The sequence below is a fragment of the Castor canadensis genome, chromosome 10, assembly GCF_047511655.1.
Source record: "Castor canadensis chromosome 10, mCasCan1.hap1v2, whole genome shotgun sequence".
Lineage (NCBI taxonomy): Eukaryota > Metazoa > Chordata > Mammalia > Rodentia > Castoridae > Castor > Castor canadensis.
This window is the reverse complement of record NC_133395.1, coordinates 147,729,919-148,016,294: the sequence shown is the minus strand read 5'-3', so window position 1 is coordinate 148,016,294 and position 286,376 is coordinate 147,729,919. Positions and strand designations below refer to the sequence as shown.

Genomic DNA, 286,376 nt, shown 5'->3' with positions numbered 1-286,376 from the left:
CTGGAGAAGGAGCCACTCTTCCGGGAGCAGGCCTGTGACACTAGGATGGGAAGCACTGGCCTTCAGCCAGTAGAGCTCAGCAGAGCAGCTCGGGGTTGGACCTCCCCAAACCGATCAAGTTTGCTCAAGGATCAGCTCACTAAAGAGCATACTTCTGTTATTATATGTACAGTAGTCACATGAAGACCATAAATACAGTCCTTAGAGCAAGTACTTAATTGACAACATTGGTGAAGTCAACAGTTTCCAGAAAATTTGCGTGTGTGTGTGTGTGTGTGTGTGTGTGTGTGTGTGTTGGCAGTCTGCCTGTTTCTGGGAGGACATCAACCTGGGAGAAGGTCACCAGGGTCTTCCTCCTCCTTATCCTTTTGGGAGTCTCAGCTCCTTCACCTGTCAGGGGAGATGAGCACCAGCTCAGTGACTTCATTGTTGTTCCCCACATCCACACAACCTTTTCCTTGTGACATCCCGGAAAGTATACAGGTTGCCCCTCCCCTGAGTTCCTGTGTTTCCCATGGCCCTGTGAAACCTTATCTCCACCTGTCACGAGGGACCACAGACCCCGTGCTTCTCTTTGGCTGGCTTCCCTAGAGGCAGAAGTTCCCTGTGAGGAGTAAGGGATGAGGGCCGGGACAGAGCTGTACAGGACAAGCTCTTACAAGTATCAGGACTTCAGGCATTTTGGGAGCCTTCCTTACACTCAGGATCACCTGAGGTGAGACATGTGGACTTTGTTCCTGGGTCAGGTGGTCACTTGCCTTGGGCTGCCTGAGAGACAGGATATAATCAGATGAGAGCTGCCATACTTTGGATCGGAGGTGTCCCCCAAAGTCTGTGTGTTGAAAACTTGGTCCCCAGCCTGGGGAGCTACTGGAAAGTGGTGGAACCTTTAGGAGGTGGGGCCTAGTGGGAGGAAGTGATGTAACTGAGGGGCGTGGCCTCGAGAGGGATATTATGACCCTGCCCTTTCCTGCCTTGCTTCTCAGCTGCCACGATGCTAGCAGCTTTGCTCCAGCAGGTGCTCCAGCCATGAGGTGCTGTGTTACCACAGCCCAAAAGCAATGGGCCAGCCCACCATGGACGGCCACCTCCTCTACTGTGAGCCAAGAGGGGTCCTTCCTTCTTCAAGTTGAGACTCAGGTGTTTGTCACAGTGAGAGAAAGCTGACTGCCCAGGGTCATTGCACAGCAGAGAGTCTGCAGGGCACTCTTGGCAGTCAGTGCTCAGAGCAGCCGGGAACAGTGATCTAGTGAGGCGTTTGGGACAAGGCCCCAGTGCACCTCTGCAATGCCCTGACTCTGAGCTGACCAGTGCCCTGGGACTGACCTCTTCACTCCTGGCGGTGTAGTATCACCTTCCAGTGTCCTCAGGTGAGGACTTCCTTCCCAGATGGCAACTCCCGGATGGACTCAGCAGCTGGGGGAGCGAGGATCTGGGCGTCCCCTCACCAGCGCCCACCACGTGTGGGCATTATTTCTATTTTACAGAGGAAGAAATGGAGTCCTAAGAGGTTAAAGACCCCTCCTGGGCACACAGCAGGGCATGAGAGATGCCAGAGAAGAGTGTTCGAGTCACGAGTCACGGCAGGGCTGTGGTGGTCAGGGCTCTGCAGCCGACTCTGCAGGGGGTGAGAAGCCCCATTGCAGCACTGCTGCTCCCTCTCTGCTGATTCCGGCCTCAGATGCGATGTGAAGAGGCACAGAGCTGGGAGACGGTCACCATCCCACAATATGCCTGCCTCTCCCTCCACAGCCCCCAAAAGCAGGGCAGAAACAACCTCAGGAGCACAGACAATAGTAAAATGCAGTAATGCAGTTACGAAGTGATGAGTTTTGAGTATTTATCACCCTTGTTTTCAATGTTATTTAAGTGTAAGTTTATACAATTTAACTTTTAATAACTGGCTCATAGTTTGCTGACCGTCAGCCTGGGTGAGTTGGTAGGAGCAGCTCCCTCACAGGACTGGATGGTCTAAGCTTTATTGGGAAGTGATTCTTCCAAAAGGCAAATGTGTCATGGGTGTCCCTCCCTCGGTTACCGCCCATGGCTCCCTGTTTCCTCCAGAATCAACCTGTTTCCCAGCCTCACGTCTATCCCTTTGTGTCTACAGATTCTCGGCGTGACACTTGTGACCTGAGCCCTCTGCTTGTTCAAGGTCCCTCCTGCCCACTCTGTGCCTTCTCTCTTCTTCTTCCTCCTCCTGTGGGGTCCATAATGAAATCACAGATCCAGGCGACTGCCATCCATGACTGCCACCTTCACAAGAGGAGAGGCAACCAGACTTTGTGCCCTGATGAGAACAGGGTCACCTCCTACCACAGAGCCTCACCACGATGGTCCAACCTCATCTGGTCAGCTCCTCCCAGGAGGCGCAGAGGCCACTGGTGTCACTCACCAAAGTGTGTGGATCTTATCTGGACCCTGGCTCACATAAGCTGGGAATAACAACCAGACACAATCAGGGAGACTGGAGCTCTGAGGAGACATTTGATATTATTAAGGGATTACTGTTAATTTTTAAAAATATGACAGCTCTAATGTGTAACATTTTTAAAGTTCTCGTTTTCTGGAAATATATATTGAAATATTTACATAAAAAAAGATATGATTGCCTGGGCTTTGTTTCAAAACTAACCCAAGAGTGAGGCCAGTGGGGGTTGGGGTCAGACTGCGGTGGTCATCACCCCTGAGGCTGGGTGACAGGTGCAGAGCGGGTATCAGCTGCCGTTGCTGCCATAACAAAGTGCACAAGCCTGGTGGCTTGGAACAACACAGATACGTCGTTTTCTCGCTCTGTAGGTTGGAGTCCAGCATGGGTCTCACTGGACTACGGCGGAGGCGTGGCTGTCCTTTCTGGAGGCTCTAGGGCAGAATCCAGCTTTGAGAGGACACCTTGGTCCTTGGCTCGTGGCCCCTTCCTCCACCTTCAGGGCCAGCAATGTTGCATCTCTCTGGCTTTCATCGCTAGCCACGTCTCACTCCAACTGTGGACTGAAAAGGTCTCTGCTCTTTAGGGATTCTGTGATCACAGTGCCTGTCCTTCCAGGTAATCCCGGCTATGTCTCCATCGAAATCCTTAGCCTGGGTCACACCTCAAAGTCTGCTTTCCATGTGAAACACACATTCCTGGGCTCTGGGATTGGGGTGTGCACATTTTGGGGGGTGCATTATTCTGTCCACTATGTGGGGGGCTAGAGGTACCTCAGTCTCTATTATTGTGTAGGTTTGGGATTCTTGCTGCTGGCCAGAGGCTATGGTTTTAGGAAGGTGGTCAGGCAAGTGTCTGTGAAGAGGTGATGTCCCAGTAAGGGTGCAGGTGGCCCCTGTAGCTCAGGGCAGGAACAGCAGGGATCAGGGGTGGGTCCTTTATTGTCCCTGCTGCAGGATGACCGGGCTGCCTCTGAGGCCCAAGACAGAGGCACAGGACCTCCTCCCAGCTCCTCAGCTCCCTCCTTTCTCCACAGGGGCTGCTAGCAAGGTGGGGCTGGCCCTTTAAAAGCTTCATCCAAGGTGGAAATTCTGAAAAACCTTCATTCTGTTTCCAAGGACCCTACAAGATAGAGCCAGACACCCCCCCGCCCCCGATCATAGAGGCTAATTACTCACATTTAAAAGTCATTTTCTTCACCTCTGTAACAAACCTTCACAGCAACACCTTGATTTGTATTTACTTGAAAATCTGAGAGTGTAACCTAATCCAGTTGACACATAAAATGACCATCACTGGTGGGGAACTGAGGCATGACGGGGTGACAAGTTGGCCAAGGTTTCGTGGAGAGCAAACGGCAGAGCCAGGACTCGAACCCGAGGATGCCCAGTCCATCCTCTGAGTCCTCGTGCACTGCCTGCTTAACTTGCGGTTGTGAAGTTCACCTGGGGAGAACCCTGTGCTGGGGTCTGGAGCACGTCAGACCTAGTGTGGAGCTGGGGTGCCAGCTCTGCACCAGGACGCGTGTCCTGCCTCTGTGAAACATTACTGGACAACTTACTTGGCCTCTCTGTGTCTCCGTTTCCCAGTCTGTGCAATGGAGTATTGTGGGAATTAGAGGTAAGATGCTCTAAGCAGTAAATCATCCTGAATTCTGGTCCAAAGGCATGCCGCCCTTGGTAGCCCTCTGGGAGCTGGCTGCCTCAGTCCTGCAGAGCCCTGGTCCATTAGGAACGGGGGAGGCGCCCTCCTGGAGGGCAGGAGGCGCAGGCAGCTCTTCTAGCAGTGGCAGCTCTGCAGGAACGCACGGCCACTCTCCTGGTTGCTTCTGCATCCTTCTGTTCAAAACTGGGCTCGAGATTGGGGTGTGACACGCTTAATTGCATGAGGCCCTGGTTCCACCCCAGGACCAAAGAAGACATGGAACCAGCCTGGCACTGAGCCCCTGGGCACGTGGCAGGGCTTCTATCAGTTTCCGTGTCTGTGGGTCAGTTAGCTGCTGCAGGGTGAGAACCCTTCAGGACCCCAGGCCTAACAGTAACCAGTTATTAGTGCTCGCTAGGCTGTAGGAAAGCCGCGGTTCTGCCCACCGGGGTCGGGCTCAGGGACCTCTCTCTGCCCCAGGGGCTCTGTCAGAGAGTCATAAGCAACCACACAGCACAGCACTTTTGAATGTGGCATCTTGTACCGGGGCAATCGTGGTCTTGGGCACATTACTCTGACTGCGTGCAAACTGAGTGACTGTCTTCCTCTCCAGTGCTTGCTTCTGGCCACTTCTCTACTTGCCCTGGGAGGCAAGAACCTACCCTGCTCATTCAGTTCCTCCAAGGAAATAAAACAAAATAGATAAGCAAATAAATAATAAATAAAAGACCCTACCCTGTGATTCTCTGGCCCACCAACAACTGAGAAATGGTGCTGCACTGTAAGGTGAACTAAACAGGTAAGAAACAGGAACATGGGAGGGGCTGTGCGGTGGCCCTGAACTCAGGGCCAGTGGAGGCAAATAGTTTGTGAGACCCTATCTTGAAAAACCCTTCACAGAAACAGAGCTGGTGGAGTGGCTCAAGGTGAAGGCCCTGAGGTCAAGCCCCAGTACTGCACAAATAAATAAACAAAATAACTTAAAATTTAGGTGTACCTTACACGCAGTGGAATTCTTTTGTGTTAGATGTACTGTTTGATGAATTTTGGAAACAGTGCAGCAGCTTCCACCATCATCCAGGTACGGACGTCATCGTTCACAGTGGGGGGCTTCTGCAGCCCCTGACCGTGACTCTGCCTGTGTCACTCTGCTTCTGCACCTTCTAGAATTTCGTACAAATGGAATTATAGGGAATGCAACACTTATTGTTCAATTTCTTTTCCTTAGCATGTTTTTGCAATTCATCCATGTCACTGTGTGAATGAATATTTCATTTCTTTTCATTGCTAAATAATACTCCACAGTGTGGGTGCACCACAACCTGCTTACGTACTCCCCATCTGATGGGCATATGGTTTATTTCTAGCTGGGGGCTGTTATGAATATTTAGGTGCAAGTCTGGGTGTGCCCATGTGTGTCTGCATAGTGAGGAGCGGGACTGTAAGTGCCCTGGTGACTGATGGGTAACTTTATAAAACACTGCCATTCTGTTTTCCAAAGTAGCTGTGCCATTTTGCACCCCAGCACTGTGGGAGAATTGCAGTTGCACCATGCCATTGTGTCACCCCTGGCATCAGCCACTGCGGCGTGTGACACCTTCCACAGGCGTCTCCTTGAAGACTGTGAAGCACTTTGTGGGATCCCGGGGCCACTCAGTCACCCCCTCCACGAACCGGCTGCCCAGGTTGTCCCTCTTGCTGTTAAGTTGTGTGAGGGTTTTTAAAGATTATTCTGGACGCAGGCCCTTACCAGACAGGTAGGCATTTTCAAATCTTTTCCCAGTCTGTGGTCTTACCTGAGCTCCAACCATCAAAACTTGTCAAGATGAGTTGGGAAAGGAAATTAAAAAAGCAGAAATCAGTAAAGTGGAGAGAAAGGATAGATAAAATCTGTGAAGCCGAACGAGGCTCTTTGAAATGACCAGGAGTGGACGAGCCCGTGATGGGGCAGACCAAGGAAGAAGGGGAAAGACACACGGCCGACACCAAGAGTGAAAGGGACCTCATGGCAGGTCCTAGAGACTCTGGAAGGACCAGAAGAACACACTTGAGCGAGTCGGACAAATAAATCTGACAACCTCGATGGAGTGGACGACCTCCTCGAAACACAAATAACCAGAACTAATACAAGAGGGAGCGGAGCTTCTGAACAGCCCGGGTCAACTGAACTCTCAGCGGCCCGCCAAGCCTGGCCGAGTGTCAGCCTCACTATCAACAAGCCAACCAACCGAGCTTCGTTCTGACCCTTCCACAAGGTCAGAAAAGCCAGTCCCTTCTCACAGGGCCATCTCACCCACGGACAAGAGGAAGGAGCACTTCTCAACTGGATTTCCGGGGCAAGAATTGTCCTGACACCAAAGCCAGAAATCAAGAAAGCTGTGAACAGGAATCCCTTGTAAGTGCAGAAACGAGTATTTTAACAAAATTTAGGAAATCGAACACAGAATATGAAGAGGATAAAATGTGTCATGGCCAGGGGAGGCTTACCCCAGGAAACCAAGTTGTTAAAATCCAAAATCAGCTCTATGCTAACGGAATAGGAGGTAAAGACATACGAACGTTTTGAAAGACGCACGGAAAACGTCTGTCAAGATCGAAACCCAACTCAAGATCGAGAATCTCAGCAACCTGGGACCAGAACAGGACCAGAACAGGTCAGAGGAAAGACCTGTGAACGACCTGCAGCTAGCACCACAGGCAGCCATGAGACCCTGTGCTGAGGGCAGGTCAGAGTGGAGGTGACTGCTCTCACAGCTCCCGGTCACATCTTTAAAAAAAAATTTTTTTTTGAGGCAGGGTCTCGCTTTGTAGCCTAGACTCTCCTCCAAGTCACCACCCTCCTGAATGCTGGGAGCTGGGATTGCAGAAGTGCACCACCATGCCTGGCCTAGCAAAGATAATAAGGCAAGAAAAAGAATTAAATCGCATAAAGCAATACATAAAGCCATCTAAGTTATAATCGACGTGGTTATATAACCCAAACCCCAAGAGACTGAGAAAATAAACACTACTAGAACTAATAAATGTTCAGGGTCAAATCACTTTGTAAAATGCATCATAGTTCTACATACCAGCAATGAGCAATTAGAAAAATAATTCAGTTCTGATATTGTCAAAGATAAAAAGGAGAGAGTTTAATGAGAGATCCATTCATTCAAAAACCACGGGCCCTTACCAAGGGGATGCAGTAAGATGGAGTCCCCGGGAGACGGGGTGACAATTGCCCTCAGACTGAGCTCCGTGTTCAGCGCGGTGCCAGTCAGAATCCCACAGGCCTTATTAAAATGAGGACTTGGCCACCTAATTTTAAAGTTGCATGGGAAGGTTTGCTTGGCCGGACTTCAGGGTCTTCTGCAGTGTTCAAGACAACACGGCAGTGGAGGGGGACAAAGCAATCACAGCCTCGCAATCACAAGGTCAAGTAATTCAGCGAGGGACATATTTTCTTAGGCACACAGTGCTCCACCGTTAACTATAGCAAAGAACTCCGGCCCTTGCTGCCGTACAGGCGACCTTGCTATCCTCGGTCTGGGTTTCTGGGACATGGCCCTGGGGAAATCTCATGTGCTCAGAATGCGTGGGGGAGTGAGACTCTTTTTCCCACAGTGTCACCCAACTCCTGCTGAGGACAGATCTCGGATCTTCATCACTAAATGAAGCTCGCTACATCCTTCCGCTCGGGAGGATTGCCATACTTTAACCTTGCTTTTTTGGGATGCCATTTGCTTTTTGGGGAGGTTGATTTTCACAAAATCAAGGGAATTACAATTCTTGTTTTTGAAATTTCCTTTGATTACAAATGTATTTTTCTTGCACATGCTTGCTCAAAACTGTGTGCAAGAAATCTGTGAATAAGTGAGCGTACAGTACCCAATGATCAATAAAAAGGACCAGGGCTGGTGGTGCACGCCTGTAATCCCAGCAATATGAGAGGTGTAGGTGGGAGGATCTCAGTCCATGGTCAGTCTTAGGTTAAAAAAAAAATGAGACTCCCCACATGAAAAAATAAGTAAAGCAAAAAAGGACTGGAGCGTGGCTCCAGTGGTGGAGCACCTGCCTAGCACTCACAGGGCCCTGAGTTCAAACCCCAGTACAGAAAAAAGAAAAAAAAAAAAGAGCTGAAACTCAAAAGTGTCATAAAAAACCCGAGGGAAAATCATGTTGGATTAGGCAAAGGTTTTTAGAATAAAAGGCACAATCTATAAGTCAAAGCAATAAAACAGTTCTCATTTCATTATTTCAAAACTGCATGCTTTCGCATTCTTCATGGGATTTTACAAGTTTTTAATTATGAAGGAAGCCTTGTCTGTCCTCACAGTCCTCGGGAATGCCCGCACGCTGTGACTCGGGGCTTTAGGGGATCTTAAATGCCGATTGTTCTGTAGCTTGGATGTTAGGAGGAGTTTTTCTACAAATTTTGGAGGCTGGCACAGGGATTTCCCACACACCCTCTGACCCCAGCATGGTCCCTGGTCACCAGCACCCCACAGGGTGACCTGACGTTGAGGGGACACTTCTCTCCTGCCCATCTTCCTCCTCACTTAAAACTGCATGGCTGGCGCGGCCCAGTGGTCAGCGCTCATCCACCGAGCCAGCCCTGCAAAGGCGAGGTGGTGCACGTCTGCAGGTTCAAGGCCAGCCCGGTCCTCACAAGCCAAAACCACATCAAGGAAACGAGAGAAACTCAAACAGAATGCGGCACGCTTCGCTGGGCCTGGTTGCATCAAAGTCCATATTTCTGGCCACCTGCACACTTATCAGGCCTGGCTTTGCACACCTGCTCCCCAGGCTAGATCTCCATGGGATCCACGGCTCGCGTGGGATTGTGGCCATGCAGGATGGGTGCAGAGAGGACCGTCGCTGTAACTCAGATCCCAGCTCAGCAGGAGCCCCACCTTCCTGTCCCCTCATGGATGCTGTCATCGATGGGACTTGTGCAATGGAGCCTCACTGCTCCGAGTTTCGCTTGTTGGATGGAGACAGGCCAGGCTCTCTTCTCGGGCCTGGCCTTGTTGACCACTATGTTTCTTCCTGTGTGACCCGCCTGTTATTCGCCCTTTTCTTACTGGTCGTTAGGGACACTTTGCATATCGTAGACAGTGGCTGTTACTTCGCTAGTCCATTGTAAGTATTGTCAGTGATCGTCTCTGAAGTCGTTCACAGAAACCCACTGCACAGAAGGAGGAATTTTATCCAGCGGACATGTTTTTCTTTACAGCTTCTGCTTTCTGGGCATGGCTTGGACAGTCTTTTCCCACCCAAAGTCACAAAAAGTTGTATATTTTATCCTGGTGTGTAGTAAACTCCTGTTCCAACTGTATTTGTCATGTTTAAATGCTGAGCTAGGTCCTAGTACACAGGTGGGTTTTATTTATCTATTTATTTTGCAGTACTGGGGTTTGAACTCAGGGCCTACATCTTGAGCCACTCCACCAGCCCTGTTTTTGAAGGGTTTTTTTTTTGAGATAGGGTCTTCAGAACTCTTTGCCTTGAACCATCATCTTCCCAAGCTCTGCCTCCTGAGAAGCTAGGATCACAGGCCTGAGGATGTTAAATCATTCTATTTAACCTTTCGTGTGCCTGAAGTAGGGCCTGTGGTGAGGCGGTGCATAGTGGAGCAAAGTCACTCATCTTGTGGCCAGTGCAGAGAGAGAGAGAGAGAGAGAGAGAGAAGAGGGAGAGAGAGAAGAAGGAGGGAGAGGAGTGAGAGAGAGAGAGAGAGAGAGAGCAGAGAAGAGAGAGAGAGAAGAGGGAGAGAGAGAGACAGAGAGAAAGAGGAAAGAGAGAGAGAAGAGAGAAGGAGAAGAGGGAGAGAGAAGAGGGAGAGGAGAGAGAGAAGGAAAGGAGAGAGAGAGACGAGAGAGAGAAGAGAGAGGGGGGAGAGAGAGGAGAGAGAGAGCAGAGAGAGAGAGAAGAGAGGGAGAGAAAAGAAAGAAAGACAGAGAGAGAGGAGGGAGAGAGAGAAGAGGGAGGGAGAGAGGAGAGGAAAGAAAGGGAGAGAAGAGAGAGAAGAGAGAGAAAAGAGGGAGAGGAGAGAGGAGGGAAGGGAGAGAGAGATGAGAGAGAGAGAAGAGGGAGAGAGAGAGATGAGAGAAGAGGGAGAGAAGAGAGAAAGAGAGAGAAGAGGGGGAGAGAGAAGAGGGAGAGAAGAGAGAGAAAGAGAGAGAAGAGGGAGAGAGAGAGAAAGAGAGAGAGAAAGGGTGGAGGAGAGAGGCAGGTCCAGTGTCCCCTCAAGGCCACCCCCCACCAAAGACCTCACTTCCTCCCACTCGGCCAGCTCCAAATGCCCCACCACCTCCCAACGGCACCAGAGGGACCACGCCTCGCACATGGCCTGTGGGGAAGTCGCTCCACTGTGGCCCGTGAGCACGCAGCCGAGGGTGCTGAGGACCATCACATCCAGGCTGCGTGAACACCGCGTGTCTCAGCAGAACTACTGCAAAACCCATCCATTCAAGAGGTCAGTCAGTGCCCTGTAGTCTGTCCCTCCACACAGCAGAAGCCATTGCCAGCTGGTGGCGCCTCTCTCTCTCTCATTCTCTCTCTCTCTCTCTCTCTCTCTCTGCTTCCTGGTCGCCATGTAGTGAGTGGCTCTGCTCACAACCCACCATGATGGACTGAAAATCTTTCTTAAGTTGTTTATGTAAGGTGTTTTGTCACCATGACAGAAAGTCCTGCTAATCCACAGAATCATGTAAAATTCTGTGCCCAGCTCGTTTCTCTTAACATGGCGTTTTCAAGGTCTGTCCACATTGTAGCATGTGTCAGAACTTCATTCTTTTTCACGGGTGAATAATATTTTGCCGAGTGGCTATGCCACATTTGGTTGACTCATTCATTAGCTGACGGACATTTGGGCTGTTCTTCTGAACAACGTGGTGAACGGTGTGCCCAGGTGCTCTGGGGACATGTGTTCTATTTCTCTTGACTAGAAGCCTGAGACTTGCTTTGCTGAGTCGCACGGTAGCTGAATGTCTGACACTAAACGGTTTTTGTCTAGCAGGTGTTTGGATGTGCTAAGCACCAGTGCCCACAGCTGTGTCCTCCCCCTTCCCACACAGGGGTGGACATCCAGACATCTGCTAGACATGGCTCTTCTTCTTCCCTGAAGCTGGGGGTGACTAGGGAGCTCAGCCTGGACTTTGATGCCAGGTCCCTGGGGACCTGCCCCCCGGGACATGCGTCATCTCCAGGTTCTTGTTCTGCTGTTGCTGCAACAAAGCCCACTGGGCAAGTGGTGCAGATAGGACAGCGTGGGTTCTGACGTCACCTGGTCTGTGCCATCCTGAAGGCCCCAGGGTCACCTGGACACAGTGTAACACACGTGTGCAAAACCAGAAACATGCAGTGTCCTCCCAGCTTTGAGGCCCTGCTCACGTGCAACCCACAGGGCTCTCCCTCGGCTTCCCTTCCTCTCACCAGATGTTGGAGAGCCCCATCCACAGGGACGCGGTGTGGCCCCTCGTGCATGGGATGACAGCATTCTTTGTCCTTCTCTGCAGGGACCTCGCTGCTCCCAGGCATGCTGCTGCTGTGGCAGTGGCACCTGGGTGGCCACAGCTGGCCCTCCCCATGAGAAGAAGTGTGCAGGTGATGTGCACAGGGTTCCTTGATTGTTCTGCCAAGTTCTTTTGCAAAGTGCCTTTGTCAACACAGACCCTCCCTCCCTGCCAAAGCTCTGGTCACTCCACCTCCCACCTGTGCTGGAGCTGTGGACCCCAGTCCCCCATACAGGGTGTGCAGAGCGCTGTCACCATCTTTGCTTCTCACTTCCTTGCGCAGTGGCTCAGCAGCCCCTGGTGCTTCCTCACGGCCTCACTGGACTCACCAGGCACTGAGCACATCCTTTGCCACAGAAGGTGGAAGGGGTGATGGCTGTGGAAACCCAGCCCCATTTTCAGGGCTGTTCCTCTCTTCCTGACTGTCTGGATCCCGGTCACGTTGCGCCACCCTCAGCCCAGAGGACAGGGACACCGGGTACCTACAAATGGAAGCAGAGGGCCCCACTGGGCAGGGGTGAAGCAGGAAGAGAGGATCCTGGGTTCAGAACCTCATCTCAGTCCTGGCCAAGCAGAGCTCCAGGGCCACAGAGCACCTCCCTCTGTGGACCTGGCACTCCTCGGACCCCTCAGGACACTTGAGTCACTTGGTGGACTTCGAGGAGCTTTCAGTGTGTGACAAGATGACCCAGGAGCCCTAGTCTCCTTGTTCCCTCTTTACTGAGGACCTACCATGTGCCAGGCTGTCCTTGAAGGTCCAGATGCAGAGCTGGATGAGGTAAATGGGGTCTCAGTGCCACCCGGGGAGCTGGTCTTCAGGTCACAGGTGGGACAGTGGGCTGAGCCCAGCAGACTGGCTTCCCTGGCCAGCTGCACCTGCTGGATTCACTAAGGCCAGGAGCGGGCAGGGGAGAAGCCAGGCATTCCTTCCTTGTCCACCTCAGATGCTGTCATGGTGGAGGCTGGAAAGTCCCCAAAACCCAGAATGATGAAGGCTTGGTCCCCAGGGCAGTGCTGGAGGTGGTGGAACCTTTAGGAGGTCTTAGGTCACTGGGGGGCTATGCCTTGAGGGGGACCGTGGGTCCTCTATCTCCCTCTCTCTCTCTCTCTCTCTCTCTCTTTCTCTCCCTCCAGTACCCAGCCACTGGGTGAACAGCTTTGCTCCACACATGATCCCACCATGATGCTCTGCCTCGCCACAGGCCCAAAGCCTCAGAGACGCCCAACCACGGGTGAGAGCTCCCAAAACTGAGAGTCAAAATAACCCTCTCTTCATTGGAGCACACGTACCTCAGGCGTTTGTCACAGTGATGGGAGGCTGACCTGCGCTGACCCGCGCTGACTCACGATGGCACTGCTGCTGTGGCTTAGTCCTGCAGCTCAGCTCCCAGGTGGAGCTTCCACGTGTCAACTCCTCCTCCTGCGTCGTTCCTGGGGATGAACTGATCTCCTGTTTGTGATTTCTGTGCTGCTTCACTGTCCCCGGTCCTCAGCAATTCCGTCACTTGCACAATCATGGCCCTGAAAGTAAACTTGAGACGAAGTTTTCAGCTTTTCACGTGCTTTCTCTTTTCACGGCTGGATGCTCTCCTTGTGTCCATATGAGAGTGGAAGGAGATGGAGACACTCAAGTAAAGAAATATCCATGGCAGAGGCTATGAAGAAAAGGAAGCGAAGTGCGTTAGTCAGCCTCCGGCACTGTGAGAAAACACCTGGGGCCATCACTTTAAAGAGAACAAAAGTTTATTTTCACTCGTGGCTCAGGTTTTGGTCCAGGTCTCCTGGGCCTGTGATGATGCTATCCATCACGGCGGGTGTGCATGGCGGAGGGGCCTGCTCTCCTCACAGGAAGCACAGAGGGAGACAAGGAGGGGCCAGGGCTCCAACACCACCTTCAAGGGCCCCCCACACCTGACTTCCTCTTTCTGGGCCCCAGGCTGAAGGTCCCACTGCCTCCACCTCCCAATAGCTCCACAGGAGGCTTTCGCACAAGATCTTCAGCTCCACCTGCAGCGCAGGTCTCGCTCCAGGGAGCCCCGCTCATCCCGCAGCGTGGGGAGGAGAAAGGAGAGAGCAGAGAGGAAGCCAATATCTCCGTGCACCCGTGACACACCAGCCTTTCTGTCTCACCTTGTTAGACCTGGGTGTTCTGCAGCCAACACAGCGGGTATTTGAAGAAAAGCTCTTGAAAATAATGAGACGTGCAAGACACAGAGACATAGGTCTCTGTGGACAGACGGACAGATGTCTTTAGAATGCATTCTGTTTTCATGGACTTAGCAGAGCACATGGCCTGTCAGGGAGACCATATTGCCCAGCCTCCTTTGCAGCCATGTGTCTGTGCCCTAGCCAATGGGATGCTTCAGTAAGAGACAGTTCATGTGTACCCTCTATTCACTCCCTGGAATGAAGAAACAATGGTGAGACTGTGGCAGCCTCCTTGGATGGTGAGGTGATTTCTCAGGAGCAACAAGATAGAAAAGGGAGTGACACAGTAGCTCTGGATCACTCACCTCTGAATTTTCACACGGCGGAAGGACAAACTTCTGTCGTGTTGACATCTGCAGTTGACTCTAGTCCTAACAATATAGCACTAATATTTTTATTTGATGGGTGAAGAAGGGGAATCAAGGTGTTTCTGGAACTCAGAGCAGACCGAGAGCAGGGGCTCAAACTCCAAGCCATCTGCCCTCCATGCTTTCTGCCCCACTGTCCTGCTCAGGCATCCTGCACCATCTGGACAGAGGTAAGAATTCCCAGACAGGGAGTCACACACCAAGCACGTGCACATCCCCGTCCCTCCCCGCGTCTCACTCTCCAGCCAGCAGCCACGCTGACTCTAGGATAAGAGAGTTGCTTATTCTATTGCTACACAAAAACCCACCCCAAACCTAAACCTAGTGGCTAACCAGGGCACCATTGTCCTTGTACCTCACAACACTGCCGGTCAGCAGTGTGGACTGGGGGCTCGAGCAGAGCACAGCCGCAGCTGCTCCCATGTCTGTGTCTTCAGCTGGGATGACTGGGGACCCGGGGCTGGAATCACTGGACACTGGTTGGGCTACTGTGTCCCCTGGGCTGAGCCCCAGCTAGCCCAGATTTCCCACTCACAGCATGGTGGCCTCAGGGTAACTGGGCATTTTCATGGCTGCTCACAACTCCCACGAGAGAGCTGCAAGAAACAGGGTGTGGGAGCTACTGTCCCCTCAGGGCCAGCCTGGAAACTTCCCCGTGTCCTCTTGGTCAACATGTCCACATTCAAGGGGAGGAGTGCTCCTCTTAGCACAGAAAATTTGTGGCCGTCTTTAATCAACCACAGCCTTGGTTACCAGGACTCTTTCAGGTGTGAAAAGTAAAAGCCCACCCAGACTGACCAAAGGGAAGAACCTGGCGAGTCGTGTCACTTCACACGACGGAAACAGATCGGGGCACATCTGGCTTCAAGCACTGGGGCTTGGTCGGTGTGACGGGAGTCGCTGTGTGGCTTCACTGTCAGGCAGGCTCTCTTCAGACTGGTCTCTGAACTCCACATGACCAGTTCTTGACTCCGGCAGGAGGACAAGTCTCCAGGACTCCAGGTGAGTCCAGGCTGGGGTCTCCACAGGTCACCTGAGTCAGTGCCCACCTGGAACCAAGCATCCCTCTGCCAAGAAGGCTCTGATTGGCCAGGCCAGGGGGCGGGGCGGGGACGAGTGGGTGTGGCCACTGGAGGGGAAGCCTGGGTGCAGCTTGGTGATGATGGGAGACTGGGGACTCCAGGGCCAGGCTTGCTATCCTCTCCCACACATCTCTGGCCCCTGCATTAAGCCAGCCCTGAGTTCCTCTCCTCTCCCATTACAGGTCTGGGCAATGGACCCTCAGGTGTTCCAGACTCAAGCAGTGTAGCTGTCGGGGAGCCACCAGAGCCAGGAGGGACACCAGCCCCGATCTTCCTGAGCCCTGGGGAGTCTGGTCCTGACTGCAGGCTCCAGGCCTCCTATCTGCCCAGAGGCTGCCTGGACGCCACTGCAGGGCCCCTAGAACTTACCCTTACCTCTTACCCCTTCCCCTTCCCCCAGCTGGCCTGGGAAGGCAACATGTGGGCAGAAGCCTGCAGTATGTGAGGAAGTCACACAAGTAGCTGGGTAAAGGGGACCAACAGCAAGGGCAAACGTCCTGGAGTGGACATGTGCCAGCTGTGCCTGAGAAACAGGACGGAAGCCAGGCGGCCGGAGGGAGGCCAGAGGCAATGAGGGACCAGCTCACGTGGGCTCCTCTGAGCAGGCTGAAGCTGCGGCAGGTCCTGGAGCAGAGGAGGCCAGGCCTGAGTCACTGTCCACGTCCTCATCTATGTAGTGCAGCTCCCGGAGAGGAAGTCACTGCAAACCCAGGTGGGAGGCCCTGCAGCTGTGACCAGGGTGGTGGCTGAGTGGAGATTAGGAATCAGTGCCATTTTGGAAGGACAGACTACAGGTGGGGTGTGAGGAGGAGGGCCTGTGATCCTGGCTTTCGTCTCAAGACATCCCCCCTGCCCACTCCCCTCTCCCACCCTCTCGCCCCTAATGTGCTGAGCAGCTTCCAAAATGCAAACGGAACCACCGCAACAAGGTAATTAATTCTAGAGTTATCTTATTTTTAATAGCCAGGGCATTTATTCCCATACAATTCAGAAGACACACAGCTGGCCCACTGAACCCTTGACTTGGGCAGTAAAACTGATCTGCCTTTTAGAAACAAGTTGGGGTTGCACGTGTGGCTCAGTGGTGAGCGCCTGCCCACCATGAATGAGGCCCTGAGTTCCAACCCTAGTACAGCAAAAAAAAAAAAATTATTTTAAAGAAAGAAATGGCGAAGAGAAATGATTTGGTGGATAAAGAAGGAAATCAGTCCAAAGGAAACCACCCAGGGAATGAGGATTTGTATACGAGCAGGGGAGGCCTAGCACTGGCCTGCCCAGATGCCCATCTGCCTCTCACAGACACGGACACCCCTCACCTTTGCACACTCTTTTCCCTAGGTGTTCTGCAGGACCACTAGTCATTTATCGTTAGTCATTTTTAATCCATGTGGAATTGACCTGGGCACATGAGAGGGCACCTCTGCTGCCCAGCCAGCCAGGTGTCACAGACTCCATGCTGGGGCGGCTGGGGACTGTCCCCTCCTCCACTGTCGGCTCCTCTGCCAAGGCCAGTCTCACAGTGACTTTAGGGTCCGTTCTTACCTCAGGTAAGAAGGCCAGTCCCTACCTGAAAAAATAACTAAAAGCCTAAAGCTGGGGGTATGGCTCAAAGTGTTAGAGCTCCTGCCTAGCAAGAGCAAGTCCCTGGGTTCAAGCCCCAGAACCTGTTTGGAGTTTGAACCAAAAATCTGCCTGTTGTTTTCTTTTTGACTGAAATATGGGTCTCATCCCTCTCCATCAGACCACGCTGTGTGACCGCCAACTGTAGGCATCCCGATCAGGTGTCCTGGGACATCCAGCTGTGGCCAAGCTTTGTGTTTCTTAATGTTCTGTTTGTTCCCTCCCTCCCTCCCTTTCTTCCTTCCTTCTCTCTCTCCTTCCTCCCTCCCTCCCTCTTTCTCTCTTCCCCTTCCCCTCTCCCTTTCTTGTGCCCATGAATGTCCTGTCTCAATCTCTTTGGCTCATGGGTGAGGGTTTCTAGGGGAGGAATGGCCAGGCCGTGTGACATTTGTGTCTTCAACTTGCTAGACAGAGCCAAATTACTGTGCAAGATTTCTGCACCGACTGCATCCCTGTGCATAAGGCAGGCGATTCCTGTCTCCTTATGCTATAGCCAGGCACTGGGATTTCACCCTGACTCCTCCTGGAGGATGTCTGTGCTTCTCCATTTTTTTTAAATCAAAAAGTTTTGGTATTTTAATTTTTATATATTTTCAGTGTGGGCGATGCACAGTATGTACGTATCTGCCTGTGATCCATCTATCCACTCATTTCAACGGGAATGAAAGTGCACAGCCCGGCTGGGAGCGGTTCAGAGGCACAGCGCTTGCCTATCACCCGTGAAGCTCTGGTTCTGTCCCCGGCACAGCAAAACAAAACAAAACAAAGAAGCAGGCTGTCTCCAGCCACACAAACTCAGATCCTCTGTAGATGTCAGCCATTGTCAACAGTTTTTCTTTTTCCATCCAGACAGATTCTGAGACTACGTAAGCAAACAAGTACATACCTTTCCTCCTCACCCATCTTACTCACCCACGTCCACTCACCCACACCTCCTCTCATGCTGGCTCTGCTTGGGATCTTTCCAGATCAGCACACGACAGGGTGCTCTTTTCTTTCTTTTTTTCTTCCTTTCTTTTTTTGGTGAGACTGGTTTGAACTCAGGGCTTCAAGCTTGCAAAGCAGGCCATTTTACTCTGGTTATTTTGGGGATGGGGTCTCTATTTGCCCGGACGGCAGACTGGCCTCAAACCTTGATCTTCCTGATCTCAGTCTCCCAAGTAGCCAAGGTCACAGGCGTGACCACCAGCACCTGGCCCTCCCTTTTCTGGCCACCTCTAGACGTACATCTGTGTTTCTGCCATGTGCACAAGGCCACAATGAATCCCACAGATGTGACAGCACTTCTCAGATAAAGCCCTGCATGTGGTTCCTGCTCAGAGGGCCAGTGTTTGCCACTGTGTCAGGGTCCCCTGGCCTCCCACTCCCACAGCGCTTCCTTGGCACTCCCCAGCCTGTCCCCCAACCTCTTAGGAATGTCTTGACACTCACCAATACAGATAGGTGTAAAATCGTGTCACTAAGTGTTTTGTGACTTACTTACTTAGCTTTTCTGATGCTGGGGATGGAACCCAGAGCCTTGCACATGCTGGTCAAGCACTGTATCACTGAGCTACATCCCCAGCCCTGGTCACCTATTTTTTTAAAAAGTCCCGTTATGGTATGGTTGGTGTAGTTACCAATGACTTTTGGTAAATTTATGCACTTACAACCATCAGCAAGATGTAATTTCAGAGCACTTCCTTTACCCCAAAGTTTCAATGTGTTTCAGATTTTCTTTTCTAAGTGAGGTTGGGCATGTGTTTATTGAAGAGCTATTTTCTTTTCTTTTCAGTGAATTTCATCACGCCCTTTGCCCGTTTTTTTTTTTTTTTTCTTTGTCCTGTGCTTTTCTCATTGATTTGCAGATACTTTTTATAAATTGCATTTGCAGGCTGGTGAAACCACCTCTCCTTCACAGGCAGGAATTATCAATCTGCCGATTTGCTTGCTCCCCTACCACCATCAGACACATTCAGTTGTATCCCATGTGTCCTGTGGTTCAGCACAGGGCCTGGCAAATAAGTTTGGATTCAATACCAGTAAATACACATTCTTTCCCTCCTCAGAGTTCTGACCATAACTTGTGATGAAGGACTGACCTGGGTGGTGAGACACATCTGATTCCTTCAGTGGACTGGCTGGTCCTCAGGGTGGATCTCACTACAGCACGGCCGAGCACAGTATTTGAATGTTGATTGGACTAATTCATTAAGAGGTGCTAAGTGAGTCACTGTACCTGGAAGGAGAACGTATTGGAAGTTCCAGTGTTGGAAGGAAAGCCAACAACAACCACAGTACCCAGTGTCTCTTTGAGGGCCGGCGTAGTGTGTGGGGCCAGTGCACAGGTCTGCAGGCAGCAGCACTGAGGAACTCCAGCCTTACGTCTCCATGCAGGAAACTCAGACCCAAAGCGGCCAATCTTATAATTTTTCAAGAGAAGCAGGAAACGAGACTGTTTATGTAAAATCTCCCACTTCAGAGTGCTGGCAAGATCGTCTCATGGGCCCTTGAGATTCTGGCTGCCCATCTGTCAAGCCAGGCTCAAAAACTCTAACTACATGCTCAGTGTAATTGCCAGAATGATCCTGGAGAGACAGAGATGTGCAGAAGCCAACCTGAGGCTCAGAGAGGCGGAGTAACTTGCCTGAGACCATCCAGCTGGGCGGAGGGGACAGTGTACAGGGGAGGCGAGGGTCCTAGCTCCACTTTCAGGAAGGCACTGGTACATTTTTTGAGGGAACATGGAGTTAATTCCAGCACTCCGGCCACAGCCTAACACATGGTGGGTCCCAAGCCTGCCCAGGCAGGATGGAGCATAGCCAGTGCCTGCCTGCCTCTTCTAGCACAGACAGGCAGGCCGAGCCCCCACCTGGCAGCACAGTGAGCTGTGGCCTCTGCACTCCAGACGCCTCACTGTCCAAGCCCCACACACAGCAATTAATCACCGCTGCCTGGTGACAACTGTGGTATAATTATCTTGTATTATGAGTGAAGTCTCGCCAGCGGCCCAGGCCTCCGCAGAGATGCCACGCTCCACGAGAGCCAGGTTACAAGAGTTCTCTGCTCTCACCGGCAGAATCAGGGATGAGCAGAAGCCTGTGTCTCTGTCTCCCTCCATCTCTGGCTGTGGACTGGGGCAGGTCAGTGAGGCCAAGTCTACCGGGGTGCTGAATGCCTCCTGCCGACCACAGAGCAGGGGAGTCATAATAAGGAGTGACTGTGCCCATGCCTCCAGCCTCCTCTGGTCCTCCTGCCCTCATTCCCAAAGGTCAGTTAGGTTTCCAGCTGTAGGGGCTGTAGGCAGGAGCAAAATGGGACCCCTGAGCTTAGCATTCTAGCCAGGAACTGACAACAGCAAACACATTATTTCAGAGTGTGTTAAGTGCATCCAAACAAAGAAAAGTAGGAGAGAGGGGAGCAATTTTGCCGTCCGGGAGGAGATATTTGAGCAAAGGCAAAATTCTCAGGGTGGAGGGGACTAGCAGATACAAAGTGGAGACACCAAGGCCACGGCTCATGCAAAGAACAGGAAGGCCACTGTCGCCGGAATAAGGAAGAAGGAAGTCAGGCCTGGGAGGTCAGCAAGACTGCTACATAGGTTCCAAAGGAGTTTGGCCTTTATTCTAAATTCAGTGAGATGCGTTCTCAGAAATAGTTTTTCGTTGCCAACTAAACTGTGGTCTTTGGCAGTCATCCCCTGTCTATAATTTCCTGCCCATCCATCCTTTCAGCAATCGCTCAGGAAGCACCTACTGTGCGCAGCCTGGCCCTGGGATACGGCGATGACAAAACAAAGCCCCTTCCCTGGACACTTCCCGCAGGAAGGGACCCCTGCCCAGCTCTGCACGCTTGCTGCGCGGGTCTCACGCTCCCGGCTCCTGCGGCCGCCAGGTGGCGCTGTGCGCCTGCGCATGGGCCGGGCCGGGGTCGCCGGGCCGGGCGGGCCGGGCGGGGGAGGGGCTGCCGGGGGCGGGGCCCTCGCCGCAGGTTGTGTGACTTTGGGTTTGACCTGCCTGGAGATGAGCTAATCCTGCCGTATAATAGACTCCGGGGAGATAGGAAAATGGCTGCGCGCTATCTGCGTCGCCATGGGGACCATCGCGCGCGGGCGGGGCGCGAGCCTGGAAAAATACAGCCTTTGTGGCGGCGCGTGTCACTCACCGCCAGGGACCTCAGGCGGCGGGGCCCAGGCCCGTTCTCCCCAGCTGCAGTCTCCGCGGAGCGGCTCGGGGCCCAGGACCTTCAGGTGTCCCCCCAACTCCAGGGACGAACCCTGTCCGCGCCACAGGCCTCCCTCCGTTAATGTCACGAGCACTCACGCCACGCGGACAAGGCGTATCCCACTGTGTCGCACCCGTACCCACACCGGGTGCCCAGCCCGGAGTCTACACTCGCAGGCCCACGGGCCGGGACTCAGCCTTCCCCTCGTTCCTCCCGCCGCGCACCTGGGCGCGCACGCGGGAAGTGCGCTCACCCCACGTCTCGGGGCTGCACGCGGATGCCGCACTTATCCCGCATGCACGCCGCACACCGACCCGTGTCCGCGACGCCCCCTCTAGTGTGCGCCCTCAAACGGCGTCCTCGAGGGCAGATGCGTTAAGGCACCGGCAGTACGCTCACCCGCCATGCAGGTACACGCGGGTGTGCGCGTCCACTCCTTCACGCACGTGTGCCCCGCTCTGAGCTGCGCGCCCCGCACAAGCTCACGTGCAGCACCGCTCCCCTCGTGCACCTCAGCGGCCATCTCAGGCCACTCAGAACACACTCCCGCCACGCTTGTGCGCAGGGCTGGTACACGTGCACGTTTTCGCAGCACACTTGGGTGACACACTTATGCGCATCCCCCACGTTCTTGTCCAGTGTTCGGTCGCTAGCACACCCACGTGCTCCTCCAAACACGCCGGGCAGAGCGGGGCGCACGCTCGCTGGCTCGGGCACTGGGCGCCCGGCGTGCCCCCCGCGGACGCTATCTGCCTGCCCATCAGCGCGCGGATCTGCGGTGGTAAATGCTGCATTCGATGGCGGGCGCATTTGTTGTGCGCGCTCTGAAAGGGCTCCGATAATCTGGAAGGCAGAGATAAGGAACACCATTTATTCCGCGGCACTTTGGAAACAATTCCCAGCCCTGTACAACCCCATTCTCGGGCAACCTCCGGGAGCCGGGCAGATAACGATTGGCTATTCATTATCTTCGCCGGGAACAAAGATTAGCCGGCCGAGATGAAAAATTACCCCGGACAGCGGCACAGCCCCGCGCAGACCCCCCTGCCCGCCGCCCACCTCCCGCCTCGTGCCCCGCCCGGCCCGCGGCCTCGGCGCTTATGGTCCTGATGGGCCTCGGCCTAACGCTGGCCTCCGCGCTCCCCTTCGCAGCGAGCCCGTCTCTCTGCCCACCTCGCTGGGCCCTCCTTTCCTTTGTGTTCCCAGTCTTCTCTCCACGCTGGGCCTCTTTCCCCTCCTTGCTCTTGGAGCCCAGTCCGAGCTTTTCTCTCTTTTCGTCTTGTTTCTCTCCATCTATGCACCTCTTTCCTGTCTTTCTGTCCGTGCCTTTCTCTGGTTAACACCTCCCCTGCCTTTATTCCATCTTTTTGGTTCTTTCTGCCACTTTTTAGTTGTTTATTTCCATCTGTCTCTGAGTGTCCCCCAACCCCTAACCTCCACCTTCTTGCCTCTGTCCCTTTTACTTTTTAAAAAAATCTGTCTTTGGGGTTCCCTGTCTCTTGCTTCCTCCCTTTCTCTGTGGATCTGTCACTGGGTCTCCAATTCTCACAACCACTGCCCCTAGAACCCATTTTTCCAGGCTTCATACTGCCTGTCCTCTGAGGGCTTCAGAAATTGGGAGCCACCAGCTAGGCTCTGGCCTGACCAGCCCAGCACAGGAGGCAGATGGTGGGTGGGATGGTGCAGGACCTAGAACCCCTTCCAAGGAAACCAGACAGCCCTAAAAAAGGTCCTGAAGACATGGGTCCTTATGAGTTCAGAGGGGTTTGTCTGCTCCAGGACTGGTTACCATGCCCCTCCCCAAAGGGAGTGGGGGGCTTGGGAGCGGGTGGTCCCAGGGAGACCACCTCATTAGGGCGGTTATTCAGCATGGAGCTGGCAACTGCAGATAAGCCTTATCAGCTCATCTCCCACTCCCACAGACAGACAGAAAGTGCCCCAAGCAAATGGCCCCCTGGAGCCCCACCGGTGCCCTGCCCTGCTGGTTCGTGAAGGTGCACAGAAACATGCTCCTCCATGGACCACGGACACAGGGTAGCAACTCAGAGAAACATGCACAGCTCTAAGATCTAGTCATACACCTGGGTGTCCAGACCTCCCATATGCCAACACAAACACACATCCCATCCCAACACTCAACTACTCCCTGGAACTATGCACACACATATGGGATACTTCTGCTCCTCCCCACTGTCACGCTGATACCTACACCATTTAAGACAAATACACAAGCGCACACACACAGACGTGCAGACAAAAATACACACCCCGACACTCACCAATTAGCAGAATTATACATGGATGGGCAGGCACATTGCAACACACCACACTCACCCTAGTTCAAAGATACACAAAATAAGCAGGCACACGTTATTAAGGACAGATGCATACACCACGGCACACTCAAATCCACTGAAACACTGTATATTGCGTACTGCTACAGGGACACATGCTACTTTACAAGCACTTGGAAATACCTACTGCCTACCACATAAGTCTTGGAGATGATGATCCCGTAGACACCCAGCCATAGGGACACACACCCGGTTCCACAGACACTCCCCTGCGTACACTCACAGGGATGCACTCTGATAGTCACACCATGATCTGCTACCCACAGATCCACAAGAAGAAAAGGCTGTACTAATACACTGTTTTGCAAACACTCCTGTGTGCTCACCAATACACACACAGGTACACAGGACACAGATATGGAATGTCATGCTTAGAGCACATACAGAATGAAAACTATCACCACCACATTAAAGAGACCCACAAACATCAGGCAGGCAACACAAAGATAAGGAGACAGACTCATTCCCTCTCTGGGGGACACCACACACACACACACACACACACACACACACACACCCCACTTCCACAGACCTGCCAGTCTTTTCAAAGCAAAAGCACTTGTCTTTGGGCCCCAAACCACTTTCACTCCTTCATAGTGCCTTTGGTGGTACAAGGACCAGACTCTCCTTTTTGACAAACTCAGGAACCTTCTTGTGGTGAGAGTTCCCACCCCATTCCTCCTCCTGGCCTTCTTTGGAGAAGCCCTCTGCTCCCTTGCTGCCTGGAATGGGCCAGGGAGATACCAGAAACTATTCCTAAAAGGCTTCGGGTCTGCTCCTGAGCTGGGAATTGGGATGAGGATGGGGGTGCATCTACGCTTAGCCAAGCCACCAGGGAAGTGAGGGAGTTGTGTGTGTGCCAGAGTGTGGAGCTACACTTGAGTGTGTGCACGGGTGTGTTGGTGTGATCCAGATCGCCTGTGCGTGTGCACAGATGTGTGTGTGTGTCCCTGTGAGCACTGCTGGAGGAGTGCTGGAGGAGGAGGAGGAGCGGGCGTCTGTGTACCTGCGCGTGTCCGTGCGTGTGCCCCGGGCTCCCGATGGTCCCCAGGGAGTCTCAGAAGAGAGACATCGCGGGCTTTCTGACCATGCAGCCAGGAGAGCAGAGGCGCGCTGTGTGTGAGCCCTGAGAAGGCGGGAGTGGCCCGGAGTGTGGCCGGGCAGGGGGAGTGCGCCTGGGGCGCCTAGCGGCCCGTGGCCCGCCAGCCCAGCGGCTGGACCAGGCAGACAGGGCGCAGAGCCGGAGCACTGTCCTGCCCCCCTGCGGCGCTCCCGCCCCCTCAAAGTGATGTCGAAATAAAAAGCACAGCGCTGCGGCCAGGACGAGAGAGAGGCAGCGAGAACCGAGAAAGATAGCGGGGCCAGCGCTGCCGGGGCTCACCGCTCCAGTTTCCATCGCTCGGCTGCCGTCGCCCCCACCCTAGCCGGCCCCTGTCGCCCACCAGGCGGACAAAAGCGACCCGCTGCGCACCATGCGGTCGCTCTGCCCGCCGCCGGGTCCCCACTGGTGAGCGCCGCTACCCGCGCCCGGGCCGCCGTCCGCCCCGCGCACCGCACCCGGCTCCCCGCTCTGCCCTGGCCGCGTCCACCCGGGGGCGCCGCCCACCACGCCTCACCGGTGAGTTCCCTCCACTCCCACCCGCCCGTCCGAGGCCCTTCCGTCCTCGGGCTCGGCCCGCCAGGCGCCCGAATCGCACGGTCCGTTTGACCCCGTGGCCCCTACCTTTAGGGCTCGCCCAGCGGCTCGAACCCCGGGTCATACGGCCTAAACCCGGAGGGCGCATTCGAGGACCTGGGGAACTGGACCTGCCTCGGGCCTCCGGCGTTCGCATTTTTTTCCGGAACCCTAGGCCGCGACGCCCGGCATTCCCAGAGCTTCGCGAAGCTCCCCCTCCCGGCCCCGAGCCGGAGCCTTTGTCTCGGCGTCCCCCCACCCCCGGGCCCAGCGGCGGATGCGCCCGAGCCGGGCCGCTGCGCGGCGGCTGCACCTGCCGGCTGGTCCCGTGCGCCGGCTTTGCGCGGCTTAACCCGGCTCGCGCCTGCCTGCGCCCCCGCGCGCAGCGCCCCGCGGCCCTTTATCCTGTGTGGCTGGGGTGCAGGTGGGGACAGATCCCTCTGCCCAAAGCCCGAGTCGGAATCCGTTTAGTGGGATTTCAAGAAGAACGCGGCCGCCGCGGGCTCAGAGACCTGCCGCGGGTAGGCGTAGACGGCGCTCTGGATCTGTCTGGACGCGGAGCATTAGAACCATTCTCTGGCGCCTAGGCTTGAACTCGGGCTTGCTCCAACCCGCGAAGGGGAAGGCCTCGCGTTCAGGGGCTCTGGGTGTGTCGGCCTCTCTTTTACCAGAAAACAAGGAAAGAAATTCGTTTTTTTTTTTTTGGAAAATGTCTCGTCTCGCAGGGTAGGGTACATCTGGTGGTGAGCTCCAGGTCTACGCAGGCAACCCGTGCAAGAGTCGTTTATGAGCAGGCAGGATTGAGAATCGGGTATGGCCAAAGAGGTTGCCCAGGCGTCTGGAGAGTGCTTCCCAGCCGGGTTGACAAATTGCTAACAAATTGCGTCTAACGAAACGGATTTAGCAGTTGTCTTGCCATCAGCCGCAAGGCCTCTGAGTGAAGCAGAGCGGTTGGTGGAGGAGGGAGAAACGCGGACCGATTGTCTGCGGGCCTGGGCAGAGCCCCGGAAGGCTGGACTGGAGGTAAAGATTAGAACCTGGCAAGGAGATACACAATGTCTGGAGCGCCTGGGCCCAGAAACACCTACATTTCCTAAACACTAAGAACTGAATAGCAGAGCAGGTCAGAAGGCCCGGAAAGAGGGAGTCTTCTGATTTGAGGGGCTGAAAGCAAGTTCCAAAGAGCAGGAGGTACTTTCGAACCCTCTGGAAAGATGGCTACTGCCAGAGCAGACCTGAGTCCTCAATTTAAAGGGGACTCTGATCCTTACTATCCATTTCGTCCCCCCACTTCCACCAAGTAGCCCTCAAGGCTTAGTGCCAGTGTGGAGTTGGGGGACCGGAATCGTTGGGCTGTGAATTAAACACCCAGAGTGAAAGGCAGTCTGGAAGCAAAGGGGTTTCCTTTGCAAACCCCCAACCCCAACACATACTGCAGGCCAATTAGCTGCCCACAGGAAAAGGTGAGAAGAATTAGGTTACAAAGGAGGGTAAATTTGTGATCCCAGAGGGGCCGCCTCAGAAGAGTGAAGTTTAAACAAAGGGCATCTCGGTGAGGGCTGCAGGACTGGGCAGCTCCCAGACCCTGCCTGGCTGACTGTGCTTTTTAGAAACCAGGAGGTACTCCAGAACCCCGCCTGGATTGGTGCTGCCCTAGCTCCCAGGCAGAAGCACCCAGACACACTTCAGGGATTCAGAGTCGCTTGAAAGGGGTGCTAGAAAATTCAGTTTCACAGCTGACCTCCCTCTTCCTCTGAGTAATCTTGTTCCCACATAAGGAAAGTGACAACTTCCAGCAGGATGGAAGGCGGTTTCCAGCTATGCTCAGGAATGAACAAAAAATTGAAAAAGGAAAAGTAACCCTGGAAGGTTTTTCTGGGGACCCCCTAATCCAAGGCTGTAAATCGGAGTAAATCTCCTCTCTCTTGGGATGGGGGGAGTAGGGCTCAACCCCAGCCATCCTGGGGGCTGCCCTGCCCTCCCTGACATTTGTTTGGAGATAAAGTGGCAGGACTGTCTTTGGCCCAGTGGGTGGGGTCTTGGCTGCTGTCCGTGGACACACATATATTCGGCAGCGCAGGCCGCCCCCCTTTTTTTTAGCCAACTCGGCGCTCTGCTAGTTGGCCCCGCAATTTTCTGTCGCCGGCGGGTTCCTTCCTGCTGGAGAACTCAGCAGTCCCGCATCCAACGCAGGAGCTCCAGCCTTGCAGAAGGCTCAGCCAAGCTGGCTGTTGCTTACTACTTCCAAAAGGGCATACCCAGGGCCTCAAGGGACCTGGCAGAATCCCCTCTCCTTTTTTTGCTCTACACCCAGATTGCGGGCACGCAGGGTCTGGTTCGGGTCTCCGGAGGCCCCTATTCAAGCATTGCTTAACCGCCCTGTTAAGCACCCCCTTCGCCGGCGATTTTCTGAGCTGCCGAGCGGGGTAATTAAATCCCCGCCTGCAGTCCGCTCTGCGCCAGGAGGGTGGGCAGCGCTAGGGCTGACAAGGGGCCTTGCCAGGCCGACCACCTAAACCCCCCTTGGGAGCCAGGACACCGTCCCCATCCGAGATCATGGCGCCAAAACTGCAGCCCCTACCTCCCCTAGAAGGGGGCATAAATGTAACCAGGCCTTCGGGAGAAAAAGGCGAATTACCTGCCTTCCCCAGGTCTCTGAGCGGCCACCGCCTTGCAAGCCGAGGCGCCGATCGCGGCGGGGCGGAAAGCTTCCGCCCAGCTCGGCGTCCACCGCCCAGCGCCGGTGCAGCCTCCCGCGCCGAGTCCTGGGGTCTAGCTTCCAGAGGGGCATCCTTGCCCAACCTGTGGGGATCCCCGTGCCTGCGGTGTCTTCAAGAGGCCGCAGAGACGCCAAACAGGCTCCGTGGTCATCTCGTTTTATGCGTTGATGAAGAGTCGTGAGCTAAAGGAAGGGAGAAGTTGAGACAGGCGCACGGAGAAGGGAGTGGGCTCTAGCCAAATCGCTCGCGTTGCGGGGAGCACGAACCTGGAGTCGCGGAGGCCGCTCACCTGCCACGCCGGCCCGGCCCGGAGGCCCTGCGGCCGCGGCCTCGCGCTCTCGATCCGGCCCCGCGCCGTCCCTGGCGGCCGCCGGCCTCCTCCGCGAAGGAGCGGAATTCCAAGCAGCCCAGGCCCTGCTCGCTCCGGAGTGGAGAGGAGTGGGAGCCGCAGCGGGCGGCCGGACCAGTGGGTCCCCAAGGCCCGAGGCGCGCGGGTTTCCAGCCCCAAGGAGCTCTGTGCCCCCCGCCCCCAGCCCCACGCCTTTACCTGCGCCAGGGCCTCGGACGGACAGACGGACGCCAGACGCAGAGGCAGGAGGAGGCCCCAGCCTGAGCCCGCGCCCCCTTGGCGCTGCCCAGAACTGGCTGGGAGGGGGCGCTGGGGGCGCTCCCGCGGAGCCGAGCCGGGCTGGGCGCCCCCCGAGCCAAGGGGACCGAGGGCTTTCCTCCCTCCTCAGATTATTAAAAAGTTCATTTCCTGGCGAATCGGGTGACGTCAGGGGCCCGGCGTCGCGGTGGCTGGGCCGCCCGGCCGGAGAAGCCGCCTCCAGTTACCCAATTACCGACTGTCAATCCTGCCGCCCCTCCCCCAGCCCTACCGGGGGGTGGCCGGGACCCCAGCCCTCTCCCTGAACCGGACCCACCTGAGATTCTTCTGGCCTTCTACCCAGACGTCGTGGTCCTAGCCAGGGCAGAGGGGCTGGAGGACGTGGACGACACCCCTATCACCCCGCACCTGTCTAGGTTCCCCCAAACGTCTTTGGGTTGCAACCCTGTCCTCGGCCTCAGGCTCCCGTGAAGCCTCGTCTCTCGTCTGTAAAATGGGAGGCAGTAAAGAGATTTGAGCACCCGGCCCACTGAACCCAGAGCTGAATCTCTGGGATGGAGGTGTTGTGGACAGCAGTTCCAGGTGACTTAGGGGACAAAGTGCCCAGACCACCCCCACCCCAGGGGCCGCCTCGGGGACCCCTAGGAGGAAAAAATGCCTCCTGCCCTGAGCGTCTCCCTCAGCCCGCGCTGGCGCCAGTCCGGGGCTCCGCGGCCTCGCCCCAGGCAGTTCGGCCCGGTGGTCTGCGAAGGCCACGCCCGGAGAGGGTCAGCCCCTCCCCCTCTTTGGAGCCGCTGGCCAGGCCACCTCCACCGTCACCTCCACCGGTCAAGCGTAGCTTTGCGCGGCCGCGTGTCCGCAGCCCAGGTACTCTAGAAGGCCCTGCAGTTTTGAGGCTCTCAGGTCCCGCTGTCCCGCTGCTGCCCGCCGAGCCCTCCCCAGTCCCCCGCTCAGCCGGCCCCCGAGTTGGGGAAGGAACGGTCTGGGTAGGTAGTGGGACTCCAGCCGACCACGGTCAGTGGCAAAGGAGGCGGGGCTTCGTCCTAGAGCGTGGAGGGGCTGGGGTCCGGCGGAGAGGACACCCAGGGGAGCGCGGCCCGAATTCCTGGGAAGACAGGGCCCCTGTTGGTGGCTAGTTCCTGGGAGGGGGCCCAGAGATTGGAGGGCTCCCAGAGTGTCGGACAGAGGGGGTGTAAGGCTCGGCTCGAGACGAGGGTCCCGCGGGTGGAGGGGGGGGCGTTGGCAGCCGGGGCCGCAGAGAGGGCGCTGGGAGGGGGCCCGCCGCCGAGGGGGGCCCGCCCGCGGGTCAGTCCAGGAGTCCAGCGGGCCGGAGCTGCGGGCGCAGCCAATGGGGGGCGGAGGCTGGGCGGCGCGCGGCGCTGATTGGCTGGCGTCGGCTTCTTAGGCGTGCGCGGCCCCCGCTTCATGTCTGTGCAGGAGTCGGCAGCTGGCGCCAGGGCGGCCGGAGGATGCCGAGGGGCCGGAGCCGGGCGGGCCCGAGGCCGAGCCGCGCGCTGTCCCCCGCCCCAACCCCGTGAGCCCGCCAGCCTCCGAGCGCGCCGCAGCTGGGCCCACTGCCCCCGGGGCTCTCGCTGGTGCTCCCCACTCTCTGCTGCGTCCCTCCCCTCTCTGCGGCTCTGCGCGAGTAAGTTTGGGGTGCAAGAACCGACTGGGGGCCTGGGGTGCTCCTACATTGAAGGGGTCTCTGCGAGGCCTCAGGGTCGGGGCTAGGCTCCCGATGACCTCTTTAGTGCGCCTTGGTGAAAGATCCTGACTGCAGCTTGGGAGTCCGCTGGGGGCCTGGCTCTTAGCCCGTGCGTGATTTGGGGGTTCGAGATCAGTATGTGCATCCGCTACAGAAGTAGAGGTGTGTGTGTGTGTTTGTGTGTATGTTTGGGATCGTCTGCCCCCGTGGGTGTCCGGGCTCCTGTCTCCAACTTCTGGTCTGAGTTCATGTGTTTGTGTCCCCAAAGGGCGGGGGCGCAGTGTGAGAGCCTGACTTCAGTGAGGTTCTTCGTGCATTTGTTAGGGTCGCCGGTGTCAGGGCTCGTTCCTGTGCGTGACCCCGTGTGCATGGGTGCGTGATTCTGGGACGGCAAGCACCATGTGAGTGTGCGTAGCAGAGCCCCCTCCCCCGCCTTCCTTTCGTTTTGAGCCTTGCGCTTTCCTCCCACCCGGGACCGGTCCTCGGCGGAGCTCCGCTGGAAGATCACTGGCTCGCAGGACGCTGCGCGGCGGGACTTTGGGTGTGTTGGAGGCTGGCAGCGTCCCTCACCCCCCCTCCTGTCGCACAGGGCCGCTCCTGCCTCCGCACACATCCCGAGAACCAGCCGCGGGCCATGGAGGTGGCGCCGGAGCAGCCGCGCTGGATGGCGCACCCCGCCGTGCTGAATGCGCAGCACCCCGACTCGCACCACCCGGGCCTGGCGCACAACTACATGGAGCCCGCGCAGCTGCTGCCTCCAGACGAGGTGGACGTCTTCTTCAACCACCTGGACTCGCAGGGCAATCCCTACTACGCCAATCCGGCCCACGCGCGGGCGCGCGTCTCCTACAGCCCAGCGCACGGTGAGCCCTGGGCCCGCGGGGGACTGGAAGCCAGGCGCTGCGCGCCAGGCCAGGGAGGGGAGGAGGGCCCGGTTGCTCCTTCCCGGATGTGGGATCCGCAGGAATCGGAGCAGCAGAGAAATCGGGCGGGAAAGGTGGGGGCAGCGGTCTCTCAGGGAGGGTCTGGGACCTGTAGCATGTCCAGCTGGCCTCTGAGGGATCCCTCCAGGCCCTGTCGCATTGGGTTTTTCTAGCTCTGGACTGATGCATTCCGATTATTCCTGGGGGGAGGGTTGGGCTCCTGGTTTTCTTTGGGTGGGGGTTACTGCTGATTGTTCTGTGAGTTGTAATCCTGGGTGCCATGCTGGGGGCTCAGCTGGCCATCCAGAGCCCACCGTGATCCACTTTCCCTCCTTTATAGCCCGCCTCACCGGAGGCCAGATGTGCCGGCCACACTTGTTGCACAGCCCGGGTTTGCCCTGGCTGGATGGGGGCAAAGCAGCCCTTTCCGCTGCTGCCGCACACCACCACAACCCCTGGACCGTGAGCCCCTTCTCCAAGACTCCGCTGCACCCCTCGGCTGCAGGAGGGCCCGCAGGCCCGCTCTCCGTGTATCCAGGGACTGCCGGTGGGAGTGGGGGAGGCAGCGGGAGCTCTGTGGCCTCTCTCACCCCCACTGCAGCCCACTCTGGCTCCCACCTCTTTGGCTTCCCACCCACACCGCCCAAAGAAGTGTCCCCTGATCCTAGCACTGGGGCTGCCTCCCCAGCCTCATCTTCTGCAGGGGGTAGTGCTGCCCGGGGGGAGGATAAGGACGGTGTTAAGTACCAGGTGTCACTGACAGAGAGCATGAAGATGGAAGGCGGCAGTCCCCTGCGCCCAGGCCTGGCCACCATGAGCACGCAGCCTGCCACACACCACCCTATCCCCACCTACCCCTCCTATGTGCCCGCCGCCGCTCACGACTATGGCAGTGGGCTCTTCCACCCCGGAGGCTTTCTGGGCGGCCCGGCCTCCAGCTTCACCCCTAAGCAGCGCAGCAAGGCCCGCTCCTGCTCAGGTAAAGGCAGGTGGGGACTTGATTGACTGATTTCAGGGGTGGCGTTTGCCTGGGGGAAGGGGCTGTGATTGGAGTGGGGCTGTGCAGTTCACCTGATCTGAGGATGTTCCTCTTTAATATCCAAGTCGTGAGAGGCCCCAGAATGGGGAGAAGGGACCCTAAAACTTTTGCTCTCTTCTTCCGCACCCCTAGTAGCCTCCCGAATTCAGTTCCCTTCCCTAAACCTCACCATCCCCTCTCCAAGGTCCCCACCACGTCCCGCACAGAATGGGATCCCTTTCCCCTTCCTGAATCTCCTCATGACTCAGTGGATGAGAGAATGCAGGGTGTAGGTGAGGCAGGGAGTCTGTGTGTGCATGTGTGTACGTGTGTCTGTGAGCTGGAGTGCATGCTGCGGGCAACTCCAGAGGTTCCAGACCCAGCAGGAATCTGGTTCTGCTGCTCAATCAGTCCCATCTTGGGATTTCAATGGCTCCTGATCTCCTTGGGAGATTTCCCTGAAGCAAAATTCCCAGGACCTGTTTGTGCCCCTTGCCCCCGGCATGTCCTCCGCTCCCTCTCCCTGAGGGCTGGGGCGAGGGGACAGAGCGCGGGTGCCCGCACCCCTTTGCCAGCGGTAGCTGGACCAAGCTGGGTTCATCCAGGAATCTGGCCGAAGGGCAATAACCCATGAGAGCGTGGGGCTCCTTCCTGATAGCTTTGAGCCAGGGAGGGGGAGATTTTTTAAACATTTACTTCTGCATTCAGGAACCACCTTGTTTTGCTGGAATATATAGGTAATTTAGATTAATCTAAATCTAGAATTTAGTTTAATTTAAACCTAGAATTTAGTTTAAAAGAATTTCCTGGGTAACATGTCTCCAAGGCACCCACTCTGGTGGGCTCCAGCCCCCAGCTCAGCCCGGACTCCAATTGGGGTTCCCCCATACTGCATACTGCTCGGACCAGCTCACTTGCCTTTTCTTAGTCCTTTCTCACAAGTTTGTTTTGCATTTGTTTGAATTCCAGATGGCCGTTTAACGACAACAAAAAGCCTAAACAATAAAAAACAAGGTCACTTAGTTTAAAGTGAAAGAGCTTATTATTATTTTATTTAAAGAGAACAGCTTCGATCAGGGTGCAGGACCAAATTCTAGGGCTCCAGCGAAGGGAAGGAAAATCGGACTGAGCAGAAAGACAGTGGGAGCCCAGAGCGTAGAACTGGGAGGACGCTGGACGTGGTAGACACAGTTGGGGAGAAAAGAGAGGAAATACCAGAGGGGAAGAGAATGGGGGCCAAGTGGGAGGGTGAGAGGCTCCCCAGAAAGGAGCCTGGTGACTCCTAGACAAGCTCTCTGATCTCTTTCCTGGTTGCTGGGTGGTTGGCTCAGAGGATCCTGGGGGGCCCTGCGCTCCCTGCTCCCCACCTTCCTGGTTCCCCACACTCCTCAACTGGGTTTGCAGTGGCAGGGATTTGACCTTAAGTCTTTCTGGACCTTTTCCATGAGGACCTCTAGAGTCCCTCTTCCTGTGAGGCTGGGACTAAAAGTCACTCCCTGATGCAGCGGGTTGAGTGGGTTCTCAACTTCAGTTAAGCCCGTGTCTCTCCCTGTCCCCTCCAGAAGGCCGGGAGTGTGTCAACTGCGGAGCCACAGCCACCCCTCTCTGGCGGCGGGACGGCACCGGCCACTACCTCTGCAATGCCTGTGGGCTCTACCACAAGATGAACGGGCAGAACCGGCCACTGATCAAGCCCAAGCGGAGGCTGGTAGGAGCCGCAGAGGGTGGGGGATTGAAGGTGGCGGGGAGGGGGCCCACTGGGCCGCACGGAGAGGGCATCAATCTGGGCAGGAGCTGGCAACTAATTAGGGAAGAAAACGAAAACAACCCAGCATCTTCGAATGCAGACGCTTCGCCACCTGAAATCCTCTCATCCTCTTATTAAAACTACTGGGGGGTCAGTTCAGGTCGCCCTTCTTTCCTGGCCAGATTCTTTCCTGCCAAATTTCCACCTCTGCAGCCCAACAGGTACCCTTGTGCTGCCTTGTTCAGGGACCCCCAAAATGAGTGTCCAAGGGCCCGTCCCTTGTCCTCTGGCCTCTGCTTAGCTCTTTTTAAAAATAGGGCCATGAAGTACTTTTCCCTGTGGCCGGCTCTGGGCAGCCCTCCCCAGCTTCCCAACTCAGTCTCTCTGTGCTTATTTAAATAAAACACACACACCAGCCACCAAAAAAACCTGCCCTTATTATTTTTCCATGGAGTCACCTATACTGTGTATTTTCATTTGAGTGATTTAAAAAAAAAATGCCCTTTCGGATCTCCTGCCGGAGTTTCCTATCCGGACATCTGCAGCACAAAGATAAGGAAACTCCGTGTGTCTGTTTCCGGACCCTGTGAGTTTTTAGAGAGCCGCCTCGGCTCAGTCCTGCCTCTCGCTGGGCTGTTTTGAAATTTCTGATACCCTCCACTCTGCAAATAATGCGTAAAATGCTAAGAATAATAAATATATTTTTTCAGGGAGAAGTGATTTATGAGCTTAAATCGTTCGCCGGCTTTGGGGGCCCTTTTTCTTTCTTTTTCCCTGGAGCGAGGGCAGGGAGAGGCCGGTGGGGGTAGGGGTGGAGGACGCGCTGTTGGCCCCTGAGTCAGAATTCCAGCTTCAGGCCGCTTACTCACCCTCACCCCTCCCTGCCCCCGTGGCGGGCCGTCCCTCGTCCCAGTCCCCTCGGTGGCCAGGCTCGGGCCTGGGGCCGTTCCAGACTGTGCTGGCCTCAGCTCCCACCCCCACCCTGGCTGCCTGGTGACACCAGCCCTGGTGCTCTGGGACGTGTAGGGGAACTCCTGTTTGTGGGCCCGTTGCACTTGGTAGGATGATCAGAGGGGCCCTGCGTTCTCTAGTGAAGGGTCTTTCTGCCTTGTGTCTGAAGTGCCTTTCTCCAGGGACCAGACCCTCCTCTCCTGACCCCACCTCTGCCTGGCATTTCCTGAGGGGCTGGTCAGGGCGGGTGGCAGGCTAGAACTCTTGGGGCATAGGGGTCTGGATAGATGAACCAGCCTCATAGATGAAAATGTCTTGTCTCCCGTGCCGTGTGTGCTTGTCTCCAGCCACGTGTGACTGTCGATCACGATCACTAGGAATGTGGCTAGTACAGTCTAAGGCACTGAATGCTAGATTTTCTAAATTGTAGTAAAAATTAATTTAAACCGCTCAATGTGGCTAGCAGCTTCTGTTCTGACCCGGGCAGCTCCACACTCTCAAACCCGGCATCCACATCCCCACCCCAACCCTCGGTCTTCAGGCACAGCCGCAGGGTCTCCCTGCCCTGGCCTCAGGGCCCATGACTCACCCAGGAGTCTGGATTTCCAGGGGAGTGGTGAGGAGGAGACAGAAACCCTCCTGACCAGGGGCTCTGGAGGGAACAAAGCCACCTCAGGGTGCCCGTGCTACTAAAGAGCCTCAGTTTCCCCATCTCTACAATTAGGTTGTCTGGCGATTGGGGGAGGTGGCTAGTTTTCCCTTCTAGCTTTTACAATCCTGTTGATTCTAAGATTGGGCTTCTGAAGGCTCTTTATTCCAAAGTTCTGTGATCCGCAACTTGTTAGTTCTCAAATTCTGAAATTCTCCGGTTCTGAGATGCCCTGATTCCCCCATGAGATTTACTGCTCCTGAGCTAAGTGGTGGGGGTTGAGGGGCAGTGCTGGGGTCGGGGAGGGAGGTCGAGGTGGGGCGTGGGAGCCCAGCCTGCTGACGCTGCCCCTCTTCTCCCAGTCGGCCGCCAGGAGAGCGGGCACCTGTTGTGCAAATTGTCAGACAACAACCACCACCTTATGGCGCAGAAACGCCAATGGGGACCCCGTCTGCAACGCCTGTGGCCTGTATTACAAACTACACAATGTGAGTGCACCCCACCCTCCCCAGGGGCCTCTGCTCTTTGTGTGCGGGGCTGTGGCAGCCATAGTCTCCGGCTTGGCTTGGCTTGGGAAGCCGAGGCTGGCTGTCTGCGAGGTTGCCCAGAGCCCCAGAAGGGCTGCCGCAAGAGGGGCTGCTCTGTTCGGGATGGGAGCCGGGTCGGGCCACAGGTGCGGGAAGGAGTAGCTCTGTGTAAGAAGTTTGGGACAAAAGGATTCCGGATGTCCTGATTGGGGCGGAGCTGGCAGTTGGTAGGCAGGAGAAGATGTGTATTGTCCCATACAGGGACTTCCTGAAATGGTGACAGGGCTGGCCGGCTAAGGGGACTTTGGTGGGTGCTGCTGGAGGTTGAGCCAAAAGCAGGGTACTTGGCATCCTGGGAACCCCTCATCCCTGTCTCCTTTGTCCCACGCAGATGCAGTGTGTGGGGACCTTGTGGGGTGGGGAGCATGCCCCTGATGGCTTTGTGGTTGCCTCTAGGTTAACAGGCCACTGACCATGAAGAAGGAAGGAATCCAAACCCGGAACCGGAAGATGTCCAACAAGTCTAAGAAGTGCAAGAAAGGGGCGGAGTGCTTCGAGGAGCTGTCCAAGTGCATGCAGGAGAAGTCCTCTCCTTTCAGCGCCGCTGCCTTGGCTGGACACATGGCCCCTGTGGGCCACCTTCCACCCTTCAGCCACTCGGGACACATCCTGCCCACGCCGACACCCATCCACCCCTCCTCCAGCCTCTCCTTTGGCCACCCCCACCCATCTAGCATGGTGACCGCCATGGGCTAGGGACAGCTTTGCATTGGACACAGATAGATGTGAAGGAGGGTGACTGGCAGAGGGTGACACACCCTTCACTGTCCATCCTTCCCCGGAGACTGACACCGCTCCTGACAGCCCTGCCGGAACCCAAAGCCACTGTCTTTGGGGGCGCCCAGTGGCCTGCCGCCATTACTGTGAATATTTTCCACAGGCCAAGGCTGCCTCCTGACTGTGTGCAGCCCCGGCAGGCTTTCCTTCATGGAGAATTTTTGCTTGGAGAGCAAAAAAGGACCACTTTATGGCAAGAGAAGGAGAGGACAGGGGACAGACAAATGCAACCATTTTTTGAAGGAAAAGAGGAATAGGCAAAAATAATTTATTTTGCTCTTGTTTCTAACAAGGAGGTGTAGACTTGGAGGCCTGGGCTGTCCCACATTCTGTGGATTCTTCCTTGAGGCCAACCCCCGCGTGACCTGGCTGTGGAGGGGACATCTGTGGGCCTCAGCCTGCACCCGCTTTCTCCCTAGCGTTCCTCTGTGAGACCACTGAACTCCAGCCTGGGCTCAGCCATGGTCAGAGGGGCCAGTGGCCCAGGAGGGTGAGCGCTTGCCCTGCCTGCAGCCCTGGAGGGCAGAGACAATCGCGGGCGGTTCTGCACAGGTTCCCAGGCCAGGGCTGGGTCACAGGAAGGAAACATTTCTTGAAAGGGGAAATGTCTCCCAGATCTCTCCCTTGGCTTTGAGGCCAGAGCTGGCGTGACCCGTGATCCCCCAATGGGCCCGGGCCCAGGCCACAGGCCGGGTTCTCTGCCAGGTAGACCCCTGTAAATATTCTTTTTCTGCTAACCCCTTGACCCTTCCCCCCATTCTGAGACAAATAAGAAAATATTAAAAACAGAACAAAAACTGCATAAGCTTAGCTCTGACGAGTTGTTTTATTTTTCAACTCTTTGGGTCCAGGCAAATGTACACTGCCACAGAAGCCCCACTACGGCAAGGAATTGAACCACTCAAAGTTGGGGCTTTGCGATTATTTTTGGAATAGTTCTTGAATCCCATGGCCCTACCCAGACGGAGAGCTGGGGGGCAAGCTTGGCCCCCATGCTCTGGGTTTCCAGGGCCTGGTGGTCTGGTTGGCTCTGGCTGGCCTGGCAGGTGGTGGATGAGCAGAAGCCACCAGGTCAGTGTCAGGGCTGAGGGGAGGCATATGTCCCTGTTGGGTCCCAGGATTCTGCTTTGCTGTGGCTGTCTGGATCCTTCCAAGGTACAGCTGTACATAAATGTGTCCCACGCTTAGAGTCTGTGTGTGGTGGCGGCGGGGTGCAGCAGCCGGCGAGGGGACCCCAGCCCAGGAAGACGAGTGTGCCGATCAGTCGACCAAGTGCAATATGGGCACCCCAGCCGGAAGTAACTTATTTTGTACTAGTATCGCGTAAGAAAAAGAATCGGCAGTATTTTCTGTTTTTTGTTTTATTTTGGATTAGTAAACTAAGTTATTGTTAGTTACGTACATTTATATATTGTCTGTAAAAATTGTATGCTATCCGCCTATTCCTTTAAAGTGAATACTGTTAAGAATAATAAAATACTTTTTGTGAATGCTCTAGCCTGGCGTGTAGGTTCCAGGGATGAGGAATCCAGAGTGTGGGTCTGAGCCGTCTGGTCACATTGCTGTCCCCTGGGGTGGCCTGAGGGGAAGTCTCCTGGAGCAGAGGACAGGGCACTGCCTGGCCCTGGGCCAGCCTTGGCTTCTGACATCCTGATGGACCTCCCCTGAAAGTCTTCCATCTGAGCCTCCTCATGGATGCCTCGTTGGAGGTCCTGGGGCAGGGTGGAGGCAGGGCAGGCACGGGTAGGGGAGAGGGGCCATTCTCCACACTTTGGTCATTCCCTGAGAGCTCAGGGGGGTTCCCACTGAGGTGTTTGCAGAACCCAAGGACTGACCCACCCCAGCACCATTCAGCTCCTCCCAGGCACTGATCAGCTCTGGTTCTGTTCATTGACAGACCTAAGCCCCGACATCTTTGATCACTGATATGGCTGTCATCTTTGATCTATGATCAGTGATAGTTGCCATAATTGATATTCCTGATCAATGACATATTTGATCACCAGAGCCTGCCCTCAGAGATGTCTAATGACTCCCAACTCTGGCTCACCAATATCTCAGTTCCAGATCTGCAAGGTGTCTAGTCACTGACACGAACAGAATGTCTCCAGTAGCGTGTCTCTTTCCTCACATCTCTGATTGTTGTGAATCACCAATGTCCCCTGTCGCTAATGTCTTGGTTCGTTAATGGTATGATCACCAATATCATTGTTAGCTGTTTTTTGCTTCCTTTGTGCAGTGGGGAGGAGGGACAAGGTCCCCTGCCTCAGCCTCCTGAGTAGCTGAGACTACAAGTGTGCACCTCCACACTAGATGATGACTGTTTTTTGTAATGATCTGATCACTCAAGCGATTTTCAACATCTCCAGTCACAGGGTTCCTCACCACCGTGTCTATAACAACGTCCTTGGTCACTTGTTTCTGATTACCAGTATCTCTAACCAGCAATGTGCCTGATAACCAATGTCTCTGGTCCTGGAATTCTCTCATATTCTATACCATGGCATCAGTGATTGATTGCTCACCTCCAATCAGCAAGATCTCTGGTCTTCAATGTCTCTGATGCCCATCAGTGATTGCTGGCTCTTCCCCGAAGTCCCTTCTGCTCCTGATGGCTGACCTCCCTGCTCACCTAGTCATCGATAAATCACCAGCATCTTTGATCGCCAATAGATCACACAGGGCTCTTCTCACCAAGATCTCTGGGCTGTAAGTCTCTGATCCCCAGTGTCTCCTCTATCTTTGGTTACCAAGGACCTGAGTCATATCCTTAGTCACTCATATCCCTGATCAGCAATGAATGACATATGCAATCAATGAGAGCTCTGATCACCGGGCCCTCTGAGCACAGCCTCTGGTCACCACTGTAGGATCACAATCCTGTCACAAGCTGAAGGACATTACCTCTTATGGACTCCTGTTCTTTGATGACATCACTGATCAGGGGTACCTGGTCAGTCATTATCTGTGGTCATTGGAGTCCCTCATGGTTAAGATTGCTGATTCTAACATCCTTGTTCCTTTGTCGCTCCAATATCCACCTGGCCCGTGAACGTATCCTTTCATTCTTCCTATCCCAGACTGCTGGTGCCGCAGGGCCCTTGCACAGAGTGTGGTCAGGGGGCGGGGCCAGGTCCTGTGAAGATCAATACCTTGTCCCAGGTGCCCCAACTCTTTGGGATGAGTGTGTCTGGGATTCAGAATCTCAGAACACTCTGTCCTGGTGCTACCACTGCTGCCCTATCCACATCTTCTCTGCAGAATGGATAGTGGGGAGAGACTGGAGCCAACCTGGTACTTAGCTGGGCCGCCCTGGATGCCCACTGCCTCCTCAGCAGTTCAACTCTGCCCAACAGTAGCCACAGTCGGACAGGGACTGCCCTGTCCCTCAGGTCACAACTGCAGGGTGCTGTGTGTGGGTGTCCATACTGAGCACTCCACATACATTCTAGGTATTGGGGTCACACTAGTGACTGCAACAAGAATCCACGCCCTGCAGTTTACGTCCCCAGCGTAAGAATGATCAGGCAAAGTCCAGAGCCTAGAGTCTGGAATCTGCAGCCTAGAACCCAGAAACTCGGACTCACAGCCCTGTGCCCAGAATTCAGGGACCTAGATCCCAAAATACAGAGCACAGAGCTCAGACCCTAAAATCCAGGACCCAGGGCTTGAAGCTCAGGACCCACAACTCACCAAGAACTCCAAGCTAGGGCCAGGAGCCCAGATCCCAGAATCCAAACCCCAACACACAGAGCCCAGAGCCCAGGGTCCTGAGTGGGGACCCCAAATCCATAACCTAGAGTCTAGAGCACTGGATCCATAACTCAGTGAGGAGGACATGGAGCTCAGAGTCTAGAATCCCACACCCAGAACCTAGAACTTGTCTGAGGACCCAGACACCATAATACAGAGCCCAGAACTCAGAGCAACCATCAAGATCCTGTTTCTCTGACACTCCTGGCTTCTCTCCTTCCTCCAGTCAGCCCACATTTTGGGAACAGCCAGAGTCAGGTGCTGAGTGCTGGAAGGCCAACCAGCAGGTGAGCAGGCTCCTGGCTTGGAGGGCACAGACCTGTGAGTTCTCACTCTTGTGTCTTGGGGTAGACATTTCTCAGATGTCTATTGAATAGATTTACCCCACACAGACTCATTGATCTTGCTTCTTGTTCTCCTTGCTAGGTGAGAAGGACACACAGGACCCTTGCCTTGGGCAGGGGTGGGGGGTATTGGGGTGTTGAGTGGGGTGGGGTGAGGGCTGCAGGTTCATGGTCCAGCAAGTCACTTGGGAGCCACAGAGCCTGGGTGGAGGAGGCTCCTGTTCCTGACTTCTGTTTCTTATAAAATGATTAGCCCCTACTAATCGTTGCTCTGCCATTGCTCCCAGTAAACAATTTAGATTTTGTGCACAAAAGCACCCAGGCAGGCCAGGCGTCGCAAGTGGCTGCTTTTTGCAGGGTGAGGGCTGCCTTTACAATTCCACAGGGCCTGGCGCCAGGGTGACCAGGGTGGGGTTGGTCTTTGTTCCATCTGTTTGCACCCAGGTGGGGCTGGGTTGCTCTGCCCTTCCTCCTTTTTCCTCTGGCTGGGACTCTTCCAGGCCTGGCTTCTTACTCCCACTTTCCATAGGAAGAAACCAAACCTCCACTATAATTCTGAGGGACCAGCTCTGTCCTATCCTCAGTCCCTCCTGGTGAGCTGTCACCAGGAAAGGGAAGGGAAACAGTCTATTGATCAGTCCTAGGGCCATACAAATCGACTCTGACCCAGGGAAAATGCTGGGTGGAGTGCCAGCCATCTACCGGACAGCAGAACAAACTCACCTGAGGCAGGAAAGACCACAAACACCACTGAGCAGTCCCCTAAATGAGTTCATACTAGTTGATCCAAATTCCTCTAGACCTTTTTTTTTTTTAAAGGCAAAGTGATTCCAAACTTTATCTGGAAAACAGGCAAAACCAGCAGGAAAAAGTCTGAAAATGTGTGTGTGCACATATGTGTGTGTGTGAAAAGCTCCAACATAGGATGAGAGTCTATGGTGGCAATTGTTCAAACCTTGTGCTCCTGCTGTAAGAACAACAGATCAATGGTGACACAGACCATATTATTTACAGGATAATGGATGATAAAAGAGTTATCCCAAATCAGTGCAAGGTGGGGGCTGTTCAACCAAGAGGGGTTGAAGCAACTAACTGGTGCCTGTCTGGGTGAACACGGACTTGGAGGTCCTAGCCAGCCAACTAGAAAATTTTATTTGGGCTGTGTGATGTTTTACAAAATGTGGATGAGCTGCAAGTGGTTTCAAGCCAGGATAGAGTCACATATGTAAGTGAAAGGGAGGTCTGGGCCCTTTTGCACCTGTCTGCTCCAGTGAGGGAGGCCGGCAGAGCTTTCCAAAAGGTCCCTTCCCATCTCCAGCAGGGACCTCATCTCTATGCCTACTTGGGTCTTGGGGACTCTGAGTATGAGTGCTGACAACTCCACCCAAATGCTTGAGACATCTTAAAATTTGTACCTTGTCACTGTGGTGCTGGGGTTTGAACCCAGGGCCTTGTGCACTCTGCCACCGAGCCACACCCCATCCCTGAAGATTTAATCTTGAGGTCAACTATTGCAACTTACCTAGCTGGATCACCCAGTTTGGCTCCCCACCGAGGGGGAAACTGGAAACAGATATATATAAAGGTGGTTTTTGTTTTTTTTCAGCAGGAGGGGTGACCGAATAATTTGTGACAATGCTTCTGAAATTAGCTCTGAAATAATTCCAATTCATGTTCTTTCTTTCTTTTTTATTACAGTACTAGGGCTTAAACTCAGGGACTTCACCTTGAGCCACTCCACCATCACTATTTTTTTGTGGAGGGTTTTTTCAAGATAGGGTCTCATGAACTATTTGCCTGGGCTGGCTTTGAACCATGATCCTCCTGATCTCTGCCTCCTGAGTAGCTAGGATTACAGGTGCGAGCCACTGGTGCCTGACTCCAATTGTAAGACTTGAATGTTGCTTGACTATCCAAATACCTGTAGTAAGAGAGTACTCGCCATCTAAATGATGGTGAGAGTAGACACCCCAAAGAAAAGAAAGTGGAAACTTGGGCAGGTGTCTGCACACCCCCCATCCACAGCAGCAGTCATCACAATGGCTAAGAGGTGGACCTCCCAGGTGTCCAGCCACGGGAGAATGGACAAACCAAATGTGGAACAACCAGACAATGGAAGGAAGTGCTGACACATGACGAACCTTGAGGACATGTTGCTAAGAAAAATAAGCCAGACATGGGACAAAGGCTGGGATTCCATGATCTGAGGACCCTGGAGCAGTGAGGTTCACTACAGAGACACGGTGGGTACTGGAGCTGGTGTTTAATGGGGACAGAGCTTCAGTTTGGGGAGATGGGAAAGTTCTGAAGGTGGATGGTGGCCATGGCTGCACAGCACTGTGAGAGTGCTCAATGCCTCCGAGTGGCACACCGAAATTTCAACGGTGAATTATAACCTCTAATTTCCCCAAATGTTGGCAAGCAGCGAGGTGTATGTGCAGATGGTGTTTCTTTCTTCTTTTCCCCATTTTCCAAATGTTCTATAATATGGTTTAAAATCTTAATGATGAAGATTAATGTTCAAAATTAATGTATACAACTATAGCAGACTGGGGGAAAGTTTTACAGAATACAAAGACCTATAACAAATGACCCCCTCACCTTCAGAAGGAGAAAACCAGGCAAAAGAGTGTGCCCAAAGAGGTAGGAGGCCCTGGGTTTCATCCCAGCACCGCAAAAAATTGCATAAATGTAGAAAAATGTCCAGAAGATACGTAGCTAATTAATAACAGTGTTCGTTCTGAGAAGTGTCAGATACATACCAGTGGTCTGGAAGAAGGTACTTTTTACCTTATACACTTGTGGTGGTATTTTGATGTGTTCTGACACTTTTGTAATTTAAAATATGGAGAACTGTGAACCCAAGTCCAGTTCGTGCCTCGCTTCTCCCTGGCATGTTTGGCCCTTCAGATCTGGCTGAGGAACTTCTCTTCCCTTCTCAAAACGCTCAAGGTTAGGGTTTAGATTAGCCTTCTCTGAGTCCTCCTCCTCCTGGGGCCCTCCAGGATCTCCATGACCTCCTACTCAGGGTCAAGACCTGGTTGTTTGACAGACCTGCTTCCCTTGCTGTGCATCCTTAAGCAAATGGTCCAGCCTTTCTGAATCCCCCCCACTACTAGTCAAGACCACACCTTGCAGAGCTGTCATGAGGACAGTGGGTGTTCTGGGCATCCAGTGGGTGCTTTGGCATCTCCTTGCTTCTGGCCCCTCAGGTAGGGTCCCCACAGGTGAGGAAGGAAAGTGGGATGCACAGAAACAAGCATGGCGGATATCTTGTGCCCTGCAGGGCAGGGTGGGCTCTCTCTCTCTCTCTTTGGATTGTGAGTTGGAGTGGGGAGGCTCCCTGGACTGGGGTGGGGGTGGAGGTCCATGCCCTAGGCAGCCCCCCCACACCCAGGGTTCTCTTGGGAGAATGCCGCCCTATTCCTGCTCCCTGCCAGGCTCAGCAGCCAATATACTGCTGGGGTCTCTAGGCTCTGAGGGGAGGTCAGCTGGAGCCCCACCCTGTGTTCGGAATGGAGGACCAGGGGACTTCTGTGCACACACAGCACTCTTGTTACCACTGGCACTGGCGCTGTCATACCCCTGAGCCCCACCCCCGCCAGGCTCCATCCTCTCACCTGTTCTGTGGCGCCAACCTCCTGGCCTCCCAGCCTCCTCTCTGCCTGCTCTCTGGAACTTTCCAGTTCATATTTTCAGAACTTGGTTGACCTCAGGTAGCTGAAACCATAGAAAGCAAAAGCTTGGAGAAGGGGACCACTGTGATGTCATAATAGATTTGTGTATGACTTAACTGTTTTTGCCTACCATCTTGTAATCATTCTTTCACACTGATATATAAAGTTCTCAGAGGTCCAGCTCAGGTGGTACAGCACCTGCCTAGCAAGTACAAGGTCCTGAGTTCGAACTCCAGTACCACATGTATGTAAGTTCCGGTTCATTGGTCTTCACTGCAGTGTAATAGTTTACAGAGTAAAGGAAATGACTGTTGCTCATTCTTACGATGACGTACTAGTCGGCCCCTGCTGTTTGCTGCGGTAAGAGGGCAGCTGTGGTGTTCGCCTCCGGATGCCCACAGGTGAGTGCTCCTCGGGGGCTTTAATCCTAGAATTAGAATTAGGAACCAGTCGTCGTCACACTTTGCATCCACAGGGTGAGACCACAGCCTTTCCAAGCTAGTTACTCTGTCCCAGGGCTCCCATCCCAGGACACGGGCTCTGTTCCCAGCCTCCACACCCCATGGTCTCCTGAGTCTGGGCACAGGACTAGAGACATCTGCTCTCTCTGCCCCCAGACAGTGTGTGCTGTTCCCTCAGCATGAAGTCTCTCTACATTTCCAGGCTACTGCTTGAGTAAGAAACGAATAGCCAGTCAGGCACCATGGCTCGCACCTGTAATCCTAGCTACTTGGGAGGTGGCCATTCAGAGGATCGCAGTTTGAGACCAGCCCAAGCAAAAAGTTTATGAGACCCCATCTCAGGCAATCGCTGGGTGCTGTGGTGCACACCTGTCATCCCAAGCTATGCAGGAGGAGGAGATTGGGAGGATCACAGTTCTAGGCCAGCTTGGGCAAAAAGTTTACAAGACCCCATTTCAACAACAAAAGCTGGGCCCACGTGGTGGTGTGCCATCCCAGCTAAGACAGGATATGTAAGATAGGAGGATCATGGTCCAGGCCTGCCTAGGCAAAAAGCGAGACTATTCCAAAATAACCAAAGGGGAATAAAAGAGGGGGGTGCCAGAGGCTTGGCTTAGATGGTACAGTGCCTGCCTGGCAAGCACAAAGCCTCCAGTACCACCAAAAAAAGAAAGTGCAACAGGCTGGCTATGTGTTTAAAGCTCTGCGTTGAGAGAGTAACGCCTGTGGCTCATCAGAAAGGCCAGTGATAGGCAGATTGCAGGTGATCACTGAGTCTTCCGTCTGAGAGAGAGCTGCTGACCTCAGGGCTGGGCCGTTCTTCACGGAGGCCTGTCCCAGGCACTGTAGGATGTTCCACACCATCCCCAGCCTTTACCCAGAGAGGCCAGGGGCACCCCATTCCCAGTCCTTCAGGGAGGGAGGGCTGTCTCTGTAGAAAATCATGAGAGAGATACTAATTCAACACACTCTGGACAGTATGGCCTGAAGACAAACGAAGGATGCGTTTGTAGCCTCACAACGGACATCTTCCCATCCTGAGCGCCGCGCCATGATGGAGGTGGCTACCTCACTTGGGAAGCACAGCCAGCGTCCGAGTCCAAGGCCCCTCCTGCATGTGAGGCGAGCCCTGTGGGAAACCCCCTCTTCAGGCGCTGGCCAGGTGTGGCCCCCCCAGCAGCTCCTGGATGCCCTCACAGACAGGCAGCCCTCCCCTAACGCTGTTCCCAGTCTGGGATTGGGAGCTGGGCGGGGGCAGGGGCGGCAGCTGGATCCAGCTCTGTCCACCTTCCATTCCAGCCAGAGCAGGGGATGTGTCGGGTCTCCCCACTGTCAAGAAAGGCTGTCCAGGCCCTTCTCTTTTGTTCTGTTTTTGAGAGCCTCATGCTACTAGGCTCTCTACTTGAGCCACTCCCTCAAGTCCCCCAGGCCCTTGTTTACCTGACCCAGAAAAACCCTCTGTGAGCTGGCTCCAGGTGAACAGGCCTGGGGTAGATCCAGGAGCAGAGAGAGAAAGTGTGTGAGGCAGTCACAATTGCCCAGCATGGCCAGCAGGGGCCACAGTGTGAAGATACCATGTCCACATTCCCAGACATAGCAGGGGTCCATGCACATGTGTGCACAGGCCTGCGTGCCTAGCCGTGTATGTGCAGGTGTAGGCACCCAATCTGGCTGCCCCATCCAAGACAGAAGCCCTCGTTATGCTATGTCTTTCTTCACGGCATTGAACACTACCTGACATTGTGTTAAATGTTCGTGCTTTATCAGTTTCTTATGTCCTCCTCTAGATATCCACTCCAGGAGGCTAAGGCTCTGTGTAGTATGTGTGCCTACCAGGAAATGTGTAGGATGCGTGGGTGAATGAATGGTGGATGGGTAGGTGTGTGGATGGATGGACGGATGGGTGAATGGGTGGGTGGGTGGGTGGGTGGATAGATCGGTGAATGGGTACATGGGTTGGTGTGTGGATGGATGGATGGGTGAATGGGTGGGTGGGTGGCAGGACAGATAGATGGATGGGTAGGTGAGTGGATGGATGGGTGGATGAATAGGTGGGTGGATGGATGGATGGAAGGACATGTAGTTGGGACAGTGGTGGATATATCCACACACAATAGTACGTGTAGAGGCTGTGGGGGTTGAACCCTCCTGGGGACTTATAAACAAGTGTTGGAATCCAGGATCACAGCCCTCCCCAAGGCTGTTGTAAGCAAGGTGGGCTAGGGACTAGGGAGTGGGGAAGGGGGCCACCCTGACAGGCTGGCATGTCTTGGAACTGAGAGGATCCCACAAACAATCCCTTCATTCAGGCAGTAAACCCCCACTTGAGGTTGGTTTGAGTCTCAGAGACCATGTGGGCCGTGACCAAGAAGGGTAGACCTAGGCTGGGAACTTGGGAAAGGAACCACGGGCCCAGTTTGTGCCTATCGCTACTGGCTGGGAGATGTGGTCTGAACCACATCTGTGTTAGGACCACAGCTGAGATTCTTCTGCCACCTCTGAAGAAAAGAAGAGCCCCCCTTTCCCACGTATTCATGTCTGGCACTGAGTTCTCCCAGTCCCTTCCACCGTGAAGGAACTGGTGCTTCCACCTGCCATCTGGTTAGTTCCACCTCCCACACTCATTTGCCCTTCTGCCCATGGAGCCTCCCTTTCGCCATGACCAACGCTGCTGTACACATTCTCTACTCAACCCGAGGCAGGATTAGTACTGCCCCCATTTTACAGGTGGAATGAAGCAACTGAGACACAGCAAGAACACAGAGCTGGGATTTAAACCCAGGTTGTCTATTTTATCAGGCTGAATCCTTAATGACTGTGTAATCTTATCCCTCTGTCTGTCTGCCCAACCATCCTTCTTCCCTCCCTCCCTCTCTTCCTGCCTCCCTCCCCTGCTTCCTTCCTTCCTTCCATCCACCCTCATAGCTGTCTACCACTCAGTCCTGTCACTCATCTGTCACTCGTCCATCCAGTGGCCCATCCATCCTTCCTTCCTTCCTTCCTTCTTTCCTTCCTTCCTTCCTTCCTTCTTTCCTTCCTTCCTTTCTTCCTTCCTTCCTTCTTTCTTTCTTTCCTTCCTTCCTTCTTTCCTTCCTTCCTTTCTTTCTTTCTTCCTTCCTTCCTTCCTTCTTTCCTTCCTTCCTTCCTTCCTTCCTTCCTTCTTTCCTTCCTTCCTTCCTTCTTTCCTTCCTTCCTTCCTTCTTTCCTTCCTTCTTTCCTTCCTTCCTTCTTTCCTTCCTTCCTTCCTTCCTTCCTTCCTTCCTTCCTTCTTTCCTTTCTTCCTTCCTTCCTTCCATTCCTCCATCCACCCTCATAGCTGTCTACCATTCAGCCTCACCACTACCTGTCACTCTGTCCATCCAGCGGCCCATCCATCCACTGCTGTCACCCATCCATCCTGGGAGTAATGCAGTTAGAGAACCTTGGGCCCGGAGGGAAGAGAAGGCCCAGAACTGCCCATCTGGCCAGGCAGGGGTGGCCTGGGGGGGTGGGATGCCCCCCACGGGCAGGGCTGTGTGGGGCTGGAGGGAATTAGCTGAGTGCCTGCCAGGATCATCTAATTAGGAGCGCTAGTGATAAGCAGATAGGATCGGAGTGATTAGAATCCTTTTAAAAAGCCACTCCATTAATTACAGAGACAGAGAGGGGCCTCTGGCCGCACGGCATACCAATTGGCTGCCGAATCAGCCTCATCAGCGGGCCCTGGGGAGGGCTTCCTGGCTGCTGTGTGACCTTGGGTGTGCCCTGCCCTCTCTGGGCCTCTGTATGCATTGGGTCAGGCTTTGCCTGAAGTCACCTGGTCACTTGAAGTCCTTCTCTTTCCAGCCTATGGGTTGGGGAGTGGCTGTAGGATGGGCCTAAAACTAGGCACTGCGGATATCAGAGGCTGAGGCCAGGAGGCAAGACTGGATTCCAGAGAGGATGACGTTCCAAGAGGAAGGTGATTCTCTGTCCCTCTGGTGAATGATAGAAAGTCTCAGAGAGGGCAAGTGACCTGACAATGAGAGTCAGGAACATAGGCACAGCAAGTGCTCAGATAGGCTGCCCGGCTGCTCTTCCCACATCCAACGCAGGGACCTCACTGGGTCCCCAAGTCCTTGAGGCTTGAGGTCCTTGTAGGACACCAGTTTGAACTCTGCAAATTGGGGAACCCCTCTGCATGCTGCCACCAAGTGGCTGTCCAGGTCCAAGTTCTACACCTTCCTTTATGGGGGTGCTCACCCCACGCAGGAGCCTCATCTTCAAGGTACCGCTGACAGTGAGGGTCTGGAGTCTGCCGCTATGGACTACGCCTTTGTCTATGTCCTGCTGAGTGGTCTCTGTCCCCTGGGACAGTGCTGAGCCTGGTGGGTGGTGATGGTGTCTCTGCATCCATACCATCCGAGGCTGACAGGTCTGCTCCAGGGTGGGAGCCTTGGGTCAACCACAGGGCATTAGAGAGGACAGAAAGCTTGCTCTGGAAGAGCCATGGCAGAGGAAGGTTCCTCTTGGGAGGTGATTGGGGCAGCACCGATGCCTGCGAGAAGGGGACGATAGGATTCTGGGACATAACCCCATCCTGGGTCCTTTAACATTGCAGCAACTAGCACCACAATGTGTCCTGACCACATTGTCATGGACACCACAGCTTCATCATCAGCGAGGTCATCAACACCAGGACTCAGTACCACCATCACCACAGACAGCCCAGTATACCTGCTTCCTCCACATTTCCTCCATTCACCATCACTTCCACCACTCCAACGACCATCACCATCCCATCACCACCACAACCACCCCTTCACTGTCACCACCATTCTGACCACCACGACTGCCCCTTCACCGTCACCATCTTCTCCTCCTCCTCCACTATTCTCCCTCGGATAGACTCTGTCACCTCCTCCTCCACCTATTCATCTGTGGAGTGTGACAGTTGCTGTGGGCATATCACCACCATCACCATATTGAGCACACGGTCACTGATTGTGGCAGCAGGGTGACATTTCACACCAGCTGACACCAGTTGGACCACCTAGGGGTTAAGGCCAGGGCACAGTGAGTGCAATGTCCCAGGCTGCAGGTCCAGGGTGGGCATCTCCAGAGATGATGACCACCTTAGTCACAGAAGAAGTCAGGGGTTCTCAGGTTGCCGAGAAACTGCTGTGACTGTCTGGTCATCACTTGCCTGTTCCGATTCTTTCCCTTTTGTGTTCAAAGGTTCCTGCCTTGTAAACTCTCGCCTGGGGAGTAATGTTGGTAAGAGGGGAAAGGTGACAGAGGAGGGTAGAAGTGACACTAGGGGAGCAACTGAAAACTCAGAGCTCCATCAGCCTGCTGCAATCCCTGTCACTGTCCCATCTCGTCCTTCCCATTACTCAGTGTCCTCCTTTCACTGTCTCCTCTTCCTTAGCCATCCTCATCGCCACCACCCACCTACCCCACACCTCCGCTATTGGTATCATTGTGTCACCATCAGCACCATCACTGTTTCTACCAGGGTCCTCATTCCCGCTGCCCCACCATGAACCACCATGGTGTGGAGTCATGGCGTGGAGTGGCTCAGTCCCTCGGACCTGCAGGAGCCTCGCTCTTCTCTGGCGGTTGTTGCTTTGAGACTTGCAAAAGTGAAGGAGTGTCACTCCTCACCTCGTGGGATGTGACAGAGCACAGCACGCATGGTCCCGACAGAAGCGTCAACTGCCCTGAAGTCCTCTACTCTCCTGTGCAAGAGCTGGGCACATCCCATCTCAGGTCACAGCTGCCCCCGGGCTGGGCCCAGCGCGAGGAGGCTGGGGGCAGAGCTCCCACAGCTGCCTATGGGCTGGTGCTAAGGTGGATATGAACTGAGCATTCATCCTAAGCCACCAAAGTGTAGATGCTGGACAGTGACAGCTGAGCTGCACACAGCCTCCACTACTCACGGCCTTCACTGGCTTTCATGCAGCCGTCACCGTCTCCACCCCAAGCATCACAGGCTCCACCGGAACTGTTTCCATCACCAACAACCACTACCAACACTCCGCCATCCTCAGACTTACGCTTCTGCCGCCTCCACCCGCCGCTGCCCTGCACATCGCCCTCTGTCTTCTCATGGAGGCGCCCCTCTGCTGCATCCACCATCATGGAGGTTGTGCAGAGTGGGCCTCACCGCTCTGCTCCACCAACCCAAAGAAGCACAGCACCACCCTCACCTGTATGCGGTGTTCAGTCATCTGCTGTCACTGGGGTTAGCAGGATGTGGGGCATGGAGGGCAAGTCCTGCCCTTGGTGAGATGTCTGGGGTGGGGTGGGGGACGACACAGCACTGGTCACTTGAGGCTGGGCTCACAGTGTCTTCAGAGCTGCCTGAAACTGATCACCAAGGAGCTCTGGAAGAGAAAATGAGTGGAGGAAAAAGAGGGGCAAAGAGTAGGAAAAGAGGACAAGGGAGAAGGAAAGGAGGAGGAAAGAGGAAAGAAGGAGGGAGGCCACCTTGGTGAATATCCCAGCATCTCCTGGCCGAGGAGCATGTTCTCCCTCTCAGCTAGATTAGGCAGGGTAGGAATGAGTGATAATCAGTATTGTTAATTACTGTTTCTAAAAGGATCCTATTTCTTTAACTCTTAAAGCCATAAGAGTTAAAGAAATAGGAACACCTTGGAGTGTCTGGCTATGTCGCTCACCTTCTTGGATTTCCAGGGCTGTCATTACATCTGATCACACACGGGTGGCACAGGCAGCAAGAGCTCTGTTTTCCCAAGGTCCCAAGGCCAGCAGTCCCAAATGGCTCTCTCCAATGGCTGTCTCCCTCTGGAGGCCAATGGAGAAGCCATCCTTGCTTCTTCTCTGGCTGGTCCCCCTCTGTTCTCTGGCTCCCCAAAGCTCATTGACAGCTCCAGCATGGCCCTCAATGGCAGCCAGCCTGGTTGCAGGCCCAGTGACCCAGTGATGGCCCAGCTTGGCCAGGTCCAGAGCTGTGGGTGGGGTTTGCCACGCCCAGAGCTGATGTCACAAAGAGCCCTGGCCCCAGCTCTGGAGGGGCTGCCCACAGCAGCAGTGTCCCCCTCCATTCCTCAGTGGAGGCCCCTCATGTCCCCGAGAACCGGTGCTATGGAAAGCTAAACTGGGCAGTGTTGCCGCCCGGAGCCATCAGATCCCAGCCGGGTCCCTGCTGCAGGGACGCCCAGAGGCTGCCTTGGCCTGTCCACCACTCGAGGCTGGGCCTGAGCCTCCTCTTCGCCGCCCCTCACCTCTCCCTCCCCCCTCAGCATGGTCAACTACTACGAGGTGCTGGGCGTGCAGTCCACTGCCTCCCCTGAGGACATCAAGAAGGCCTACCGCAAGCTGGCCTTGCGCTGGCACCCCGACAAGAACCCTGATAACAAGGAGGAGGCCGAGAAGAAATTCAAGCAGGTGTCCGAGGCCTACGAGGTCCTGTCAGACGCTAAGAAGCGCTCCATGTATGACCGTGCGGGCTGCGATGGCTGGCGGGCAGGTGGCGGGGCCAGCACCCCCTACAGCAGCCCCTTCGGCAATGGCTATACCTTCCGCAACCCCGAGGACATTTTCCGCGAGTTTTTTGGTGGCCTCGACCCCTTCTCCTTTGACTTCTGGGACACCCCGTTCAATAGCGACCGTGGCAGCCGGGGCCACGGCCCGCGAGGGGCCTTTATGGCGGGTTTTGGTGAGTTCCCGGCCTTCATGGAAGCCTTCTCGTCCTTTGACGGCCTGGGCCGCAGCAGCGGCAGCCGAACCACCTTCTCGTCCACCTCCTTCGGGGGCTCCAGTGCCGGCAGCTCGGGCTTCAAGTCAGTGATGTCATCCACGGAGATGGTCAACGGACACAAGGTCACCACCAAGCGTATCGTGGAGAATGGGCACGAGCGCGTGGAGGTGGAGGAGGACGGGCAGCTCAAGTCGGTGACTGTCAATGGCAAGGAGCAGCTCAAGTGGGTGGACAGCAAGTGAGGGCTCTGGCCCTCCTGCCACCATCACTGTCACTCACCATCCCATGGGGCCACGGATCATGGCTGATGGTTAATAAATGTGCCGAGTGAGTTGATGGAAGCCTGGTGCAGCTCTGTGTGGGGACCTCGCAGGTCTGCATGCTGCAGTGTGTGGCCACCATGCCCAGCCCTAGGCAGTTTCCTGGGAATCCCACAGCAGGGTCTGCATGGGTTTTTTTCTCTTGTCTGCACCATCTGGGCACAGAAAGACTCCAACCATCCCCCTCACATCCACCCTGGTTCCTCTACTTCTACATCAGTCCTGTAGGGCCACCTTAGCTATCCCCTCTGACCCCATCCGCACTGGTTCCCTACTCATCAGCCATGCCAGGCCCAAGGTATCCATGTCCATGTTGCTCGGTGTTTAAAACTGTCCACACCCCCTCTGCTCTAAGCATAAAGGCCTCATTGCCATCAGAAGGCCCTGACGGCCTGGCCTCTGCCCTGTCCCCGGCCTCACCACCCCATGCTCCCTCTTCAGCTTCCCATCACGCTGGCCTCCCCTTTTTTTCTCTGCTGCACCAAACATTTTGCAACCTTGGGGCCTTTGCACATCCATGTACTCAGTTTTAGTCCTGGGACCCATGGAATGAAAAGCATGTATTTCAAAGTTTTATTTTGAAATAATCTCAAACATAGAAATGTGCTTTTCTATTATTTTATTTTTATTTTTTGTCATTCCGGGAATGAAACCCTTGCACATGCTAAAGAACAGGCCCTGTCATTTAGCCACAGTCCACCCCAGCAGGCACTTTTAATTCAGTGCAACTCAAGTTATGTGCCAGGCACTGCTCTAGGCACTGCGGATAAAGCTTGGAGCAGAACGGTTAGATTCCTGCCTTCACGAGCTGACATTCCAGTGGAAGAAGCCAGATACAAAACAAGTAAGAATCTGGTCCCTGGGATCAGATGGGGAGGGTGGCCTGGGGGATGGGCGGGGAAATTTGGAGTCAGGTGGCCCTCCTGAGCAGGAGGTGAAATTAAGGACTGGGATGAGCCATTTGGCTATCTGGTGGTGCAAAGGCCGTGGGGCAGGAGCAGGCCTGCCTGATTGAGAACAAAAGGTCAGTATGGTGCCCATAGTTTTGCTTAATGTCCACAACCCTCCCAGATCCCATTTAACATGGGAGGAAACCGGGGCTCAGACAGGAGTCACATAGCTGAAAAGCTGGTAAATGAGAATCCCATCCTGGGCACTGACTCCAAAGGAGCTGCCTTTATAATAATAAGTATTTTTATTGCAGACGAGCATGTTGAGTGTCTCTGTGTGAAGGACTAATGCAAGTGTTCTTCCCTGGATAGGAAAGGGGGTGACTCCAGATTTTGGAGTTCAAGTCTGGCTAGTGACAGAGTCTCAGCTCCTAAGCTGGGAAGAGGGGAGGCCAAAATGGTGCTATGGGCGCCAAGTGGACAAGGACCTGGCCGGTTGTCATTCAACAGCAGTCCAACTCCCAGCGGGTATCTGGTACCTAGTAGGTGCCCAGTGATGCTGTGAGCCAGAAGAAGATAGGAGCTCCCCGTTCTAGGGCACAGCAGGACCACGAAGCCTGCCTTCAGCTGGAGGGAAAGCAGGCGCCTTAGATAAACGAGAGAACCCCTGAAGAACGTGACCCCATGCTGGGAAGAGGAGCACTTAGAGGGTGGATGCTAAGGTGGGCCTGGCAGCTTTCCTCCAAGGGGGACCCTTCTCTTCCAGGAAGCCAAGGGGAATCACCCCAAGATCTGCAGGGCAGAGCACTGCAAGTCTCCTGTCGAGAGGCCAGCTGACCTGGCTGCTGCAGCCCATCGTGAGGCTCGGCCAGGCTTGAGCTCCCTGGGATCTGCTCTGAGACCCCTGGGCCAGCAGCAGCTGGAGGTCCCTAACCACGTTACTGGAAGAGCAGGGACGCCCTGAGACGCACAGAAGGCCGAGCCTCAGCTCTCAGTCCTGCCCGAGACTAACTTCATCAAAGCCCCCATCACAGCGTTAACCACCTGACCTCTGTCCCCGCCGACCTGCTAATTTCCCTGATTACCGGCCAGCCACGGCTGCGTCAAGTGGGCCTGCTTAACGCAGACAGCTGCCAGGCAAATCCAATTACGCTCTAGCAGCCCAGAGGCCACACGCGCTGACTTGGGGCACCGCAGAAAGCTGGGTTTTTGCCAGGCATTGGGGTCCCCCAGAGCCCCAGAACTGAAGCCTGACCAGACTGGCGGTAAGACTCCAGCCCCACTTGGGCACACGGGGAGGGGGGAGTTCCAAATCCCTAAGCCAGTGCTGGGTCCTGCACCCACCCCACAGCACTGCCTGGTCAGGGTCCACACCACACTGCAACCTCAGTCACCAGTCAAGGGGCAGGATCCACACTGGGCCTTCCGTGGGACTCCCACCTGTGTGCAAAGCAGGCTTCCCATCTCCCTCTGGCCTGTTAAATTCTTCACTGGAAACACTCACCCCATGTCACTGCTTTGAGATGGCCTTGCTGACCCTTGCAGAGCAAGATATTTGGGCCACAGGAGTTTCCCAGGCCTTTTGGGCCTGGCTATGTGTCTAGTATGTGGACTGTGGCCGTGAGGGGTCTGAGAACCCCTGCAAAGTCTTCAGCCCCATTCCTGCACCAACACCTGGGTGTGGCACTGGCTGGTTGGGTCCAGGTCCTGGTTCCCGTGCAGGAGCACCCCAACTCTGAGGGCTCAGCGTGGATTCCAGCCCAAGCAGGGACTCAGGAAGACAAAGGGATCTCCCTACAGAAGGCAGCTCCCTAACCCTGCTGCCCCAGGGGTACATATCCCATCATCACTTACCTGGACTTCACATCGGCCTCCTCACTGCCCTGCATACACACCTGACTCATTCCTGACTCAGGGCCTTTGCACTGGTTGTACCCTCTGCCTGCATCCTCCTTCCAGATCCCTGTGCAGCCTCCATACCTTCAGATCTCAGCTCACCTCCCTGCTCCCCCGAGACTCTCTGTACTCCAGCCCCACCTTTCTACTCTTGCACATATGGACCCATGGCCTGGGACCCCTGCCCACTAACTCTACCAGTCCCTCTGGCCTCAGCTCAGATGCACTTTCATGGAGAAAGCCTCAGGCTTGGGCAGGCCCCCTCCCCCACCCTCTCTACTCCTGGTCCTTGAGTCTCTGTGGGAAGAATGGACAGGTTGGTCTCCAAAGCTGTCCTTCCTAGAACTAGGGTTCAGTGACACTGGTGCACCAGGGCCTAGGGAGTGAGGCCTCTGGTTCACAGGGCCAGTAGGAACCAGATACCCAGGTTCTGTGTGGACTTGAGGGAGGGCACAAGCCTGTACCCCCTGCCCAAGTGTTCCACTAGCCCCAAGAAACAAGTGTCACTGTTCACCCCCATTTCACAGATGGGGAAACTGAGGCTGAGAGAGTCAGAAACCTAGCCAAGGTCTCTAGCCACCCTGTGAGCAGGTTCTGCCCCTTGGCCCCTCCCCTGTGCTGGCCTGCGCGGGGTGGGTGGGGTGTGTGCAGCCTCCCTCACCCTCCTCCCTCTGGCCATCGATGTTATCACAGCTGATTTAATTTCAAAGACGGATTGAGCTGTGGTGGGCGGGAGAGCAGCTATCACAGGGCCATCTGCCCTGTTGTCATGGGGATGGGCGCCCAGGATTGTGCACGGAGGACCCAGATAAGGGAGTGGGATGAGGCGGTGTAGGCAGTGGGACAGGCAGGAGGGAGGAGAGTCTGGGACCAGAGAGGGGCAGGGGCACAGTAGGAGGGCACCCAGGCGGGGAGACCCTGAGAGACTGAGCAGGCCTCAGGGCCAGGTCCGTGGCTACCAGGGGGTGACATGGTGACCAGGATACTGTGCCACCCACCCGGGCCCCAGAGCCCTGCCAGCCATGCAGCCCAGCCTCCGTGGGCCCCTGTAGGATCCCTGCTGGTCTGTGGGTTTGGCCATGGGGCAGGCCTTGATGGGCAGTTCGGACTCTCCAGTCAGCCCCTTTTCCATGACAGGGTGGCACCCAGGCTCCTCCCAGGCCAAGTCACTCAGCTCAGAGCTGGGACATCAGTGCCTTTGGCCTGGCTCTTCCAACAATCCTATCAAAGCTTGCTAAGCCAACATTGACCTCCCCGTGCGTACGTAGGGGAGGCTCTGATCACCTGTGTGCTCGTCTGTGACACATCACTTGCACCTGCAAGCGGCCTTGTGCAGGGGTCATCCTTGTGCCCATCCCACAGGACAGCACGTCAGGCCTTCCAGCACAGGGCCTAGGTCAGACCCCAGGACTCACGCTGTCACCTGAGCACCAGCACTTGGGCAGGTGCTGGAAGGCAGCAGAGAGAGAATAAGACCGGGCATCAGGCCTGTGCTCTGCCAGCCCTGCTGCCCATGTCCCCAGGCCTGGCCAGCTCGGCCCTGCCCTCATACCAAAGCCCTAGAACATTCCCCCACCACAGATGCTCTTTCTTCTGGGAGCTGCTGGGCTGGGGGGAAGCACCCACTTGGCCTGTCCCTTTTGCTTTCCGTGGTGTCCCACAACCCACACCCAGCTGGCCATGGCATGGCCCTACACTGCCCAGGGCCCTGGCTGACTCTATCTGGTTCTGCTCCTCAGAGGTGAGACCAGCTCAGAGCAGCAATGAGCCTCAAAATGCTGGCTGTGTCACAGTGAATCAGGGTCACCCCAAACTAGACCCTCAGTGGAAGGTTCACACCCACACTGCAGGTCTGCATGTCAGTCTGCAACCAACCAGTGGACACGATGTCCCCAAAACTTCTGTTTATTGCTTGGACTTGCTTCACCCTCCTGTCTCTCCACCAGGTGTGTCCTCATGGGCTGCAGTGACTGAGTGAACACTCATTAATCCCTCCTGAGGCTGGACAGAGGGAAAACTGGGCCTCGTTATCAGCCCAGAAGGGTCCACGGCCCTTTCCACGCATGATAGTTCTTGTTGACCCTTAGGACAGGCTCAGGGCCAGGTTTGGTGGTGCACACTTGTGTCCCAGTTATACAGGAGGAGGAGGAGGAGGTAGGAGGATTGCGGTCTGAGGCCAGCACTAGGCAAAAAGCATAAAACCCAAAATAATTAAGTCAACGAGGGTCAGAGATGTGACTCCCGTGGTAGAGCACCTGCCCAGCAAGTGTGAGGCCCTGAGTTCAAGCCCCAGTTCTGTCAAAATAAATAACAAACAAACGAATAAAACTATCACATGCACACCCCACAGTGTGCCCAGACGCTTTGCTGGGGATGATTTGCTGAACACCTTTGCCAACATTTTGAAAAATTCTAGTAAATACATATACTTTTTTATTCAATTTTTTTTTGTTTTGGTTTTTGAGGCAGGGTCTCATTTTCTGGCACAAGCTGACCTCAAGATGTTATATAGCTCCCAAGTGCTGGGATTACAGACATGCATGTGTTACCAGGTAACCTTTTTTTAAAAAAAATTTAATTTTTAGCTGGGTGCTGGTGGCTCGCACCTGTAATCCCAGCTACTCAGGAGGCAGAGATCAGGAGGATTGCAGTTCGAAGCCAGCCCAGGCAAATAGTTCTGCGAGACCCTATCTCAAAAAACCCTTCACAAAAATAGGGCTGGTGGAGTGGCTCAAAGTGAAGGTCCTGAGTTCAAGCCCCAGTATTGAAAAACAAAAAAGGTTTTAGTTTAAATTTTTTTAAAACTAAAACAGTGAGATGGGGGGTCTTCCAATGTGCCTCAGGATGGCCCTGAACTTGTGGCTCAAGCAGTCTTCCTGCCCCAGCCTCCCTAGCTGTACCAAGTACTTTTGCTCAGAAGTTGGGTGAACTCCCCTGTGTCCTGGGCACACAGGATCGATGGAGCACATTTTCTATGGCTTCTGTGACAGGTTACACAGGCTTAGTAATTAAGCAGCACAAAGTTCTCCTCTCACTGTCCTGGAAGCCAGAAGTCCAGGGTGGGTCTTGTGCGCTGGCTCCCAGGGGGCACTACATTGGTCCTCTGGAGTCCCCAGGGAGGGTTCATCTTCAGCCTTTCCAGCCTCCAGAGGCCACCTGCATTCCTTGGCTGGTAGCCCCTCCCTCAGCAGTGCGGCATCCTCAGACCTCTCCCTCTGACTCTGGCCTCCTGCTTCTCTCTCAAGTGGATCCTTGTGATTTAGGACCCACTCCTATCCTAAAAATAGTCTCCCTGCCTCAACATCCTCCATTTAGTCATCTCTTCAGAGTCCCTCGTGCCCTGGGAAGGACCAGAGTATCCACCTCTCTCCCACAGGGGTGAGCAGGGGCTAGTGATGGGCCAGCCCACGTGCCTACTTCTCAAATGGCCTCATGCCTGGGGTCCATTCTTCAGGTGACTCAGGGAGGGCACTTGATGCCTGGACTTGGGCAGTGTCCTGCAGGGGAGCTTGTGGGAAGGACAGAGGAGGGCCTGGAGGATGTGAGGCTGGAAGGCCACGCTTGTTGGAAACCTCAGCCTTGTCCCTGCTCTCTCTGGATCATCTTCTTTTTTCTTTTTATTTATTTATTTATTGGGGGTACTGGAGCTTGAACTCAGGGCCTCACACTTGCTAGGCAGGCGCTCTACCACTTGAGCCACTCAGCCAGTCCTTCTGTTGGGACCTTGTTCCTCATCTTAGGAGCTCTCCCCATCCCCTGCCTTGGAGACATTCCCTGAGGCTGTGTCCCTTGTCCCAGAGCCTTGGTCACAGCGCCTGCCTGTCTGGAGGATTAGTCACCCTTCATTTTTACCCCAGGAGTGATCCTGGTGCAGTTCCCAGGAGGCCAGGATCCCAGCTCAGAGGCAGACGTGGATCCCAGCTGGCCAGAGTGGGTTTCCGTCCAGGATGCAGATAGACAGGTAGACGTGGGGTATCCCTTGCTCAGTTCTGCGGTTTTGGTTCACAGCCTCTGTGAGCATTGCAGAGGGGTCTCGACCATCCAAGTCCTTGACCTGAAAGCCACCTCTGAGCTGTCATCCCTGCACAACCCCAGGTTGCCTTCCCCGGGCACCTGGACCATAGCGGTTCCTGACTTGGCAGGCATGACCCATGGACAGGCCTGGCTCTGGGGCCACCTGCCCACCAACCACACTGTGCTGTCACACCCCAAAGCAGGAACCTGGCACCGCCAGCCACTTAGCCCCGGGCGCCGTGGTTATGCCTGCGGTCACCGGAGCAGCCGGTCAGGAAATCCCTGGGGTCGTAGGACCTGGGGAGGTGGCCAGGGTACAGCCATCTTCTCCAGACGCCTGGATGGTGCAGGTGGGCGTGGGTCTGGAACCTCCCCGCCACACCTCGGCCCCTCTCCAACAGCTCCTCCCTACCTTCCCCAGCAAGGACAGCTATAGCTGCCTGTCCACCCACTCGGCCTGCGGTTGCCCATTTCTCCCTCCTTGGGAGCCACAGGAACCAGCCGCCCTCCACTTGCAGGTTCCTGTGTGTCCTTAGCCTGCTTGCCTGGCACAGGTGGACCCCAGAGAAGGCCTGATGCACAGTGGAGAAAACTTTGTCCTACTTGGCTGGAAGAGTCGGGGCTGGTGTCCTCGGTATCCTTGAGGCCAAGGCCCAGCAGGAACCCTGCTACACTGCCCCATCCTCTGTGTTTGTCCACACGGCCCCTGCACCCATAAGTCCTGAGGCCATGACAGACTCCCTAAAATGAGTCTTCTGAGAGAAAAAGAAAGCCAAGGGCACTAACTGTAAATCACTGATCCCATGATGTTTTAAATTGATATCTAATTAAAAATTAGTAATTAAGCTTGCCAGGTGGCTGCAGTTGCTGGCCAGGAAGACGGTGCACAAGCCCCTCCACTGCAGGAGACCACCGTGCTCCTGCCTGACCCAGGTCAGCAGCAACTGGGCTCTCAAAATGTCAGCACTGATTTTTGCTGCCCCTGGCAAGAGCTCCAGCAGCCTGGCAGGCTTAGGAATGCTGGGATGGCCAGCTATAGGGCTTCTGGGGGGGGGAGGGCAGCAGAGGCTCAACTCGCCCTTCAGTGGCCAGCACCAGCCTGGCACCCTCCCCCAGCATCACTCCAAACCATGAGTCTGTGGGGCTGTGTCCTGCATACCTCATTCTAGACAGGCCTCTCACTCCCTGTGCCCAACAGGGACTGGGATCTGCCTCCTCACCCCTGACCCCATCTGTCTCTTCTCGGAGACGGCCCCTCCCACCACCCGGTTGCTCACCCAGGCACCGGGAGTCATCATGCACCCTTTGGCTTCTGTCCCTCTCTCCCCTCTGCCACTGCCCTGTGGGGGGATGGGAAGAAGACTCTGAGATCTGGAAGACAAGCTGGAGCGCGAAGGCCCTGTGGCGGGGGATGTGAGCACAGACGGCTGGGCCGAGGCTGCTGTGCGTGGAGGGCATCAGGAGGATGGAGTAGCAGATGGGACTGTTGGGCCCAGGCTGCAGGGTTGGGAATGAGCCCCATCTTGATCTTGAGAGCAGCGAGAAGTCACGGTAGGGTTCGAGGTCAGAGGTGACGTGATGGAAGTTACACTGTGGAGAGACCATTCCGGCCGGCCGGGCAGGAGAAGGGTGTCAGGGGGATGACCGAGGAGGAGAGAGGAGGGTGGATGGATGTGAGAGCCCAAAGGACTTGGCCACTGGCCAGATATCCAAAGGGCGGGAAGGGGACTGTTGACCCCAGGCTTTGGTCTGAGTAGCAGGCAGTGGGCTGTCCACTGAGGTGGGGCCATGTTTGTGGAACAGTGTGACCTCAGATGTGGACTTGTTGGGAGTCGAACTCTTTAGGACCCAGAGCTATTTCAGAATGGCCATGAAATCTGTGGGTCTGGACCTGCAGAGGCTTCAGGTCTGGGGACATTCTGGGGACTCGTGGACACGCAAAGAGTTGGCAAAGGCGGGACAGAGGGCATCAACAGTGTGAGAGTTTGATGACAAGACCTTGAGCCCCGTCCTTAATGTCAGGACCAGGAGGAGACAGAGCAGGAGCCCCTGGAGGGCAGAAGGAGGACGGGAGCATGAAGGCAGTGCAGGGGCTGGGGGAGGGGAGCCTGCCAGGAAGCAGGAGTGGCCACCTGCGCCCACCATGGCAAGGGCGTCGGGCTGGGATGGTGAGGTCTGAGAATGCCCACTGGCTTTGGCCACTTGGAGGACACTGCAGGCCTGGGTGGAAACCATTTCTCTGGAGTGAGGGGGCAGCAGTGAGATCGGGGGGATGAGGGACTGAGACAGGAGGCGGCGGGGGGTGGCCTCCCTAGGATGGGCACTAGCACTGGCCCGGAGCGGCTGAGTGGTGCTGTTGGGATGTCTCATCCAGGAGTTTCCTTGGTGGTTGCATCTGAGGCACAGAGGCTCCATCAGACACAGAACCCTGCAGGGGCAGTGGCAGTGCCTCCATGGCACCTTCTGGGTCTTCTCATGTCTGGCCCCTCCTTTTGGTGAGATTAAGATTGAGCTTAACCCTGGAGTGGCTTCAGGGGTTCTCGGCCTGGCCCATCATCAAAGTACCCACTGGCTGTTTACTGACAACCTTGGCAGTCACTCACTGTCATCCTCTGTCCTGTGCTACAGACTGCAAAGTGGTGACAATCTGCTTCCTCTGTCATTTACAACCTGGAGTTTTGCTAAAGAACTTCCCTGTCAACTCCTCCATGAAGTAGCCTGTATGGGAACGCAGGCCCAATGGTTGGTCTTTGCTTTTGTTTAAACATCTGTGGCTTAAGAGGGTCCTGGTGTGTACAACATTGACGAGTGAGGTTTTCTAGCCACTCTCACAGACACCTGGATGTATCTTGGCTGTCCTCGGTGTAGCGTGCGGCCGTCTGAGGCTTGCACTGCTCCCACTCTGGCCCTCAGGGAGCCCTGAACCTCAGCTGCTGCCTTCTCTTTTCATGATTCCCATGGACCAGGGGTGCTGTCCTTGCATTCTGTGTAAGACACACCGGGTTCATGTGGAAGGCGCTTGGCCCCAGACCCAACCCATCTGAGTGAGTCATGGGATATAGAGGCTGAGGCGTGGAGGAACAAATGTGGGCCTGGGAAGGCTAAGGAGAAAAAGCAGGACTTTTTTTTGGGGGGGGGGCAGTACTGGGGCTTGAACTCGGGGCCTTCACCTTGAGCCACTCCACCAGCCCTTTTTTGTGAAGGGTTTTTTGAGATAGGGTCTTGTGGAACTATTTGCCAGGGCTGACTTCAAACCTTGATCCTGATCTCTGCCTCTTGGGTAGCTAGGATTATTGGCATGACCACCGGCGCCCAGCCAGAACTCTACTCTGTCCACCATGGAAGGTCAGGGTTGGCAGCTGAAGGATCACAGGGCCCAAGGACTGGGAGAGGAGAACCGTGTGTATGTGTGTGTCTGTGCCTGTGACAGGGGGAGAGAGAGAATGACAGAGAGAGAGACAGACAGAGAGGAGAGAGTTGGGGGCATTGACAACTAAGGTTCTTGAGAAGGAGAGAGGACCTAGTCCAAGCACAGAGCATGGGTTAGTCTTGGGTCAAAGCAACAATTAATTCCTGCTTCTCGGCAGCTGCGAGGGAGGAGAGATTCATGTGCCTGTCACCTGGTCACAGGATGACAAGGGACTTCCTGTAGCTTCTGTTTTCTTCTGTGAAGTTGGAGGTGAGGTCACTTTCTGAGGATAAAATGAGGTCAGAGGTTTGGGGAGGAGTGGCTGTGTCAGAACTGGAAGAGAGGTCAGCCCAGGAAGCACAGTAGGGTGCCGGGCGGCTCGGAGGGCTCTAGGACCACATTCTAGAACCCACACTGAGACCAGTCAGCCCCATGTGTGGCTTCCTCCTCCTGGCCTCGTTGCTCTGGGGCAAGTAAGAAGGTCACTGCCTCCAGGACGCTGCTGCTTTGGAAATGACTGGGTGGCCATGAAAGACATTGTGGGACATCCTTCCACTCTCTTGGGTCCCTCACTCTGGACTGCTGTGTCATAGAGACATTGGGAGAGATGCCTGTGGAGGACCAGGTCTCTTACCAACATCCTGCATCACCTGCTGGCTCTCGAGTGCACCATCTTGGAGCAGATCTCCAGCCTGTCACACCTGCAGACGACGACAGTCAACATCTTGACTGCCACCTGGCTGTAGTTTGGATCTGGAATGTCCCCAAATGGCCATGTGCTGAAAGCCTGGTCCCCAGAATGGTGCTTTTGGGAGGTGGTGGGACCTTTTTTTTTGGTACTGGGGTTTGAACTCAGGGCCTACACCTTGAGCCCCTTGGCCATCCATTTTGTGTGATGGGTTTTTTCAAAATAGGGTCTTGAACTATTTCCCCAGGCTGGCTTCGAACCATGATCCTCCTGATCTCTGCCTCCTGAGTAGCTAGGATTACAGGGGTGAGCCAGCAGCGCCTGGCTTTGAACCTTTAAAAGGTAGGGCGTAGCAGGAGGTTTTTGGTCATTGTTCACAGGTTTCCTCCTCTGTGTATTTTTTCCCACTTCCTGGCAGCTTCCTCCTACCATGATGCTCAGTCTTGCCACAGAGCCCAAAGCAATGGTGCCAACTGACCGTGGACCAAAACCTCTGAAATTGTGAGCCGAACAAACCTTTCCTCTGCTTAGGTTTATCTTCGGCATTTTGTTCAAGCTGACTAACACTCACCTCTTAGGAGACCCTGTGTCAGAAAGATGCAGCCACACTCTTGCTGGATCCCAAAGAACCATAGCTCCTACATGCTGCAGCCAGGAGAAGACAGCAGAGGAGGGGAGGAAGTTCTGCCAGTGTGCTGTGCTGTTGCAGAGGTGGCCCTGGGACTCCGATGAGGCTGGGGGAGCTGAGGACAAGTGACAGGTTCTTCTGCCACGCAGGGTCACTTCCCAGTCTCCCTTGCTAGGTGTGGCCAGAGGTCAAATTTAGCCACAGGGACAGCAGTGGGACTTTGGGGCCCTCCCCCACCATCATCACTGTGGTCCAGGCAGCCATCATCTCTTGCCCATGTGACACAGGGCGTCCTTGTGGATCTTCCTGACTTTTCCTCTGCCTCCTGACCTCCAGGTAGCAGCCCGAGTGTTCTATGAAAACGTGAATCACAGTGGCTTCCCAAGGAGCCAAGAGAACATCCAAGGTCCTTATCCTGGTCTGCAAGGTGCTAGCAGATGGCGTTCCTGGAGTCCCTCCTTCCTGTCCCATCAGACTCACCTTCTAACTGTTCTCTACGCTCCCTCCCGGAGCTTCTAATGAGCTCATTTTCTGCTTGCCATAGGGCTCTTGCACACACTGTCCTCTCTGTCTAGAATACTCTTCAAGTCCTAACTTGTAAGCATTCTTCAGGGTTCAGTAAAATGGCCTTTGTCCCAGGATTCCCACCCTGACCCTCCAGCCAGGTTCCTGTATGTCCTTCCCTCCCCACACATCTGGGGCATCCTGAGGCCAGGGATACACGGCTGGGAGGGGTATGTATTTTCTCAGTCCTCTTGTCTCAGTACAGAAACCGCACTGGACATGGGGACACATGAGCTGAAATAAACAAGCGTGTGAGTGAATCGCACACTTCTGGATGCAGGCCTCTCCTTCGGGCTGGTGGTCAGGGCTTCTTTGCCTCAGTTTCCTCCTCTGTAGAATAGAGGTAGTAACAGACTTTACTTCCTGAGGGTTTTTGTTGGTTTGGAAGCCAGGGCTGCTGGCATGCCAGGCACCCACTCCACCAGCTGCAGATCTGGAAGGTGGGTGAGCAGTGTGGCAGAGCACGCGGAACCTGGCCACACAGTGCTGGCTGTGCTGCTCTGTTCGTCCCACACACTGGGTCTGTAAGGGTCCCTCACTCTGGCCTGTATGGCTGAGGTTGCCCTGTCCCAGGGCCTGGGTCTCATCCCCACACAGAAACTTCTGGAGAGTCAAGACAGTTCCCAGTGTCCTCCCCACCTCATTGTGCTTCCTGGATGGGAACCTAGACCCAAGGCACAGCTGAGCTCAACCCCTTCCACCTCCATGGGCCGGGCGTGACATCTCCCACCTGACCTGCGGTCAGCGACCCTCGGCCCCTCCCCAGTGTCAGCTGTGGCATTAACTGGCTCCATCTGCACTCACCAGACTCCAGTCTTTTGCTTTAAATGACACAGCCAGCCACGTTCACTGAATTTTTACTGCTATTGAATCAGAATTGATTATGTTATTCCAGGACTTCCACAAGGGCTGGTGATGTAGCCCAGAGCTAGAGTTCTTGCCTAAGATGAATGAGGCCCTGAGTTCAAGTTCCAGAACTGCCAATTTTTTTAAATTTATAAGATACAGAAAAACAAAAGGCAAAATTAAATAATCACTCCCAAATCCCAACAGCCCTCTCTTCCTACCCAGAGAGAGGCTGAAAAACAGCCAGAACGCTTGGTATAAAAATGGACCACACTATACTTGCAAGTTAAGGTTAAAGGGTTATAGTTTGACTTATTTGCATTTAATTGCAGAGAAAAAGGTTTCATGGCCCACTGGAGAAACCTCAGTGTCTGGACATGCGTGGAGGCTGTGCTGGTCCACGCCACTGAGGACATCATGCCGGCCAACTGGGACAGTGGATCCTCACTGTCCTCGTGAGACTCGGCATCTTCTATCTCAAGCACTGTGGAATCTCGGAAGCCCACAGGGGTGAGGGTGATGGAAACCCTCCTCCCAGAAGGCAGAGGCGCTCTCGGCATTGCGGGGCCTCCTGGACTGGGGGTAGACACCTTCCTTGGGGGTCCGTTCTGACCCATTCCAGGTGACTCCAAGGTGGCAAGTTTTGAGTGGGGTCCAGAGCAGGCCAGCTCTCTGCAGGAGGCTCTGGCCGTGATGAAGCTGACCTGGGGCCTGGTCATGTGACCAGATGGTGGCTGTGGCACCACGGAGGTCTCTGGTGGGTCCTGATAGGAAGCAGCAGTGTGCCCGCTCAGAGTCCTGTGGCCAGGTAGCAAGTGCTGGAATGCTACAGAACCCTGCAGAACCTGGGCATCAATGACCGGCTAAGGACAGGTTTGAGGGGGACTATTGTGGCTCCACTGCTTGTCGTGCAGGAAAGTCTAGCCAAGGTCAAGTCTGCTGCCACCTCAGGTCACGCTCTGGACCTATGGGGCTCAGCAGAGCCGAGTGTGCTAAGCGCTGGGCTGGTAGCCATGTATGCGGTGACACCTCGGGCGGTGCTGGCCTCGGATGGACCTCCCCTTCCAGGTTAGCCAGTTCCTAGAGACAGTAACTCCCCAGAGCACAGCCATCCTGGGTAAACCACTTAATCTAGGGCACTGTCCCCTGCTGTGATCACCCCCAGGGACAGGTACCACATCACTGGGGACAGCCCTGTGCCCCGGACCCCTGAATTTCTTCAAACTGGTCAGTCCTCATCCTGCCTACCCCACCTCACTCATTCCTTCCTCTGGAAACTACAGAAAATGCCCACAGCCCTTCCCTCTGCCCCCAACCCACCTGTGTGTCCCCACGTGGCCTGTGTGGCACAGTACGCCCCTCCTCTTGGGAACTGTGAGTAACAAACTCATTTGTTGGCTATCAATCCTGAATCCTTATCATACCGTAAATTTTCTATCACTATACGTTATTTTCAAACCAAGGACCAACTCAAGACATCTCTGTGCTCAGGTCACTTTCTCTCTACCTACCGCCTACCCAGCCGCGAGGCTGTGGCGACCGCGTTGGTGGAGAATTTGGCAGCTTTGCACAGATGCCCTCAGTAATTCAGCTCACTTCCTGCCCCGAGCCCTCCTGGCATATGGTAGGACCGCCCGTGAGACATGCCCATGGGCCGAGAGCCTGTGGCCGTGTGTTCCCCTGTCATTCCTGGGCTAGACAGTTCACAGTCCCTTCCCCACTCTTGCTCAGGTGGCCTGGCGGGTGGCGCCTCAGCACCTACTTGTGCCTCTTTCCCCAGTGGCTGCCCGTGTCATTTACACCTAGTCCCTGGGTCACTTCCCCAGAAACTTCCAGGGTGAAGCTCTTGTCCCAGGCTCTGCTTTCAGGGACTCCCAGGGTAAGACGAACCTGGGCTGCCTTTCCCAAGACCCCTGCTGAGATGAGCGTGAGGGAAGTCAGGTCCAGAGGAGCCAAGGGCCTGGGGTCAGGCGGGGCTCTTCCCTTCAGATTAGGAAGACAATGGAAGCCGGCCATTGCCCACTGTCCTCTGTCCCTGGCCCAGGGTGTGGAGTGGCCCTGTTGGGGTCTCCTGTGGGGGCTGCCCTGCTGGGATACAGCCTGAGGCAGATGAAGAGGAGGCCAAACCAGCAGCGGTCACTCCTTCCCAGCAGGGGCAATGGAGGCATCTGCTGCTCCCGTGCCCCTGTCTCATCACTTCTTTGGCCTGCTTGGGCTGTCCTCAGGCCTAGAGGGGACGTTTCAGGGTCAGGAAGACCTGAGTGAGACCAAGGGCCAATGCCCTGTCTCTGATCTACCCTGTTTCCCTACCTGAAGCCTGATAATGGCAAGGAATGGTTCACTGAGAGGAGGCAGACTGGGCAGGACCTGGGATGCCCCATCTCCAGAGGCAGAGGACAGAGGACAGGCTGCTCTCCTTGCATGAAGGTCAGTGTTGGGGCTGGGGGCTCTGGGTAAGTGACCTGAGTGGAGGACCCTGGGCACTGGAGAGGCTTCCTCCTACTCAGTCAGGTCTGGGCCAGGGCACAACAGACCCCAGGGTGACCTGAGAACCATTTGGGAGAGGTGGATAGGGAGGTCAGGTGGAAGGCAGGTCTTTCTGAGCCTCAGTTTCTCCACCTGTAAAATGGTGACTTCCTAGGGCTGCAAGGATCCCACGTGTGAATTGGTCAGGTTCCTGGCAGCAAAGGTGGCACTCAGATGGCCACTTTTAAGGACTAAGTCAGAAACAGTAGGAAGCTCCCCTCCGTCCTCCAGGAGAGGCTAGGGCAGCACTGTTCTCTGGACTCCTAGCTGGCTGTGCCCTTTGGTGGGGACGCAGCGACTGCCAGTCCTTACCCAGGAGGAGACAGATCACCTCCTCCCAAGTGGGGGCTGTTGTCTCATTGGGAGGCACTGGTGTGACTTTTGAAGAGGAGGCCAGCCAGGGATGGGAGGAGGGTCACTGAGGCCATGTGGGGTGGTGGAGTGAGCAGACGTAGAAATAAGTCGCTGGCTTGGAAGGCTGTCCACATTCTGCAGGCCCTGACCAAGGCTGTGGTGTCTCCCCAACTGGCCACTAAGGCAGGACACAGAGCCCTAATGGGGTGCCAGGCGAGGGCACCTGTGGAATAGACCTGCTGTCTGAGCTCCCATCCAGAGCCTAGTGGAGCCACTGGGAGAGGGAAGTGCACAAGTGAGGAGAGCTGTACAGACCAAGGGCATGCTGACCCATGCCGGCCAAGAGCCCAGCTGTGTCCACATCCCGGTTCAGAAGAATGAGAACCAAGCCCAGGAGGGCAAGCCCACCCTCCCAGGCTGGGGCTCTTAGAACGTCCAACAGAGAAAGAGACAGAGTTAAGTAAGATGGTGCCACTGCTGCCTGGAATCCCACACGGCCTCACTCAGGGCACCCTCAGCCTATCCTGTTCCTCTGTGCCACAGTCCACCCTGGTCAGCCTGGCCAGGCCACTCTGCTCAGTGTCACCTCTCCCTGCAGACAGGAAGAGATGTTTGGACAGGGCACCTATGTGGTCCCCCCAAAGCTAGTGCCAGTAGCTGGGATAACAAGACCAGCACACCCCACCTCTGACTTGAGCTGGGCCCCACCACCCGTCTGCCCAGTGCCCGCCCCCAGGCCAATCTGTCTAGGCTTTATCTCACTGCCCATCCATCCAGGGCCACCTGGACTAACCAGTCCTGCCAGAAACTGGATCTGGCTGCAAGGCCCCTCCTGGGGGGTGCGAGACAACCCCCATCCCTTGGCCTTTCCTACAGAGTAGTAGGCCCAGGTGGAGGTGCTAAGCCCTGCCCACTCCCTCCCAACCTGTGCCAGGCAAGGCTGAATCTAGTGATGTCTCTTTCCCATTAGCTGCCTACCCTGAGCCTGGGACAGCCACAACTGGTCGCAAGTGAGGTCTCGGAGAAGGCTTAGGTCACCCAAGGCCCACTTCTTTGTTCAGAGGAAGACGGAGGCCCAGAGAGGCTCTGTCTTCTGTTGGCAAGCACTGTTCAGTACCCACCATGGCATAACATCTGCTTTTTCTTTAAGCAAACCTGTCTGGTGCTGTACGCCTGAGGGCAAGCACAGAACCCGTGTGGCCTTATGCACCCCTCGGAGGTCGTGTTGCTGTTGTTGCATCCATAAGCAGATGAGGAAACAGGTTCGGAGGGGTTGGGGCAGTCGTCTAGGACCACACAGCTTGGACACAGACATCTGTCTGCACAGCTATACTTCTGGGGAGGCTTCCAGGTGGAAACTGGGATGGTCATGTCTTGTCTGCACCTCCTGGTACGGCTTTCTGTCCTCCATTCTCTGCAGGCAAAGACAAGAGGGAGGCTACTGGTGCTCATAGATCTCTGCGAAGTGGGGAAAGCGGTGCTCCTGGGGCCCTACGTGGCCAGCCTGGTGTCAGCTGTAGGGCTGACCCCCAGGTCTGGCCCAGGCCCGAGTGAGGTGTTCAGTGACTCCCCAGTAGCTCACCTGTCCTGAAGAATCTTTGCTCTGATCCCTAGCAAGACCCTCCACCCCCTGCTGTCCTCCCCCAGGCTAGCATAAGAGCAGCCAGAACCTCAGGCTGGATCAGGATGGGGGAGTCTGGCACCCCAGCCTGGGCACCAGTGCTGCCAGCACCTACGAGGCCAGCAGCTGGGAAGCACAGAGCCAGGCTTGCAGCCCAGCCACCCCCAGTCCCTCCTCCTCCAGGCAGTCCTCATACCCAAAGTGGGCAGAGGTCTCTGGGCAGCTGTTAGGACCTGCTCTACAGTCTGGCTGGACTGGATCCCTGTGGGAGGGACACAGGCTGCTTCCCAAATATGCCCTCCACCCTCAGCAGGTAAACCCCAGCCTGGGCTCCAGGTCCATGGATGTGAGCCTCTTTAGGCTGGTATAAACAAGAAGATGGGCACAGAAACCCAGGGACTTGGGCACATCACCAGCACTGGGGCAGAGACTGGATCCTAGGGCAGCCTGAGGGGACCTTCCCTGCTCCTGGCCAGGGTTGGGAGTGAGGCTGTCCCTACCCCCAGGTCAGCTGTGAGTGGATGGCACTGGGTGAGCAGCAGCACAAGGCCAGCAGCCAGCAGCCTATCTGCATGACAAAGGCGGGAGACGGGGGGCACCAAGGGCCTCCAGGAGCCCCGCCCGCCAGGCCAGGCCCGCAGCTGCCCCGCTAAGCCTCCGCCCAACCCAGCGGCCTGGAGATTTGGGGGCGGGTGGGGGGTGGCACGCGAGCAAGCGGGCGCTCAGCTGTGTTTGCTTGGGGGGCGCCATGCAGGGTCTTGGGCTGGGATGCAGGACAAAGGCCCGGATCTGACCGACCCCGCAGGTGGTGAGGGGGAGGGGGAGGCGCCCAGCGAGAGCTAGGGGGAGGGGAAAGCCCGAGGTCTGAGTCCCCTACATCCTAGACCCTTCAGGCCCCTGGGGGACCTGGCCTGGGCTCCCCAGGTGTCCCCTCCCTGGGCCTGGGTGTTGGAGCTGCTTCCAGGAGGGGAGCCCTTTCCTGGCACTGGAAATGTTTAGTTTCTCTGTCCCCATCCTGGCCCAGCTGGGCGCCCAAGGCAGGGTCTCCAGAGGGTCCTCTCTTCAGAACCCCTCCCCAGAGGCTCTCCTGCATGTCCAGGGAGCCAGCTGTCCCTCCCAGATCCACATCCGCCTGGCAGCTCCTGCTCCTTCTCCCCGAACCCTGGAAACAGCCAAACAAGTGCCCATGGACGTGGGGGCCTCAGCCCCTTCCTCAGTGTGACACCCTAGCCTTGGTCTACAAGGTCGATATCCTTCTTCAACTCTCCTTGCTTTGTTTCTCCCCTGTGCACCAAGGCGGAGACTTTGCTGGCTGTTGTGACCCCAAACCTAGTGTGGTCCCTGGTACCAGTAGGTGTTCAGTACCTATTTGCTGAATTAAGGAGTTCATTAAGTCATGTTCTCCATGGTCACCCTGCAATGTAGGCACTGTTATCTCCACTGTATGGATGAGGCCCCTTAGGTACCAGGAGAACAAGGAACTTGCCCAGGGTGGCACGGCTCCAAAGTATAGAATTCAGAACTTGAATCCAGGGCCTTCCTTCCCAGTGAGGCCTCACACAAGCAGCTCCCATGCTGGCTTTGGCCCTAAGGCAGGTGTTGTGTAGTTTGAACAGTTTCAGGGGGAAAAAAAAAATTGGATCATTTGAATCATTTAAAAATCAGGAGCTCTTGTGCAAAAGTCCACACTTGTAGCTTTTCCAGCAAAATCGGGCCTGGGGAGCAGCTCAGTGAGCCCTTTCCCCACTGCTGTGCTCATGTCCTCAGCTCCTGGGCTCTCGCCACAGGCCTGGGGCCCAAGACTTCTGGCAGGCACTGCCTCCTGTAGTTCCTGAAGCAGCCCTGCCCCTCCCTGCCCATGAGCCTCGGGCCTGGTTCCCTGCTCTCCGCAGGCCTCACCGTACATCCTAGCATCCAGGCCCAGCTGCTTTTGCTCCTTGCTGTGTGACCTTGAGTTTAAGTCACTTCTCTGAGCCTGTGTCCCCTCCACAGTTTCACCCATCTGTGAAACTCGTGAGACCCTGGAGCTTGTGCTCAGCTTCCAGTGTGCAGCAAGTGCTCAGCTTTGCCCCTATGGGTGGCCTCCCTGGTTGGCTGCCTAGGTAGAGGCCAGTGGTGGGACTTCAGGAGTCCACCCAGTGGAGGCCACTGCACCTGTGGGGTCTGTCACCTGAGCGGGAGCCTGTGTGATGCCGTGTGGGTTGACTTGGGTGTCTGTGTGATCACATTCGTAAGAGAGTGACTGTGTTTGTGACCGTGTGTGACTGACCATTGTATAATTATGAATGTGTGTGGCTACCAGTGACCAGACATGTACGAGTGACCATCCATGTATATTCCAGTGCATGTGGCTGTGATAATGAGTGACTGTACACCCATGTGAGTGCATGTGTCTGTGAATGATCACGTGTGTACAGTGAGGCTTTGGTGGGGTGATTGATGCCCAGTGCTGGTTCTGTGCCACTTCTTGTCTGTGACTGCATGCATCTGTATAAAATGGTGACACTGTTTGTGTGTGTGACATGGTGCCGGAGTAGCCCAGCCAGTCTTCACCGGCCTGGGCGGGGTGGATAGGAATGGGCTGGCAGGTCCCTCCGGGCGGCCCTTGGGGTAGGGAATGGCTGGGCCCCTGCTGACTGGACTTGCTGGCCAGTCTGAGCCAGAAAGGACTGGATGGGGGTGGGGAGGCTGCCCCCCGGGCTGCAGATCCCAGGACCTGGCCCTGCTGGTGGAGCTCTGGGTCCCAGGACAGGGGCTCCAGGCAAGGCCTAGGTGGCTTCAGCCACTGCAGCCCAGGAGTCTTTCTATGACAACCTCACAGATGCCACCCCTCCTCCCCTGTTCACATGACCCTTCCTGGCCACTCTCCTGACAGTAGCACTGGGCAGGACACTCATGTGGCCATCTTTACCTGAGTGCACCAGTGGAGAGGACAAGGACCCTCTCACAGTCACCGCCCTGTGGCCACAGGGCTCAGTATTTCTTTCAACACATCTAGCCCCTCACCGTTTCTTGACCAAACAAGTGAGCTTGACATGGGAAAATGAAGGAGGTGGCCATTTCCATTGCTGGCCTGGCAGCCTCAGGGCTTGTCCCGTCCACCTCATCTCCCAGGGAGGCATGGCCCTCTGCCCAGCTGGGCCTTCCTGGTCCCAAACCCATCAACCTTCCAGGCTCATGTGTGTGGGGGTCTACCTCGCACCCCCCCCCCCACAGTTTTCAAGGGCCTTTGGTCTACCCTGCACAGAGATGCCCACCAGCCTCACCTGTCAGGTAAACGAAGGCTGTCATGGACTCAGTTTCCTTCCAGGCTCACTGGGCTGTGTGCAGGAGGAAGCCACCTTCAGCCTGTTTCTGGTCTGGAGGAGACGCTCTTGGCTCTCCAGGGTTGGGCAAAGATGCCGGGAACGGCAGTCCTCCCCTGCCAGGAGCTAGTAGACCTGGGTGGACACTATCCATTGTGACAGCAGAGTCACCAGGAGGAGTGGTCTAGCGCTAGGAGCTGCCTATCTGGCTGCGTATAGAAGCATTAAGTCTGTGATAGACAAGGTGACACAGAGAGAGAGAGTCAGAGACAGACAGAGAGACAGAGAGATGGAGAGACAGAAAGAGAAGTCAGAGATGGAGACAGACTAGAGAAACACAGAGATGGAAAGACAGAAAGATAAAGCCAGAGAGAGAGAGAGAGAGAGAGAGAGAGAGAGAGAGAGAGAGCGCGGCAGACAGTCACACTTGCATATAAGCCCATTCAGAGGTAGAGAGGATGAGGGTTGGGCCAGGGCTACATGGACCCCTGGTCTTCTCACATCTAGATCCACAATGTGAATTGCTGACCCCAAGCCCAGAGTGGCTTCTGTTGTCAAACCCTAACCGTCATGCGCAACCATGAGTGACATATGCACACCTTCCTGCAGGTGGGGTGAGCCTGCAGCCCCCAGGGAGTGGAGTCCCTGTGCAAATGTGTGAGATGTGGGTCACAGTGACCTCCCTTGGTGCCACTGCTGGAGCCAGGCCTGGCCTCAGTGGAGGACCCTACCTCAAAACCCCTAAGCCACCCCACCCTGGTCGTGCCTCGGACCTGGACCCTGAGCCAGGAGCTCGAATGCCCACATGGGGGCTTTTGTCCATTTCTGAAGTGACAAAGGACACACAAAAGAGCTTTTAATTAAATCAAAGGAGGGGGAAATGGACCAGCCGGGCTGCTATTATGTTACCAAACGCGAAAATGAAAACTTATTTTTAAAGCTCTGGTATTAATTTGAGATTATTCAGATAGTTAATTAAAAGTGCAGCATGTGTTAAATATTATTTCAACAAAGATTATCATCAGGGCTCCATGTAATGTGATCTCAGGCTCCAGAAGCTTTATGCAAATGCCCTGTAGCCAGGAGCTGGCCCTGCAGAGGTGGCCGCTGGTGGACAGGGCACACGGCAGAGGGCAGAGGCTCACAGCACAGACGGGGCCTCGACCAGGCCCCAATGTCCAGACCCTGGGGGGCCCGGGGGGCCCAGTCCTGCCCGCAGCAGGCCCCAAAATCTCCACGTGGTGCTTGGACCACGCTGCTGTGCCTCGCCGGTCAGTGCACCTGTGGGCACGTGTGCGTGGGTGTGAGCAGGGCCCGGGCGCAGCAGTGTGGATGCTGTCACGAGATCGATGCACACAGTGGGTGACATTTGCATGTGCCCCAGTTGGCCAGGGGCTGGCGTCAGGAGGGGCAGAGGGTCTGTGTTCTGACCCTGTGGCTCACAGAACCATACTACACATGTGGTCAGTGTGTAGTCTTTTCCTGTTACATACACCTGTCACCTGCCTTCCTTGTTACGCGTGTCCATGGGCAGCTTGCCCGGGCACTGGATGGCACTGTGTGACATGCCACAATGGGTCCTCAGCCATCATGTTGCCCCTTACAGCCTCGGTTTCTCCATCTGAGCAGCAGGTAACCACAGGTCTCCTGGGGAGGGTTCCGTGGGGTGAAATGGAGTCTCAGAACTTAGGTGAGTCTCGGCCCTGTGAACAGATGCAAACCACAGCTGTGAGGCCAAGATATAACATAGAATTTTAATAGCCACATCTTTAAAAAGTGAAAAATTAATTCTCATATTTTGTTTAACCCAGTGCACCCAAAATACTGTCATTCCAGCATGTGAGCCGTATAGCAAACAAATCCTGGGGCCCTGGATCCTTCTTTCAAGCTGAGCCTTTGACACCTGGGCTCCACTCACCACACCACAAGGATGGGGACCTGGCCGGCTGTGGCAGATTGGTGACTCTGGCGGGGCTCAGTGGCTGGGAGGGGTTGGACGGGAGTGGGACCGCAAGCCCTCCTCTCCCCCCACCAGGTCTCAGGCTGGGCGGCATCCCTGGTCTCCCCTCTTCCCCAGGAGCCAAGCGCCCAGCCGCCCCCGTGGACCATGGCGGAGGCTGCACCGCGCCTGCCCTCTGTCGGCAGCTGGGGGCAGTGCAGAGCAGGCTCCTGACGTTGGCTGTGACTCTGTACTGTCCCAACATCCGCTGTCCACAGTGGCACCAGCCTGCCAGGACATTTCTTGCACCCCATCCCACCAGACTCATTAGGGGCTACAGGAAAAACAATGCCAACCCTCATTTACAGATGGGAAAGGAGAAACTCAGAGAGGGCCGGAGACCTGCCCAGGACCACACACCACTGGGCACAAATCCTAGCTCTGCTGCTCTTGTCCTGTGCCCTGAGAGAGGCGACCTCAGAGGCGCTCAGCTGTAAGCTGGGGTGACAATGGCCCCTCCTGTGGGGAGTTGCTGTGAAAATAAATAGAACTATGTATCTGAGGTTTTCAGTGCTCCCAGTGCAATCTGAGTGATAGCATCCTAACAGGACATACCCACCTCGGGTCCTTTGCAATTGCTTGGTCCCTGGCCTGGAATCCTTTCTCTTGGGATTTGAACTGGCCACTGTCGTTCTCCTCAGTCCCAGCTCACACGTGCCTCAGCAGAAGGCCATCCCTGACTCTGCCTGCATCACCCTGCTCCATACCCCAGATCCCGAATCAACAAACAGTTGGCCAGGCCCTGTGTGTTCTTATCTGCTGTCCATGGGCTGGCCATCTTGGCTACACTCATCCTGGTCTAGTGCGAGGCGGGTCCTAAGTGGGTATCTGATGAGAATGCGTTGATTGAAGAATAAAAATGTGTTAGGTGGAGGTACAGCTTTCTTCCCAGTGGGACAACCACATACACAGGAGTTGCGGGCAGTTACCCTCAGCCGTTACTTACACACCTGCTGTCACCCCCATGAACGGCCCCAGCTAGGTGCTCACTGCAGAGGAAGGAGAGCTACATTCACACAAAATCCCACAAGGGATGTTGCTGGTGGCTTTGTTAACATCACCAGAACTGGAGCCAGGCCAGCATCCCTCAGCAGGGTCAGACAAGCCCACAATGGCTATTTGCACTGTGGACAGCCATGCAGCAGCCACGGGGTCTGTGGCACTCAGGTACCAGTGCAGGGACAGGTGCCAAATGCAGGGAGTTCTGCAAAGAAGGCGCATCCAGAGAGGATGGGGCTCAGTGCTGGCCAGGAGCTAGCCATCGGGAGGGGCAGAGGTTCTGTGTTCTGCCCCTAGAGGGTACATGACTGGGCGTGTTCAGAACGCATGGAACTGTTTGTTTAAAGGTTGTTTTTTTTTAAAAATTATTATTATTACTGTATTTAACAAGCAATGGCTTGACAAGCAGTGATGGAGCAGTGGGGACTCTCAGGCCAGGGAGGGCCTCGGTCCTGCAGCTCTGGGCCAGAGGGGCAGCTGGCACTGAGACCTGATTGGTCTGCCCAAAGGGCCCTGCAAGTCCTGTACTGGAGCTGGAACGACCCCGGTGAGAGCAGGAGCAGAGGTGGGGGGATGGGGCAAGGGACAAGATGGTGGCAGTAGCCAGGAGCTCCAAGGGGAGCCCACCCAGGCCCTCGCTTGCTGCGGACCTGCCTTGTGCTGCTGCAGACTTGGCGGGTGCAGGCGTTGGGGTGCGGTATGTCAGATGTTTCCTGTGTGTTTTTATGTTTGTACTTTTCCTTAATAGAAAGATAAATCATTAAACAGTTACAAGATAGCAACAAAGCGATTTTTGCCGTGGAACTCACTGCCTCTCTTGCAGCTCAGTGGACAGTGGATTCTGCAGAGGCCTGGAGGCCTCCAGGTGCCAGGACTGAGCGTGGAAGTGTGCACGTGTGCATTTCTGGGTGTTGTTCCTGCCCTCCAAAGGTCCAAGTCACACACCCCCTTGTCCCCGACCTGAGAAAGGGCACTTGTCCTCCACGAGCTGAGGCTCTGACCCAGAACCAAGTGGCACAGGGTGGCTCTGAGGCAGAGAGGGACAGGCACAGAGACTTTGCCAGTTTTTTTGTTACTGGGGATGGAGCACAGGCCCGGGCACGAGGCAAGTGTCCACTACTGAGCAGCACCCCAGCCCTGGTTTTGCTTCTTCACAGCTTTGCTGAGGTATAATCCCGTATGTGCGATTCACGTACGACCCTTCTGTCCACAGATGGCGTCGGTCCCTACAATTTCCCCTGCAAGAAACTGCCTCGCCTCCCGCAGCTGCGGCCTCTTCGGTCCGAGTTCTGAAAGTTCAGGCCACGCGGTTCATGGCGGGTAACGTGGAGTCAGCCCCTTCACCTTCAGATGATTGATCGTTGCTCAACAGCGTTGTCATCTGAGCAGACTGCGGTCTGGCTATCCATTCATCAGCTGATAAGCGTCGGTCGATAAGCAGGGCTGCTTCCACTTTTTGGTAGTGACAACTTTTTAAGAAACATCCAGACTGTGTTCCCAAGCACCTAGTGAGCGCCTGCTGTGTGCCCCTGTTGATCTCATCACTACTCGGCAACACAGATCCTAGCGCACAGAGAAGGTGAGATTCTCACTCAAGGTCTCACAGCTCGTCAAAAGCAAGGCTGCCACTGTGGGTGTGGAGTCTGGGAACCACACGCTGGGTCCTGCGGCCACTGGGGACCAGTGACTTTCAGATGGGCAAAGTGTGAGTCTGCTCATTACCAAGTGCCCCCAGCAGGTCTGATGGGACGAGATGGGGGGATCCTGCAGGAAGGCTCCCCAAGCTGGGCCTCCATCCTAGGAGAACTCCAGGCCTACTCTCCCTGAGATGGCCAAGCACATTTGGGCCCCTTTTCAGAGGACAGATGTTTTAAGCTGTCCCAGGGCCCTGGACTGGGTGCAGCCCAAGCAAGGGTTCCATTATGGGTCAAAGGAATCAGTGAACAAGTGGTTCGAATCCCAGAGCAGCTGGGGCACTCAAGGTCCCCCAGGGTGAAAGGAAGGTCTCAGGGCCTAGGTCCCCAGGTCTGAGTTATGGCCTGCTGTGCTGTGCCACCTGCCGTCGTCTCGGGGCTGCCCACCCCAGCATGGGGCCCATGTAGCATAGGGCCCCAGAAAGCCCAGAGCCTGGCCCCTGGGGCCAGATCCACCCTGAGCCTCTCTGCCTAGGAAAGTCAAGGACCCTCTTGGCACAGAAACCGAGGTACACCTGCCCCTGCATGGCACCCACGGGGGACCCAGGCCACACCGAGGTCTGTGCTGGGCTCCCTGGGATCTGCTAGGGGGGTTGGGGTTGGGGGCTGGCATGCTGGCTTGGGAGGAGCAGAGCCAGGCTCTGCTCCATGTCTTCCCACTTGTCCTAGGGCCATGGGGACAGGCACATCTGCATGCCCAGCAATGGGACTGTGACCCACTAGAGACAGCTCAGGCCAGGGCTGGGCTCTGTGCTGACCATGGTGGTCTTTGTGGTCATCTCAGGGACTCTGCATGACCTGAGACACTGATCCCAGCCTGGTCCCTGGGTGAGCAGAGGCTTGGCTCAGAGGTGTGGCAGCTGTTGGGCCAGGAGGCAGGACTGATGATGTCCCCTGGTACTGTCACATGGTGCCACAGGTGGACTGGGGAGGGGTGGTCCAAGTCTCAGGAGGGCAGGAGGCCCCTCCATCCTGCAGCCGCGATGGTGAGATAGGCCAGGCTGCAGAGGAATGCGCCAGCTGCTCATAAACTCACTCTCCTGCCTCTGCAGGCCAGGGTCACTCAGAGGTCACTCTAGGGAACAGCCCCGGGGAGTGGGCACGGCATGGGCAGCACCAGGCCCTTTGCCTGCAGCTGACTGGGCAGACAAGGCACAGGGACAGCCTGATGGGCCGGGTGGGCAGCCTCAGAGATGATGTGGGGTGCAGGTCACGGAACCCCTGGAGCCCCGAGGGGGTGCAGACTTGACCAGCTCCTCACTCCAGGCCAGTTGTCCCCACAGGCCAGAACTTAGCCCCAGGGCAGGCTGTGCTCAAGTTGCCCTGCGGGTCCCAGCTGAGCTGGGGACCACCTCTGCGAGAGGCTCATATAGAGTGAGTCTGGAAAGGAGTCACTGGACTGGGGATAAGGCCTTGGGCAGCCTTCTTGGCTTTCCCAGGACTGGACAGGGCCTCTCTGAGGAGTGAAGAGCCACACTGTCCCACAGGCTCAGGTGGTAGAGACTGGCCAGGTACTGGCCTGCTGTTTCTGGACTGCATGTATGTGTCTGGCTTGGGGCCCCAGGGAGGGACACCGTGGTGGTTCATGGAGTCCAGGCAGGAGAGGAGTCCTCTCCTAGGTGTGTATTCCCCAGGAAGGTCCCTCTCATCTCTCCAGGGAAGCCCTGTGTGCCACTGCTCCAGGCAGGGCCCAGCTGGCTGTGCTTGGAGGGCCTAGAGAGACCTAGCAGTGCTGGGGGCTTCTCACCAACCCTGCTTGGGGTATATGGATGTCAGACTGCATGGGACCTGGTGAGTTGTGCCCAGGGGTCTGTATGGGGCCAGCACAGGCAGGGCCTCATCGTTCCCCGCCCCCCCACTGGCTGGAAAGGCCCGGAGGCTCCATGGTTCTCACTGGGGCTCACAGGTCAGAGCTGGGACCTGCCTAGCCACAGCCCCTCCCCAGCACCTGCCAGGGCTGAGCTCCCTTCTAGGCAAGGCTGTTCCCACAGGCGCAGTGAGGAAGGAAATTGCAAATTAATCTTTATTTCCATCTTGGAGGAAAACCTTAATTCTCTGCATGGAAACAATCCTTGCCATCTCAGGGAATCAATTGTGGGCTTTAATTGCTGCTAGTCCTGCCAGTCGCATCAGGGGCAGAGCCGCTCCTGCCTCTCTCTCTCTCTCTCCTCTCTCTCTCTCTCTCTCTCTCTCTCCTCTCTCTCTCCCTCCTTTTTTCCTTTTGAGTACTGAGGTTTGAACTCAGGGTCTACCACCTGAGCCACTCCACCAGCCCTATAGTTTGCAAAGCAAACTACAGTCTTTTGAACTATTGGCCCTGGGCTGGCTTTGAACTGTCTCTTTCACTCTGTCTTCCCCTTCCCCTGTATATGTCTGCTTTGTCCCTCATCCCCATCCCCCACCCTCTGTCGGTCTGTCTGTCTCTCTCTGTGTCTCTATATCTCTCCCTTTCTCCATCTGTTTCTGGGGCTTGGCTGCCTCCTCCCTAGCCAGCACCAGGCTCAGGAACAAACTTCCAGGCTTGACAAGCTTCACGGGGGCTTTTTGGACTCCAGACTACCTCCTGCCATCGGGCTCTGGCCCCTCAGGACTAAGCAGAGACCTGGTCTTCAGAAGATGGGCTGAGTGTCTGAGCAAGTAGCTCCCAGCATGACCCCGGCATGCCGCCTGCCTCTGTGCTCCACAGCTCCTCCCTGCTCACCTTCCATTTGTGAATAACACATGAACATAGTCTGTGAAGAAAACTGCTCTCTGCAGGTCACTGCTTTTTCTGGCCAATCTCAGCAGCAGCCCTGGTTGGTTTGGAGTACATCCTTGCACACCTTTCTCTGTGCAGCTAAATACACGTTTCTGCAATTGCAGAATACACAGGGTCTCTTTCCAGAGTTTCCTGTAACGCGGACGGTGTCATTCTGCACATATGCTTTGGCTTCTTCTTCTTCAGAATCTATCCACGTCACGCTCAGCAGTCACTCTTTTTACCTGCTGTAGTGCATTTCACTTTATGGTCCCACACTGCCATTGAACATGAAGTTTGTTTTCCCTGCTTCAGGCAGGTCTGTCACCAGCACCCAGTCCTCTGCACACACGCGTGCTCACACGGCACATGTGATTCTGATTTAGTGAACATATCCGATCCCCCATCAGAGCACCGTGAGGATGTTCACTTCAGATAGAACCAGATCACTGGAGCTCCTTGTCAACATGTGGTATTTCGAAACTTGTAGTTAGACCAATGCAAAATGGCATTGTGTTGTTGCTTTTAACTTGTGTGAGGAAGGAGACCAGGCTGACTGGGAGGTGGTAGGAGAGAGCCAAGTGGTATTCCTGGTTCTGGGGAGACGGTCCAGAAGGGCCAAGAGGTTAGGATGCAGGGGGCAAAGGTCAGGGGGCAGAGACCCAGGGGGGGGGTCTCACTCTGAGTCCCAGAGGTAGCCCTGAGGTGGCAATCACAGGAGCCCACTTTTCAGAAAAGGAGACTAAAGGTCAGATGATGGTGGCCAGAGGTGGCTGGAACAGGGGCTCAGGTCTACCTGACCCTTGAGCCCTCTAGGCCTTGCTCAGGTCAGGTGTGATGTACACATGTGTCCCCATGCACACAGCTCACAGGTGCATGCAGATGGCCCAAACACGTGAGCACAACATGGTCACAGGTCATCAGATTCACCCACATACGTGTACAGACTATCCAGGTGTGGCTTTGCCTCTCCTGCACGTGTCACTCCTGTTGGTGTAGCCAGCACTTGTCCTGAAAAAGGGACAGTAGAGGCCAGGCCCAGGGCAGCCCAGGCCTCTCTGCCTGTTGCCTTTTCCCCCCCGACTCGAGGACCCATTCTTGGACAGCCAATCTGCCCCCAGGTGGGCCCTGGATATTAACTTCAAGTCCATTCCAGGCTGAGCCAAATAACTTACCACTGAGAGGGGCCATACCGGGTTCTGTGCAGTGTCCAGACAGGTCCTCATGCATTTACAGGGCCCCTGCTGTGTACCATTTGCTGGGCACAAAGTGCAGAGACTTCCTGCTGCTAGAGCCCCATGTGGTGATGGCAGGGCACACACACCAGGAGGCCGGGAACCAGATGAGGGTCCACTAGGGAGGACAGAGAGAACAGGTCTTGGGGGTGTGGTGGCTGTAAGGCTGGGGATAGGAGAGCAGCCTCTGGGAGCAGAGGTCACCAGGGCCTCTTCACCTCTATCTTCCTTCCTGCAGGCCTCACACCCTGAGCCTCCAGAGCCACTGCCCATGCATCAACTCTAGGACCCCAGTCATGTCCCAGGTTGGGAGAGGAAATGCTGACCCTGTCTGACCTCTGCAGAAACCCAGCTCCATGAGGCTCCAGCAGCAGTGGAAATTTACCGCTTGTCCTGACAAGAGGCTTAGACCATGATTCCTGTCACCAGAAATCTCATTTCTCCATGGGTGACTACATTTTTTGTGCTGTTGGACTTCATTCCCCTCATGGCGACAAGGTGGCTGCAACAGCTCCAAGTTCATAGCCTCTGGCTCTGCAATCCCAGCCAGAAGAGAGGGCTTTGTTTCTGATAGCTCCAGTTGACATGATGGGTCCCCGCTCCCCCACCCCCCACATTGCACAGGGTAGAACAAGGCAGGAGGAACATGGGCCTAAGCTGTGAGACCAGGGTCAGTACAATCCCAGTTCACTTAGAGGGGGGAAGAAATGCAGGACACCTCCTATGTCTAAAAGCACCCTGGTGTCAAATCCCAAAGCACTGCATACTGACCTCCTGGGGGCGGGGGAGTCCTTGAGACGGCACCAGAAATGTCCCCCTAGGCTGGAGCCTGAGTTGGTGCTGGGGGGCTTCAGGTCACCAGCCACAGACACACCTCAGCCCTGGTGGCTGGCAGGTGGCTCCCATAGGGCGACTCACCTACACGCCCATGGGCACCTGAGAGAGGCCCCAATGACTCCCACCAGCCTGTGACCTTGGGCACCTTGTACGTCGTATGACCTCCCTGGGCCTCTGCAAAAGGGAAACCAGGAGAGATCCCTCTCCGGGCAGGTGTCAGGAGGGTATGTGAGCGACTGCAGGTCTGCCACAGGGCTGCCACAGAGAAGCCAGGGCCCTGCCCCCACTCTGTAGCAGCCCCAGCTTCTTCTCTTCCCATTCCCCTGGGGACCAAGCTGCTCCTGGAACTAAGGTCAGCGGTGGACACGGTGGGCAGGGAGCTTCAGGCCAGACAGGCGCAAGAGGGGCTTTGGGGGAAGGGTCTGGAGTGTGGGAAGCCCGCAGGCCCATCGTGGGGCTGGCAGCGAGCAAGGTGGCTGGGGGCCAGGAGGCCCAGCAGTGCGACCCAGAGTGTGGTCACCTCTTCAGGCCTGATGCTCCACTGAGGGCTGGATGGACTCTTCCTAGAACCGTCACCCTCAGCGTGTCCACCCCAAGCCGTGGGCACCCTGGCCAGACCTCCGGCACCTTCCGGCCACCGGGAGATGCTTGTCTGCTTATCAGTGGTGCCCCGTGACTCTTGACAACTGTCTCCTTATCAGCAACTCACGACCCGCCACCCCTGTCCATGTGGCAGGTCGTTCCCCATACTCCAGCCTCAGAGCAGATGTCCTCTGGGTTACGCAGGGCCAGAACAGGACCTCTCTCTCCTCTCAGGCTGCTGGAGCCATGGGTGAGGGTGTAGTGGGTCCTCAGACATGAGCTGTGGGCACAGGCCTGGGGAAGGTGGACACCCCCCCCACCAGGGAAACTGAGGATCCCGCCCAGCGTGGTCCCCGAAGCGTGGGTGGGTGCTTTCCCCCTGCTGGCTGGTAGCGAGAATCGGGAGATCCGGCTGATTGCTGGCTATCTGCCGTCATCATGCAGCCCATATCTGACGAGGAAACCATTGCTTCATTCCCACACCACACCCTGACACAGGGCCCTGCTTGGTGCCCACCTACCTGCCTGCCCCCAGAGGTGCCACCCAGTCCCATGGGAGCCCACCTGAGGCTGCCCTGTGCTGTGGCACTGTCCACCAACTGCGTGTGTCTTCCTGTGCCCTGGCCCTACAGAGCGCTCCTCACACCCAGCTTCCCAGAGGACCCAGAGGCAGTCCTGTTCGCTGAGCCTGCCACGTGCCCCTTTCTCCCACCTCTACTTTCCCTCCTCCTCACAGGCACTGGACCCTGGCCTCACTGGGCCTGTGCTAGTGACCCCTCTGTATCTCCAGTCCAGGTTCCTTCCAGGAGCTCCAGACCGCACACAGTCGTCCAGGAACGGGCCTGAATCCACTTTACAAAGGACTCGAAAATCTCCACAGCCAGGCTTAGCAAGGCATCTTGTTCAAACCTGCCTCACTGCTGGGCACCCACCTTAGCTGTGCTCAGCGGCCCTGGTAGAGGCTGGCTAGGCCTCTCCCAGTCCCTCCCGGGCCCCGCACACCTCAGTCGTGGTGAATTGTCCCAACCCTGATCCCCTCATTCTTCAGCTTGGCTATGGGGTCTCTTCCCTGGCTAGCTGCTCCTGCCTCGTCCCGCTGGCCTCCCACAGATCCAGGCAGGTCACATGTTGGAAAGAGAGAGGCAGCTGGGGGTGGTGCTGCTGCTGGTGGGGCGGAGGTGTGGTCATCACGGCACTGATGTTACTGATGGAGACGAGGCTCGTGATGGAGGAGAGGTTAATGATGGTGGAGAAGTCAAGGATGGAGGGGAGGTCAGTGCCTACCAGTCCAGGCCTCTGACCTGTTCTACCTCAGTGGGCCGGGTCCTCAGGCAGAAGTGACCTGCATGTTGGCAGAAGCCCAGGCTCAAAAGATGAGAGGGACAGGGAGTAGTGACGGGAGATGTAGAGAAGCAGAGAGCTGTGGAGTGCGTGGCCATAGGTCACTCGTGGGTCTTTCCTGGGCCCCTTCTGTGACAAGTGGTAGTGGCCACAGGCCCTTGCACCTCCGTGAGGCTCACTGGGCCCCAATGGGCTTGGGAGGGACTGATGGGTCCCACCCTGGGCAGAAGTCTCTGCTCATTTTGGACCTCAGTGATCTGTGTGGGTCAGAGGGAGGCAGAGACCCAGCAGCTTTTACTGGGGACAGCTCTGTGGTGAGAAGTGGCTGTTTGTGCAGTGCCATCCCTGTCAGGCCCGTGATGACGTGACAAGGGCAGGGTGCCAGGTGGCTCAGTGGCCTCCACTGCAGGATGGTGCTGCCTCCCAATGCTGGTCCCTAGTGGTGGTGGGTCAGTCTGCTTAGAGGCCTTTCTTAACTGGGAAGAATACATCTCTGGGCCTCTTCCCAAATCCATCCCTACTCTCAATTCCACCTATGCTGAATCCCCAAACCTGTGCTGAACCCCTAGCCCTTCTCCAACTTTCTCTCCCTTCAAGGCCACAGACAGTGCTGCCCTGCCCCTGGCTCCCACATATTAACAGCAGCCAGAGATCCTGGGGTCATCAGCCCAACGGCTCCACTCCTGGGGCATCGGCTCCTGCAGGTCCCTGTAGAAGGTCTCTGAAATCCCAGCTCACTGCCCCTCTCTGCTTCTGCTCTTCAGGGCTCTCCAGATCCCCACACTGTGGTCTCCTCTGCAGTCTGTGCCCCAGCATCCTGGCTGCCACCCTGACTCTCTGCAGCCAGGCTCCAGCTGCTGGCCGAGCCAAGCTAATTAATGTCTCAACTCCTTTATCAACCCCATGCTAATTACTCTTTTTAATCAAGGCTGCTTGAGGAGGCTCCTGGAGTGCAGCAGAGCAGGCAGCCCCTACACCCCCTGGCTACAGCCCTCACTGCTGCTCCCTGGGCCAGTCCTCCTCCTCCAAAGAACTACTGTCTTTTCAACACTGTGCCAGGTAACCCCCTGGTGGGAGGGGCCCTCTCACCCAGGTCAGGGCTATGGAGGACAGACAAGGCTGCACTGGGAGACTGGAGGCCATGAGTGAGGCTGGCCTTGACTCCAGAATAGAACCTAGAAATGTTAAATACATGTAGAGGCTATCTAGGCAGAGGCTGGGGAGGCCCAGGACTTCGGTAACCCTGGATCAGATGAGTGTTGAAGGGTTTTGTGCCACCTCACTGAGGGCCCTGGATCCTGGCACAGTTCCTGTAGCTTGAGGTGAGGAGCCCTACTTCTTGCCCCACTGAATCCTGGGGAAGACATCCATCCACTCGTGTGCTCCGGACACACACGTGCTTCACCCCACGCACACCAGTCCCACCCTCCTTCACCCCACTCCCTCGCAGACCCACAGTGGTAGGCTGACAGACAACCCCTGCTTGAGTGCCCACAGGTCCAGAGATCCCCATGCACCTGACAGAGATGCTGGCACATGGATACACAGGCATATGTGTACACGTGTGGCCACAGGCCTGGGAGGACAGAAGCCGCCCCTTCTGCCCCAGGCCCCAGGGTTTCCCGTTTATCAGCCGTTATCTATCAAAAATATATTAACCCAGAGCCTGTTTCCATCAGAGTCTCGATTCAGGGACACTTCCAGATAAGCCTTATCTCCCTGCTGGTGCATTAGCCCCGACGTTGGGGGCCTGCCAATCACATCGCCCCTCTGTCCCGCCTGTGGCAGGCTACCTGCTTGTGACTTCATCCATGTGGCAGGCTGCTGCTCCCACTCCCTTTCAGGACAACACACTTCCAGCACTGGGGAATCATCACAGTTCTACCCAAGGCACCAAGGCCCAGGGAGATCAGCTGCAATCCATGCTGATCCTGCAAGTCTGTGGGCTGGTGGCTGCAGGGGGCTGGGTCCTCTGTCGCCCCCTCCTCCATAAACACCAGGCTGGGCAGCCTGTGGGCAGTGTCACTCTGAGGGAGAACTGCCTGCCGCTCCCGTTCCTGCCCGCAGCCTGGGGTGGACCGCACCTTCAAAGGCTGCACGCCCTGGCTTGACCCCACTAATGGGTGCTTGGGTTTCCACTGATGCCAGGCCCGGCAGAAGCCCCCTCCTGGGGCTCAGCCATTCTTAGGCCACACTGACAGCTGTCCACACTGCACTCTTGGGGTCCAGGAGGCTTCTGGGTGGTTACATGCCTTTCCCAGCTGCACAGCTGTGAGCTGATCTCACCTTTGTGTGCCTCAGTTTCCTCTAATGGGGTCCACCTCCTCCCTGGGGCTTTGAGAACAGTCTTCAGCAGAGATACGGGGAGGGGTGGGGACCCTCACAGAGGTCCTGGAGATGGCTGACTTGGGCCCTCCGTCTCTCGCAGGGGAGGTATCTGCGGCCACTCCCCAGCTTCGGGAAGATGATCAGCACTGCTTGTGACCTCAGCCCCACAACCTGTAGGGCAGTGGTTCCTCTTTCCCACTGAGGGGGGCTCAGGGCTGGGGCATGCCCCAGGTCACACACTCCATGCAGGGCACAGCCTAGCCTGTAGGAGCACTGAGGATGAGCTTCACGTTCCTTGGTCAGGGAGGGTGTCCAGCTGGGAGACCAAGGGCCCGAGAATGAGGATGGCCAGAGGCCTCCACACTAAGATGGGAGTCCAGAGTGGGGTTCAGACCCAGCTCCGCCCCTCGCTGGTGCTGGGAGGCGGCAACCCAGGAAGGCCTCGCCAGTCTCTGCTCTTCCTGCAGCTGCTGGCCCTGCCTTCCTTGGACATGTGCAGGCTGGATAGGGCTGAGGACCTGGCAGGAGGGGTCACTGTGGCTGAGACATTTGCTCAGGTGGCAGCAGTGGGGTTCCCCAAAGTTTGTGGCAGCACCCCATGTGGAGACCCGCCCTGCTCCATTGGGGCCACAGCACTGGGAGACAAGCAGCATTGGCACCAGCTGCCACAGTGGTGGCAATGGTCACACTCACATGCACCATTCTTCTTCTTTGGGCTGACGCTCATGTCAGGGGATTGACTGGGAGAAGCAAGGGGCCCACAGGGCCCCAAGTTGGGAGCAAGGGCTGCCTGGACCTCTGGTGGCCTGGCTGCCAAGCCCAGACCCTGCCTGCCCTCTGGGTCTGCTGTCTCTGTGACTGACTAGTGCCTTGCCTCTGGCTGCCTGGGGCTCTTGGCCAAAGGTGGTGGAGGGCGACAGAGAGCTGCCGTGGTTTCTCCTGCAAGCAGGAGGGACTGGGCTCTGAGGCTGGTGTATTTAATTAGGGGCTGCTTCGCTGACCAGCCACCACACACAGGGATGTTGTGTTCCATGCGTCGCTCCTTTTCCCTTTGCCTTCAGTTTCTGGGGCTTAACAGCCCCAAGTCATTTGATCGCAACCTACCTATTAATATTTTTAATGCCATTTTTGCAAATTAAAGCATAATGCACTGATTCCCAGGATAAGAGGCAAGTCTCTGTCCGTTTGCAGACCAAATAAAGGAACGCTGTATATCTGTTCACCCACCAGTGCCTGGAAAAGCTTCCAGTTCCCTCAGTCAGCTGGTTCCATTCTTGCCTTTCTGAGCCCCATACTGACCTGCGGGGTGAGTGGCCCGTGGGTGCAGAGGCCACAGAAGAACATGGGTAGGGCTGGTCCCTGGCCCAGCAGTGTGTCCTGCACCAGGCTGTCGCTGCCCTTACCTCCACCCTTGGCAGTGTGTTGTCCCCAAACCTGAGAGCAGGGGCCTAAGCACTGTTGGTGTCAGGACAGAGGCAAGCCCAGCCTGCTCTGCCCCATGTGCCAGCCCCTAGTCCATGGGGCCCTCCCTGGACTCCACTGCATGGAGAACCCTATTTTCCAAGGGCTAGGAGCCAGAACACAGGGAGCCCTGGGCTCAATCCTCTGGCCATTTACAGAGGAGCCCTGGGAACAGCCTTGGGGAGGGGTGGCGAAGCCAGAGACAGACAGACCAGCAGGTGGGCTGGGCCTCACACAGGGCATTTATTTGCATCTGCCAAGGGCCATCTATCTACCTGGGCATTAGACTTAGGCCCTCCTGCCAGCCCAGCACCCCAGTCTCTTAAGGGGGCTGCTGCCAACAGGACTGTGGGGAGGTGGTTGGTAGAGGCCCATCTGGGTGGGCATTTGGCACAAAGTCTGGCCGTTGGTCAGTCCCTCAGGGAGACTGGACCATGCGCTTGTGGGTGTCGAAGATGTAGCGCTTGAAGGACAGGCTGAGCGATACATGCTGTGTGGGCTCTGGCCGCTCGGTGCCCTCCTCCTGCTTGGCGGCCTCCCCGCGGCCAGCTCGGCCACGCTTCTTGAGGACAGGTGTCAGGATCTTCTTGGACTCTGGGCTGAGGCCACCTGCAAGGCAAGGGGGCGCTGTCACTTCCACACCCACAGGCACATGGCATCTTGGATAAGCCCTCCAAGAGGGACTTGGATGAGTCCCTCCCAAGCCCAGACCCCAGGCCACCCTGGACTCACCTACTGACTCCCAAAGACTGAGGCCTATTCTGTCACCCAAACCTCCATGATTTTGGTTCCCCTGACCCCATCCACCCTGCAGGCCTGTCAGGCGGACCAGATCCCCTGCTCCCGTCTGGGGGCTGCTGCCCTGGCTCCACATGGTCCATGCCTTCTGGTGTGAGCACCACCTGCCAGGCCTGGTGTTCAAGGGTCCCTGGCTGGGTGTTCCCAAATGCCCCAAGATGCCTTCCTGCCCTGTACACTTGGGGGGCTCCTGTGCCCTCTGGCCCCTAGTTAGGATTGACTGATGGGAGCTCCAGCAGGTCAGAGTGGAGGAGAGAGCAGCTGGCCAGAGCTCCTGAGAGGGTCTCTCCTCCTTGGCTCTGGCAGATGTTGCCCATCCCAGAATGTGTTCTCACAACCCTCTGTGGGCTCTTTGGGGCTTAGCTCCTCACCACACCCACAGCCTCTCAGGTGCTGCTGGCCCCTTGCTTGCTTCCAGCCCTCTGCCACTGGAAGAAGCCTCTGCGTCCTCCAGCACATGGTGCGAGAGCCACTCACTGTGGCTTGTTTCTTACATTTTTAGTTGACAAACTGCACATATTTACGGCCTATGACGTGATGTTTCAGTAGCTGCATACAGCAGGCAATGACTGGACCAAGCTTGCTAACATGTCTGTCACTAAACACACTACTTTTGTGATGAGAAATTTAAATTCTACATTTTCAGGTAGAAGGTTGGGCAAGGTCTGCAGGTATCGGCCAGCACTAAGGGGTTCCTTCCTCCCCCGATACTGCCTGGGGCGAGCCTTCTCTGAGAAGAAAGCCTCCACGAGGCTCAGGCCACAAGCTCCAGCGCCGACAGTCCTGGCTGGACGGTGAGTGGCTTAGTCCAGAAGATGCTGGCCACCTCTTCATTCTCCATATGAAAAAACAGAAGCCTAAGAGGGCAGGGTCCTCACTAAGGCCCCCAGTGAGTGTGGAAGAGGCAGGATTTGAACACCAGGGCCTCATCTGGTGGCTAAGCAGACTACTGCTCTACCCAGAGTGAAGGCAGGGACCCACCTGTAAGTGGACTTCTGATGCTGGTTCTGAAGAGGGACACAGGGCATCCTGCCCTGGCCCTGCTGCTCTAGATAATTAAAAAAGTGACAAAGGAGGGTGGATGAAGGGAGGTCTGCCCCGCCGCATGCAGGCAGAAGCGAGATGGTGGACCACTTCAAGCTCTGTATCCCCTGGGAAGGTGGGGAGCACAGCTGTTGCTCACAGGGCTCTGAGCCAGGCTGCCTACTGTGCACCTGCCAGAGAGTGCCACTGTGGACACAAGGGACTTGTCCCCTGGGGGAGGTGCCCTCTTGGGGCAGCAGGCCCTCTGTGGAGGCAGAGTGCAGCTCTTCAGGCCCCACACCTGGGATCTGCTGTCTTCCTGGGAGGGACACAGATTGTGGGGCATGGGGAGGGCCCTGGGCCAGTGCCCTCGAGCAAGTGCCAGGCTTGCAGGTCTCTGAGTTCCTGAGGTAGAGCATGCTACCCTGCTTCCTTCTGCAAACAGAGAAGGTGGCTGGCACCAGACCCTGACAAACGGCATGGACGGCCCGTCTCCCTCTGGTGCCAGGAGGTCTGATGTCTGACAAGGCATGGGGCTCCCTGGCGTCTGCGCCCTGCTGGGGAGACAGGCGTGGCCCAATCGGCAGTCCATCTCGCCAGTGATGGCTCTCGTTACACACGATGCATACCTCACACAGCCCAGAGTAGGGAAAGCCAGAAAATCTATCTGGCACCAGAGAGACGTGGCCATTCAACTGTTCTAAAGATGGCCAGCTTGTATACCTTGCTCCCTTACAGAGGCCTGGGAGCAGTACTCCGAGAGCCCTGTCCATGTGGTGCTGGGATTCATGGCAAATGCCACCTTCTTCAGTCGACTTTTCAATGCTTGGCTGAATAGTAAACGTGGCTGAAGCACATACCAGGGAGTGAGGAGTTGGAGCTTTGGCCTCCCAGCCAGGCTTGGCAGTGCACAGCCCAGGGCAGGCCACACTCTCCCAACCTGCCCCGGGTCTGACCCTTAAAGATGCCTGGGTCACACTGCAGGGCCAAGTGGTTGAGTGTGCAGCCCAGACCCAGCTCCCATGAGTTTCTGTCTGAGAAAGGCTGATAGAAAACGAGGCAGGAGTGTGATGCCCAGATAGTGTGAGGGCAATCAAGGAAATGGCTCTGTTCGTCCCCGCAGGGTGGAGGTGGCTGCTGTGGTGTGTGCCAAACACAGGGCTCACTGAGGAAGAATGTGGACCCAAGGCTAGATGACAGGGACTGGCCATGTGATTGCTGGCAAGGGTCTTGCAGACCAAGGGAAGCTAAGTGCCCAGCGCATAGGGCACCATGTGCCATCTCTGTGGGGGCCAGGCACTGCTGGGGTCAGGGTGAGTGGGTATGCAGCCCATGCTCAGTGAGTCTGCCCACCTGCCTGGCGTCCGTGTCGTATGGCCTGGTGCCCACCCTGCCACTCCATGCTCTTGGACCTTCCTGAGTTACCCGGGGAGTTGCAGTGCTTCCTGCCCCTGTGCCTCCTCCTTGCTGTTCTCCCCAACACCCAAACACACCTCCTTGAGTCTCTGACTTTGCTGGGCTCCCATCCAGGAAGATGCACCTCTGGAGTTCGAGCGATTCCCATTTCACTTCCTCCAAGTCACTGTCCAGATGTCACCCCTTGGTGAGGCCTCGTGACCCCCTTGTCATCATACCCTAGTGCTGCCCTGCCTTGTTAACCCACTCCTGTTCTCCTGATGCTCTTACCACTTTGTAGCAGGTTCTATAGTTTCATTTTGGTGTTTGCTGTCTGTGCCTGCTGAAATGACAAGTCCCATGGTAGCAGGGATTCTTGCCTGTCTTTTTACTGTGGTGATGCCGCTCTGAAGACTATGGCTCACAGCAGGCACAATACTCCTCAGTAAGTGCTGGATGAGTCTGTGGGGCCACGGGGGTGAATCTCTGCTTCCCAAGAACTCAGAGACCAGGCATTCAAAAACAGTCCAGAGATAAGCACTTACATGGTCACCATGTGGAACCAAGAAATCCCCTTGCAGGAAACAAACAAGCAGGGTGAGATTCGGCCTGAGTTTGTGCACAAACTCAGCCCCACAGCATGGAGGTGCCGCAGTCTCACAGTGGCTGCCCTGTCTGTGCGTTTGATCATGAGGGGATCATGTGTGCTGTGTCAGTTACAGAGGGGATCTAAGACCGAGAAGGGACATTCAGGACGAATGCAGTGTCTGCCTACTGTAGACCAAATCCACTGCTGCTCTGCAGGGGGAAACGTGACGCCAGTGAAAGACAGGTTATGTTAGCTCAAGCAACACGAAGTCAAGATGTTTGGAATCTTTCCACTGTGGCTGTGGGTGCAGAGGAAAGAGCGGGAAGTGGCTGTGCACAGGTGTCCCAGATCAGGGATGTGCTGTGAGTGGTGGTTTTTCTTCCTGTCTCCTTTTCTGTATTGCCTCAGGTATCTCCATGACCTTGGGTTGCTCTCCATGACATCTACTACTCATGGACATCTCCACGGCAGCCACTAGTGTGGATTCCATCCAGTGTCCAGTCCTGAGCCCAGGGCAGGTGCATCGTGCAGCCTCGCACTGAGGGAGAAGGGTGGGCAGGGGGGTATTTGTCTCCACTGCCCGGTGAGGTCAAAGCAGCCAACCAGCCAGGAAGCTCGCTGGTGCCTCTAGGTCAATGGTCATGTGTCCACCTCCATGAGAGCTGCAATGTCAAGGTCTCTGACTGCTGCTTGCACTAGGCACAGTGACAAGATACAGACTGAGGAACTGGCCTCTTTGTCCCCACAGCTTCCCTGGGCATCCATCTGACCACATGGAGCCTCTGGGCTTGGTTATAGAGAGTTGCCTGGTGCCCACCCCCCAACTCGGCCGCACTCTTGCTCATTCTCTGCCCTACCGAGCCCTGTTCTTTAACCACAAGTTACCCAGCGGGGCCTCTGAACACGGGTCCCTGTCTGGAAGGCTCTTCCTGCCTTTTCTACCTGGCAAACTCAAACTCTGCCAATGCCGCCCTGGAAAGCACCCCTCACTGACCCAGGCAGAACGGAATCTGCCCCAGAAGCCCCACTGAGCACCACGTTCCGCTATGGCTGCTGCAGGGCACACTTCTGCCTCCCCAGTGCTGGGTGCGGGGCCTGGTGTGCAGGGCTCTGGGAGGTCTGCTGGACGGAGACAGGGGTGTAATTGCCACTTCCATGTACTCACGCCCAGGTGTGCAGGACAGCAGGGTGAGGGCCAGAATGTTCCAAGGAAAAGCCCAGACTCCGACCCCAGGCTGGCCTGGTTGGACGTCCAGTGTCCTTCCTTTCCCGGGTGCTGAAGCGTAGCCCCTTACTGGCAGGTCAGGCATGAAGGATAAGGAAGGCTTCCCTTCTCCCAGGGCTTGGGGCCCAAGCCTGCTCTGTTCCCCTTCCAGCCCAGACCCCAGGATGCAATGGAAGTGGGCGGCAGTGACCCTGGTGACATTGCTACTAGTAGCTTCCTGCAAGGACCTCTCCCAGGGCCAGGCTGGCCCTTTCTCACCAAGTGCCAGCCCCACACAAAAGCACAATGGGCTGCAGACCGCTGGGTCTTGGCTAGGGCCAGGGGCAGTGGGGGCGGGGGGGAATGCGGGAAGCCTCCCTGACAGGGCATCAAAGGCCAGTAATTGCCTCCAATTGCTGGCATTGCTTTCATGTTGGGGGCCAGACTGAAAGAAGGGTTTCCATGCTGGTGAGTGGCTGGCACCCCCCAGTGGGAACTGAACCCTTGCAGGCAGTTGGGGTCACCAGGCCCTGGGGATTCCTGGGGCTGGGGCCGCTGCAGTCACTTGGCACCCCCCCTGCTGTGGTGGCAGCAGCAGCAGGAAGAGCTAGAGCAGTGGGTGGGGTCTCCTTTGGGGACAGCATCCTGGTGGTGCCTGAGGGCTGGCAGCTAGGCTGGCCGGAATGGCTGGGCACAGAGGCCAGGCAGGACGTAGGAACGAGGCATAACAGGCTGAGAGAGGAGGGTGACCTGCCTCTGCCAGGTGGTCAAGGGTGCGCAGGCAGCACAGTACCCGGGACACCTCTCAGTCTGGCTGGTGGGCATGGGGGTCTGTTGCTGAGGGCAGAGCCGAGAGTAGACCTGGTCAGGAGATCAGGGCAGGCGATAGGAACGGGGAGCAAAGGTGAAGTAGTCCTAGCACAGGGCTACTTGTCTTGTACAGACAAGCGGCCTTTTTGGCAGCCGTGTTGCAGGCAACGAGCCGAGGTGTAAGGTCTTGGTCCCACAGCAGCGTGGTAGAGCTAGGGTCTGAACACAGATCCTCCGCCAGCTGTGGCAGGACAGGGCAGCCTGAGCCTGGAGGATAGGCAGGGGAGATAAGGGGCTCCTAACCTGGTTAGGGACAGAGAGACCTGGAGGACAGGCCTTGCAGGGCTAGGGAGATCCAGGGGGCAGACAGGAGCTGGTGTCCTGCTGGGCCCTTCGGAACTTCTGGGAGAAGTGACAGTGTCTTGGGGTCCTCCAATCTCCTTTGTCAGGTGAGGTTCTTCTGTGCTTACTGCCTTAATTAACTGAGCTCATTGGCTGGGTATGATGGCTCCCTGGTTTTTCCTCCTTCCTTTCCTTGCTAGGACCCCATATGTAAACAAAGATGCAATTTGCTTTAAAAAGATAAGGTGATTAAGTTTTTTCTTTCTTTTTTTTTTTTAATCAGACCAGTATTTGGCTGTCCCTGTAACAAAAGGAATTAGGGGAAGGCAGGTGACAGACAGGCCTGTCATGCATGTTCTTCCCAGGCTCTCAAGCGCACACTTGATGGGCTCACGCGCCCCTTTGATTGTGCAGAAGCGGAGGCAGCGGGAGCCCAAACCCCTATTTTGATGTCTTAATGTTGTCTAATTCCTCCTTTAACTTACATTAAGCTTCTTAGCAGCAATGATGAATTCTTCAAAAACAAAAAAGGACCCTTTGCAGAAATATTTCTCCCGCCATGTAAACCGAAATGAGAATGCAGTCAAAGCTTCGGAGATTGGCTGGCGTGGGGAGGGAGAACAGCACATTATGAGGGATGTCTTTTTAAGGCAAACACGAAACCTTTCTCATCTAGGCAGGAAAGGTCTTGGTCTAAAGACTCAGATGGAGGCTTAGTCTTCACGAAAGGAAGTTTGCTGTCCTGAGTTCTGGTTCTCCAGAACTCTTCTCTGGAAGAAGGATCAGCAGAGTCCTGAATGAGTTCTTCCCCATGGGCTCTTGCAGGCTGGCACACCACTCAGGAAGAGTGGACAGAGTACTGCATGGCGGGGGCGAGTGGGCAGTGGATTGCACCTGGACAGAGGCCAGCTACCTCTGTGGGCAGGGTTTTGGGAAGGTGAGTTGGCTGCCTGCTCCCAGGGCTCTTCCTATGGTTCCTGGGCAAGACAGGTCTGACAGTCTCTGGTGGGGGAGGGGCGAGCTGCTGGGTCTCTGCTGTCACTGGCTAGGGCTACCTCTGGTGTTGCCACCACAACCAACTGTCATAGCAACAGCTCACGCAGTGGGGATTACACTAACACCACCTCACACCAGCCTCAGGACATCCCACAAGTTGTTGCACAGGCCAATGGTGTGACAAGGTGCCCGCCTGGCCTTAGCCTGGCATCCTCCTTCTCCAGTAACCGGCAGTGGAGAGGCCAAGGCCACAGGGCGCCTCCCAGGTCAGCACAGCCTGAGCTGGAACAGATGCTGTCGGCCAGGACTTGGATGCTGCTGGTCTCTCCCACACACAGACTGACCCTGAAAGTAGCCTGAACGCAGGGAGGGGTCTGGAGGAGGAAAGACTGTCTCATATGAGGTGGCCTGGCCCTGAGTGACCTACAGATGGGCCAAGCCAGTGCCTTGTGATCAATTAGAGTAAGCCCCAGGGGCAGTCAGAGTGAACGCTCACCATGCCTCGACTGTGCCAGTGCTATCCAAGGTGGGACAGCTGCACCTCAGCTGCACGGCCACCCCTGGGTGTGCACTAATTCTACACCCAGGGACTGAGGCCCAGAGATATTCAGTAACTTGTCCAAGGTCACACAGGGAGGACATGACAGGTCTGAGCTCAAGTTACCCTGCTCAGATTCATCTTCCCACTCTTCTCTACGGTGCTCACAGGTGCCAGCGTGTACCACTGCATGGTGCCCTGGAGATGCACTGTTGCAGGCGTGGCAGCCTCTGAGGCCAGTGGAGGAGGGGGTGTTCCTGGTGGCCTCCCATGGAGCACTGTCCCCCCCACCATGCAGAGAAATGAATTTTAATGCCCCAAATACTCCCTCCCCAAGTGTGTACACTCTTTAACAGCAGTTAATCTTCAATTAAAATACCTAGAGCAGAAACTAAGATAACTGGTTTAAAAGGTAGAGCTATTGACAATAAAAATCTTCTTCATATTGCTTTTCTTTAAAAAATTCCACGTATTAAAAATGTCATTTTTATGACTTGGGGAAGAAAAAAAGCCATCCAGAATAATGAGGGTGAACAAAGGCTCGGGGAGCAGTCATTTTCCAGGGCCCATGTGTGGCATCCTGATTACTGTATCAGCCCTATTTCCAGAGCAGAGGGAGAAGCAGGCGCGGTGACCAGCAGCAGTTGTCCTCTCCAGCTGACAGGCAAAGGGCAGGGATGGCTCAGCATCAAGGGTCCCTATCCATGCTCCCGAAAGCTGCAGACCCCGACAGTTTATCCCCCACTGCCGCGCAACCAGGCACCCTGTGATGGTGCTGATGGCTGTGAGCCGTGCACAGGAGCAGATCCCAGGTTTGGCCTGTGGCTTGGTGGCTGTGACAGTGGTGCGTGTGGACAAGCCCACCTAGAATGTCAGCACCCTTGTCCGGCAGGCATCGTCAGGGAGCATGGCCTGACCTCTGTCCCCAGGAGCCCCTTCCTTCCAGCCTTTGTGCCTATGCTCTACCTGCCTCATGCCCGGGGTCTCACAGCACAATGGGGACACTGGACTGCTGCTGGCCCAGCACCACCCAGCACAGGTACACTTGGACTAGAGCAGCCTTCACCTTGGTGCTATGACATCTTTCTTTGGAAATACCCTCAGTGGTTCTGGCTGGGCTGGGCTTCATCCCCACATGGCTGTAGGTTCTGTCATCCACTGTGGCTGGGGAGTTCACTCACAGCTAGGGGACACTGCCTAACAGTCCTAGAGAACAGGCCTTATCTCTGGAACATTTCCCACCAAGACCTGGACCAGCACTGGGGCCTGCGCTGTATTTGCATGCTTGCTAGCTCATGAGTGCAAGGGCTCCTGTCTAGAAATCTCTAAAAGGAAGCTGTTGTCACAACCCTGGTCTTGGGCCTGGACCTACATGGCCAGGCCAGTGCCACGGGATGGTACCCTGGCTGTGTGGGGATGTGTGTAGCCATGCATCTCAGCCTCTGTGTCTGGGACATTGCCCAATCACCCTACTACTCTGGCAAGGAGGGACCCACAAAGAGGCTGAGAACTGTGCATTATGGGCCCCCGGGCAGGGGCAGGGAGGTCCTGAAAATGAGCTCTGCTCTGAAGACAATATCCCTCTTCTTTGTTTTAAACAGTGTGTGGCAGCCTTAACCTACAAGTGCCTGTGTGCTCATTTGTGGCCATATGTCAGCCACCTGAATGGGCTTCTGCAGGCCTGGAGCAGGAAGGCCTGGCTCTGAAGACCCCGATGGGCCAAGGGAACCTTCGTTAGAAACAGCATCCAGGCAGGGGCCTGGGCGGGGCTGGACCCATTACTCCCTTCTCCCAGCACAGCATCCCACGGAGCTTGTGAGAGCCAGCTGTAAGTCCTACTCATCCTCTATGTGCCAGGCCTCACCCATCGTCCTCCATACCCTGTCAGTCTATGCACAGTGACCACTGTGGTAGGGTTGAGGTGAAACAGACCAGCACAGCAGGGGTCTGGACATCATGCTGAGAGCAAATGTGGATGGGAGGGTAGCCTTCAGCCACTGGGGAGCGAGGACCACAGGGTAGGGGCATGTTGTGTGCTCTTCTAGAATCCTCAGGGACAGAAAAGGGCTACGTCCTGCTCTGGGGTTACCTGACAACACCAACCCGTGTTAGGAGTAATGACTCTGGGTGCCACCTGTCTTGAACTTGAAGCCTTATGCCTTGGCCCACAGGACAGATCCTGTGCAGATAGCAGATGCGTGGAGGGAATGCTCTGAAGGAGCTGAGGCAGCCTGGACTCCCTCACTTAGGATGAGGGATGGTGGTCCTGTCTCCTGAGTGGCCCCTTTGTCCAGGTTCATTCCTGGTGGGCAGTGCTGGGCCTAGCACTGCCTGTAAGTCAGGCAAAGAGGAAGCAGTGAGAGTGGTAGGGCATGAGCCAGGTGGTCCCTCAGAACCACACCTGTTGCACCCACTCCTGTCCTCCCACTGGCCAGCACGCATCCCTTCCTAACGCCCATACCTGGCTCAGTGCTCTGGGAGACTGAGCCAAGGGCTGGGCTCTGGGCAGTAAGAGCTGCCAGCAATAGTGAGCAGGTCCTCTGCCATGGGTGCCTAGCACTGCCCATGTCACTCTTACAAGCTGGGTAAGGAGGCAGCAAAGGACATGCTGCTGCCCCAGAGGCAGTTCATAGAAATCATTGCTGGAGGGTTGGGCATTACAGATTCAACTGCTCTTCCTTTTGGATGTATTCCCTGACTCACCTTCCCGCTGTCCCTGGGCAGGACTCTCTGGGGTCAGACACTAAGTGCTTCCCCTGCAGTGTGGCCACTCAGAACCACACATGGGCCCCACCTCCAGGCGCCTGATGCTGTACAAACTTGCACCGAGCACCTGCTGGGTGTCAGGTACACAGACAACCATGAGCAGGCTTGGTAGATGTGGCCCAGTCCAGTCAGGGAGGCTGGGAGCCTCAGCAGTGACCTGGGTGCTCTCAGCACAGAAACACAGAGATGCATGAGGTCCCACAGGAATGGGTACCAGGAAGTGAGCTTGGAAATGTGCCTTGGAAGGGAGAACCCATCCTGAAGACCATGGGAGACCAGGCTGGGGTTCCATCAATGTCAGCTCTGTCGATGGCCTCTGCCCATGCCTGGCTCCTGCCACGATGAGCAGCCTCTGATGGAGTCCCCCTCAGGAGTCCAACCTCAAGGATCAGAACACAGGGGACACCTGGGTAAGCTACCCTAGCCAAGAAGTGCTGACCCTCCTTCCCTGGTGTGGATGAAGCTAAGCGTCCTGAGAGATACCCACAGCTGGGAGGGAGCTGCCCTGGCCTTCGAGAGGCATAGCACAGCTCCAGCCACCATTGCAGAGGATGAAGCTGGTCTGAGAGCCCAGCACTCACTCAGGGCACATAGTCCACACGTTATTTTAATTAAAATGTGGACTGGCTGGGTGCTCACTTTATGCCATGGGCTGGCATATCCTGGCTAATGCAGGCAAAGGGAACACACACAGCCCAACTACCAGGGCAGAAGCTCTGGTGGGGACAGGTGACACCAAGAAGACCTGTCCTCCAGCAGTTGTTGATGGGTGTGTAGGAGGGGCTCTGCTCCTTCAGATGTAGTCAGGGAGGCCCCAGGGCTATGGAGGCAGAGCAGGGACTGAGGGAGGTGGTGCTAAGAGTAGGGTGGGCAGTACAGGGTGTTCACAGTGCCCATGTGCCTGCGCAGGGCATGTGGCCCCTCAGGATCCACAAAGGGTGCAGCTCTAGGAGTGGAGAGGTGGGGTGGCTGGGGAATCTGTCCAAGCCCTGGGCAGGGCTGAGGCTTGCAAGGAGCAGCACAGTCTGGGACCATCCTGTGCAGCGTGGCTGGGTTTGAAGCCCTGGTTTGTGAAGCCTCCAAACCCCAGGCACAGCCCTCTGCAATGTGCTGTCTCTGGATAGTGAGGGAGGGGTTCCCTTCCTTTGCACCAAGGTGCTAGGTGAGGTCTCTGCATTTGATGAAGGTGTCACCTCTGCTGCAGCACCTCCACCTCCCAAAGCACAGTGGCAAAGCAGCAGAAGACTGGGGCCTGGGTGTCCAAGCAAGCTGCCAGCATGCTCTGGCTCAAATTTCCCTGCCCAAGCCTCTCTCACCTCCTCCTTGGCACCCTGGTTCCTGGGCTCCATCTCCCACCTCCCTCTGCAATCTCTTATACAAATGTCACCTCTAGAGTCCATGCTGGGGCCCAGACTGGCCAATCCAGCTCTGTGATGGGGCGATGAGGCCCCTCAACCAAATGACCCCCCAAGTTCCAAAGAGCAAACTCTGTCTTAACCATGACCTTGATTTGTCAAGAGAAATCAAGACAAATCAAAGGAATAAAAGCCTTGCTATGTTTTCATAAGGCTAAGCACTTTCACAAGACATGGTAAGACAACATAAGGAAAATCCAGAGCTGGTGCCTTCTGTGTTAGAATAAAGTTACTGGGAGCAGTGTACCTCTTATGCTAGGCTTCTCTGCCTCAAGAGAGAGAAGCCCCTTGCTGGTGCCCACATTCAACCAGCCTCGCTGGTGACACAGAAGACGGTGGTCTGGCCACACTGTATGTTCTCTCTCAGCCTGTCACTCTGCCTGTTTTCTCATTGTGAACTGGGCTCAATGAGTCCCTGTTGCCCTCAGCTGATTTAAGGACTAACACAAGATACTGGCGTGCCATGTAGGAGAACTACCACAAGCATCTTCTCTCTACTCTCTATTGCTCTAGCAAAAAAGGCATGTGGTTGTGGAGGAGTGAGTCCTCAGGGGACCCTGAGATCAGAGTGGTGGCAGGGCTTACCACTGACCACAAGACACCTTCACTTGCTGGACACATGGCTCACCTCCCTAAATATATGCCCTGAGTGTGGTATGGCAGGGGCCTGTTGCTTAGCTAGCACACAGGCAGGTGCTGCATAGGTCTGAGCCAGTTACCTCACTGCAGATCCCAAAGGGCGACTCAGCCAGGCTGCACCAGGCCCTAGGGAGGTATGGTATATGGAACCTGCCTTCCCCTCCAGCTGCCAGTGAGGAGGATAGTGCACCTAGTCACGTTGAAGTCACCAGGAGAGCAGGCCCCTCCTGAGGCTGAGCACACCATGCTCCCAGTTGGAGCACATCCATGAAATCACTGTGTCGAATGAAAACCAAAAACTCGCCCAATTTTCCCGTAACTAGACTGTGTTTATGCACTGGGGCTTCCTGTGACCAGGCTGCCAAGCTGCCCAGCAGTGTGGGATCAGGGATGGTTGGGGTTGCTCCCCAGTGCTCAGAATGGACCCCTCCCAGGGGGATGGTCAGAAACCTGGGCTCTGGGCCTGGCTTTGCCGCTGACAGCTATGTGGCCAGGATGGCCACGTGACCTCTCTGGGCTGACTCCTTGCCTGGCAACAGAAGTGGAACAGAGCATGTGTGTCCTTAGTGGCCAAAAGGGTACCAGGGGGACCAGATAGCAAGTGGAACAAGGAGGTTACATGACTCTGTGTTCTAATACCTGCCTGAGTACATCAGGGTCTCTGATGGAGACCCAGGGATGTCTCTGTCTTCCTCCTCTACTGGAACATTAGGTCCTTGGGCAAGTGCTGGCCCCTTAGCCCACAATGCTTTCTAAAGGCTTCTGTCTGCAACCCAGATTCCCACAGCTCCTGGCAGCTGGGTATAGCCAGGGTCTCCTGTGCTCCCTTGCCTACGGCAACCCCCTGTGCCCCTGCACAGCTGACCCATCCTTCAATCAGCAGTCCCTGGCCCTAGGTGGCTCCCAAGGTTCCACCTGAGCTGGCTCATGCTGAGGTACTGGGAGCAGTTCAAGCAGTCTTAGGGTTCCCTACCAGGAAACAGAGAGGCTATCAGGTGGACTGAAGATGGCCCTGAAGAGGCCACAGACCAGCAGCACAGTGACCTTGCACTTACATTCAGCAAACAAGATGGCTGTCTTCATTCATCCACATCCAGACTGAGTCTCACAGATGGCACACTAAATGGCCAGGGTCACAGATGGCAGGTCTGGCCTCACTCTACTCTACTGCCACAACCCATGCAGATTAACCAACAGCTTAGTGTGCAGAGAGGGTTCTGGGCAGGGTGAGCTAGAGGCCCCCAGGCCCTTGATGTGAGCCATCCTGTTCTCCTCTGTGCAGCTTCCTGCCCTCACCTCTGGGTCAGTTCTAGGCTCTGGCCTGGATCCCAAGGGGAACACTCCACCTCTGATCGTGCTCCTGGTGCCCACCTAAGCTGACCCACACCACCCTAACCTCTCCACAAAGCCTTGCAGATTGCCCCTCTGGACATCTGGGAAGACCACTGTCCTCCCTAAGCTAGTGCTGCTTCTGGGTCAGGGTGGGTAAGAGTCTCACCCCTGGGTCAAGAATTATTTAGCACATGTGTACTTAACAGACATCCACTGAGCATGCTGCTAGACTGCAGTGGACATATCCTATTATCCCAGGGTGGAAAGACAAACAGCTAGGACCTCTGGGAGCTAACACAGGCTGGGGATCCACATGCATGTCCTCTCCAAGGACCTGTGCTCACCCAGGAGTGAGGAGGGCCCTGTGAGTAAGGACCACTACCAGCCTAGACATGAAAGAACCAGGGCCTGGGGGGAAAAGCTATGTGCTGAGGACCACAGCTGAGGATGTGGTTGGCAGCTGGAGAACCCAAGGACTCAGCCATTTGGCCAAGTACCTATCAAAAGTTGCAGAGAGTAGTATGCCAGGAGAGACAGAGGCAGGTAAGCTGCTTGCTGAGACATAGGCCAAGGATGGTGTCTGAGGGAAGCTAAGCATGCCGTAGGGAGGAATGAACACAGCAGGGCCTGGCAGAGGGCAAGGTGTGGGATGGAGGAGGCAAATGTGAGGAGAGCAGGGAGCCTAGGAGACCACACAGGCCTTCTTAGATTCTGAATCAACAAGAAACAAGCTGAAGATGAACAGGGACAAGGATCCTGAGGCAAGCTGAGCACTCAATCGTCTCTGGCTATCTCAGCAAAGGCCTCTGTGAGGCACACAGTGAGCAGCCCACAGGAGTAGGCAGCTGTGGTGGGCACGGATGGAGGGCTGCGGCAGCCCAGTGGCCCACCTGGTGCTAAAGCCCCTGGATCCCTGGATGTTGCCTTTGCCCAGCAGTTGGCTCTGGGCTGGCCAGGCCAACTAAGGCAGGCCCAGAGGAGAGCACTTGGGACCTACTGAAACCTGGGAGGTGTGTGGGAGCTAAAAAGCCCAAAAGTGGGAGCAGGGAAAATGTAAAGGAGTACTGCCAAAGTACTGACAAAGGCCCAGGGCTCTGCTCAGTGCCACTTGGGACCTGGGCCACCTATTTCTGATGCTGAGCATAGCAGGCTTGGGGAACGTCCACTTTAATTACTACCTTCTCTGGTTCTGGATGGTTGGGCCCTGGCAGGCCCCACGCATGAGCCTTCCATCTCCCAAGCCCACCTCTTTTCTGCTGTCCCCCAGCTGCTTGGCTGGCACACCTTACTTACTCGTGACCATACTCATGCCACCTCAACCCCTCCACCTGGAAAAAGGTTGCTAAGCTTGCCTTCCAGGAAGTGCTGCAGGCATGGGGAGGCAAAACAGGAGGGGGTGTCAGAGAAGCCCCAGTGCATGGTCAGAAGAAGCAGGGCTCCTGGAGAGAGGCTAGGCCCCACTGCCTCTCATGGGAGGGAGGCTGAGCCCCACGGCCTTTCACTGGCTGTGTGGCCTCAGTGTGCCTGGTCACACGTAGGGCCTTCAGGGCCACATCTGCAAAATGGACAGTCCCACTCTGGGGCCATGGAAGAGTGAATGTAAGAAAGTGCCCAGTGTTCACATGCATGTTCCTTTTCCAGCCCCATTGCAAACTGAGAGGAGGGGTGTGATGTCAGGTGGCAGGCTGGCTCCCATGGCCAGATGCCAGACTGAGCTGATGGGGAGCCTTCCTTTGCCCTCTTCCCAGACTGCTGTGGGGTGAGCTAAGGAGCCAGAGGCCATCTCAAAGTCCAGGCTGGCCTCTGGCTCCTGGGTTGGAAGGACCCACCCCATGACTCACAGACAGCATCTATTTCAGTCACTCTGAAGAGGATTTTTACTTTTCTTTTAAAAGACTGGCTGTGACAGTAAGAATAGCCATGATGAGTGAATGCTCTTTTCAAAGGAAACCTGTGTGTGTTCAAAGTAGGCATGTGACTGCAAGGGACAGGACTGTAGCCCCATTCCTCAGAGGATCCTGCTGTTAAGCCAACCCCTACTCCCAGTGCCTGGGCCCTCATGGCCCCTCATGGCCCTCCTCAGTCCCTTCACCACCCCCATGGGCAGCTCTAGTATTGGTGGAGTTGGCGGGGGGGGGGGTGGTCCATGACAGCAGCTGCTGCTGCCATCCTAAGAGTCCAGTGACAATTCCCAGAGATGGTGTACAGGTGATGCTGGGCTGGGCCTACACAAGTGAGTACCCACAACCCCATCTCAGTGCCCACAGCCTGCAAGCTCTCTGACCTCCTTCAGCCAACTGTGGGGTCATTTGTCACGGCGTGCTCCTCAGCTGATAGCAGGGTCCCAGATGCAGTAGTTCACAGAGCTACGCATGGGGAGCTAGCTATTAAGGAGCCCCGAGGGACTGGAGAGACAAGTGTAGCATGGACAGAGCACTTGTTTCTCAGGAGAAATGGGAACTCTGATGTCTATGTGAAAGCCCCTGAAGTATGTCTGTGGGGCTGGCTTTCCGCTTCCTTGGGTAAATCACAACTACTCCCAGAAAGTCTTCCATTCCCACTTCACCCACCCCCATTCCTGGTGCCCAGGCCTTCTCAGGTCTCCTGTCAGCATCACTATTTCTGCAATATCCACTGCTGCCACCTCCACCATTCACCAGAGAGTTCTCTAAACCAACTTAGCTCATACGTGGCTCATGTGTTGCCGTAAGTGGGAACGTGGCATTCCTTGCCACCAAAAGAGAACCCAGGGCAGCAAACATGCATCATGATGCTCTAGTCCTAGACACAGGACGAGATGGACAGGCCACCTGGACTGCTGCTCACTACCTCCTGGGCTGTCTCTTCTTTGGCCATCCTGCCTGCATTCAGCCTCCTTTCAGAGCCAGGGTTAGGGTCTGGGCTGGGGCTGCAAGAATGGCCTATGGGCCACAGGAGGCTCCTGTGTTTTCTAAGCTGCTAGAAGAGATGGGGAATGGGAGTCACAAGTCCACGAAGTGATGCGTATGACAACCAGCACGTGGCCAGATTGTGTGAACAGCCATGCCTGTGCATAGAATTGATGTATAGTAGGCCAAGTTGTGGGGCACCCCGCACACCATAGCCGCAGGCAGAACTTGGATGCTTGGTGTCTGACTTTGGCCCTTAAAAGGTCTGGCCTGGCCCCTGTATGTGCTTTAGAAACTGTGACTCAATTGTCACCAAGTGTGCCACAATCCCTGTTCTCTGCTGTAGCCCCGAGGCTGGGCTGCTCTCCTGCAATGTATGCCTGGCCTCTGTGGTCCACTCGGTTACACCCTGTCGTGACAACAGCTGCTGGGGTGATGGCCTGGTGGCGCCTCTAGAGAGCCTGCAGGAATCCAGATAGCATGCCACACCTTGGGCAGCCACACTGGTACCCTGGAAGAGGGACAGGGCTGGACAGAGTGCCCCCCTTTCTCTGACTTGTCCTGTGGGGCTAGGAGAAGCATAGTCTGGGGACAGCCTGTCCACACTGCTCCTCTCACAACAGTGTGGGCTGCCAGGAGCTCAGAGGTAGCTGGGGGCAGGAGGCCTGGGACCCTTCACACTAATGCTGTGCTGTACATCTCCTTGGTCAGCCTCGCACCACTGGCCCTCAGCTGTTTCCTCTGTGACACAGGGAAAATGGTCCCTCTTGTCAGGCTGTAGGGAGGAGTCTGTGAGGGAAGCCCCGGGGCACTCAGCCCAGCTGGTACTGAGGGAGGTGAAGCTGTTTCCTAGTGTTGTCCCTCATTTGAGTCTTGACCTTGGGCATGTCCCTTCTTCAGCCTCAGCTGCATTCATGAGCAGGGGCTCTAACTGCCCAGGTCCTGCTTGGGTCTCTGTGTACAGGCACAGTGCCAGGGACAGGGCAGGAATGAGAACAGTGTGAGACCTACACGTTGCCTGTGCCTGGACACTCTCTTACTCCATGCTTACCATCTCTCTCCACGCCTCTTCCATCCTGGTCACCCCATTTTCCTGGAGCCTGGACCCCAAAATCACCTTTGAACCTGGTTCCTCTATGTGGCTCAGGGAGCTTCTGGTTGGCTCCACCAGTCTCCTGGCTAAGGCTCTTCGGTGGCCACAAGGCGTCATCCCCCCCACTCCCACCCAGGGAGGCCCAACCTCTTCAGGGGTTCAGGTGTAGTGCTACCCCTCCTGAGCAGCAGCAAGGCCTTGCCTGAGCAAAGCTATGTTCCCTCTGCCTGAACACCTTCCCTAGCCTGGCTCTCCACCATCCTTCAAGATGGAGCTCAGCACAACTCCCCATAGGAAGCTAGGCTGAGGCTGCTTGTCTGTGCCTGGGCCCCCTTCTGTGGACCCATCACTTTCACTAGGGATGAGAAAGCCAGCCTTAGGTGGAACTCAGCCTGTACTCATTCCTGACATGTTTCAATTACTTGCTACCTTGAAAACCAGGACTCTGGACATACACTTTTAAATTTCTAGCTTGTTTTGAAAGGCCAGAGGCTCCCCATAGTCCCACCTAGCTGTGGCTACTCCTGACTGGCCTATACTGTAGAGTGGGCCACCAGTTATTCTCAGTGTCCACACTCAGCTCCTGTCACCTGCTCACCTGCAAGGGCACCTGAGTCTGAGCCCTCTTGTTCCCTACTGTCCCAGTGCCTCTGGCCATGGGAAGCCACATGGTCAAGAAGGGGGTTGGTGCCTGTCAGGTGGGGCTGATGGCTGCAGTCATCCTGACTCAGTGCCAGCTGGGTGGCCTCACAGGCTCTCTCCCCCAGGGAATCACTTGCAAGAGTCAAGATGCAGGCTCTGCATCCAACTTTAGCCCCTGGCTCGTGATGCTGCACAGCTGCAGTAGCCTCCACTGAGAAAAGGGGACAGCAAGATACCCACTGTATGGGGTTGTGGGCAGGGTGCAGTGAGGTGATCAAAACAGCATCTGCACAAAGCAATTTCCTCTTGTTATCATATCCAACCACACCCAGTGTGGTCCTTACCATGCCCACTCTGCTCTGCTCAGCTCCAGGTGGAGCCCAAGTGCAGCAGTGTGTGTTTCCAAGGGGACACAGTCATCACCAAGAGGTAAAGAGAGAAGAAAGTTTCTGACTGGCAAAGCCAAGAGAGGGAGGTCAGCAGAGGTGGAGAACAATGGTCCTGGGGATGTTCTCTGGGCAGGGTTCTCTAGGAGGCTGTGGAGGCCTTGTAGAACTGAGGCCTCAAAGATGGGAAACTGAGGGGAAGCATGAGGTAGGCCTTCACTGAGGGCCTGGGGGGAGAGGTGGAGTGGGATGGAGGAGCCTGTGTGAACCTCACCATGGCCCTCGTGGAGGCAGCAGGTGGCCCCCAGCATCCCTCCGAGGACACTGCTAGAGCACATCTCCCTCCAGGCCAGGGGGAGCGGGGAAGAAGAGCAGGAGTTGTCTTCTCTCCCCCATTCTCTTCAGCTCCAAGCCTGCAAGGAGCAAGGGCAGGAGTTGAGCAGCAGGGATTTATGAGCGTGGAGGATGGCTGCCTTTGAAGGGTGGGGGAAGGGGCCCCTTTTGCCAAAACAATATTTAATTTTTTTAAGGTGGCTACAAAGCCAGGATTAAGCTCAGGCCCTAAAATGAGCCCATAAAATCGAAAAATATTTATCTGGAAGGGTGGCAAGTCCAATAAAAGTTTTATGAATGTTTTACAACTGCCCTGTCAGGAAGCTGGCCTCTCACTCACCTCCCTCCTGTCAAAGAAACAGCACACACACAAGTGCATACACGCACATGCAGGTGAACGCATATGCAGATGTGGCTGCCTGTGTGAAGTACAGTCCATGAGGCTCCTGTGTGGACAGAAGACATCTCTGCTACAGCTGCTCCAGCTGTCCCAGCTGCTCCAGGCTCTGCCTTAGCTCCTGGTTCCTCCCTCTGCACTGCTGGCTCTGCAAGCAGTGCAACAGCCCTGGCCTCCAACAGGGCAGCCCGGCTGCCAGCCTGTTTCCCTAGGAGTCACTTCCAGGTTAAACTTGAGTTTGCAGGCAGCTTTCTGACTGGGCCTCTGGCTACTCTCCCCTGGGCCTCCAGCCACTCTCTCCTGGGCCCACAGGGCTTCAAGGCAAGGTGTGGGCCTGTATTCTTCACAGCAACCTCAGAAAGAGGGTGTTTTGAACCCCTTTTTAGAGAGGAAGAATGGAGACTGAGGGAGGCTAGGGCCACCTGGGAAGTGGTTTCAGAGACCTATCTTCAGGTCCACCTCTCATGGGTTTCTCCTACACTGAGGTCATGGACAAAGTCCTCCCAGGTCTAGGGGAATTTAGTCCTGCTTCTCTCCTACTGCTTCCCTCAATAGGTCCCCTACCTCTCACCCTCTCCACTGCCTCCGCACAGTCTCCCCTACTGCTTGCCACTGTCCCCGTACCCTAGGCCAAGCCACAGTTCCTTCCCTACTCAGGGCCTTTGCACAGACCTCTCCCTGCCTACCTGGTAAACTGAGTCATGGCCAGGTCTGGCTGGACACTGCTTCCTCAAAAGTGCTTAGTGTTTCCTACAGGCTATCCAGAGTTGCTCTACCTGGTCAGCCCTACCTCTGGAAGCTCGGGTTGTGTGAGGCTGCCTGAGTTTTGCAGGGGTCCCAGAAAGGCAAGTTTGGAGCCATTGCTTTTGCCACTAAGCCCCAGCCTTAGGGGAGGGCCAGGCACTGGAGGTGAAGCACCTGTGACAGCCAACAAGGACCACAGACCTGCAGATGCAGCTTCAGGGCTGGGCCTGCCCTTGACCCAGAGCCCACCTTTGCTTTACAACTCCTCCACTGCCCCGGGGCCACACCTGGTCCTGGGGCCAGTTTCCAAATCTGACTTGATCACTCACTCCATTTAATCATCAGTCATCCTTTTCCACCTACACCTGTGCCCGGCTCATTTCACTCTGCACGTGCTTCCCTTTCTCAAGATGCCCAGCAGGTTCCAGGGCTGAGAAATGACTGCCCAGCGGTTCAGCAGATGGTGCATCCAATGAACCCACAGCTGTCTGTCTGACTCCATTTGCAGAAAAATGGATGCAACAAGCAGGGGCCTGAATACCCAGGCTTCTCTTCACCCCACAGCAACAGCCCATCAGAAGTCCCAGCCAGTTCTGCTCAGGGAAGGCCAAAGGATTCCCTGAAGGGTGGCTGTAGTCCCTTGAGAAGTCAGGCTGAGCACAAGCTGCTTCCCTGCATAACTGGTGTATAAAACTGATCTCTTCGGACGTGGGGCAACTGCAGCAGTCAGGTCAGGTCAATTAGAGCTGCTGACCACAACAGCAGGCTCCAAAATGAAAATGGCAAGTGTTCTGACGATGCTTGTTTCTGTGCACAACCATACCTGGAAAAACCACACTGAGGTTGAGCCTGTTTAAGACAAAAATCTGAAATCCAAAATGCTCTAAAATCTTAAATGCTTTGGGGTGTGACATGATGCTCAAAAGGTTTCAGATTTGGAATATTTCAGATTTTAGATTAGGGAGCTCAACTGGGAAAATCTACCCAAACACCCAAATCCAAATCCTCAGACATCAAAACACTTCTGGGTCCAATCATTTTGGATAAAGGATGGTCAACCTGTACACTGTGGGGAGGGGGATGTTACATGGGCACAGGGCCATCAACTGAGCAGAGTGACAGCTACATCTGAGGGGGGTGGGAGTTCTGGCTTTATCTGTGGCTCTTAAAAAGGACAGCTGGGATGGGTTGGAGGTGTGGCTCTTGCTGTATAGCACCTGCCTAGCAAGTGTGAAGCCCAGAGTTCAAATCCCAAAGACAGTCTAGATGGTGAGAGAGGTTTGAAGCATATGACACAGTTCCCATCTGTCTGGTCTTGCTGCTACAGGGCTGTTTTGGTCTGTGTGGCACATGTCTTTCAGTCAAACACAAAGTTCATCTTTAAAGGAAAACCAAGTCGTCATGAAAAGGAGAGCAGAGCACAGGGTAAACGATGTAAAGTCACCAACTGCTCCTGGGCAGTCCCTGCCTAGCCAGGAGGCAGCAGCTCAGCATCTGTCTCATGGGGTCACAATGCCAGCCTGAGAAAGCTCCCATGAGGTAGCATCTGAGTCCACTGGGGCTGTGAGGTCAGGTCTTGCCTTAGGGTCTCACTACACGAGGCTAACAGTCCTCTAGACTGCTCCCTATACCTCAGTCTCGCCTCAGAGGCCACCCACCAGCAATGGACCAGCAGCAGTGCTGAGCACTTACTACATGCTGACCCTGGGGAGGCAGAAACGGAAAGGTCGGGACGCACTCAGCCACAGGTGGGCCTGTGCAAACTCTTGGTGACAGGTGCTGCGACGGACATCACCTGAGGGAGCTCTGTGGCACCCAAATGGCTTCTTTGGTCCCAGGTGTTCCTTTGGTTTGTGCACTTCTGTCTAAACTAGCCCCAGACCAACGAGCCTCTAACTGCTGCCAGGGAAAGCGCCCTCCCTACCCCCCAGCCCTCGCCAGTCTCTGCTGGGCTCCAGAGCCATGATGGCCACTCTGAGGAGTCTGTAGCTCCACCCCATGTGGACCACGTAGGACCTGCCCAGGGTGAGGCTGGCCAGCAGATGGTTTCTGTCCACTGCTCTGTGTTTATGTTAATTGCAGATATTTTTAACGTATTGTGTTACTCCATCCATCTTTGTGAACAGTCTGTCTTGTAAAATTTTTTTAATTATGTTATTTTTTCTTGCCTATCTTCATCATCTACAATTATTTATAATATTGTCTTTGTTTCAAATGCTAGGTATAAACATTGTTGTAACAGTTCTTCGATGGGGTTCATATAATTTTTACAATTGCTTTGAAATGCTTCAATGGCCAAAGGGGGAGGAGGCTAGCTATTCATTTTGAGGGAAAAAAGACGCCCAGAGTGCTCTCTGCCCTAGCTCCAGGTACTCCTCCGGCAGGCAGGACGGCCTCCAGGAGAGGTTGGCCCTGTGCAGGAAGCTGGCTCAGGTTTCAGAGCTGCCGTCCCCATAGACATCAGGCAAAATCCACAAAGGGCACTGTCGGGGTAAGACGCCGGGAGAAAGATGGATGGTTTGCTTTCATTTTTATAGGGATTTTTTGAAACTTCAACTTTCACCCCTCGCTCCTCTTCAGCTCTTCTCCCAGCCGGTGTTTCCTAGCCTCCCTGTGGGAGCTGGCTCATAGGCAGTTGGGGGTAGAACCCAAGGGAATGAAAACCCTCACCTTGGGGTCACGGGTATCCACACGGCTCCTCATGAAATTGGCTTTGGGCCTCCCTGTAATGCTAGACTGGGATGTGCTGTCTAGGGATAGCCAGCACCTTGAAATCAGTGCATGAGTCTCTCACCCCCACATGCTTTCCCATGCTGGCTGCAGGCTCTCAGGGCTTCCATGGGCAGCTCTCCAGGGCCCCGGACTGCTAGCACCACCATTTGCAAACACCCCACCATCCTGGCCTCCTCTGCCAAATGCCTTCTGTGGCTCCCCACCTGGAGGTGAACCCCAGAGGTGCTCTGGCAGTTGCAGGCCCAAGGAGCGCTGTATGTACCAGCCTAGCTGGGTGCCTGCCTAGGGCTCGAGGCTGCTTCCCCCATCCTCCCAGCTGAACTTCCTTCCTGCAGTGCCTCAGACAGCTTGATCATGTGAGGACAGAAGGAGCTGCTGTGACAGGCCCTGGGTCTGGGCTCTGGGTTCAGGACAAGGCACAAGGCCACAAACCATGAATGTGCAGGCACCATGGCCAAGGGCTACCTTGGTGGTGGTACCTCAGGTGGACACAGAGCTTTGGAGTGATGTGCTTGTATTATAGGGCTCTGCGGGTCAGATACAGGAGATATCCAGCCACCAGGTAGGAACCCCAAAGTGGAAGCTCTGACAAACAGTAATAAGAGTCCAGGAGGTAAGGACACCCTCTTCTGAATCTCTCAAGAATCACAGATGTGGCCAAATGGCCAACTTTACTAGTTACCAGAGAAATGCAAATAAAACCCAGAGCTGCCATTTGCCATGCATCACATCAGCAAGGATGAACAGCCTGGGGCCGGGTGGTGAAAAGCTTGCCTCCATGCAGGGCTGGCAGAAGAGCAAGACGCGCAATACTTTGGGACTCACTGCCAGAAACTCTCAAGAACTTTCAAATGGCTGTGGTCTTTTCTTTGTAAAAATTACAACAGTTCAACTTCTGAGAATCTGTCTTAAGAAAATACCCTACACATTAAAGCAGATTTATAGACAATAGTGTCCTTGCAACACAAGCTACCACAGATGCTGGGATCACCTGGGCCCCACGAGCTGTGTCTCCTGCGGTCCAGCTCAGCGTGAGTGTCTGCTGCTGTGCCCACCCAGAATGAGGGTCCAGTGACAAACACACAGACATCGCTATGGTGCCTGGTGGTGTGCAGACCCGTGCACAATGCTGCACATGCTTTTACATTCTCCTGCATGTTCAGACCTCAGGGCCCCCAGGATCCCACTTCGCAGACAAGAAAACTGAAGCTCAGAGAGACCCAGGCACTCACTGGGGTTATTACCTGGTGAGCAACAGTGCTGAGGTGTGGGCCAGTGCTGGCTGAGGTGTCACTTCAGTCCGTAGAAGACATAGAGTAAAAGAGTAAAAGGACAAAAACTGGGGTAATATTGATTGGAAACAATCAGAACACAAAGATTTGCACGTCCCCATCTAATCTCATTACATAAAAAGGAGCTTTTGAGAGAGAAGACAATGCTCTCCTTGAATGTGCACTGCTATTATTTTTAGGTTACAAAAAAGTTGGGTTGTTTTTTTCAACACCTCTGCAAGAGGCCATGCCCCTGCCAGGACAGGAAGAGGACAGTGGGTGTCCTGGGGCTAGAAGCCCCTTCCCTCTAGTAATGGAGGGGAGTCAGCCCACAGAGCATGGGTTCCCAGACCCACTCTTGCCCAGGCTCTCCTTTTCCCCAGAGATGTATGTGTGAGTCCTTGCCTGCTCTGCCAAGACTTCTCAAATTCTTAGTATCTTACTGTCCAGCTAGAAGGACCCCTTCCCTACATCCCAGTTCAGTGTGACAGGACTGGTGAGAACGCAGGATGCCGCGCTTGCTACTGGATCCAGTCAAGGGAGTGGGAGAAAGGGCTTTAAGTACTGAATGAACATAGGCCTCCACGTCCCAACCTAAGCAATCTGATGGAGCACAGCTCACTTGGGGCCTGTGGCTGCCATGTGACAGTAAGGAAAAGGGCAGGTCCACGTTCACTTCCTGTACAGCCACTGCCACCCTGACTTCTTAGATTCTGCTTCTCAACCAGGGAGAACTGCTCTCCCAGGAAATCTGGCAGTGTTTACAGGTTTCTGTTGTCACAATTTGGGGGTGGCTCAGGCACCCAGCAAGATGAGGCCAAGCAAGGGAGGCTCGTAAGCCCCTGACATTGCCATGGTGCACCAGCCTGCCCTCAACCAAGACCGGTGCAGCCCAACGTCAACAGTGCAAGAAAAAAGAGAGCACAGGCTCAAATTCCTCTATTCCTGCTCTGTCCAAGGCTGGCTTCAGGGTTGCAGGTTAACAACCAGAAGGATCCCAGGGTACACACATGGCTGACTTCCTGTAAGGCCTGTTCTCAGATGGGCAAAGTAAATGAGCTGGATGGCACCCTCAGCTTTCCTGCATATCCAGTTATTCACCCATCTGAAGGCTGAGGACAGCGGGCCTAGAGAGGCTAAAGGACTAGTGAGGCTCCTGTGAGGCAGAAGTGGCAAGTGTGCACAACGCACCCCTGTGGCACCTGGCAGGCAGTAAGTTGGTGTAGTCCTGCCTGGTCTCTGGGTGCCAGACAGAGCCAGGCTGATGATGGGCCTGGCTCTTACCTTGCTGCCCTTCTCACCTCAGGGCCTTGTTTCCAAGGCCCAGTCTCCCTCCCTGTAACCAAATTCAAGGCCTAAAGATAGGTGCAGTCATGCTGCAGTCTTCGGCTTCCCTAGGAAGGCCCTTTGGAAACAGGACATGGCTCTAACCAGTAAGTACGGCAAGCCACCCTGGGAGATGGTGGGGTGTGTGTGAGGTGACACTCAGGGTCAGCAGGAGCAGCATTTCATGCCCCTCAGCTACATGCAGACTGACCTCTGCGTGGTCTAAGGATGTGAAAAGGACGTCGTAGGGGAAGGACGAGCAGCCTGACCTCCCAGGGCAGCAGGGCTCCTACACACCCTCATTCCCTGGAGCCACATTACTCCCCTGAAGCCTTCCCAACCCGACTCAGCTAGGGGCTCTTGTGGCTTTGTGTGCCGTCCCTGCACAGCACGCGTGTGGACAGCAGTTCTCAAGGACTTGGGAGGCTGTCTGCGGGTGCCCACGTCCCAGCTGCTATAGGCTGATTGTGATCTAACCCCCAAGATCTCAGACCGGAACTACGTGTGGAGAAGGGTCTGAAGAGTGATGAAGTTGAAGTAAAGCCGCTAGTGTGGGCTCTAATCAGTACGACTGGTGTCTACGAGAGAATGTATTAGGACAGACAGCCATAGATGGACAACCGCGTGAAGACACAAAGAGTCTTAAGATGGCAAGCCAGGGAAAGGGGCTTCAGGAGACACCAGCCACTTTCTTGATCAGGGTTCTCAGAACCGTGAGCAGCAACTGCCATTGTTTAAGCTGCAGCCTGTGGTGTGGTTGGCCAGCCAAGCTTATGAGGACCCCATCTAAACTGTGAGCTCCATGAACACAGGGTCATGTGGGTTGTGGCCCACTGTGGTCTCTCTAGAACCTGGTACAGGGATGACACATGACGAAGGCTCAGAAGCACTGCTGACTAAATGGTGCTGGCTGTGAACTTCCTGAGGGTCTGGCTGTGTCTTCTTGAGCTGTCTGCCCAGAACCTAGCACTGCACCTGACCCAGAAAAACATCTGCAGCACAGAAAAGCAGGTATCAGGCCTAACAGACAGGATTGGTCATACAGGAAAGACTCCTGATCTCAATAATCAGGGGCTGTCACAGGGCCACTTCCAGTGCTGCTCTTGTTACCCTTGGCTGGCTGCCTGGGGTGGGGGTGGGGGGCTGGAAGGGTTTCTTCCTCTGCAGCAGATGGGTGAGCACAGCCTGGGATCCCTGGGCTGGCCCAGGAAAAGAGCTGGCTGTGCCTTGTTGTCTCCACATTGGGTCTACCTGCTGCTTCCAGCATGGCTGCAGGCCCTAAGCAAAGGGTCACAGGGAGGCAGAGGCATCCATGGCCCTGTGGGCTTTGAGAAGGGGATTTAAATGTTCCACTGGTACCCTTTCCAACCCAGAGTCCCAGAGCCACACAGAGAACAGCAGTGAGTACATGTGAAATCAGTGGACGACAGGCATACATTGTAGAACTCTTCAGTTTTGCTCTGTTTGACAATTTTCACAATACAATGCTGGGGGATAAAAGATCAGGGATCACAGCACAATAATGTGGACCCCCCCCACCGCCAAGTCCCTCTCATGCTGTCTGGAGCTATAGCATTAGTACTGCCTGCAGCCCCGGCCCCTCCCTCTCAGTTCCCCACAACACACTCGCACCAGCCCTCACCAGCCCTCACGACTTTAGTGCCACTCCAGGCCTGTGCGCCCTGTTCTGCTTTCTGTGGAATACTCTTCCTGGGCCTGCCCGAGTCCCTCCCTAGGTCAGGCCTCTGCTGTGTTCTCTACTGGAAACAACACACTCAGTAACTCTACCGTCTGTTCACAGCACACATCGCCACCAAGTGCACAGACATTTAATTATGCTTACTGCCTGTCCCTCCCACAACCACAGTTTCACATCCCAGCACCAGCCAGGCGCAGCTGGCTTCAGTATAGCACGAGCTCAGTTAACGCACACAAGGCCAAAGGAACCTGGGGCTCCATCTCCAGCGTACATCCTACCCAGCGTGCAAAGGGCCCACCAGCCTGGCAGTGGTCCAGCTCAGGTGCTGCTGGGCAAAAGGAGGCAAAAAATCCCACTGCTGGAACCTGAATGTGGCCATATGGTATGGCAGGCCTGGTGTCACCCTTCATAGGGAATTCAAGGGGGTGTCCAAGGTGACCCCAGATAGTAAATGATGGAATGAGAACTCAAACTATGATCTCAACACAGCTCAGATCAAAGCTCAGCTTCATGCCCCAGGCTTCTCCTGGGTTCTAAACTGCTTCCCAGCCAGAGGTCACAATACTGATTGGCATCAGCACAGGCAGGACTGGGGCTCTGTCCCGAGAAGCAGTGGCTTGGACCGTCCTTGCCACCTCTCTATGCAGAAGCCCATGAGCAGGAGAACAGGGCTGCACTTACCGGCAATATGGATCTTGAACTTGCCACTCTGGCCGAAGGCACTGTCGATAACCCCCTGCTCCCCTGTGGACAGGTGCACCTTGAGCCCCACGAAGAGCTGGATGTTAGTCTCCTTTTTGAACAGGGAGCGGCCGATCACGCTGTAGTCATCCATCGCCTGTCCCCACAAAGCCAACCAAAGAGAGAGAAGTCATCAGTAAAGCACTCTGGAGAGCTGGCAGGGGTAGAGCTGGCTGCTGCGCCTGCCTCTCAGTGAAGTGCATGGGAACAGGGTAGCAGTCTGAGCTGCCCACCACCCTGTCACCATCACTCTCTTAACATGGCACACATGTGAACACCTGGCACAAGTGAGCTCCACTTCCTGGCTGAAGACGTGAAGGCATGGCACATCCCAGGTCACAGAGTTCAAGGGGTGGGAGCGGATTCGAACCCCAATCCCCTGCTATACCGCCCCTCACACCTGCCTCCAGGACCCATGGCTCTCTAGAGCCCCCTGGCCCTGGCTCTGGCTTCCCATTGAGAGACCCTGAGAACTGGCTGTATCTCCCATCCTGCCACATGCCACTATGTTGCAACTTGGCCTGGGACTTCACTGTCATGCCACTTCCTCCACAGATTGCTGGCCTCCTCTATGGTGCCAGAACCAGGCAGAACCCTTTGTGGTCCCTTGGCCCATGCTCCCGTGCCAAGCTCCCACTACTTGTGCTGCATCTCCTGCTGGGCACCACTGCCCACACCTCCTAGTGAATGCCAGGATGAGAGGAAAGTCACGTGTGTGTAAAACCATCAGCTGGGCACCGATTCCACGCACCGTTCTCTGCTGGCTACCCTAGCCCACCTGAGCCTCCTCTCCGAAGTCTTAATCTCAGCTAGGAGTGAGACCCTCCCCTTTTGAGCCTGTGTCAGCTCTGGCCCAGGAACTGCCTTTGGGGGCAACACAGCCATGGGGCCTCCCCTGCCTGTCTTCCACAGATGCTGCTGCCAACAGCAAACTCAGGTCCCATGACGTGAAGTGCCCTTTTCTCTGGCAATAGCAACAGAAATTACAAACGCACAGACTGAGCCATCAACTCTACTTTTAGGGATGTGCCCTTCCTATGTGCTTGTCCAGGGGGAAGTGACGCTATACAGACTACTCACTGCAGCAGCTTCCAGAAGCCAAACCCTGGGATGACAAAGAAGTCCAGCCTGAGCATGGTCAAGCAGTGCAGAGCCTCCAGTGACCAGAGAGGGACAGACAGGGGCACTGAGAGGGGCTAATATGAAGGACTCTGGGCATTGTGTGGGTGTTGGAGCCTAGACTGTGGTACAGAGCCTGCTGCCCCAGTGTAATAAGAGGACTGTGAAAGGAATCAGGAGAAAACTGGGAAGTGGCGTGCCGGGGGTGGGGGGGGGTCTTTCACCTTTTCTACCTTTTGACTTTTGAAATGCATGAATGAATTACCTTAGTCAAATAACATAAAAATGTAAACACAACAGGGAAGTACCTGTCTTCTATCACACACCAGGCAAACCTGTTCTCTTCTGATGTCCTGAGAGAGGATGGTGTCCACTGTCTACTTCTGGTCCAACACAGACAATTTTGCACCCCTACTTGGTCAGGCATCCTTTCCTGGTCACGTTTGTTACCCCAGGGAGCTGACACTTAAGCCTCTGCACAATCTCCCACTGTGCTGCCTCCCCTTTCTCTTCCCACTGGTGCCCATCCACCACCTTCCAAAGCCATGTATGCAGCTGGCTCTTTCTGGTCCAGTTGCACCCTGCCTAACCCTCAATGTGCAGGGTGTGCATTGAACATGGCCTTGCCACTGGGAAGTCTTCAGGCTAGAGTAAGTCTGACTTTTCTCCATGAATGAAAACATGGAGACTTGTCCTCCCATCTGCAAACATCTGAGCTCTACAAGGAATGGTGCAGGATACACTGGCAGCAGCATGGCTCCACAGCTGGAATGCTTGGTTTAAACCTAGCAGCTGCACCACCATTGTAGGCAAGGTGGTCAACCTGTGTCTCAGTTTCTCCAAAAGGAGGTGTGAAGATTATAAGGGAAAAAGCGCAGGGCAATTCTGGCATCCAGTCTTGGGACCTTTCCTTCTGAGTCCCCAGGCTATCTTTGACCAAGCAGCCAGAGTGCTGTAAGCAGAAGTGGATGCTAGGCCACAGGGTCCTTCCTCAGCTACAGTATCAGAGGTCTTGAGGTGGTGGCATGGGCTCCTTGAGGGGGAATGCTCTGGGGAAAGCCCTGATTTCAGGCAGCAAACAGGTATGCTCCAGGGTCCCAGGAGGTCCCACAGCATGGGGACTGTGAGGGCACAGAAACAGAACAGTAGGGAAGCCAGGTGGCATGGCTGCTTGGTCTTCTAGATATGCCCACTGAGGATCCTGGATCTCGTACAGGTAGGGGAGGCACCAGGGCCTTCTGTAGAAGAGTGATGGTTGGGTGTGAGGTCTACACTACTCTGGCCACCTATGGAGAGCAGCTATGGGGACAGCACAGATGCAGGGGTGAGAGCCCTGGGGAAAGTGCAGATGCGGGAGGAAGTCCAGATGGCTGTGCAAGGGAGGGTCCATCTAGCTTCCTCCAAGCCCATAATAGTGCCCCAAGTGGAAGATGACCCCTGCTACTCAGGTTTTCAGATGGCCAGGCCACACCAGCCAGGTCGCCAGGATGGCCTTCCAGTTACAGGGCTGACAACTGCTCGGCCTGGCCCTCAGGTGGCTGCAACACCCAGTACTGGAGGAAGTGTACAGGTGAGGGCTGACTAGACAATCCAGGAGGAGGAATAGCTGCAGGACAGATGAAACTGGGGCCCAGGCCTACACTACCACCACTCTCAGATGAGGGTCTTTGTGGCCAAGTGGCACTCCCACCTCTCTACCTCCCCAAATTCCAGGCCTTGGAATAAGTGCATGTGGCCTGGACTCCTTAGGCAGACTCAAAACTCCCACGTATTTCTTGTGAGAGGAAAATCCCATGACTACTAAAAAAGGAAGCCAGTTGCTACTTGCTACAGTCAGCAGTAACCAGCAGAAACTCAACTGGAACAAAACCTAGCATGCAAGTCTTGTCCCTTTTGTTCACTGCTGCTTCCCACCAACAGCCCTATGCATGTCAGCTGATACAACTGTGAATTGGGGACAGGAGGGACTGGCCTCTAGGGAAGGGGTGGCACATGAGACAGGGCTCCTTTCCTGATGCCCCAGAAGGCCTGGCAGAGATTCTGCCTGGGACTCATGTCTGTTCCCCTGCTGGGCCCATCGTTCCCACACAAAGGCCAGAACAAAATTGGTGCTGGCTCACTGGTACTGGAGGCTCCAGGGGGACTGGCCCCAGAGACAACCATGACACTCTGCCTGCTCTCCTGCACCCACCTGTGTCCCTGTGCAAGTGGTCTGGGGCGTCCTAAGAGACAGCAGCAAATGTATGGGGGAGCAGTGGTAGCCAGCCTCCCTGAGGGGTAGACCCTGCACCCCATGAGCTAGGTTCGCCAAAATCTCAGAAACATCTCACTGCTATTCAAGACACCAGGACTTGGCCATGGACCTCAGATGGATTGTTGTGAAAAGTAGAAACTGTCTCATATACCCTAAAACCTTTTGGAAAAACATACCCTATTCTGTTTGATTCATAGCACCAGATAAAAGGTAGTTGCATTCCTCCTCTCTCTGGTGACTGATGAATTGGATACAAATAATGATAAGAATAATAATTTCCACCTGCACAACTCTGTAACTTCTTCCCCACACACACACTCCTTGCCGTTCAGGATGCAGCAACCCCAGGCCTGAAAATGCCCCTTTTGGGCTGGGTCCCTGGGCCTCTCCCCCACCTCCCTCCAGCATCTAGGACAATGTGTTGAGCAGACTAAGGAGGTGATATGTGGCTGCCCAGGAAGGATACCCTAATCCCAAAAGATGCCGGGGGCGGAGGGGGGGTGGCGCCACTTCTCTCCCAGAGGAGCAGGAGCTCCCAGGATCTTGCAGGCCCCTGTTCTGATAGCCATAGAGTGGCCTGTGTGGAGCTGGGCTCCCAGCCAAGTTGGACATTCAGCTGAACCAACCCAATGGTTCTGGAGTAATGAGTCCATGTCCCTATGACTGAAGGTGCTCCAGCTGCCTCAGTGCCTCTTGTGGAGAGGGAGCACCTCACACAGTCCCTGTGGCCTGGCCCTGAGGTCTCCGCACCCTCCCATCACCCCCACCTACTCAAGAGGGTGCAGCTGAAACTCAAGATGAGATCTGAGTGGGCTGCATCACTCAAAGATAGGCAGCATGGGAAATTCCAGCCAAGTAGGCAAGGCCTGTGTGGAGCCCGTGCTGAAGCACCAATGAGCAGCAAGAGTGCTGCTGGGTCCACTCCAGGCCCAAGCAGCAGCCAGGCCCCAGTGTTGCCCAGGACATCCTGGGCCCTTGGGGACAGATGTGACTGAGCCTCACTCCTTGACCTTCATCCCATCTGTCTTCAGATCACCACCTGACATATATTGCACCTGTACCTATCTACTTGTTTGCTGCTCCAGCCAGGGCATGAACTCCAGAGGCAGAAAATATCCCCTCCTCCCAGCAGCACTCCCTGCCTGTACCAGTGCTCACTGTCTGCTCTCAATGTGTGAGACAAGTAAGTGACTGTTGGTCAGCTTGCACGGCCCACTCATGCTGTGATGCTTTGTTTACTGACAGCTTCATTGTCACATAACTGATATGCAAATAACATGCACTTATCGAAGGTAACTAATTTACCAGTTTAGCCAGATGTATACACTTGTGAAATCTTCACCACCGACATGCTAATAAACCACCCCTCGAGTCTCCTTCAGCCCTTCTGCCATGTCTCTTTCTCCCACCTGTGGTTCCCCTGGGGACTCCACTGGACTATTCCAAGTTCCACTCTGACACATCCTGCTTCAGGCAGCCTCCAACCCCCAATGTGGAGCCTGAGCCCCAACCCTGTTCAGAGGCAGGACACCATCTTTCCCTGACATCTGGCCTGTCTGTCCTTTTCACTGGGTTGGGACTTCATCAAGAGAAGGGGCAGTCTGCATGCCACATCTCACACAGTCCTGATTGACTACAGTTGTAGCACGTGTGCACTCAGTCAGAGAAGACAGGGCGAGCACATCTGTCCAGGAAGGAAACCACAGGAGAAGAAGAGATGGAAGCAAAGGTGGCTCTTGGCTCATTGAGGGCAAAACACAATCACTAATGTATCCTCCTGATGTATCCAGTGGGACAGGGCTCATATGGGAGGGAGCCAACTACCATCCCTGGACCTAGATCTTTGGTGTCGCCTGGAAGAGCACACAGAAGTTCTAGGCTCAGATGCCAACTGTATCCTCTGCCATAGCACAGTGAACTGGCACTCAGTGCCCCATGGGTCCAGCTCTGAGCAGGGGCTGAGGGCACGCTATCTATTAGCTATCTATTAGTAAAAGGCTTTCCAGGAGACTTACTTTATCTTCCTGCCCCTTCCTCTCTTTTGATTATAAAATATCAACTTAAATAAGCCAAATGCTACAAAGACAGCAGAGAATCCATCTTTCCCTAAGCCAGAGTCTTGCAGTGAGGGCAGACTAATTTTATTAACTTCAGGGAAACTTCAAAAAGCTTCAGGCCTTTCATGCTAGATAGATACAGCCCCAAAGTTAGTTTTAGTGCTACACAAACAGAGGATGAGGGCTGGGGAGGCTGAGGGCTCCCACGTGCTATGTTCTCGTGTGGCTGAGCAAGCGGGGGACAGCGTGCGGGCAGCCAATCCATGCAGTCCCGCTGGTGTGTGGTGTACCCTATTCACTGACCTACATTACTACAGTACTTTTTTAAGCATCCAGGACAGGGTGAGGAGCAAGTGGGTTTTCCTGTGACCTTCTCAGGAAGAGCTTAAGGGCTTCCTTTTGCTGGGTAGTCTCCCAGCCTTGCTGAGGCTGGAGTGGCAGTTCACAAAGAAGCTCAGGTTCCAAGGGAGCATCTTCCTCACTGCAGTTCTCTCATTTTATGGCTTAGCCAGAAGACACAATAGCACTGAGTGAGTGGGATGTCCCCTTCCACTGACTTCTGTGTATTCATCTACATCTGTGACTCAGGCACCATGAGGGAGCAGGGCTATAGCTAGGAACCCTGGGTGGTCCCTGCCCACTGGCCCCTGCCTGTTCCCAGCCCTACAATGTCACCTTACAGTAGCCAAGTGTATCTTTGTGTTGTGTCAGCCTTGCATAGAAGACTAAGGGAGACATGGGGTGGCACTATAGGTGTGGCCTCCCTGGGTGGAGGCTGAGGAGCAGAGTGGCCGGCAGACAAACCTGTCCCCCTCAGCCCCTACTCTCCCACTCCTTGCCTGAGGCAGAGGAAAGAGCAATGCATGCCAATTATGGCATGGTTGGGCACCCCTTACAGTCTTGTACAATCTTCAGAAAAGGCCTACCAGGGACTGGAGACTCAGCAGTTACATCACATAGTCAGCAAGTGGCCATGCCCTCCCACACAGTGGGTCAGGTTGCTGCTGCTCCTGGTGTGTGGGCGGGAAGCACAGCAGGGGAGGCTCCTCTGAGCCAGGTCATGACTAGCTAGACATAGTGGGCCTGGAAGTCCAGCCCAGGGGCACCAAGCAGCCCCGCTCAGGAAAACCCCAGGTCACTGGTGGAGACGGGGTTCAGGGATCCCAGTCTCTACAGGCTGTCTACCGAAGCAGGAGGGAGCGAAGAAGGGTGAGGTCTGACCAACAGGTGTAGGAATCGCAGTGGGGTGGAGCTTGGCGCCATTGCAGGCAACATCTCTGTCCAGCTGCCTGTGGTGCCAAGAGGAAGGGCTGAGCCACAGTGAAGCCACTGCAGCTCAGATGCCAACCCAGATATAGGATGCATCAAAGGAACCCGTGGCCATTTGACCCAGGGTCTCCTCAGTTTCCTCGTCACTAAATGAGACTGGGAGGAGGCTGCCTGCCTTAACTGGGTTATAGGGCCCTGGAGGGAAGTTACTATTCTGCTGAGTTCCAGCCCAATCCTCCATGTCTAGGAAAAGTGGGCACATGGGATAGAGAAGAAATGAAAAGGGAGCTAGAGGGTGGGGCTCCTAACTCCCAGAGGTAAGGCTGAGAACACTCTTGTAGGGCATCTAGCACGGCTCTCAGAGGTTCTGTACATTGACACAGACTACTGGTGAAGAGTGTGAGTTCAGTTTGCAGGGTTCAGAAAGTGGGGCAGCTCTGGAGCCAGACTATCAGGGGTCAAATGCCAAATCTGGTGCTAGGGGCTCTGGCCAGTGACCTAACCTCTGTGGGCCAGCTTCCCCATCTGTCCTATGGGGGATACAGAGGAGCACCTGTTGGCCTGGCCCCTGCCTGCCTCTCTCCCTCCCCTGAGATCTCCTAGCTATACCCCACACAGGGCCATGCCCCTAGCCTCTCTAGCCCCTTCCCACAGATCTGAGTGAACCCTGCTGACTGATGGCAGCTCTCTTCCCACAGCCTGCCAGCCTTGAACTCAGGCAGAGAGCTATATAATGAGCTGGTTGCTAAGATGAGGTCTGTGTGTCAGTCTCCCAGGGCTTCTCTAGACCAGCCTCCCAGCTAAGCAGGCAGCAGGTGGTGGTGGAGGGGAGGAGCTGGCTCAGCACACCTATGTGTTCCCAAACCCACACCTCTAGGAATCACCAGTGGGTGGGTGGAGGTTCGGCACAGATCTACTACACAAAATCTCACTAAGTATAAGGAAGTTGTGTTCAAAAGAGAGGGGACTGGCCTCCCATGGAAGACAGCAAGGCTCCATCTCTACAGTGCTCAGGGAAGACAGGGGTCACCAGTCCTAGGTGTCAGTATGTGAGGACTGGAGGAGATGGCTTTGGCTTTGGCTTTGGCTTTGGCTTTGGCTTTGTTTTGCTCTGTCCTACCCACTGCTGGAGTGAGTGACTGTGTGTGCGTGAGAGAGAGAGAGAGATGGATGAGTGTATTCTTTTCCAAACTACAGACTCTTCCAGCTAGAAAGACCTCAGAGCCAGCCACCAGCACATCCAGCAAGGGTGCCCTTCCCACAACAGTGGGAGGGTTTTCATTTGAAATCAATCACGGTGCTGTCAAACTGAAAGCGATGTATGTAGGATTTGCTGGTGGCCCAGTTCCTGGGGACAATGCTGACTCAGGTCAGTGGGTCACAACAATAGCTCCAAGTGAGGACTTTCACTGCTCACATGAATAGCTTGCTGCATTTACTGGCCTTTGGTCACGGAGGGACTGAGTTCCAAGAGTGGTTGGTAATTGGCTGCCCATGGAGTCCCAGGCTCTCACTTACATGCCAGGAGCATGCCCTTGTCTCCAGCCTCAGTGAGTGGAGACTTGGCTGCTGGTCCATAATTATGTCGTTACATGTGTGTCTCTGTCTCCTTCAGAGCCTGCTCCCATGATAAAGCTTGGGAATGACCCAAGCTCTGAAGCAACTATTCTAATTCAAATTGGAGAAGTGGCACTAGGGAAGGCAGGCAAGTCAGCTTGTGAAAAGAAGCTCTGAGCCAGGTCCAGTCTACTGTGAGGATGGTCCAAGCTCCAAGGAGAGCAGCTGAGAAGACCCAAGTTCTGCCTCCGTGTCTCAGCCCTACAGCCTCTGAACCTCAGGCTTGGCCTCTGAAAAAGGTTGCTGGTAGGATTAAGGTGTTGATGCTGGTCAGACACCAAGACTAGATAGATGCACAATGGCCACGAGAGGGAAGAATCTCATTAGTGGATGCCAAACTGTGAGAGGCACTGACGTGGAGAATGGAGATGCTGGAGATCTTGGGACAGGAGATCTTCCAAAACATCGAGAAAGCACAAGATGCAATAGTGTGATCAGCTGGGGAATAAGAAGGACAGGACACAAACACACTCACAATGACTGTGTACCAAGTGTGGCCACTGTTCTCTGCCTCTCCCTAACTCCTGAGTGGAGTCCTCTTGGACAGAAAGCAGCAGCCCTGAGACCACGTGAGTAGCAAATGCAGACAGGAAAAGCAAGGCTGCCTGTGTCAAGGATGAGCCCTTACTAGTGAGTGTCTCCTCTTCAAGGCCATGTGAAAAAGTCACCAGGACTGAACAATGGGATGACAATGATGCTCTAGTGTCACTGGAGTCCTTCCCCCTCCTTAGGGCAGGGCTATGGCCTGGTGTGGTGGAAAAGCAGAGGCCCTGGAGGAGAGCACAGGATGGGGCTGGCTCTTGGGCTCTCCCATGTGGTACCTGGGCAAGCTGGTGCCTTATTGAGGTCTCAGTATCCTCTTCTGTAAAACAAGACAAACCAATCTGTTTCCCAAAGTCGCTGTGAGAACAAGACAAGATTTCTAGCAGAAAGCCTGTGAGCAATGATCAACTTTACTGTAAGCCCCCAGTGTAAACCCAGGAAAGGAACCAACCTCATTTGTCTCATTCCAGTTCCAGAGGCCTAGGACCTGGAGGCCTGGGGTGGGCTGGCTAAGTGTGACAAAGGAGTCCTACTCTGGGGTGACTCTGCCCTGTGCCTCTGCCCCTCCACAAGCTCCCACAATACTGGGCCTCCCCATCTCACTCATTCCTCAAGCCTCCCTTTGCTTCAGTTCTGTGTGCAGCCCTCACCCATGTAAAGTGCCTGGTACCAGAGATATCTTCCATGGCAGTGGCCTTTGTGTGGAGAAAAGGAGACAATGTTTCATGGAGCAACTAATGCATCCCGGCCCTGTCCTGCCATTTTCACATGTGACCGCACAAATTCCCCACCATAGCCGCTCCTAAAGAAGAAACAGGCTTGGGGAGAGTGAGTTGTGCCCAGCTTTGCTCCAGAGTCCACTCTCTCCATGCCAAGCTGCCTGACCTTGCATCTATACATGGACAGAGAAGCAATTTTCAAAGGGAGGTGGGCACTGGTTGTCAGACTCTAACCTTGGAAGCCAGGAGAGAGGCTGGACCAGGACACTAGGGCAGGCATTTAATCTTCTCCCTAGGGAGACCTTCTTTACCTATGCTTCTGGGGACCTGTTCTCTCCTGAGGCCTGGAGCTGACACAGCTTCCTGCCTGCAGGCCAGGAGCCTGGGGAAACAAGGGGCAGCAGAACAGGCCAAATGGCTAGCAAGTGGCTTCCTGCAGGGGATGAGGGTACAGCAGCTGGCCCGCCTGGGGCCTGCCAAGCCTGCAGACCGTCCTGCTCAGGAAGGAGGGCAAAGAGCCCAAATTCTGTTGGGGCAGGGGCAGGTCACAGGCCGCTTGTGCCTGAGGCTACTGTGCATACTGGAGCCCAGTGTAGGTCTAACAGGACCTCAGCAGTGGAGCAGCAGATCCAGGAGCCGGGAGGCAGTGCTGTGCCAGACTTCAAAGCCAGCAGTGCTCCTGGTGGCGTCTGTGTGTTTACACTTGATTGGGCTGGCCGCAGGCTCCTACAGCTCAGCCCGGAGGCCTTCTCAGCTGGCGCCAGTGGGGGGACAGACCTACAGTAGCCAGCATACCTGGCCTGACCCCCCAAGGCAGGGGGTGGCAATCTTGCCACCAACCAGCTAGGACCCAGGCACTGGGGCCATGAAGAAGGCAACATAAACACTCATGATGAGCCCATTGCTTAACCAAGGCCTATGCTGTCACAGGTGGGGCACCCATACTTCCCATGCATGGCTCCTCTTCCTTCTTCCACCCAGCATCTGCCTGCCCCATCTGCCATGCCTGGGGCCCAGCATCAGCCTGTGTGCAGGACGGCCAGTTAGTGTGTAGGGTATGGTAAGTGCCACTCATGCTCAGTGGTGGTGTAGTGGGTTAACTTTCTCTTGGACAATGGTTTGGGTGGTGTTGTGCAAGCCGCCAAGGCAGGAAGAATTGTGGTGAGCAGGGGGAAAAGGTGTGGTGGGGGAAGGGGATGAGGTCCCAGGATACAGACAGTCAGGATGTTCAGGCAAACTCAGCCTACCAGGCACTTACTGTCCTGGTCCCAAAGTCCTTAATGGCACTACCTCTTGTCCTCTTGATCATCACAACAATTCCAAGGAAGGCATGATTGCTATGGATAGAGAAACACGACTCCACAGAGCAAGTGCCTGACAGATCAGAGAACTCTGGCTCACCAAACCAGGAAGCTAGGGTGAGGCTGGGGACAGGGACACAGTGGAGTAGGTGAGAAAGGTGAGGCTTCTCTGCAGGTCCCTGCTCTAGGTATGTGTCCATGCAGGTAAAGTGGAGCTGCCCTCATCTCCCAGCCTAGGCCACTCCCCTGCTTGGATGGTTGGCCCTGCCCTTGCCCCCAGCTGCTGCTGTCCTTCCCAGTGAGTCAGGGCCAGGCACTGCGTGGCCTCTGTGCTTCACTTCTTCTTGGCCCTGGGACACCTTTCCCACTCTCCTGGTCCTCTGCCCCTCAGTGTCTGACCAGTGGCCCTTCAGCTGTTGAAGGAACCATTCAAAGAATACCACCTCTTTGTGCTGTTCTCTCTGGTTGGGAGCCCACTTTCTACACCCTTGGCAGAGTTCCCTGTCCCTTATCCCAGACCCCAGACATGGCCTGTGTCTCTGTCAGCTACCAAGAAGACTGTTTTGTGGCCCTTGGATCACTAAAGCAGGACCAGTTTTTGGGAATCTGCATGTGGTTGAGAACCCTAGTGGCTTCCTGGGGACATGTCCCAGTGGCCCTACCTAAGCTCTTATATATCCATTACACCTCATCATTTCTGCCAGATTTTATAAATCTGTACTATCATTTACCTAATACTTTCTTTACATGGCACCCTAAAGAGGAAGCAAGAAAACTAGCCACAGATACAGGAAGTTAATGGTAGGAGTACATAAAAAAAGACATCCAAAAACCTGAATCCTAGTTATATGCTGTTGCTCTTGGAAGGCTCTGACTCGGTCCTGCTATTTGTTAAAAAGCAGGTCGGAGTATTAACACTACTTCCATCAAAGGATGGAAAGAAACCACTCCCTATTAATTTCCAAGCAGAGAATAAATTAAAAAAAAGAAAGAATAAATAAATATGCACATAATATCTGTAGTGGTAGCTATGTCTATATATCTACCCATCTATCTAGCTCTATATGATTGGGAGGATTGTGGTTCAAGCCAGCATGGGCAAAAATGTTATCAAGATCCCATCTCGGCCAACAAGGTGGGCATGGTGGAGTACACCTGCAATTCTGATTAACTTGGGAGGCACAGGTAGAAGGGTTGTGTGTATATATATATATATATATATATATATATATATATATATATATATAAACCCTACCTCATTCTTGAGGTCATTATAAGGATTAAAAATAATACATGCAGCTAGTAGAGGCATACAGTGGGTACTTTAAATAAAGTGGGGAAGGGGTAGAGTGAGGCAGCTGATTCCTGTCCCTGGGCCCAGAAGGCTGTTGTATGGCACAGAGGCCAGCCCCTGGCGTCAGGCAGGTGCCTCTGGCCTGGGCTAGAATCTTAGGGGCTGGGAGCAGGGAAACTGGCCCCAGTCAGGGGAGCCCATGCCCCTTTCCTCCTTGCTCCCACAGCCTGGATTCACAGGGCCTCTGCACACAACCATAGTCACACGAAGCTGCCCATGGCTGGAGAAACCTGTGCTTGTTCCGTGTTAGCTATGTGGGATCTGGAATTCTGGTTCTGCTGGCCTCTCAGGCTCCTCTGGTCGCCTTGGGGCGTCCCAGATTGGAGGCAGAACCCAGGTCAACAGGTCTCCTGGCCAAGGTGGCCTCTGCACTACCACTGCTGAGCCTAAGGGGAACAGTGAGACCCAGAGCCACACAGAGGGACATACTCTGATAGATACTTTACTGAAGAATAATTATACTCCATAATGCTGTAAATAAATCAAGCTGGATGGATAAGTGACATGCATCTTCATCTATCACCTTCATCTGCAATCAGCATCTTGACTGCACTGAGGTGACCCTGAGCAGGCCACAGTCTCACCATCCAGGTCCCAAGTCCTGGACCTGGGGTAGGCACAGGAGAGGAAGGGGACAGGACCTGAGCACCAGGAAGCCTTCTGGTGGAACGCTAGGGAGGGGGAGGTTCAGAGAGGTGCAGAGAGTAGCGCGGGTCTGGGATAAGTGACACCAGCATGCCCAAGCACATCCTCTTACAGCTGGACACAGAACTGGTGGCTCTGTCTAGACCAGAAGAAGGCACACTATCATGCAAACCGAGAGGAACTACAGCTTGGCCAAGAGCCTCAGGCAGACCCTGAAGGAAGCCTGGCTCAATTCCTCAGCATCCTGTCACATCCCAGGACCAGCCATGGCTGTCTTGATCCACTTGAGATGTATCCAGGTGGCCAGCCACAGGTGACATGGATGCACCCTTTGTTGGAGGCTGGGCAGGCCTAGACTCCCACTCAAAGTGCATGGACAGCCACTGGGGGCAAATGACCATGAGGGAAGGCTATCACATTATGTCCAATACAATGACAGGCCACACACTAGACCTGCATCCAGTAATTGTGACCCTGAGGCACCTCAGGCAGCCAGCAACTGCACCCCCATTGTGGAACTTCCTACATCTTTCCTCTTTTGCTCCTTGGCATCTCTGCCGCCATTGGCCCCTCCCCTGCCCTGCAGGTGAGGTAGCCTGGCCTGTGCCTTGGGCAATGCTCTCTCTGATACCAATGGCTAGGGTAGGCATGACAGCTACCTAGCCCAATAGAGCCCAGGGTCCAGTAAGGAAAGTCTGGGGCCTGGTCAGGGTGCCTGATGCTGACCTGACACTGGCTGTGGGAGAGGACAGGCTGTAGGGATCCAGAGGGGCTGCATTCACCATGTAGGTAAACATAGGGTAGGGGTGGCTGGGTGGGGCTGGTGCAACTGGGTCCCTGCCTGGGTGCGAGACTGACTTTGGGACATCCTGGGGGAGGAATGCAGGCAGCCTGACACCTGGCCTAAGCCATCCCAGCCTGAACCACCCTGGACCAGCCTGGACAGTGGGGATCCTGCCCCCACGAGGAAAGGAAGGACCAGGGACGGCTGTGCTTACCCGCTCAACGAGGCCATGCTTGTGCTTCAGCTTGTACACCTTCAGAGTGGGCAAGAAGCTTTCCGTGTAGTTCTTGTCCTCCAGACCATGGAGCAGGATGCCGTGGAAGGCCAGGCGGCATGTGTTGGTATGAATGTCCGCATCCAGCCTGGAGCCAATCACTAGGCACAGCCGAGGGCAGGTGACAGGCTTCTCAAACTCCACAAGGGCCCACTGCTGCCGAGGGTAGTGACCCTCTGGGGCCTGGCCTGCTTTGTGGGTCTTGTCACTGTCTGTTATTGCTGGTGCCATGTCCTTGCATAGGTACTGCTCCTGGAAGAGGTATTCTTGGGAGAAGTCGAAGGAGTCCAGAAGAGGCTCCTGGTCAAAGCTGTCAGAGGCAGGGCTGAAGAAAAGCAAGCGGCCCATAACTGTATCGTGGCCCACTGTGATGTGGAATTTGGACTTGGTCTGCAGGGGCCCCCGGAAGTATGGGATCTTCTCCACGGAGATGATGGCCGCATGCACAGTGTACAGGGTGTCAGGTGCACATACTAGCCCACGCTCTAGCAGCTTGGGGTCAAACTGGGTGACACAGATGCCCAGCCGATCTCCCTGCATGGCTGAGGTGACAGGCGTGTGGAACATCTGCATGGACTTCACCTTCTTCACCACCTGCTCAGGAGAAGAGGGAGAACACTTGAGACCAGCAAGCTTCAAGGTCAGGCTGGGGAAATGCCCTCCCTGTGCTCACTAGCACCCACCTGGCCCTGGTCCTTGTGAAGACACAGACAGACTAGCCAACGGGAGGCTGGGGCTCAGCCAGACTCTACTTGGGCAGAGCCAGCAGCATCCAGGTGAGGAAGAGCCAGGCTCACTCCCCAAGTCTCAGGCCTGTCCCAGGAGGGAAGCAGCAGTCACCTTAGCAACCTGTTCTCTCTCTGGTCCCTGTTCCACCCACGCACCAGTCCCTCCTGCTTCTTTCTCCCTTTTCACCAGCCATTCTGGCACTTTCTAGCCTACCATATAGGCTTGCAGCCCAGCCTCAGACTCCCCACTCAGCACCTGCCCGCCTGCCCTTTAAAGCCTAAGTCAGGCATCACAGTTCTGCAGTCTGCACAGACCCAGGGGCAGAACTTACCCCCTGGCTCCTGGGCACCCTGTCCACCCCTTAAAATCATAGGGCCTGCAGTTCTGCCATGACCTAGTCTGTACCTATCACCTCCCTGATAGCCAGGCCTTCCCTGGGGCAGCACCCTTCTCCAGTCTCTCCACACAGTCTGAGTGCCTACTGCATCCCAGGTTCTGTTCCAGGGGAAGGAAGAGAGCAAGCCATTTGAGTTTAGTATCAAGAAACACAAGATGATCTCTATAGGAAAATTACATATATTAATTTGTGTAAGCAAAGGTAATACATAAAATTATGGGTCTATATGTGTAACAACCTAATTCTGTAACACACACACAGCACACACCATGTATATACATACACATAGCAAACATGACAGGGTGGGTGGCAGTGAGGGCCTGGGGTGGGTGGGCTCTGGCTGTGGCATCAGTGGGCAGCATCTCGCAGAGGCCATTTCTGAGCTGAGACCTGGGCACAAGAAGTAGCCAGTGTGTAAAGATTGGAACAAGATAGTTCAAAGTGAAGGCACCAGGAAGGGCAAGGCCTGGAGAGGGAAGACTCTAGTGAGGTTGAGAAATAAACAAAGAGGCAGGAGGGCTGCCTGCGTGTGGAGCGGGGGGTCAAGGCCTGGGCTCCGTGTGGACCATGCTGGGCCGCCCGGAAGTCACCCAGGAGCTTAAGCAAAGGGTAACCTGATCTTATCTCAGCTTCTGAAAGGCAACACCGACTACAACTCAGGCAGGCAGAGCAGGCAGTGTTCTGCTTCACCATTTGCAAATCAGGAACAGACCCGGAAAAGTCCACAGCAAATATGCCTGAGCCAAACGCCATCCGTTCTGTGCTCATCTCTGAGTTGAGGTGAAATGCACTGTTACAGGTTCTGTTTAGTGAAGAAGAGAACGTGTGTCACATTCCAGAAAATCTCCCATCAAAAATGTGAACTGGAGAGAACTGGACCTTTTGGTCCCAAGCATCCCAGCCTTGGAGGTGCCACACAAGTCTTTTCTCCTGGTGCTCACCACACTTCTGTGATCACACTCAAGTGTTTGTTTAGAGATCATTAACCACCCAGCCCAAGGTCAGGGGCAAAGAAAGTGAGAAGCATGGTGTCAAAAGTCACAGCCAAGGTCAATCAAAATAAAACATAAGACACTCTGAGATGGTCTGTGCAGCAACGGGCAAAGGAGACTCTTAGGAATGTGCTGCTGAGGAGCACAGCATATTGCCTTATAAGAAGGCATCATGTAAGATAGGCCGGTGGCTCTGCCCTGCAGACTACCTGCCCTCCCTGGTCCTCTCCTAGGGGAAGCTCTGGTACCTGATGAGGTAATCCTCTGCTACCCACTTCCACCTGGGCTCCATCTTCTACCTCATGATTTTCACACCTTTTGGTCACAGCTCTTGGGAACGGGAAGACCCTTTGGTCAACTGACGTTCTGTGAGGACCACCTTTAGACAGGTAGGGGCTGCTGCATTCCCAGTACCCCCTCTGTACTTGCAAGGGACTCTGCAGAAGGCCTTCTCTATCCCATGTGTTCACCACCCCTTTAAGCCACAAGGAACTCTTGAATAAGTGCCTTACACACAGTGTGGCTCTCATTGTCTCTGTGCTTTGCACAAGAGCCCCCTCCTCCCTGGGGTTTCTTCCTCTTGGCAAATTCATAGCTATGCCTAACCCCAGTTCCCAGGACACCTCTGGGAAGGGCAAGTAGGTACTCTGAACCTGATGTTCAGTTGCCACTGCTTTACAGGGCATTCCCAGCCTCTGTGCATAGCAGACTTGAATAGCAATGTAACAAACACCATGTACCCACCACCCACCCCAGAACCCCAACATCAGCAAGTCCCTGACCCTGGCTGTGTGTTCCTCCCACAGAGCCCAGCTGCCTGTCCAGGCGCAAAAGGCCCAAGTGGATTTGGTGTGTAGCGTTTCTTTTCTTTCTGCACATGCACACGTGTGTGACTGTGTAGTACACATGCCTGGCTGATACTTTTATCATATGTGTGGCTTTTTGAAAGGAGTGCCACAGTCGTTTTGACACTGAAAAGCCACACACATGGAGTGAGGGCCTGCTAATGTGCTGCCTACCACACAGCATCCTGTCTGATGGCTTGTGCAAGGACAGGCCCTGCCACAGGATTGCAGGGTCATGGGGAGTGAGTGTTCGATTTTGCTAGACAAATAAATAAACTTTTATCATCAGGGCAAAAGACACCCAATCACTGCATGTCATCTCCAACACCTGTCATTGTCAGATTTTTTAATCTTTGCCAATCACATTTGTGCCTTCATTTCTAAACCCAAACACAGGGACTGTGCTGTACCTCCTGCTGCACCCTTACTGCCCAACACAGGGCTCTGAGAACTCATAATAGCCCATAGGACCTCATGACACTGTCACACCTGGTGAGGCACTGCACTGAGATTCCAGACTTGTCTGGCCCCAGTGAGAGCATTCCTGCCAGAGCACAGCCCACACCCACCTCAGAGCGCGAGCTGAGCCAGGCAGCTGTGTTCACAGCATGTCCCTTTCATCGGAGCTGTGTTCTCAGGACTGAAATGATAACAAACACCTTACAGGGGCATGTGAAGAGCAGAAAGGCAAATAACTGCAAATCAAGATTTCAAGGGCCTAGACAGGAAATTGTGCAGCAGATAAAGACGGGACAGTGTGGCGTGGCACCAGCAAGCCAACACTGCACTGGGGGTCACTGAGAACATTAGACCGGATCAGAAGAGTGGATTGCTTTGCCTACCTGAGAATGGGAAAAACAGGCTTCCTTTCTATTGTTTATTTCTTGGCCGACTTTGAGAGACTGTCAACAGCTCTCCTGTCCAACACTTGCTCGTGTCCATGTGACAGTGAACACACACCACCTTGTATGTACTCTCATAGTCCTCTCAAGGCCTAGGCTACCATGCAAGACATCAGTGGGTATTTCCTAAGAATAGGGAAATTCTTTATTCATTTTTGTTGGTTTTCTAAGACAGAAAATGTAACCCAGGTTGGCCTGTAACTCACCATCCTCCTGTCTCTGCCTCAGGTGTGCACGGCCATACCTGGTTAGCTTGCATTTTTAAAAGATTACTTTGCCTACACAGTATGGAAAATGTATGGAGGGAAATCACAAAGGACGGAAATGATAAAGGAAGGCACTTAAGAGATCAAGACATTTTTGTTATGACAGATAGGACAAGGGAGAGGTGGCAGGAGGACAACTCCCAGGTTTTCTGTGGAGGACCTGCCTCCTGCTCAGGTGGAGACCAGAGGGGCAGCCTTCAGGGCCAGGGCTGGGGGCTCTGAGCACAGAAGTCTGTCTTGGCAGAAGTGACCAATGAGCAGAAGCTGAGTCCCGGGAAGGTGGAGCCACATTTGAGGTGCCCTCACTCCTACCACCTCCTCGGATACCTAAAGCTTCTTCAGACCTTGCCAGGAAATATGGGGGCTCCAAGTTTCCAGAAATTCAGGTAAAATAAGTTCCCACCACACCACCACCAGAAGCGGCAGTGGACTTTGCTTTCCAAGCAGGCCTGCGCTGGTCCTTCCCCATACCTCTGCCCCACCTGTCCACAGCCTCCAGCAGGCTTGGACTGTCACCACCCCCTGCAGTCTGCTCTCCACTGAGGACAGCGTGGTACTGCGTTTACCCCTGACTCTCCGCTGGCCTCGGCCTCTCACCTTACTCTGTCTAAGCTTAAGTCCTGCCCTGTGTGGTGGCCATGCCTATGTGACCCAAGTCCTGAGGAGGCAGAGGATCGAGAATTTTCAGCCAGCCTGGGCTCCACAACGAGATCCTGTCCCATAAAAACTCACGCCAAACCAAAAACTCAAACAACAAACAAAACCCAAAAAGCTGAGGTCCTCACCATGACTGACAGAGCCCGCCATCTAGCCTCTGTCATTCCTCTGACGTTACCTGCTATGGTTGCCTACTGCAGCCATCCCTCAGCCCCCTTCAATCATATGGCCTTCGTGTTTCTGGTTCCCTAGACATGCCAGACATTCCTGCCTCAAGGCCTTTGTTCTTGCCAACTCCTCTCACCTCAAAGATCTTCCCCAGACACCCACGCATCCCTCTTCCTTGTTTCCTTCATGCTCCTGCTGGAATGTCACCTTATCACCCAATAAAAGAGCGCCCCCACACCATTGCTGTCTACCTAAGTGCCTTGTTTCAGTCTTTCTTCATAGCACTCACCACCACTTAACGTTTCTATGCTTGTTTACTGACTGCCTCCACACTGCACTGCAACCTCCATGAGCAAGACCTTGTTGTTCTCTTTCTCTTTTCCATTTCTTTTGCCCATGCTCTGCACATAGGAGACCTCCATACACAGGTGTGGAGTAAATGAAAGGAGTCATAAATGAAGGCTGCACCAGGTCAGGGTTGGGAGCTCCCCACTCACTAAGGCCTACAGAGACACACAGAAGGCCCTGGCTGGCAGAACTGCCCATGGTCCCAGACAACCTCAAGTTGAATAGGGCTGAGGCCTGCTGGCAGGGCCCTGGTTCCTAAAGCTGAGCAGTCAGAGGGCAGGAGAGGGCTGGAAGGCAGGGCAGAGGCACTGCTGCTGTGTTCTGAGTCAGACCAACAGGTAAGCTTGCTCCCTAAGCTCAGCTGCCTCCATCCTCTCATCTCTGCAGCACTGAGCACTTATGGGGAAAGAAAGAGCAGACACAGAAAGTGAGGGAGAGAGGAATACATCAAGCAAGCAAACAATTCTTTCAATATTCCAGTTGGCGCTTGCTAAGCAGTTCGGTCCTTTCTGATTAACAAAGAACCTTCACCAACAGCTGGGTCAGTTATTCTTCATAAAACCCTATGAGCAGGTCGGTATTTTTACATTCAATTTTATGGATGAAGAAACAGAGATATGTGATGTCTCCAAGGTCACAAAGCAAACAGGCAGAGAGTTGGGACAATAAATGCTGGGACTGCTAGGTAGGCCAGACTTTTGCAGTCCTATCTCCAGATCAGCTAAGCAGAAACCACACCCCGGCCACTGCAGCCAGACACACACTGCCTAACCCACCAGGCTGCTATCGGGCACTGGTCTACAAGTGGCTCGTCAGACAGCGTGATGCCCAAGTAGTATGAGCCACAAAAGTAGACTGCAGACAGGGGGCTCCATACCACCACTGTGACTTCTCCATTAACGCCAAGGGCACATGGATGAGGGCCTTTGTGGGTGAGGAAGTGAAACTGAGAAGGCAACCCCTGTCTGGAGAGCAGTGTGGCCCAGGAGGATGTAGCCAGGTCTGCCTCATTCTGCCGCCCAGGCCCTCTTCTGCCCTGGGCTACCACGGTACCTGCCCCGGCATAGGCCAGTACAAACCGTCCACTGGTTAAGCCTGCAGACAGTGTGTCTGGCCTGACTTTCAGCTGCATCGCACTGCCTATGTCCTCAGGACCCTCATTTCTGTTCTTGGGTAGCACAGCACATGCAGGTTGCTGACTGCGTGTGAGAGAGGTCCACACAGCCCAACGGCTCCAAGGCCTGCCACGCACACTCAGACACACCTTCCAGTCTCCCGAGGGTCTGCAGTTTAGTTCTGTGGTACTCTGAGAACTCTGCAAGATGGCTGTATCAGATGATCTGGTCTCCGCCCATGTGTGCTTTCTGAGGCCACTAAAACCTGCAGTGAGTGTGGCTGGGGGTAGGACATCTCTGTCCCTTTTTCTCTGCTTTCCAGGGCACCTGGATGAGACTGCAAGCAGTCACATGGCCTTCCAGGAAATTGCATGATTTTCTCGTGGGGCCACTTTGGAAGACTGATGTCTGCTGGTGTGTATGATGGAGGAGCTGTGCAGACATGATTACATGCATTCACACTGCACCCTTCCAGGTGGCTAGCAATGGTCTCATCTCACAGACCAAGGAACTGAGGCCCACAGAGGTTCACCCTTCACCACAGCATCCCAACTTGTCTGGCATTATGCACAGGCTCTTTTACTTACCGCATGTAAAAGCACACCTAACTCCCCAACGGAAGCCCAGGGTAAAGCACAATTTGGTACAGCTAGCTCATGAGCGTGCTTTAGGTGAGAAATGCATGTCCACTGCCATCACAGTGCTCTGTAGAGGAACAGCAGTGCTGGGGCCTCTAACAGCTACAGGATCAACGCACGCTTGCGGGAAGTGGGCAACAGTCCTGTGCCTAGCAGAGCTTTTGGTAATAATGGCACTGGCTGTAATGAGATTGGATCGCTATTACCTGTTTTCATTCCATTAATGAGCCTGGAAGCTCCTGGCTGTGCCAACGGCTCAGTTGGTACCTTGCAACTTCATCATTACTTAATAAAATGTAAATCGGAGAGGAAAAGAGACACACAGGTTTGACAGTAATAAGCTTACAGCAGGATCAGTTACTTCAATTCAAAGAGGGTCAGACTGGAGGGGGAAAAATAAAATAAGCTTTTAAAGATCAGTCTAGGTTTGGTCCGTCAGACCTAACCAATTTTGTCTAATAAGGTTTCAATTTAGCTGCTCTTATTTCTCCCTCGTCTTCGAGGTAGGCTGTGTAGAGATAAGACATTTTCTGCCGCCTAATGCATTTAATCGCATCTCACACACAAAAAGTCAAACCCAGGGCTCTGTGCGAGAACAGCACACAGGCCCCTTGGAGCTGTCAGTGCTCCCCCTGCTGGGTCAGACTTTAGGCTCCCCAGAACTGAAATGCAGGTCAGTGTTGGGGACTCAATTCCACCACCTTATTTTTAGAGAAATTAAAGCCATTCAGAAAGGTACATAGAACCAAGTGACATAATAATTACCTGTTTTCCCACCATATGGAATTGAACACTAAATTTTGTCGCTCATATTTCAAGTTTTGACATCAAGCTGGAGACCCCAAGTTCTACTTTTTTCCTTCAACTACCTTGGAGTAATTACCTTCATGAATTCTTTGCACATTTATACCCACATGTGTATCTATAAATAGTGTTAGTGTAGATAATGGTATCAAATTATTGTTTAATTCTACTACTTTCCTTCCTTTCTCCATGTTCAGATACATGCCAACATACATATGTGTACACACACATACATACATGCTATTTTTTACTGCTGTGTAGTATTTTTTTTTTATTTTGGGGGTACTGGAGTTCAAACCTTTGAACTCAGGGACTTCTTGTGCTTGCTAGCCAGGCACTCTACCATTGTGTAGCGTTTCTTGAAAACTCTACCTCCCATGTCTTATCAACAGACATGAGGGCTGTTAGTTTCTGCTATCATAAAAAATACTGCTGTGACCACGACAATATGCCTCAACTTGCACATACACGCAGCTTTGCTGACGTGGTGGGCATGTTTTTAGTCTTACTAGGTCCAATTTGTTGCTCGGCAGTGGGCAGGTACACCCTGACAATAATGCAAGCCCTCACCTGGGGCTGCAGGCTTGTTAATCTCTGCCAGTCTGGTAGGTAAGTGTGCTGGCCACTGCTGTCTTAGTGTGTCACCCCCTCACAGAAGGCCTTGCTTGGGTCTCAGAGGCTTCCAATTTGTCCTGGGGCAAAAAGCACATGTGCCTTACCCACCATGACTGGAGTGCTCAGCCCACTGGGCTCTTGGAAAGGGAAGGGGAAGAGAGAGAAGTAGAGTGTTGTCAAAGCCCAGCACCGATCACATGTCCTACATCTCCCCTACACCACACAATGCACACAGCTCTCCACCCAGAGAAGCCTCTGCAGAGGGCACTGCAGGCCTCTGGCCACCTGGCTGGCTCCTGGCCCTTGCATCACTGCCCCTAGCACCCACGCCTATGACTTCAACACCCATGGTGTCTCCCAGCCCTGTGCCCCTCTCTCCTCTTAGCCACCACCCTTGTCCTTCAGGCCTCCCAGCAACTCAAAGGCTACACTGCTGCCCACCTCAGCCCTCCTACAATGGAGTCACTCGACCCTGCAATGGAGGGGCAATAAAACTGTGCTGGGATATATTCACACCAGTCTGAGTTGTTACTGTTGGGCCACCTGAAACCCAGATCAACCCATTTTGTGGCCAAATCCCAGGCCTGGGACTGCTGTGAAAGGGGATTCAAGGGTCTCGGATAATTTCAAATTCAGTCTCCTATATGGGCAGGTAACCCTAGTCTAGAGCCTGAGCCATGCCTGGTCCTTGCGGAAACCTGCTGGGTTCTAGGCATCCTGGAGCTCACTGACAGGCCTGACAGGTACTCAGTCCTGGCCTTCAGCCTTCCTTACAGTCAGCACCGCCTGCATCTACACAGGATTTCATGGGCTCTGGGGGGCTGGATCCTTTCCTACAAACAGTCCCTGTGCTGTTTGTGTATCTACACAGAATGCCCTCTTGCTCCTACTACACAGTGGGGAGTCTCAAGGCACATTGCCTGCCATTGCCCTCACCATCCTGGGGCTCAATTCAGCAGCTGGCCCCTGGGTCATGGCAAAACCACGGACCTTGCACCCTCACCAGGGAGGCAGACATGCAGAGTGTAGGAGTGGCATGCAGAATGCTATGCAGGAGCCTGGGCCAGTGGAAAGGAAGCAATGTCTGAAATGAGCTGTGAAGCACGGTACCTCTAAGTAGAATCTGGAGGAGACAACCTGGCACAGGGAAGCTCCTGTTCCTTGTGAATCTCGACCTGGGCTCAGAAATGGACCTATATTCCCAGAAGACAAGGTCAGGTCTTCCACTGCTTGATACTTCCCAGGGAGAGCCCACGTAGGCAGGAACAAGGATGGTCAGTGCACCCAAAGAGGTCTAATGACAAAGACTAAGCAGCATCATGGGCTTATCAGTGGGACAGGGCAATGTGCCAAGCCCACATGATTGGCAGGTTGGCGGTTTGGCATATCATGACGAGCTGAGGTCTTTGGGATAACCTGCTCCCAGCCCAGACCAAAAGAGGGCCAGCACTGCCTACCACGATGTCACACACTTACAAACCAAGGCTGTGCATTCTTATGGGCGTAAAGAAAATGGTTTGCAAGGATAAACTCTGAAGAATCAGCAGGGTCTCCTTCAGACAGGAGGCCCAATGGGCTAGGATGCAATGGGTTTCCCTAACTGAAATGTTTTACTTTTGTTAGTAGAAAATATTCAGGAATTAGTTGCACAACTAAAAATTACTTCTTTGAAAAGACAGAGGTCCTGCCAATGAGATTTAATACAATCAGATTCTAATCAACTTAATCACTGGGCGGAGCCAGACTGTGAGAGGCCCTGTTGAGAGAAGTGGACAGTAGAAGTGGGTGGCGGGTGGCTGGGAAGAAGAAAAGTCTTTCTAGTTTCCCAGCAGTGCTGGTCTCCACTGTGGACTGGAGTCTCACCTTCCCCAGAAGCACCTGGAAGCCATCAGCACAGGAAACCCACCCGGGAGGAAGGCCAAGGTGTCCACTGAAGCAGTGGGCACACGATATGTACTTTTGCTCCTCTGAGCCTACACAAACACTGGTGCCACCTGCCAAGATAGGGAGGACAAAAGAGATGGTACTGGTTGAGTTCACTATGAAATAAAGGGCACAGCAGCCAAGGTGAAGGACAAGCCAGGTTCCATGCAGTGCCAGCCAGCAGATGGGGCAGCCCCAGGCCAGGCCCAGGAGCGGGACACTCTGAAGACTCCAAAATGTTTTGTTCTGAACTTGAGCAGACCAAGTAGCTCCACCAATGTGCCCAGGGGCAAGAAGGCATCCCTCACCGCAGACGCCTGGACACAGACAAATGCCCAGCTTTACCAACTCACCCCATTAGAGATCACACTAGTCTCGCCTTTCTGCAATGTTCCCATGTCTCCATTTTGGATCACTAAGTATTTATTTCACCAATATTTATGGCAGCCAAAGACGGAAACAACAGGGCTGCTGAACAAGAGATAAGGCTAAACGAAATATGAAGTAAAATGTCGAATAAAACACACAAGGCAACTTCATCAGCAGACACATAACTATGGTACACAAATGTATTTTGAGTATAATGTTCACTATTAGTTGCTCCTGGTTAATAGGCTATTTGTGAGGGGTTTTCCCCCCAGTTTCTGTTTTTTTTTGGTGGTACTGGGTTTGAACTCAAGACCTCACAGTTGCTAAACACGCATTCTATCACTCAAGTCATATCCCAGTGGCTTTTCCAGTTTCTTTATACTTCATAAAAGTTTCTAACATAATTATGTATTGCTTTGACAAAGACTTAAATAATGTCTAAATTAAAAGAAAAATAAAGTTCAGCCCACCAGGCTGCAGAACTGTGCTGTCCCTGGAAGCCCAAGGCTGCAGTAAGATCCCTAAGAATCCTTCCTCTGTTGAAGGCCCTTCCAGGGAGCCCATCATGGGCCAGGCATTCTGCCTGGCACCTGGTGTCGTGCTCTAACCCTCACACTGGCCAGAAGGTGGGGGCCTCGCCATCCCTGAGAGAAGAGAAACCTGAAAGTCAGTTCTGCCCAAGGCCACTCAGGGTGTTGGCCTATATGGATGCAAATCCAGTGACACCCAGCTGCAAAGCTGGGGCTCTCTCCTTGCAGTGCTGGCTATGCTGGAGGCACAGAGTCTGGGCTATAAGGCTGGGCACAGTGAGCAAGCTGTCACAAGACACAGCATGGATGTCAGTAGCAGGCACGCAATGTCTGCCCTCTTCTTTCCCCAGGAATGACAGTCCACTGAGTCTGCAGGCTGTGTGGCAGTGGTTCAGGCAGACAGTAGGTCACTGCGGGACTGAAAGAGTCCTACCTCCAGGCAGAGCATGGGGCCTGCAAGGAGCAGTTCTTGTTTCCATTTGGGGCATCTCTCCAAAGGTACAGGCAGAGCTCGGGGCTGGCAGTGTTTTCCTGGTGATCTGGAGACTTATCTGGTGTGAACTGTTCCCAAGTGAACACAGGCTATAGAACTAAAGGGAGCCCCTTCCAAAAGCTGCCAAGAACTCTTTAGTCAAACCCCAAAAGTAGGCTGGTCTATCAATATTAAACATCACCTCAAAAGCTTGACAGTTGTAGTTGGTGGAATTTATTTCAAATGTACTAAGCAAGTAGTCTGAAGGAAAAAACACCAGGAAATAATCTTCCCAGGTAGAGTGGAAGTGCAGCCCCCACCAGCCTGAAATTAAGAGGACCCTGTCCAACGAGGCAGCAGCAGATGGCAGCCAGTACAGAGGGACTGAGGGCCAGCTCGGGCAAAGGTGGAAGTGAGGCAGTGGCAAGGCCCAGTGTGGGTCTGAGCTCTCCATGGCTTCCACTGCCCTGCAGGAGGGGACCAACCCGTGTGGTCCACTCAGAGTCTCTGGTCCTTCAGTGTGACTGCTGTTCTCTGCATTGGAGCAGCTTGTGATCTGTACATGTCTGGTCACACATTAATCAGTAAGGCCAGTGCCCAAGGTGGCATTAGGTTTCCAAGCCCAAGAATACAACCTGGGCACCTGCCAGACTGTGAGCCTTGCTTTCTCTGCAGGCAGTTGGTGATGATGACACAAAGATGTCAGTAGCAACAACAGCAGCAGCTACTAATACCAGGTGAGCACTTACCTCTGCCTGGCACTGTGCTCAGAAGCTCCCACACAGGAGCTGATGGGGGTGGACACAGCCACTCTGGCCTCCAACACGTGCCTACCATCACCCAGCCAGTAGATGGCAGAGCTGGAATTTGAACCTGAGCCAACTATGGTAGCAGCAGCCAGGGTTCTGAACAGGTCAGAGGGATGCAGGCTGGACCCCTGACACACTGCTCCAAGCTGGGCAGCATCCCAGCTGGGGACAGGCAAGGTACACAAGAACACCAGGACTAAGCTGGGGGAAGAGCAAGGAGACAGGCCTGGAGCCAGCATGAACAGGTGTGCTCACCCACACCTCTACATGTGCAGTCCCACACCCCCTGCTTCTGTCCTACACTGTGGATCTGGACGTCCTCTGCTCTCAGCTACCTGCCTCAGGAGCTTCCCTACCGCTCCTACAAGCCAACCCTCAGCGAACCAACTAGCAGGATCCATTCACAATCTTCCCATTTACGGCATCTCTCAGCACTTGAGTCACAGGGGCCTGTGCAACGTCTGTGTCCTGTATGCAGTACACATTCCAGGACTGTGGGAGCACCAATGCAGGCTGCAGGCAGCAGTGCCAGCACCTACCAGGTACTGGAGCAAAGGTTGCTGGGAGGGCAGTCAGCAAAGCAGAGGAGCAGGGAGGAGAGGCCAGCAGTGGGGGATGTGAGGAGACAAGCAGCGTGGTGTGTTGCCACCTGCACAGGCAGAATGAGTTCAGGGTGAGCTACCCAAGACTGTCCTGGTGGTAAACAAGAGGGCAGAAGCCTGTAAGGGCAGGTAGCAGGGATAGGGGCTGTCTACTGACTGCCTGTTCATGGATGCTGAGCCTGGCCATATCTGAGGCAGCTCTGCCTCCCTCCCAGAGAACACAAGTGAGCTGAGCCCACTAGAAATGGCAGGGTGGGGCCACTCTTGAGTCAACTCTGCCAGGACACCAGTGTGATCCTGGTCCAGTCCTGGCAAGCACAGGGCCCTCTCCTCACGGCTTCCCACCATTCTGCCTCTGGGAAGCCTTCCAAGACTACCTGGTGCTCCCAAGGGCTCTAGTGCCCATTCATGTCATCACGCTCACTGCCAACACTACTTCCTGCCCACCATTGCTGACATCAGCAAAAGGCAGTGTTCTAACAAGCTCACGTACTCCGACCTATTTATCCTCATAAAAAATTCTAACTGGTAGGCCTTATTATGTCCACACTGTACAGGGAAGAGAAAAGGGTCCAGAGAGGTTGGATGAATGGCCCAAGGATGCAGAGCTCAGCAGGGTGGGACTGAGGCATGAGCCCCAGGATCTGGCTCCAGATGCTGCACCAGGGGTCCTGGGCCAAGCCACCTCTGTCACTCAAGGGGGAGGAAAAGTGGTGCTGCCTCACTTGCTCATTGCACCAGGACCCCGCTAGAAAGAATGGTCACTTTCGTTCATCTCTTCCTATCTGCCACACCCAGAAGGGGGCCTGATACATTCTTGGTGCTAGCAGTGGTTTGATATGAGCAAACAGATGGATGACAATGGCCTATTCTTCTGAAGCAGCAGTCAGGAAACAGAACCCAGAGTCAGCCTCCTGTGTTCCAGGGTTGCCTGGGTTAGGCTGTGTGACCTTGGGCAAGGGAGTTTCCCTTTCTGTTTCCTTAGATGGAAAATGTACTACTGGTCATTGGTGAGATTACATTAAGATAATCCATGTGAAATGATTGCATGGCATTTTAGAAGCAGAAATTGTCCAATAAGGATTTATAATTAAGAATACCACTATTAATTAGGGCTGGGTGTGTGGCTCAGCGGGAGAACAGTGCTTGCTTATCTACCATGTGCATGGACCTGAAGTCGATGCCTAGTATGGCCAAAAAAAAACCCCACTATCATGAATATCTCATTATCAATAAAGTGGAGATGAGCATCCTATCCCAATTTAGACTGTGATGACCATGAAGTCAGAGATACGATGCGTGCTGCAGCCAGCACACCTGCCAGCAGGGATGGACTTGAGTGGGCAGCACAAATGAACTGCTCTGCCCCCACGCCCTCCAAGTTACAGACAGGGTGACAAATATATGCAAAAGTCAACAGCAAATAGTTTAGGCACTGCGAGGCCACACAGCCTCTGGCAACACTCTGCTTGTTAGGCTTTATTTTTAAGAGCAGGTGCAGGCTGGGGTTTGCTGACTCTGCTATGCACTGAGGCCCTGGAACACACATTGTGGAGACCAGACATGCCTCAGTCTGACCCACCAGCAGGGTGGCCTGCACTGCCAACCCTGGGTCAGTGCAGAGTTGATGCAGCTGCAGAGCAGGGCCACAGGATGGGTGAGACACCGATCCTGCAGTCAAGGGATACCCGCCCAGTGGGGAAGACAGTGCATAAATTGGTCATGGCGTGGAATTCAGATTCAGTCTCCTCATCTGTAACCTGAACACATTAGACCCAGGTCCTAAAAAGCAGAAAGAAGAGTGCAGGGACAACCCTGGCTGGTTGCCAGTGTGGTTATTATTCCAGCCATCTCCTCAGAGCAGAGCAGAGGGGCAATCCACTTGAGATGACTCTCAGAAGCTTAAGGGCATAAGCTCTGTGCGCAGTCTGTTTGGGGTAGGACATGTAGCACACAGGCCAACGTGAGTCATGTTATATCGCAAATAAAAATCGGCCCATGAATATACATAATCCCCAGGTAATTCTCCCAACCTCACACGGGTAATGGAGCTCCCCTCGCCCACTGAGGCATGAATATTTACCGTCCTCTGGCTTTGCTGCTCTCGATCTGGGTTCAATTTCGCAAATTAAAATGAGGGTTGTGTGGATAGAGAGATTACAGGGGAGCCTCTGAAGGCCGTTGTCCCCGGAGAGGCACAGGCAAGGTGGCTGGCTCTTGCACTAGTCTGGTCCTTATCTTGAGGGGCAGGGGGCACAGAAAGTGGGATGGGGGCTTGAAGGAGTCAGGACTTGGGAAACACAGAGGGACTAGGGCAGTACTCAACTGGAGACATGGGGCAGGTGGAAAGGTAGGAACATCCCCAAGGCTTCCTTTCCTGGTAACAGAGAACAGTTTCCAAGTAGCAAAAAGAGCAGGGACCAGGTTCAAACTCTATCCAGGACTGAGTCTGAGGCATGTCACTTCAATTCTTGGCCTCAGTTTCATCATCCATAAAGCGAGGATAAACACAGCCCTCCTCTCCTGGTCAGAGTGAGAATCCAGGAGGTGCCATCTACACAGGTGCCTGACCCAGGGCACTCACCCCTCAACTGCTTCTCATCCATACACCTGACACCTGTGGTCAGTTGTTAACACACCATTGGGGAGGCTGGGAGACAGTGTCCTCACAGGCAAGGACCAGATGGCTTGGTAAAAGCAACAATGCTAGCCACAGTTAACAGTGATGGCAGAAAGGAAGCAGCCCTGGGATGGAAGCCAATAGGTTGGCTGAACCTACTGGATGCCTAAGGTGAGGCCAAGGAAGGACTAGCATTTCTGACTGGACCCTGCAGGGAGAAGGGTCCAAAATGGTGTTCTGCTTCTCCTGCTGTGCTGGCAAGAGGGAGAGGGAAGGAGCTACTCTGATAGGGAGCTAAGGAGAGCTGCTGGCCTCCAGCAGACCCAGGATATCTTCGGAACCCAGCTCCCTAGAGAAGATGAGCCAGAGGAGAAAAAGAGACACTTAATCTGCTGCAGCTACCACCACCCGGGACAAAGTCAATGGGAAATCTGCTCCAGTTAACCTTTGCGAAGGGTAGCAGTTGCCGCTTATTGCACAGTGACTCTGTTCCCAGCATGGCTGAGGCCCTCACTAGCAGCCTAATGCAGAAGCCCCTTGTGGGAGTCTCCACACAGGCTTCACAGCTGACCAGCTTGAGGTCAGTCACATGACTGGCAATTGCTGGGGCTAGGCTAGGTACCTGACCGGGTTTTCTTATCCTGCCAGGTGGCCTCCAGTGCAAGGAACCTGCTGTGTGCCCTGCACTGTGCCATGTCTAAGAGGATGAAGGGACCCACCTCATCCCTGCTGGGAGGTTCCAGCTACTAACAAGCTCCCACTGGTAGAGAATGTAGAGGAGGAAAGCCCAGAGGAGAGGCACCGTCTGTGCTATGATAAGAAGGTGCCCCAGGCTGAAGGTGGAGGGGGCCCATGCTGGGCATAGGTGTGCTGGAACTGGCAGGGTAAGGCCGTAAAGGCCAGGCACCAGAGCAGGAGTTGACCACGATGGGCAGCCATGAGACCCCACTCAGGGGTGAGCTGTAATGATGAGCAAAAGCCAGAGCAACCTCAGTGGGGGCCTGTGTGAAGGAAGAGCTGCAGGGAAAAATGATTCTGGCAAGCAGAGCAGAGGAGAAAAGTGCAATGGCAGGCTGAATGCCAGCCCCGGAGGGCAGGGACTTGTGCTCTTCCCCATCTGCTCCAGAGCACACAGCAGGCACTGCAGACACTGAGGGACAGACTGTGGGCCTGATGACAGCAGCAGAGTAGAGAAAAAGCCTGAGGATGCAGCTGCACATGGACACCCAGTGTGCCTGAGAGAAAGAGGTGCACACCTTCTCTATGTCTGGCAACAGGAAGCCACAAGCAACTTCCGGGGTGGCCGGCATTGTCCCCAAGCCCTGCACCACTTCTACAGGGTCCACACTGTGCTCAGGAGGCCCGGTACCAAAGGGTTACTGGCTGTGCTCAGAAACCCTAACCCCCAGCCTGACGGAACAGCTTCTATTTTTCTTTCTGCTTTCTTTAAGACCCCAGATGTGTTCTTGCACATCAAACGAGAACAACTTATAAAGTTAAACTAAATCAAGGGCTTTTGTTCTGAGGCTTCGTTGCTGAACTAATTATTCCTGTATGTTGTTTAATGAAATAGTGGTGCCATATATTAAGCCAGTTAACAGGATGAGCACATGAGTTACAAGGAAGGTCGAGGATGGGATTATAAATTTAACTTTTTCTTAAGGAGAGATGAAACAAACCACTCAACTCCCCGCTGTCGTATGTCATGGGAGGGGGAAATGATGGCACTGAGCAGCGCTGAGGGAGGGCTGTGCCCCAGTGCAGGATGCTGGCGGCACAAGTGCTGGGGGCCCCTGGCTGCTGGCTTCTAGCCTGGTTCCTCTGTGCTAACCCCCAGTAGGCTCCATTGGGCTCCTCAGGCCCATGTGTCCTGGGTCCCCAGATTTGCAGGCCCACGTGACAGCCTTCCAGAAAGCCAGAGACAGCCCCAAACTAGTACACAGAGAAATGTGAGTGTGGATCACAAGAGTGAGATGACTGTGCAAGCACCCTCCTGAAGGGCCAGGCCCTGCAGCATGAGAGAAGCTAAGCCTTCATTTCCTGAATGTAAAAAGGTGCGAGCGCATGCGTCCATGTGCAAAGGGTCCACAAGAAAGCCAAGCACAGCAAGCTGTGTGCTAGAGGCAACTGAGTAAGAACGTATGGTTGCACTAGTGGGTGCTATACAAGTTTGTCAGGATACACAGCAGACCCCAACCTCCTCAGCTCAGGGAGAGTAACTTGAAGAAACTTCAACCTTTAACTCTAGGTGACAGTGGGTCAATTTTTCACAAGAGGCAATAAAGAAGTATCAGACAAATAAAACAAACAGCAATCTGTGCCAGAGACTAGAAGAAAGAAGGTGATCGGAAAGGATGTGACCTTTCCTGGCAATGCACTAAGCACCACAATAAAATATATTCTATGTGTTACTTGTATAATTAAAATTAAATTAGGAAATCTTAATAAAGAAAACAATATGACAGCAAAGTACTATCATGCAAACAATAAAATGACAACTAGCTAAGAGCTATCAAAGACACGAGGACACATGACACAGTGGTGCTCGAGTGCATAAGAACAGAGATCCAATGTGAAGTAAAGACTAGGGACGCAACACAGAGAATCGAAGGTAAGTGGCGCAAGTGATCACTACAATTGTGACCAGTATTTTCCTTATACTCCCCAATGTTTTCCCTGCTAGGCCGCTGCTTTTATAAACAGGGAAAAAGGTACCATCACCTTAGAAAAAAAGACTGAGGAAGGGTATCCAGGTAGGCCACAGCTCCGGGTCTCTGCCAGTGGCAAGGGGGAATGGAAGTCCAGGCTGACCCTGCCAGGCCCCTGGAGGGCGTGCAGGTTTCAGAAGGTAGAGCCTCACTGCACACCACCAACAGTAGGGCCTGGGAGATGAGGCCTCCGACAGTGATTAATTGACTACAACCCACCGTACCAACCGCAGACTCCCTCCCTCCCTCCCTTTCCCAAGCCCTCCCAGGAGCCTGGCCTGTCTGCTGGATGTGCAAAGACAGAGGCTGTGAGGCCTGAGCATGGCCCTCATGTTCACATTCCATTCTCTACAACAAGAGTCCTGTGGCCTCCAGGTAAGAGTCTCATTCTCTAAGTCTCCTTTCCCCAAATGTATAAAGGACAAGGATCCCTACTGCATATGACCATAGTCAAATTTAACTATGGCCAAGTCAAAGCTCTCCCTGGGGAGGGCTCGGTAGTCATCTTGTTTTTCAGCTGCTGGTGGGTGACATCTGCCACTCACAAAGCACATTGTTCCTGGCCCTGTACAAGAACTTTACATGTGCTAGCTCAGTACCCCATGGCCAGGGAGGGAGATATTATTTCCCCACTTTATAGCCAAGAAAAATGAGTCCCCAAAGAGGCATCTTCCCTCAAGTCACACAGCTAGGAAGTGGTAGCATCCAAAAGTCTGGCTTCACAGTCATCCACTGTAGAGCATACCACACTGATATAAGTGTGGGTCGTGTGTGTGTGTGTGTGTGTGTGTGTGTGTGTGTATGTATGTGTGCACGCGCGCGTGCGCTGCACCATGTGTGTGAGGGATAGATGCAAGTCTCCAAAAGATACACTAGGAAGCAGACCCTGAAGAGCAAGCGGTGTGGGTATTGATGGCTCTTTGTACCCCCAACCACTGCCTTCCCACCATCAGCTTGCTATGACAAAACTCCAGAGCTGAGAACGTGCACTAGCTCTTCCAAATCTTCCCAAGCAGCAGTTCTCCATTTGGATGATCCCAAACCCAGGAATATCTGGGCACATTCTTGGTTGTCACAATGGAGGATGAGGAGTGAGGGGGTTACTGACACCTTCTGGGTATAGACAGAGATGCTTCTCAATATCCTACAATGCACAAGACAGCCCTCACAACAGTTATCAGGTCTAAAATGTGACAGTGTTGAGCCTGAGAAACCTCCCTTAGAGGGAAAAAGAAAGAGCTTCTCGTTTGCTGGGCATTTTCTAGATAACTCCTCCCAAAACTACCATTGTGGACCTTGAGCCACGGAAACCTCAGAGCAGACAGAACAGTACCATCAGACAGAGCAAGAGAGTAAGCAAGAGTGAGTAAGCAATATGTCCTCGTGGTAGATCCCCGTGAAAGGCTACAAGAAGCAAGATGTCTCTGTACACAGGTACGGCATAACCTCAAATGTAGTCTGGAGGGTGATAAAAGCAGGGCTGAGATACAGGGCAGGGCCTGTGGTGGGAAGGGGTAGACAGCAGGTGCTCAGAGTACAGACTGCCTCTGGGAGGGTGGAACAGGATCCAAGGAAAAGGTGTCAAGGAAACTCCAATCACTCCATAAACTTAGATATCTTTTGTATGTTGAGCCATGTATCTTTTCAAAACAAAAGTGCACGACATTCATGAATGCCAATGCAGGGTTTTTCACACACATGGCCTCATGCCAGCCTGGCAACAATGCAGCCCTGAGAGGCTTGCTTGCCAGAGCCCCATTACCAGAAAGTGGCAAAGTCAGCTTTCCATAGCAGATCTTCAGCATCGAGTCCTGGGTGGGCCATAGACTCTGGGAGTGGGCTATGTCCCTGCCAGAGCTGGCCTGCTGACAAGCTAGCTCAAGTGAGAGGGATGCAGGCTCTGAGCTCACAGCTGAGTCACTAACATCCAATTTGCTAACACTGGCTCCAAGGTGGTGATGTGCATGGAGCCCAGGGCTGAATTCTGCAGCACCATCCAGAAGCACAACCGCAACCCTACTGCCAGGAGAACAAACACTTCACTGATCTCCATTCTGCCCATACCTCCACTTTCACAAATGGTCACCTGGAAGAGCAACGACCTCAGACTGCCTTGTACCCAATATGGCGGGGGGGGGGGGTGACAGGAGTCCACCAACTCCTTTGGCAGGGCAGGAGCACCCTCATCTGGCTGGCATGAACCAGGGTGCAGCCTTTCCAAGAGCTGGCAGAGGAGGAAAGATGACTTTTACCAAGGTTCTGTGAGGTGCCAAGCACTTACTGCGAGAGTCCTCACACGATGCTGGGACAAGGCAGTAAGTTGCAGGCAAGGCAGTGAAGACCTACAGTGGTTACCTGACTTGACCCAACTTATATAAACAAGAAATGGCAACCATGAGATTTCAACCAAGTACTGTACCAGCCCAGAGCTAAATGTTCACTCCCAAACCAGGACATCTTCCTGCAAAATGATTTCTTGGTATAGAGATTTAGAATTTTACTACATGGGATAACTTAGTGCAGGAAAACCATCTCCTGAGTATTCGTTTACAAAATGACAAAGCTAAGTGGTTAAGCAAGAGAAGAGGAAAACCTAGGAGGGCCTCCCTTGTTTCTCAGTCTGGCCTGTTGGGCCTCACCTGCAACGCTTCCTGTCATCTGCACCTCCACAAGCAGGTCACGACACAGGCCTATGCAAGGATGGTGGCCCACTCATCTCTCAACTGCTTCTCATTAGCTGGAACATTCCACTTCTCAATAACCAAGGATGCCTCTGTCCTTCCCTACAGGGCAAGGGCAGGCACTCTTCTGAGCACTGAAACTCTGATTGCTGGTGGATGGTGATGCCAGACAATGGCCCCCACCCCCGCTCAGTCTGGTGACACAAGGCAGCAGAACCCTCTGCTCCACCCTATGCGTGTGGAAGTGGCCAGAACTCCCACCCACTGCAGATTCCTTCCTGAGAGAGAGGCCACACAGATGCAGCATTGTACCAATGTGGTGACACATAGTGGACTACAGTCCCTTGAAGGCAGGCTGGGCAGCAGAGCCAGGGTGTCCTCCAGCCTGAGCTTCCCAGCAGGCTTTCATACTGGGAGCTGGCGATTCAGCAACAAACCAATTGTTTTTGTTTTCAGGTGAAACAGAACAGAACAGAAAGGAGTAAAATGCAACAAAAAAGTCTGGAGGCCCCCATGTTGCTGCAACATGTTATTCCACTTTTTTCACTGGAGCTCTCTGAGCAATGGGGTATAAGAACAGCCCTGCTGTGGATGAAGGGAAAGGATGGGAAGCAAAGCTCTGTTGTGCACCTCCAAAGGAGGCAGCCACCCCTCCCTCTGGGCCTCCCTTTGCGCTGGGGGCTGGGAGCAGAAGATGGCTATGAGGCAGACTGGCTCTGACCTGCACAAGATGGGAACTCTGGAGAAGTCAAACTGCAAGGGTGAGGGAGCCATAGCCCCAGGGCCAAGAATGCAGGCCCAGGGCCCTCTCAGAGGCCCAAGCAGTCTCACACAGCCAAGCATAGGAGGGCTTGGAGCTGGGAAATGCAGGAGGTAGCTTGACCCAGTCCCTGCTTATAGTGTACCAGGAAAAAAGCCTGTGCCTTTCTCTCCAGCTTTAATTAAACACACAACTATGGTAAGTTCTAATTTCCTAACCTTGCAAGAGGCTCATCACGCACTGAACCACAGGAATATTCTCAGCTGCATTTCAGATGGTCTCAGAATGCTGTGGCCAAAGGGCCCCCAGGTAACAATGGTGATACCTGCTTTCTTCCTGGGAAACACAGACACATCTTTGGTCCCATGATGGCTTCATTAAGCTGCACAAGGTGTATGCAACTGGGAAGACAACTACTTCCTTGTGCTGCTTTTCCATCTCCTCCTCCAAATGGATCTGTGGATTTTAAAGCCAGGAACAGAAGGCATATGAACAGGGTCACAGGATGCAGGGCCAGCACCCTGGCAGGTCAAGCCAGGCCATGTCGGGGATCAGACAGGTATAAGGCCACAGGGAGGTGCCAGGGTCCTTCCCAAAAGATTCACTCACCTGTACACAGGACTTTCCAGAGGTGCCACACCTTAGGGACGTGGCACTCTTCTGGCTGAGAATGACAGTGGTGATTCTGATTCGAACTTCACTCCTTAGGCAACTTGCCAGTCTAGATTTTTTCCAATCTCTGCCATGGACCCTTTCAGTGTCTAATTTGAATCTTCAGCGCTAAGATCGCAGTGACTTATGGCCAGTGGCTCTGAGAATCCAGATTTGAATCTGGGCTCTGCCGTCCATGAGTTTCATGATCCTGAGCACGTTTCTTCTCTGAACTTCAGTTTCCCATATGAGAAATGGGACCTGAGGGTCTGCTCAATGGTCATCTGCATGGGCCCAGTGAGCTGAAGACATGCATGGGTCTCCCCCGCCCCTTCCCCCCGTCCTTTTCCTGACCTTGCTGCCACTGTCTCTGGATCCTTCTTTTAACTCTAAGCTCCCACTTTTCGTGCCGTGCCCTCACCCTTGCTGCTCCATCCCTACAGTGCTTCAGCTGACTCCCTGTCGGCTTTTCCTTTCCATGCCTGGATTCAGGTTTTCTCCATGACTTGGGCCGGGACACCCCGATAGTAAGTGATAAGCTACTGTGTCTTCCCGTGACCAGGCCCCCATCCATCCTTGGTAAATGTTTGGGAAGGAATCACTGGGTAAATAAACAAATGTTCACTTTCACACGGGCTCATGGGCAAAGGCAGAATACCCCCCAAGATCAGGGGTGCAAACCCCCAACTGACTGTCTGACACACAGTATGTTCACAGCTAGGACAACCTGGGACCATGCCTCCATAGGGCCTGGCGCCCAGAAACTCCACTTCCATACTGGACTCTAGGGAGCTGGTGCTGTCAGGCAATCTGGGGTTGACACATCACTCATCTGCACCTCAACCAAACCAGACTAGCTCCAGTTCTACAGGTTGTATTTGAGGGGAGTCCACATACAGTTCTGTTTGACATTCAATGTCTGAAAATTGTTGAACATGGCTGAAACTTAGGCATTAGGCAGGCTGGTCCCACTGGTTCTGATGCCCAGTAGTTGGGCGGTTATGTGACACTTGGCTTCAGTTTCTCCATTTGTAAAAAAGAGTAAGAATCCCAACTTTTGAAGATTCTTGTGAAGATTCAAGAATAAAACATGGAGAGCCTAGCTCAGCAGATGGTACCTAGTAGGCACTTAAGAACAGCTGTCTTCTCCCAATGCAGCTCCACCTCCCCCAGCACACCCAAGGCAGCCTGGCACACAAACAGAACCCAGAGTAAAGGCTGGCCCAGGAGAAGTGAGGCCACAGCTTGTCTCCTGAGGATGGCCTGGCTCTTCCAGACCTGGGCCCCTGGGTGTCCTTATGAGCTTGCATTGGCCTTTTCTCACTGCTCTACTCCTCCACTGCTCTCATCTGCAGCCATGGAGCATGCTTGCAAATTGCTACAGCCTCTAACTGCTTGGCCTGTTCAGCCCCTGCCAACAGCTAGCTCAAGTAGTGACAGTCTGTTGGTGAGCTTGGGATGTCGTGGGGCCTCACAGGTCTGGACTGAAGAGGACTGCTGGTCTCACACAGTGCAGCAGGTATATGCTCCTCCCATCACACAGCCCAGGAGTGTACAGGTGGGGAGTGCAATGGAACCCCCTTCCTCATTTCTGGAGAGGGAACAGGGTAGGGTCAGCTGTACAGCCAGTGCAATCTCTGCTTTACAGAGAAGGCCCTAAGACACTGAGAGATGGCTACACTGGCAGACTGAGCTGGTGAGGCTGCACTGACCCTGGCTTCATATGGGCACAGGCAAGGACTCTTCCACATTCCAAGTGCCAGATACTCTGGGCTCAGCTTAGGCTCACCTTCCTGTCTGCCCTCAATGAAGATAAGCAATTCACCAGCTCACATTCACTGAGTGCCCGTGGAAGCGAGCCTACAAGGCAGCAATCTGGGCATGTGGGAGACAGGCCTGAACTTCTGGGAGCTTCTCATTCTAGCTGAGTACCACACTCCATCCCACTCCCACCCCTACTCCTGTGAACTAGGCCCTTTCCTCTATGTTCAGCACTGAGTCTTGGCCCCAGGAAACATAGACTCTGAACTGGGTGTTGTTTTTCTCCAAGTCTCTGGCTCCATCTGCTGTCTCTGAATGTCACAGGGAGCAGAGCTGGAAATGGTGTCCAGAAGATGCCCGTGAGCCAGGAGGAAAGCTTGAGAGGAGATGAAGGGCCTTTGTGTGTCCAGGCCTCCACACCAGCAGATTTGCCACTCTGGGAGCTGGGCAGGGAGGAGAGTGCTAGCCAAGACTGTTTGCCTGAACTTTGAGTGCCCTGAAGTCTGGTTCCATGTAAGCCCAAAGCTGAGCCAGTTACCAGCTATCCTACCTGCCACAACTCATCTTAAAATTCAAAAATTGTTTCACAGAGGGTGACCCCAGGTTGTCCATGGTATGAGAAAGCCTGGGTCGGGACCTTCTGAGTCTTAGTTTTCTCCTCTGTCAAGGAGAAGAGAGCACCTGTTCTAAGGACAGCATCTGTGAATTCAGTGAGCTCATGAATGCAGAATGAGTAACATAAACCTTGTCTTACCCAATAGGCTTTAACTGCCTACTTTACAAAAGGGAAAACAGGTTTCAAAGAGTTTTATGGGACTCTAGAAATTCACTTTTATTTTTAAGAAAAAGATTATGTATTGTAAACAAGTATCACACCTAAAACAAAATGAGTCAGGAAGTCATTTTAACTCAGAAAGTTAAAAAAAAAAGATGAAGATGATTATCAAAAAGAAAATTGGATTGCCAAATTTAAGTGTAACAAACCTGAATCTAGGCAGAGAAGGTAAGTGAGCCAAAGGGGCTGCTAATGTGAGGAAGGGCTTAATGCACAATGCAGCCACAAGCAGTAAAGTAAGGCACAACAAACAATAAGCAAGCACATTTATAAACTAAGCCATCAGTGTGAACTGCACTTCACACGTCTGTAGAAACCTTTTATCCTGACAGCAGAGCAAGTCTTCTTTAGGAGCCCTGGAACATTGCAAAATCATCTATTAGGTCATGAAAGAAAACTCAAGAAACTCCAAACAGCTGATACAACACAGACCACATTCTCCCGCACAGCACAATAAAAAACTCAACTCATAACAAAACTAGGAGAAAAGTCCAACAACTTGGAATTGAAGAAGATTTACTCCAAAAACAACTCTTGAGTTAAAGAAGGACTCCAAACAGAAGTTGCAGAATATCTGGGAAGTGACAGTCTATAGTGGAGAGCAGCTAAGGCAGCCCTGGGACGTTCCCCAGCCCACATGTGCAGTGTGCTAGCCTCTGCCAGGAAGCTGGAGAAAAGAGCAAACTGCTGAAGGGAGGAACTAGACGGAGCCCAAGCGAGGGCAGAACTTAAAAGGGAGTCCTTAAAACTAAGCACAGGTATGCTTAACCAGAGCACCTGCTTTGCAAGTTACAGCCCTGAGTTCAAACCCCAGCTCTCCAAAAAAACCAAAAAAAACCAACAAAACAAAACAAAACAAAAACCACCAGCGAAGCACAGACACAAACAGGAACAAAACAGGAAATGACTGTTTAGTGTAAAATGAAAACACTACAAACAAACTTGAAAATGTGACTTAATACATTAATTTTCTAGGAAGGTACATTACATTACAAAATTGTCCCTAACAGAGTCCCAAGTCAAAAAGACTAATAATACAAGGGAAAAAAGTTTAAGTTATCAAATTGCTACTCCACCAAAAGCACCAGGTTCAGATGTTTTCAGTAACAAATTCTGCCAGTATTCCATGGAATAGACTTCTACTTCAGCTGTTTACACTGAATAATGAGGGAAACTGTATTCAATCTATACCAAGACTTGACATGACAGAAAGTCAGCCAGACATTTCAGTTAGTTTTCATGTAAAATTCTAATGAAAATATTTACTAAGACAGTTCAGTAGGACATTAAAAGATCAGTATGTAGCTAAGTAGGATGTACCCTGGAATGTAATACTAGAAAACCTATTATTTTAATATAGCATGTTAACAGGTCAAAGGACAAAAGGCATACATCACCCCCAAAGATGCCATAAAGGTTTCTCACAAAATTCAACAACAATTCTTGACTTAAAAAGTAGTAAACGGATATGAGAAAAAGATAAATGAGACTAACAGCTAGCACCTTGCTTAATGTTAACACATTAGTCATATACTTATTAAAATTACAAATAACAAAATGCCTGTCGTTTAATATTGCCTTATAAGTACAAAGCAATGCAATAAAACAAGAGAAAGAAATTGAGGACTAAATATTTAAAAGGAAGAATATCATTGCTTGCAAGAGATAAGATTCTGCACCTTCGAAGACTCTAGAAAACAATGAAGAAGACAGGAGAAGCACTGAAGTTTGTTTTGGTAAGGTGATCAGTTAAAGAATTCGTATTTTGAAATCCATTTGCTCTACACAAAGGCAAATTAAGTGATCTCATTTGTAACAGCAATCAAAAAGATGAAATACCTAGGTACAAACTTAAGACCATGCAGGCTCAATCTGAAGAAAACTCAAAACCTCTGAGTCAATGGGGAGACATCCAACGCTTTCAGACAGAAGACTGATGAAATGAAAAAGTAATCTCTCTTTGAATTGATCTATGTTCAAATACATTACAATTTTAACACTAAAATGATGTGAAAGTTCATCTGTAAACATGAAATAATAGATACAGAGACACTGAGGGGAAAAAAGGAAGAGAAAACAGAGGGCATGTAGAGGCCAGAAGAGGAAGAGAGTAGCCTTTAGAGGAAAAAAAAAAAATGCACCCTATGAAGCTATAGCAACCATAAAGAAAAAAATGAATAGATGAATGGAATGACAGCCAGCTCAGATGGACTTAAACAGCTCATCACAAATGTGATATTCAAATCAAGATAAGAAGAAGATTACCAACAAATGGTTCCCATAACTGAAAAAAAAATGTAGACACCCACCTTTCTCCTCGTGTCAAAATAAAGGTAGAGACTTCATGCAGAAGAATGAAAGAACGGGAAAATTTCAGAAGAAAGCATGGGGTGAATTTATAGCCCTGGAGGTCACTTTAAGCAGGACAGAAAGCACAGAGGTCACAGGACTGACAAAGTGGACAACCTCATACGTAAAACTTCTAAGTGGAAAACGGTAAACCAAGTCAGAAGATTACTGAAAGGGACAGAACTTATTTACTGCAATTTCCTCATTTTACATTTATGCTTATCAATGAGAAAGACATAAACAGCACAAAAAATGGGCAGAACCTAGAAACAGTAATTTATAGACAATGAAATGCAAATGGCCTAAACAATATGTAAAGAGAACCTTGTTCACAGACTGAATAAATGCAAATAGGGAGCAAGGGAAGGTTGCCTCACTTTACCTGCGAGGTCAAGTAAAATTGAAATGACTGACATTACTTAATTTGGGCAGAAGCTGGGGACACTATGGAAATGTAACAATGCCAACTTTCCAGAAAGAAATGAGGTAGTATTGATCAAAGTATAAACACAGAGCTATGGGTCATCTGCTACAGACTTACACATGGCCACACCCCAAAAGCCCATCAAGATGTATAAAACAGGTTGTTTGCGCAGCATCAACTGCAGTTTTTAATAAAGAACAGTCCATCAGCAAGGCTAGAAAAACACTGGCTAAACACAGTGCAGCCAGCATGGCTACAGAGCATCATGATATACTTGAAAATGAGACAGGCGGGTACATACACTGATCAGTGTCTCCCAGATACAATTCCACATAGAAAGCAAGCATCTCCTCTGAGCACGACTTACAACTTTTACAGACCACACACACAGCTATATATGTGCTGCATGTGCACAGAACTGCTTTTGGGAAAATTGAATAACAGCCAGCAATGGTTGTCAGCAGTGGGTCTGGGGTGGAGGGGACTTTCTTATCTTTTGTTTTGTAGTTTCTATGCTGCTTGAATCTTCTAATCATATCCATGATTGAATTCTATAAAAATCAATAATCGGGCTGGTAGAGTGGCTCAAGTGGTAGAGTGCCTGCCTCGCAAGTGTGAGACCCTGAGTTCAAACCCCAGTACCACCAAAAAAAAAAAAAAAATCAATAATTATCTGAGAAATGAAATTTTGGATTCTTTTTTCTTCTTCTTTTCTGTCTAAAAACTAATAAACAGGGCTGATGGAGTGGCTCATGTGGTACAGTGCCTGCCCAGCAAGCACAAGGCCCAGAGTTCAAACCCCAATACTGCCAAAAAAACAAAACATAACAAACTAATACATATTCTTAGATGCCTGGTTACCAGTCAAGCATTTTTGTTTTCTATCTTAGTACTTATCTTAAGCTGTTTAGTTTCTAACTTCCACAACTGGGGTCTGAAAGTGAGGCTGGCAGTCAGGACACTGCATAGTTGGCTAACCTCTCCTGCCCTTGGCGTCTTGGATGAAGGACCACAACCTAGCTCATCCCTAAGTTCTCCTTCCAGTTTTGTTCTGTTTTGAAACCAGGCACATGGTTATAAAGCTAAATGCACACTAATGTTAATGTAATCATAAAACTAAAACATTAAAATAGCATCTTCCCACCAAGAAAGGAACAGAGTCCTATTACGCTGTGTATTATCTTCCTGCCCTCACCATCCTCCCCTTCTCTGCCTTTGGACCAGGATGATAAATGTCATGCCAAGAAAGTTATCATTATAACCAATCCATTAGGAAGTGGAGGAAAATGATTTAATTTTGACAACTAAATGAGCTTTGACAAATGACTTAACTAACACTCTAACCAACTTGCCCAGATAACAATCAGGCAGTTTTTCTACTTCGATGAGAAAATTCATCCTCACTCCATCACGTAACATGAACCTAGGAGGGGTGGGGGCGGGGCAGGGGGAGCTGGCTGACCACACAAGTCTACAGCCACCTTCCTGATGGGGCGTTCTACTGAGCCCCACTCCTGCCCCATGTGACCTCTTCCCAGGGACCACTGCAGCCTCTGCTCATCCCATCCTCATCAAATGATCCCAGACTGATAAGCCCCTCTCGGGTACCAGTCTCTCCTATGCCCCACTTCCAGCCTAATTCTTCTCTCCTCCAGTTGGTCAAGAGGAAGATGAGGGAGCATAGAGGGGTCTAGAGGACACTGGACAGGACAGAGCAAGAACTCTTTCTGAATCTCTACAAGCAAGCCAGCTCATCAGTCAGGAGTTCCAACACTTGCCTCTCCTTCACATCCTGGAAGCCTCCTGAGATTCGCAACAGTAAGTCCCAACAATCCATCACCGCACATTTCAGGTCTGAGGCTAAGCCCCAGTCCTGCCAAGAATAGGAGAAGCTCACAGCCTAAGTGGGATTGGGCTCCATGGGGAGGCACGGAGATGCACACCTAGCCCTGACCCTTGGGCAGGAAGGGGCTGGGTACACACAGGTGCAGTGCACCAGAGCCCTTGACAAACAGATGAGACCCCTTCACCATCCTGGCAAGTCTGTAAGGCTGCTGCAACAGCCTTAGCAAAGAACCTTTTAAAGCAAGGCCTCTGGGCTATGGCCCACAAACATCACATGCTCTGGCCTGGTCACAGGGAGCAACTGCATCACCACCTACCCTGGCAAGTTGTGCTTCTCTGTCCAGGGAGCTGGCTTGAAGGAACCACATATGGAATTTTACATTTATCCCTGTTCAATTACAGTGATCGAGGGCAAAAACCTGAAATTAGCTTGAATATCCAAGAAGATAAATTAAACTATGGTACATGTAATGCTCATGAAAAAATGCATAAGCACAGATAGCCTCAGCTTACTTGTTTTGCTTATCTGTTTTTATATATGCACAGGACATTTCTGGGAGAGAAAAAATTTGAATCATCAAGCTTCTTGGAAAAGACTCCAAAAGGAGCCTTAGCTTTTCATACTGAATTAGGATTATTTCCTCAAGTACTGTCTATGTGTTTGCCTGTGCTGTTCTAAGCTACTAAAATAGTGATACCAAAAACTTGGTGGCAGTTCATTACAGAATTCATGGGACAGAAACAGCAACAGGAAGCTCACCTAATTACCAATAATAAATATTAACAATACTCTTTCACCTCACTGGTTTCTGCTGCCATCACAGTCTATCACGATGCAAGTATAAGCTCAGAGGCCAGACCCTTGCCTCCAGTGCTGAAGTCAAGAACAGGAGACAACAGAGGGCAGCTGAGATCAGGTACTCTGGGCAAGGCTACAATGGCTGTTGCAGCATCTAGACCAGCCCCAGCACTGTTCACCCACACTCGACAAACAGCTTGCTCCTCTATCTGCTCTGCTAGGGAGCTGACCCCTCCTTACCCTGTGAGTATCACTCAGGGAAAGACTCTTCTCTAGGCACCAACCCAGAGCCATGGTCATGTGTCCGTGTCAGGAACTCACGGAACCCTCCACAGGGCTCACAGGGCTCAGATTCCAAGAGTGCAAGGGGCTCCAGGGACTTTTGTTCCTTCTAATGAATCCTCCCAACAACTCTATAAAAGAGAAGAATGAGGGCTGAGGTTTATTAAGTATGTAGTCACCTCCAGAAATAGGGAGATGTCAGAGGGTGATGGAGCTCACAGAGGTGCAAGGCCCAAGCCCATGGACAGAGTGGGTCACCCAGGTCAGATGTCTGGAGTCCAGTTTCCTTTGTGACCCACACAGGGTTGGGGTCACAGACATCACAACAGCATGCTATTCCATAGAACACCCAGCAAACAGTTCCTGAGCACACACTGTGTGGCCCAGACTGGCACAAGAGAGCAGGAGGCTGATGCAGGCCCATGCCCCATCTGTCCCAAGGGCAAAAGGTGCTTGCTGGGGCCTATAAGCACAACTGGCAAGCACCACTGCGCACAGGGCCCGCCTCTGCATGAGAGCACATGTGGCACCCCTCCCTGCACTGACCATCCAGTGCCTGGATCCGGTGGTGCATATCCCAAAAGTACTGAAGTGCTTGGAGAAACCAGCCCCACTGGCCGAGCGCTAGAGGGCCACAACTCCCAGTGCAAGTGCAGCAAGCACCTGTCTTGAATCCAATTCCTAGGAGTATGGTAGAAGCAGCTTCACAGAGCTGGCTAGGAAGTATCTAACTTTATTGTAATTATGTATTTTTGTGGTACTGGGGACTGAACCCAGAGCCTCACACATGCTAGGCAAGTGCTCTACCATTGAAATAAATCCCCAGCCCAGAAAAGCCTAATTTAAAAACTGTATGTGGTGGCATTTTCAGTTGTCCAAAAAATGTAGTATTTTTTAGCATGGGAGAGTCATGAGGAATGAGGCTCACAACCCGAGCCCAGGATCTCGAGCAGTCTGCAAAAGACTCTAAATCCTGATGGAGCCTCCTACACAGCATCTAAGGAAGCGGAATGAGCAGGATGCTCTAGGCCATGTGGAGTAACTGCAAACACAGGATCTTCTGGAGGTTTGGAGACAGTGGAGTCTACGGTTCTGCAGCAAACACTACCTTTCATGGTCACTGTCAGGCCGAGTTTCCTAACATGAGTTTCCAAAGGCATCCTGCTCCATGTGCAGTGTGCAAAGGCCCTTGATCTCTCCTCCCACAAAGGACAGCGAGATTCAGGGACCGATCCACAGCAAGGAGGGCAGAAGAGTCGTTGTCTGGAAATCACGGCCCAGCGCGACAGTAACGAAGATGTAAGAGTGTGTATCCTGAGGTATCACCTTCCACCAGACACATGGCCCACCACAGGGAGCCCTCACTGCAGTCCCCAAGACCCTCCCAGAAGTGGGGAAGGCAGGTGAAGGATGAGCTTCTGCTTCACATGCTGGGCATCTGTCGCCAATCCCCCCCACCACCCTCCGCACCAACACTGCGGGGTCAGTTAGCTGCCTGGGCCTCACTAGTTAACAGAATCCAACCGTGCGACTTCTCCCAGGCTCGGATCTTTGTCCATTTTCTCACCCCAATCCCAGTCCAAGGAAGACAAAAACAAAAACGAGCAGTGATGGTTAGAAGGCCATGTCATGCAGTTTGGAATTATTTATTTTGTAAACAAACCAATGTCAATAAATTATGTTGAACTTTTAATAAGATGCACATCACATTAGGTCTATATTTTTGCCAAGAAAAAAAAGGTAGGGGGAAGTAGAGAGAGAAAAATGCCTTGAAGTAAAGATCACAAAAGGGGTTTCCTGTTATGAGATACGGATGCATTTCCTTGACCAAAACCAGACTGATCAAAATGCCAAATCAAAAATTATGAAAACTACAAACAGGTGACAGACTTGAACTTGCTTCCTTTCCTGAGAGTCAGGGGGCCAGCCCAGCTCCTGTGATTGGCCATCACCAAGCACAGAGGGGACATGGCGTGGCTGCCAGTGCTGAGCAAGAGGCATCTCGGGGGCCTGGAACAGTCTATAGCTTCTTGTATCAGCCCTTCTGTTTCACTGGAGTCTGGATAGCCAAAGGTACATGTCCCCTCAACCAAGCACATTCTTACACCAGACAAACACTACCCATGGTGGAGCCAGCAGAATGCTCTGTGCTGTAGTGGCTGGCACAAATGACTATCCTCCCAACATCTCAGGGACAGAGCTGCCTGGCAGGCACAGCGCAGGCCTGAAAGTAGATGTGAGAGGCTGATTATTCATAAAACAAAAGCAACACACATTGGTAGGACTGTTTCTGTGTTTGCTCTGTAACAACTAGGATTCAAGGAGAAAGGTCACACATCCGGGATCAGCCTTGCTGCCCATCATTCCAGGCCTTTGGCACATGCTGCTCTCTCTGGCAGTATGCCCTTTGCTTGTCTTTTCCACTTGGTAAACTCCAGTCTTTGAAGTGCAAGTCACACATCTCTCTTCCCTCAGAGCTTTCCAATAGGCCCTTCACCTGGAGTCCCAGATGCCCAGGGACTCTACACTTCATTGGCTCTTCCACTGAGCTGAGAACTCATAGCACAACTGCTGACTTCCCTCCTTCACTCTCTGTGACTGGCAGAGGACTTGATTGTCATTTCCAGATACCCAAACATTGACATCTGTTAAAAGTGCAGCTACAACAGGGCTTAATCCATTTAAGTTTTCTCCTTCCCAGAACAAACTTGCAGGAAGATGCAGGAGGCCTGCATATGGGGTGGTACTAGGGTTTGAACTCAGAACTTCATATTTGCTAGGCAGATACTCTACCACTTGAGCCACAACTCAAGTTCAAGTGTTTATGAATTTTCTTAATTTTTCCCAATCAGCAACTTTTGGCTTTGTTGATTTGGAATGCAGCCTCAACAAGTTCTCTTCCTGGTGATCTCCAAGGGTAGGAAGGACCCACAGGAAGAGAACTATCTGTGCAAGAGGCTAAGGTGCCACAGCAGTACAGGGACTCCTAGTGTCTCTATTCACAGCAGCCCTGTGTGGAATCAGCAAGCCAGACTTCGGAGCACTAGCTCTTAGCAGACCATCTCCTCTAAGCCCCCTGGGGCCAGGGGCACAGTCAAGGGCAGGAGGCAGTCTTCTCACCACAGTGGAACGAGTACCTCTGGTTACAGTCTAAACAGGATCAGCAGCCCTCTACAGCATACATTTCCCTATACTCTCTTAGTGCCACTTACAAAACCAAGAACAGTGAAAGGCATTTCATACACATTCCATTTAATCTTCCCAGCACCCGAAGGAAGGAATTCTCATCACTGTTTCAGAAAAACCGAGGCTCAAATAAGTGAAGTCACTCACCAAAGGTCACAAGCCAGAAAGCAATAGGGGGTGCCATTCAAAGGGAGCTTGGATTGTCAATGTGATCCTACAAAGGATGTTCTAAGAGGCAGTAACAATACAGATGTCTACTAACAGCAGACATCCAGAGTCACAAAAAGCTTCCCTGCTCTGAACTGGGGCTCCATGTACCTCCACTCTCCTCAAAGAGGCCACTGTCACCTGTTATCATCTGCCTATCTGCATTTCCAGAGTCATCCTTTAGGTCTGTAGCTTGGCCAAACTCCATAGACTGAACCATAAAATAATTATCAACAAACTTCAGAGCACTAAAAACATTAAAAGTCTGCTGCATGACCACAATGGAAAAGTATAAACCAACAACAGAAAATCCTCAAATGTTTGGAAATTATTCAACACTTTTATAAATATCTCATGGGGTCAAAGAAGGAACTATAATAAATTTTTTAAATCATTTTAATCAAATTACTTAAAAATAGGGCATATAAATGAGAAGAAGTTAATGCAATACCTACTAGGAAAAATTATAATTCTAAATTATTAGATAGAAGGAAGGCTGATAATGCCCTCTAAGATGGTTAGATCTCATCTAAGCTTTTATCTGAAGAAGCTAAAGAAGAGCCACAGATACTCAAAGAAAGCTGAAAGAGGAGAGAACAACAGAACGGAAAGCAAATGAGCAGAAGGAAAAATCAACAGACAAAAGTTCTGACCTGGGAAAAACACCTAGACTGGAGGTGTGGCTGAAGCACACCTAGGTCGAGCACCTGCCTAGCAAGTGAGAAGCCCTGAGTTCAAATCCCAGTTTCAACAAAAATAAAAAAGTAAAATGGACACAAAAGAAATCTAAATAATTATATATGTCAATAAATCTGTAATTAAAAGCTAGAAACTAGGCCTCACCCTTGAAAGGCTCTGCCTTTTGATGCTGCTGCTGGCCACTGAGTCTTTAACACAAGCTTTAAGGACAAGTTTTCAATGCCGGCCACTGCAGCATGTGCTCAAAGCAGATCAATACTTGCATCTTATAGACTAGCAGAAAAATAACTACAAAATGGAAAAAAATGGTGGGATCAGGTTGAACTCAGGGCTTCATGTCACCCTCGCAAGGCAGATGCTCTACCACTTGAGCCACACTTCTAGTCTATTTTGCTCTGGTTATTTTGGACATGGGGTCTTGTGAGCTACTGGCCCAGGCTAGCCTCGAACCATGATCCTCCCAAGTAGCTAGGATTACTGGTGTGGGCCATCACTGCCTGGCTTTGAAAAATGCTTTTTAATTGCATCAAATAATATCATACTTAGAAATAAACTTAATAAATGTCTAAAATTATCATTACTGAGAGAAACTAAAGTCCTAAATCAATGAAAAGATACACAGTTCAATACTGATGTCAATTATCCCAAAGTGTCTACAGATCCCACCCAATGCCTGCCAAAATCCCAAGACACTTTTTTAAAAAAAGAAATCAAGTTGATTTCAAAATGTATATGGATGCTGAGGACCTAGAAGAACCAAAACCATGTATGAAATGCACACAAAGTTGAAGACTCACGCTTCAACCATACAGGTACAGTAGTCAAGACAGCACGAGACTGGCATAAAAGCACACAGGTCAAAGCACAGAACAGAGTCCAAGAATAGATCTGTACATACTCAGTCATTTGATTTTGTTTCCTTTATAAAAACACCACGGCAATTCAAAGGAGAAAGACAATGCTTGTCAATAAAAGGTGCAGAAACAATTGCATAAACATCTGAAAGAAATCCTTTAATCCTTTCTCCATACCACGCAAAAACATTGGGATGGAACACAAAGCCAAACATAAAAGCTAAAACCATAAAGCTTCTAGAAGAAAACGTAAGGGGGTTTCTTTACAACCCTGGGGTAGACAAAGGCAAAGATTTCTTAGGACAGAAAAGTGCACAAGCCAAAAAAATGATAAAGTGAAGTTCATCATAATTAAAAACTTTTTAAAAAATCCCACTAAGAAAATGAAAAAGCAAGCTACAGAGTGGAGAAAATAACCCAAATACATATTATCTGACAAAGGACTCATGCCCCAATATATAAGAACTCCTACAAATCAACAATAAGCCAAACAACCTGATATAAAAAAAAATGTGAACAAGAATGGAGCAGTCATTTTACAGAAGATGAGCAGCAAATAGCCAATAGGCACATTGAAAGCTAAACGACCCAAGTCTGTTCTACATACTGCTGGTGGACACAGCCCACAGACAGACACAGATGTAGTCATCCATGTCCCTGACAGTAATCAAGTACCTGGGCCACAGGACACAGGAGCCTGCTGCTCTCCATATGGAGGAACCAGAAGCCTCTGGAGAAAGATGGCTACCAGGGCACTGCAAATTGAGCAAAGGTCCCAAAGGCAACCTAAAGTAGGATCTAGCCTGCAGACATGTTTTGCTTGGCTCATACTATGTGACAAAAAAACTCAAGTCTGTTATTTTAAAATGTGATATTCTGCTTGGAAAATCCAGATTTCCAGCTTTGTCATCCAAGAATTGTCAAGCACCAGCAGATCATCATATCCTGCAGTCAGTGCCACAGAGGGTCCCAGTCCTGGGGTGCACACTGGTTCAACAAGGGACTCCTGACTTCTGTCCCGAGTCTGGCCTTATACTGAGGTCCCAGAGGTGAGTCTCATCAATAGTAACCCTGATCCAGCAGAGCCCTGAGATCTGCAGATCACTGACAGAGAAAGATAGGAACTCTGGCAATGTGACTCGTGTGTAAAACTACATGCTTTTTTGAGTTTCCATTTGGCACCTCTATGACCTTGGGCAAAGTGTATTTGTAAAAGCCCTATCTTTGCAATATTTGCCAAAGCCACCTCCTAAGGATGAGAATGCTTTAAAAACCAAAAAATCCCTTGCCCAAAATAACTGAAAAACACACTATGCGACAAATTATACTCTCTACAGAAGACAAATCCAGCGAAGACTAGAAGCCATGACAGGGCTTGTCGCAGACCTATGCAGGTAGTGAAGTACATTTGTGCTGTCAGGAGTGCACTGGTAGAAAGAGAACAGAAAACAAGTAAATCTGTCTGTCCTGCTGTGGGAGCTTCTTCCCAGACAGAAAGATAGAATGTATACATTATGGTATCATTAACACAAAGTAATAAAAACAGGGGACTACAGGGACTTGCTTGAATGTGCATACATATTTCTGGAAAGAAACCAGAAATGGTACTAAGGTGGAAAGTACACTTGTCCTTGCCTATGATGCACAAGGCCCTGGGTTCTATCCCCAGCCCTGCAAAAAGAATTAAAGTTAAATTCTGAATTCTGTAGTTGCTGCATCCCCATCTGGCTGCAACCCAAGAGGGACCCTGTTCCCCGGCCCTTTGATATGTCTGGCCTGTGGGCTTTCCCAGCCTAACCCCAGGACAGTGGCCTCTGGGGTTTTCTCAAACTACAGCTTTCACATTAGAGATTCCAGTGCATGCTGAGGCCATAAGGAAGCCAAGACTGGTATGGAGAGAGGGGTAGCTGCCAAGTGGCTTTTGCCTCCTCCCTAGCCTCTTTTGTCTCCAACTAATTTGACTTGCCATGCTGGTGGCCTGGCTCCCAGGGCTCCCTGGTTTAGTTCCTCATCCCCTTCCTTCCAGTGCGTGCCTCTGGGCAGCCCCTCCCAATGGCAGCAGCTGAACTGCATCACCAAGATTCCTGAGGAGTCTCTTTCTCAGCCTGCTGGAAGAAGGGCCAGCAGTTCACACTCCAAGATAAAGGGAACAGGCCACTATTTTACCTGCCAACCGTCTTCCCACCTGTACATCAGTGTTCCTGCTCCCACAGCACACGGGCTCAGGAGCTTGTGAGTGACACAGTCAAAGTGATATATGGTCACTAACAGGAAGAGCAGTCCTGAGGAGGCAGTACATACATGGATATAGTAACAAGAGCCAAGTTTCTCCTCTTGGAAGAAGGTCACAATGAAAGGAGGGCAGACCAGAAGGGATTGCTGTGCACAAGTACAAGCTGTGGACACAGCTGCATTCATCAGTATAGATGGGTATGCATGGGTTACTACACATAAGTATATTTCCTACTCCATCTACTAAAAGGGCCCAGAAACAATGATGCCCTGGTATTAGTGAGTACACCCAGAGCCCAGAGCTTGGTTTGTGTTATCATTCTCCAGTAAACGGAACTGAGCTCCTTGGAGGCATGGCTGATTCCAAGGCTGGGGCAAGAAAAATGTAAGATGAACCTGAGTGCCTGAGAGTCAGGAAGTACTTAAAACACAAAAGATAGGCCATGTCAAGAGGGCACAGGAGCCAGCCCGCAAGAGAACCCAGTGGTAAAGGCTGGAAGTATTTGCGTAGCACAGTAATGTAGTGTTTATTACTCAGAGTATATAAATACACATCCATGGTCCACACTGATCAAACTACACCACTGAATTAACAAATGGGGGAAAAAAAGAGACAAATCTCATACACGCTTCCCTTAAGGGGATAAAGCTTAACTTCTAGCCCTCACCTAGATCAAGCTCTACCTACAAGGCGAACTCCAGTGAGGGTCCAGTGGATGACCAATGTGTGCATAAGAGTCACAAAAAGAAGAGTGCAAAGATGCTTGGGAAAATACCCATCAAGAAAAGAATGGAGAAATGAATTGTAAGCTAGTGACATAGTGGAACACCATTAAGTAAGAGTTCATAAACTAACTCATGTACTCATGCTACATATCAGCACATTACAATGGAAATCCTATTGTTGAATGGAAAGAACAAGCTCTGAAGATGATAGATGGAGAATTTACCATTGGTATATGGCTTTAAAAGAACAAAACCATGTCATATGTGTTTATGACTACAAACATGTGGGAGAAGTATTTATATCAAATTCCAGATAGAAAAACATCTAACTAGCAGAGCAAACTCATCAAGTTCTTTTCTTAAATAAAGTTAAAAATCTTAAAGTATCAAGTTCTTTTCTTAAATAAAGTTAAAAATTTTAAAGTATGTTAAAGACCTCCCAGGAAGTACATGACAGTCCTACAGAGACTTGAGGACAGCCAGGAAGGAGTAGGTAAGGAGCTGAGTGCCTGGAGCCTTCAGGATGATGGGAACTGGCCCCGAGGCTGGCCAGGAGCAGGGTGAAGACATGTGCTGAGGAAGCTGGGTTGGTGTCCTTAGTGGTGGCATAGCGAAGGTGGGGAGGGAGAGGGTGGATCCAAATGCACTGGTCACACAGGACACAGAGCTGTGGGGATGAGGAGGATGATAAGGGAGCAGGATGGCAGCATCCAGCCTGGTTCTCCTCTCTCTGTCCCCTCTCTGTCTGGCCCTTCTCCTTCACAGGCTAATCCAATTCTGCCCAGCCAGCATACATCATGGCTCTTCAGGAAGCAAGGCTTTCCCCTTTTTGGACACTCCTTCCAATTTTCTCCACCCTGTGCCTCAATGCCTGTGGCTGTGATGTGCTGGATACTGCACTTCAAGCACTCCAGCCACCACAGCCCTAAGTCCCACACTTGTCATCCACGTCGAGAAACTCAGATGCCACACCCAGGAACCCAAGAGGCACATGCTATCACCCCAGCTTCTTCCTCCATCTCCACACATTACAAAGGCCTATGGAAGCCCAAGACTCTCAAGCCTAGCCTGCTCTCACCCTCCTTCCTAGCACCACACTCAGTCAAGCTACTAGCACTTGCCTGGACCCAGCAGCTCCTACGCCCTTGCTGGGCCCCTATCAGACCTCCACACAGAGCCTCATTCCTCCCCCTCACTTGTAATCCCTTCAGTGTTTCCCTCCCTGGGGCCCCTGCAAACTCGCAGAGCACACTCAAGACCCTCTGCTCACACCAACCTATCTGAGGCACTTGTTTATACCTAGTGGCCAGCACAGGGCCAGTGGCCCCTCTCACAGGACAGGCCACCAAGACGCTCAGTTTGCATGGAGCCACTCGGTGCAAAGCAAATGGATCAGAGATTTCTACAGTTCTGATCATCAAAAGAGCATAGTCATCAAGAAAAAGCTAAATTATACACAGGATTCTAGGAAGAACTGCAGTTCAAGGAAATGGGAGTAGAATATACAACATGAAAGATTCCCAAACCTAGATAAAGCATAATTACTTTTGTGCTTTACAGTCTGTGTCGTGACTATGTGATCTGTGTACTGGAGGAAAGATGTCCAGGTCATGTGGGGTGGGGCAGAGGCTCCTGCATGGCGGGTGGTGTGCCCACAGTAATGCTTCAGAGCTGCCAGGGAAGCTGGCAACAGCACCGTGCTCTGCAGCAGGGAGGAAAGTCCCCTGTGCAGCCTTTCCAGCATGTTGAAGTTTTAGTGATAAGTAGCTATTATTTTTGAAAAATCTGAAGAAAATGCTAAAATGTGAGTCTCATCCTCTCATTTGGGAGATAGCTGTCCTCCAGTGTGGATCCTTGTTGGTCTAAGATTAGAAACAAATGATGTGGTAAGAATGGGAACAGTAGCATCATAGAGATGTCACCATCCATGAGGGCAGTCCACCTTGCCAAGTTGTGAACTGGCATCTGACTTGGGGAGACAAGTGGACATAGCCTCACCAGCCATGCCCGGCAGGAGGCTGAACCCCAGTGCCTCAGCAGTACTGCTGGGCAGGAGGAACTGAAGGGAAGCCAGAGGCCAGCTGGTAGCCACCAGGGCTACCTTGAGAAGCAGTGCCCAGGGCTGGAGCCACACAGAATATAGGCCGGACCTAGAAGGAGATGGAATCTTGACAATCTCCAAACTCCAGGCTGTAGAGCTCAGTGGAGGGATATCTTGGTTTTTCAGTTATAGAAGCAAATAAATCCATTTACTTAAGTACATCTGATTGGTTCCTATCACTGATAATCAAGCAAGCAAGGCAGCTGACATATTCAGCCATCCAGCACAGTGCTCGCCCTCCAGCAACACCCAGAGTCGAACAGGTGCCCTCACCTCCCTGCTGAATGGGCCTGGATAGAAAAGAGGACCAACCCTGACTGTCTTGTTCCTCTGTATGCCTCCAGGTATCACAGGGCAGGGCCAAGGGAACAATGATGAGTTCACTCAAAAAAAAAAAAAAAAAAAAAAAAGCTCCTCTGAGCAGCCTGCTTGCACAAAGCAGGGCCCAATGCAGGGGAGAAAGAGGTTTCTCAGAAGAATCCACTGAGGGTCACCTGGCAGAAGCACCCAACTGTGTCCCCAAGAAAAGGCCATTCACTTAGAAGGGAGGCTGAGTATGGAGCCCAGCATTCCATTCCCTCACCCTTGGCTGACTTCTGGCCAGTCCCAGTCCAGCATGAATCCTGCACAGCCAGCCTGTGACCTGGAGGGAGCCTGGTCATGGAGAAGGAAGCCTAGGTCCAGAGTGCAGAGAGTCCCTGGAAGCTGGTGGCAATGCCAGTCCAGCTCCAAAGCCCCACCAAGCTTGCCAGGTTGTCACTCCTAGGAGGTAACCTCTCTAGTTTCTCCCCAACTCTGCCTCTGCCAGCAGCAGGAGGTGAAAGCCCATGCCGTGTGCACGCAAGATCTCTGCATGCGTGTATGCGTGCTCTGGCGAGCAGCTCCAGTGCATGTCAACATGTGGGTCTGCTTTCAATTGTGCTGGAACAATTCTACCTGATAAACAAAAACAGATCCAAAATAACCTTTGGCAAGCAGCATATTTTTAAAAGAAAGAGAAGGTCCGAATGAACTGGCAGGAGTAATGCTTAAGCAAACAAACTTGGTCAAGCCAAACATCCACGGTGCACATCAAAAGCCCCTCAAAGGGCTTCCCATGACCCGCGGCCAGCAGTGGGAAGGAGGTGGGAGCTGACGCACTCCTGGCCTGGAATGGACTGGTCACCCACTTCCCGCCGCTGGCCACTGGCATTTCATACAGATCACAGGGTCAGACCAGGAGTTGGAGCCAGGAGGCCAGAACTCTGCCTCTCAGGCAAGAGAGAGAGCAGAGGCCCCATCAAGACAGTTCCTCCATTAGACCTTGATGGGCAGGTGACAACAATCAGGGTCACCAAGGCAGGTGGCATGGCCTGGCTGTCTCCTGACAGAAGTCCACTCAGGGCCCAGGGCCAAGACAGAATCAGATCTGCAACTGCCTGTTCCAAATCTTATTGCCACCACTACTCAATGGAGTCACCACTGGGACCCCATCCTGAGCTATGGAACAATAGAGGCTCAGAGACGGCAGGTTGCCAAGCGCCATGATCAGCAAGAAAGCACAAAGTGACATCACAGGCCCCACAGCACACCACATCACCTGCCTCAGTGCCCACTGATCTGTCCTTCGACATATCTTTAACGAGCCAGGCTCTGAACTGCTCCAGAGCAGGTATCTAGGCACTGATCTTGGAGGGAGGGGAGGGGGGCACATGGGCCCCACCCTGCCCAGTCCATTCCAGAAGATACAGTTGGGCCCACCCCAAACACTGCTCTCCAACACAGGGCTCCACAGCTCAGTTCTCCAGGAATTCCGTGGCACCAGGCCCAAACCTCTTCCTGCCTGGCTTCCTGGGGTTCTGGAACCTACAAATGTGGATCTCTATGCTTCTCATGTCTTCATCAGCCCACTTCCACGCACAGCTCTGCTCTGTGCAACTTTGGGATACACTGTCCCCCTTAGGCAAAGAAGGCAGCCATACCATATCAGAACCCTCCTCTCTCACGGTCCAAAGCCAGGTAGTGCAGCAGGGCAAGGTCACTCCCAGGAACCCCACAGCAGCTGGAAGAAGCTGAACATGGAGAGGCCAAACAGAAGAGTTCATAGGTGTCACAGCCAACTAGATACTCGTGGGTGTTACACATACGCCAGTAACAGGTGCAGGTGCTCTGGAGACAGATCCACAAGTAAAGTATGAGACTTCACCAGGCCTTGATTTTTCCTCACTTGTGGAAAGGGGTCAGGAAGCGAAAGCTCTGGGGCCTGAGACACAGCAAGGCTTTGATAAACAGGACTCTGTTACTGTCATCCCCACACAGAGACCAGTTTGTCAGGCTGCGGCAGAAGGGACCACTGGAGTCGCTGCATCTGGTCTTCCTGGGTGCTGTCAAGAGCATTGTTAGAAATGATGGCACAGCCAGCAGAAAGGACAAAAGCATTTGTGTATGTTAATGTGCAGGAGGCCATGACAGCAGGGGACAACACCAAACAACCGGTCTTTTGTGCCTAAGGAAGAGAGTATGAAAAGAGAAGACAAGGGTGAGAGAAAAAGGGCTAAAAGCCTGAGACAAATGAGAAAAAACAGCTGGAGGGAATCCAAACACACAGCCCGACAGACAGAGCTGAGGTTGCCCCTTGCTGTGTGGCCCCACCACATCAGCCCAGAAGGCCAACAGAGACTACAGAGAGGACAGACAGAACTGCTTGCCAACAAGGTAAGTGCAAGTCAAGAGGGGCCAAGGAGCTGCACTGAAAGCCACATGGGCCAGGCCAGCTTGCAGCACACAAAGGCAGTAGGTGACCACGGGCCCACCAGAGACAAGGAGGAAAAGGAGCTGGCCTTCTACAGAACAGTGCTGGCCCAGCCTTCTGGATCCCCTGGGGCCTCTTCAACAGAAATGGCTTTCTAGAACCAAAGCTGGAAGAGGAGGCAATGGAAGAACAGAGGAGTAGAACAAAAATTCTTCTTTCTTTGGTTCTTTAAATTTTTTTTCTTTCATAAAAGCCACACAAGAACCAGATGAATACCAGCTCGTTGTAAGAGTTGAACAGAAGTTACATAAACTAAAACATGAAAGCTCTCTTTTAGCTCCCTAAATTCCACTGTCTCTCACTCCCCCAAGACACAGTCACTGTGCAGTGTGCTATCTCCTTCCACAACTTTCTTGATGTATTTGTACAAACATGAGTTCTCCTATACAAATGGCTCCAAATCATAAATATTGTTCTGAGACTTGCTTCTGAACTTAGCACTGTATGTATTCTGCTTATTCACAAAACATTAAGGGCCTAGGACAAAGACTGATAAAAGTCTGTGCCATCACACCTCAGCTTTAGCAGTTATCTTTCTACACAGGTCTGAGACATTGTTCAGATGGTGTGTAGGAGCCACCAGACCCCAGTAACTGCACTTGCTCACAGTACTGTGGGGATACCCTGTGCATGGTGTCTGTACTGGGGGGGACACCCCATGAGTCTGTTCCACCAGTCCCCCACGCTCCCCTCCTGTGGCTGCACTAGCACCCGTGTGTAGTTCCTTGAGCTGCACTTTGAATTGGCAGAGAAAAGAGACAGTGGAATGAATCCCCAGGAAGCAGGGGAGGGTTCGGTTTCATTCATAACCAGAGAAAGTCATGTGGGCTCTGCCAGGAGCAGCGGAGAGGGGTACAAAACAACGATGAACTGGTGGACCAGAGTTCTGGCTACTACTGGCCACATAGCCCTGGGCAAGTGCAGCCTCCCCTCTGATCCCACAGCTGTCTGTTGCATGAGGCACTGTACACAAGCTCAGCCAGGCAGTGCTGCATGAACAGTCAGAAGGATGCAGACAGGGCTGGCAGCGGGGAACGCCTGCCCTAGGCACGAGCTCTTTACCAGGGACACCTTCTCCCAGACTTCCAGGATGCTGGTCATGACAGCTGAGGGAGGAGGCATGGCATCTGGTAGGAAGAAGCCAGGGGGGCCACTAAGCATCCTACACCCAGGACAGTGAATGACTGAGCTGAAGGCTCAGCACCTGAAGGGTTAATCAGCCACACTGCCCAGGCTGCCTTCCTGCCCGCCCGCCCGCCTGCAAGGCCTGCATTAAGCCTGGCCAGGAGATGGGCTGTGTTGCCCACCCGCCCGCCTGCCGTATGGTTCACATTAGCAGCGCTCTGCTTGGCAACGTTCCCTCTGGCGGCCTGCCTTCCCTCCCTGCCCCTCCACTCTCCACCCCAGCTCAAAAGAAAATACCAGGATCCACACATAAAACCAGCACACTCCCCTCCTGTCTCTTACCCCAGTCTTGAATCAAACAAGCTCTTAAACTCCTGACCTTCCGTCCAGTCACCCTGGTTTGTTTCTTGGTGTGGCGGAAAGGAGCCTGAGGATCAGGGCGCTGCCCCTTCTGTCACCCAGCACTGCACCACAAAGGAAGGGCAGCTTCTCCCACAGTGTCCCCAGAAACACCTCCCCCGCTCTATCTTCAGACCCTCACCGTCCAGAACTAAGAAGCCTCTCAAGTCCTCGGCTGAGACCCTATAAGCATTACTCAGCCTTAGTGGTGCAGCGGGGACCAGAGAGCAAAGGGTGGGTTTCCCCAATTGCTCCCATACCTATTTCTTACTCCAAACTTCTCTGAGCTTCAGAGCCTCCTGGCAACTCTAGCCTACTCAACCCAAGTCATGCTCCCCACCCTGAGCCACTCTGCCCCAGGTACTAGAGTCTCCACTCTCAGCAAGGGCTCAGTCAGGTGGGAGACTTGGAGTCACCTGTGGCCTCTCCCTCACGACCTCCAAACCTTGTTCTTCACCAAGCCCTGTTAATGTTGCCCGAAGATTCAAACCACCCCAACCTGCAGGAGCTACTGCTACCCAAGTTCCCAAAAGGAGCTGGTTAACGCCCCTTGCACCACAACCACACGCACATATCAGTACCTACATAGCACGCCACCCTGGTACAGCATCTGCACTGTTAAAATAGCTGAACTGGAACTGTCCCACAGGCCTGTGAGGTCTGGGCCACCTTTCTCTCCAGCACCCCTAACCCTACCTCTCTTCCCCTAGTCTCCAGACTCACTAGCTCCCTCCCACCACAGGCCTTTGTGCTGGCCTAGAAGGTTGGCTGACCCACACCTCAGCTATCTGTTCCCTCAGACACAGGATGCCTACCTGGCCCTCACCAGGACAGCACCCTCCTCTGCTCTCAAGGATTCTGCCTGTCCCCAGAGGCCACCCTCAGTCCCCCTGTACACAGTACCAGGCAGCAGATAGCAGTGCCAGCACACAGGTCAGATTTGTCATCATTTTCACACCCAGTTGGTGTCCTCCCAAACACAGTAAGCCACAGAGGTGGCTGTGCTGCTAAGCAGGGGAGCTTCAGCTGGCTATGTGCTGACCAGACTCCAAGTTACCTTGCCCAGAACCAACTCATTTAATACTTTGGAAAGAACCACCCTACCTCTCACCCAGCAAAAAAAAAAAAAAAGAAAGAAAGAAAGAAAGAAAGAAAGAAAAAACCCTAAATTTTGAATGGCTGGAATTTATTTTTAAACAAGAACATGCTATACTGGGCATTTGAGCAAAACTTCAAACCAAAGTGGGCAAGTGTCTCTATTTTAACAAAGCTTCTCACTTGCTCCATCCCCCTGACTATTACAAGTGAAAGCCCGTGAACAATTAAAGCAATGTCTATAGGTTTATTATTGCTTCATTTCTTAAAAGAATTATAAATATTCAGTTTAAGTGGTGCATTGGCTTTACACACACTCAGGAAACAACTCTCCTTTAAGGACAAAAACAAAAACACAAAGGTCACAGCAGAGTTCAGAGTGAATCCAGTCAATGAAGGCTGAGGAAGGCTGCAGGTGGGGCCAATCAGGGACTGGACAAGGGGAGAGCCTTCCCTAAAGTGAAGGAGGCAGCGGCAGAGCACTTCCTGGGTCATCAAAGGTGACTCCTGGCCTGGCCTTGGCCTACCTGGGCCAAGGCCTCTTCCCCTAGATCTCTCTAAACAAATGAATACCTTTTGTCATAAGAGATTTCCAATCTAACCTGTAAAAGAGCTTTCCATCCTGACAACTTCTCTTGTTGTCAATCACTTGCCAAAAGGAAATAAGGCAGTTTCATCTCTTATTTCCCTGGTGTGAAAAGGTTATTTCTGTGGGAACTGGGCTATGTCTTGCTCGCCCTCTTCCCCATGCTCTGGCTTAGCTCTTGAACACCAGCAGGTGCTTCACAGCGTATGCAGATGCTGTGTGAAATCTTTACTTCCTTTTGCCTCCCACAATCACCTTCCTAGGTTACAGCACCAAAGCTGCACAGCAGGAGGCAAATATGGAACCAGCACCAGGTCTGACAGCCCCAGAGCCCAAGGTCAAACTGCCTGATGAGAAAGCCTCCTCCAGCAAGCTTACACTAATTCCTTGGCTCCTGCTGACTAGAATTTAGGGACCTGGTTGGGACCAGGATTTCTTGGCAACCAGACAGGCCACTGTTCCTAGACCACACTCACCCCCAACTGAGGGCAAGAAACAATGGGTGAAGCCCCAAGTTCCATCATCAGGGGAAGAAGGAAGACCAGAAGCTGCTCTTTGGATTCATTCCTCACTGGGTGGAGGACAGGGCATGGTACCACAAACTGGCTGTGTGAGAGGAAGCAGAGGAGGTGGCTGTGGTGCTCAGGAGCCTTGAGACCCCACTAGGTCCCTGGAAGGCTCTCCAGAGCTTAACTACTAGTTAGGCAGAGCCTCCTCAACAGGACAAAGAATGCTCTCAGACCACAGAGCCAGGCTCCTTCTGGAACCTCCCCTTCTCCACCCAGTTTTCAAACATCTTCCCTCCTGCCATTCTCAAGACCACAGACCACATCCGACCAATCCAGAACCCAGCCACCACCAGGGATTCATGCTTTCCTCAGCCCTGCCCATCTTCCTGGCATAGCACCAATGCCATGCTCTAGAAGGAGGGTTGGAGGTTCTCCCAGGCACTCCTCTCACCCCTTCTACATGTTATGGAACAAGGAACGCCCCCCTACCGCAGGCTCTCCAAGAGGAGTGACTGCATTTAGTGGTGCTTTCCCCAACCTTAAGTGTGGCAATGGCCCCTGGGAAGGCTTCTGAAAGAGCAGGCTTTGCAGATACAGAAGTGACCTGAGGGGTCACACAGGCCCCACAAGGTCACTGTTTCCACTAGAGCAGCACTTCAGAGGCAGAGACCACACTTACCAAGGAACCCACACTTGCAGTGAGCACAGCCTAGCACCAGTCAGTTGCTGGCCGACCAAACATTGGCTGCACAAGGCCACTTCTGCCTAGTGCTCAGATCCTGGCCGGCACTCACTTCCCACAGAGGACCCTGCCTTGGGCATTAGCGTTCTAGGTCATGCCACTTCTCACAGGTCACTGCCAGCTCATATTTTCCAGACCCCTCGATGATGCACATCACATTCTAAAGGGACCGTGGCCTACAGCAGATGGAAGGAAAAGGAGGCAACAGAGCCCCAGAGGCTACAGAGCAAAGTTTCTGGTAAGCCCTCCTTCAACTTCACCCTGCTGCAGAATCCAGTCAGTCCACCATCCAGGCTCACCGCTTTCCTAGTCACTGAAGGAAGTCAGGCTGGGAGGCAAAGTACCCACAGTCCTAGAAGGAACCTCTTACCTAGAGACTGTTCTCATTATGAGGATGCCCTGCCCGGCTCAGCCAGACACAGTAACACAGAGGGGCGCACTGAGGCCTGGGCTCTACACTCCTGCAGGGAACCATGCCCAGCCTTACCACAGCACTCCATCAACATTGTTTTAATCAAATCAGCATCTAGTCCTAGAAACAAAAAGCTGCCTTAATTCTTTTTTTTTTTTTAAGCTGCCTTAATTCTACTCAAAGCTTTTTGTTTGTTTGTTTTCTTTAGTGGTACTGACATTTGAACTCAGGTCCTAAGCTTATTAGGCAGAACCACTTGGTAGATTTTTCCTACCTACATCTCCTGGGTGACTGGGATCACAGACACATGCTGCAATGCCCTGCTTGTTGGCTGAGGTAAGGGTCTCACTAACTTTTTGCCCAGGCTGGTCTGGACACAAGATCTTCCCACTCTCCACCTCTAGAGTAGCTGGGAATTACAGGCATACAATACCGCACTCACTCAAAGCTTTTATAAGGTTGGCTGTAGGGCTCACAACTGTAATCCCAACTACATGGAAGGCACAGGTAGGATGATCTCAGTCCAAAGCCCACCCAAGGAAAAGTACTCAAAGCAAAAAGGGCTGGGGGTGTGGCTCAAGTGGTAGAGTGTCTGCCTAGCAAGCGAGAGGGGCAATCCCCTGAGGTCTGCCCTACTCCCCACCTGTCCCCTTTCTGCCAACAAGTGCTTCCTGACCAGAGTGGGCAGCTGAGGGCAAAGGAGCTAAAGCAACTCTCACTTCTAACTGAGGCTCGAAGTCAGGCCTGCCTGCCCACAAAATCCTCGTATCTATCCTTCTGAAGATAGTGACCCGTTCCCCACCCCCTATTCTGCAGCACAGATAGGTGAAGAAACCACATGAGATCAGAACCAGTACTCCTGCAGCCCTTCCTGACTGCAGCACTGCTCCTTAGCAGGGGACCTCCCAGCAGGGGACAGGACCGCATTCAGGCCTGTGGGGGTGGGTGCGAGCCCCAGACTAGCTAGGCTGGGCTGTCACTAGCAAGGTAGCTGTCGGGAGGCAAGAGCCAGGTTAGACATGGCCAGTCTTATATGTGGTGTCAGGCAGTAGAGCCCCACAAAATGCTTGGGTGGCTGCAGGTCAACCTAGGTCCAGAGGAAATTCTTGAAGCCCTCAGGGCTGAACACAACCAGCCTGAGTGCTGGCTCTGTAAAGGGCCTCCTTGGTGGAGAGCAGCACTGTTCCAGGCTATCCCTTTCCTAAAGATACCACTTGGGTTACAGTCACCATCTCTCCTGAGCTCCAACCTTGTCTGGGCCATTTGGGGCCACCTGAACAGAGGACTGAGATGCTGAAGTCTCCCAGAGTGGGACAGACTCGCTATCACAGGTCTAGGCATCTTGCAGCCCAGGAAGCTACTGTGCCCTCTGTACAGACAGCTGATTACAAGTGTCAGAGGACTTCTAACCCCTGTGTGAGAAGAAGGACCAGTCAGAAGGAAGCAGCATCACTGAAGCCAGCTCCAGCATCTTCCTGTCTAAGGCTCTGATCCATGGATCATCTCCATCACAACTTCATCTGCCTACCTGGGGGCAGGTGACAGGGTTCAGTGGCACTCACCTTGGGAACTCTGACAGGGTCAAGAGCATGTGCCTTAAATGCTGGCTGTCAGGGCTTGAATGTAGGGTCCCCCACTGACTGGCCTGGAGGAAACCTGCAGTACCCTTGTGTATGTCTCATCCCCTGTGCAGAGGATGACAGCACTGCCTACAGAGAGCTCCTGACAGCCTTGCCTGGGAAAACATAGTCTCAGACACAGCCAAGGAAGCAATTCCCAATACCCCACTGTGCACTCTGTCCTTGCATCACGCCAAGCCCCTGCTCCATGTGAGACTTCACTGTTTCTAAAAGCCACCAGCACTAAGCTGGACAAACATGAAAATGCCAACTAGGTTAGCCTAGCAGGCTTCCAATATCCACCAGTGTCTGAGCACTTAGGTTCCCTGGGTCCATGTATGCTGGGGGCCTCAGCATGGCTCTGTGGGTGGATGTACCAACATTGAGAACCACTGCCAGAAAGAAAAGGAGTCCCCCACAGAAGCACTAGAGAGAGAAGCAGGTCCCAAGGACCACCTTGGCTGAAGTGGGTTGATGTGAAAAGGGCACGATGTCCACTTAGGTTGAGGGGGCAGAAATGTTAGAGGACTTCCATAGAAAAAAAGGCCTGTGCAGAGGTAGCATCTGCAACCTGCTGGATCTTGAGGGTATAGAACAAGGCCTCTGATGATGGCACCAACAGAAAGCCCGGCTTCCTGCACTCCCGCTGCCTCCCAGAGCAACCTCCTGTTGCTGTCCTTCCTTAGCCAAGCCCCACTAGGGAGACCACAGGATATCACAACTTGGCCACAAATGTGATTCACATCCTTAAGCCAGAAGAAAGGCAAGACAGAGGCAAAGGTCCCTGCAGTGTGCAGGGTATACAAAGCTTGCCCACCCAATTTGATCTGTGGCTCTTCAGGGGTCAGCAAAAAGGCATATGAAAGGGGGAAAGATAAGATGCAGGGCTGTATGTGACAATGGACAAAGGACAGCAACAGGGACAGTGAGCCTCAGCTGCAGGCCCTTCTGCAGGCACACTGATTGGATCTCATTGCCCGTGAGATGATGTGTGTGGCTCCCCCAAGGGAATGGTAGGATGGCCTCATATGTAGTCTCTCTGTGTCCAGAGCCTGAGCTGTGAAGGTGTGGACACACAGAAACACTAAATGGTAGACACTCCCCCTCACCTGCCCAAGAGCACTTTCCAGTGACAGTGTCCCAAGTTTCTCAGGGCACACCTCTCCCAAGCCCTGCCCTCTAGGGTGGAAATGTACCGCAGCCCATCTACTCAGGTTGCTGTACTGACTTGGCCACAGGGGTGGACTCCTGCCAGCCAAGCCACAGAGCTCCTCCTGCACTGTGTTCCAACAGCTAGTAGGAAAAAGCATTCACTCCTGTCACTCAGGATACTAGGCCCCAAGGAACAGACGCCCAGCTTGAGAGGGCAAGAGACATCGCCTGTCATGACCCAGTTCTGAGGAGGGGTAGCTCTACAGCAGCCTGGGGGTTCAGGCTCCACTTCTGGGCCCCTGTTCTTGAGAACAGCTGATTTCTTGGATTAGTTTCCTAAGCTCCCAGATACTCCCCTTCACATCTCACCACAGCACAGTAAAAGATTATGATCAAGACGGGTATCCCCATTGACTGCATTGGCCCTCTGGGATAGTGCAATGTTAGGGCTAATCACAAGGAATGTGGCACCCCAGTTTGAACGTGAAAAAATGAGAAGTCCGAGCTGGGGGGATTAAGCCATGGAGAGGGGCCCCCACATCACAAGGCATAGCCAAGTCTGAAAAGGGGCACAGGGTTACTCCCATCCTGTCAAAGGCCAGCAGAGTTGGGTTTCTCTCACTTGCCTCCGAGTCCTGCCTAATACACTGAGAACCATGGTTCTGGGATGCTACAGAGCTTGGAGAGCTGAGAAGAAGAGCTCACAATCACCTTCTATGCCCTGAGAACCCATGAGAAGCACAGTTTCATCCTAGATTCACTGGAGAGCCACACACAGCTGAGCAGGACAGTGGTCCAGACACAGCCTGGCTCTTCACGGTCTTTCTGTCAGCAGTTGGGTTGGGTTCAAGATGCAGAGGCAAGGAGAGAAGCAGGTATGGTGGCAGTGACCCACTGGGGAACTCAACCAGGAGTGGAGCCCTGGTCTGCCCAGCTGACCACAAAAGGAGGCCTGAACTGCTCACACACAGCTTCCCCAGCTTCTCCAAATCATTTTCCTCCACTGCCTCTCCCCTGCTCTGCCCGCTCCACTGGGGCCAGCGAGGAGCACCAAGGCCCTGCACCTGGCACATGTAGGTACAGACACCTACAACTTTTCACTCGCAAAGGCCAAACAACCACAAACACACTGAATTCACAAAAAGCCTGTCTTCCTCTATGTCTCTTATGAAATAGGAAATAGTTAAGGATGAAGGCCAGCCTACATTCTTTAGGTGAAAAACAGAGGCAGAGGGAGCTTAGCCCTGATAGCCAGTTTCTAGTCCTGGGCATGGGATCACAATTTCTCCTTCCATACAAGGCCCAATGGTGACAGAGGGCACAGCCCCCCTGCTGCTAAGTGACGAAGCATCAGGACACAGGCTCTAGGTGGGGACTGGACCCTGCAGGAAGGAAGCTGCCCAGCACAGGGTTTCTGCATCTGGGCCCATGGAGGATAGCTACTCCAAACACATCCTCCAGGACACCCACTGTCCACCTCCACTCAAATGCTTCCTAAAAACCAAGCTGTTTATTTGCTGTTTTGGCTTTTTTCCTGCTATTCTGTTCACCACATACCTTCTGGGGTAGCCCTAGGATGGGTGCTGAGGACAGCAATGGACAGCAGGGAGGCCACTGCCCATGGAAACCCGGAAGCGAAAGATACCACAACACACACACTGTTGGCACAGTGCTTACAGGCCCACAGGCTGGGGAGGAACACCACAAAGCAGGGAGACCTGCCACAGTCTAGAGGTGTGAAGGAATTCACAAGGATAAGAGCACACTCCTGGTAGGGAGGGCGTAAAAAGGCTCAAGGTAAGAAGCTGGATGTGCCTCTGGGAAGAGAACATGGAGCACTGCTAGAGGTGGGGCAAGGGCAAGAAAATGGATTCTTTCCAGATGTCATAATCTTGTGTCACTCTTGTGACCAGCTTGCAAGAGAACAGGCAAAGGTAAAAACAACAATCTTCACAGTATTTATGATCTTCTTGTTCCTTTCTGGGGTTTCTTAATGAAGAAGAAAGTAAATCTGAATATGGACTCAACTTGAACTTTATCAGCTGCACAGGTATCTAGATATACCTACTAATATTCACCATAATCATCAGACCACTGGCTGATTCACAGCAGACCACTAGGGCTGTGAAGCACATTTTATGTCAATAGCTCATTTGAGGCCCTGAAACAACCTTTTCCCTAAGCCAGGAAAGAACCCTGCTATTTATTACTTCTGGAGCCTGCAACAGAAGTTCCACAAGATGACAAGAGTACCAGCTAAGACCTGCTGCATTGTCTCTTGGTGCCATGAGCTTTGCGATCACTATCCTCAGTCCATTTCTCACCCCTCTACCCATCGCCCACAGTCTGGACAGAACCAAGCACACAGACTCATCCTCACTTTGTGCTGAATTAATGAAGCACAGTGAGGCTGAGAAGCTTGCCTGTGGCCACAAAGCTGGAAATGCCAGGTGTGAGTCTCCTCAACTCCCTGCCCTGCTCATTCTCTCCCTGGTCTGCAGCTCTGACAGTTTCTGATGTTACAACCCTGATAGCCAATAACCACCAGGAGCATCACTAGCCTAGAGCCCTGAGGCCAAGTCTCATCAGAGGCATTTTTCAGGCTAAGGGTCAAGGAAGCTGAGAGCTGGCAGAAAGATGGCAAATGTCAGGATGCTTGATATTTACAACATTCTGGGTCTAAATGGGATTTTTCTCATCATTCATTCACTCTCTGTTCTACATTTCCTCACTGAGCTAATCATCCCCAGCTGGGAATGAACGTGGGCAGCAGAAACAGGGGCTAGGGTACAGCAGCCCCAGCAGGCTGCCTGGCCAAGAAGGGAAGGTGACTGTTTATTTGGAATGGCTGTGGCCTGCCTCTGAGGGAGTTCAAGCGGTCACATGTGTCAGAGTCTATTAGTGAAATCTGATAGGATGTCACCATGCTTGGAAAGAGGGCCATGGCCTGCGATGTCCTCAGGTCTGACAGGCACTGGCCCCAGGCTTGCTAGTGGAAGCTAGGGTGAGAGGTCTGGAGGCCTGAAGCTCATGTTTCTGCCCACTGCAGCCCTAGAGATCTCAGCAAGGGCTCCAGCATACCCACTTGCTGCTTGGGTCCAATCCAGACGGAGAGGACCCCACCAGCAAACCCCACCCACGCCCAGATTCCAGAAGCAGTGTGGTATCCTTGGACTGGGATGAGTGAGTTTAGATCCTGGGCCTGCAGTGCAGTTGCTTAGGGTCCTGAGCCTGGGTTCTCACATGCATCCAATCTGGCTGCAGGTAGTATGGCACAGCTCTCACGCTAGCATTGGTCTGCAAACCTTAGCATGCTAGCATGTGCTTCCTGGCCAGGGCGAGCTGGAGCATGACTCCTCCCAGCAAAGTCAAAGCCCAGGGGGTCTGCCCAAGAGACTGACCAAGATCAAAAGAAATTCAGGCCTTTTCTAGCACCAGTCACATCCATCCAAAAACCTAGGACTTTGGTCACAAATGACTATAAACACGACAGCTTGAGACAAAAATTTCCCTCCAGTTCTGGAGGCCAGAGTTCAAATATGCTTGTCAGCAGGGTTGGTACCCAAGGCACTACAGAAAGCCTGCCACATACCTCTCCTGTCCAGTGGCTGCTGGCAACCCCGGGCTACACCTCTTCCTCTGTCTCCATGTGAACTCTTCTATGAGTCCCTGTTGTCCCTTCTTCCGTCTCTTACCAGGACACTTGTCACTGGATTCAGAGCTCACCCCAATCCAGGACATCATCCTTACCTTAATCACATCTGCAAAAACCCTTCTTCCTGAGGGGTACATGTACATACAGGGATCCACGCCATTACACAAAAGGTTCTCCACATGCCCTTCCCAGGTAAGTCCATCTCTGCTCCTGGCTCAGCTCAGATGCTTGATACTAAGTTCTTCAACAACAGGTGTCCGGCCTCACCCACCTTCCCAGAACACACTTTCTCAACAGTGAGTTTCCTAACTTTAGCACCCTTTGCTATCTGGAAAGGCTGGGAACTTCCCACTTCAATCATCAAGTGCTGGTTCTGCTTTGTTGACAATTCCTTCCTCAATTCACTTCTTTCCCCTCACATTTGATTTTAAGCAGAAAAGAGAAACAAGGCTGCACCTTACACACTCTGCTTAGAAATCTCCTCAGCCAATTTTCCAATTATGCTGCTTACAAATTCTGTTTTTCTTGCTTAGTAAATTCAAGAATCAGGCAGTAATAGACACCAAGAGGGTTGAGGGAAGACAGGTACACAAAAGCAAGAGAATTAAATTTGTATCTGCCAAGCACCTGCTGTATGTCCAAGAGCTATGGATCACTAAGTGGCTTGCTGACAGGCAAGCTGCACCTTTGTAAAGATGAAAAGGTGACCAGAGACCTGAAGACATACCCGTCTGCCTCCCACTGATGCCTACCTTTAGTTCAATCCTTCATGCCCTTGGTTTTAGCATGTCAGCACTGGCCCTGTTATCCAAAGCCCTTCCCTCCTTTAAGAGCCTTGGTGCTCTGATCAAAGTCCACCCCTCAGAACCTTCTTCTCACATTTCTTTCCTACCCAATGCATCTTCTCCTAGGGTGGATGGGATGCCTGGTCAGAGTGGCCTTAATAAACATTTAGGGGATACAGGGGATGGTAAGAAATTTAGCTTTGATTTACTTTCTGTTCCAACCAAGACAGGCCCAACTGCAATCTTATTTTTTAACTATAGATTTAGTTTATTTTCTTAACTTTTGCTTTAGTTTCTATCATTTGTACTTTTAGCCCTTGTTTAGTATTTGGTTTATGTGGCCTTCTTCCTGGATCTTCTCAGGAGGAGCTATAATAGTGGGGAGTAGAGTGTCTAGGGCAGGTTCTAACCCTTGGGGAACAGGGTCTTGCCATCTGAGTCCCACTGCCATACACACGAGGCCCTGGAACCTGGTCAGGGCCTGGTCTCTTTTTATTTTTGTAGTGGGGGCAGGGGGTGTTGGTCCTTCCTGGTGAGGGGACTCTTCCCTAATGCCCCCACAGAGAAAGCAACACCATGGAGGTGTACCAAAATTTCCTTCATCTAGGGAGCCCTGCTTATCCCTGTCCCTTTAACATGCCCCTTCCCTATGTCCAACCATGCTGCTCCAGAACAGAGATAGCACTCAAGGTACGGGTACCTCCAGGGCCCCTGTTCCTCCCTTACCCAGGGTAGTGCTGCTGCTATGGCTGCTCACTCAGTGGCATGGCTGGCCACAGTGACCACACACGTTATCAGCAATTATGCTGGATGTTTCTGTGTTGTTCTCTTTGGTATTTTTTCTGCTGTTGTTGTTGTTTGGCAGGACTGGGGTTTGAACTCAGGGCTTCATGCTTGCAAAACAGGCTCTCTACCACTTGATTTGTTCCTCTACTCCTGTTGGATATTTCTGTAAAGGTGTTTTTGCATGATTAATATTTATGCAGGTGACTTTGAAAAGCTGAAGGAATTCTGCCAGATGGCCTTCTAACTGCAACTGCCCCATGGGTTTCCATTCTGCAGCCTTCCCTGAGAATTGTTAACTTCCCAGGCTCCATAACTGTGTGAGCCAACTCCTTACACTACAGAGCCATTTATCTCTGCACATGGAATACCAGGTGGACCAGCCAGAGCTCTCCAGGGCATGGACACTGAGATACCTGTGGACACACATACTAAAATGTCTGAACCTCCTATCAGTCCTATTTCTCAGAGAATCCTGACTAATCCACCAGCACTGTGTTCCAGGTGCCCACACCCCAGCCTGCACCCAAACTGCCTTCCAACACCCCATCTAGCACCTCCATCTATCTGTACTGGGCTCCTTTGGAGATTGAAGACTGTGCTGACCAAAGCCTCCCACAAAGATGATGTTGGTTCTCACTGATCCCACCTTTGTTTGCCCTCTGGGGAGTGGGGTATTCTGCCTTCTTATCTAGCACAGTGAAACTATAAGAAAAGCTGCATTTGTATTTGTGTGTGTGTGTGGTGCTGGGGATGGAACTCAGGACCTTAAACATGCTAGGCAAGCACGCAGCTTTGAGTTATACCCAAGCCTTCTGGCTGGCCTCAAACTTGTAATTCTCCTGCCTTACTTCTGGGATTTTGATGGGATTATAGCCACCAATCCTGGCTAAGAAAAGGCTTCTGAATAAGAAGACTATCAAGAGCACTGGACAGCTTTTAAGACAGAGCCAGGTCATGACACTAGAAAGCAAGGTGACAGGGAGACCCCAGGTGTCCATCCTCCTGCGGGTCTTCAGAGAGGCTGCAGAGCATCTGCCATGGCCAATGAAAGTGCAACATGATCTGGCTTTTTCCTGGAAGAAATGACTCTAAATACCATTATTCAACCTGTGTGTAATTTGAAATTCTTATGCTTAAGAAAAAGGTACCCATGGTGGTCATGCCTGTAATTCCAGCACTGGGGAGGCTGAGGCAGGAGGATGGCAAGTTCCAGGCCAGCCTGGGCTCCAAAAAAAAAGTACTACCTGTGCCTGCCACCAAGCCACCCAGAGGACTTGTAGAAAGGGAGGACTCCAGTACCCTCACAGCTGACTATGTGCTGTGCTCCAAGCCCACCTCACCTTGTCTTCCGGAGCCTCAGTTTCTTTGTCTAGATCACCTAGTTGGGAACCTCCTGATGGCCACACAGGCTTCCACCACACAAGCATTGTTATAACAATTAGGGAGAGCAGCAGTCCTAAAATCTGAAGGCCAGGGCAGCCAAAAGGAGAGAGGCAGGAAGAGGATACAGCAGAGCTAGTGGCAAATGTGGCTCAGGGCAGCCCAGCAGGTTCCATAGCTGAGGAGGCCAAGGAACCAGACCTTCTTCGGCTGCTGGAGAAGGGCCAAAGAAAGGGCGAGGGAGAACTAACCTTGAGGGCAGGAATCTCCACACTGTCGCCAAGGCTGATGGAGCCTGAGAGGATGGTCCCAGTCATCACCGTTCCTTGGCCCTTGATGGAGAAACAGTGGTCCACAGACATGAGGAATGGTCCTGAGGGATCTCGCGTCGGGATAGAAATCTGAGACTTCAGGAGCTAGAAAAGAGATGGTGCTGCCACAGCCTGCCAGGCAAGGCACAGACAGGGGAAGACAGAGGATGTGGCTGACCAACACACACCAGGGACCAGGAGTAAGGCCCAGCTGGAAGCCCTGCACCCCTGCAAGCTAACCCAGATCAGATGGTCAATACCACTATACTCCAAGCCTCTGTTTATCCTTGGCTCCTTCTGCTCAGCTGGAAGGAAAAGGGCGCTTAGGGAGGACTCCTCATCCTCTCCTGATGGGATTAGCCCAACTATCTCTTCAGCCACCTGCACACTGCAGCAGAGGCATCTGCTAGAGGACACTGTCACTTAGCCCTAACCCCCCCTACCCTATGATTCCCCTGCCCCTGCCTTCAGAATTTAAGGCTCCTCGCCTTTATTCCCCAGGTTGTCTGCCTCACTTCCCTTCCCATGCCAGGTGCCCATTCAGGCCTGAGGTCTCCCCAGCTGACTCAGCCTCATCCTCTCCCCTGGCTCTTCCTGCACTGCTCATCTCACTGCTAAGTGCACCCATGAGGGAATTGTGTGAGTTTCCGGGTATCTCTAGCAGCTGGCGCCATACTGAAGAAAAGTCCTGAGGAGAGGGGGAGGTGCCCAGGCCTGCAGCCCCAGGACAGGAGCTGTGCAGAGTGATGTGGGGTTTTACTTCCTGCTCCAGGCCCCAGCAGATACAGGCCAGGCTTATGTCTGAGTAGGGCCAGCGCAGCACCACAGTCAGATTCCTGCTGACTCTTTCCACACGCTTCAGACTCTGTGTGCTCTGAGATGTTGTCAGAATTAATTACCAATAAACAAGTGAACATAAAGGTGGCATTATTCCTCTTTGTTACTTTCTGATTTCATCAGGGAATAGGCTGTCAAAAAACTATTCAGTAGTGAATGTTATGAAGTTTTAGTCTTATGATAACAGTTCTTTTGAAAAAAGACTGGAGACTCAAAACAGGCTTGGTATGAGATTTATGTAGAGGTTTTTTTTTGAAGAAATATACAAATATCTTTCACAGCCACATTTTTGTGGATTTTGCTTGAACAAAAACTGTCCCAGGCTCCAGGCCCATGTTCTCTGGAGCTGACAGAGAAGTCACAAAGCCCCACCCAAGAAACATTTGCTTTACAAAGTGTGAAGTGCAGAAGTGGCAGTACTTGTGGTCACACCTGATCTTGGCAATGCGGTCCTCAGGTGCAAGGGGACCACAACACTGACCCCAACCACCACCCTGGGTTTGAATCCTGGCTTCCCCACAGTACTGGCTGCAAGGCCTCTCTGAAACTCAGGCTCTTGCTTAGTAATATGGGGATAAATAACTTAAGCCACCCAGGGTTGCTGGGAATGTTACTGATCATATGTAAAAAACTCAGTGGGGCCTGCCATGTAGAAATCAACATGACCAGCACCAGCCAACATGGTACCTCCTGAGCATACTCAATCTATTACCTCGTTTAACTCTCACCACAACTCCACAAGACAGTGCTGTCATTATCTGCCGTACTTTATAACTTTATTTCTTTGTGTGTGTGTGTGTGTGTGTGTGTGTGTGTGTGTGTGTGCGCGGTGCTGGAGATCAAAGGGACTCACTCAGATTTCACTGTATGAAATATGAATCATCTGATAAAGGCAATTTTTATAGTTTTGAGATGAGGTTTAGCTATGTAGCCCAGGTTGGCCTTGAACTCCAGAACTTCCTGTCTCTCACAGACTCCTGAAGTGTGCACCACCATACCTGGCTTCTCTACTTTATAAGCGAGGGAACACGATGTGCAAAACAAAGCACATCACTTGCCTACGGTTAGAGAGAAGAGGTGATGGAGGATGGGGCAGCACTGGAATGCAATCCAGCCCCAGGGTCCATGCAGCAGAACATCTCTGCCCACGTGAGCAGCTCTGAGTGTTCAGCAGAGGCCTCTGTGACCCATCCTCACTGCACTGTTCCTTCATATGCCTCTACCACTCACACACATTCCTGCCTGCTAGCTGCCCTGGGTGCAGGTGCCACAGTCTGCCAGACAAAGGGCAGACAGGGAAGGGCAGGGGATGACAGAGGCTGTGGCCAACTAGCATGTACAAGGGCTCTGGAGTGAGGCCCGGCTGGGAGCTCCACACCCAGACAGACAGGCAACGCTGTGACTGCATGCCAAGCCTATACCTGTTATTGGCTTAGTGAGAAGGAAAGGGGCATTGAAGCCTGCTGGGTGGCTGGGCTCCCTCTCTGTCCACTGTCACCGAGTCTGGAGAAGAGACCTGGGCTCAGGTCCATGGCTCTGCATGAAGCATTTACTCCTTCAGTGAAGAAAAGAGGACAGAGGTTGCACTGCCCCAGCTTCTGGGCCCCAGGTGTGTGTGGGGGGGCATTGGAGGGGCTGCGTAGACTAAACTGGTGGACATTGTTTCATCTGGGAGGAGGGATGTGACCAGAGGAGGGAAGCAGCAAGACAAGGATGTGAAGAGCTCTGCAGAGGCCAAGGACAAGGCTTGGGGGCCTTGCAGGCCCGAGGATCCATTTTAGATTATCATTTTTGGGGGGAAGGAGTTGTACTTTGTTGTGAGAGGAGGAGGATGAACTTGCCTGGAGTCCTCTTGCCAGGGCTGCCTCTCCCTCCCTCCCAGGGCAAAGATGCATGTGGAGGGACCACCTGAGCAGGGCTGGGGTAGAGGGCAGTCTGGTTTCAAGCCAACAGTACCTCAATGAGCTCTGGGATGCCCTGTGGAGCTTCGGTGTCAGGGGCCTCTGGTCCCCCAGGCTTGGCTGCCACAGGCAGAATGGGTGCACCCTGGAACCTGAAAGAGAACAAGCAGCATCAGGCACAGAGCTCTTTTCAGACAAGGCCCATCTGCAGGTACCTCACACTCTCCTCAGCCTGTCAGGTATACACAGATAGGAGACATAGGTCCCACAGGGAAAGGCCTAGCATTAGACATCAGAATTCAGGAGAGCTCCTCTAGGGTTTGAATACCACTTCAGAATAAAAGAAGCACACCACACCTCCTGAGAGACTTGGGAGTCCCTGGAGGGGTGACATAGGCACCACACACACACCTCCACACCTGGAGTCCTGACCAGACCCTGCAGGAAAACCCTGCCTCTTAAAGGAGTCTTCTATAACTATACATCATTTCTGCTTTAAAAAAAAAAAAGTGGGAAAAAAAACAAGTAACACAGTTTGGAAGAAAGGAGGAAAAAAAAGTCCGTAATCCTACTGCTTTTGTGCATTTTCTCCTGAACATGGTTTTCCATGCTGTGCAAAGAGGACTCCCCAGTGTCATGTCTTTTCCACATCTTGCATGAAATACTTCCTATGCTACAGCATATACACACAACAGCATGGTCTACCACCCTTCCTTCCATCACACCAGAAGGATTTATGTTGAGTGACAGCAACAACACGAGTCACTTGGCTTGGCCAAGCACACAAATCTGTGCACTGCCACAGCTATGACTGCCTTGATTTGTTTTTCTCTAAAACAGAACATAGTTATTTTAAATGTAGCATCATATTACTATCTAAAGGCAAAAACACTACTACTTGTCACAGACAATAGGTAGAATACAGGTCTTCAAACCACCTGCCAGTTCAAGGATATCTGTCAGTCAATGCTCTCCACTCCTGCCACAAAACCTGGGCCCAGCACCTGATGACCGAATGTTCATGCTGTGCAGACAGCTTCAGGTTTACAGGCCATGCTGGTGCCACCATCAGCCTGGCAAAGACAATGCTGTAACTGCATAATTCAACTCAGCATCACAAACAGTGTGAAAGTAGCTATTTCTAAGAAAACAAAGTTGAATGCTCCGGAAAGAAGTGATAAAGGCAAATCTCCTTAAAATCTGGTGTGAAATTAGATGTGGATAAGAAAACCATATAGACTTAAGGAGAGACAGCATGAAAACTAAGAGCAATTCTGCACTCAGCCTGATTTGCAGGTCTTGCTTGCAATGGGTGTTGTGGACATTGCATCAGAGAAAAGGCACTCATAGCTTCATCAGTGGACTCACTCTGTAAGAAAAAAACAGGCTGGGCACAACATGTGCCAGAAGGTGACAGACAGGTGGCACAACATCATGAAGGCCCTGTGGAGTAGCAGAGCTAGAAGTGGACTGCACTCAAAACCTCACAGCAGAAGGAAGTTGTTTGCTAAGGTCTCCTCCAGGTGGTCTAACCTGGGCACAAGTCAAAAGGGACCACCAGGTAGAAGATCGCACAGGAAGGCAAGCAAGCCACACCCAGGGAGAGAGAGGAGCCAAAACACAGACAGCAACTGCCTAAGGCAACGTAGCTGGAACCCACAGTCCACAACTTTTCATTATTGGCAAATCAACACCTAGGGCTTCTAAAAATGCAATTCTAACCAAGAAAAAAATACAAAACAGCTCTCTTTACTGAACTCGAAGGAATTAAAGATAATGTGAGTAACTAGTTGTGGAAAACTGAAATTACAGATGACAAAGGAAACATACATGCTTTTCAAAAACAGAGCATGAAGAAGAGAAGACAGGCCCAAATTCAGAATACAATTCTGCTTCCACACCAAGACTCCCCAGGCCAACAGGGACCAACTGCCAACAGTGCAGTGCTGAGGAGGAAGGAGAGGTACAGGGCTGTGAATGCAGTATCTTCTCTATCGTGACATATATGTTGCTTTTATTAAATGCACATGCATATGTATGTTTTCAGGATAATATTATGTTTGAGGTAAGAATGTCATTTCTACTCTAAGGGACTTTTTTGATTAACCAATGGCAGTCCACTCTCAAAGTACAAGAAATTTCTGCTACTGCAGCTGCAACAATAAAGCACAAGGAAAACAAAGCAAAGTTATTGAACTCCAGCTAGATACTACTACCTACAGACATGGTAAAAAATTAGGGAAACCCTGAAGACATGACAGCCATCAGTAAAAGATTCAAAGGTCTCTGAAAGAGGATGGACCTTCCCCAACAACCCATTCCATGGCACTGTGCCACATTTACATCACCACAGTGCCCACCAGTGGTGGCGTGCATGCCTTACGTGGGGTCCCACTGCCTTCCTCTTCCTCCCTCCATTCCCTCAATATGGCCTAAGAAGACGCAACTGAGGGAAAAGTCTAACAGAGACTCCATAATCACCCTGTCCCCAGCCTCTCACCTACATACCTCTTCGCAAACCTTATTATCTAAATCCTTCACCCACCCTGTCAGCCTCCTCTCAGGACTCCTGCCTACCACCTTTGTACAGCCCCACATTTCTCTTCTCTTGGAGGAAAAGCCTTTTGGCTTAACACCCTCCCACACCGCCACTTTCAAAATGAACTCCATGTCTCTTTACTCAACAGGCTTATGTCTGATTCTTGTTCTTTTCTTTAGTATTTATTTTTAATAATACTTTGAGTTAGTGCACATCAATAATATGAGGGTTTCACTGTGGTAATTCCATACAGGTACTACGTACCGTGAGCAAGTTCACCCCTCCATTATACTTCCATTCTCCCTTCTCCTCCCCGTTTACATGGTGTTTGATGAGTTCAGTATGCTATCTTCAAACATATACATGTAGCCTCTTTTGGTCCCTCCCCCCTCAGTAGCCTTTCCTTCCCTCCTCCCCACTCGCATTCACCCCAGATGTCACCCTTTCACATTCATGTCCCATTATCATCATCATCATCATCATTTTAGGTCCAAGTTCCACAAATGACTGAGGATATGCAAGAATGTGGCTTTTTGAGCTTGGCTTATCTCACTCCAGTTCTATCCATTTTCCTGCAAATGACATCACTCCATTCTTTATGGCTGAAAATATTCCAAGCCATGGGGGTGCTGATTTTGCATATCCATTCAACAGCTGTTGGGCACCTTAGCTGATTCCACAGTTTAGCTGCTGTGAATACAGCTGCAATAAACATGGGTATGAAGTATCTTGCATACCGATTTGCACTCCTTCGAGTGCATACTCAAGAGCGGCATGGTGGGGTCATAAGGTCATGTCTGCAGTTTTCTGAGGAACCACCATACTGATTTCCATAGAGGTTGCACCAGTTTACCTTACCACCAACCCTCCACCCCGCATCCTTGTCATCATTTGTTGCTATTTGTTTTCTTGACTGCCAATCTGTGATGAGGTGGAATCTTAGTGTACTTTTGATTTGCATTTTCTTTATGGCTAACGATACTGAACACTTCGTGTATTTATTAGCCATGCTGATTTTCTGAGAACTATCTGCCCAATTCATTTGCCCCTTTATTAATTGGATTATTGGTTCTTTTGCTGTTTAGTTTAGTTTTGGGGTTTTTTTTTTAGTTCTTTGTATATTCTGAGTATTAATCTTTTATCTGTTGAATATCTGGCAAAGATTTTCTCCCATTCTATGAGTTGTCTTTTGATTCTGGCAACTGTTTCTTTCAATGTACAGAAGGTTTTTTAATTTGATGCAGTTCCTTTTGTCAATTCTTGCTCTTATTTCCTGAGCAATTGCTGTCCTAGTCAGACAATACTTACCTAGGCCTATATCTTACAGAGTTTTCCCTATTTTTTCCTGTGGTAATGTCAAAGTTTCAGGTCTTACATTAAGGTCTTTGGTCTATCTGGAGCTGGAGTTGATTTTTGTACCTGGTGACAAATAGGGTCTAAATTTCAGTTTTATGCATGCAGATGTCCAGTTTTTCCAGCACCATTATTGCAGAGGCTGTCCAGGGTTATGTTTCTCTAGTGCATTCTTTGACTCCTTTGTCAAAGAGATGGCTGTAGCCATGTGGGTTTATTTCAGGGTCTTCTATTCTGTTCTAATGGTCTTTATATATCTGTTTTTGGTGCCAGTACCATGCTGTTTTTATTGCTATGGCTCTGTAGTATAGTTTGAAGTCAGGTACTGTGATACCACCAGTGTTGCTGTTTTAGTTCAGCATTTTTTTTTTTTTCTATTTAAGGTCTTTTATTCTTCCCTATGAATTTCAGGATTGACTTTTCTGTTTCTGCAAAGAATGATTTAGGAATTTTGATGAACACTGCACTGAGTCTAGATTGCTTTTGGCAGGATAGTCATTTTCACAATATTAATTCTGCCAAACCATGGACAAGGGAAGTCTTCTATCTTATGATGTCTTCTTCAATTTCTTTCTTCAAGGTTTTGTAGTTTTCACTGTAGACACCTTTCACTTCTTTGGTTAAGTTTATACCTAGGTATATCTTTTTGAGGCTATTGTGAATGGGATTATTTTACTGATTTCTTTCTCAGCCAGTTCACTGTTGGTATACAAAAAAGCTAATGATTTTTGTATGTTGATTTTATATCCTGCTATGTTTCCAAAAGTGTTTATCAGATGAAAGAATTTTTTGGTGGAATCTTTAAGGTCCTTTAAGTATAGAAACATATCATCAGCACATAGGGATGATTTGACTTCTTTCTTCCCGATGTGACTCCCTTTATTTCTTTTTCTTGCCTTATTACTCTGGCTAGTAATTACAGCACTATATTAAATAACAGTGGAGGAAAGTGGACACCCTTGTCTCGTTCCTGACATTAGAAGAAATGATTTCAGCTTTTCCCCATTTAGTGTGATGCTGGCTATAGGCTTGTTGTTATATAGCCTTTATTATGCTGAGGTGCACTTCTTCTACTTCTAGTTTCTTCAGAGCTTTCATCAAGAAAGGATGTTGAATTTTGTCAAAGGCTTTTATTTCTGTATCATTTCAGATGATCATGTGATTTTTGTCCTTACTTCTGTTTACACGCTGTATTACATGTATCGATTTATGAATGTTGAACTAACCTCGCATCCCTGCAATGAAAGCAACTTGATCATGGTGCATGATCCTTTTTTATGTGTTGCTGAATTTGGTTTGCAAATACTTTACTAAGAATTCTTGTCTATGTTCTTTTCCTTTTTTGCAGTACTAGAGTTTGCATGCAGGCCCTTGCACTTGCTGGAAAGGCACTCTACCACTTGAGCCCTTTTTGCTTTAGTTATTTTTCAGATAGGGTCTCACATTTTTGCATGGAATCAGCCTTGGACTACAACCCTCCCACCTATGCCTCCCAGTAGCTGGGGTTACAGATGCTCACCACCATTCCCAGCTTATTTGTTGAGATGGGGGTCTCACTAACTTTTTGGACTAGGCTGGCCTTAAACTGGGATTTTCCTGATCTTCCACCTCCTGTGTAGATGAGATAACTAGTATGAGACACCAACCTCAGCTCATTATGCCTGTTTTTTTTTTACACTCTGCATCCTTCCTTTTCAAGTGGAGGGTGACTTATGAAGTGCTCCATCTGCCAGGCTCCATGGAGGGTGTACGACTGACAAACCAAGGGCTCCTGGGGCAATGGGGGCAAGAGCTGGAGCCATGCTGCAGGAACCAGCTCTGCACAACACTAGGAGGAATGGGCACTTTATTCTGCAGTGTCTGACCCACAGGACCAGTGGCTAGCTGGCTCCCCATCCTCTGTACCCACACCCCGAAGTGTTATTCCCATGGCCCTCACTGTATTTCACCTCCTCAAGATGCCCCTCTGCCTCCCATGTCCCCAGCAGGCCTCTCCCTGAGCTGTGCTGAGAGCCCAGCTCTCCCCCAACAGCCTCTACCAGGAACAACCTGCTCTGACTCCTATGCCATGACTCCCAAATCCACACACCACTCCCCAATGCTTGTCCTCAGCCAAGACCCCTCCACAGCACCCTAGTTTTGCAGCCCTCTGCACCGTGCTGCTTCCTGGTTTTTGACCAGGGTGGGCATCCTCAGGCTCTCAATCAGTGGTTTAATGGAAGGGTCACCCATGTCTCTCATCAGTCACTGCATCTAGGTGGCTCTTCTCTTGGGATCTGGCTCTAATCCATCCCCCATTTTCATTCTCATCAAGATCCACCAGATCAGGCACTGATCACCCAGGCCACCCTATGGTCTCTAAGAACTGTTCTCTACAGTCAGGCACAGCCATGGACCAGGCCAGACTGAATCCAATGGAGACTTCCCACAGATCTTGGAGGCACCAGATCAGACTGTGTGACACCAGGGAAGAAGCCTGAGTTTAGGCTGAGCACCAGACCCTCTGTGGTCTTCCCAGTATCCCCATACCATTCCCCTCACAAGCCCCCAGACATACAAGTAAAAACCTCAAGAAGCTCCCACTGCTGCTCTCAACCTCCTCACTCTTCCTGCCATAAAAGCCTCACCTGGGACAAGCAGCTCCCAATGGGGGAGATTCCTGCCTAGGTCTGTGCTCCACTGCACAGCACACGCAAGTGACTTCATCTTGCTCAGCCTCCCTAACCCTAACCCTCCCCTGCCTGGCAGGGCTGTGTCACAGATCAAATGCAGTATCATGGGCCAAGCCCCAGCAGAGTGTGGCTGCAGTCTGCGGACCTGGTGTGGCCCCAGCACGTGTGGCACTCTGGGCCAGAGGGCCCCCTTCTGGGACCAGCACCCTGGCCTACATTTGGTACTCTGAACCTCAATCTGGTTTGTTATCACTTGCCCTTGTAGAGCCGGTTCAAATGGCACCGCTGGCTCACTGCTATAATCCTAGCTAGTTAGGAGGCAGAGATCAGGAGGATAGTGGTTTGAAGCCAACCCAGGCAAATAGTTCACAACACCCTATCTTGAATATACCCATCACAAAAAAGGACTGGCGGAGTGGCTTAAGGTGAAGACCCTGAGTTCAAATCTCAGTACCACAAAAAAAGAAAGAAAAGAAAAGAAAAAAGAAAAAGAAGAAGAAGAAATTCCTGAGTCCCTGGGCCAGAAGCAAGTTCTTGATCGGAAGGCTATATGCTACTCTGAGGAGCCACTTCAGCTCTGGCCTCTAACTGCAGAGCACTCTTTACTGCCTAGCCCAAGGGTCAGTGCCTTAGCAGGGGGATCTGTTTTAACTAGTCTTTGAATCCTCTCCACAGTGCCCCTGGCTCTGTGGTTGCCAGCAAACTCTTTTTCAAGATGACAGAAAACAAATGGAGAACCAGGAGTTCCCTCTGGAGCAGCTTCAGTGACCTCAGGAGCTGCTCAGTGTGTTAGGCAGACTCAGATTCAGGAAGGAAGACTCCAAACAGAGCCTGAGAACCACTCCTTGGTCACTGTCAGGACAGCTTGGGCAGCCATGTGCCCCCTGCACCATGCATCTACAACAGAAAGAGCAACACTAGAAGGAAGAAGGGGGATCTGAAGAAGGACAGATATGGAAAAGGAGTTTTTAAAAAGTGAGAAGAGAGAAGAAAAGAAATAAAAACACTGAGGAAGAGAGCCAGAGAAAGAAGCACAAGAAAGACTTTGGAAAAGAGGGAGGACAACTCAGACCTACTCTGTGTCTGGCATCAGGTACAGTATTTGCTCTGTGATCTCCAGGCCCATGAGCAGGGCTTGGGTCCCTATCAAAGGAAAAAGGGTCTGGCCCAGGGTTACAGGAGGTCCAAGGAACACTGTGCTCCCAATGAGCCAGAGTCCAGCCTCAGAGATTTATCTGTGGTCACAGCTCTGGAGTCAGGACCCAGAACACACACACCAGCTCTGCTTCCAGGCTGAGCCCAGGGCTCAGAGGGTTGGAAAGGAGTAAGAATGTGCACAAAGAATTCCAGGGATTAATCATAATTCTATCGGAAATTCAATTATTTTTACGCAAACTCTTTTGAGCAACACTATAACGAAGTACAAAGGCACATTGGGCTGGCACCTGGCCCTTCCTCAGGCTCAAATGAAGCTGCCTTGCTGATCTTCTGGACCTGCCACACACCGGGCATCCTGGCTTCTGGCTGCAAAAAGAGCTGCCACAGAGCCAGGAAGGCAGATCGCAGCAGCCCCAAAGCTGCTGTCTGGCTGGAGCCCCTGTGCTCCTGGAACAGAGTCCCACAGCACCAGCAGGAGCTAAGCCAGAGTGCATTCAAGAGCTTCTACGGGAGCTGTAGCTGTAGCTTAAGTATAGGGTGCCTGCCTAGCAAGCATGAAGCCCTGAGTTCAAACCCAAGTACCACCAAAAAAAAGAGCTTCTGCTGCCCCTCTCCACCTGCTCCTACATACTCAATCTTGCAGCTGCATAAGTCACCAAGCTCTCTGGGCCCAGACATGCCGATAGTGTACACATGCAATTGGGACTATCTCCACAGCTATGACCCCAGATAGATCTTCCTCCCATCCCTGCTTCCTGCCATGGGAGAGGCCAGACTCTGACTCACGCAGAGCACAGTATTCTCTGGACCCCCTGCAGCCCTAGGCCAATCACTTGCTCTTCTGATAGCAATCAAGTATGTGCTGACCTTGTCTCAGCACACAAATATTACATGAATATATAAGCCATATATAATGACTCTACAATCTAAACAAATAGAATGTAAGTTTTGGGTTTGGGATATCAGGCATCAAAGTAACCACCATTTATCAAGTCTTATTTTTTTTCTCAGTTGTCAGGCCAGCTACAAAACCTACCTCTGGAGTTACCGTATACCCTTGGTTTCATGATCTATGTGTGGAAACTCCTGGTGCAGCACCACGCACACAGTAAGTGCTCTGCTCATTATAGCTGTTACTGGTAAATACCTGTGTATTTTAAATACTGTATGCCAGGGTCCATGTCATAACAAAGGCTCCCATTTCACAGAGGAAGAAACAGCACAGAAAAAGAAAGTGAGTTTTCCAAGACCATACAGCCAGCTAGCCACAGAGCAGTAGGGATGCACGGCCTGTGAGAGTCCACACAGCCACAGGCAAATTCCTTGAGGTTGGCACTCTACCCAACCCAAGAGAGGGAGCAGAATCAAGGCAGCCTGGGGGCTCTCAGCAGAGGGCCTTGGCTATGACAGGAAAGCCAGAGGACACAGAGGGAGTCTGAGAGAAAGATGTATCAAGGATGGTTCCAGATGATAACAGCTAGTGGAAAACAAACAGAAAAGCCTAGAACACAGAATGCTATCATGTGGCAAGAACAACTACCTGAAGTGATATGTGTGTGGGAAGACTGACAGGGATCCTAGGAGAAAATGTTGTTTGATGCATTGGGGAGATGGTGGGTACACTTTTATCTTCTATTTTGATTTCTGTTTACACTGATAAATGCTTATGCAAGAGTAATTTTAAATGCTTTCAGAGATAAAGAAATAACAAAGAAAAATAATCAAAGAGTTTGACTCTATAAAAATTAGAAACTTCTGCATGTCAAAAAGGCAGCTAGACTGGAAGGACAACACATGCTGAAAACTATTTTTAGCAAGTCTGATGGGCAAAGGGTTAAAAGCAAAGTCTTTATTAAGATCAAACATTACTGAAAATCAAAAACAAAATGTTAAAATTACAAGAAGCAAATAGACAAAATATATTAACCACATATTAAAAGAGTTAAATATCATCTCTATCCTAAAGTCTCAAATAGATTTGAAACTGTATTTCACACTTATGAACCAAAGTTAGCTGCATAAACTGGTAGAACCCTTTTGGAAAATAGTAATGGCAACATTCACAAAAGGTTCAAATGCTCAGGCCTTTTGGTCCAGTTCGGGATATCATGCAGCAATAACTGAAAATACAGACCAAGATCAATAGGGTCAAAGATGCTCAGCCCAGAATTATTATGTAGAAAAGGAAAACCTAAAGACTGGAGCACCTGCTGTGTGAAATGTTAAATCAAAAAAGTGAAAATATCTCATGATTTCAATTACATGTTAAAAGGAGGATTGAATTCAAAGTGGTAGGGTATAAGAACAATACCTAAAAATTAACTGTGTTTTTGTATGTTGGAAATAAACAATCCAAAAAAAGAAATGAGCAACTCTACTTACAATAGCATCTAAGAATTAAATAGAAATAAATCTAACCAATAATGTGAGACTTGAAAACTACAAAACACTGCTGAAAGACCTTAAGTGAATAGAAAAATATCCCATGTTCATGTACTGTAAGACTTACTACTACCACCATGTCAATACTACTCAAACCAAGCTTCAGATGTCAAGCAATCCCTATCCACATTCCAAAATGGAAAAGCAGAGCCTCAAATTCATGGAATTGCGAGGTTCCAGACAACCAAAAAAAATCTTGAAAAAGAACAAAGCTATAAGGACTCCTACTGTCTGACTTTGAAAGTCCCTAAAAAGCCACAGTGGTCACAGCAGTGAGGCATGGACATATAGACCAACGGAACAGAACAGCAAGTCCAGAAACAAATCTGCACGTATATGGGTGGTTATCTTTTGATGAGGGGAAAAGGAAATGGATACTTTCAACAAATGGTGCTGGGAAAACTGGATAGCTACATGCAAAAGAATGATGTTGAATGCTTACCTTACACCATATACAAAAATTAACTTAAATGGGTCAAAGATCTGAAGAAGAGCTAACACTGTAAAATTCTTAGGAAAAAACATTGGGAAAAATATTCATGGCATTGATTTTGGCAATGGTTTCCTAGATATGACTCCCAAAACAGTAACAAAAAATAGACAACTGGATTTCATCAAGATTAAGAGCTTTTGTGTATCAAAGGACACTATTAAGAAAGCAAAAAGATAGGGGGTGGGGGAAGGGGAAAGAAATGACCCAAACATTGTATGCACATACAAATAAAATAAAAATAAAAAAAAAAGAAAGCAAAAAGATGATCTACACAATGGGAGAAAGTATTTGCAAATCTTATCTCAAAAGGAATTAACTTCCAGAATGTATAAACCTACAAACGAGAGCGAAACAACTCAATTAAAAACTGGGTAAAGGACATGAGTAGAATTTTCTCCAAGAAGATGTAAAAATGGCCAATAAGCCCATGACCACTAGTCATAAGGGAAACACAAACCAAACCACAGTGAGACATCACTTCACACCTACCAGGATGGCTATTTATAACAAGTGTTGAGAAAGGTACTGAAAAATTGCTGGTGGGAATGTAAAATGGTGCAGCTGCTGTGGGCAACAGTTACTCGCAGAATGATAGGACCCAGTATTGTACTCCTAGATATACGGAGAATATATTCAAAGGAGTTGAGAGTGGGGACTCAAACAGGTATGTGCATACCCAAAGCAACATTACACACAATAGCCATAGGGCAAACCAAGTGTTCATCAACAGAAGAATGGATAAACAAAATGTGACACATATCCTAGACTATCACTCAGCCATAAAAAGGGGTGAAATTCTGACACTTGCTACAATATGAATGGACCTTGCTATGTGAAATGCAGACACAGAAGGCCAAATATTTTATGATTCCACTTATATAAGGGCCTAGAATATGCAATTTATGGAGAAAAAAGCAGAATAAAAGTTCCTAGAGGCTGGGGAAGAGGACAAGGGACAGTTATTGCTTTGGGTATAGTTTATGTTAAGGATCATGAAAAAGGTTTTGGGGGATGGGTATACAGCTTGTGAATGTATTTAATGTCACTATAAACTTACAAGTCCTTAAAAGGTAAATATCATACATACATATGTATAATATATATATATATATGTATATAATTTAAAATGTGAAACCAGGTGTGGTGGTTCATGCTATTATCCCAGCATTGAGAAGGGTAAGGCAGGAGGATCAAGAATCTGAGGCCAGCAACACCCTCCCTGTCTTAGAGAGGGAGAGAGAGAGAGAAAGAGAGAGAGAGAGAGAGAAGGCAGGTAGACAGGCAGGCAGGCAGGCAGGCAGATAAACAGATAAAAAGTGGAGGGAAAAGGGGCAATATTCTGCATAGTGGAAAAGTCAGAATCTCATAAACGCATTTTGAATAAAGAAATCTTTAAGTGATCTTCTCTTTCTTTTAACCAAGTTCTCTATTTTCTAAGTTTTCTTTCAATTACTCTTTGTATAGAAAAAATGCGCTTTATGTTTTAATCACTTTTTAGGTTTTGATACATGTGTGGTTCACCAGTCCAAATTCTTCCTTTCTAGATAGCAAGTTTCTTCACATGTAGACCAGCATTTACAAAGGGTTTACTCAACAAGAGACAAAAGGAAAGGAAGGAGTCACTTAAAACAATCACTTGCTGCGTGGGGGTAAAAGCTGATGTATTCTCTCAAGGTAGTCAGGCCCAGTCTGGCCCAAGGCTCCAGGTGACAATCCTATCCTTTTGTTGCCAGCCCTCTGGGTACTGGTGGAGAGGAGGAAGGGCTCAAATGGGCAACTTCCTCTGACTGTCTGATAAAGTCCACAATTTGACCTTCAACCAATAAATTAAAATAGCAATAATAATTTAAAAATGCATGTGGGGATTTTCCTTAAATGCAATTAATTAAAACTGCAAGTAATTCAAACCTCAGTACCACAAAAAAAGAAAGAAAAAAAAAAAAACCTGCAAGCATTAATTTACCCTCAAAGTACCCTGAGGCCTTCCCAGAAGGCCCCGTTCATATAGTAACCAACACTGACACTATATTGGATTTCTATGCAGGAGTCCAAAAGACCTGCTCCTCCTTTTCTGACAAGTAAATAAAACGGCAGGGAGATCAAATAACTCACTAAAAAGAAGATATAATTTTTTATCTTCCTTTTTACAGTCTCATATCCACTTCCGTTGGGAATAGCAAAGTCTGAATTCTTATGCAACACTTATCTAAATGTGTCGATTTTATCGGATTGATGAATTTTGCTAACAAAAGGCAGGGCTAGGAAATCTTTTATGGCATGTTTGGCCCGTTCACGGGCTGGAACTTTAATTTAACCAACTTGAGAATTCTGGGGGAGCGTTGCAGGTGTTAGATCTGAAAAAAAAATCATAAATGGGCAGGCATATCAATCTCTATGACAGGGAAACAAAAACACTGTCTACTTGCTCACCCTCCTCGGGCAGAAGGAGGTGGAAGTAGCACGGTATTGTCTCCACTGCATAGCAAAGAGGGAGCATCCCAGTCTCCCAGTGACTGCTATTTAGTACTGATCAAATGGACTGGCCCAGCGAGGAAGAGCGAACTGACGTAACAATGAGGCTTGCAGCCCTGTGTGCTCGACAAGAACACTTCCTGAGAACCAGTCACTGCTAGGCCACCTCAACAACCACCCGCGGTCCCCACCTGTCTTCACTCGCCCACCGTGAGAAGCAGCAGGGCCACCTCCCTGCCCCTGAACGTACCCAAAGCCAACGATTACACAGGGCTTGTGGAGGCTCCTGCTGCAGACCCCAGCTCACCTCCTCCCCCCTGCCAGGCCTCTACTCAGACTACTCCCCAGAAAACCTAGCCTGCCTGCACCTAGCTTTCTCCTCCTGCCTGCTTCCTCTGTGTTCCCTGCCCAGGCCAGCCTTCCACCTGCAGCCAGTGATCGCCTGGAGGGAAACCCCACCCAGTCACCCCCTGCACAAAATTCCTAAAGGACACTCTACTTTCCACGAGGTAAAACTGTGAACTCCTTGAGATGATACAAAGGACTTCAGTCATTAAGCATTTACTAATCTTCCCTCCAGCAGCAACACTCATCTGTCTATCCACCCGATTTTACAAACCCGTGACAGAAACAGCCAGTCATCTATGAAAACTCCTTGTCCCTGGTTGGCAACCAAGCTGGTGAAAGAACATGACTCCTGGCCTCTCCTGGCCAAGACACAGGCAGAACTAAGTCTCACCCACAGCGTCCAAGAGAACCTCACAACTCTGGGCCCAGCCTTCCACACTGGGCACACACCTCGCTTCCCCTTCCTGGGGGCTGAACACACCAGTGCCTGAGCCTCACTCTGACCACAGGATAGGGCGGGCACTACAGCACAGCAGTGGAAGATAGAGACAGTCATGAAGCATAGAACAGTCTCCATGTGAACTGCTCCCTCAGGGAGAGCACCAGTTTCTTTATGCTCCTGTGTTTTGGGAATCTTTTAACAGTGCCTTAGTCTTTACCCAACTTAATGCAGTCCTTGACATGAGCAAGCACCAGGCAGGATTCCATTTTCCAGGACGGAAGGCTGCTGATGGGCGTGGCTCAAGTGGCAAGAAATGCCTGCTTAGCAATCATGAGGCAGAGTTCAAATCCCAGTGCTGCCAAAAAAAAATATCTAGACATGAATGTGTATGAAGAGATTCATGATGTGCAAAGACTGAACATGCAGGACAGATGGCTGACCAGCCTGCCTGGTCCATATGAATGACATAAAGTGCACCCAAGACCCATCTAGCATGCAAACGTCCATTACAAGACCTACTTGGTGTTCTCCAGGGTCTTCTGCATCTTCTTGGTCATTCTGTCAATTGCTGCCTGCCTCTTCCCTTCAGGTAAGAGGTCAATTTTGTTCAACACCACGACCAGTTTCTGGCAGGCGATCTGGCCAATCACGAGGCACTCCGCAGACTGTGTCTGCATCCCCTTGGTTACATCAATGACCAGCATCATCAGGTCAATGATCTGGGCTCCTGGGATAGGAGAGGACAAGATTAGGAAAGGAAGAGGTGGTGAGCCCTGCAGAAAGTTGCCCGTGCCTCAGTCCTGCAACGCACTACAGGAAATGGGCAGTGTGGATGAAATGGTGGCCTCAGCAAGTATCTGGGCCTGCCCAATCTCACCATGCCAAAGCATCACTAGAAGAGATGAGGAAATTGAGGCCCCCACCATAGAGCTAACACAGAGCAGGGCAGGGTTTAGGTGGAGTTCACCTGACTGCAAACCCATGCCTGCCTGCTGAACCAATGCTCTTATTTTCATTCCACAGAATACAGGGAGGGGTGTGAAAACAGGAGAGCCCATCCTGGTAGGCTTGGCAAATGCCCTGGTTAAGAAAAAAGAGAAAAAGTGCACAGTGCTTCTCCTCACAGTCCCTCGTGCAGGTTACATAGGGTCTGCTCACTTCTTTTGCCACTCACTCTGTTAGCAGAGTTGCTGCTCTCTGAGCAGCACCATGCTCAGTTGTATCAACGCCACATGCCTGGCTGTGAGCCTTTCCTTTGTGCAAAAGACCCCAGAACTGAGCAGCAGCAGGTCACAAACAACAGAGCAGTCAATGAAGGGAAAATGAGGTGCCAAAAGCCATGTCAGGAATACCACTGCTATCCAGTACAGGGACTATGTCCTTTTTAATGGGATTTGGAGTCATTTCAACAACAACAACAAAAAACAAAGGATGTGATTTTGAGAATGCAGGAAAATATAAGTTTTCCACCACTGAAATTAATGGTAATTACATTTTGAGTCTACAAGAATGCCCCAGAGGGGTTTTCAGGACCACATTACGCTCACTGACAAGGCAGAGGAAGCCTGTTCTCCAGTGATTCTGATGGCCCACCCCATCTACTGCTGAGGACAGAGAGAGGCAGGAGGAAGGAAGTGGGAGGAGGAGGAGGAAGGTGGAAGGAGGAAGGTGGGAGGAGGAGTACAAGGAAGAAGGAGGGGTACAAGAAAGGAGGGAGAAGAGGAGGGCAGGGAGGAAGGAGGAAGGCGGCAGCAGGAGGAGGATAGGGAGGCAGGGGGAGGGCAGGGAGAAGGAGGAAGGCAGAGAGGCAGGAGGAGCAGGGCAGGGAGGGAGGAAGGAGGCAGCAGGAAGAGGGCAAGGAGGTGAAAGGAAGGGGAATATCACCCTATACCAAGATTAACTCAAAATGGATCAAGGATCTTAATATCAGACCATAAACTCTAAAGTTGATACAGGAAAGAGTAGGAAATACTCTGGAGTTAGTAGGTATAGGTAAGAACTTTCTCAACGAAACCCTAGCAGCACAGCAACTAAGAGATAGCATAGAGAAATGGGACCTCATAAAACTAAAAAGCTTCTGTTCATCAAAAGAAATGGTCTCTAAACTGAAGAGAACACCCACAGAGTGGGAGAAAATATTTGCCAACTATACATCAGACAAAGGACTGATAACCAGAATATACAGGGAACTTAAAAAACTAAATTCTCCCAAAACTAATGAACCAATAAAGAAATGGGCACGTGAACTAAACAGAACTTTCTCAAAAGAAGAAATTCAAATGGCCAGAAAACACATGAAAAAATGCTCACCATCTCTAGCAATAAAGGAAATGCAAATTAAAACCACACTAAGATTCCACCTCACCCCTGTTAGAATAGCCATCATCAGCAACACCACCAACAACAGGTGTTGGCGAGGATGCGGGGGAAAAAGGAACCCTCTTACACTGTTGGTGGGAATGTAGACTAGTACAACCACTCTGGAAAAAAATTTGGAGGCTACTTAAAAAGGTGGACATCGATCTACCATTTGATCCAGCAATACCACTCTTGGGGATATACCCAAAAGACTGTTACTCCAGAGGCACCTGCACATCCATGTTTATTGCGGTACTATTCACAATAGCCAAGTTATGGAAACAGCCAAGATGCCCCAGCACTGACGAATGGATTAAGAAAATGTGGTATCTATGCACAATGGAATTTTATGCAGCCATGAAGAAGAACGAAATGTTATCATTCGCTGATAAATGGATGGAATTGGAGAACATCATTCTGAGTGAGGTTAGCCTGGCTCAAAAAACCAAAAATCGTATGTTCTCCCTCATATGTGGACATTAGATCAAGGGCAAACACAACAAGAGGATTGGACTATGAGCACATGATAAAAGGGAGAGCACACAAGGAAGGGGTGAGGATAGGTAAGACACCTAAAAAACTAGCTAGCATTTGTTGCCTTTAACGCAGAGAAACTAAAGCAGATACCTTAAAGCAACTGAGGCCAATAGGAAAAGGGGAACAGGTACTAGAGAAAAGGTTAGATCAAAAAGAATTAACCTAGAAGGTAACACCCATGCACAGGAAATCAATGTGAGTCAATGCCCTGTATAGCTATCCTTATCTCAACCAGCAAAAACCCTTGTTCCTTCCTATTATTGCTTATACTCTCTCTACAACAAAATTAGAAATAAGGGCAAAATAGTTTCTGCTGGGTATTGAGGGGGGAGAGGGAGGGGGCGGAGTGGGTGGTAAGGGAGGGGGCGGGGGCAGGGGGGAGAAATGAACCAAGCCTTGTATGCACATATGAATAATAAAAGAAAAATGAAAAAAAAAAAAAGGAGGAAGGGGGAGAAGGTCAGGGAGGCAGGAGGAGGGCAGGGAGAAAGACACAAGGGGAGGAAGGCAGGAAGGCAGAAGGAAGAGGGCAGGGAGATAGGAGGAGGAGGTCTTCCTCCCTCTGGGGGCACGTGAGGATGTATGCTAGGCCACCTCACTTAATCTCCATTGCCCTGGTGCAGATGACAACATGGCAGCACACACTCTAGGTCATGTGGTCAACTGGCATCAAGGGGCTCCAGGAACGAGGGCTTCTGACTCTGCTGCTGAAGAATTCTTCCCACTGTTATAAGATGTCTCTTGGTCACTAATGACCTGCCCAAGCCCCTCTATGCCCAAGGAGAAACCATGCGTGTCTCTGACTGCAGGCAGGCCTGGGTGTGCCCCAACTCTCTTCCCTCCCCAGCCTCCTCTCCCACTTTACCCCATCAGCTAAAGGCTTGAGGGAGTGCATCCTGGGGCAGGATAGTGGTGCCCAGTTCTCTCCTACAGTTGCAGAGACGGACATTGTCTTTATTATCTACGACAAACACAAGGTACTCAAAACAGACCTGGCTTTTTACAGACTTGATCTTATAGAACCGCATTCTCTTAGATCTGTGGAGTAACAACTCACTCTGGAAGCCAGCTGTGGTCAGCTGGACCCTAGCAACTACTTTGCCTCAGACTGGCCTTTACAATCCATCCTCCAAACAGTCTTCCCAAAGGAACATGCTAAAAACACCTAACTGATTCATACTGTGGTGTGGTGTCTGTTTAAATTGGTTTAAACCAAACTTAAAGTAGCACGAGACCAATTTGGAAACAGGTATCAATATGCACCCAGCCAATCTTACACACATGTGAAATGTTCTTATAGCAGGATTGTTGTTGCTAATGTTGGAAACCATGTAAATGTCCATTAGTAGGGGACAGGTTAAAACTAAATAGTGTTATACCATGTAACAAAATGTTCTACAGCCATTAAAAAGAATGAAAGAGCCTTTTATTACTACTATGAATGACCTCCAAGATAGAGTGAGAAAAGCAAGAGGCATAACCACGCGTAGAGTGTATTTTGTGTCAAAGTGGGAGTCTGTGTGTGACTGCGTGTATGTTGTGGTTGAATAGGTATTTGCTTCTCCATGCATAAATATCTTTGAGAGGATGCAAAAAAACCTGATAGCTTGGTAGTCTGTTGGAAGACAGGGTGAGAAGGAAATTCCTTAGTGCATGTTCTGTTCCTTTTCATTTCAAAGAGGAGATGTAAAACCCATTCAGAAATAAAGTCATATTTTAAGTACATAAATAAGTAACAATTACTGAGCCATAAGGAAGACTGACATCGTTTGGTTTGAAGGTAAATGGATGCAATTGGAGGACATCATGCTAAGTGAAGTAAGCCAGGTTCAGAAAGACAAAGTCTGCACGTTTTCTCTCAGATCCAAACATACATACAAAAATAAACATTATTTTATACAAATTTCTAGGTAGAACATGTTTGTAACAGTGGAACTACTCGATGGAACTCAAGAAAGGAGGGAAAGGAAAAGAGGATGATATCTCGTCAACAATTTCATAAAACATAACATCTGTGAAGGTAGAGGATATAAGGCTTTGTACTGAAAGCTGTTGGAAAGTGGGGGTAGGAGGGAAGGGTCAAGGGAGAATGATGAACAGCCATAGTAAAGTATACTCCCAGTGGGGATACATTGAGAAACCCCCTTGAGCCTTGACTTAGATACTAATCATGAAAGACGGGACTATAAAATTGGTAGTGTGGAAGCGGGTACTTGTGGGAGGGGAGAGGGTAAATGAAGGAGATTAAGTGAGGGAATATGGTTGATGGACCTCATTTACCTATATGAACTAGAACAATGAAATCTCTTGCAAATGCTTTAAGTGAGGCGGGGAGGGAGTTGAGGGGGAGAGATGGTGGAGACGATCTAACCAATGTACAATATAAGCCTATTCGTAACTTTCACAATGAAGCCCCTCTGAACAATGATTATATCCTAATAAAATGTTTTAATAAAAAACAAACAGACTGCTCATGTGCTTTCGTGTTAAGAGCCATAAGTGTTCTCTGAATAAATGAACTCCCCACTGTACCTTCAGGGACTGCCCCTTTCAAGTGGCAGGTGCTTCACACACATTCTGTGCCATGTGCTGTACCACAGGCTGTGTGATGCCTGCACAAGCCCTTTCCTGGCTCCTCACCTTGCTCATGACCCCATGATGCCCCCACTTGCCTCACACAAGGTGAGTCTGGGCCCTTTCCACCCAGAAACCCAACCACCTCAGGGTTCCTGCTGACCACAGCAAACCTGGGGCTTCCCATGGGGCTATGGGGCTGGCTCTGCAGTAGGAGGGGCTGAAGCCTGCAAGTAAGCAGGTGAGGAGGACCACCATGGGGCTCTAACCTGTGTACCAGTCTCTGCACAGACTGGAGCCACCTTCAGAGCAGGACAGCCCCCGCACTCGACCCAGGGGACCTCTGGCTCTGGTAGACAAAGTGGTCGCAAGAAAGACAAGGTTACTCTATCTCAAGGGTAATTCCAACTCTCCAGGTTCCCTCCAGAACCCAAATCCCACCTCCTACTGCACAGACGAGAAAATCAAGGCTTTGGAGAGGCTGGACAAATGCCCATAGTTGTACAACAAACAGCTGTCAGAAAAGAGCTCTGAGCTCAGGGCCCATGCTCTTAACCACTGTATCACAAAGCCTGTATGCACAGCACAAGACCCAGCCTGGACTAAACTGACTCCCTCCCCCTCCACTTTGTTTACCAGGAGTCCAATTTATCACTGGTATACACCACTGTTCAAGAGTGCAACCTGTGCACTTCATATGTCTACCCTCCCACTTATTGGGATCCTGGGGGTGGCAAATGAAATGGACTGGCAGACTCGCTCAGGAGTCAGTCAGAATTCCATCTCAGCCTTATCCAACACGTATAAGCAGCCTTTGTTCCAGCAAGCACACAGCTCTGCTCCGAGCTTAGTGGACACTCTGCAGCCAGCCAGAGCCAAGGACTTCTAAGAGACCAGAGGTCAGGACGATTTAACTGCTGCCTTGAGAACCAGGGCACTGCTGGAAACTAAGGTCAGCGTCAGGCAACCGCCCGCTGCCCAGCAGCAGCTCTCAGTTCCTCCTGTTTCTTCATCAAACTTTGATCAGGCAACAGGAAGTGACACAATTGGCCCGTCTTGTCTCTTTCAAAATCCCTAGTATTTCCACAGAATGAATCAAACAGTGTCCTGCCCCATTCCCATGAACCCCGTGTAGGAAATCACTGTAGACCAGAAGGACAGAGTGAGTGAGTGGGTGGGAAACACAAGACAAATATTCAGGCTGACAAATGACCTCTATATTTCCCAGTCTATCAGGACTTTCCATCTAGTTGTTGACTACAGAAGCTTTGAAAGGTCTGTAGAGCAATTATAACAGGGTTAAAGTTTCTCAGCACTTTTAAAAATGACAATTTCCAATTCTGTACATTATATGTCTTAATCATTTCAAAAATAAAAATAATGAAAAAGTTACAGAGGCTATCACCTAACAAAGTCTAAGATGTAATTTTCCTTCTGAGACTGACAGAAAAAATATGTTCAGACAAAAACATTTCAGCTGGAGAAAATGACATAAAACTTAAACATATTTTAGAAACAACAGGCATTCTAAGGGGAAATAATATTCCATTTAAAACAAAAATTTTGTTTTTAACTGATGACTTTTTAAACACTCAGTGAACAATGTAAAACTGTAGTGACAGGCCTGAGGTTGTAGCTCAGTGGTAGACTGCTTGCCTAGCATGTGCAACACTGTGGGTTCAAACCCTTGCACTGACAAAAACGTCCCTGGCATTGTGAACAAACACACACACACACACACACACACACACACTTCACACACACACTTCACACACACACACACACACTTCACACACACACACACACACACACACACACACACACTTCCGCCAGGGACTGGTGGCTCATGTCTGTAATCCTAGCTACTTAGAAGACTGAGTTCAGAAGGATTACCATTTGAGGCCAGTCTGGACAAACAGTTCACAAGGCCCAATTTCCAAAATAACTAGAACAAAATGGGCTGCAGGTGTGGCTCAAGTGGTAGAGCACCTGCTTTGCAAGTGGGAAGCCCTGAGTTCAAACCCTAGTTCCACCAAAAAACTGCAGTGGCAATTGACATCCTATTACTATTATGACTACTTGTCAACTATGTCTCAGCTACTTCATATTATGAAACAAAGACCCTGCTTATATCACTGGGCTGCAGTCAAAATCAAATGAAGTGCAGACATACAGGACTCTGAACGGTACCCAGACAGGTGAAGTCCTCAGGACATTAACTGCTGCCATTGTTTCTACCTCTACTGGAGATACTGTGCCAAGCACCATGGAGGTCTGAGTCTTTATCTCATTTTAGCTGCATGCAGGTATTGCACTGTGACACTCAGATCACTGATTGTGAGAGGGCAAGGTTTACAGAGGAAGCAACCAAGTCAGGGTCAAGGAGCAGGACTCAAGGAGGTTTGGGTTCAGTCCACTCACTTTTCCACCATGACTACCTACATATCTGACCAACAAGGTCCAGGTACAGAACCAAACAATGACTCTGTCCATGGTGGAGGTAAACATGTGAGCCTGTGGATCTCTAGGGCAGCAGAGGCTGGGTACAGAGGCCCCACAGAGAGGGCAGCTCCTTGGAGCCCAAGATGGGAGGAGGTGCTGGCAGCCTCACCAGCACGTGGGTCATCATTATTGCTGCCATTTTGATTCATTATTTAATCTTAATGTACTGCCTGTTTCCCATTTTGTGGGAAAAAAGACTAAGGCTCAGACAGGTTAAACAACCCAGTCAGGGATGAGAACCACGGATTGGTCAGACTCCAATACAGGTTGCCATGGTCCCTGCCCAATTCTCAGGGGCGGAGGGGGGGAGGGGAAAGGGGGGCTGGGAGAGATGCAAGACCTCTGTTATGTTGTAGCTATCTCACTCCACTAAGGAGAATCCACTAAGTGTGTAATAATTTGTGTGCAGTTTTCCTGAAGCTGGGCAAGCCAAAGTCTCTCTCTCTCAAATTCACACTGGTACCAGGAGGACATAGGTCTATGGGCCCTCGAGGATTCCGAGGGACACAAGTGCACACAAGGCCTGTACTGGAAAGAATGCTAACAATACCTCCCAGCCCCAGCCAACATTCTGGAGCCCTGTGTCTACTATGGTCAGTAAGTCCTTGTGAAATAGCCTGCAGAGGTGGCTCCTGCACACAAACACCTGCCCCATCACCTGACCAAGGCAGAAGAGGACATCTCCCCCAGGTCAACTAGGCCCCAACTAGGCAACGGCAAAACTTTATGTCCCTGCTCTCTAGGTAGAAGCTGTGCCACACCAGGTGGCCCAGAAGCAGTGCCAAGTGTCCAAGACCTGCAAGCACAATGTGGGAGTGGAGCAGGTCCAGGTCCAGGAGGATCAGTGTGTCACGTGACTAACAAGAACCCCACAAGTAGTAGCCACTGTGGAACACAATCTAGACTGGAGCTGAGCCCTGGACTCAGGTCACTGGCTTCAAAATGACAACTCAAAAGATGTGCCAGGTTCTGGAATAGGCATTGTTCAGCTGGTACAGTGGCTGTGAGGGACAAATGCAAGCCAACACTGACAGTTCAAGAAGCACCATAAAAATCTTTCCCAATTAGTGGATGTGGTAAGAAGGGCCTGTACCAACATGGCCCAGCAGCTGCTGTCCCCAAGAACAGCTTGCCCTGGTCCCCACAGCTTCCAATCTCCTCCTACTCCAGTACTGCCAGTGCTGGCTCCTCACAGGCACTTCAACTTGCGACCTCTGCATTAGCTCTGATCCTTACCACCCCGCCAAGAGGAGGAGACTCCCTCATTTTCCAGAAGATAAACTTGAAGCCTGGCTTGCATAATAGTAAGCAGCCGAAGCAGGACTAAGAACCAGGACTATCTGACTTCAAAAATGTCTGCTCTTCCTATTGCCAGCTGCTGTTGGCTGGAGTCCTGCATTCCTGAGTCCTCTGGGAACCCTTACGGCATCCTGTAGAGCAGGTGGGTAAGGCCCTGCAGGTGGCAGAGGAAGGAGAGCAGACCTTGTGCAAAGGCAGCCTGCCAGTACCCTCTAGGACACACGTGCCACCTGAGGCCGTCCTGCAGAAGGGAGCAAAAGGAGACATTCATCACCACCCCAGGCCCTGCAGGAGAACAATGAGAGCTGTGTCAGCAGTGGGAGAACAGGAGAAACAACAAAGAGAGGCCATGTAAGAGATCAAGGGAAAAAATAAACAGTCGTGGACAAGACAGCAGATAAATAGAGGTGCTGGATCCCTGCCAAAAGGAGGAAAAGCCAAAAAACAATAAATGCTGGAGAGTCACTGCAAAGAACCACAGAGCTGAAAGGGGAGCAATGCGGGATACAGACATTTGCTAGTTGCGAAATCGTGGGTAAGTTGCTTTCCTTCTGAGTCTCATGGTCCTCATCTGTACATGGGGACAGCCACACAACTGTGACACAGGGATAACAGGGTAGCCATCTAGATAAAAATAAGGTTGGATCTCTAGTTTACACCAAAGTAAATTCCAACTGGATCAGTTTCAAATATGACCTCACAAAAAAGTATTAGAAGAAAAGGTGTGAGAAAATGTATGTAAGTAAAAACAAAGCCCCAAAACAAAAAGAAAACTGACAAACTCAACAACATAAAAGTCAAACAATTCTGCATGGAAAAAAATAAGACAAAATACAAAGACTAGGGAGAAACACTTAAAGTGTACACTACACACAGAGGACTACTTTCCTTAATAGATAGCTCAAATCAAATATATTCAAGTTGGTAATAAAAAGGGCAACAACTCAATTGAAAACTGTAGACAGTATCAACAGCTAGCAGCACCCTTACTGAGCACTCACCAAGCCAGGCCCAGGGAGAGTGCTTGCCCCAAGCCCCTGAGCGGTCAGAGACAACAATCCCTGTAAGATCTAGTGAGATAATGCAAAAAGCAAACACAACACACAAATGAGCTTCGCAGAGGGCCAGGGATAAATGAAGCAACGGAGGCAGGCAGCTGGGATCTGAAGCAGGAGGCATCTGAGCAAAGACTCAAGAGGTAGGCCCGGGGTGCAGGTCTGAGGAAGAAGGAGGAGGTGAAGTCAGAGAGGTAATCAATGGAGCAAAGAAACGTGAACAGCTCACGTTTGCACTAAGACATCTCGCAGAAACCAGAAAAACACAAATGAAAACCACCCAAGTCCTGTTCTTCACCTACCAGACTAACAAAATAATACCAATCACAATAAAGGACCTAATGTAAAATTAGGTGCTGGCACTGACGTGCACACAGCTGACTCGCTGCCCATTCACAGAGGAAACTCCACTATGGTACAGCCTAAAACAGACATCACAAAGCTCCTTAAACACAAAGTTGCTCTGCTCACTGAGCAGAACTCTACAGAGACTGAACCCAAAAATGTAAGCACGCAGCACATCCAGCTAAAACGTTTTATTTTTTTTAAAGGAAACACAATAAAAATACTATTATTAAATTCTAGCCAGACACCATTATTGCCACAGGCACTGAGCCTACCAGTGCTAAGAGAAGTGCTAAGCCCTCCTGCACCAACCAGAGACCTCCCTGCCCTATGAGAGGGGTGCAAGAGCCCTGAGAGAGAATGCCACACCTGCGTGCACAGTCATCACTCACCCTAGGTGACACTCCTGGAGTGGCTGCCTCTGATTCACCATGAAGGGCAGGCAGTAGAGAGGCAGAGGCAGATGGCTGGCCATGTCTCTCTATTCTGCTGAAGCCTGGTTCTTCCTCAAGACCAGTGAAAAGCTGGGGTCAGGCCTGCTGGAGTGGCTCCTGAATGCAGTACCAAAACCAGACAAAGGCATTTAAAAATGGCCAAAAAGATCACCTCGGCTGAGGGTTATGCAGGAGTTCTCCACACTAGCCTTCTAACTTTTCTGCAAGTTTGAACTTGCTTAAAAATGGGAGACAGAGAAAGAGAAGGAAAGAGAGAGACTGACAGAAAGACGGAGTGAGGCAGAGAGGGATGACGATAGGTCAGAAAGTAGAGGAACATTTACTGAGTACCTAAGGATGCACCAGGCATGTTATTCTAATCTCCACTGCAGTCCGAGGCTTGGACACATCACAAGCAACTCTCCCACAGTCACACGGCTAAGCAAGCTGAGGGCCACATTTGAACCTAGACCATGTGTTGGCAGAGAGCCTGTTCTGCTCCTCAAAGCAATGGTCGCTCCCCCACCCCCAGAATATGTGAGCCTGCGTGCCCACAGAGAGGTCAGGGGACAAGAAATTATGTATGTAGCTGCTCACATAATTTTTCCTTTTTCCTCCGGATAAGGAAATATGAAGGGAAGTAGTCCTCACCAGAAGGCATGGAGGAGTCCAGATTACAGAATTTCCTGTGTGGACGGATAACTTGGGACATGATTAAAAAGGTTTTCCAACAGATGGTCCTGCTTTAGGGAGGAGCCTGAATTAAACGAAGCTTTCCATTCACATACCACCTTTGTGATTCCTACCGTATCCATGGACACTATATTTACTATTACCTGCATATATATGTGTTTAAAATGAGTCTCTGGTTGGGGGCAGGGCAAAGGGTTAGGACAGTCTCACTGAGTAGCCAGGCTGGCCTCAAACTCTCAATCCTCCTACCTCAGCCTCCAGAGGGCTGAGATTACAGGCATTCACCATATGCTTAGAGGGTTTTTTGGCTTTTGTGTGTTGTGGTGGGGGGGGTATGGTTTGAGATGGGGGTCTCCCCTGTACTGCCTAGGCTAGCCTCCAGCTTCTCGGCTCAAGCGATTCTCCTACCTTGGCCTCCTGCGTAGCTGGGATCACAAGTACATGCCACAGTGCCCAGCTAGAATCATTGTTTTTAACTTAAATGTGTTTATGTTAAAAAAGAACTTTACATGACAATAAATGCAGCACCGTTAAGTGTAAATTAACTGTAAGGATAAATAAAGCAAAACTTAAAACAAGATTAAATGTTGGATGCTAAGTGGAAAGTGTGATTTGCTGGAACACAGAGCCTGCAGCTGCTTTCTGCTAAACAAGGGTCAGAGAAGGAGCAGGAGAGAGATGCTGATATCCCACCTAGGGACAGGATGAAATATGGAGCCAGGGGACCAACCACAAGCCAGGCATCACCTGGTATCATCCTTATCACTGGCACCAAGGGGCCTGGACATAGGATTCTCTTTTTTTTTTTTTCAGTACTGGGGCTTGAATTCAGGGCCTACACCTTGAGCCACTCCACCAGCCCTTTTTGTTAGGTATTTTCGAGGTAGGGTCTCCCAAACTACCTGCCCAAGGCTGGCTTTCAACCGCGATCCTCCTGATCTCTGCCTCCTGAGTAGCTAGGATTATAGGCATGAGCTACCAGCGCCTGGCTAGGATTCTCTGAGAGAGGCACATCATTCTCTCTCAGGAGTCCTGGGGGCATAGCCAATGTCTTCACATACAGTGGAATCTTCCAAACTTGGCCAGGATTTGGGGTGACGTCCATGAATGCCTTCTATCCCAATGGGAGCAGACATGCACAGCTTGGTGCACAGGGCATGGCTCCTGACCTAACCAAGGAGCCTAGCCTTTTTGCTTCCTTAAGCTACTGTGACACAGTCTATCTGGGGTAATCTTTTCAGCTGACTTTGCACAACAGTACAACTCCTGTTCAAGAGCAGTGAAAAGGAGCAGAAAATGGAATTTGAAATGTAGAAATAAAATAATTGTGGGCCACGAGCTATAATTTGATTTCATGCTTTACAAGGAAATGAAAGAAGGCTTCCTCAAAATGTATGGTTTCTGCTTCCCTCTTCACCTCCCCCCTTTAACCATTTTAGGATTTCCTCTAGCACCGAAGAGAAAATAGGATTGTGGAAAATGTTCAGTTCTCAAGTGTCACTACCACTCAGGGCAAGCTCGATTTTAATGTGAACTTCCCATTCTGGGTAAGAGGAAATTCTTCAATTAATAAACCGGGTGTGCGGAGGCCAGTCTTTAAGGTTTAATCAATTTCATCTGTACTTAGGATAAAAAGACTGACTATTCTACATTTTTTTTCTCGTTTTCCTTCTTTAAAAAAATAATAAAATGAATGTTTTATTTTAAATTCTTTGAGGTTCATATCTCCTGTTTCAGGAAATATTGTCTATTCATGCAGTGAGTATGAAAACTCCCCCCGCCACACTTTTTTTACTTTTGCTAAGAGTCTTTACTCAACAATAACTAAATTATTCTCTGCCCTCATATACTATAGCAGCTTGGGAAATGACACGAATTATACAGGATTTTGGCAGGCACCTTGAGGGGCTGGGGGAGGAAGGGAGACAGAGCTGAATCACCAAATATGGATGAAGAGCTTCTCCCAAACATGGGAATGTGAACTAGGAACAAAACCCAGCTAGGACCACCTGAGCAAACTGCACAACCAGTGATGTTTGAGAGCCAAGTACAAGCTCACCTGAGAGAGGCCCTGCCCGGGCATCTGTGGCTCAGCCAAGGATGGGCACAGGAGGGCACACTGCATCTCAGGACTGTCAGGGAACTCTCCTGGTTCTACTGGACAACACTCAGCCCTGGTGAGCAACCAGACCAAGAGGACTTGACAGGGAACAAAGACTTCCTGAACCTTTTGTCCCACTGCCACTGGCCACTCTCTGACCCTGGAGCAGGGTCATGGTCAGTCCCCATGGTGGAGAGCCGACTCCAGTCTGAATCCCAGTCCACTTACCAGCTGTGTAACCTAGTCTCTCAGGGGCTGTTTATTCATTCACAAAGATGAGGTTAAGCCACTCCTAAACTTACAGTCCTGTGATACACCAGCACAGAGCTCGGAACAAGGAAGACACCTACCTGATCCCTAGGAAAATCAGGACAGAGCTATGGGACCTGTGCAGTTCAATGTCATCTCAGGTCTTCCTACTACTGCTATTCAAGGTGCCCTAGGAAAATGCTACCATTTTTTTCTATGTTATATAGGCTGGTGGAAAACTCCCACCTCAGCCACCTGAGTAGGTGGAACCTATAGATGTATACCACTGCACCCGGCTTATTTTTTTTAAGTCAGTATTTTTTACAAACACTGTAACTCTAGGGGTCCTAGTCTTGTAGTTTCTATTGTGAAAATGAGCAAGTAAACTTCATAGTTTGTAACAACTGGTTACCAATTATCAAGGCAACACCAGATTCAGGTATGAGAAATCTAGTGCTCAGCAGTCAAGAATAGCTCAGCACCCACAAAGTGCTCACTAAGTGAGCGGAGGAGGGCATGAGGAAAGGAGCTAGAAAATGGGGGCAAGGAATCAACCTAGCTCTGCTTGATTGGAGGCCCATTCTGCTCTGCCACGTGGCCTCCTAAAAGGCCAGAAAAGAGGACTTCTCTTGAACACAATCCTCTGTGGTCCCAAGGGACACTGGAGAAGCCTCTTCTAAAGCCTTTTCAGGGCTCTCCTGGGCTGGGCAGGCCACCATGGGAGCAGGAACAGAGTGTGGGAGGAGGGAGGCTGGCTTTGCACAGAGCAATCTGGACCACACTCAAGTTCCCTTACCTGCATGCCAAGTGAGACTGTCCAAGGCCTTGACCTCCCTGTGCCACAGCTGACAGGGCACTATAAAGCTCACAGCTATGCCTGCAAGCCTCACAGAGGGGCTGGAACACATTACCATGTTCTTGGACCTGAGTTCCCATTCTCCTTGATAAATTCTAGCATCCATCAAAGGCCTGTTCTGAAACAGTGGAAATATGGAGTAGTGGTCCCAAATATAAAAGTTTCCAGGGCCAGTAAGCATCACTCATGTGGTGTGGGCAAGCCATGAGTCCAAGTATAAGACGACAGGAAACGAAAACTCCTCGGAAACTCCTGAGTCCCACTGGGAGAACGGTCTCTTCTCAGCTCCAGTCCACCATGGACAGCCAGGAATGTAGACCTGGAGTTGCCAGATCTTCCAATTTTTCAAGAGAAGCCAAAAATCTGGACTATTATGTGAAATTTGCCAAAATTTAAATGTTGGCAACCAACTCAAAAATGTTTAAACTGTATGCCCCAAACAAAACATGTCCACAGGCCAAGACTGGCTGTAGCTCGCTGGTGTAATATCTCTGGAGTGCATTTCCTCTAGAAAGGAAAGTTGGAAGCAGCAGAATAAACACCCAGCCTCGCTAGCCCTTTCCTATTTGAGTCAGAAGCACGCTCAGCGATCAGCCTGCTAAGCCTAAGCCAGGAGTTAGGCAGATTCACCAGCTCAACCACTCTTGTTCTAGCGAGACACTTCTAGTCCTTGATGGGGGCAAAACAATGGATGCCAGGTCCTGGAGGTCCGGGGCAGTGGGCTCTCTGGTGTCTCAAGATGACCACAGGCTTGAGTATCACTCAAACTGCAGCTCAGACCTTGGATCCTCCAGCTGGGCCACCAGAGGCGAGCACTTTCCCTCCCTGGCCTGGGTTTCAACCAGGCTGACAGAGAGGTAGTGCCAGGCACCTCAGAGTCACTCTCCACATGCCGTACTCAGACCTAGGCCTCACCTAGCACAACACCACAGGGTGAAGATAAGAATGGTCAGAACAACACCCACTTCACTAGACAGTTAGAGAACAGCCATGTTAATGCACGCAAAAGCAACACACAACATCCAATGTGTTATTTTCTCTGGTGGGATTTTTCCTACAATCTCAATATAATCCCAGCGGTAGAAAAGTCCAAGAATAACCTAAGAAAATGAGAGAAGGAAGTGGGAAAGTTCGTATACGCTGGAATTCTCTCTGCACAAAAGTCACCCTCTCACAAGAACAAGCATCATCTCCTTTCTAACATTGAATGCAGGCTTGCTGAGCCAGGCACTATTCTGTGTGCTTTGATGTACTGGCTTATTTAATTCATTCCTACGATGGAGGTACTATCAACACCCCTCTTTTGCAGATGACCACATCAAGGCAGAGGGAAGTTAAGCCACTTGCCAAGGTCAAAGAGCTAGTAGGCAGTGGCAACAGGACTGGACCCCAGGCAACCTATGTCACTCTCTGTAGAGAAGAGAGTGAGTTCAGGTTACAGGTCGGTAAAACAGAGCTTCCCCCTCTCTATCCAAGGAACAAAGGGAAAGGCATTGGGGATAAGCCCAGCTACACCACAACCTCCCAGCCAGACACCCAGCATCCATCTCCTTACATGTCAAGCTCCATCCCAGGTCGGCTCCTCACTCAGCATGCTTGCCACCACCTCAGGGCCTTTGTGCATGCTCTGAGTCTGAGATACACTTCCCATCCTGCCCCTTCTCCTGGCACCATGGCCTGTACCTTTCAGCTCACATGTAGCCTCCTGTTCTCCACGTTTGCTGGCCCCACAGCCCCCAATACACCCTGAACAGCAACTGTTCTGTGCCTCCTGGTTCTCCTGCAGCCTCACCACTGGAACAGGGACCTGGGCTGCCTTTTCCCACCAAATCCCTTGTACCCAACAGCACACAGCAGAGTCTCAACACCTATTTATGAAGTGAATGAAAAGAACTGAGAGAACCAGGCCTGTGGAATTCCAGTCACGTGTTGCTCAATGTCTGGGATAATTTCTGAGAGACGGGTGTGTCACGAGAACATCATAGAGTGCACTTCCACAAACCCAGACTGTACAGCTCCTGACACAGAGGCTACATTCCAACAATTCTGTTTACGTGGTGTCAGTGAGACACTTAGAACATACCTTCCATTAGCATTAACTGAGCTTCTCTTTTCCTTGATGACATCAATAGAAAGGTGTGTGTCTGTGCAGAAACAGAAGCGGGGACAGCTGAGCCACTGAGATGGCTGAGCTGAGGACAGGGCCATATGCCCTGAAGATCAGGAGGCCTGGGGCCTGCAGAGAGAGGGCCCAGGGACCACCAGGGGCTGTGACTCCTGGCAAACCAGAATGGAGGGTGGATAGGTCCTCACATGTCCACTTGACAGATGATGAAGGTTTGACTCAGACCCACATAGGGCCACACTGCTGGCCTGGGCCCAGCCTTAGCACTCCTGTCCCATAGAAGCAGGGCTCACCTCACAAGGCATCCAGGCAGTGCCATTCCACTGCCTCTCACACTGGTGCCAGAAGCAACCCTGTCATGTGCCTTCAGGTCCCAGGCAGAGAGCGTCCCCCTCAGCACAGAAGACGAGGTAGTATGTTCTTGACTTATTCCCAAGCTGAAATACAGAAGTCCATGGCCAGGGCTCTGACTCAGGCCCATCACAAGCTCTGGGAGGGATGCATCCTAAGGGCACAGGGTCACAGAGCTAGCCAGAGACTGGCGAGCAGGAGGCAAAAATAAAAAGAAGAGAGGAGGAAGGAAGGACAGGATAGGGAAAGAGAAGAGGAGGAGGAGGAGGAAACGGAGGAGAAGGAGGAAACGGAGGAGAAGGAGGAAAGGGGGCACTGGATCTACTATAAAAAGTAAGTAAAATCAGCAGAATTCCTTCATGAAAAGGGTGGAATTAGCATATAGCCTCAGCTGCCAAGTGAGGCCATTGAAGCAAGCAATGTAAATGAGTTCAAGATACAATTAGACATTTTTCTGGACAGAGACAGAGGACTGAAGAAGGCGCAGCAGGTCACATTTCAGAAGGAGCAGAAGGAACACATTTCACTGTGCAGAGCCTGCAGAGTCCGCCATGGGCTGAGCGCCCAGACCAAGCAACCAGGGGGGATGGGGTGCAATCAGATATGTGCCAGGACAGAGGTCCCCTGGCAGGCAGGACAGCATGATGTCTCTCCCACTATCATCACCTGGCACCTGCAAGCCAACTACCCAGGCACCACCTGGCATCAGACACTGAGCTAAGAGGGTGGTCCTGTCCTACTCTGCACATCTATAGGGCTATCCCTTGGGCAAGGTCCCGGGCTTCCGAACAATCCAACGCAGCCCTGCTCTCCAGGAGCCCACGGTCTGCTGGGACAAAGGGACATACCACACACACGCACGCACACACACACGCACATACACATCAACACAGTGAAGTCCACAACAGTACAACAAAAAGATTCTGCTAAGCAAGCACAGAAGAGGGAATTTAGCAACTGGAGGGCAGAAGGAGGCCAGAACGCCAGGGGAAAAGGCCATTCTGGGCTGAAGACGCAGCAGGAGGCCACAGAAGCCTAGGCTGCCAGCACTGCATGGAGGGTACTGAGCATGCAGGATCTTTGTTAAAAAGGACGGAATGACCAGAGGCGCCAACTGCTGGCCCATGGACCAGATATGACTCAACAGCAACAACTCAGGACAGCTGTTCCCAATCTTCCTGAGAGCAGAGCATATGTGGCCCACCCAAGGAACAGAAAATGCTGGTCCTTGTGAGGGACACAATTTATTAGGCCCCTCTAACCCAATTGGTTCTGATGTCCTCCTTCACGTTGCTGACTGCTTGGGCTGTCTAGCTTCATTGAGCTCCTGGGCCTCTCCCTAAAACACTCATTTCCTTCAAGGTAAAATAAATGTTTACTCCCAGTCACTCCAGAGACCACAGACATTTCCTTTGTGTTTTCAGCACATTCCCATGGACCGAGATCCTGCCTGGAGCCTCAGCAGGTCTCCAGTCTCCCACAAAGCCCAAGAGTCAGAACAATATGCCAATTTCTTGTATCCATGAGTCACTTCTCACAATTTGAAACTAGAAATAACCGGTAACACTGTGAGAAAAAAAATGGGCACCTCCCACTCTGTGCCCAAAATGCCCTTATCTGTAAAAAGGTGCCATCCCGTCACACAGACCACATGAAGAATGACTACAGCATATAGGGCCAGAGCCTAGGGTCCTTCCCTTCTCTCCAAATCCTGCTGGTGCTCATACCTACTGTCCCCTTAGGCTCTAGAGCAGGGCAGCTGGAGACCCAGCCTCCCAGACCAGGATGAGGAAAGGAATGAGGAAGAAGTCTAGGGCTGGGTGGTGACATTCACTCTTGGTACTCTGTAATTCTCCATGGCAGAGAGAAATGACATTAAGCTCACATTTATAAACCACACACCAGGCACTGCGCTAAGGAGGCCCACACCTGCATGCACGTCATCTCCACAGCAACCTGCCAGGGAAGCGCCGTGGAAACTCAGCTAGAGAGCCCCAAACACACAGCAAGTGCATGACCAAGCCATGATCCCAGGGGTCATTGTCCTCAATAGCCCTTCAGAGCTACCTACAGCAGTGCACCATGATTTTAGGGGGTGCTGCCCTTACCCCTGCCCCTGTCCTAGAAGAAGCTCCTTGAGAAAACTACAGTGGCCAGACTGGGACAGAACTGCCTCAATGTAGGCACCCAGGGCTGGCTCCTAGAGAAAACCTGCTCTGTGCTGACTGGTGCTCTTCATTCACCTAGCCCAAGCAGCCAGGCCTAGTCATTAAACACAAACCTCACCAAGCAGGCAATGGATTCAAATCCCACTCCAATAAATAATAATAGTAGTAATTGTCTATTAAAACACTGATGTTTTCCAACCCGAGGAAACCAGTTTACCTCTCTGAGCCTTGAGTTCCAAAGACCTGAGGATATGTATGTTTTTTATGTCTTTTTGTGGGTGGACCAGATTTGAAGAACACTTTTCAAAATTCTGAATATAAATGGAGTATCAGGAACAAGGAATTACTGTTAATATTAGTAGTTGCAATAATGCCATCACCTTGGTGAAGAAAATGTCTACATTTTTTAGAGCTATATACGTTAAGTATTCAAGGGTACAATAACTTGAGATGTCATGAATTTGTTTTGAAATGCTGCAGCAAAAAGAAGTAAGAGGAGAGGGAAGGGGAAGGGATGGGAAGCTGGGGAGGAAACAGATAAAGACAGCATGTAGAATCAGTGAACTCCGCAGTATAGCACTGGGGTTTGAACTCAGGGCCTTGCACTTACTAGGCAGGTGTTCTACCACTTGAGTCATGCCTTCAGATCTGTTTTGCTTTAGCTATTTTTAAAACAGGGTCTCACTTTTTTTTTTTTTTTTTTTTTTTTTATATCTGGGTCAGCCTGGACCTCTTCCTAATGATGCTTCTTGAGGAGCTGGGACAACAGGAGCATGCTACCACACCTGGCTTTTATTGGTTGAGGTAGAATTTCTTGAGCTCTTATTGGTTGAGGTAGAATTTCTTGAGCTCTTATTGGTTGAGGTAGAATTTCTTGAGCTCTTATTGGTTGAGGTAGAATTTCTTGAGCTTTTATTGGTTGAGGTAGAATTTCTTGAGCTTTTTGCCCAGGCTGACCCAGAACCACAATCTTCTTGATCTCCGCTTCCTCAGCAGCTAAGATTACAGGCATGAGCATCACACCTGGTCTTTAATTCAATTTTGACATTAACTACCAGAAATTAAGGGTCACTTCTAACACCAGCCAAAGTTCAGGGGACCCCAGGTCACCCACACTTCTGACCAGTTAGAAACCCAAAGGGTTTCTATGACCTCCTCAGGTTAGAGAATTCACTAGAACAACTCACTAAAATCATCATAGTAAGATACAATCGTATTATAAAGACACAAATCAGGACCAAGTAAATGAGGAGACACATGGGGCAAGGCCTGGGAGGCTCCTGGGTGCAGAGACCCAAGCCGTCTCCCTGTGGAATGAGCACATCACCGCCTGGGCACATCAGTGAGTTCAGCAGTCAGGCTCTCCAAGCCTCCGTATCTGGAGTTTTTACTGTGGCTTCATTACCTAGGTACGATTGAATGGATTACTAGCCACGAGCCTGAGGTCAATCTCAAGTCCCCCTGTGCTCTCCAGAGGTCACAAGGTCAGGCTGGTAGCATGTGACCCAAAATGCCAAACCTCTAATGATATCACAGGCCTTTCAAGCATGAGTCACCTCAGAATAAACCCACGTATGGTCAAAGGGCCCATCATGAACAACAGATACACTCCTGTTACTTGGGAAATTACACAGATTTTAGAAGCTCCTTCTGAGGAACCCAGAGCATGGGCCAAATTCTTTACTGTACAATAATCAGGTCAAAAAATGTTCATATATTCTTGTTCTTTCCTTCCCTCAAATATGTTCTCAGCCAACAATCAAGCCATCTCATTTCCATTTCCAACAATCTCATGTCATCTTATTTCTTCTCTAAAGTATAATCTAAAATGCAAACAAACACCCCTCACACTGTTGACAGGACCGTGGTATCATACACAGTGCATGTGCTCAGCAAGAGGAACGGGCAAATAGAGGGACGCAAGACAATGTGATAACATGCAGCCATACTATGCTTTTAAAGAATAGTTAATTATACATAAAACAAGGCTCATGGTTCAAAGATTGTTTTAAATCAGGACCCAAATGTTATACCCAGTAGAATCTCTATGAGGGAAAAAAGCCAAAATATTAACAAAGTTAACCTGTGTAATAGGCTCCTAGATTCTTATTTTTTTCTTCTAGTAGCCACTATTTTCCAGATTCTGAACACATATGAATGACTTCTGTAGTGACAAAGATGTAAAAAAATAAACAAGTAACAAAACTCCCTAGATGCAACTCCCACGAAGCAGTAGCTAATGAACGGTACATGGCAACAGCTGTGTTTTTCAAGCTTACCTAGCGCTTTTTGTACTGTTCTGATCTTGCTATGGTTTCCAATCCTTCATTTCCATTTCAAACATTCTTTTTGTAAAGCCCCCTTCAGATTATTTTATGGTTTCTAGTTCCTAGGGTATGATTTCTCCCACCTTTGTCTATCAGGTCTCATCTCATGGTGGTGGTTTTCTTCTGTGGTATGTAATTTTGTCTGTAAACTCATCCTCAGCAAGGGATGTTTCTGTGGAGCCCATGTGTGCCTGCAGAGGTGCCCCTGAGGGCTGATGGGAGCAGTGGTGGCCAGGGCCAGAGGGCATCATCAGGAAGGACATTGCTGTCCTCTGCTGAGTCAGAGCCACTCTCTCAGCTAGCATACCTCAGGAGTGATTTAATCTTGACCTACTGGTGGAGAACTTTCCTAGTCCTTTTTCTCCATTTGCAAGGTGCCTCTCATAGCTCCACTCTGGATGCCCCTGGGAGCTACCAGCCTGGACTTCCAGGCACTGATGTGACTCTGACATCTTCTCTGTGTCCAGCCCTCTCTTGTGTCAGGTCTCTTCTCTTAATGTTTTTTCACTTCTCCAGCACGTCAATGTTTGAGGCATGTGGTGTCCAGTGGTGGCAAACTGTCAGGTCAAGTAGAGCACACTGGAAGGGACACCACCATCGTGTCATTCTCAGCACTCAAAACGCGGATGGAAACTAAACCAACAGCAAGTAACTAGAAGTCATTTTGGAGAACAGAGAACTACACTCTGAGTCAGACAGACTTGTATTTGAACTTTGGTACTGCTAGTTCTGTCATCTGGGATCATTCATCTATCCCACTACCCAGTCACGGGAGCATCATGAGCACTGTGTGTAATACACACAGAGCACTGCAGAGGAGACAGGCCCAACTGATACCTGCCTGCTGCGGTGTACCCTCCTAAGCTCTCGGTGCCTGTGCAAGGAGAGGCTGGGATGGCTCTATCCCAGTGACATGAGGCAGGTAGAGTCAAGAGCCTCAGAACAGGAAATAGCAAGTGGAAGAATCCTCAAGCTAGAGGCCACCTCCCACAGGGCCATGGAAAGCCTGGCCAGCTGCACCTCCCTGAGAGCACACTGTGCTGCCTCCTGGTCCCACCAATCTCTCTGAACGTCCTTCGTTCCACAGTGAAGGCATTTTATGTTCTCTACATGTTTAAGTTTTGGTCTTGGCGACAGCACTGTCCACACCTAACAGTCACATAAACGCCCTAACAGTATTCAGTCATGGGAGCTGCTATTACTCCCTGTTTCACCTGTAGCAATGAACCGTGCCCAATTCATTCAGCTCAAAAGATGTCCCCTGAAAGGAGTTGCAGCACCTTCCCTTGACAGTGCCCTCTTCTGGGGCCAGATGTCTGGCCTCCACCACTTACGAAGCTGGTGACCTTGGTAAACTATCCCCTCTCTATCCTTCAGTTTCCTCATAAGCAAGATGAAGAAGCAACAGTATCACCCCCAAAGAGTTGTGGGCAGAGCATGTAACTACAGGTAACTCCACAGAGCATGCAACAGTACCCTCAGAGCAAGTGCAAAGGTAGTTTGCTATCAAATGGGATGTAGCTCAGGGCTACAAGGCAAGCGTAGCAAGTGCAAGACCTGGGATTCCATTGCCAGCATCACAATAAGAAAAAATGCTTGCTACTATAATCTCTATTACTCACTCCTTCTGTTCATCAATGCTTTTGGCAACACCATAGTCCTTGGACACAGCCGTAGAGAAAACTGGATAATTTGTTCACTTGTAACTTCAGGCAACAGAGCAGTGCTTGGTCCCAGGGACATACTACATTAATTACTCAATAATTTTTTTCTAGCATCTACTGTGTGCCAAGCAGTGTTCTATAGGACCGTAATAGTTAACAAAACCACATAGTGCCTGTCCTCATACCATTTACATTCTACCATGAGACACAAAGGACAATTATCTCCTGCTTAGTTTTTATCTCTGTGTAAAGGATATGCAGAAAGTAAAATCCTATTATGGGACAGATTGGGGGGGGGCACCATGGGATGCTATAAAGAGGGTAGCCAGGAGGCTCCCTTGGGAGGGAAAAGTGGACAAAGTGACAGAGAAGTGTGGCTGGGTCCTAAACCTACAGCCACAGTAAGGAGTTTGGATTGTATTTTGCTCTTAGCAGGCCAGCAGTAGTCTGTTAAGTGGGGGAGTGACAGGACCCGTTGTATGTGTTTTGAAGTTCACTCTAGTCTCTGTGTGGACAATGAGTTACTGAAGGCAAGAATGGCAACAAGGAGAACATCTGGAAGATAGCTGCCACTGTTTCAGAGGAGAGGAGGGTGGCTGGGGTTGGGAGAGACTGCACTGCTTGGCTTCAAAGCTCATGACCCAAATGAACCTTCTGTGGAAGGAACTGGCTCCACACCTCTCTTGGCTCCTGGTACAGAACACACCTCCTTTCCATCTCTTCTCAGGTCCATCTCTCTATGGCCATGCAGGCATTGCATTTCACATACAGAGCACACTGCTCCCCAAGTGTTTAAGAGAGGCAGAGAAATACCTATCTACCACTGAATGGGTGATGGGACGGAGAAGAGTTCTGACCTTCTGTGGTCAGAATTTTACAGATAATGTTTAAAACAGGGTTAAAAACAAGAAGTAAGACAGGCACCAATGACTCATGCTGGTAATCCTAGTTACTTGGGAGGCTGAAATCAGAAGGATCATGGTTCAAAGCCCAAGCAAAAATGTTTGTAAGCCCAGTGCCAGTGGCTCACACCTGTAATCCTAGCTACTCAGGAGGCAGAGATTAGAAGGATTACAGTTTGAAGCCAGCCTGGGCAGACAGTTCTCAAGACCCTATCTCCAAAATATTCGGTACAAAATAGGGCTGGTGGAGCATCTTCCTAACAAGTATGAGACCCTGAGTTTAAGTCCCAGTGCCACAAAAAGAAAAAGTCTGGGAGACCCCATCTCAACAGAAAAAAGCTGGGTGTGCTGGTTTATTTATGCCTGTCATCCCAGTGACAACAGGAAGTTTAAAATAGGAGGATGGTGGACCAGGCCAGCCTGGGCAAAAAACGGGACCCTATCTCCAAACTAACCAGCTCAAAGAGAGCAGGAGGCATGTGGCTGAAGCAGCAGGGTGCCTGCCTTGCAAGCAGAAAGCCGAGTTTAAACGCCACTACTGCAAAAAAAAAAAATTAAATAAACAAAACAGAATAAAAAACAAGTAGCACAACAAACATGTTTTAAAGATTACAGGAAAACAATCAACTGGAAACGGCTGTTTCTGGGTGGGAAAGGCTCAGGGAGGTTCACCCCTCCTGCTCAGCCTGCGCACTAGGGCAGCGCCTTTCATGAGGCACATACTCAGACAGAGCTGACAGGGTGAGGAACCAAAGAACAAGCAGAGGAAGACCCAGTGCAGCATCACTTCTGCAAACCCCAAACCCGAGCCTCTGGACACATGCTGAGGGAGCACCTTCCAAGAAGGTGTGGGACTCAGGTCCAGAGGGCTGCGCAGCTCAGGGCCTGGATGGCCAGTGCATCTGTTTAAAACAGCTAAAACAAAAATTGTTTTAAGTTACAGCTGGTGCCTGGGTTGCTCTATCCATCAAGCACTTAAGATATCAAGCTGATTATTTCTCTGGCAACAATGAAGTAAGAAAGGCTGAAAGTACAGTGTTACCAGCTGCTTCTGGAGCAATTCTTACAACCTAAGTCTAAGCTGGAGCCAGAGCCAACCCAAGAGGTCTGTACATGAGGCTTTTTGTGGTTCATCTTTTCTTCCTTTTCCTTTTTCCCAAATGTATTTCGCTTCCCGTGTGCTCTTGCTGCAAACAGGGCTTGAAACACCCAGAAAAGAAACACATGTGGCTGCCGTCTCTGCTCTTGGTCTCTTCCCATTTTCTCCAGTGTGGCTGGTAGCTCTAGCTCTTCAATGACCTGCTGGGTGGCCTGGAGCAAACCCCTTCAGAATCCCCTTGAACCCATTTCCTTCCTGTGTAGCAGAGATGATGTAATACGCCTGACAGGGTGTGCAGGGCAAAGAAATATCTGCTGGTGCCAGGCACAGAGCCTGAAATACAGAAGGTACTCACTTCAGGGATGGCAATCCCTATTTGACTCATTCTGGGCACCTGCATCAGACCTGTCCCTGAGATGCTGGGGTTCCCCAGGACAACAATCTTGGTAAGAATGGAGAGGACCACAGCTGAGGCAACACACTGTGTGCCTGGTAGTGGGAATAGGAAGCTGGTGCTGTCACCAGCTCTGAGATTCTCAGGTTGTCACTTAATTCAGATACCTCCAGGCAGGCCTGAGGGGCAAGTGGGCAGGTTGCCCTCCACTGCTCACAACTAATGGGACTATTTTGGGCACCCAAGAGTGACCTGGTCAGGAACTGGCCAAAGACCTGTGGTCCCCATGAGCCAACTGACAAGACTCCCCTGGGGTTCTTGTGAGCATCCACTGGGAAATGGGGCCAGAGAGCTGGGCACTGAGGTGAACAGTGGGAACCCCACACAAAGTAGCCCTGGAGGCCAGGTGCCAGTGTGAGCAGGCTTTCAAGGGGTAGCGGGGCAGGCCGGTGGGCAGATATCCAGAATGAGTTAGGTAGCAGGCCCTGCAGGGACACCACTCTGATGGCCTGCTATGGACAGCTGATCTGTCCATATGCTCTGCCTCTCCCATACAAATTCTTTTATCAGAGCCACCCTGAACTAGTTTCTGTTTTCTACAACCAATCAAACCTAAACTAGAACTTGGGTTGCCACTCTGCAAGTGGATGTGAATTTACCAGTGGAAGCTGCCCTTGGTGGCTAGCCAGGCTTTGATGTTCCTCCATCCCATAACGAGCCAGCGTCTCAACTTGTTTATTTTTCCCGCTCAACTTTTATAATGTTCCAACTAAACAGGACAGTTTTATCAACAACTTCCAGCACAAGGAAAATAATGGAATGCTTGATTTGTAGGAAGACTGGTAGGTCTGCAAGGCTGTGTGGTGTGTGAGAAAAGCTCCCATTTTAAGATACTTGGAAACCTGTCCAGGACTCTGTCTCCCCTGTTGTTCTGGAGGCCCTGCACCCACCTAGTCACGGAGTCTCTCTTTTCCTCTGACAGCGTCTCTAGCCCCTTCCCAGTCCCTCATGTTGCAGCTCCAGGGGAATTCATGGCACCCAGCAGGGCCACTCATCTCTCCCGTGCCTTCTGCCGGACTCCTGGGAAATAGACTCTGCTCTGAGCAAACCTGCTAGAGGAAGAGCAGAAAAGGATGGCAACACTGCAGTCCTGCAGGAGTTGGGGCCTGAGGTTCATGCCAACATGAGAGGTGCAAGCTGAGAGGTAGGGGCAGTAAGCACGGTACTTCAGCCCTGTATCCACCAGGCTCAAAACTAATCGTACGGAACTTTCTGGGTCTCTTTTCTTTTGCTTTGTGTGAGACAAGGTCTCCCTATGTAGCCCAAACTGGCCTCAAACTGACAACCCTCCTGCTTTAGTTTCTCAAGTATGCCACAGTGCCTGGCTCGAACTTCCTGCTTTTAAGAAGCAGTTTGGGGGCTGGAAGCACAGCTCAAGTGGTAGAGTGCCTGCCTAGCAAGTGTGAGGGTGACCCTGAATTCAAACCCCAGCTCCACAATAAATAATACATACATACACACATACACACATACATACATACATACATACATACATACACAAAATAAGGAAGTAAGTAAAGACACAGTTTGGGCCAGAGGTGGAGACTGGAAGGATCGTAGTTCAAGGCCAGCCTAAGCAAAAACTTATTAAGACCTCATCTCAATCATTAAGCTAGATGTAGTCCCAGATACACATGAGGTATACATAGGAAGATCCTGGCTTAAGGTTGGTCCCAGGCAAAAATACGAGACCCTATTCAAAAAATAATTAAAGCAAAAAGGAATGGAGGTATGGTTCAAGTAGTAGAGCGCCTGCCTAGCAAACACAGGACAGAATTCAAACCCTAGTACTAATACAATGTCTTCACTCGTGCTTTAATAATCCAATTAAGTGCCATGATTTTAAGCCTTTACAACAGTCTCCAGAACACTGAACTGACCACCAACAGGAACCTCACTAACCTATCAGCACCACACCAGATGCAACTTACCTCATAGTCAAGGATGGAGAGGTAACTTACTTCTGCCATCACATCACTGTCACAACCATCACCATCTTATCTCAAGTTAGGCAGGTACTAGATGGTAATTGAGGCAGGATCTAAACCCAGGGCTTTGGAATCCAACCTGCAGGAACAGCCATGCTCCCTCTGTATGTTCAAACTCATCCTAAATGCAAGAAAAGCAAAAAAACCGAGCACCTCACCCCAATACAAGAGTGCTCCTCCATGAACCAATAAGGGATGTTGAAAGTCGTGATGCCATTTGAAACCAGGCGTGTAGTCCAGGTACTAGTGACATCCAGGATGCAGGGAGGTTGAAAGACTACATTTCAAGGCTAGATGTTGGCATATAATCTCAGAAGTGTGATTGTGAGATCATGAAACACTGCACCTTCTGACTCAGGCCTTCACCAGCTACCTCGACTCTCCGTCCTCAACAAAGGTTCACTGAGGTAGGTCATTTTGCTGCCAAAGCCACACCCCTGGGCAGCAGAAGCACCCTTCACATCTGTACACTAAGGAGCATGGGTCACAGACACTAACCTGCCCACCATCTTCTTCAAAAGCACCTCAATTATAGCTTCCAGTGGTACAAAGCAAGTTCATTTTCAGTCTCCCTTCTGGAAATAAGGAAACCCCAGGTAATTCTGTAACCTCCATTGCCATCATTAATATTCTAGTCAACTCATGGTCTCTGGGTCTGTACCAGGTCGCTTTCCACTGAATAAAAAGGACTTCCCTCAAATTAATCAATCCTCCCTTTGCCTGTAATATACATTAACACCCGTGGAAAGTGTGCTCTATAAAATATGCTTTGGGAAATAGTAGCCTAGAATGTTCTCACTTCGCCCATCCACTCAGATTCACTCCTGACCTATAATTCAAGAACTCACTTGAACCTCAGAGGCTGAGATGGGGAGGATTGTGACTTGAGGCCAGCCTGGGCAAACAGTTCTTGAGACCCCCATCTCCAAAATAACCAGAGCAAAATGGACTGGAGGAGTGGTTCAAGCAGTAGAGCTCCAACTTTGCAAGCACGAAGCCCTGAGTTTAAACCCCAGTCCCACCAAAAACAAAACAAAATCTCACTCGAACATCATTTCTTTGAGAAGACTCCCCTGTCTCCCAGCACAGAACCAGCCACTCTCTCTCATCTACACTCCCATAAGACTTTGTGAAGTCACATCATATATGTAGGGTTCCTTATTAGAAATTCTGTTGTCAGCGTGAGAGGGAAGAAGGAGAAAGGAAACTAAGTACGGCAGATGCTGCTGCCTACCACCACTGAACAGATTGTCTACCCTAAACACCCCCAAGCTGTCCAGTTCTCACAGACATCTTCCAAGGCAGCCATCCCAGAGCAGGTAGGATTCTAATGTCAAGAGGAAGGCATAGCCCCCAAATGTCAGTCATCTGCTTCTCTGCTCCCCACAGCCACAGTAACCTACCTGACAGAGGAAACCTAGCTCCATGTGGAGCTGGCTAGGAAACCAGATGTTCACCTCCAGTGCTGCCCCTCTCAAGAAATTTTCAAGGGTAATTCAGAGAGCACACTGCCTGGGCACTTACACTATGCCTCAACACCCTTCAGGCGAAGTACAGCCTGTCTACAGCTACAAGTCTTTCTCCCTGTAGTCTTGTAAGCCCCTTGAAAGCAGAAGGACACTGTCATCCTGTCTCTTCTGGCATCTGTTGTAGATGGGGTGTTGGATACAGGGAAGGGAAATTAGGCTGACAGAGCTCATGTCACTTTGGTTTCTACCATGGTGAAATTTGCACCAGCATACCCTTAGGGTGCCAAAGGGATCAAAAAGTCTACCTGTCCAACCATCTGCCTAAAGCCTGTCTCTTTTCTCTTCCACTAGGGCCATCTCTGCTGCAGACTTAAAGCAGCACTTCACCCAACCCCAACCTCTTCTCCCCCGTGGGGACATAATTTCTTCATTGGGATAAAGCCCAAATCCAACCATCTGCAGTTTCCCCAATGATGTCAATCTGTCATTTACTGAAAGAGACAAACAGAATCATCTTGCCAGATGATTCTGAAGCTGCCACCAACCAGCACCTCTTGTCAGAAGTGATGTTTGGGGTGCCAGAATTAATAGCCCTAAAGTCAGACCAGAAGTTCACTAGGGAGCTAGAAGAATACTAAACTCTCTTCAGCACCTTTCAGAAATACTGGGGAGAGGGGCAGTAACAATTAAGAGAAGTCTCCACTCACTCAGTTCCAAATGAGTGAACTTCAAGTGAAAACTCTTAACAGAGAGCAAAGGCTTTGTGAGACAGCACTGCAGTTCAGCCCTACCATAGCAATATGGAGTCAGAAGTCCAATTTACTTTCTCCTGTCTTTGCTTAAAACCACACACATATGCATGTGATCCTTCTGTAGGAGACAGAGAAGACTTTCGAAAGGATGCTGTGGCATTTTGTACCCTTACTCTAGCAAGCCAAGGATTTATTTCATTTAGAACAAATAAGGTTGCTCCTCTTCACAGTTCACAGTTAAAATTAACCTCCCAAGGCAGCAAGGCAAAGGCAACACTCCAGAGATCAGTTTCCATCTAACCAAGAGAAACTGAGGTCTAACTACAACCACTTCCTAAGTTGAAAGGAAGGAGCGAAGGAGTTGGAGGGAGGGAGGCAGAGAGGGAAGGAAAGAGGGAAAGCCATTTAAAACACTGGTTTAGAGTACTCAAGGGGAACTGAGTTTGATGTTTTCAAGTGTAGCAAGAAGCCCAGATTAATACCAATAAATGTGCCTTTTTCTCATTTTGATGCTGGAAGATGCCATGTTCTTCTAAGCGATCTCTGGAAGAGCCCTTCAGCTACAAGGAAGGGTAGGACACAGGCCAGTCTGAGTCTAGTGAGTAAACCCTGGTCACCCACCCACCACTCATCCAGGCCACCGGCTGCTCCTGTGAGAAGCTGTGGGCAGCAGGAAGTAAGGTGGGATCCCTACCCCAGGTCCCCACTTGCATGCCTCAGGGGCCCCTCATCTGTGAGATAAGAGAGAATACTTGCCTCACAGGTCTGTATAAGATCAGGAAGTTTATGCTGAGCAGCCAACTTTGGTGGAAGGAGAATGGAAGTGATTACTATGTCTTTTTCCTCTTTGTAAGACTCAGGTCACTAAGAGACTCCTGACTGCAGCCCTGCTAGGTGAATTACACCTCTTCACCCTTTCTTTGTGCTCAGACAGACCCAGGTGACAGGTACTTTGGATTCAAGTTCAAGAAGCTCCTATAAAGAGGAGGGTAATGGCTGGTCAATTGCCTCCAAACCACCCAGAGTGAGGAACTTCTGCCTCCTAGTGCAGATGCAGGAGATTCCTAACCCAGGGGTTATTTACAGACACTACCAGGAGGTCAAGGAGGGAGATGATGCTTGGAGCCAAGAATCTAAGCTCTGAATCCATCACCCTCCCAAAGAAGGCTATGGTGCCTCACATGGACCAGCTCCACTTACCCCCACCATCTATAGTTCCATGTCCCTTAGAGGAACAAGGGACAAACTAAGGACCAGGGTGATTTATGGACTGTATTTATCCCCTACATCTTTAGCAAGGGTTCTGAAGCCAACATTACATTGCATTGTAAAATTCTCAGTCACTATCTTAACTTGAGAAAGGAGGACACAGACAGGTTCCAAAAGGGTCGGTACACTTGGGACAGCCTACTCCCAAACACTCCACTGTCAGTAATTCATTACAAGAAGAATTGGTTTTTAAAAGCAAACAACTGTAATGGACCAAAAAATTCTTAAGCAGGCCAGGGCCTCTAGTTATCTAGTCCATCTCAGCTCTAGGAAAACTTCTTTTCCAGATAGTTACCCATTCACACAAATCAAGCCAGAACTTCAGAATGAGGAGGACTTGGAATAAATTAGGTCAAAGAATAAGTCCCTGGAAAAGTAAGAATTTTCATAAAAATGGCAGTCTCTGCTTAGTCTTCTCAGGCATTAGTAAATGTGGGAGAAACAGAAAGTAACTTAATGATCTGGTAAAATGTTTACAGGTCCAAGCATCCTTGCAGGCAAACATTGCCTGAGATCAGCAGGCCTGGTGGACCTTTCTTAGGCAGATTCACTGGGATGGCACCAACTGTGCCTTGGAATGCACCTCCACCTTCACCTCCACCTCTACCCACGGGCTCCCCCACTAGCAGTCCAGTCACCATGCCCTGCTCCCTCCCTCCTGGGGCTCTGGTTCCCACACTCTCTTTCCCTACTTCTGTTTCCCCATTGCTCAGTGACACAGAAAAGAAGCTGTTTCCCCACTAGAATGGCACTTCCAGAGGACAGGGGTCTTCCCTGAGCTCAATGTAGGGTCTGCCTGGCCCAAAGGAGAGTCCAATAAATTTTAGGTAAACACATGAGTGAGCAAGCCAATGAACAAAGCAGTAAATGACAAAATGAGGGGATAAATGAATGAAAGATCCATATCCCTCATTTTAATTAATTTTAACTCCCACTTTAATTAATTTCAACTAACATTTCTTGAGTACCGAATGTATCAAGTTGTACAGAATTAATAAATAATTGCAAGCTGAAAAACTCCACAAAAGTACCTGCTGGGTGTGGGGCGGGGGTGGGGGGGGGGCGGTGCTTCCCTGGCCTGGTACAACCCTGCTGTGTAAGGCCCAGGGAGAACACAGAAAGGAGCATCTCTACTGTTAACCAGTGACACTGATTCTCTAGGGTACCTGAACAGAGCAGCAGGCCCTGTGACAAACAGAGCCCTGAGAGAACCCTAACCCCAGCTTAGGGCAAGCCAAACCTGCAAGGAAGTTCTTCCAAGAGTCAAGAAATAACTGTCACAATTATACTGATAACAAATAACTATTAATTATAACAATAATGGGTAAATAATTCCATTAATAATGGAAGAGAGGGAGGGAAAGGGAAAAGAGAGGAGGGATGGGAGGAGGGAAGAAATGCCAAGTGGTTAAGTGGCTAAGCCGAAGATCACAGAATAAGCAGTTACAGGGGTCCATTTTCACCCCCAAGCAGGAATCTCTGGTCCTGATCCACCTATTCCATTATAATATGCAGATTCTTCTCTACTGCTTCCTTGCCACAGTGTGCAAAGGACTTGCTTCTTAGGAACACAAGAAAGCCAGACTCATTCTCAGACCTGCTTTGCTGCCCCTTAGAGTGCTGTGCCTCTTACATGACATAGGACTGGTACCCCACTGACATGTGGCAATCCTGCTTCATGCTCAGGATTTACCATCACTGATATATTCTAAAGACGAGGTGTCTCTATCTAATGGAGCATCGAGCTTGCTATTCAACAGGCCAAGGACAATAGTGACTCACTGATCAAATCAATAAACGGTGTCATCAACTAACAGATTATCCTAGGAACTTTTATTTACACTTACAGCACAAGATTCATTCCACAGTTCAAATATTCTCATATTGCATGATGGCAAAAAGGCTGATACTGCTTTGGGAAAGTCCCTCAGATTTGAAGGCTAGCAGGCCTGAGCTCCAGAAACAATCAGTGTAATTCACCATATTAACAGAATGTGGAAGAAAAACAGTATGTCATTTCAGTAGTGTAGAAAATACACTTCAGAAAATTCAACAACTCCTCATTGTAAGAGTGCTTACCACAATGGGAAGAGAAGGCAGCTTCCTCAAAACAAACAACATGCATAAAACCCCAGAGCAGACGTCATTAACAGAGAAATATTAAGTGTTTGTCCCCAGGACCAGAACCAGATGAAGACATCCTCTCTTACACCTGCTCGCCAACATTATCAGAAATTCTAGCCAGAACAACAGGCAAGAAAAGAACACAAGGATTTTTAGAAGGTATAAAGATTAGAAAAGAATTGACACTGTTTTTGTTCTTAGGCAACATGACTACTTATGTAGAACTCTTAAGTCAAATAAATATAAAAATATATATTACAAAGGATTAGAGGGTTAAATGACTCCTATAACTCCATAATTTTTTTCTTGGCAGTACTGGGGTTTGAACTCTAGGCCTCATGTTTGTAGGCACGCGTTATACCACCGGAGTCATTCTGCCAGCACCATTTTGGGTTGGGTATTTTCAATAGGGTCTCACAAACTATCTGTCCAGTTGACCTCCTGATCTCTGCCTCCTGAGTAGTTAGGATTACAGGTGTGAGCCACTGGCACCTGGCCAATAAAATTTTTTTAAATCATAAAAAGTGAGCAAAAGATGTGAAAAATGCTTCATAAAAGATATACAGATACCCAAAAACACATTAGAGTATATAATATTATTAGTCATCAGGGAAATGCAAATTAAAACCAATGTAATACCACCACAAATCCACCAGAATTTCAACTGCCAAAAACCAAAGCGCTGGACAACCTCAAGAACCCAGAGCAACAGGACCTCTCCCACACTGCTGCAGGGAAAGAACAACACAATGTTAAACCTGGGGACAAGTACACAGCTGCCCACTGCAAACTCCTTTAACAAATGTTGTGGGGGAAGCATCACGAAACTACAAGCAAACAGAAGGGTTTTCAGAGCTTTGTCCCTCCTGAAGCAAGGGCATCCTTTCCACCCTATGAATCAAGATCCTCTGTCCTGTGCTATGGGTACCCAGACTGGGCGTCTATTCTGTGTCAGGCCAGGCAATATTTGTACGCCAAGCCAGTATAGACCATAGATACACAAGTTGTTTCAGGCTCATCCCAGGCACCTGTCCAGGCCCCTGTGCTTACTCCCAGACTCTGACACATTGCTCTTGCCTCTCAAGAACTCCTGGACCTGCAGTGTAGCAGTCCCTTAAGACCCTTTCCTAGCAGCCACTTAAGACAGCTCCCCTCCCATTTCCGATCTGTGCGCCAAGGAGCTACCAAGTCTCCTGGCAGGAAAGAGAATGTAGGGAAATTATTAAAAGAACGTGATATTGCCCCAAGGATAAGACACACCTCACTATATTTTAGATGACACGTATGCTTTTAAATTTTTTTATTAGCATATAATAGTTATACATGGGGATACATTGTGACATTTACATATGTGCTTGACATATACACTTTTATTGCAGTTTTATTTTAATATGCGATGGAAGAAAATGAAACTAACACTTTCAACCCATGAGTTAAAGAATATTACTCAGCAAATAGTTAAGTAAAAGAAATGAGTCCATGTAAAGCAAAACAAAAATAACAGTAAGATAAAAATGCAATGGTGGACTGTAGCAGCTAGGAGAAGAATCAACAGCAACCTGTCCCATTCCAGGGCTGTGCACTGAACCCCATAGTGCCACATCCACCTATGGCCACAGATGTACTGCTGGGACAGATGCACTGGCTGCTATAAAGACCAAGACTAACCGCAACAGTGCCATGGCTGGTTTGCAGGAAACCCGCATTGAGCTAATTTAAGTCTGGCACTTCCGACTGAATCTTCCCTATGGCTTCAATTCAGATTCTTTCCCTATCAGCCCCAGGTATGGCTGGGGAGTTGAAAACACATGGCCACAGAGAGCCCTGTAAAGCTGGTGGAGAAAGCTTCCCATGTGTTTTCTTGTGTTTAGTGCCACAAAACTGGAGGTCTGGCACACAACAGGCATACCATAAATATATGATAAATGAAATCTGACTACACTTGAGGCTGGACTTTTCAAATTTAAGTTTACAAACCAAAGTGAGCACAACAGTTTGTCAGGGCACAGAAAGTCAAAACATAAATTAGACAAAGCTTTAATTTTTCAGGATAGTAACTCATTTAAAATATTATTTCTGTAAAACAAATATAATCAATTTGTGGGGGCAATTTGGCAACATCTATTAAAATGCAACCACCCTACCAGTTTTCTACTTCTAAGAAACACTTCTACAAGGAGAAAAAAGATATGTTCCCCAGCAAAACACTGGCAACACCCCAAATGCCCACTGTAAAAAAGCCTGATTAAGCTGGGTACAGTGACTCATGCCTGCAATGCCAGCTACTTGGAAGGCCGAGATCAGGAGACTCTCAGTTTGAGGCCAGCCTGGGCAAAAAGTTCACAAGACCCTATCTCAATCAATAAAGCCTGGCATAATGGCGTGTGCCTGTCATCCCAGCTATGTTTAGGAGGCATAAACAGCAGGACTCTAGTCCAGGCTGGTCCAGGCAAAAACATAAAACCCTACTGGAGGGCTGGCAAGTGGCTCAAGCAGCAGAATGCCTGCCTAGCAAACATGAGGCCCTAAGTTCAAACCCCAGTACCATAAAAAAAAATTACATTAAAAAACAAAACTCCACTGGAAAAATACCTAAAGTGAAAAGGGCTGAGGGCTTGGCTCAAATGTTTGAGCATCTGCCTAGCAAGTATGAGGCCCTGAGTTCACACCCCAGTACCACTCAAAAAAAAAAAAAAAAGAAGCCTGTTAAATGGTACATGGACATAAGGCAATGTCCTGCAGCCACTGAGCCAGCGAGAAGCTGAGCTCTCGACTCCTGTGGATGATATCCAGGATATCACTAAGCAGGAGAAGAAAAACACAAAGAAGAGAAGGGCAATGCAGTCCCACCACGAAACACAAAATCAACTTGAAAATCAACCCTAACACATTACTGTGTGGACAAAGTCACGTGAACACACTAACCTGTGAACTTCACTGTAAGGGCAGATTGGTGCTCTATTTCTCTGAAAGCATTTGTGAAATGCCTGAATGTGATGGAAACTGCACAGTCAGAACAAAGTTTAAAAACAAACAGGATGTTCAAATGTAAAAATGCATTCATTAAAAAAAGAAAAAAAAGGTGGGGTGGGAAAATGTCCTCTTCCCGTGGGCCTGGTCAGATGTCTTCCATGCCCAGGTCAGAGGCTGCCCTCTGGAGCCCTTTGGAGAAAGGTAGTATAGCACCCTTCCAGAAGAAAAAGCCTCTCCTGGAAGCAAGGAGCCTCTGAGGCAGGAATGCCTCCAGTGTCACTGCAAAAGAGTCAGTACCTTCTCCTCTCCACAGTTCAAGCTCCTGCCCTGTTGCTAGTCTTCAACATTTTAGCCAGCCCTCAGGACAAAGTCCCTATGGACCCAAGCCCACCACCAGAAGAGGGACCCAGCTAAAAAGGAAGACCTTTTTGTGTTTTGAGCATTTTAGTTGTTTTAGAGACCTTGGGGATGAGACCTTCCTTAGAATTTTTGTTTTTATTTCAGTACACATATACATAATTCAACCACAAGAACTATTTCTCCAAAGGAAATGCTGAGGCCACTGGAGAGTGTACACTTTATTAACACTAAGCAATTCAGTAGCAAAACCAGTCCACCAATTTGACAAGAGGAGAGAATGGAGTGGAGGCTTACTCTATAGCTGTATAAAACCACATGGTCTTTACATAGCCCAAAGGTTGCTGCAGGCAAGGAAGGCTGGCCTCTCCTCTCCTTCCCTCTCATCCACATCCTCCCCCCACCTACCCTTAAATAACATCGCTTAGGGCTACAACCCTCAGAGCTGCCAGAGCAAGGCACAATACATTCAGAAACTTATGGACCCACACATCCCAAAGCTCAGAACTGCACAAACAAAAGGTTAAGGGAGGGGTCTGGGGTAAAGGGAATAAAGGCATAAAGATTAAAGTCACAGACATAGACAGACGGCTCCGTTTTTAATAACTAAAAACACGAGTTGGGTCTGAATGTGTCCATTGTCTGGCAGAGGGGCAGTCTTCACAGGCAGGACTGGCTGGCGACAGGAACAAGATTTACCGAGGGAGGAGGGTCAGACCTCAGCCCTGAGCTCCCTGTGCTGCTGATGTGGGCACAGCAGCCAGGTGAGAATCCCAATGAAGCTGCCTCACGCTCACTCTCATGTCAACTTCAGGAACGGGTGACACAGACCTCTCTCCCTCCCAAGGTGCTACTGGAAGTACAGACTAGTACAACCTTCCGAGAAACAACTTGGCACCGTAGACCGGAGGTATGAAAATACATCTGCCTTTGGCCCTGTCATTTCACTTTTAGGACATAGCCTCAGGAAATAATTCAACCCGGGACAGACCTTGATGCACAAAGATATTCTGTACAGCATTATTTATAACAGCAAGAAATCAGGAACAACCTAAATATCCAACACTAGAGGGAACAATATTTATTTATTTACAATCTGCCTTATTGAAAAAAGGATGTAAAGCAGCTTACAAAAACACACAGAACAAAGTGGGAGAATGTAAGAGAAGGACCCACAGCAACAGAAATAAAGGATTCCTTTAAAAAAACAAGGACATGTGGTGGGACAGTAGGTCAAGTGGTAAAGTGCTTGCCTAGCAAGCACGAGACCCTGAGTTGAAACCCCAGCACTGAAAAAAAAAAAAAAAAAAGCCGTGGCTGGGCTGCAAATTCTTAGTACGCTGTGAACATCCAAGCTCTTCTTACAGGGATCACAGGACAAAGCTGCAGCCCCAGCAACATCACCAACAGCGCCTGCTGCGTGCCCCTTGCTGCACAGGGTCCCCAAAGGCCTGTCCATAACCCAACAAGATACTGGTCATTCTGCCCCTGCTTAATAGAAAGAGATCTAAGCTCCAAGGCCACCCAGGGCCAGTGAACAACAGACCCAAGTTTTGAACACAAATTTCTCAATGCTTCCATACCACCACAGGCTTAAATAATTGTATATTCATGCAGTAGAATGCCTACAGGCAAGAAAAAGTGGTATTTACAGAAAGTGATTAATGGTGTGGGAAAATACTTATGATTTAATGTGAAAGTTTAAAACTAGCAGAAAAATTACATGAGATGTATAATTTCAACCATGATTATCATTTTCTTATAGGTTTGCCTATTACCCAAAAAGAATTAGAAAAAAGTGAATCTATTTAAAAGACACAGAAAGACCATTATAGCCTTGCATCACAGCCCTCATCCTACTCACATGCATACCAGCTCACTTTTGTTTTAAATAAGAATTCTGCGTCTAGAGTAGAAATAAGAAAATATATATGCTGAGACCTGTGCAAAGGAAAATCATGTGTTTGTGTTCATCACTGCTGACTACAACAACTGGACAATTTCCTTTGGCTCAAAACCTTGTCTTTGCACAGTTATTTGGGGTATATATGTCAGAAGAGAGTATTATGAATCAGTTGGTTTCCTTTTATTTTCCTCTGTGGACACAAGCAGAGAAGAAGTCACAGACATATTTTCTCAGGCCTTCCTCCTAGTTGCAGCACAGACCCAACCACATGGATGAACTCTAGCAGCAAAAGGCAGCAAGGGCAACCCCCACAGGGTGGCCAGCACACTGTAGCCAGATGGCTATTGCTACTTGTGGAAGCTTGATTCTTAACTGCGGCCCAAATGCCTCCTACAAGAGTTCCATGCATTTTGTTGGGACTGAGGGTCTCAAGAGGCTGTTATAACTGCTAATCTAGACATACTGGTCCCCGTCAAGCAGTGAACTCTGGCTTTGCCATCTTGACCCAATGCCAACGTGTCTTTCCAGGATGCTGGGAAGGTCTAGCCACTGAAAACCAACAGAGGGAACCGCCCTCTGCAAGCAGGTATAGAAGATACTTGTGTACCCAAGACAGAGGCAAGGAGACAAGCACACCAGTCAGGCCCCACACACTCCAAATGATCTATTGATGGCGGGACTCCAAGTTTTGACTTTTCCTGTTGGTCACCAAATGCAGTGCTCAGCTCTAATAAGCAAACTCGGTTTTCCATTAGGAGACAAAAGAATAACAAGTCCCAAGAGTTGTTTAATTACCTCTTTAAAATTTGCCCCTCCGTAACTGTGGAGTTAAGTTAATTGTCCACATTGGGAACTAGCTTCCTGAACGGCACAGCAATGGAAAGTCAGTTGTGTTTTAGTAATCTGAAAGGAAAAAATATATTTTAAATGCTTTCATATTTAAACAAATAGAAGGAAGGCAGATTTTTTTTATGTTTCCTCAACTCCAAAAGCCACAGATAGTGGCTCCTAAACTTAGCAATAATTTAGATTAAAGAAAGCATCATACACTGCCAACAGACTATATGCAAAGTGTTACCAGGAACCACCCAGGGCTCTGAAAAGAGCCAGGCAGGAGGAGGCCAATAGGTAGCACCAAGTGACCACAGCTGGCCACCTGAGTCAAAGGACTGGGAGGAGCAAGGAAGACTCCCAGTCAGAGCTGCAGGTGAACTTTCATGCAAGGGAAGCGGGTGATGATTAAACTAATAATATTCATTGTAGAAATTTGAGAAAACAGCACTGGGGAAGAAAAGCTATAGGAGAAGAACTTTTTATAAAAGGAAACTAAAAAGTCAGTCAGCTACATTCCCAGCTCCTGAACTGAACCCCTGTTGACATTTGTTATCTCTCCTTCTGGGCTTTTTCCTGTGTTCGTGTTTTCTATGCATTACTGAATTAAGCTGAAACGGAGTTCCTTGACTGGTTTTCAAGCAGTTTTCATGTTGTTAACATTTCTTCATAAATAGCACGGTAATGAAGGGCTACACAAGTCCCTTAGTCTGCCTCAGGTGGTGGCTCCCAATCTTTTGCTCTTGTAGGCAAACATCTTTGTGCAGAAAGCTCGGGCTCATTTCAGGGTGTTTCCTAGAAGAAGAATCATGAAATTGCAGAGTGGAACTTACTGAAGGAGCCAAATAAATTTCCCACAAATCCCAACAGGCGGGGCCAAGCTGAAGCAATGACTAACCTGTCATTGAAACAGTCAAATCCCTCCCACTCAGCCACTGCTGGTTCCCATCCCCCAGGGCATCTGATCTGCCAGTTCCCCTGTAATGGCTGTCTCTGTCCTGTGCACCACAGAACAGGAGGCACCCACAGTGAAAACCACCAGGTTCCTCCCACACGACATCTGATCCACACAGCAGTCTAGAGCAAAATGAGGCAGCAGCCCACACCTCACACAGGTGGACCGCAGGGACAGCATAATAACCAGACCAGCCAGGGCTTGGCGTGGCCTGTTAGATACCATGACACCTCACCAGCCTTCACTCCAAGGCCAGCTCCGCCATTGCCACTGCACCACTGCCACTCCAACACACAGCCACACCCAATACTGCTTCATGTCTTTCTTTAAACAACTAACTTTGCCTTGGTTTTGAAAAGCTGTGTTTTCCCCTTAAATGACACTGTACACCCATGCTCACAGAAGCATTGCTCACCACAGGCTAACAGAAAGATCGACTCAGTGCCTACATGCAGATGAATGGAAAAACAGAACATAGCATACACATACTATGGAATATGATGCAGCTTTAAAAAGGAAATTCTAACATAGGCCATGGGTGGATTTACCTTGAAGACATTGCACTAAGTGAAATCAGCTAGTCACAAAAGGTTAACATGATTCTATTTATGTGGGGTCCCCAGAGCAGTCAAGAGTCATACAGACAGGAAGTAGCATGGTGGATGCCAGGGGTTTGGGGAGTTGGTGTTAAGTGGGTAGAGGTTTCAGTTTGGTGTGATAAAAAACTTTCAGTAATACATAGTGAGGGATGCCTAACAGTGTGCATGTACTTACTATCACTGAGTTGTACACTTAAAAATGTTGACGATGGTAAATTCTATGTCCCATGTATTCTACTACAGTAACAAATCCTCACAAAAATACCAAAAAGGAAACATTATATGGTTACCATTAGTGGAACTATGACATGCCAAAATTAGAAAGCACACACCTACATATACATCAAGAATATATATCTGTACATATATATATAATAAGCAATGTTGACATACTCTTGCCTTCAGTGAGGTGCTTACCCATGCCAGGGAGGGAGCTGAGCCAGCACCCATGGCCTCTCCCCTTGTGTCAGAAGAGCTACAAGAAGACCTCTCTTGGCAGGTAATCAGTGGGTGATCTAATGCCACTTGATCTGGGCAGCCCACTCTCCCCGCACCACCCCCCCACACCAACACTTGTGTCATAGTGGTTTGGGTACCAACTTTGGGATCCCCCAGACTGTGTGTGTGCCTGTGGCCCTCAGCCCACCTGTCTAGCTCCCACAGACCCACATGGAAGGAAAGGCAGTCCTAGGATTGAGCCCTACTTTACACACAATCACCCTTCGGTGGAACACCAGGTGAAGAGGGTCAGAAAGACAACAGATGAGGGGGCTGGGAGATCACCACACACCCTTAGGCACAGAGCCACTGGTCTCTGAGAAACCAGTACCCTTGGGGAAAGACGTAGAGCCAGAAAACTGCAGACAACCAGGCAGCCCAAGCAAAGGAGGGCTACTGGCAACCTACCTTGCTTGTCCAGTCAAAATGTACAAGGGCGTTTGGAAATAGTCGATTAGATATGATACTGTGGAATACTAATACCAAAGGTCTGAGTGGAACACATTAGCTATGCATTCCAAATACCTGATTCCAGGGCTGTCTGCAAAGCAGATACTTTCGCCATCTAGTACAAAGGGTCAACAATGCCAAGGCCACCAAACTTTTGCCTGGGGCAATGTGGCAGCTTGCCAGACAACCAAAAGCTGCACCTGATTGGCATAAAACAAGTCAAAGGAGCCTCTTTCATCCACCTCCTAAAAGAGGGGCCCCGAGGCTGCTACTGCCTGAGCATTTGCCCTTCTGCCAAGCCTCACTCAGGTGGCAGAATTTTCATCTCTCTCCCCATATTGCACCTCCTCCCACCCTTCCTTCTACTGTAAGCCCCTCTCACCTCCTCCCTCCTTGCCACTGCTTACCCAGTGAGGTAGGACAGCCTACTTCCTAATTTGGGTTCCCTCCTTCCTGTCTCCCATCCCTTCCCACAGGCCCCACCTAAAAACAGCCTCCTGACCACTCCCCTTCACTCCACTGAAGCCAGGGTGAGCTTTGTAAGCCACAGACCTTCACTTCCCTGCTGAAAACTCTTCAAAGATGCCTCTGCCTCCAGAAAAAGCCAGGTATGTCTTGGCCCAGGACACAAGGCCTTCACAATCAGCTTCCAGCAAGCCCCACCAGCTCACCACTAGCTGCCCATGCCTGCTGACCCCTTACAGGGGTGTCAGCCTCTGCACAGTCAGCACCCATTTTCTGTAACTCTCAATCTCTCACTGGCTTCCAGGCCAATTCCAACTCACTCAACAGGACTCCACACAGATGTCACCTCCTTGAAGAATTCCTCCCTGACTCCCACTTCAAGCCTCCATGATGCTCTTCACAGTCTGTGACTATGGCACATCTGTCTCACATTCTCAGGTTTGTGTTACAGACCATCTCTATCCTCCAACTCAGAGAACAGAAAGCTTGAGTCCTGCAGGCAGAGTTGCCTTTTATCTGCCGGCTGACTCAGTGCCTGACATTCAGCATGCCCTGCTCTTAGCAGGTGTTAAATGCCCATTCATCAAAAATAAATTTAAAATGGCATTCACCCTCACCACACGGGCCCATCCACTGATTAGGGATCTTCTTCCTCACAAGCAACAGAAATGGAGAGTTTATAAAAAGGACACCAGAGCCTTGCAGCTCTGAGAAGGTGCAGCAGCCTGGTACACTACTACCATTCGCACACCGACTTCCAGAGGCCTGGCTTCTCTGCCTCTTCTTTCCAAGTTTCAAAGTCAGGGAAGAACGTCCTTTAGTACGTTTTACCTAAGGTTATCTATCCTTGAGCCAACCAAACATGGATGAGGCTGAGAGTGGTCAGGGTGAGCACACTCAAAGTGGCCCACAGAACAGGTGTCCAAAGATGAGAGCGGGACAGCTGAGGGGTAATCAGACCTTCCCCATGGAGCTTCCAGCAGCTCATGTTCACGCTCAGGTTTTGGATTCTGAAAGTAATGGCATTGCCATGCTGAAACATGACAAGGAGGTCAGTAACAATGCCTTTTTTTTCTAACTAACTGGGAAGTATATGACAAATATAAACTTACTAAAATATTCAGAGCCCTTCCTGTCCTAAGGAACATAATTTCCTTGTGGCTACTTCAGTTATCTCATTAATAAGGCTGACTTCCTTCCCCTCTGCCATCTGCCAAGCAGGGCATAAAATTCCGCTCAATGCAAATACTCACTGTACCCCTTTAAGTGTCGGGGTAGGGTGACTGTGTAGATGACAGAAAACAAGGCTCCACCACCCCTGTGGACAGAAGCCTCAGCAATTAAGAACCCAGGACCAGCTGGAGACAGCAGGTGAGACAGCAGGAAAGGTAAGACAGAGCTGTCTGAGAAGCTGGAGGAACAGTGCCTTCTCATGGCTCAACAGCATCTATTATTAACCTGGCCTCAAAAAACAAGGGGAAATGTGTTTAAGAATTCAAAGCATTGAGAAAGAAATTCAAAACAAGGATAGATGTATAAATCAACAGAACAGAACTGAGAGTCCAGACAGAGACCTTCATATTTATGGTCAACTGATTTTCAGCAAGAATACCAACATAAATCAAAAAAGGAAAGAATAATTTTTCAAGAAATAGTACTAAAACAACAAGATGTCCATGTGTGAAAGAAAACATTGCCTCTCCTCACACAATATACAAAAGCTAGCTCCAAATGTACCAAAGACCTAAATATAAGAGCTGAAACTCTTGGAAGAAACAGATATAAATCATGAATTTGGACTGTGCAATGGCTTCTGTGATATGACACCAAAAGCACAATCAACAAAAGAAAAAAATAAACTGGACTTCTTCAAAATTAAGGAGTTGGGGCTTCAAAGGATATTATTAAGAGAGGGAAAACAGATTATTTAACCATTAAAAAGAATGAGATCCTGTCATCTGCAGCAACATGGATGAGCCTAAACGATATTCTGCTAAGTGAAGTAAGGCTGGCACAGAAAGGCAAACGCAGCATGTTCTCACTTCACATGTGGAAGCTAAATATTTGATCTCATATAAGCAGAGAGTAGAACAGGGTTATCAAAAGCTGGAGAGAGGGGTGGTGATGGAGAGAGGATGATTAGCAGTTACAAAATCATAGTTAGTTGGGCAGAGGAAGTGCTAATGTTTTGTAGCACAAGGTTAACTATGTTTGGCAAAAATTAGTATTTCAAAATAGCTAGGAGGGAAGATTTTAAATGCTCCCAACACAGGATGGCCGAGGTGATGGATATGCCAACCACTCTGAGATAATCAGTACACCCTGTATATATATTTATATATATATATATGTATGTGTATATATATATATATATATATATATATATATGTTGAAACACCGTACTGTACCCCTCAGATGTATACAATTATTAAGTGTCAATGTTTAAAGAGTGCTTTAATGTTTAAAAAATAATAATAAAAGAACCCACAGAATGGGAGAAAATATTTGCAAATCATATACCTAATAAGGGACTATCTGGAATATATAAAAACTCTTGTAACTTAACAATAAAAAGACAACCTAATTTAACAATATGCAAAGAGCTGAATCAGCATTTCTCCAAAGACGACACAATGGCCACATGAAAAGATGCTTGGCATCACCAGCCATCAGGGAAATGCAAATCAAAACCACTAGGGTGGGTATGATTAAACACTAACGCAGACAATAGTAAGTGCTGACAAGGATGTAGAGAAGTTGGTAGAGTACACTGATTGCTGGTAGGAATGTAAAATGGCACAGATGCTGTGGAAAACAGTTCCCCATAAAGTAAACAGAAACCATATAACCCAGAAATCCCATCCCAAGTATATACTGAGGAGTACTGAAAACGTGTTCATACAAAAACTTGTACCTAGCTACTCACAGCAGAATTATTCATAGTAATCAAAAAATGAAAACAACTCAAATGTCTATCAACTGATAAACAGATTTTTAAATGTGGTATAGCCATACAAAGAAGTATTATTTGGTCTTAAAAAGGAAGGCAATTCTGACACATGCTTCAACATGGATGACCCTTGAGCACTTTATGCTAAATGAACAATCCAGGAAAAAAAAAAAAAGGCAAATTCTGTACGATTCCACTTACATGAGGGAGTGGAGTAGTCAGCTCAACAGAGGTGGCATGGTGGACACAGGGAGGGGGAGGGGGAGCTAGTGTCTAATGAGGACAGAGCTTCAGTTAGGAAGATGGAGAAGCTCTGAGGATGGATAGTGGTGCTGGCTGACAGCACTATAGATGTGCTTAGTGCCAGTGAATACCTACAAATGGCTAAAAAGCAAAAAGGTGAGCTATGTACCATTTATCACCATTTTTTAAACACCTGGAAGAAGCTACAAGAAAATATTAAAAGCAGGTGATGGTAAGATTTGAGGCCAGACAAATCAAAGGCACCAATTCGTTCTGTTCTGCTACCCCTGCCCTGATTTTCACCACCTCTATGTAGAGCACTAAGGGTGGTCGTGAGCTACAGGGAGAAGCTCCAGGTCTGCATGACTGTCCACCAGCACTCTGTGCAAGGCTCAGGCAATACAGAAAGTACACCTGCCTGGCCGCTCAGACCAAAGGGGACAAGTGCTGCCCATCCCCACCCAAATTCATCCTCTACACCATCACCTCCTGCACAGACAAGGGAAAGAAAGGGACTGCAGGTCAACCCATTCTATGAACATTTGAGAAACTCTCAAATCTCTTCCAGGTAGTTTAAAAGGAACTTACACATTAACTGAGGATCTACTGCATGCCAGGCACTGTGTGAAGTGCTAGGTGTACCTTGGTCCTCAGAATGACACAGAAGATTGCCCCAACTTTCCAATCATAGAAATTGAAGCGTGGAAAGATGGTATGTTTTATTTTAAGTCAGTGGTTTTTTCGGTGCTGGGGATGGAAACCACGGTTTTGTGCATGATAGGCAAGCATCATGCCACTGAGTTAGACCCTCAGCCCAGGTCACATTTCTAGTAAGCATCATATGAAGCAACACTCCAAAGCCTTCCCTGAGAAGAAATGATGATGTCTGGCATGAAAACAGCTTAGGAGTCACGAGAAGTGGAACCCAATGAACAGACAATTGTACAATGTGTACAATTTTGGCAGAATTTAAAGGAGGCCAGCATAGTCAGTGGTCAATGGGCTCTGGAGCACGACAACTTGGGGTCAAATGAGATAGATGACCCTCAGCAAGGGATCTAACTTTCTGAGATTTCAAAGACAGGAACAGCATCTAACTCGCTAGGGGTTATCAGGATCCAATGAGATAACGCAGGCTAAAGAGTTCAGGGTAGCTGCAGCGAGTCCAGCAATGGATAGGCATCAGGAAAGTGCATCCATCCTCTCACAATAACTAACAGGCAGATATTGTAAGTCTGCTTTTCATTTAGGATGAGCTAAAGCTCAGGAAGGTCGTATAAGTTGCCCAAGATAACTGAGCTAGAACAGTGGTGTAACTAGAATTCACACCTCAGTAAGAGAGACTGTAATGAAGAACAGCATTACAGAGCAAAAGAATAAGGCCCAGAGCAGTGGTGTGCGCCTGTAGGTCCCATGCTCGCAACACTAAAACAGGAGGATCGTTTGAGACAGAGCAAGACCCCTTCTCAAAAAAAAAAGGAAACAAAAGAAAATGGAAAAGAAACGCCTCTTCTCTTTTGCTTCCCCTCTCTGGCAGCTCCACTAATCCCAAGGTCAGTCCCACTCAGTGACTGGCTGTACGTGGCAGCTCTCCTCAGACAGACCTGGCAGCAGGGTTGGTGGGAGCCCTCTAGCCTCTCTGGGCAAGGGCAACACTGACCCCAACTGAGAAGGTACTGGTGTCCACAAGGCCTGGGAGTGAGGAATGGAGGCTGCAGCAGGGCTTGTGTGCAGAAACTGACTCAGCAGTAGTGTTTGAAATAGTACAGGGTCATCCCTCAGGGTGGGCACACACACTGCCATAGAGAAGCAGGTGCTCCTGTGTACTGGCATGGACCCATTTCGAAAGCACATTAAGTGACACGGTACAACATATGGAGGGGGGAGTGGAGACTGGAGCAACACAGGAAGAATGTTTTCTCTTTGTTCTTCAGTCAGTATTACTTGAATTTTCTACCATGTACATACATTACCTAACAAAAAACAATACTTTTAACTGGGCGCCAGTGGCTCACACCTGTAATCCTAGCTACTCAGGCGGAGGAGGAGGCAGAGATCAGGGAGATCACGGTTCGAAGCCAGCCCAAGCAAATAGTTCACAAGACCCTTCTCAAAAAAAAAAAAAATCACAAAAAAGGGCTGGTAGAATGGCCGAAGGTGTAGGCCCTGAGTTCAAACCCCAGTATGGAAAAAAAAAATGCTTTTTAAAAAGTCTTAGGTCAGTCTCTTCCCACTACAGAGTTTAGGGTAATTAACCTGAGTCCTCTTTTCTCCACTTATTTAAAAGACAAAAACACAATTCTCCTCTAAGAGTTCATGGAGGGATTAACTAAGATAATTGTAGAGCAAAAGGCACTCAAACACAGAGCTTCATAATTGCTAGCTGCCATCTATAAACTCAATTGGTGCACCTTCTCCCAATAAAAAAAACCAAAAAACAAATCCACAACCCCCCAAAATCCTGATCGAACATTAACCCTGCACTGCTCATGTCTCATTTCTTGACCCTCAGGACAATTGTAAAGTTTTGAACCCAGCCTAAGGAGGTAAAGGGCCCCTCTATTGTTGCAGAAATGCCTCCCAGCAGGAGGTACCCTCCCCTAGAGAGATACATCAAAACTCCTCATTCAGGAGCTGCATTAGCCACTGCCACACTCTGCTTCCTTTTGGTTTTGGTTTTGGTTTTGGTTTGGTTTTTTCCTAAATCTGGAATCAGGATGGAGGCTGGCAGTACCCTTTGAGAACCGAAACCATGTCTGAAAACATAAAAAGTGCTCAGAATGTCCACCATTTGCCAAGTGCATGTGACCTGCTCAGAATGCCAGCACAGGCTGTGGGTCTTGATGGGAGGGCAGAAAACAAACAGAAAAAACTCAGAATGCTCTCTACACACAGAGAAGGATTTGGGAATGGGAACAATGAAAGTTATTCTCCCAAGTATTTTATCCTTCATCTGAAATAAAAAGGCTGTCATACTGGATGGAAAAGCATGATCCCATTGGAAACCCTGGAGGCCCTTTACCAGGGAGCCAGCCACACACCCACTCACACCCAAGCTGAGTCCCCATGTCATCTGCCCTGTGCCCCCAGGCTATGTCCTGAAGTGCTCTTGAGGCAGCCAAGGCCACATGATTTTTAACAAAGGATCAGGCCCCAGCAAAGAGTATCTGCCACCCAAAATGATCTTTTCTCACTTTACTGAGGTCTTCAAATTCCTAAAATTAAGCGGTGGGCAAACCAAAGGTCCAAAAAGAAAATCTCCACAGAAAGAAAAGGCCTCCAGGAGCCCCACTTTACCTTTTCATTTCTAAGTCACACCTGATTCCCAAAGACTAAGCTTTCCTGCCCTAATCAGGGGTCCCTATCTTCTGGAGTCTAGTGAAATACCCAGGCCGCAGGGACATAGTGGTTCCCAGGGCCTGCTGCTCCTAGGTCTGCTGCCCACACCTACCACAGGCCTGCTTGGTCCAAGTGCAGAGCCTGGGAGCTCATATCTGCTAAGGGCAGAGGAAGCTACATCTTCATGGTGCTCTGCATAAGGTCTCACAGCCTTACTTTCCTGTCTCTAGACTTCACACAGCCACTGTGGGCAAAGTGAGTATCACAATGAAAACACACATCACGCATCCAAATGCTGCCAGGTGGGGAAAAAACAGGTTGTTGCTGTACAGAAGTCGTGGATTATCAAAAGACTAGTTGTGCCCAGCTAAGTCACTACTGTCTGGAAGTCACACCGCAGTTTGGATAAAGCACATCTGGATTTACAGGACACAAGAGAGCACAGCCACACAGTCAAGTCCTTTTCAGTTGTCTTTTTAAGCACTCGAGTTGATGGGACAAAGAAACTTCACATGCTTTGATCACTTCAGTAAATGATTTTTTTTTTTCAAACAACAAAATTGAACTTCTATCCAAGGTATCTGAACAAAAAGGGGAAAAAAAACAACAAGCAAAAAAACCCTGAGGACCTGGGGTCTCCTCTATGCTGAGTATAATACAAATAACGGATCAAGGTTTTTTAATGCAATATTCCCTCATCGTCTATATTCTGGTGGCTGAGGTGGTTAGTCTTGAATATGAATCTCAAACAATGGGCTTTTGTCTACCTCCCAAAAACTATGGATCTTAGGGAAAGAATTTTTTTATCCTGATAAGACAGTGATCTCCTACCTTGCTGACTCAAATGTACTTGCATATTAATTGCCGCAGACCCCCAGTCCCTGCTGAACTGGCTGAACTGTGGGCCAAATTCAATAACCAGCAACCTTCCTTCAATGCCTCACCAAGATAACTATGCATGTTTAATTTAAAAGCACCGATCGCTTTAAAACGAAATGCTAACGCAAGCCCGCCTGCCAGCCCAAGCCAGGGCCCACCAAGTCTGATGATGAGCTGCAGGGTGGAGGGCTGGGACTCGCAGCCTTTGGACAATCAGGGAATCAGCTTGCCATCTCTCTTCCAAGTGGCATCTGGTCCCCCAAATCAAACTTTTAAAACATGCCCCTTGAGGTTAATTTCCCTGATAAAGAGGCAGTGAGATCTAGCCAAAGATATCCAAATATTAGCTGCGCAGATTGTATCTGATTAGCACAAAATACACAGCCCTAAAGCTCATGTGAATGCCTGCGCTATTCCAGCTGAACTGACCTAAGGCATTTTCTTCCTTTCTCTTTTGCAACTGTGCTCCATGTTTGACCCCTCAAATTTATTTTAAGTAGTTTGCAAACAGCTTCCTCTCCCCCTTCCTCCCCCATGCGGCTAGCAGCTCACATTTCCTGCACACAGAACATGTTTTGTCCACCTTGGGAAGCAGCACTCGGGAAACTGAGAGACGGCTTCAGTAAAGTCAGAATCAGAAATAGGTCGCACTCACTCAAGAAATTCAAACGGCATCAAGGGCCAACATTTACTTTATCAGGACAAGTAAGAATTAAAACTGTGAAGCAGCCTGTACAAACAAGACGCTACTGGCCGGTATCAGTGAAAATGCCGAGATGCACACGAAGTCCAGCATCGCTTCCCTACTTAGCTAAGCGCTGTCATCAAGATACTCGAGAACTCAATTGACTCTTATCAAACCAAACATCCACAGCAGTAGCAACAATAACTACTACAACAAAGTAACAAGCACAGTAATAACAGGGATTTGGAGGTTAACTGAGGAAGGTCCAGCCAAAGAATCAGCAGCTCGGGTCTGTGGTAAAAGAACAAGATTTTGACAGTACAGGAAAGAAGAGGAAGTCAACCTGAATTCATTTACGTCTGGGCTTCTAGAATCACAAATGTCCCACTGTGAAGATTCTATATGAATTTCTGAAACACCAAACAGTAAGTGGGTTTAACAGAGAAACAACAAAATGCATTTTGCCCTTGGATGTTACTACTTCTACCCATATGCCTACCCTAAAAAGAAGCTACCTTCAGAAAATTCACCTGGAAATTTCACTTTAGCTAACTTTGGGTCTAAACAACAGCACCCACATGCTATTGGGACAGCTTGGAAGGTGAGTCCGGGGAGGCCCAAGGCCGTTGCGTGCTCATCAACACTTCCAGTTTCACTTTGTGTGCTGGAAGTCTTTACCAGAAAAAAGGCATTTAAAACTTTTATTGCACAGGAAAGTAAGATGACTTTTTTATTTCACGTTTTCCCAAAAGAGACAGTGCTTAATGACAATTAAAAAGACAATTAATAAAATCTTCACTGAAAATCACTTAGTCCACGAATTTTTACCACACAAGTCAACTGTGAGCTGTTTGAGCACGGCATGTGATTTTCGCAGACATACTGGTGTGCACACGATCTAATCCAACAGTGGGAACTATCTGCCTGTGCTCTTTACAGCTGTGATTTCTCCACTCAGACACCAAGCATGCCGGTGTCATCTCCTTCCACTGCTCCTCACTTGCCTCTCTGCAAGTCAATTTTCCTGTTTATAAAAAAAACTTGAGCCTACTCTTCTAAAACAAATTTAACAAAAATAAGTATCTGTATTTTTAAAAATTCACAAGTAATGTAAGAAATCAATTCTGCAGCAAAATGAAAATAAAGCATGTGGGAGGTTCTTTAGGATGTGATGGACACCTGAGACAGAGTTCCTTACCATCCTCTTTTTAAAGGATGTGGAAAATTTCTGTTTCAGCAGGAAATGCAAAGCGTCCAGAAATTTCAGAGATATGCAAATGTGGGAGAAAGTGAACACCATCAAGACCTTTATAAAACCCCCAGAGAAAGGCTAATGCTTCTTCGACAGTTTAGAAACTTAAAAATATCTCATTTATAGTTGATGTATTCCAAAAAGCACCAGCAAATTCGGGGGGGGGGGAATTGTTTCTCTAATTGAAAACTGGGCACCCCTAACACCTTTATAAAAAAATGTTCTGTTTTCTGAATTTTTCTCCCCACCCCACCCCCACCCCCAGCCTACACATGGGACTAGCTCAGGCTCTTAAATATTAATCTGTTAAGGACTTTTTGGTCCTGGTTTAAAATAACAAATCAACAAAAGAGAGATTTCCAAAATTTGGTCACATGAATTTATTTCTAAGCCCCTCCAAAGACTGAGTCAAGGATCTAGTATATTCATTTCAGGGAAGCCCATGTTTACAGCTGGCAATGTAGTCACAGATGCCTTTATTATCAGAAAAGTTAGTGGTAGTACCTGTAATTATATGTATCAAAAGTTCATCATGTACCAGATTATATTTTTTCTAATCTTCAAAACTGTTCTTTCTGATTTTGCAAACTAAGAAGTTGAAACCTAAGGAAATTAAGTTCCCTCCCCAGATCACCCAGCCAACAAATGCCAGAGCCAGGATTCAAACCCAGGTTCTTCAACTCCAGGTACGTCCCATGCTTTATCACTCATACTGTGTTTAGCGCTGTTTGGTGGCTGGTTTCTTTTTCTTTGCTTTAATACTATGCATAAATTGTTTCAAAAAAGCTAAGTTCCTTTCACCACATACTTCAGGTACATCTGCATTCAGCAGTGATCAGCACCTACCAGCTTCCAAGCACAACAGAAAGCAAGACTTCCTGCAGACTGACCTCTCCTGTAGACAAAACACTCGTTGCTTTCTAGCACACTATCTACATTTCTCTCTGACTGTGTCTTGTTAGTTGCATTTTCTTTCCCCCTTCATGGCCTTTCTCTTCGCAACTCGAATCACAACTTTAGGGCCAGATCAACACAATTAAGCATTCACACTCGAGGACTTCAAGTGTGCTTAGTTTCTTCCCAACTAGCGTATCACCAATTTAAAAGCAGAAGTGAAAATTCCATATTATGTATGGTATCAGACACAATTCATCTAGCATGCCTTCCCAATCCAAAACAAGGAAAGCAAGATTTCCGACAAATTACTTTGAATAGTCTGATAAGGATTTAAAAACTAAATTATGATCAATTATGGTCACAATATCGAACACCGTTTACTGAGTACTTTATAGGTTCCACACACTTAAGTAAGAACTATACATAGCTTATCCTATTGGTCTCACACACAAAAAAATAATTTGAAAGGTTATTATTCCCCCACCCTCCTACCCATTTTGTTTTGTTTTTATTTTTGCTTTGCAGTACTGGGGTTTGAGCTCAGGGCCTCGTACTTGCAAAGCAGGCACTCTGCTGGTTGAGCCACACCTCCAGTCCATCTCCCCATTTTTCAGATGAGAAAACTGAGGCTGGGTGCAGCACATCCTCACATGAGCACCACAGGGATGGGGCTCAGGCCCGGAACACCAACCAGCTCTTTCAACTATTCTAACTAAGCCTTACAGGTGCACAAGCCTCAGCCAAAAACGGATGATGCAGATCCAGGCTGGGCCTCACGACTAAACTCAGTTTCTTCCCTTCTGGAAGAGAAGACTGGCAAGCTGTTCCCAGCAGCTGGAGCCCCCAGAAGCAGGACCCGCACTTTCACGTGGGCTTTCCAAAGCCCACCCACCTGTGTTGGCATGGCAGAGTGCATGCACCTAGGACTCAAAAATGACGAGATGATGTGGAATTTTATCAGCCTTCCCAAAGACCTCCCAGCATCCGCTAGCCTCCATGTGACCCAGGACCCCAGGCCAGGTTCCCCCAGAAGGTGGTCCACACTGTCCCATTCATGTCCAGCCTCCTCAAACCTTACACACACCACCCACTGCTCCATTAGAACTACTCCCTGTGGCTCCACACAAGCCAGAACTAGCACAGGTCAGCACCTGGTACCACCATGAAAAGCAACAGGAATGCGGGGAAGATACCAAACACCTTGAAAGAAGCAATGAATGCCTAGTGTTAGACTATCTCCAGAGCACGAACCTGAAGCCCAGGTCTGCAATCTGCAGTTAACTTGGAGAACAGACAGTTCTCCAAGGGGGGAGGTGTGCGAGGAGAAGAAGAGAGGAGGGGGAGGAGAAGAAAAGGAAGAAAAAGAAAGAATGTGATGATGACATTAGACAGGAGAGAGGCCAGCTTTGTCCTGCATCCTGTTGAGCAGCCAAGTAAAACAATGAATCTATTTTTTTCCCTCCTCTTCTTTGCTATAAAAAAAATTCAAGAATTTCATTTCCTTCTTTGAAACATAGCTCCTGCATAATTTTCATGCTCTTTCCTGCTGCCTCCAATGCTGAGAGGGAAAAGGACATTGACTGCCCTCACAGACCTCAGAGGTGAGCACTCCCCAGTGACAAACCCTGCAGTACCCAGGCCAGAGGGGTCAGTGGCAAAGAGGCTGCTTCCATTTGCTAGCATCCAACAAATGTGAATGTGTCCCAGTTATAGCTGCTAACTCCAGAGGTGGGGATTATTCCAGAACCTCTCTTTCAAAACGTTGAAGAAAGTGAGGTTCAGAAAAGCAACCTGTACACAGACATACAATGTCTTGTCAAACAGCCAAAGCTGCATTTAAAATCCTCCTGCCATCAGAGCACAGGTCCACTGCACTACAGCCTCTTAGCTCTCTGGAAAGTTCTGCAGGCAGCATCTGAATCCCCACTGAGATGGAGGGATGCAGCCCAGACACACACCACACTAAGTGTGAGATACAGCACATTCTACTCTTTCTGCCTTTCAGGCACAAAGGCCTTAAAACAGCCCTTGTTTCACTGCTCCCTGTCCCAGCCATGGTAGCCAGAGAGCTAGGCAGTACCAAAAGACAGAGGGGAGGGCACCTGCAAGCAGCAGCCAGAGCAAGGATTCTCATTAGGAAGCAGCAGGTTTAGCTTCACAGTGTTCAATCCCAAAAGATCTCTTGTAACATAGGGTCCCCACAGTTTTCTCATCTAGTTGTGAGAGCCTGCAGATAAGGTTGGAGCCAGGGAGACAGGTGTGCCCATGGCAGGTCAGGCCCTCCAAGGCACTCTGCCATAGTATGCACATGGACACACACATATCCTACCTGCTACCTTCATTTGGGGACACCACTCTCAGCAGTACTTCCTCCATTTTCAACTCTTCCCCAGTATTGGTAAATATTGATAATTACCTCCAAATGCAAAAGCAAAGACACAGTGTGTGTTTTGAAATGCAGATCATAATTCAAGCTGGAAGCTGACACTAATCATTTGATGTTCACTTGAAAAGTACAGATAGGCTATGCAGGAGCATTGCAGTAGGGGACCGATAAGGAGAAAGGAAATAAAAATTATTGGTATTTACTCAGCCTGCAATGCTTGTGGAAGAGAACTCTTTTAAAAAAGGAGCACTTCAGAATGGTTATTCAATCTGAATTTTACAGATAGCACTGGAAATATTTTCTCACAGAATGCACTCTATCTCTACCATCATATCTATCCGGTGTGCCGTTCACGTCGCTCATTGCAGGAATTCTCACTCAATTTTGCTCCATTATGAGCTGACGGTGACCCAGCGCACACAAGCCATTCAAGAGCCTGACTGAAAATTACTACACAGAACATCTGCCTAGTTCCCCACTTGCCAGCCCTGCTGCAGGGATTGAAGATGGAAAACAACCCAGAATCCACACACAAACAACTTTTCATTCCCTTACAAACGAGGCTCCTTTGGAAATTGAGGGTCCCGGCATTTTTCAGAAATTCTGTTTCTGGAAAAATGTGGCATGAGCCTCTTCTGAAAGCCTGCAGTTCAAACACCTTCCTCTCCTATATCCAGACCCATCTAGTAAGAGCCAGGACACGGGTTCTAGGAGGAAACAAATGGGAAAGCCACACCCCTGGCTCTCCTTGCTTGGTGCTGTCAAAGTCAGATTTTGTATTAAATGCCACAGGTCAATCAAAAGACTGTGGGGATGTCCTACCCATTAAACTATTCCACAATTTATGTGGCATCCATCATATAGACATGCTCCCTTTGGAAGATTTATGTTGTGATTACAGAAGATTAGAAGAAGACATCTGATTCCATATGGGGCTCTGCATGGCACTGCTCCTCTCCTCGATGGCTATCAGAGGAGCGAGGCGGCAGCCAGCACCTCCCATCCAGCTTTCCCTGTGCTTTGCTGCAATGCTCAGAGGGGCCAAGCAACGATGAATCAAGTAAACAAGCAATCTGGAAAGAACTGGTTTGTCTCCAGCCAATGATCAATGTCTGTGTCTCCACCCCGGAGTCCAACAGAGCCCCACCACCCCATGTGCTCATCACTAGTCAGGGGCATACTACCTACCCCCTGCTCTATGCCTGCAGCTTTATGGACACCCTCTCAATGCAGGCACCCCAAGCAAGATCATCACCTGCATCTGGGGTGTACAAGCAGGCTTGGAAAAGACACGTGGTATTCCCACCAAAAGGCACCAGCTAAGCCCCAGCTACTCCCACACACAGGTTCCCTATTTCACTAAACTGCCCCTCCACCCCAGCACGTCCTCATCATGCGGTGCCTTGCCACACTGCTTTTTCAGTTACATTCTCTCAGCAGGTCGGGGTTAGGGGTGAGATCACAGTCCTGAAGAGGCTGGATTCTGGTGTGGGAAAAGCTGCATTCCAGTATGTGTCTTTCTGGCCTCAAAGTCTCCACAGAAAAACACCATGGAAGAACTGAAAATGGGAAATCCTTATACAAAAGCAGGCATGACCTATTTTACATCAACACTGTGCCTCTGAGAGGCAGGAAGATCCCCATGAAAAAGAAAACTGAGTGTAGAGGGCGGAGTGACTGAAATCCACATCTTCAAATGCTTTAAAAGTTAAGTCAGATAATCTTTACACTGATGTGAAAGGGGGAGAAAATCCATTTGACCTCTTGCTTCAAACAGAAACCTTTCCATCTGGTTTTTAATTAGAAAGCAGTTGTTTTGCTTATATAGTGCTTTGTAACCTCTGCCATTGTAGGTACAAGCCTACAAACCATATTTTCATTGATTAAAAAAATTAAAAATAAACATTGAAAGAAACAATATTTTCTTTTTAGGAAAAAAAGATAGTGAACAGCAATTTTTTGGTGGGGTCAGGCACTTATAGGCATATATGAGAAGTCACCATGGCTATGCCTTACAGTTTATTTTGTCTTCAAAAAGTCCGAGGTCATTTTAACTATGCTGACCTGTGAACCTACATATGGATCACCCCCATCTAAGACTGTAAGCAAACACTGCCCTCTTGTGCACCAAAGAGCTCTGGATCGGCAGGGAGAGAGTCCCACCCACCACAGCGGACAGCTTGCAATGGTACAGCTGGGCCTCTCTGCCTGAGGATGCCAGAATGAGGATGACACACATCTGTTACCAGAGTGCTTGCTAGAGTGTCCCCAGACTGTCTTCTGAGACAGATTTCAAGATAAGAGAAAAAGTACAGATTCAGCTGAAGAATCAGACCAAACATAACCAACTCTTATCTTTCCTAGAAAATATTCATTCCTAGAAAAGAAACTTTGCTGGTTGCCATGGAAACTTATTATGTACTTTTCAAAACTTTTAGAAATGACTGATGAACCTACATAAGTAGTACCTCTTATAATCCAGGAAATCTTTGCCAGGAAAAGTGGTCCCATTTGATTCTAGAGGGACAAAGGGCAGAGATTCCCAGGTAGCTAAAGCTCAAACAAATCCCCTGGAACTTAGTGCATATTCCTCCTCTCCAATCTGAAGAGCTCCTAGCCTGGGGCAGAGGGAGGGGGGAGTTTTACCAACATTTTCTCCTCTGTCCCCAGAAGATGAAACTGGCGTCTCTAGAGACCCTTGAAGTATATAAGCAGCTGTTCCTGAAGCTAGGCCATGCCTGCTCAGCAGAACCTCCCTGAAATGAGTTTCCAGTTCTGGCTCGGAAGAACAAACAATCTGAATGTCTTCACTTACTCTCTCACCCTCAGAGGTACCATCAGGACTGGCCAGACAATGCCAAGCCCATTTCTGTGGGAGAAAGAAAAGGCAAAGTTCACCCTCCACCTGCACCCCATGCATCACTTCCACCCAAGAGACAAAGGGGAGTGTCACAAGGCCAGGAGTCAGGAGGGGCGAGGGCCAGCTTGTTCCACCAGCTCACCAGCCCTGTGACTAGACACCTCCCTAGCATCACTCACGTCCGGTTTGTTTCCTCACCCTCCACACGGTCTGTAAACCACAGGCAGCAGTGTGCCAATGTTATATGGCCAAACACAATCACAGAGAAGTGAAAAATGTCTAATTCACTTTACGCCAAGGTTGCCTGCCAACCCTATGTCTACTTCAACCCATCGTGCTGTACCCTGGGAAGAAAATGAGTTTACAGGGCCAGAAACAGGACTAAGGACATATGAAGGCCAGTCAGAAAGGCCTGTTGAAATCAAACACCTAGAGGGCTGCTTTGTCTTCCCTTTGTCCTATCAAAACAAGACATGCACTGCTTAGCCTCTAGAGAAACTAGGAAAGGATCCAATTGAACCTATTTGTCCAAAGACACCTGTGACTGCCCAGCATCAGGTCTCTTCTGTGGAGGTTTGCTCTGACATCCTCCTACTTGATGACCAGCCCCAAGCTGCCGTTTGTCCTGCAGCACCCACTCTGTTCCTCCTTCAGATTTTGCCCTCAATTCCACTACCGCAGAAAGGCTCTCCCTGGCCTACAAACACAAGCAGATGCCCCACATTCGTTAGTCCCTTTCTGGCCATCCTGCATTGTCCTCTGTAGCACCTATCAGTTTACAATTGCATGTTTGTTTACTTCTTTATGCTGCCTCTCCACCAGACCTTGAGCTACATGAAAGGAGGAACCACTTTTGCCTCACTGATCACTGGAAACCAGCCCCTGGTATGCAATCAGTTGTTCAAGGTTTGATGAATGAACTAATGTGATAACCATTTTTCCTTCTATATAATCCAAGCTTAAGGGATAATGTCCCCTAGCCAAATCTTTAAGACGTTAAGAAGAAATAAAGAAATAAATGAAGTTAATGAACCAAGCCAGGTGCTCCAACAGTCCCCAACTTTTTGTAATGGGTATGACACGGAACAAGCAAGTAGTTTCCTGGAAACCACCGCAGGCCTCCCCTCTGGGGGTCCAGCCTCAAACACTGCACATCCATGATACCAGCCCCCAAATCCCAGAAAGCCTAGGATAGCAGTATCATGTTCACGTCGACATCATGAAAAGACACACGAGGAGTAAAGAGTGAGTGTCCAGCTGACAGAGGTGAGCAAAAAGTTGCAGGGTCACAACCTCAAGAAGCCTTCTCAGGTGAGCATTTGTAAAGGTCTGAGGAACCCCGAGTTCACCTCTGACTTCCCAGAGTCCTAGCAACCTGGGCTCCAGGAATTTTACATTCAAGAGGACTCTGGACCCAAAGCTGGACAATCAGAGCCAGTGACCTCTATGGTCAAGTTTTCCAGCAAGACATAGCAGAGCTGGGATCTCCCCTGGTCAGCTGTAACCCCAATAGCCTTGGGGCCTCCCTTCCCAGGACCTTTGCAGGCTACTTGCAGAACAATCCCTGTGGCATGGGCCACAGGCTTGCATTATGCTCATTTCCCCATCCCCGGGCTTGAGGCAAGTTTAAAAGTCCTTCTCCTGTCTCAGAATCAGGTCTGAATTAATACCCTTCCTCAAAAGAATGCCAGTAGCAAAGTGAAAACAGACGCACTAGACAATGCCCTTTGAAAACCCCAGCGGGACACCGGGTAACAATACTGCCCCGGTTGGAAAGAAATCTTAAGGTTAAAGGTTCACAGAGGCAGAAGAATTACCAAAGTACAAGTTTGTTCAAATTTCCTCCCACAGATTTCAACAACCAGGGTCAAGCTGAAGATTGCCGGCAAAAACCTAAAAGACAACTCAGTCCCTTTGAACTGAACGGAGAAGGGAAAATATACGATCTGGGAGGGATCTATGTTACAGCTTTTAAAAATGTTCTTGAAAGGGTCACCCCTGTTAACTCAAAATCTGTCTGTTGGAGGGTGTTTGAACACTGCTTCTCTAAAACAACAGGCCACGGCCCTCACCGTGTGCGGTGAGGTTGCTGTGTTCCCTGCATTAGAGTGCTGACCCTCTGTGGGCCATGAAATTAACCATCAGCATAGGAGAAATCTGCTACGAGTTAAACTACTTTGCTACGCAAAGTGGCCTGAAAATGAAATGTGAGGATTGAATTTCCATTGAAAGATTAACTTGTCTAACCTCAAGGCAGGCTTCTTCTACTGCTGAACTCTGGTCACTGGTGTAAAGCACCATAAGAGGATGGGTAATTGATGCAGGCAGTGGGAAATGACTCCTTTCTTTCTTCTTTCCTTCCTTCTTTCCCTCCCTCCCTCCTTCCTTCCTGCACGCACATATGCATACATCACATATTCACTCTGTGCCAAGCCCTGCTCTGGGCTCTTAGAGATACAGTTGAATGATAATAGGCCCATGCCCAGTGGAGAATATAATCCAGTAAATACAAACTGATTGATATACAAATGAAGGAAAGAAGACATTATGGGTACATCAAATGAAGGTCATCTAACCAGCTGGAGGGGCAGACGAGACTTCCCAGAAAAGCGCCTGAAGCCAGAATGCACAGCCTGGAGCACCACCTTACCTGTGCAAAGACCTGCAAATAGTTCATGAAATTTGGGATCTTGACAGAGAGACAGAGAGACGGAGACATCAGTAAGGGTCCCATTGGTCATAATGCAGGGCTCTGCCCATATGCCAATGGAGGGCAGTAAAATAGTTATATTTAGGAATAATTCTCAGCTACAGAGTAGAGGGAGATTGTGGGGATATTGCACTCATCTAGGAAGAGCTAAGGCAGAAGCAAAGGGAAGCCTGTTTCAAGGAAGCAACAGAGGTCTGGGGATTGCCCAGGTCAGGAGTCAGCAGGACGGACAGGCCTGGCAAACCCAAGGAGAAAGACAGGCAGAGAATCATTCCAAGGCTAGGCCTGGGTAGCAGGGAGACACCATAACTTGGAAGGCGAGAGGGTAGGTGGGCCTCATAGAGGTGGGGTCTGAGGTGCTGCAGTGGCTACCAGAAGGAGAACAGGTCTCACTCCCTGGGGGAGGCTGGGAGCCCCACACCACACAAGAATATGACAACCCTTGTAACCAAGCCACAAATAGAGATAATGCAAACCTGGTTCTACAGTGGGAATGCAAAACCCAGACCAGTCCTCAGTCCCTCCAAGTCTGCATTATCAAATAACGAAGCTAAATGTTAGACACATAAGTCTCTAATTTAAATTTGTTAAGAATAGGTAAGATTTACATTCCAGTGCCTTGGCTGTACTGGCCACAATGCAAGTGTTCAAATGGCCAAGCAAGGCCCACGACTATCCTGCTAGGCCACACAGTTATACAACATTCTTACTGGCATAGAAAGTCCTGACCAAGCCCCTGCCTCCTTGTAGCCAGTCTGCCAGCCCTCTCCCCTCAGTGCCAGGAGCTAATGGTGAGCAAGGTCTACACTGGCCAACACTTTCCAGCCTGTCTGTGGTCTATTTGTCTCTGGGCATCAGACAGCAGTACAGAAGGAATGGAGCCCTTCTTATGGAAAGCTTTTTCTGCAAAGTCTAAAATTCTGAAGACCATCTCCAAATGTTCCCTGGACCATCATTTCAAAGAACAGGGAATGCTAAGAACACACACAAGGGTCTTTGGGGTTCTGGCAAAAGGTCCTGAAACTCACCTGGAAATGACAAGTAGAAACTGCTTAAATGTCACACTTCAGTGTAGCTGGGAAGGCTGAACTCAGTCACAACAGCAGATGACCTAGGACAAGATACTGACCCTCCCTGGGCTTTAAGCAACCCAGACAAATCTATGGTAAAGGATAGAGCCACAAGACCAGGCAAGGCAGGTTCCTCAGGCCAAGCAGGGCAATGCCAACAAATTTCAAGCACTAGTTTTGAAAAGAAAAAAAGTCAGTTTTATCTTTAGGTAGCACCTGTGCATGCCACCAAATAAATATCCTCAGGAAGTAGGTTAGAGACAAAGGAAATTATTTTAGTCTTCCTGAAGGCCCTAAGACAAGAGAGGCATCATCACAACAAGAGATACGGAAAGAGGGAAAGTCAGCTTCTCTCTTCATGGCAGAAGTTGTCTTTTCTCCTGCCAAGAGAGGTTCACCCACAGCCCACAGTAACTAAGTCCTTCCCACCTACCCAACAAAAGCCACTTCAAAGCAGCGGGAGCCTGATGATACAGCACAAGAAAATAAAAGACCCAATTAACAAAAACACAACTCCAATAATCCAGCAGGAAAGGGCAATAGACACTCTATGTGTGACAACTTGACTCTGTCCATGCTAACTGCCCCTCAAGACCCGCACTTTTCCCAAGGGAGGTATGGGTGAGACAGGAAAGCCAGCCTGGGCAAAGCCAAAGTCTGAGTAAAGTTGCAGGCCAGCACTCACTAGCTATGTGACCTGCAGCAAGTGCTCGCCTCTCGTTCTCTTTGCAGGAGCTATATAAGGTAGAAGGAACACTTCCACAGATGGGCTGACAGCCAGAGTCAAACATCTAGAGCAGTGCCAGGCGCACAGTGCCAGTGCACAGGCTCCCCAAAGTCCATTCCCTCTCCCTCTCCCTCTCCTGAGAGACAGAATACTCCTTGGCTCTGCTCAGCATCCCACGTCTGCACCCAAGAGCCCTATCTTGCTCCCAGTGGTGCTGCCCTATCTCCTGCAGTTCCCCACCTTCCCTCCCAACTGCATCAGAAGGCTGCAGGTGGAATGGGGAGCAGACCACTGTGGCAAGCCTTTCTTCAGCCTCAGCCAGAGCTCCCTACTTGAAGGTCTTACAGCTAGAATACACTCCTCCCACAAGGGGCTTTCCCCACCTGCAACCAACCAGCCTCCTTCCTCAACCTCACACTTTAGTTCTTCCCTGTCTTTAGGCACTCTGGGTCTTCTAGGTGAAACACGCCATTTCTCTACTGGCAAGGTCTCAACCCCTCTTCAACGTCGCTCCTTCTCCCAGAAGTCGCCAGGACCAATCCATGACCTGCCAACCTGGCCTCACCTTCTCTCATTTCCCCATGTATGCAAGTATCAGCCACACTAAATAGGACCACGGCCGTTCTCACAGGTCTAGACTGCTGAAACTGCTCTCTGTGTCTGCTCTGCCCAGAAAACTCCAGGTGATCCTTCCAGGCACAGCACTGCGTCCAGCCACTCATGTCTCCATGCTCCAACTTGATCAAAGCCTCTACAACCTTGCATTTTATCATAAACTGCCTGTTGGCACTCACCTCCCTCTGTCTTCCCTTCCTGGAACTGTAAGCACGCTGAAGACATGCATCACTACTACCTTTACATCCAAAACAAAGCTGCACAATATATATATGTAGTCTCTGAGTAAGTGGATAAAAACACCAAATAGCAGCACCACCTGGACCTCTTCAACAAGGCGGGCTGCCAAAAGCCCTAAAAACAAAGGCTATAAGCCCGAATGTCTCCATAGGCCAGGCATACAACAAAAAGAAGCAACCTGAAGGACACATGCCACCACAGATTAAAGATGATTAAGATGGTAAATTTTATGTTCTGTATATTTTACCACAACTAGAAGTAAATAAGTGTACTTTTTTAAAGAAAAGAATGAAGTACAAGCTCATGCTACAATGTGGATACTTTAGGAAGTATATGCTAAGCCAGACGTGGTAGCACCCATCTGTAATCCCAGTATTCAGGAAGCTGAGGCAGCAAGACCTGTCTAAAAGAATTTATGAAAAGCACATGCAAAGTGCAAGAAGCCAGACATAAAAGGTCATACCCTATATGATTCCATTTACACCGAATGCCCAGAAAAGGCAAAATATATACAGATATTAAGTAGATAGTGGTTATCCAGGCCTAGGGGTGGGGGCAATGAGAAATGACTGCAGCAGGCAGTAAGTTTTCTTTACGGAGTGATAAAAATGTTCTGAACTGGAATTGTGGCTGTGGCACACAGTAAGTATGCAACTCTGAATACACTGAAAACCACTGAGTATACTGAGATGGTTAAACTTAATGGTATGTGAATTATATCGCAATAAAAATGTTTTTAAAATTATCAACTAGTATAGCAAGACATAGTGGCACATGCTTGCAACCCCACCTACTCAGGGACCAAGGCCAGTCCAGGCAAAGTTAGCAATCCCCTGTCTCAAAAACAAAGCACAAATCAGAGGGCTGGGGGTAGATCTCAAGTGATACAGTACGTGTCCAGCACACTGGGCTCAATTCCCAGTATCCCCCAAAAAAATTATCAACTACCTACTATGTGCCAGATTCTGTTGGCCCTAGAGTTAGAGATGATTCTGGCATCACCTCTGCCCTGTGGTACTTGCAGGCTTGTGGAGAGGAGGCACAGAACCAGCCATCACAGCAATGTGTGTCCACTTCAGCACGAAGGATGATATGCATCTCCAGTCTAGGACCTGCCAAGTCTCCTTCTCCAGCTCCCTGCTCCACCATGAGTTGCCACAAAAAAACAGGCTTCACCTTCTCCAGGACTGGGGCCTCTGAGGTAGTGGAAGACCAGAACTACGGGCACTATCACCTTACTGCTAAGAGGGAACGCAGAACCTCCTTGCCCTCATACAAGGGAGCCTCAGCCCCCCCCCCCCCCCCCCGCGTGGCTGAGGCGCCATCAAATAAAAGAATGAGAGAGAAGGGAATATGTCTTAGGGCTTAATTTATGGGATGCCTGCCCAAATTTTATTCTAACCTGAGTGGTGTGATTTTGAAGAAAAACCCAACAGACATGCTGATAGAAAACAAAGGAGATGCTCAGTATAAACTTTAAAAGCAATTAATTTTAAATGATTACAGCTTTACCAAAAGCTGTGGCTATGATTTCCTTCTGACTTTGATTATAACCTTCCAGCAAAATATTTGCCTCGAGAAGGCAAACTCTTTGCATTATTTTCTATTCGTAGCATGACTACAAAAATATTCTTTGATTTAACATTTGATATGTTTTATTCTCAAGGGCAAGCCCCATGAAAAGAAAAATGTACCCCAACGGGATGAAATATGACTACCTACTTCCATTTTTCTTTTCTGTTGGTTCCTGCTCAAATATTCTGCACTAATTTAAACTCAGGACCACATCTCTGATGTTGCACTACTCCTACACTGTCACCCAAACCAAAGCAAAGGCACCTGCTGTTCAGCACCAAGAGAAAGTGGTGCAGACAAAACTCAACTCAGGTTTTCTAAAGCCAACAAAAGGCACTCCAGCTTGGAAAGAGAACATGTGGAGTCAGAGAACCATAAGGTGGTGGAAAAAACAGAAGTACTTGTACTAAAATAGAGGCACACTTTGTACCAGGCAGACTTCCTCCCGGACAGGAGATGCTTTGGAGCAAATGAGGCAGGTGACTCCAGTATCCACCCTGTATCACCCAGTGGTAGAAGACGCTGCAGTAGTAGTACTAGAGGGTACAACCTTCCAGTTATGGTTTGTGCCTTTTAATGAAGAGAAAATAACAGGCAGCTCTCACCAGGTGGGCACAGAGGAACTGGCGATACTAAGAGCTAAAAACACTGAGGTGAAAGGAACACTTCTCCTTATAACTACTCTTTTAAATATGCCTCAATATCTTAGGACAAATATATATATAATTACCACAATTTAACATAATGTATTCCTATACAGACTCACATAAAAAGAGTAAGGGCAAAGAAAATTAAGCATGGTTTTTTTGTTTGCTTTTGCATTAGAATAACACCCAATTCCTCCTGGCTGCCAAGACCTGTGTGTCCAAGTCCCCACTTGTTATCTCTGCTTGTGCCATGCACCTTTCTGGGCATATGTACAGATGCCTAAGGGTAGCATATAACATCTGGTTGGACTCAAGAGGCTGAGGCAGGAGAAGCATGAGTTCAAAACCAGCCTGGCCACACAAGACTCTATGTCAAAAGAAATAAAACCTGGCTGAAGACACAAATTCACTCACGCACATGAGTTCAATGGCATCATCCAGTCCAAATGTGGAGAGACTTAAGGTACACTCCTCAAAAGAGCAGACCAAAGGCAAGAGCTTTCACTGCACCAGCACCACAAGCACAGAATGTCAGAAACAGAGACAGCAAGGCAGCTTTAGCCTTACAAAAGATGCTCTCTCCAGGGTATAGACAGTGACCTGAGCCAGACTTAACAAGACTGCACAGTTCTTGCTAGCTCCCGTCAGAGAAGTTCAACCTACACAGGAAGTGCCGCTCACACCATGGGTACAGGAGGCAAGACCCAAGCAACACATCTTGGCAGAAGAGCTGCTGTTCATTAACAACCAGAACAAAAGACCTGGAGACAATACACTGTTAATCCTCACAGCCACCAGAGGACTATAAATTGCCAAGCCAAGGTTCCAGCATTTTTCAGCTTCCTCCTTCCTGCTGCAGTTAGATTGAGGATGAGGCTAAGTCCCTCACCCCCACCCATGTCTCTAAAACATACATTACTGAACCTTTCTAAATTCTAGCTCTGAAAGATTTATACTCTAAAATGGATTTAGAAAAATACTGCCCTGAAACACCACTCCAGGGAGTGGACAAGCACCCTTTCTCATTCACAGACCAGGGGCTGTGCAGTCATATAACCTGGGCTCCAAGCTAGCTCTGAGGCTTACTAACTGTGCTCCCGCCCTCTGAGACACAATCTTTTTCATCTATAAAATAGGAGTATCACCTTTTACTCCTCAGAACTGCTGTGAGGATTAAGAAAATGAAACAAAAACCACCCATCCTGAGGGTGGCACTAAGGAAACACCGAGTGCTATCACAGTATCACTAACTTTGTCTGCACCCACACGGGGCAAGAGAGGTGAAACCCAATTTTCTAAGTTAAGGACGAATTTTTTCCTTCTTTTTTGCAAAAAGTATTTGGGAAACAGTGAAACCAGAGCTGGCTCTAACTTAAGACATACTGAACTCAGATACTGGTTCTAAGTTCCTTCTCCAGGGATAATATATCCCATAAGGGGTCTGAGTTACTGACAGTGAGCCGGGACCTGGAACAAGAGTCATCAGTTGCCTAAGGATCACAGGTGCAGGTGGGGCTAAAGAAAACCACACCTCTGCCAGAGGGAGTCCCTGCCCAGCAATCTTCATCTTTCTCTCAACTCAGATGATCATGTCACAAACCTCCTGCAATAGCCTTCTAAAGTGCTTGTAAGCCCTTAGGAGAAATCCACACCACAGCCACTCTCTAGGATCTTCACTAATGTATTCCTGCCACACACCATGCTGATGTCTTGCCATGCCCACATGCTGGCAGTTAGCTCTAATCTTAGGCAAACAAAATGGCACACATAAGCTCAGTGCCATGCCAGGCAGTTCCCTCCCCTGGGAGAGCCCTTTTTCCCCCAGTGGACCTAAAACCCAGCATTCCCTTTTTATTTTTTTGGCGGGGTGACAGTCTCACTATGTTGCCAGCACAGCTTGGCCTTGAGCTCCAGGGCTCAAATGATCCTCCTGTGCCAGCCTCCTGAGTAACTGGAACCACAGGTGTATGCCACCACACCCAGCCACAATGAATTATTCCTGCTTTTATTCTGTGTGCATAGAATTCCAGCAGATTGCTTTGCACACAGTATAGTAGGCCCTCCCCAGTTCCCTAACAAGCTGCTGGAGGGGAGGAGAAAGAGCAATGCACACTGCACTTATTACAGGGCAGGCCTCATACTAGTCACTTTCTGTACATAACCCTTAAAGAAGGTTCTCTGCTATCTGTAGCCAGCTAGCCCAGTAGCTGCAAGACAGGCTTTACGCCTTCAGAACTTACTCAGTGCCCACCACATGCCAGATCCAGGCCCAAGCACTGAAAACACTGGTGATAAGACAGACAAGCTCACTGTCCTCACAGCACTGGCATTCTAGTACAAGACAGTCAGTAGTACACATAGAAAGCACCAGACGGTGATATCAAGGAACTAACACAAGAACATGAGAAAATATGGGGGAGGCCTCTCTGAAGAGGTGACATTCGAACTGAGACTTAAGTGGTAAGGAGTCAGGCACACCACAGAGGCAACAACAGATAAAGACCCCGAGGGAAGCAGCAGGTTGGCCCACTTAAGTAGAAAGGAGGCCGGCATGACAAAGTCAGGAGCAAAGGGTAGCAGCCACTGAAGAGGTTCAGAGGAAGGCAGAGGCAGGCCATGGGTCCTGCGGGCTATAAGGAGGAGGCTGGATTACTCCAAGCACAGTAGAACTCACTGGGAAGTCCTGGAGCAGAGGGCCAAGACTGATGGGCAGCTATAAAAGGAATACAAAGCATGGCTCTGGAAGGCAGGCCAGAAGGGCCCAGAATGGGTCCGTAAGCCAGGATTTGGCCTGGGAGTCATTTCAAGAAAGCAAGGGTGCCCATGATTATGCACATCTGACTAGGTTCAGTTCAGGGATAGCCAGGATGGATTCTAGCACCAACCCAAGGTACTTTACCTGCCAGGCTGAAGTTTCCTCCTCTGAAAAACAGGACTAGTACTCCCACCACATTGGGTTGTTACACAGATGCAAGTTCCTGGCCACGGACCTGGGCACTCACACAGGAGCACTCTTCCCTTCAAAAGAAAAAATTCTACGTGCTCTCTCATGCGCCTGGAAAGGAAAGTGGGACTCTGATCTACTTGAAGAATGGTAGCAGACTGAGCACCACGCCGGTGTGCTCAGGTCACATTTTAATGCCTAGTAAGAAGACAAGGACAGTCTCCTCAGGAAGTGAGAGAAGAGAAAGGGCAACAATATTCAAAGAGAAAGAGAAAACTCCTCTTCTATGGTTTTATGGCTTAAACCTGGGCCTTACACTTGGGTTATATACAGCAGGCTAGCGACAAAGCCTTCTTGCTGCATCAAAAAACGTCTATAAATGCACACACTGGAAGGGGGTGGTGGGCACTGAATAACCTGGGGAGGCATGCATAGGACTCTGGCTTGGAAGGCAGGGAGACCTGGACTGTCACTGAGGACCTGCTTCTCCTAAGCCCCATTTCCTCAGCAGTTAAATGGTAACCACCATGTTCCTTGCAGGGTTTCCTGGAAAGCAGCAAACATCCCAGGAAATAGCCGGGCACTGGTGACTCGTGCCTGTAATCCTAGCTACTAAGGAGGCAGAGATCAGGAGGATCGTGGTTTGAAGCCAGCCCGGGGAAACAGTTCATGAGACCCTATCTCAAAAAAACCCTTCACAAAAAAAGGGCTGAGGAGTGGCTCAAGGTGTAGGCCCTGCGTTCAAACCCCAGCACCACAAATATACACATAGGTGTGTGTGTGTGTGTGTGTGTGTGTGTGTGTGTGTATACATATATATATATATATATATATATATATATATATATATTCACAAAAGCTAAGCCAATAAACAGCTGTGCAGTTACCAGATGCTTCTCGACTTACAACAGGGCCAAGTTCCGAGAAAGCCATCATAAGCTGAAAATATGGCAAGTCAAAAGTTCACTTAATACACCAAACCTACAGGACTTCCTGGCTGAGCAACACAGTCCATGACACACAGCCGCTTCCCTCCCAATCTCAGGACTGCCTGGGAGCTGCAGCTTGCTGCCCTGGACAGCCCAGAACCCACCATGTGATCACCAGCCCAGCAGAAAAATTCAAAGCAGTTATCTACTGAATTTACGTCACTTTCACACCACCAAAAAGTCAAAAATCATAAATCAAACCATTCTAAGTCAGGTTCTCTCTGTATTAGAAAGGATTAGGAATTTGCCTTTCTCTCTCTCTCTTTCTCTCTTTCTCTCTCTCTCTCTCTCTCTCTCTCTCTCTCTCTCTCTCTCTCTCTCTCTCTCTCTCTCTCTCCAGTATTGGGGATAGAACCCAAGGCCTTGTGCATATTAGGCAGGTGCACTCCATCACTGAGCTGCACCCCAGCTGCCTCATTGTTTTAGTCTGTGCCGTCTGCCGCCAACTTAGACTGGCTTAGAGTACAGGCTCTAAAATCTATTAGGATGTCATTATACAGGGAAGGGAAAAGAGCAGCAATCCTGTATTCCTCTCAAGATGGAAACATGGACTGAGAAGACATTAGATGGAGCAAGTAAGCTTCCTTACCTCTTCAAGCTTCCATTTCCGCTAAAACAAAACAGGAAAATGACTCCAACCTGCCTGCAGCATGGAGTACGGGAGGAACAGAGATCAAAGCACTTACTCCTCACTACAGCTGGGACCCCATCAGGCCCCCGTGCCACCAAACCAACAATCATGGGCCACCTGTTCTTGTAGGCTCTCAGGATCCTGCTGGAAAGGAACGCAAGGGAAGGCAACAAACCTTACAGGCAGGTAGTGCTCAGGCACTGCATCGGTAGGGAGTAGCAGACTCTCTCAGCCAGGGTCTTATACTAGTGTATCATTTTCTCCAAAAACAAAGCAAGTTTTAGAGACCTGTCCATAGTAAAGTGTAGTTAAATGGGTTTGAAAAAGAATCCACAAAGGTCTAGCAGTGGTTTCATCTGAGTCCTTTTGCCTTGTTTGTAATGTCCTCCTAAGTAGCATGTATTTATGTATTACCCACATACGGTAATTAAAAATTAATTAAATGATACATCCCAGGGGGACACTGTGGCAGTGCTCACCAGGACTGAAAACAGTCATGCCCTTTGACCTGTCGGGTGCAGTTCTAGCTCGCTCTCTCACGCACGCGCGCGTGTCGGGTTTCTGAAACTTTAACTGGGAACAGTGCCGGGGACCAGGAGCCGGGAGCCCACAGGACACGTGAGGGACGACTTTCCTGAGACCTTTTCCTTCACTTGTCGGCGTGCATGACAAGCGCTCTGGTCCTTTTCTAGGAAAGCACCTCGCGGCTGGCCGTGCGCCCGGGCGAGCTGGGCCGCGGGGCGGCCAGGAGCGGCACGGGGCGCAGTGCGCGTCCCCTGCGACCGGACGCGGTGCCCGCAGCTCGCACCCGGCCCTGCCGGCGGCCGCCGCGTCCCGAGCCCGGCTCCCGCCCCGGCCCGCGCTCACCGCCGATGATGGTCCGGATGAGGGAGGCGTGCCCGGGGCAGTCGACCAGCGTGACCTGAAGCAACGGCTCGTCGGCGCCGGGTAGCGGCACCGCGAAGCAAGAGAAGCCCAGGTCAAGCGTGATGCCGCGCTCGCGGCTCTGCGGCTGCTTGTCGAAGGCGGCGGTGGAGGCCGTGGTGCTCAGCGCCCGCGCCAGCGCCGTCTTGCCGCTGTCTATGTGACCCAACACGCCTACGTTCACGTTCACCCGCCGCCCCGCCATATCGCCGCCGCCTGGAACGCTCCACTCGGGCTGCCGGCCGTCGCGGTCCGCTCGCTAAGCGGCCCCCCCCGGCAACCCATGCCGGACGCGCGCGTTCCGGCCCGAAGCTTCCGCCCGCGGCTCCCGCAGCCAGCGGTGCGTCGCTCAGGGGCCTCCGGGCTGCACGCCGGGGCAACAGTGGACGCGGCACCCACCACGGCACTGCGCACCCCTGCCTCCTCCCCTGAAGCGCCGCGGGCCGGGGTTTGAGCGATCCTTCAACCCACCCGCTTCTGCACTCGTGGCGACGAGCTTCTCTAAGTGCCGACTTTGTGCACGGCCCGCTCGCCTGCTGGACGTCATCGTGCACGGGGATGGCGGACCCCGCGGTACGGGACCAGAACGGAATTCCCGCCCCGGGAGTTAGACGTGTCCTCTGTGCAGGTGCCCCTCGGCCCCCGCCGCCCAACGGGTTCTGCAAAGAGGTCGCTCACCCAAGCGTCTGCTGTGGCCACACAGGTGACGGACGGAGGAGAGACGTCGTCTAGCGGGCACTGGAGAACTGTGTGTGCTGAGGGAAGAGGGGCAGCCCAGCCCAGCCACTGGCCGGGGGCAGCTGCCCAGCATTGCACGCCGGCCCGCGTTTCTAGAGCCGACACAGTTTCTGTGCGGACTCCCTTATGGTTTGGACATGCAATTATGTGGGGAGATGGTGGACACGCTAGGGGGTAGGCCTAATTGGAGGAAGGGACCGCTGGGGGAGTGAAGGTTGCCCACCCTCGCCTTGTCCCCGTTCCTTCCCCTGCCTCTGAAAACAGCAAGTTTGCTGACAACCTTGTGGCAGCAAACCATGACCTGAACTGAGAGGAGCCTGGCTCTAGCCTCCTATCTGCTTATCATGGTTACTCCCAAACTCCACCGCAGAGACACCAGCAGGTGCATTACCAGGTGCTGCTCAAAAACCACAGAGGGAGTCATGTGGTGAATAGTTTGCCCTCTAAATTGCCTCTCAGACATCTGAAAAATTCTGAATTCTGGGACCACCTTGGTCCCAGGAGTTTGGAGAAGGGGTTGGAGACTCAGAAAGATTCCCCAGTGACGGGACACTGACTAATTGGATGTGTGATGAGAAAGGAGGACCTGGGATGTGGTCTGAAAATGTCCTCAGAGGCCCACCTGTGAAAGTCTTGGGGACAGGGTCTTGGGAGATGGTGGACCCTTTGAGAAGTGGGGCTTCATGGGAGGATGTGCCCTGGAAGGGGATATTGAGACACCGCCCTTTCCTCTTCCTCTCTGTTCCCCAAGCCTGACATCAGGTGAGCAGCAGCCTCCTTCCAAGATGCGCTGACTGGCCACAGGCCCAGAAGAAATGGAGCCAAGTGACCGTAGGCAGAAACCTGCAAAACTATGAGCCAAAGTAAACCTTTCCTCTTTCTAAGCTAATTGTCCAAGCAATTTATTACAGCAACGGAAAGCTGAATAACCCAATCTCTAAAATCCTAGCTTTGGAACTTCATTATTTCATTCACTCAGTTATCCAAGAAATACTAATTGAGCACCTGCCATGTACCAGGTAGTACACGGTCTGGAACAGTACTGTGAATAAGACAAATAATAATTAAGTGCTTTTATGAAATAAAGCACTTATGAAATGTGGCCAAGGGTCCCAGGTGGACAGGTGGAGAACATTCACCTTTTCCTGTTCAGGAAAGAGGCGTTGGAGCTGATAAAGGCAGCAGTGCACAGGACCTGGGAAACTGATGGAAGAGCAGGCAGAGTTGACAGCAGGGGCTGAGGCAGCAGTCAGTCAGGCTGTGTGGTAGGTGGGAAGTGGGGCAAAGGAGAAGCTGAATGCTGACTTTACCCTGTAAATATCCTTCAAGGTACGGTTTTAGCCTGATGATGTGCCTGTCTACAACACCAAAAGCAGAAGCTCTGGAAGGCCTGTCAGAAGGCCAGGGGACTTCCCAGAAAACAGGATCTCAGCAATGCTAAGATTCATGTTGCAACATCACCCATGTCCTTCCTGTGTTTGATCTGGCTGCACAGCCAGCCCAGGGCACAGAATCAAACTAATAAGCAACTTGGGACTCATTCTTCAACCCAGCTACTCCGGAAGCTTTGAAGGCCCCAGCCAGTCCCTTGTCCTGTTGGACCCTAAAGAAAGACATCTTTACAAAAATCCACCATGAAACTGACATAGTGAGGGTAGGAACATACTGGCCTATGATGTAATTGAAAAGCAGACTTTGGTTGTAGTAGACTGTATCCAAATGCTACCTCCACCTGCTAAAGCTGTGGTGTCTTGGGCAAGATCTCTTTGTGCCTCTGTGCAACTCAGAGTTGTGAGGATTAAGTGAACTGGTATTTCTGCATTACTTAAAGCAATGCCTGGAGTATAGTACGTGCTGAACCACTGTTTCCTAGATTCAATAAGTAAAACTACAACATCAAGGGAAGTGCTTGCTGCACCTAAGGCTCAGGTGGCCAATGACATAAGGCACCAACTTTGTCTCTTTTTTTTTTTTCCAGTACTGGGGCTTGAACTCAGGCCTTACACCTTGAGCCACTCCACCAGCCCTTTTTTGTGTTGGGTTATTTTCAAGATAGGGTCTCGTAAACTATTTGCCTAGTCTGGCTTCAAACTACAACCCTTCTGATCTCTATCTCCTGAGTTGCTGGAAATTACGGGCGAGAGCCACCAGCACTTGGCCTTGTCTCTCTCCTTGTCATGGATTTGGGAGCTGAGAGTTGGCAAGAGAGTCTACCAAGATGGAGAGTAGGCAAGAACAGATTTATTAGGACTCCATTGAAAGTGGATAGAATGTTGGACAGCTATACAAAGGACTATACCGCCAGAGACAAGGTTGAGAATAGGTTTTAAACCTTGGGCTAGGCTACTTTTGATTGGCTCTCTTTTTTTGTGGCCCTTACTGATTGATTGTCTCTTCTTGGACCATGGTTTGAATTTTGAACACAGGAACACCTCTGCAAGCTTGGCTTTTCCTTCCATCTGGGCTTCCTAGCTGGCCAATCCATGCCCCTCATTCCATCTGTTCCTTGGTATTTCTTTTCGGCCATATTTCCTTGAAATGGGAGCCCTCTCCACACGGAGGTCTGTCTGAATTCTGTCTGTTCCTCTTCCTCTGAGTTGCCTCCACTCCCAGGTACATGTTGACAAGATGACTGCTAGAGCCAACTTTTGCAAGCTTACAGTCTCAGCAAAATCCCCAAATTGAGTCTATGGACCAGATAAAGTCATGTGCTCAGGCACCTGGAGGGAAACACGAAGCTTTGCCTAGCAAGGTGTGGGTCATAAGCCCACTCCAGGAACTAAGCAGGAAGGAGGGGCTGGAGGCTCCTATGGAAAATGGAGAGATATTCCCAGTAAAACTCCAGTCATCTCCTGTCTCCTGTGTACTTTGTCTCTACCCAGCATCTCTTTTCTAGAATCCTGTTTGCTTTACACCAGGCTGGTGCTCTGGTGTTTCCCACATCCTAGTGGGCTGAGGTTGCCTGAGAGCATTTTGGGGCCTGGAAAGGCAGGTTTAGCCAGGCACTGGTGGCTCACGCTTGTATTTCTAGCTATGCCTGAGGTAGAGCTCAGAAGGATCGCGGTTTGAAGCCAGCATGGACAAATGATTCGCAAGACTCTATCTCGAGAAAACCTAACACAAAAAGGGCTGGTGGAGTGGCTCAAGGTGTAGGCCCTGAATTCAAACCCCAGCACTGCAAAAAAACAAATCAAAACAAAAAGGCAGGTGTATTATCACTGCGTCTTGAATGGTCTTAGCCCCAAAGCTCCAGCTGGGAAGGCCTCTTCCTCTGCAGCAGACTCCGGGGCCCTGTACAGTTCCACAGGCTGGGCACAGTCCCTGAGAAAATTATTGATGGAAAACAGCCTGCAGAACTGCGATTATTTGGGATTTGTTCTTAATGTTAATGTGATGCTGGTTCCTTTCTGTTTCTTTAATGCCATTTTGTACTGAGGTAGTTCAAAGTTCTTTACAAACAGCCAGTAATTAATTCAACTTCATTAAGGCCAATTAATCCAGGATTAATTATAAATTTGCCCAGAGGAAGTTATTATACTTTGCTCTTTGATTTGAGTTTTGGCTTTAAAGATTCTTTCAGGAATGAAATGGAAATTTCCCTTTTCTCTGCGGGTATCTACCTCGCCAGGGATTGTGTTAACCATGTCCTTTCCTCAGTATGTCCCATACTATCCCTGGAGGAGGCTGTCACACAGACCTCAGCTGAGCAGCCTGACATTTCCAGCCCTACAGAGATCTTCTAATGCCACCTTGAGCCTGAGGTGGAGGAAGCCTGATATAGTGGCAAAAACTCATGCTGTGCCAGTTCAAATCAGGTCTCTACCTCAGGCTGTGTGGTATCACTTCACCCTAGCCATGTGACATTACCACTTCTACCTGCACAATGGATGTAATAACACTTCACAAGCTCATTATGGTCTGCAGTGGTCGACAGTGGTCTCAATTCTCCTTGGAGTCTTCTAGCCTCCTTTCCTCTAGGTCACTTGTTCCAGGGGTGGGCCTAAGACTAGGGTCTCACCAATCAGTAAGGTTCAGGCCCACTGACTACAGAAATTGGTTTTGCAGTAACCATGTGACCCAAGTTGGCCCAACTGAAGAAAACCCTGTAATTTTCCCTGAGGCAAGTAATTAAAAAAATGTTTTTGCTGCTGAACTAAAACATGTATAGCACTGAGGATGTAGCGCAGTGGTAGGGCACTTGCCTAACACACACAAGGCCGAAGCTTTGAACCTCAGCACTGCAGAGATAAAGCCTGGATAATACAGGCCTAGGTGGTGAGGAGATGGGTGGGGGAAATCTGGCTCTGGCAGATTAATGGACCCCCAGAGATGTTCACATCCTGGAGCCCGTGACCAGTCTCTTACATGGCAAAGGGACTTTGCATAAACTAAGGTTCTGGGTATTCTGGGAGAGCCCAATGTGAACACAGCAGGAGCTCATGAGGCAAGAGCTGGAGCAGGGCAAGGGCCTTACTGATGTCCTTGTCTGCACAGCATGACCGCACAGCTCTCACTTTCCACGGTCAGGATTCATTGTTGCTGAGTCTACCAGTGCAAACTTGCACTTCCATTTGCTAACATAAAGTTTCTTTTGCTACTTAAGATATAGCTAATAACTAGATGCAGAAGGACAGGGAAGCTGAGGGAGCACACGTTTTTTATGTAAAGTGTTATCAAAGATGAATGTAACCAACTATAACATGTTGGTTTTATACAAAAAGAGATTGGTGATTGTTCTCATTCTCTCTCTATAGATGGCCTGATTTCAGTCTATCGAAAGTGTAGTCCTTTCCTAGTAAACTTTCACTTGAGAGAGCGAGAGAGACTACTTATCTATTTCATTTCTTTTACATTTTTTGTGGGGGGGAGGCTGGGGTTTGAACTCAGGGCTTCACACTTACAAAGCAGGCACTCTACTTCTTGAGCCACACCTTCAGTCCATTTTGCTCTGGTTATTTTGGAGATGGGGTCTCTTGAACTATTTACCCAGCCTGGCCTTGAACCAAGATCATCCCAATCTCAGCCTCCCAAGTAGCTAGGATTACAGACATGAGCCACTGGCACCTAGCCTATTTTATTTCCTTTAAATCCCAGCATATTTTAGGAAGAGAAAAAAAAAAGAGAGAGAGAGAAAGAAGCCAGAGAGTCTGATCCAGAAAAATGACATCCTAGGAAAGACCAGACATTTCTGTCCTTGCAGATGGAAAAAGCTATGAGCCTAGGTAAGCCTGTAGAAAGAAGGTGGAGAAAGCAGAACATATCTGGAGGATTTTGGTTGTTGAGAAGTCAACTTTGTCCTTTTCTCATGTGTTTTTTGTTGATTTGTTTTTGTTTTTAATTTTGAGACTAGGCACAGTGGCTGATACCGTGATCCCAGCTACATAGGAGGTAGAGATCAGGAGGATTGCGGTTCAAGGCCAGCACAGGATAAAGTCAACAAGACCCCGTCTAAACAAAAAACTGAGCCTAGTGGTGAGCATCTTTTATCCCAACTACATGGGAGGCCGTAGGTAGGAGCATCTTGGTCCAAGGCTGGCCTGGGCAAAAACTGGAGACCTTACCTGAAAATAATTAGAGCATAAAGGGACTGGGGGTGTGGCTCAAGTGGCAGAGCACTTGCCTAGCAAGCTCAAGGCCCTCAGTGAAACCTCAGGACTACCAAAATAAATAAAAATTTCAAATTCTGGTAAAATATACATAACCTAAAATTTATCTTTTATTCCATGTTTTATGTGTGCATTTTCTGAAGAATTAAGTACATTTGAAATGCTCTGGAGGGCTGAAGGTGTAGCTAGCTCAGTGGGAGAGTGTGTGTTTAGCATGCATGAGGGCCTGGGTTCAGTCCTTAGCACCAATAAAACAAAACAAAACAATGAAACAAAATGGGATGGAACCACCATCACTATTTATTTCCAGAACTTGTTCATTACCCCAAGCACAAGCTCCATACCCCATGGCAGAAACTCTCCATTGTTGCCTCCCTCCAACTTCAGATAACCTCTTTTGTACTTTCTATGAATCTGCCTATTACCTAATTTGTGTAAGTGGAATATATTTGTCCTTTTGTATCTGCCATATTTTACTTAATGTTTTCAAGGTCCGTGTTGTAACATGTATGCAGTTTCATTCCTTTTCATAAAGAAATAATATTCCATTGTTTGAGCCACTACACCAGCCCTTTTTGTGATGGGTTTTTTTGAGATAGGGTCTTGCAAACTGTTTGCCCTGGCTGGCTTTGAACTGTGATCCTCCTGATCTCTGCCTCCTGAGTAACTAGGATTACAGGCGTGAGCCACCAGCACCTGGCTTATCTTCTGATGAATAATTGGGTTTTTTCTACCCTTTAGCAACGTGAATACTACTTGCTTTGGTATTCAGACAGGAGAGGAATTATTAGGTCATATCCTAAGTCTACAGTTAACATGCTGAGAACTAGCACACCACTTTCACAGCAGGTGCTACATATTCAGTACTGTATATTCCACCAGCAATGTACCAGGGTTCCACTTTCTCCACATCGCCTCCAATGCTTACTTTCCAGTTTTAATTTTGTTTCAGCCATATCAGTGAGTGTGAAACAGTACTTGACCTTAGTTCTGATTCTCATTTTGCTAACAACCAGTGGTGGTGAGCCTCCCTTCATGTGTCTACCTGCCATTTGAATATTGAGTCCTCTACCATTTTTAAAATGAGTTATTTGCTTTCATTGTTTTGAGTTGTAGTTTTTTTTTATTCTAAATATTCAATTCATCAGATTATGATCTGCAAGTCTAGTCTCCCATTCTGTGGACTGGCTTTTTGCTAATTTGATAGTATTCTTTGATGTACAAAAGTTTTTGATTTTGATGTACAGTTAAGTTCTGATTGAGATCTTTATTCTTTTTTCATGCATTGCATTTACACCTGCAAACCTGTCTCTTAAAACTGTTATCTCATGTCGATCCATTGCATTTGCCTTTTTCTTAAGATATTTTCTTCTATTCCTTTTTTTTTTTAATAGGGTTTTGCTATGCTGCCCAGGCTGTTCTTGAACTTGTGATCCTCCTACCTCAGCCTCCTGAGTAGTTAGGATTACAGGCATAAGCCACTCACCTGGATTCAAGGTGTTATCTTATTTCTTTTGTGATTTATTCTTCCACATTAATTATTTACAAATATGTTGTTTTCAGCTGGGCGCCCATGGCTCACACCTAGGTACTCAGGAGGCAAAGATCAGGAGGACTGTAGTTCAAGGTCCACTCAGGCAAATAATTCAAGAGACTCTACCTTGAAAATAGCCAACACACACACACAAAGAAGTCTGATGGAGTGGCTCAGATGTTAGAGCACCTTCCTAGCAAGTGTGAGGCCCTGAGCTTAAGCCTCAGTGCTAAAAAAAAAAAGGGGGGGGATATGTTGTGTAATTTCCACATATTTGTGAATTTTCCTTCTTTATTCAAGTTCATTCCAATGTGGTTGGGAAAATATTATATGTTATTTCAATCTTTTTAAATTTATTAAGTCTTGTTCTGTGGCAACTTGACTTTCGATAGCAGACCAGGAGAATGTGAATATGAAATTCATGTTGTATTGGGATAAAGACTGGGAGGACAAAGAGGCATTCCGTGAGATGAGAGCTTTGCTAGGGAGGTAGTGTGAATGATAAGATGATGGGGTGGGGAGAGAGATGAGCCTATTCATCTACTGTGGAGAACAAGCAGATCAAATATAGGAAAGAAAGGTAATAGGTGGCCCTCTAAGAGATGGGATAGGCCCAGTTTTTATTCTGTAACCTAGTGAGCAGGGTTACTTGGACTAGGAGGTTGTCCATCAGGATAAAGGAGAATCCAGTAGTGCCTGGCACATAGGAGAACCTTAGCATGGACACTAATGTGTGGTTTCTATTCTACTTTGTCTTTCACATAGAAATTGAATTTTTAGTTAGGCACATATTTGTGTTGTGAAACACTACATTTCCCAGACTCCCTTGCTATAACTGTTTGATTCTGACCATTGGGATGTGAGTAGAAATGATGGTGCAACTTCAAGGTCAAGGTTAAAGAGAAGGCTCATGTCTTCTTCCCCGCCCCCCATTTCTGGAGGTTGACCCCATGGCCTTGTTCATGCTAGGCTTGTACTCTACCACTTAGCCACATTCCTGCCTTTGGTGTCTTTGAGACAGGATCTTGCTGTGTCACTCAAACTGGCCTTGAGCTCACTATGTTGCCCCAGCTGTCCTCCTACTCCTGATCCTCCTGCCTCAGTCTCCAAATGTTGGGATTACCAGTGTGTACCACCACACCTGGCTCCTTTTCTCCTCGCTGGTACAAATCTGATCCTTGTGGGGAGTGTGAGTAACCATATCATATCATAAGAAGCTGGTGGAGGGGTGGCAGGCAACACCATAGAAAATTGGGTCTTTCATGGGTACAAAGCCAGCTTGCCTACTGAATGATGGTTAGATTTTA

At 50.9% G+C, this 286,376-nt stretch overlaps 3 protein-coding genes and 1 long non-coding RNA gene across 10 annotated transcripts; 3 read left to right on the top strand and 1 right to left on the bottom strand.

Moving 5' to 3' along the window:
• Positions 1 to 28,599: 28,599 nt before the first annotated feature.
• Positions 28,600 to 38,255, top strand: Gata2 (GATA binding protein 2). 4 transcript variants are annotated; one of them, XM_074044594.1, is made up of 6 exons: positions 29,227 to 29,394; positions 30,703 to 30,976; positions 31,377 to 32,015; positions 33,620 to 33,762; positions 35,764 to 35,889; positions 36,385 to 38,255. In XM_074044594.1, the coding sequence occupies exons 2-6, from the start codon at positions 30,748 to 30,750 to the stop codon at positions 36,682 to 36,684; spliced, it is 1,437 nt and encodes a 478-aa protein (XP_073900695.1). In that variant the 5' UTR covers positions 29,227 to 29,394; positions 30,703 to 30,747; the 3' UTR covers positions 36,685 to 38,255. The 4 variants fall into 4 exon arrangements, with proteins under 4 accessions (XP_073900697.1, XP_073900695.1, XP_073900694.1 ...); XM_074044593.1 differs by having other exon boundaries at positions 29,231 to 29,394; positions 33,617 to 33,762; XM_020179547.2 differs by lacking the exon at positions 29,227 to 29,394 and adding an exon at positions 29,919 to 30,053 and having other exon boundaries at positions 33,617 to 33,762.
• Positions 38,256 to 52,227: 13,972 nt separating this feature from the next.
• Dnajb8 (DnaJ heat shock protein family (Hsp40) member B8) lies at positions 52,228 to 52,926 on the top strand. Its single transcript, XM_020168568.1, has one exon. The coding sequence runs from the start codon at positions 52,228 to 52,230 to the stop codon at positions 52,924 to 52,926; it is 699 nt and encodes a 232-aa protein (XP_020024157.1).
• Positions 52,927 to 89,177: 36,251 nt separating this feature from the next.
• On the bottom strand, positions 89,178 to 277,463 carry Eefsec (eukaryotic elongation factor, selenocysteine-tRNA specific). Of its 4 annotated transcripts, XM_074044591.1 has the most exons (8): positions 246,264 to 247,575; positions 245,626 to 245,733; positions 206,419 to 206,626; positions 192,036 to 192,132; positions 189,183 to 189,347; positions 130,935 to 131,588; positions 116,999 to 117,155; positions 89,178 to 89,567 (listed from the first exon to the last, which is right to left on the bottom strand). In XM_074044591.1, the coding sequence occupies exons 3-8, from the start codon at positions 206,604 to 206,606 to the stop codon at positions 89,377 to 89,379; spliced, it is 1,452 nt and encodes a 483-aa protein (XP_073900692.1). In that variant the 5' UTR covers positions 206,607 to 206,626; positions 245,626 to 245,733; positions 246,264 to 247,575; the 3' UTR covers positions 89,178 to 89,376. The 4 variants fall into 4 exon arrangements, with proteins under 4 accessions (XP_073900692.1, XP_073900691.1, XP_073900693.1 ...); XM_074044590.1 differs by lacking the exons at positions 245,626 to 245,733; positions 246,264 to 247,575 and adding an exon at positions 277,135 to 277,463; XM_074044592.1 differs by lacking the exons at positions 245,626 to 245,733; positions 246,264 to 247,575 and adding an exon at positions 216,962 to 217,176.
• A 20-nt stretch (positions 277,464 to 277,483) lies between these two features.
• LOC141411556 (uncharacterized) lies at positions 277,484 to 281,090 on the top strand. Its single transcript, XR_012436407.1, has 2 exons — positions 277,484 to 277,894; positions 278,681 to 281,090. It is a non-coding gene; the product is annotated as an uncharacterized lncRNA (long non-coding RNA).
• Positions 281,091 to 286,376: the final 5,286 nt, after the last annotated feature.

What these genes read in the sequence shown, in the direction of transcription:
- Gata2 (XM_074044593.1), top strand. Translation starts at nt 30,748, where the DNA reads ATGGAGGTGGCGCCGGAGCAGCCGCGCTGGATGGCGCACCCCGCCGTG. An exon ending in CAAGGCCCGCTCCTGCTCAG is followed by an intron (nt 32,016 to 33,616) that starts GTAAAGGCAGGT and finishes TGTCCCCTCCAG; the next exon opens with AAGGCCGGGAGTGTGTCAAC. An exon ending in TCAAGCCCAAGCGGAGGCTG is followed by an intron (nt 33,763 to 35,763) that starts GTAGGAGCCGCA and finishes CTCTTCTCCCAG; the next exon opens with TCGGCCGCCAGGAGAGCGGG.
- Dnajb8 (XM_020168568.1), top strand. Translation starts at nt 52,228, where the DNA reads ATGGTCAACTACTACGAGGTGCTGGGCGTGCAGTCCACTGCCTCCCCT.
- Eefsec (XM_074044590.1), bottom strand. Translation starts at nt 277,396, where the DNA reads ATGGCGGGGCGGCGGGTGAACGTGAACGTAGGCGTGTTGGGTCACATA. An exon ending in TGGAGATTCCTGCCCTCAAG is followed by an intron (nt 131,589 to 189,182) that starts GTTAGTTCTCCC and finishes TCTCCTGAGCAG; the next exon opens with GTGGTGAAGAAGGTGAAGTC. An exon ending in GTTCAAGATCCATATTGCCG is followed by an intron (nt 89,568 to 116,998) that starts GTAAGTGCAGCC and finishes CTTGCCTTGCAG; the next exon opens with GTGGCCTCAGCCCAGAGTCC.